The following is a 264,315-nucleotide window of genomic DNA, read 5'->3' on the forward strand; positions in this document are numbered from 1 at the left end:
TCACCAAAAAGCTCCTAAATGCATACATCCATGGTGTTCAGGAAAAAAAAAGTTCAATGACAGATGTCAGCTATTGCGGTTCATCTGAATTGAGTTTTAACTGCTCATATTTTTAAGGGAATGTTATGTAACCCTAGATCTCATTTTAATAATTCTGTTACTGTCGTGATCTTTAACCTCTAACACCTCTGTGAGCTACAGCACAGCAATTTTTGTCCTAATTTTAAATATGGAAAACAGCTACCCAGAATCATTCTTAAATGGACTTAGGTACCATGATGACATGTAATGCAGTACCTAACCTTTGCTACCTACTGCAACTCATAGACATCAGTACTTCAATCCTGTTTACATTCCACTGGGAGATTTGAGAGGCCATAACATGGTCTGGTTTGAATATTCATTCAGATACAGTAAAATGCTGAGTTGTCTACCTTCTAGAAATAAACTTTGTTCTCCCACTGAATGATGTCCTTTGGTAGTTAAACAAAGCCTCAAGAAGGCTGAGATGGCTGTATATGTGGTTTTTTCTGTTTCTGTTTTTCTGTTTCTGTTTATATTTCTTTGGCCTAATTAAAATGTCATTGGGCCGGAAAAATATGAGAAGAAACAGAGAAAATATATACAAATAAAGAGACAACATAACCCTGTAGGTAAGAAACATGCTGTGATGGGATTATGTGTCTACATAATCATACAATTAATTCTGAATCCAAAAACCTTCTTCAGTAATCATTTGCAGGATTCAAACCTTGATTTATATTTTTCTAAACTGAGCATCCCAACTCAGAACGTTATTTAGTTATGCTCTAGCTTTTTGCTTCCATTTTTCATATCAATCGGCAATTTTAAAAGATACACAGCTGGGCTCCATCTCAGTTTAAAACTTTGCAGTTCAAGTGCTCAGGTAGCAGAGAGCAGGGGCTCAGATTGTTTTATGAAGAAAAGGAAATCTAATTTAACACATCCGTGTCACCACTAACATTTGTGTTGTGGTTCCTGCTGAGTGCTATGGGTTTCAGCGATGATATCATTATAGCGTTCAGTACAGAATCAATGAGTTACATTTTACCAAAGCTATGTTGGCTCCACAAGAGCTTTTTCAGGAAAATATGCATTGCTCCTCCAGAAGTGAGAGGTCTGAGGAAGTGACACATTGCAGAAACCTGTTAGTGTCCTTGGAGAATTAGTGGGGTTCAGCCAACACATTTGGGTTTTGCCAGCACAGGAAAGGGAGGTGGCAATGCGAGGACTCAGAGACACGAGCAGTCTGATGCAATGGAAACAAGAGTGAAGAGGCAGCACGTGAAGACCTCATCTGGGGAACAGAAAGATAAGGTCATGAGAGTCTGAGAATGGGTGGAAGAAGCCATGAACAGTATTGCCTAAACCCAGACACCACAATTTTATTAAATGGGTATCATTTACCAAAACATCTGAAATTTCTGAATTAAAATGAGAGAAACCCTCCTCCTCCTGCTAGCTATCAGGTCCATTTTGCTTATGGATCAAATCCTGCAAAAAGCATGGACAGCCCACCTACCACAATTGGCCAGTTCTGGGCACTGCCAGGAGCATGATGTGTAGTGAGCTTTCAACATCCATATTGTTCTCAATTAATCAGAATATTTTAGTTAATTTACATTAGACAGGTTTTTGTTGCAACATATAAAACTTCATCAAGACATGAAAAACTATCTACAATCAAAAGAGTGCACAATTCCCTGTTCTAGAAAAGCACCTATTAAAGACTTTACTATTTATTAATGTTTGTTTTCATTAACTTTTAAAAGTCTAAATTTGCTCCTGGTGCATGCATTTTCAGCATATGACTTTGAGACTAAGAAAAAGTTGTATTAGTGTATAAGAAGCATGTGTGAGTGTGTCTCTGTGTGTTTGTGTGTGCCTGCATGACCTACTTGCACTTAGGAGTATAAAAGTGTTGCAGTGGTTGCACAAAAAAGGCTTTTATTTTACCTACAATGTGCCTATGAGGATAAAGCCCTGGTCTATAAAGATAGCCCATAAACATGTTTTTCCTACCTATTCTTTTTTTTTGTTTTGTCTTCCACTTGATACTGAGAGAAACAGTGAGCAGGGATAGACATCAGTGATCCCATAAAACGTGTTCAATTTATTAATAAGATTTTAGAAAAAGATGAGACCCAGCAGCCTGTAGACAGGAGTAAGTTCTACAACAGTCTGGTTACCAATCATTCTAAGAGCCAGCTAACAGCTGTCTGACCATTGGATATGGCTATTTGCATGGCTAACAATTGGATGTCTATCTACTCTGTGAATGGCTTGCAACAAGCTGTTTGTTTGGGGACTATTCATAACAGCACAGTCTAAAGTCTCCTGAAAGGCATACTCGTTTCCATTTCTGTTCTTTACCCTTCTAAAATTGGCAATTTATTACATCAAAAAATAGCAGTCAACCCAGAAAAGGACAAAATTGACACAGCTCCCTTTTGATCTTTCAGTTTTGAATAGGCACCCACCAATGAACTTCCCAATGAATATTCATTGGATGCAAAAGAAGTACCCAGCATTTTTTTAAATAGAGATTTTACTCTAAATATTTCATAAAAGAGATAACCCTTGATTTTTTGCATAGCAAGATGCATTTTCAACTAGCTTTAGAAAAGGGAGTTAATTTCCTTGCATGCATTTGCTGTATCATTCTCTTTCATTTTATATATATAGTCTTTTCCTGTATTTTCCCATGTTTCTACCCTTGTGGCAGGTTATTCCACACCTCTTCTTTGCACAGTTTCTTTTACTTTTCTTTAAAGCAGTTGGTAGTGCTGCCTTTGACATAAGTAGTCTATACCATCAGTTTGATCCAATATATACCAAATATTGTCTTCCTTTGAAATCCCTATAATTATTTAGGAATTTACATGGAAATTATATGAAACTTCCTTTTGCTACAAAAAATAATGGGCCGAAACATATTTTGTATGTGCCAATATTCATTGAAGTTTCTCTGATTTCAAGGCAGTAATTCCAAATTTTCACCAGTGTAATAAGGAGTGGAGGTTGGTCCAACACTTTAGAAGAGGTTCTGATTTGCTACAAATGACTAAAAACCAAAAATGAACTGAATTTAAGGTATAAAACCCAGTAGAAGTGTTTTTTTCACTCTATAGCAGGAGAAATGGATAACGAGATTTCATGTATGACACACACAGTACATTATTGTCAGTGTGGTTTTTCCTATTACACCTAATATGATAAAAGCTAAATAAGAGCCCTAAGGGGCAGAGTCTGCCATATTCACACAAGATATTTTATATCTTCTAAAGGAGAAGATATATTAGTTAATATAATTAATAGATTAATTTTATATCTACTGTAATTTCATACCATGTTTTAGTTTCATGGTCTACATTAAAGTATTCAAATGTTCTCATACCAGATCCATTTAAAAGGACTGTTCAAGAGCATACTCTGCAGTTTTTAGTTGCTTCTCCTCTGCATAAAAGGCTAGTCTTTTTCCTTGGGATGTCAGCTTGTTACTTCAGACATCTTAAATGGAAACTGGTTGTGGGTTTCAAAATGTTCAAAGTTCACTCCCAGTGCATGACTGCAGCAGGAGCTGCTTTCAGGATCCTTACCAAAGCAAGGAGCTGCAGACTGGAGTTGGCTGCAGACAGGACCAGATACTTTTGCACATTTCTCCAACTCAATTGAAGCAGCAATTTACAATGCAGCAGTTTACGACTGGTAAGACACAGTGCTACTCAAGAGTTCTGTTGGTATCATACTAAGATGTCTGGCAGTGAGATTTATAACATAGCAATCAAATTAATTGCGACCTCTGGAAACAGAATAAAAAATGCAGGTTCAAAGGTACTGAGGGAAGTTTACTTTGTTTTCCTTTTTAACTATAAGTTCTTTCCATTCTGCCACATTTTGCCTACAGTCATGCTTTTCCATTCACTGATTAGATTACTATGCTGCTTGCTAAACATATTATGCTCCTGAAAGTCTCTCAGAAGCTCCAGCTGGTGCAGATGCAGTGACCCTGCTCCTTCAGTCAGGCTGGTCAGAAGAAACAAACTGCACTGGTGCATTAGTTACTGCTTCCCTTCACAGGGCCAATTACCATGCTCTTTTCACTTTGAGAGCCTTACATGATCTGAGACTTAACTACCTGAGACACACTTGCTCTCATGCACTGCTGCAAGCCTTTTGAGAATAGCTGAGAACAAGGGATTTAGTTGCATTTTAACTGCAAATGAAGACATCAAATTCTCACCAGACTTCCCAGCTCTGGAGTTTTCATGCCCATATTACAACGGCAGTTGGAACTGCATCTTTTGCATGTGGAAATGGTAGTACTTTGATTAATTAGCTCTGCTTACTTTGATGATGCTGTCCTAGTGATGAATATGTAGCTATTTTGAAATTAGGGTCCTATTTTTACTTTATTATTCTTATCCTCAAAACATCAAAGATAGGATTTATCTGAAATAATGTATCTACAATGTGAAATTTTCCAGCTGAACAAATCATCTAACCTTCCTTTGGAGTCAGTAAGGAGAAACAGAAATAAAATTATTCTTGTTACCTTAAGGATCAGATCTACAGGGATCCAACAGTGGGAACCTGTGGTTAAGTCTGTGTTCTGTAAATCAGACTACAGTAAAGATCAACCAGTCAATTCTGAGTGTGCAGATTTGTCCACAGAGCACAGTGCTGCAACAGTTTAAAGCAGATGTTAAAGCCCAGAAGCACCAGAGCCACGTTATCACAGTTCTGTGGTTGACTACTGTAACTATCCCTAGGATTGCTCAGTGCCATCCAAACAAAGCTACAATTGTTGACTTCTATAAGGTAGAGTTATCTCAGATATTTCTGCAACAGAATACATTGCAGACAGGCCCCTTCATGTTTATTCATCAGCAAGTTACTCTTGCACTGAAATTGATCTAGGGCCTGATCTAATAAGATCAAGCATCTTCATACTGATACAAGTGCATCAGTATCAAGGGTTATATATGTTTAAAAACTGTTCCCAAACTGACATAGTGATACTAGAAAGCTACACAAGTAGCCCAAGTCCCTCTCCATGGACCTTCAGGGCACAGTGCAAAGCCCACCTCTTTATTCAGTTTTCTTTTGTGTAAATAGCATTTTTTATTTTTTGATTGCTCACCCAGAGGGTTAAGGATATTACTCGTGTGTCTTTGTTGTATGATATCATAGGTAATTGAAAACTTAAGTAGTTTAATCTTCAGGCAGGCAACATTTGGCAACATATCAAATTTTATTGAATGGTTTTAATGTGGGGTGTACTGTGAGGCCAAGGGCAAAGCAGAGTTTCAGTTTTATTGAATCAGATTTGGAGAGAATGTATTTGGTCTCCATATATACTCTATTCATGCAGAACATCAAAGACCTTTTAATGATCCATGCCTTGGAATTTTATCTCTTACTGCTCAGGCTGACTTGTACTGTTTACATCTTCCCTGGTGGATGTAAAATTTCCAAAAACCAGTATAAATGCCTCTGGTAGGGCTATGGGAATTACAAATTGTGGCTAATAGCAATGATGTCTCTGCTGAAATGCTCCACTGTATCACGTTTTGTTTTAATAGTTACAGAAGACCTACTAAGGCAACGCTTGTGTAGCTTGGAACCCATAGTCTGTGTTCCAGTTCTGTTATTAACAGCAATAGGAGGGTGGATTTTGCTGGGGTTTGGTTCAAGGTCAGTGATAGAGTAGGTGTGGCTCAGACCACCCCAGTGTGAACTACTCACCACTACACATCTTGGCTGCCCCTTAGACACAACCACACTGATAACTTCTAGTCCAAGTTCTTATGTAACATCTTTATTTTTAATGTAACAGATACAGTTTTGGGATCGTTTTGTTCTTTTGGCATCTCTCAATTGGTTCCCATATCCCTAAAAGATCCAAGATAGGTGCTTGGATCCCACATCCAAGATAGGTGCTCAGTTACAAAGCCTTCCTGACATACTGCATCATTCATACAATTTCTGTGCAGTACAGTACCCAGAGGTCTCTCACCACCTCTCATCATGTAAACTGCTTTGTATTTGTCCCAAATAAGCACTTATATGATTTCTCCCTTGTTGGGGAGAAATTTTCTCTTAACATGTTCAAATTTTTCTCTATCTTCTTTCAAGCCCGACCTGAGTCATCCTGCTAAGCTGGCCATCACACCCCAGACCATTGCTTACCACAGTTACCAGGAAGGCAGATCTGATGTCAGGGCTGCTCATCTACAGCCCAGAGGGTTTCCCTTGGGGCACAAGTCATTACTTATGACTGTCATGCCTGCACCCAAGGAGGAACAGGCAGCAGCTAAAAAGTTTTTGAAAACAGCCTGCAGCCAGTGGCTCGATTGTTGTAGGCTAAGTCAAGGTGCTCAGAAATACATGAGCTCTTCCCTTCCCTGAGGGAGGGGCACTGTAGCAGACAATTGAGTGAGACTATCCATGGACAACCAGGAGGCAGCTTCTCAAGCAACCACGAATTAAGCCCTACAAGCTTTATAAATCAAAACCATTGGAACTTCATCCAGAAATTAGCGGTGAATATTACCTTAAATACAGTTTTCTATGGGGAAACACAAGTGTATTGCCCTCTGAGAAGCCGTGTGCCCTCAAATACTTGGATTTCCAGTAAATAAAACATACTGTGTTGGAGTATGACATTTGTAAGACTTAGCTTCAATAATTACCAAAGATCTAATACAAAAACCCCATATATTTTTGGCTATATTTTGGCATATAAACCTTCTTCAGAAATCTGAAGTAAATCTCAGTCTCTTTTCTGTTATGAAAAAGAAAAAGCCTGTGATGGCTTTGTCACACAATGAAACATAAAGGGAAGCATTTCCTTGTGTATATACATTTAAAATACCAGTAATTTACTAGGCAATAAATGCTTTTCTTTTAAAGTCCTTTTATATTCTTCTGGCCAGCCATCTTCAGGATGTGCTATAACTCCCAAACTCCTGTTAGCTTCCATGGGAGCATTTTATACACACCTTCATGTAGAATATTACAGTTATTGGTCATAGACCACATCACAGCAGCACTGAGCAGATATTGGTGTTGTGTAGATGTCTCACAATTAACCAGCCTCCATTAACCCAGTCAGCTCTGTGCTGTCCATTCGTGTTTGGTGAAAATAAAGCCATTGGCTGTATAACGAGTTTGGAAGAACTCAGGTGCTCCAATAAACTTGGTGGTGCCATGTTGCTGTTGCCACTGTATACACTGAATATGGTTCAAAATAATATTCAAACAATGGTAGTTTAGCTGATACATATTAAAAAGTGCTACAATTACACTTTAATATACAAATTACACTCTATAATTTGCTGGATTTTTTTATATATTTAGAATTTAATTACCAATAAACTCTATAAATAGAATTTTTACTCTCAATAAACATTATTATTAATGTAGTCAGATTTTAAAATATGTATTAAATATGAAAATACAGTAATATATTTATATGTTTAGTCTATAAATTTGAAAATTAGTCCCAATTACTCAATACAGCACAATGTAGAAATATTCTAGATATCGTGTATCTGTAGTGTTATTTATGCATTATAGACTGGATCTGCTCTATGAAGTAAAAGCTTAGAGTGTGTGGCCCAAACCCTTCTTGCTTCTCAGTATTTCTTTTTTGACCAGCTCCTCCTTGAAGCTCTCCAGTATTTAAACATGGCAGTGAAAGACAGGTGATGTTGGGATACAAATTTGTCAGAACATAAAACATATCAGACTGAGATGATCTTCATAATCCTGTACAATTTATATCATAAAAGATGTTTTCATTTAAATATTATCAATTCTTTTAATTAAGCATTTGTTTTATTATGCTCTTCACAAATGACAGCGAAATGAGGTGTTGGTTTTAGACTTGTCCTCTAGCATGTAAGGCAGCCCCTAAGTAAAATAAGTGAATATTTTTAATCTCTGATTTATTTATCTTTGTTAAAAGTTTCTGTGGTAATGATAAATTAATGCTTATTCATAGGTGAGAATTGACTCACAAATGGAAGAACTATAGCAAGTCTTATTCTCAACTTCTAATTTAAAATCTACCCATACTAGCAGACCTACAACTTCTAACAAAAGTACTCATGACAGCTTTGTAGCTCCATGTACCAATTGCAGTTCAGTGTTTCTGATGAGATCTGCGAAGTAAAAAACACACATCCTCTCATCTGAATGTTAACAGCAGTGAACCACAGTATATATTTGATTTTCCTTTCTTAATTTTCAAAATTGTCTCTTCTGATTCTCCCTTTTTCTCACCTTTATCTTTCGCACTATTTTCTTGGAGATGGAAACGTCTCAATACATGCCACTTTAATGTCATTCATGAAAGTATTGTATTCTGGTACAGCTCTAGAATAATGTTATGACATTGTATCTTGGCAGACTTAGGCAAGCAAAAAATCTTCAAACCTCTGGTTACCAGAGATGGCTTTAACCATTATCTTACAAAAAATATTCATGAAATAGTTTTATATTTATTCCTCAGTGATTTGTACCTCTCCATAACGTTTAAATCCTTCGCTGTGATATCACAAATTCACCATCCATACAGGGTTAGCTGGGCAGTGAGTGCCTTACCTCTGATGTCACAGCTGTGACACTTGACTCTAAGCTTCACCTAAAGCAGCAGTGGAAGGAATGAAGCCAGTAGTGGTGGAGGGGAGGAAGAGAAATCCACCTCTGTGCCAAAGTTCCACCGTTTGCCTATGCTTCCCAGCCAAAATTTGTTTAAATTGTCACCAAATCATTTTTGTTTGATTGGAATATCAAATACCACATTTTCCAGCATGTCTGAAGGATAAAGAAAGCTAAAATGTTTGCTGGAAAATCAGTTTTGCTCACCGTACAAAATAATATTCACTGTACATTACCGAAGTAGAAAAGGCTTGGTAATTCACGGCCATCAGATTGATGAGGAGAATTTTATTGAATTACTGAAGCTTCACAGCAATGACAATGAGACCCTGGGAAGCTAGCTGAAGAGAAAACAAGATTACACAAGTCCAACAATTCAGAATGAAATCATCAGTCTAATGAGCCGTGAAGTTATCCACACTATTGTAAAGGAAATTAATTGTGGTTCACAATACCATTCTGTCATAGCTGATAGAACTCAGGATTACATTGATATAGTATGCAGAAGAAAATTGTCCATCTTCACCACATTGATCCTGGCAAGTAAACTAACAAAAACTTGGCTATAATTTCCTATACACTAAACAATTCCATGGACTTAATTGGAAAAATTGCTTACTGACATTATGTACTTGTTTGTAATGCACAACACTCATGAATAAATCAAAAACATTCTTGGGAAAATGTCCATAAGTGCACAGACTTTCAAATGAAGATACATTTTGAAGTAGAGATAGGATTTATAGATCATCTAGTCTGCTTCTCATCTGTAAAAGAGAAGTTTCAAGAGAATCTACTATTCATACTTATGAGACATTCAGAGGAAATAAGACTGGAAGTATAAAAACTAAGGCCAGCAATGCCTCAATGGAAGGATGAAACTGTAAATGTGCTTGCTTTAATGTCCCACACTCGTAAAATCCCTGATGAGTCTGAAATAAAAGTTTATAATAGGGCAAAGCATAACACTAAGCAGAGTATGTCAAGTAAATTTTGTCAAAGGAAGGTTAATGAGGCAAAAAACTGATTCAACTGTGTCTATTATTAAATAAGCAGAAGAAATTGTCCAAACATTAGACCTGGTTCCAACAGAACCTCCATAGCCCAAAGCTTCCTCTGTTATTTAGCTTTTAGAGGAGACAGCAGTTTTATGGAATCAAAGGAGAAGAATTTTTCACACTGTAGTACTTCAAAGAAATTTAAGTGTGTTTTGTCCAGCTGAAGACCACGTTCCTTTAGGCTGATCTGAATGAACATCCACAGCTGGAAAGAATGTTTCATGTTGATGTGAATGAGGAATTTGCTGGCTGTGAAGTTGAGGGGGAAAAAAACTATGATTAAGAAATATCCCCCACTCAGAATCTGACCATATGAAATACAACTAGAGACATTTTACAGACTAGAACAACTCCTGTAGGGAGCATGCAGTCTGGTAACTGTCTCAGCACAGCTGCAGTCCCTTCAGTGTGACAACTTCACCATCAACTGCCACAGAGAGGCTGCGACTGCAGAGCTCCATAGCTGAGCCACCTCCAGACTAGACTGAGGACAGATTAATTTATTTTCCTTTTCTACCAACTTTCCTGCAGTGTTTGTTATTATACTTACCAGCCCAAAGATTCACGACACATGCTGTTTCCTCAAATGTCTGCTTTGTTCAGAACTGTCTAGCTCTGAATGCTCTGCAAGCATCATGTCATCATTTCAGGTCATACCAGGGGACAGCGAGCTTCACTAGCACCTTACCCTTTGGGCAAAGCTGTGCCTTTGCCCAAAAGAAAACACATGTTTAGGCAAAATGCTTAACACAGAGTGCTTTGAAAGAGGACCAACAGAAGGATGTCAGGTGACCCTTGTTAAAATTTCCCTATTGTACTGAAAAGGCTGTTTGGCTGTTACAGATTATGCCCACTCTCACTAATAGTGAAGCATCTTTTCTGAGTGACACTCCTGAAGCTCTTAAAAACAGATCTAAAGACAAATTATAGTGACTCCGAAAATATGTTGGACAGCAATTTAATCTTTCCTTTTCACCCAAAAAGCTCAAGGCAAAGAGGGGATGAAATGTCAGGACCACAATCTACCATGAGATAGAGGAAGTAATTCAGAAGGAGAAATAGCTGTCAAGTACATAGAGAAGCTGCTGACAAAATCCGTAATTTTTTAAGCTGGTGATGTATTTGATAGACTTCCGAAGTACAGCTATTGTGTAGAAAACATGAATTTTCAGGGTTAAGTGTACAAGTGGTTAAAGTGGGTAGAATAGTATAAGAAACCATCAGTTTACCTGAAAACTAAAGTATTTGGGCCAACTACAAGACCTCAGATTTTTGTTTTGGGGAGTCTTTGTTTGGGGGAGAATATTTGAAATTGTGAGAATATTCCGGCCTTCGTGTATCAGCCAAAGGTTGTATTTGATGAGGGGAATAAGACAATTGTCAATTAGAGATGTTTCTCTCCAAGTCACAATATTAAAATATGCATTTTATATTTATATGGAGAGAGAAAGAATTTCAGAGTCATTTTCTGAATAATTTGCGTATTATGATTTCTTTGGTTCTAAAAAGCATTACTTAAAAAACTTATTATATTCAGTGAAGAGATTTTAGACTATTTTGTCTCTAAATCATGTGTACAGAGATATCCATGCATCTCACTGCATCACAGTTTATCCATTATGAAGGGAAATTAACATTTTGATTTTTTAAAATAATTTTAGAAAAACTGATATCAGACAGTAGCAACTGTAGTGAATCAGGTCCAGAATCCTGATTCTAACACCAAAAGATGATAAATATTTCAAAGGAAAAGCTGTAATAGCTGCCATCATATACCATTGTAGACTTTAGAGCAAAATTCTAGCATCCTGAGGTTGTTTCATTTACCTGCTTTTGTTCTACTAAAGTAAAAGCCCAGTGCATGCATGATAAATCTCTACATTCCATTGCAATAACCTGACTAATTTTGAAGTGAGGTTCCTCAGTGCAGTCTATTCACCTGTTCATTACTCATCTTTTTCATTTTCATGCCTGACCAGTTCCTTACAAGTATTCATACTGCCAATTTCTTAATCAGTCTCACCTTGCTATCTGCGGCTGCTCTGGAACAATCCTGGTCAGCCCTGTGTGCATCTGAAGGGCACCTGAACGTGTGAAGAGCAGCCAGTGCATGGCAGCAAGAGTGGGTGTGCACTTCTCAGCACTGTGCTCAGCCAAAGTTTGGAATAAACCAGTGCAGAAAGCCAAACCAAATTGGTCATGAGCATGAATGTCTTGCACAATATACACATATATATCCTTCCACATCCACCACTTCTGAGGACACCTGGGTTGTTTGCACAGGCTGGTGTTTTCTGCTACCAAGTAACCAAATACATTTGTTAAATAAGGTCACCTTAAAGTTGAGAGTTCCACAAAATAGCAAACTACTCAACTGCAGGTCAGTGCACAATCCTTTCTTGTCCTTTATCTCACAGTGGGCCAGAGCCGTGGTCTGGCTTGCAACAAACAATAGAAATATCTCATTGTCTGAAAATGCAGATATTCCTTAAAATTTCAAAATTTTTAGGGAGAATGAAAGAGAGCAGACCTGTGGGTGTTTTCAAGAACACCTGGTAATGGAAAGAGGGAATTCAAAAGGCACTGACTTTGAGAACAACTCATCAGTGACAGTAGTTATGTGGTGAGTAACTGTCAGCAGAGCTGCATCACTTTTAAAATAATTAAATTTTCCTACTCAAGAAAATCCAAGGACAGCAAAACCCCTTGAGTCAAATTTAGCTACTGTGGTTGGAGTTTACACCCCATTAAAGGACAAGAAGTAGTTCTGTTCTCTCCAACTATGCTTTATGAATTGGACCCTCTCCTTGGATTCTGTTACCTCTCCTACAGCCCATATATTCCCACTCACATCCTGGCCACAGCAGCCATAACTCCATCCATAAGTGTAACACACCAAAGCACTTTGGCAAGTTCCAATTCTGCAACTTCCTCATAAAAAATACCAAATGTAGAAAAAAAATCACTTAAAGATAGATCAGCTATTGAGACATTTCCGTTAATATTAGAGAAATACAACTTGCTGCTACCATTTTTCACTGTATCTCGCTTTCTTAAACATCCCGACACAAAACCACACGCAGAATTGCTTAAAGTGTAATTCACGAAAGCCACACCAACCCTAGAGTAATCATTGTAATGTAGGAACTTATAACCAATAAATGTTGTTTAAAGTAGAAGGCTGTATGGTGGTGGCTCTGAACTGAGGTGGGAGTGTGTGGCTTGCGGGTGACAGAAGGGAAGTAGTTGGGGTTGACAAGAAAAATTGATCAATGACTGTAAATGGGGTGTGGAATGATTTAACTGCTAGTTTGGCTTCATTTGTGGCCTGTGAAATTAGGAGCCCTTTGAGCTTTTTCTCGCAGCTCATGAAGATCTGGTGCATGTGTCTGTAGGGTGAGTGTGGATGTGAAGTAAAATTGAATATACCTTGACTTGTATCAGCTTTCTTATAGAGGAAATTAACCAGAGTATCGTGCACAGCAGCAAAAAGTGTCATTTAACTGAGAAGTTATGAGATGACACTGGGAGGAACTCAGTGAGAATGAGAGTTAAAAGCTGTAAGTAAATGACTCATGCCCAGTGTTTTACAGAGTTTATAGAGCAGCATTCAAAGAACGGACACAACATCATCTAAACGCCCCCTCTTGTGTTTGTTCTGGAAACGGCACATTTTGCTCTGCAGTGAGAGGAGAAATCTGCTTTTTCGTTGACAGGTCCCTTACAGCAATGCTTAGTGACACTTTAATGACTATATTGCATATCCCAACTTTGAATGTAAAGACAAGGTCAAATGCCATGTAAAGATTTTTGTAAAAAATCAACTTTCAATTGCAAAAATGTTTTGCTGTTACAAAGTCACCTCCGTAGAAGGAATCCTGAGGTTCTAAAAATGCTTTTCCTTACAGAGAAATCTCAGCTGTTCTTTGGAGATTCAAGTGTATTCTATTGCATTTCAAGTGTATTCTATATTTTACAAAAAAGTTATTGTAGAAGCCCAAAGTAGACAAATGTGAAAAGATATTTCGTTGAACAGCAAGCATAGATTACAGGATTTTAAGGGTAGCGCTCATAGAAAATCATATGTGCTAGTGAAGTTTCACTAAAGAAAAGGACTACATATAACAAGTTCTGTTGCTGTTTAAACCTCAGCCTAGAAATTTCGTATGAATAGTGTCAACTTCACATTTTGCCTGGAAATCTGACCACTCAGAAAGTGCAGTATATTTTGTTAAAGGTTTACTGCCTGTGGCTTGAAAGCATTAATATTAAGTACAAGAATTTTAAAGCAAAAGTAAGAGCTGCTTTGGCACAGGTTTTTATAGCTTGCATACTTGAGGTTTATTTAAAATCTGATCCACAAACTACTCTGATGCAAACTTGCTCATTTAGATGCTGGTGGCACTATTGGTCATGCACTAGTCTCATTTGACAAAGTGGGTGCAACTCTTTTTGCAATAAAATATTACTTTTGTAACATTTTCTGTCACAGAAGTTACAAAATCCTTTACTTTATCATGGAAGTACATGACAGAAATAGGAGGTTGGTTGGAGAAAACCACATGTTGGGAGACTCATAACTAGACAGACAAAGATAAATTTAAAACAAGAAACTGCTCCATGTTATCCAATGCAAGATGTCATTTCATTTTTCAGCTTCTAACTATTTGAAGAATATCTGCTTTTGATGAAATTCTGAGAGAACGCATACAAGGCCAGATATGTTTTAGACAATTCCATCAGGCCTTGGCAGTTTTTTATTAATTCTCCATTAATTTCAATGATTATTTTGAGTAAGAACAAATAAATATCTCTGCCTTTTGTCAAGATTATCATACCAGTCTTAGTTCTTAGAAATTCTCACTCATGTGAATTCCTCTGCAAGTGTGGTCTGTCTTGCTGTATTAAAAAAAAAATTAAAGAAAGAAAAACAACGCAAAAAAAAGATTTTAAAAGGAAAACTTAACTCTTAATAATGGAATTTTGAAGGACTTAGACTGAGTTTTCTCTTTTGAGGCATATGGTCACTTATGTGATTCTTCTTATCCAGAATGTTGGTATCAGTTATAATGCAAATCGAAAGCTCAGGCATCCTTTTGTTATTTATGTTGTAGAATGTTTCATGTTTTGTTTGTCACAAAGTGACCACTCTCTCCATGCAATCCCCTCCCTGCATCATTTCTTAAGCACTCATGGAAGAGTTCAGCTCTGAATAGACAACCACTAGCCATTTTATTACTGTCTTCCTCAAAACTTTCTTTAAGAAAGTTCTTTGAAAAGTTCCAGCAAAAGTGAAGGCAATCATTTCTCTGTGAATTCATTCCAAAGCTAAAGATGGGAGAAATCATCTGAAATATCCTAGAATCTGTGTGCTATTATCCCTCAGCTCCATAGACCCGAAAATGTCTTTGGCAGATTTTCCTCTACCTCTTGTAGCCAAATACATATTTTTCCCTTTGATGGTGATTCATATTACGAGCAATTAGGTCTTACTCAATATTATCTTTCCACGTTCTTCATTGGCCTGAGGACTGAAACTCCTAACGATGCCTGTCCAAAATAAGCCTTGCTGGTCTGTCTTCCATCATCCTAACCACATACTCTGCCCACTCAGGTCACTGGGATTTCACTCCATTCACTGCTCTTGGCTCTCTGTAGACCTCCCGCAGCTCCTTGTTCAATAGTTCTCTCAACACATCTCTCTCTCTAACTGGTCCAAACATTTATCACAGGGCTTTATTCTAAAAGATCTGTAACTGTGTTTTTTTCTTTTTTAGTAGATTGCCTTGTTTCCCGTCCACATCTCCCAGCAGTTCCATGCATTGGCAGCCTGGTCTTTCTCCACAATTGCCTCGAGCTAAACATTATCTTCAGAGAAAAGCAACAACTGTTCAACTCTGTACTGACTGAATCAATCACCAAAATGTTGCTGAGTATTTCTGGAATTCATAGGTGAAATGCTTGATTTGGTAACTATCTTTAGAAATTATGAGTTCAGTGGTATTGATTAAACTGCTATATTTATCTGATTTTACTAATGTCTCATTAATATCTATCATAATGTTTTTATGACTATTTTATTTTTCTCTGTTGCCTAAACAATAAAGTTTCAAAGTTAAAATGTAATTTCTGACTTTGTTCCAAGTATCTAGTATGAATTATATATGCATTATCATGTCTACTTATCTTCCCACAGCTATTGTTTTTTCTCCTGTTGCTGACCACCAAGTTACACAATTCCAATATTGCATATTTATTGCAGATTAGCATGGAGGTTTCCCATACAAACAATAGTTTTATTACATTTTACCCATATTTACATTTTTTTAAAATCAAATCCTCTAGTATTCTATTCCATGGCAGAGAGGGAACATAATATGCTATAAAATTAGCCTTAAATCATGTAAATATCCCCTAATTCCTTTACCTCCAGGCAAAAGATGGTATCTCTGAGAGAAGAGATTTTTAAAGCTTAGGACTCCTATTTTGCATCCAAGCAATAAAAGCCACTGAAGTACTGCTGTTACCTTTGTATCACTACTTGTAAAGAACAAAGGCCTTTTTAAGCAGTGAAAAGCATATTGGTGCAATTAAAGTCTGCTAATAACAACTGAAATTATTTTCATAAGTCAGTGCAAACTGGGGTTTTAATCTTCGGTGAAAAGTTTAAATCAGGAATTTCTATAACACTGTAATTACTGTAAAAACTGCCAACTGGTAAGGAGTTAGAAAGAGACTTTATCTTGTGTTCATCTATCCATATTTTTTTCATTTTGTATTGCCTTGTAAGCACACTCTTTATCCATAGCTTTAATTTCGTTCTCATACTGCTTTTAGCCTTTGGCAGAACACAGTATGATCACAACTTCTGTCAAGTTTCAAAACCAGTTGGGCTGTAAGAAAATGCTGTTTGGAAGTGCATTGCATTTTAAATGAAAGTGCAAAATAAAAGCATTAGCCCAGAAAGAAACAAAATGAGATAGAGAGTATATGCAATGAGAGTACAGGAAGGCAGGACATCACGTCAGCAGGGTTTTGTGGAAGCTGGCTGGGGAGGAAGTCATGCTCCCTGCTATACATTTTGCCAATGGAACAAACAGCCCCTGACATTTGGGGAGGAGACAGCAGCATGCAATAACGCCAACAGACTCAGTTAAAATAATTTATACATACTGATATTAAGGAACAGCTTTTCTTGCAGGTGTTTGAATGGCTGCAAAGCCTTCGTATTGCAACTTACTGGGCAGGTATCAGGCAGACTTTTTCCTTTACCTAGGCAACCAGAGGCTTGGCTTCAGAAAGCTTTACCCTACAGAAGGCATTTCCTGTGCCATTTTGGCTTAGTTTAACCTTGCTAAACTGCACTTCACACCTACAGCCATGTTGAATTCATATGGGCCCTGAAGCCAAAGGACACGGGGAAGGACTGATGGCAGAGGAATCCTTGCACGGAGGGTGGATGGGAATCCTGCCTTTATTCTGTATTTTTTCTGCTCTTCTGGGTGGAATTTACGACCTTTAGACAAACGAGTGTCTCTGCTCACAGGCCTAGTCCAGAGTCTCTGAAGCAAGCCTTGGTGATGCTCAGTTCATTCCCTGTGTGTCCATGAGCAGTCACTCACCCAGGCCAGGGCACTGCTTGATGCTGTTTCCACTATGGAGGAGTTCCTGTCCCTCTGTCACCAAGGCTCAGTTACTGTGAGCACAAAGCAGACGTGGATTATCCAGCAAATCCACCCTGTATTTACACCACAATTTTGGAGCACAGGGTCAGTCCTTTTAAGTCTCCTTGTGAATACATTTTTTTTTAAATTTAAACATAATTTGTTTAAAACTGGTTGGTCCTACAAGAAGTTTACCATTGCTGTCAGTGTTTTCTTTGAGTCTGGTTACATATAATGGCATTCCAAACATATTAAGATTAGGACAGTCTGGCCCTAACTTTAACTCTGCCCTTCCCTGATTTCACCAGTAGTGAAAACATAGGATTGGAGAACCTCATCTTCTTTTAAAAATTAAATATAATTATAGAACGCTTTAATTATATTCATAAAATTACACAGAGTTAAAGATGTGTGAGAGCCTTAATCTTTGTTGACTACCTTAATGAGTGTATATCATTTAAGTTTAATCATGTTTTCCAGCTTTGAATTTGTTGTAATTGAAACAAATCAGATAAATATTTTTCCTTGAATTAATTGTTTTCTTGGGTCTAACGCTATCTTAATTTAGTTTTTTATGAGGGTATACAAAGTAACTGATTTCTAAAATTAATAGATATCAGCCTGCATCAATGCAAAAACTCATTTTTCAAGACATTTATACAGCATGTTGAAAAATATTTCACTGCAACTGAATTTAATACACTAGCAGTAGGATATACAAGGAAAATTATGGACTTTATAGCTCAGTAGATATATCTTCATATATAATATGAATACTTGCTTTTAAACAAAAATCTCAGCAGTTTTTCACATTTAATTTGATTTATATAAATTTTGTACATGTTTCCTGGTATTATAATGTTACTGGAATTTGATTGCAGGGTGTATTTCACTAGGCACAGTTCTTAAAGCAGAACACAGAAGTGTTCTAGCAGAACACACTAAACATAAGTTCTAGCAGCAACATTTCAGTTTATTTATCTTTATCTTGGAATTACCTTGTCTCTGGTCTAAATAGGTTAGTTTTCCATATGTTACTACAAATTGGTCTGTCAATAAATGCCTTTGATCAATATCTAGGGAGAAGCACCACCCTTTGATTCTGATATTTATTTCTTCAAGCCACTCAGTAGTAAATGTTGATAAGAACAGAGATAAAAGGTTACCAACAGCCTAAGGTTTGGAATGTAGTTGAAATCTAAGATACCCACAAATCAGTGGGGTGCTGTTTAAAGAATGGGATCATCAACAAGAAACACTAAGAGTGTGTGCTTTGCATGTTACAATCACGAGTGCTATCCTTGCCTGTTATCGGTGTTGAATGACTAATGACCAAGCACTACACTTTGAAAAGGCTGAAATTAAAGGTGGAACCTTTAGGACAAATCATTGAAAGATTTATGCATAAAAGTGCCCAAGATTAACTTTTCTTTTTGTACCAAAACCCGGCAATCTAGACACGTTGTGCAGTACCAATATCTGCATTTGTGGAGTCATAGTCAAATGCAGGAAAACATAAAAACATAAGGTTTAACTCACTCAGTGCTCCCAGGTCATGCTGCAGCCAAGAGGGGTGATTGCAGTCCTGCAGTCAGACAGGAGAGGTGAACTGTGGTAGTGGTTGATACAACAGAACATTGCCTCTCATTGAAGAAAATAGATGACAATGACAGCCATTAGCAAGAACATTTATATAGATTTCCTTTTTGTCATCATCTTTTTCAATGCAGTTGGCAATTCAGTATGGTTCAGTCTGTGCCACCAAGTGATAATGTTTTTTTAAATTTTTTAAAATTACTCTCTGTGCTCCCATTACTGGGAAAGGGGAAATTCAACCTCAATACACTGAAATTTAGACAAATGGCATCATCTACGTCCTGATATGAAGTTGGTTATGATGCCTGCTTTAATGCTTTGCTGAATGAGGACTAAACAAAAAAGAAAGCCAAGCGGTATCTCAACATTATAGGGGGGATGGGAAAAATCAGTCAAGCTCTAAATAAGGAAACACAATTCACTGCACTAGATAGGAAATATCTGATTTTGGCAGAAGCATTTTACAAGCAATTGCATAATATGAAGAGCAATGACTATATGAGTAACAATTTGCTCTGTTGATGGTGCTCATTTTCTGTTCCCTTCAGCATTTTTTGGCAACTAAAAAATATTTGAAACCCTTCTTTTCTGATTATGTAAAACAACATAGTGTGCTTTAAGCTACGATATGATCTACACTTAAAGTTTCTGCAAGAGTCTCCCATGATATGTTTACTGCTTCCTCTGACAGGACACTGGGCATCAGTATTTGGGATATTTTTTATTGAATGCCCACAGTCACACAATACGGTAGAACAAGTGATTATACCCAAAACCTGAGCCTATTCAATATTCCATGCTGCAAAAAAGCCCTGTCTAAAACCAAGATTGCCCTTGCCTTCTGGCAGTTTCTAATCCATTCAGGATAATTATTCAGGCATGCTCAAGAGTATTCAAATTAATACTTTGTTTATAAATACATATTTTCCATGATGCTCACAATTATTTTGAGTCACTGAGAAAGCTTTCAGGCTTAAAATATATCCCTAGAAGGCAAGAATAAGAATATTAAAATTAAGCTAAGAAGCAGACAGTAATCTGATAATTTTCTGAAGTGGTGGCTGTGCTTGTTTTACTTACTAGCAACATAGTTATTAGCTATTTTACACATTTAACTATCATTTAGTTACTAGCAGTAAAGACTGGAGTAGTCATTGAGTAATTGTGTTTGTTTTATTCAGTTGAAGCCCATGTACTCAGAAGCTTTTCTTCTCACTTCAAAAGCTCTATGAGTTTACCCCCAGCTTAGCAACCTGACTCAGCTCCCTGGAGGAAGTGAGAAAATGCAGATGGGATTTATCTTACCTAACTGCAGCTGCCTTGAGGTGAGGAGTCCAGTCTGCACCACTAACCCAGACTTCCTGCATGGCCAGTGCAAAACTACAGTCATTTTATGCAACAAATTCCATCAACCTCGGATGCTTTATTACTGTTGCAGCTGCACTGCTATGAATCTGTAGCTATGCTTTTCCAAAAGATCATGGAGTGTGCTGCTCCTTCCGGATTCTCTCAGCCTGCAGAACACTTCACTGCATCACTGTGTCTGTGAGGTTAGCTCTGCATGGCCTTTCCTACCTAGTTTTCATTTTCAACAAATGCTCTGACTTCGAAGAAGCCCTGTTGATGTTCTTTGTTGCCAGATACAGTCTATGAGATGATTAAGCTGGAGACACACAGAAATTGATGAGGAGGGCAAGGATGGGCAGCCGTCAGAATGCTGATCTCATGAGCCTCTAGCAGCTGCAATGGCCGTGGAACAGAGCCATGGCCCAGGCGTTTGGGAGCTGAGATTTTGTTTTGGATCAGAGGTGTAAGACCTAACTGCTGAGAGGCCATACACAAGTTTCCTGCTCCATCTCTCCACTACAGCTGTATGGATAATTTAGTCTATTTCAAATAACAAGTAGGTAAGCTTAAACCTTCCTCCTTAGCAGAGATTTCAACCACCCTCTTGGCTTGTTTTTGTCTTAAACAGCCTTGTAGACACCAAAGAGCATGCCATATTTCGCAGCTGAGCAGCTACTATCTGAAAATCAGCATCCCTTAAAAACCATTTCTTGTATGAAGATTGTATTTTCAAAGCCAAGTCAAATCTGACAGGTTAAATTACTTTTAGAATTTAAGGTAATATCAGGTCAAGCAAGTACTTTAAGAAGCTGATCCTTTCTGCTTTCAGTAGTGAATTACCACTTCTCAGCTCAGTCTGAGCAATCAATACATATGTATATGAGGACTTATCTGGTGAATGCCACATGGGAAAAACAACGTGACAGGTTAGCATAATCCAGTTTGGGGATTAGAATATAGTTGATTTTTAATACCAGGTAAAATCTTTCTCTTTATAAAGACATTCTCCCTGGTAGGCTGAAGCTCTTCTGCAGAAGAATTCTACAGAAAACTTCTCCAAAGCATGCTGTTTTCATCTTCTGTTCCTTGTAGATCAGTAAATGGTTTTGTAGTCTCCCTACCTTCTGTAATGAAGATTCACAGCTTTTGCAAACATGTTTTAAGAAGAAGAAAAGACTTGCAAGAATGCAGTCTTAAATCTATAATCTGCTCTTTTATTCAATCTTATCTTCATGGTAAACTCCATAAACTGCCTACTCATGCAGCATGTAGCCTGTTTCCTTGATTGGAGTTTCCAGTTGCTGCTGTAAAGAAAAAAAATCAGGAATTCTCGGTGTTAACAACTCTCATATTTAAGAGAAATTACTGCAATATAAACCTAAGGATGGGTGGTAGAGTCATCAGGGATTTATTTGAATGTGTTCTATTATTTCAACGTTATCTAGAAGAAATAATTTAAGTAAGATGTTTGTCTAAATTGGCAGGAAGCAACTACCTAAGGCTGAAATTAAATGACATGTACTTATTCAATTTGAGTTGAAAGAGAGTTTGATTATTCTAGTGTAGTTTGAAGTTACATCTAGTGTCATGAAATTGCACTTGCAACCCTCAAATGGGGTTGTTCTACTCTTGCAGTGGTTCTTTCATATGTTCTCTGCCATGTCACCTGCTTGGACCTAACAACCAAGTGACCTATGTGTGAGATAGTAGAGTATTCGTTAATTTGCTGTTCCAGTGGAAAAGTAATCCACCTAAAGAAAAGAAAATTCTCTTGTGTCAGTTCACTGAACCATCTCGTACTCTGCTAGAGCTGTCATGAAGAAGGGACAAAAAGCAAACATTCAGGAAGGGAATGTGACCAGTCATTCCAGAGGATGCAGAGCTTTGAGTACAACAAATCTCAGATCCCAGTCTTACAAATGCTTTAATTTCATCTAATAGGAGATGCTGCAGAAAAGCCCATTATAGTGCTGCTGATAATATATTCTCACATGATCCCTTATGCTGACATTGGGTTTAAGTATAACTGGGCCAGGCGCCTCATGTGCAACAAAAGTTCTTTGAAGAAAAAACCAACCACGACAAAAACCTTCATTTTTTGGAATTCTTATTGGTAAATTGAAATTCAGGTATGTCAGTTCCCTGGTCTAGATCATTGTGTAGTTATCTAATTGCTAGACCTGGCACAGGAGGAAATGTCAAGTTATGAGCAGGAAAAGGTCCCTTTGGTAGTTCATTCCTAAATCATCTCAAAGCAAACATGAGACTACATCCAGGCCACGATGGATATCAGGTGTAGATCTGAAACACAAATGATGAAATACCATCTGTATATGAAATACCATCTGTTGTAATTTTGTTACATCTTTTTGTGCATGTTGCCTGTTTTATGCTTTTAAGGTTCATGTTCTCTGCAGAAATAACTGCAACAGCTGGTGTGGGTGCTCCATCCCTGGGAGTGTTCAACGCCAGGTTAGATGGGGCTCTGAGCAACCTGGTCTAGTGGGAAGTCTCCCTGCCCATGTCAGGGGGTTGGAACTGTTTGATCTTACAGTCTCTTCCAACCCAAACTATTATATTATTCTAGGATTCTGTTCTGCTAAAATCATTTTCAGCGTTTTCTTTTTTATATTGCTATAATCATTATTCTGAATATCTATAAATATTACAGAACATTCTGAATAAGATTTCTGTTTTTTATCTGTTGATTCAAATAAAATGTGTCTTTAATTAACTTCTGAAAGGAAATATTATATGTGTTGGGTAAAAAAATGCCATGTTCTACCAGCCTAGACAGACTCTGCTCTGCTAAAAGAAAATGCTGTGCATAAATCCACAATAAAACATAAATATTCAAGGGCCTCAGCTCTACACAAAATGTGGATTAGAGGCCAATAACTCCATGATATATTTTTGTGCATATTTTGTATAATTGATTTTTATATCTTGTGTTTCCTCCTTTGTTCCATTAAACATGAGGCACAGGTATGGGAGCCCCTCAGTGTAAAAGTTTTCTTTCTCTTATTTTACACCTTGTCAGGACCTTCCTGCTGGTCATCTATGGCATATCTTGCAACTTCCACCTCTTCAGGGGACAAAGAGGCTTCAAATTTCATTTGGCTGCACCTTCTTCACTCCTGATTGTTGCTTGCAGATGAAACAGATCTCTAATTTTCAGCCAAATGTCTGCCTTCCAAAACCTGAAAATTAAGTCCATCTAGTAAATGCAATTATCATCATCAGGCATTTTAAAGGGTGATCCTCACATACAGTTCTCTTAATACTTCTTTCTTTTTGCTTCCTGTGACAACCTGTTGTGAAAAATAGGCATATGCCAGTACTGAAAACAAACCCAGCATTTTTAAAAAATATAAAAATGCTTTCCAAAGGTTAAGAAAACAAGTACAGTAGTTGTTTCATTATATAATTGTTCAGAAAATAGAGTAGGAAATCAGTAACTGCTGTGAACCAAAAAATAAGATATAGAAATGTCTTAGTGGAAAAAATGTCTAAGATGAAATCCTGACTCTTAAAGCATACATTTCCCAATGATTCCTACAAGGCAAGGGTTTTATCACTAGCATTTCTGCTAATTATGCTTACTATTGACTCCTTCATCCTCCTCATGAGACAGTAAACTGATTTTCTTTTTTCTGTCTTAGAGCAACCTGGGGATGTACAGCACTCACTTTCACAGGTTTCAGCAGAATCCAGGCCAGGGGTCAGCATCTCATGAGGGATGTGATTACATTTTTAAAAATGCCTGATCTCAAGTTATTCTGTCTGGTTTTTACAGCAGCTGGAGAGAGGGGTAAAATACGACCCTTGGAGTTTACCTGTAGATTCTCTACTGCATAAGCCATGGAAAGGTACTTGACACAATGAGCTTCTTTCAGCTCCAAGTATCTGGGCTTCTTCCTATTTTGTACATATGGAACAATCACGTTGTGGGGCCTTTCATCTTCAGGAGCTTTAGTGGTTTTCATTGTGAAACAGTTCTTGGGAAAACATGGAGCATGAAAGTGGTTAATGAGGTTTCCCTGGTGCCATTAATTTAACAGAGAAGCACAGAAGATGACTGTCCATAGTAACCACAGAAAATATGCTAGATACTACCCAGCCTCTTTCATCTTCTGAGAACACACCCTAAAATAACTCTAAATATGAAAAGTGGAGAAAAACTAGGAGAAACTTGGGTATTCATACCTCTTCATCTGCAATGCAATGTAACATCCAGAGAATTTACATTATACTTCTTAATTTTTAAATAGTTAAATTACTATTCTCCATTGATTCTGCTGAATCCTCAGAGTACAGAGGATTGACAAATATTTGAGTATCTATTCTTTTTACAATGAAAACTACAGAATTATATCTATGTTCATGAACCAAACACAAGCCCAGGCTGCAGATATATGTGATTAGCTGTGATGTCAAACTTTTAGCACAATTCCTAGGGCAATTTTAGTTTGTGCCAAAAAACCCCCTAATCTCCCAAATTGCACCTGGGGCAATGAACATTATCAACACAGAGCCTGGATTTGGCTTCCTGATACCAAGAGAATTCAACCATGAAGTTGTAAGCTGTGTCACAACACTTAACCATGGGGCCTGTTTTATTTCTTGCTATAGATAAAATCTAACTGTGTCAAAGAAGACACACACTTAGGTGCACACATAGATTTTCTGATGCAGGTTAAGAAACTGAGAAGACTGATACTACCACATTCTGACACGAGGCTACAATTACACACAATTCCATAAAAATGAGGCAATATAAAATGCACTTTAATGTGTATTAATGTCATGTTTATATTTTTTATTATTTTCATTGTTAAAATCTTATTAAAATATCATTGTTTTTGATAAAAATATATGCTGGATGTTGCTTTAAGAGCTAAAAAAAATCTATCTTGTGACTTGTATCATCAATAGAATCTTGTCTAGTTTGTTCATCACACTCAGCAAAAATTGAACTGTGGTATATTTTAAAATGTTTGTGATCAGAAAAGGTGAATTTTAAAACAGGTTCTTTTTAAATTGCATTCATCTCCAGGTTAAAAAGAAAAGCACAACAGAACTGAGTCAAAGGCAGCAAATTCTTGCCCTTGAGCATTAGCAGCATCCTACCTCAATGGAAAAAGAAGTCTATGTAGACTTTCAGGAGAACAAACCAGAGGCTTCTGGTAGGCACATCACTTGTCATTTGGTATGATGTAAAAGTTGCAGGTTATTCCAATACCAAAGTGGGGAGAAAACAAATCAAAAGTTATAAATTAGCCAACTTTTAATAGCACTATAGAGAAATCAAAGCATTTACCAGATACTGTGTGTTTTAATTAATTAAATTAAATTAATTAATTCCAGCATGTTAAAACTAATGTAATTTGCTTTTATAAATAAAGAATAACATCCAAGCATGCCTGTTGCTCTCTTTTGAAAAGATGAGTGTTCCATCAACCAGTAGTCTCTGCCTACAAGGTTGGGTTTTATATTTTCCACAGCTAATGATCAACAGTGATCTTTCCCATGTGGAACTGCTTTGGCATTTGATCATTTTAATCTTATTTTCATTTAGCACTTTAATATATGATTCATAAAAATCAAAATTAGCTTGCCAGTGTCTGGGTCTTAACCATCATTTTTGTTATGTCTGCTTTCCTGTTCTAATAGTTCATATAAACCTCTGGAATTTAATACCAGTAATGGCCTGAGCATTTCCCTCTTTTCACCCTTCAACTCTTGTGATGGTGAGAATTATGCTGAATTCATCATTGCAGAAGGTGAGAGAAATCTGTAAGTTTATGCAGCTATAATGTTACTCAAACTGGAAGCACCAATGTCTGATATGCATATGTGATAACTTTTTTGAGAAGAAATATGATCAGACAAGTTGTTATACAAGTTGTGGTTTCATTTAACCTTTTTAGTCCATGAACATATTTGATGTTTTCTTAGAGCAAATTTAATAAATTCAAACATCCTTAGACTTTCTGGCCACCACTGTCCTTTGCTGGCATGTAAAGCTCTGAAACTTGAATAGCTGGAGGTAACTTACACAGTCTGTTCATGCTACCTTTGCTACTTACACTTTAATCCAGTATAAAGCAAATAAACTTTCATCTTCTAAGCACTTAAGCTAATTACGTTTAGCCAGAATCTCAAGTACTGGAATCAGTTCTATATACAGCCATTAAAAAGACAAACATCATAAAATCCAGATGCAAAAACCTGGCAACTTAGTCTAACAAATTTTCCTTGGCGTGAAATATAAACAAAATCATATCAACCACTCTGGCACTTCAGATGTCAAATGGTTAATCAGCGTTTTCAAATAAAAACTTTTTTTACTGTGGTGGTTATACACATGTACATTATTACTAAAATGTACTTTGATTCAAATACCATTTGATGTTAGTCTAACTTGTAGAATCTTTGAAAGTATTTTTCCAGAATAGTAATCATGAGTTAGAATCAATTTCATTTTAATTTGATGCTGTCTATTATTTTTTCCATTTAAAGATTTTCTGTATTTTCATTTCTGTACCACAAGTATTGGAGAATTATTGGTTTTTCAAAACTTACTACTAGAGTTCATAATTTTAAAGTCCTTTTCAAATCTATCCAAGTTTCAACACAAGTTAATCCTCCAAGCTTTGCAGTACTTCACTGTGCTCTCACATTGCTAGTGTAAAACTATTCCATCTTCAGTGCTCTGATTCCCAAGCTCATACCCTAGTTCATATTGTTGCTCATCACCTTAGGTTCATAAAGCTGTTTATACAAAAATAAGCCCCAATTATTCTATGGGATTTATAGGATCTGTAATGTACCATTTGAGGTAGCTTGGGGCTTTATATCTTATAAATTAATAGAAACTTGCCAACCATAGAGTTAATTTAGTAGAAGGTACACTGTGAATGAGTGTGAAGTCCAGCTCCTTTTATGTAGCAAAAGTAATTTAAAAAATTATCACCTGGTAACATCCTGAAGGCAGCCTATGAGCTAGTCTGCTTTTGATTCATTATGAATCCTCAGTGCCTGAGAAGTAAAGGTGACAATTAGAGTTCATCAGGGATTTCCTGTCACGTCATTTTCATCAATGTCAGTCAAATCAAAACTTCTCAGTGGGATATTTGCACCAGTTCTAATGAAGGTGCTATTCTTGTCCACAGTAAGGAGGAGAGTAACCCACATTAGATTAGTCAGCGTCAGGGATATGAGAGAAAAAAGTTCAGGATTTATATCTAGTATATTTTTTTTAACAGCTCCTATAAAAAGACTGAGATGCACCTCAAAAGAAGCAGATGGAGGGAGCCATTCATGGAGGATCCAGGAGCCTGAGGCAGGCACAGTTACATTAGGACATACTGGAACTATTACTACTCCTTTTTGGCTGCAGACTAGTGCCCCAGAGCTCTGCTGCAGGAAAGAGTCACGTTCATGGTGCCCCAGAAAGAGCTAAATTAAACTGTGAGTGTAGGTGTTTTGATACTCTTTGATACGGGCTAGAATGCTTTTGTTATTCTTCCTCATCTTGCTGCTGGCAAAGAGAGACAAGATAATGCACAGCAGGTGCTGCTTGAGCTGGGGGACAGCACCTCGAGTCCAGCCCTGTGCCTCTCAAGCAGTGCATGAGGCAGGTTCCTTGTAACACAGCTTTAGGTCCGAACCACTGGTTGTCTCGTTTTCTTCTGCTGTGAGGTAGGAAATGTCTTTCCTTATCACTCTTACTGAGAACCATTACATCCCAGAAACTGATAGTGAAAGGCATGAAGAGCAGAAAGGTGAAATATTCCAGGATTCACTCCTTCCCACGGCTGCTGCATTGCAAAATGCCTGTTAAATTTTGACTAAAAGTTGCCTAAGTAAAACTTCTAAGCATGATTTGGGCACCAAACACCAAATTAAATGATAAGCCTAACTTGGTCAATCCTCTTAGCTCAATAAATTTCTGAAGCTCATGAAACTAACCTTCACTGTAACACATTGATTTACACCTTTAGAAAAGGACTGATCAGGATTTGTCATTGTTGCTGTTGTTATATTACTGCTGGCATTCCCTGAAACATGATCACTTCAAGGACTGAAGCCTTACCCTTTAAAAAGAGAACAATAATGCCTGCATTTTGAACTGCACAGGTTACGCTCCAACTTCTCAGGAGACTGCCAAATTTTTTTTGAGTGCTTAGGGGCACTCCTTCCTTCACCTAAATAAGCAATAAACCAGCAATACAATGTTTATAACACAGTTCTAACAACTTGTGTTATTCCTTTTCCTCAGGAATGCTACAGGCCCTGAGCTTCCTCACAACCTTCCTGAGAGATTCCGTTCAGACATTTTGCACAGAGAAAAGCTAAATATACTTTATTTACCTTCTGCCTTGTTAGCACGTCACACATTAGTATACATTAAATCTAAATATTCTATCTAAATATTCTTATGCTCTGATTCATATACTGTGCCTCCACAGAGGTTATACTTACAGAAAAAGTGTCCATATTATCCACATCAGAGCAAGCATGATTTATAGGCTTCTTCAGATATATCACCTATATGTTTCTGAGGAAATCTCAATTTAAGTGGGTTTGAGTAATGATAAAGCTTTACTTATATCAGAAATTTACTAAATATATTTAAATACGTTACAATATTTAAAAATGTATGTAGCTGTGTTGGTGCAAAGCTTTACTAAAATAAGTTTATTTATCATAAATAATTTAGGAGAGCAGGTCTAACATTTTGCAGGTCAATACAGACCTTTGCACAGTGAGGATCAGAATTAGATGAAGTATGTAGGCCAGTCTCAGAGCAAATTTTAATAATTGATGGCACCACAGATTTTCAAATGCATGGGTAGCACTGGATTATTTACTTTCCACCAGAAGCCAACAGCAGTTGGATGAGTAGTTTCCATGGTGTTCTCTTCCTGTGCAATTTATTTCTCATAGCCATTTTAACAAATGCATTTTAAAGTAAAATAAAAAGTCATTCTTCTTCCACACACTGCTCATAAACTTACAGCTTGATTTCCCCCATGGAGAAGGGTGGTCTACAGGGAAAGATAAGGCCTGTGACCAGTGTGAAATCTCTGTACAATTCAGAATCTCATTTAATCTAAGTATTTGATCATACCTGAAGTATGATAAGCTATTCAATGGTTTTATAAAAAATGCTGTTGGAGCAGCATACAGACACCTAGAAGGTCTCTTCTAGCCATACATTTTATTTTGGGATCAATTTGACGTTAGCATACATTTGCCAGAGTAGTGTTAAAATTCAGAAGTCTTATTCTCTCTCCTCTGAAGTCGGGTCCCTGATGTAGCAAGGGCTCGTCTCCTTTCTGGCTCTCTGTGCAAGGGACTGTCTGACACAGGGCATTCAAGGACATTTATAATGGATGTTCAGCCAGTGAAGGAGTACCAGGCTTGAGTCACTCCCATGAGGCAGCTGAAGGATTCCTAGGGCAGCATGCCAAGGCTGGGCATTTGGGCTTGTATCTGTAAAAATGCCTAAGCTTTAATTTTCTTGGCATTAGTGGCATTGCATTCCAAAGGAAGACCTATTTCTTCAGATGTCTGCCCTAATAAATGAGTTACTTGAAAATACATTTTCCAGTACAAAGCTAAAGAGTGAAATCCTTAATGTGCTGTTGAGCCAGCCATGTGCTTTGCTTCTTTAACCAGAATGACAGGAAAAGTAACTGTCAGCATTTTCTTAGACACTCACACATTCAGCTTTTCCAAATGACATGGATATCCCATTGCAATATTTGAACTCCCTTAAGAACTGCAGTTTCTTCTGCAGATGGGGGTGAACTTTCTTAACTGCTTTTCCTTTTCTTTGTTTTTTCCCCAAAATACATAGTTTTAGTGAGGGTCCAGTGGGCCGTTAAGGACTGTCTTTATTTTGGCTTTCCTTTTGACTGAGCCCTTTATAAGAGATGTTGTGTGGTTTCCCTTTAGAAGAAGAGGAGTTTTGTGAGTAGTTAAGGGCAAAAAATTGAATTTGTTAGTGGTGCATTCCACACTTTTATGACTAAGTCCATAGCACATGTCTATGTAACTGGTACATAACATGATACTAAATCAGCCCGCATAACTAAATTGCAACATACCATTGATTTTAGTCACTAATAAAACACATACATTTGTTTCAAGTGGTTTTAATTATCTGTTTATTATTAAAGCATGTTTGCTTTGCTGTGTTTCTATAAAGTTTTGATGTAAGAAAGAATTTTTCTTCCAAATTTAAGCTCAACTGTATTACTTGATATATTTTTGGACCAGGCAAACAGTTTCAAATGACGAAACCATTGTTCTTTAACTTTGACCTCCTAAAGGTGGCACAGAAATCATGCCTGGGACTTGGTGTTCAGGGAAAGATAATTAAAGGTCTGATGGATTGCATTGATAGGACTTTGTCATTAGCTTCACAGAAATAAATCACTTCAGCTGAGGCCAGAACAATCTGTAAACCCGACTAGCAAACTCACAGCTCTCTGCTCACAGTCTGTTCCCTTTTCTCTCTGATCTAACTCCTGCCTCTGTTATTCCATGTCTTCCACTCTTCATTTTGTTTTTATCCCTTCCCTGACAGCAGAACTCTAACTCACTCCCACTGCTCCTTTCCTCTCTTCCTGATCTTGCACAGCACTGTGTGACTTGGGGGTTTGGAAGCTTTCCTATATCATAGATGTGTTTTCTCTCCCAGTTTTGCCATTTCCCTAAGAAACTGTTCAGAGCAAATCTACTTAATTCCGGTATTTTTTCCCACATCTCTGACTTGCTCCTTAATGTCCCCATCTTCCTGTATCCACTTATGTCTCTACTCAGATGGCATCCCATTAAAATCTTTAGAGAGGAAATCAGCAAACGTTTCTGATTTGTCTTGCTTTCCCTTCACCATAAATTTCCTTTACCATTGAGGAAGAGGTGCTGTAGTGACTCTCTTCTCAGAGCTCTGCTTTCTCCAGCAGTCCCATCCCTTCATCTCCACTCTTCCATTTTATCCTTTACTCTTCCTATAACTTTTGTCACTTTCCCCTTTCAATACAATCCTACTTCACTTTATCCCACCTCCCCAGCAAAAGCCCTACTTACCTCCTACTTTTACAGGTTCACTGGATGAAAAATTGAGCTTCTCTCCTCTGGTTCCATCCAAGGCCAAATTCTACCAAAACGCTGATTGCCAAGGTTTTTTCAAATCTTTAAATGATGTATCCTTATCCTGCTTAGTGTCTCTCCCTCAGTTTCCATTATTGGCTCACAGATATTAATAGAAACATAATGGTGCTCCCTGGTTATACTCACTAATTCTAAAACAAGGATCTTCATTCCTCTTGCAGCTTTGTTCATTATGCTTGGGAGGAATTATTGACTAACATTGACAGGACATGGTTTCTTTATAGTCAGAATCCTCTTTCCTTGATCTCTGTGGATGATGAGACAAACACAGGATTACTGGCCTGCAGAGACCTTTATCACTACTTTTGATAAATTAATTTGATATTGCCTAATTTCCTTGAACTCATTTGTCTACATCTGTTCCTTTGTCTTATCCCTAGATGGTTTCTGAGGCAGGACTGTGGGGTTTATCCAAATTTCATAGAACTCTTCCCACAGTGGAGTCTCAGCCCGTGACTAAAGCACCACTTGATTTTGTTAGTAACAACCATACCTTAAAGGCTTAACTGAATTTCAGCTGCACTAAAAGCACATAATTGTTAATAAACCAGCTCTTATTTTTATTGGAATTGTTTAAATTTAAGGCCTTTTTCAGTAATTTAGTCTTCTTTGTAATTAGCAATAGTGAGAAACATATGGTTACTCTTTTTGATCTGAGCAACTAACCATATTTTGAGATCTCATAGGTTATTCCCACTGGATGGAGAAATTGATGGGGTAAATATTCTTTGATGCTTATTTTTCTTTATTTCTGAAAAGGTTTATTTCCAAGAAAGAAATTACTTTTTTTCTTGAAAAAATCAGAATTTAAGCTGCCAGAAATCATGCATCCCCAAGTCAGTACCGAAGCAATAATATACTCTGTGGACTTTTCCTAAGGCATACATGACCATTAGTTCTTTTATGTCTTCAGCTATTACTGAGCTCTGTTCCATTTCTTAATTTAAAGTCTCTTCTACATACACATATTTGCAAGCTAAGCAAAACTGCTTCACTATTTTTATTTGGATTTCTGCTTTGAATCTGGAAACTCCTGCTGGTCTACATGGAGGGTTTGAATGACCTCTTACAAATATTATAAATAAGCAGCAAGTTCATCTCCATGCAAATAATGCATCAATTAAATGGAGATTGCTTTCAATAATTATATACAGATGCATTTACTATGAATTTTGCTTCATGGTCTGTAAAATCCCAACAGATAATAAAACTGAGTTTGTATTTTTACTTTGTAAATATCTGGGAAAACTGTTTCACTCAAAAACATAAAGGATTTTTCACAGATGACTGGAAATGCAACATTGACATTGAGATATCTTCTTTTTAAATGTGTAACAAAAATATTTTTTTTATGTAGTAAGAGAGGCAAAACTAGTAGAAGTCCTTTACTAATACTCACTGAGCTCCATTTCAGAACCTGTCAGAAACCCAGCCAGAACCTTTGCGTGTACCTCTAGGTTTTGCTGTTTGTGTTTGTTTGGAAGACTCACTTGTGACTATATGGTTATGTCATGTGAATTTGTGGTGTCATGAATAAAAGTCTTTATTATCAACTGTAAATAATGTAGTACAGCCCTCGCTGAACCGCATATAAAAGCTCTATTATTTCACTCACACATTCCATACTAGTATTTTGCTGTCACTTTTTATTAGCACATTTTAGCTGAAAGCTATCTTGTAAAGTCTAATACATTGTGATATGTTAAAGAATGCATAATGTATTTCTGTCTGGAAGAATCCTTTTCAATTGTCTTAGTTATTCCTTTGTACTTTCAATTCTAAATTTGTTTGTGTTTGTACATACCCTGCATGCAATTACTGTCTCCCAGTAGCTGTGGGGTAAAAAAGCTAATTTGTGATTTGTATCAATACTTTGTGTCATTTCCTTGGATCTTAGTTCATGTTGAGACACTCTTTGCTGTGCTAGTAATCCTACTGCAGCATTGTCATTTTGGCTTTTTTATTCATCTATAAATTTTACACCTGTGCTCCTTCTGACAAATAAGAGTCAGTCAGTCCTACCAACGCTGAGTTCCATTGGGTAAAGGAACATAGGAATGTGCCTTCAGAGCCCCAACAGGCAGGAGTGTGCCCTGCCCTGCTCCTGGGATGGACTCCTCCAAGCCTGCTCTAGTCAGAGCTGCTTTGTGCCAGTGCAAGTGGTGTCTCAGCAGTCACATTTGCTGAGAGGTGGAGAGAGTTTGGGGAGCAGGGCTCCCTAATGCAGCAGTGTGGCTCCTGGACTGTGCCCACCAAGCTCATGACAGTTTGTCTAGGCAGAATCACAGTTAGCATTTTGTGGTTTATGTATTGTATTCTTCGCTTGACAGCATTCAGATCACTGGGGCATTGTCTCCTTCCAGCCTTACACAGGGCAAATACAGAAAGTTGAGTGACACCTGCTACAGCTCTATATATGCATCCTCAAATGATATGTGCAAATTTCTGCAGCCCCATGAAAAATGTTCTTTTTCAGCCTCATTTATAGTATAACAAAGTAGTTGTTATAAACTGTAACCTTTCAACACTGATCTTGATGAATATGCAACAAAAAGATAAGGGTTTTGAGAAAAGCAATTGCAATGATCTAACTATAATAATACCTAGCTCTTGTACTGTCCTTTTCATCAACTGATCTCAGAGCACTTTAGAAAGGAGATCAGTATCATTATCCCCATTTTGCTCATTGGCTTCATTTTCTTACAGTGCATTGTCCTGATTTGCAAAATGTATACAAAACTCTTTATATTCATCTTTCAGATCCAATGTGAAGTGGGAGTTATACTCACTGTAGCATGAGAGGGTGCTTTTTGCCTTTCACATCCTCCAACCCCTACGCACACAGACCCTTCTATTTTTTCCTGACTGAGTGGTTTTGCAGAGCAGAGATCAAAAGGAAATTTATCAGTATCTGTCTCCCTTCAGACCATTGAAGCCAGACTTCTGACAACGGTGTAGCAGCCTTAAAGCTGAAAGAAGCATCGAGAATGGGGAAAGAAAGGAAAGAAAAAGTCCCATGGCTACACTGTCATTGTCAGATTGTGGAGGAGGAAATTGCAATGTGAGAGCACCACAGATGCTTTGAGGGTAGGGAGGCAGGGGATGGGGGACTCTGGCCAACCCAAAAAACTCCAGGCCCCCTAGTTCCCAAAGACTCTTGAGCTCTGAAGTTGAAGCAGCATCCTTGTGTATTATATAGTTGTTCTTAAAGGTGACCCAAACTGCTTCAAAGACATAAAATTAATCAGAAAGAACCAAGTGTGTCAATTAAACATAGTCCTTCCTTAATCTAGCTGCTAAAACTGGGGCAATAGGATTCAGAATTTCCTTTGCTAGAAAAACTCTTGTGTATAAATGCTGAAACCTAGAGTAAAAACTTACTAGTCTGAACTTGTCAAGACGCCAAGGGATTCAGGATAGGGATTGTCTGAAGTTCCTTGCCTAAATACTCAGCCAGGAGTGCTGAGGTGATATTAGACAGCACAGACTGTTTAGCTAAACCAGGGGAAAAGCCAGTGGCTCCTTTTATGTCAGATGTGCTCAGTACCCTTTTAACAGGATCCTCCATCCACTGTATTCCAAGTGACTTCACTGAAGCGCTGGGGAGTGTTCTGCTCCTGCATTGCTTGAAATAATCATGTTAGTTATGTGATTCACTGATGAAAGAGGAGCAGATAAATCCCTGAGCTCTGAACTTGGATAGCAGAAAGAAATGATGGATGAACCTTCTGCATTGGCAATTCAATTGGGTTCAGATAATGACTCAAATGTTTAGCTGCTTACCCCGACCATATCCCCCCAAAACTCTCCAAACAGTTATATCTGACACTGGGACTTCATCCAGCTCCCTTTGAAATCAATTAACAGACTCTCATGACTTCAGCTGAGGCCCTAGGGCTCAAACAGGTTTGCTCTCGCGTGACTTACAGATTGTTTGGCATTGTGGCTGAGATGGGGACAAGGTTGACAGAACACTAGTCAAAAGATAAATCTCCAGTTGGGGAGAAATGGGACAAGTGAAAATTCAAAGGACTTTAAAAATCCTCTAAGAAAACCTCTGGTGGTAGACTATTATAACGTATTTATTTTCTTTAGAAAATAGTTGATTCAGCTTGGCTTTGTAGAAAAAGAAAACCAAAACCAAACCCAGACATTCTTATTTGAACTGTTCTGGTTACCCACGTCAGTAAAATGCATTACATTTTATTGTCAATAGATAATTATTTTGAATTTGATGACTGAGAGATACATTCTGGTAATGAGTAGGACCTGAAAGAACTTTTTCAAAAAATATTCAGAATTACCTGTTAATTAAATAACTGCAGCATATCTAGCAAATTCTCTACTCATGGTCAGGCAAGAATTTAGAGATTCCATATGGCAACTTGCACCAAACAAAGGGAACCTGGCCAAAGAGGTTAATTAATTGGGACACATTGTCTCAAAGTTTTGCACAGTGTCATTACTACCCAGAGATACTCAACAGGATGTGGTTGCATTTCATCTTCTTGGCATTTCAGAAATGTGTCTGAGCCTGCATTGTTGAACTCTTTTCAGATTTAAGAGCTGTCAGTCCCAATACTTTTGTGTGACAGTGTAAATAAGAAAAGGATAAATGTTTATAGGGAGGTTGTCAGCATACTATTAATGTATTTAAGGAGATGAAAAATCTCTATATTACTTGCAATAGATTTTTTTTTTCAGGAAATAAAAATGGGGTTTAATTTCTTTTTCTAAAGAAGATATAAAACATTTCTAATTGAAATATAAAATACTTTAAATCAACCATTTTCTCATTAAAAAATACCAGACTGATAAAAAAAATGTCACTTTCTGATAAGAAGAATTTTGTGGTAAGAAAATGAGCCAGTGCTACTAATAAATCCTTGTATCTTCATAACTACTTGACAGATATTTCTGGACTCCATGGTATTCCTTCCAAATTAACCTTATTAATTTGAAGGGGAGAAAAGAACACAGATGTGTTTTGTCTTTGTGAAGCAGTTAGGTCACAGTTGCAGATCCTTTTAATTAAATCTCTTTGTCTGTAGACACCCAAAAAGGAAAGGTTTGAAAGGCCTCAAAGAATTAAAGTTCCAGGTGTCAGTGTGGTGGTACCATTTGAGGCCACCCCTGTGAGAGCACTGAGCTCATTTGGCACAGCTCACAGGAGCAGCTGTAGGGACAACCATCTACCCAGTGTGGCCATGCACACTAACATGAAAAGGTTCTCATGTAAAAGACTCTAATATAAAAAGACTACACAGAGACAAACAAGACCATACACTTCCTGAAGTGCATACTTCTGACCCTAGTCTGCTGCTTGAGAATTGTTTCATGAGCTTCTGTAGGGTGACTGTGGTCTGATGATTTTGGGGAAGGTACAGTTTAGTGTATGCCTGTACAAAGAGCCTAAATGCCAGAACTGAGACCAAAACATTTTTAAATCCAATTTTCTTATTATTACCTTCTACTTGAATTAAAGGCAAATGGAAAACAGAGAGCTCCATGTTACTTTTTTTTATAGCTATTTTCTGGCTGGTTCATAGTATGGCTCTCAGGAACTCATAGAGGGTTAGCTGGGCTCACAGCACTGAAAGAGAATGTTCAAATGCAAAACATGTCCCTTTATAATGAGCAGAGATCATGGCAATATTTCCATTCCTACTGTCTTTCAAAAACCAACTTCATGAAATGTAACTTGAAGCCTCAAACCATGTGACATAGTCTCACTAGTGGTAAAAAATAATCTGAAAATAATGCTATTTTACCTACTAGTTACTATTTCTGAAAGTTATCACATATTTTTAATTTCCACTCAGTTGTGGATTATATGAAAGCTCTTTCCTTGTGGAAAAAGGCAGACCTTACACTGGTTCTGATAAGTTGGCTTCACTGCATTTGATGCAGGAAAAAAAAATAAATCAGGACTTGAAGTATGTTTCTTGTGACTCTTCTTCTGTCTTCTCTGAAAGTAATTTAATATTGGTCTTATCAGTAGCAGGTTACCTCTCATGTCTGGATCTGTTACTTGTGGTACAATGTACACAGTGCTGTAGAAGACAAAGCATGCCTGATGTGTCACATCAAAACCACAGGAATGTCATAAGAATTTTTCCTTAGTCTACCTTTGAAGGAATTGTCCATGAATCCCAGTGCCCTGAGTGTGATCACTGAGAGGTGCAGTTTGGCAGATTCTGCATCACACTGGTGTCCAAAGGCTGTTCCAGAAACATCTCTCAAAAGTGGGCATAAGGATTAAATGGTTTCTTCAGAGAGCTAAACAATGGGAGCCTGAGGAAAAGGAATCCTAATTCACAGGAAAGACTAAGAGAGTTGTTTGCACTCTCAGTGACATAACATAAGGTAAAGATGATAGACTGTTCAGAACAGTTTATTATGAATATCCAAATTCTACAAAAATCACCAAAAAATTCTTAATTCTTCATTCTCTTATGTTCTCACAATATAATGAAAATCTCTTTAAGACTGTTTGGGGTAACAGGTGCTTGCAGAAAACCCTTTTGTGTTGTGGGTATACTCACAACAGAATGTGTTCTCCACTGAAAGCATTGGGAAAAGTAGCTTTAGATATTCATCATCCTACTGGAGATCAGGTTATTTGGGAAGACTGTGTTGACACTGTATTTTCAAACCTGATGTCACCAATTCTCAGAAACATCTACTCTTTTTGTCTAATGTGTGCACATGAACAAATGACAGTGCAATTTTGCTGATGGAGGATATCTTCTGAACGGCTCACACATGTATTTCAGAAGAAATTCAAATGTAGCACAGAAATTCTGTGTTCTTTACAGTAATTAATTAATTTGTTACAGAAGATGTTGTTTTATAAGGCACTAACTACAACCACTGGGACATTTCTTTGTTGTGAATGTCTCAGGTGATATAATTCCAAATAGTCAGGTCAAATTACACATTTGTAAGTCTAACTGCACCCTGGAAATGCATCCAAGGACATAACTATGAATAGCAATTAAATTGAAAGCTGTTAAACAAAACTGGATAGAAGAATGGCAAAATTATGTATTAGGCCCTTTTATTTATTGACTTTAGCAGGCCATATGCTGAAGTTCTAACTCAATCCTTACTACCCTAGGTAAGCAAAAATATAATTCAAGTTAAAAAGTATAATTAAATTATTAACCACAAAGGAGGTAGATTTGGGGATGGAGGGAATAAACAGTAAGATTGATATTTTCACTATTCCATGCATTAGAACAGCCACATTTTTAAGGACATGATTTTTGGAAACTGGAATCCACACAGGAAATGGTCTTTTCTCAATTGGAAAAATTCCTTTTTTTTTTCTTATTCTCCCCAGAACTCTCTTCTTCTTTCTTCTTTGGCACTCTTTGCTTATTACTATATTCATCATGATTGTGGTGCATTTGAAGAAAGAGTATGTGTTGATAAACCTCCTCATTCATTATGGATTCAAAATACAATTACAGCAATTACATATAATAGTGGCAATATATGTTTAAAAAGCCTCGCTGAGACAGCTGCTTTGAAACAATAATGAACACCCATGATTTAAATCACTTGTGTGTGAGATTAGCTCTTTTGCTTTTCTTATTTCCTAGAAACGTTATGGAAAGTATTTAAAACAGAATAGCACAGAGTTGTTATTGAAGTTTTGTGGCAAAACATGCAAAAAAAAGACTTAAAAACAGAGATGACAGTCACCTACTGCACTGCTCTAGTTTCTTAACAGCTTATTCCCATGTGCAGAATTGAAGCTCTTAGGAAGTGTTTTAGGAAGACATGAACTCTTTCTGTGCCAAAATAAGTGGCTGATCTTCAAGAATTCAGCACCACTTGACAGAAGAAAATCCCTCCCTATAACCTTTAATCTGGGATCTGCTATGTGCCAAGAACATTTGAAATGTAAGTCTCCCTTACCTGGTGGGCAAATTTTCCTGTCTAGGTCGGTGCTGAGTTTATCTGGCATGCTGGTTCTCTGATATTCCAGTGATGAACTCTAGAAAAATGAAAAGGTTACAAAGATCTGTTTCCTGTGGTTTAGAGGATAACATACTTTCAGAAAAAAATCCTGCTGTTTATTTCCTAAGTACACATTTAACTCTTACTTGAGCTAAAGAACTATCTGCTGACTCCTTATTAATGTCTCTCAATTAAATATGTTTTCATCTTCCTTCTACATCAATTGATGGACATTTTATCAGATTGACTTTTCTGCAGAGAGGGAGCATACAATCAGCATATATCCACAGAGTCTCTGCATTCCTATGGTCCAGTATTGCCTGACTCACTATATTTTCTGTCATCATCACCTCATATTTTTAGAAATTTTATAATTAGGACTTTACAATGACTAGATACTTCTGAAAGTTTGCATGACCCTAAGACATCACAATCTGACAAAGTTTGCACATTTTTTACTCTGCCAAATCCAATGTCATGGCAGAAGGCAGATGCTTTAGATATGTATTTATTTGTGAAGTTACAATGACTGCAGTATAAGCTGCTGATGAATTTTTTTCCATAAATAAGGAATTTGACTCCTAAAGTGGCATTCAGATAGAAGTAGCAACTTTCTATCTCACCCAATCTTAACCTGTAATTACCAGATAATAAACTGCATCTTTCTTTCCCTCCCATTGCATTTTTTCTTTTAAACCCCATTCTAAGTTATTTAACTTTTGCATTGCACTGGAAGCTTTGCAGTATTAAGTTCTCCAGGTTATTTCAGAAGACAGATGACAGTATGCCAGCTACAGCACCATTTAGCATTATAGCTACACATTTTATGAGACACAACTCCTAAAGTATGGTAGGTGAAGGTTTCAGAGGAAGAGCAGGTAAAGCAAGATAAAAGAACACAGTTGAACAGTAATGTTTAAATAGCAAAATTTTAGTCATGAAAAATACATTAACATGTAACAGATAATATATATTCCAATGTAATTCAGATGCATTTGGACGTGATGAGGACAGCATTAGAAATCGGGGGGATCAGTAAGTATCTTGCAAGATTAGACTCATGTGATGTTGTCCTTAGAAATACTTTTTTACTCACCACTAATCACTTCTACTGCCTTTTCTTTCCTAGTCACTTTATTTGTTTCAAGGGGACTGATAAGGCCTTTAAGGCAGTCCCATAATGATACTAATTAATTAATAATTGGTAGCAATTTGGGTGTGAAGAGCTGACCTCAGATAATTCATGCATTGTGACATGATGTACTTGACAGTGCCAGCAGCAGAAACAGCAGGAGTGCCATCCTCCAGCTGCCAGAACTAATTATAAGCAGTTTGTCTTTTCCCTCAATGGCAGATTCTGTTTGTTTCACAACAGCCAATTTAAAAGTCACTTTTAATATCATCATCAACAAAAGAATACCTGGAAAAAAAATGTGTTCTCTCTTGACCAAGAAACTGCAGAATGAGTTGGATTTCCATGGTACTTTTGCTAATTCAAACACTGAACAGAAGCTAAAAAGCAGATGGAAATTTTCTCACAGGAAAACATAAAAACTGCTCTTACTTTTGCACAATTGATGTGGTGCTGATGAATTAGTTAATACAGCAGCTTAAACAACATAAAGTCCCCTCCTGATGCTCTTATATTATGTGATCAAGCTTATGACAAAGGACCATAGGCTACATTTTCCATGAGAACTTACTCTGTGTAAGTCTTAGCAGGGATAAGGTGCTGAGAAAGTCATGTAGTCTTGTAGAATTATCCTAGTGTCAGTTGAAGGTAATTAAATGTTATGAATTCTCATCCTTCCTATTACTTTGTAGGCTCACACCATTAAAATCCTGTCTTAAAATTTCATCCTTCTTCTATAGTAAGGTGAAAAGGTTAATTCCCAAGGGACTAATCCTGTGAGGTGCTGGGCTGTCTCAGCTCCCACTGACTTCAAAGCTAAATATTTGCTTCACATGAAAGCCTCTTTAATTCCCCATTACTGTAAGGTATACTTGTATACAACAGTGGGAGCAGTTGTCATTATAAATCAGACAGTTTATCAGGGGAGCTATTCTCCAGGGCAGAGCAGATTCTAACACACCACGACATACTTTATTTGTTAGCCTTAGTTCCACAGGAATTTTATTCAGGCAGACACCTCAAGGCATGCATCTTTTCAAAGTGTTTAGGCAGGAAGCGAAATTCAAATTAGATACACTTACGATGCAAATGCATTATTATTTAGCTCAAAACGACCGAGGCTCCGGGGTTGTAAATCCTGCCATAAAGAGATCTTTCAATTACCTTCTGTTCAGTGAATCAGAGAAGAGGAACCCTTTCCCTGGCTTTTTCATGCAGAACAAATTTGACTCCCAAACAAATATCAATCACCATAATACTCTATATTTTGGCCTCTATAGAGACCTAACTCCAAGCTGTTTTATATGGGGTTTTCTTTTAAGATGGTATCAAACCAAAACCTTGTCTCTTTAGTGTGACTGAATCTGAATCCAGTCTTTAGTGGCTCCTCCCTTTTAAGCTCAGCAAAACTCCAGACAATGTGTGAAACCTGAAGCCAGATCTAGATCTGATTTCGGAATTTTTTCTTTCCTTCGAAATTTCGTTTCTTCCTCAGCTCATCCCTGTTCTTTGTTCCAAACTTCCAAAGTAAAGACAAAATATATTAATGCTTTCCCTCTAATATTTCCACAATGTGGCTTTTTCTGATGGCTCAAATTTCCCTTCACCTCCTTCCTTGATGTCTGACTTTTCTAATGCTCAGTTGGTTCTCCTCCTCCTTTCCTGTCCCCATCTGATACCACCTGCCTGTTTAAAACAGGGCTGTTATAGTCTTTACCTTACATGGAATCCTTTTGTTGGTTTCTCCCATTCCACCTTATTCCCCTCAGAATAAACTTAAACTTTTCCTTTTCCTTGCCTCTGTTTTTGTATTATATTGATCAATCACACCCTTGTGCTCCCCAGCGGCCAAATATCACCTTTGCATCCCTGAGTTTTGTGGCGCAAAAAAGTTTTATGTTTGCTTCTGCTTTGATCTTCTGAAGAGGTAAAAGAGCAGACAAGCCCAACATCACTTTTCATAGATCTTTAAAAACCATGTGAACACCTGTGTCCACTGAGAGCAGCTTGGCTTGGACTGTTCATTGGCAGTTAGCATAAGGCTTCAATCAGTATAGTTCTTGGCATATATGCCCACTCTTTAGATTGTCTGTAGGAAAATTCAGCTTTCTCATTGTACAGTGATAATTGTAGAAGTGGTGGTTTTAAGCTTCTGTATGACACAAACCAAAGGAAGGAAACAATTCCTCAGATACACAAAGCTGTGCCAATAAAACTACAAAAAACTTATTTCTCTGACACAGAATGTGCAGGCTCAAGTCTTAAGTTTAAGGTTTTTTAAAAAAAAATCCTTAGATCCATATTTAAATATCATTTGAGGACATATTTATAACAAAATATATATTCCAGCAACATTATTTTGCAAATATATATTGTATACATGTTAGAACAACATTCAAATATGTCTTAGCAAAACCTGCTAGTGAAGCTTATATTTATCAAACAAAATATTAGTTTAATTCATCAAGTTGAATATTTGGTGATGTTGTAACTGTATACACATATTTTCGCACAGAAAAAATGGTTACAGTTTTCAATGTATTTTAAATGAGATCATGCAATAATAATAATAATTTATTATTATAATAATAATGACTGCAGTGCTAGTGAAAAGTGCCAAACAAATGTCTTCAGAGACTGCAGCTTCCTATGGGTTTCATCTAGAGACTATTACTTTACAGAGAGCTGTAGAAGGTCCAGGTTCTGTGCACAGGGAATAGAGGCTGTGACAGGAGGTCAGGGTTCCATTCTCCACCCTGAGCAGCAGGACCTGCTGCTTCACCTCGGGCCACTCACCTGAGCTCTTTGTAACTCAGTTTGCCCATCCGTGAGAGGGGCTTAATCCTTCCTGCTTACTCCACAGGGAAGTTATGGAGTTGATTTTGCTAATGTTCATTAAGTGCTTCGAAATATTTGACTCGGAAAGCAAAGCTTTTTTCCGAGGGTGGTGTTTTTCTCCATAGAACTGCTCATACATTTATAGTCATGGTACCAGCCCTCCAACACCATAAATAAAACTGAGTCCTAAAGAGAAGAGCAGCTTCCATAATATAACTTCTCTTTTTTTTGTTGTTGTTTTTGGTTTTGTTTTGGTTTGGTTTTTGGTTTTGTTTTTTGTTTCCTCTTGTCCAGTCAGTTCAGGTGATGACTTCCGTGTTTTTGGTGAAGGGGTGGTAGGCAGGGGGGGCTCATTCTTTTGCTTTGCTTTTTCCAGACTAAAGCCACAAAGGCTCAAAAGCAAATAATAAACCTTTCTCTTAACCAAAAGGGGAAAAAAAAACTGTGTACATTTCCAATTATTTTTAAATTAGCCTTCATGAGCACATATAGCAAGTAAATGCAACCACAGTGCCACAGCTTCAAAGATAATATCGCTGCTTCTTGAGTTTATGCAGGGCTGCTTAGGTCTTTATCTGTGATCCCACTATCTAAACAAAAGCTTAGCTTTCTTTTTCTGTCCTTATCTTGTTCGTCAGTTGATTGTTTGCTAAGTATCTCAGTGAACAAGACACAAATGAAAATGACTGTTCGTGTATAATTTGTTTGGATCAGATTAAATTGGAAAGAAGGTAAAAGTGAGAGAGAAAGTAGAATGCACTTACAAATGAGTAGTGAAGGTCAAAATGAATTACCAAACATGGTGCTTGAAGCTTTCTCTTCCTTCTCTGACTTTTCTGTGCACTTGTGGAAAAGGGTAGCTATAACAGCATGTCCAAAGGAAATTCTTTAGATCATGTGAATTTGAAATGTCTCTGTATTGTAATAAGAAAATATCTTGTGAAGAATAAAATAATGTAACATAATTAAAGCTAACATAGTTCCTTTGTCACACTGTTGCCTGCTGACAATTCTTCCAGTGCCTGCTATTACTTTCTCTTATACTCTGCATTTCTCAGCTGATTAATTTTAACTTCTATATCAATGCAAGTCTTTCAAATTGATCCTAAATTTTTTTCCAAGAAGTCTCAAAAACTTGATTGGGATGTAATTTGAAAGTGAGACACTAACCAAGTTAAAGTTCTCTGGTTTTGTTCTCTTTTTGTGTTGCAATAAAACCTGTTTGTGAGAGTTCAACTGGTTTTTTCAGAAGCAGCACTCTTACGACTTCATTTCAGTAGATAAGATAATCACTGGATGCCTGGGGAATTAAAATCCTTGCAAGACATCATGACTTGCCAAAGGCACAGCAGGCCAACAGCGTCAGGGCCAGGATTCCAGAGGTCTGTCCTGCTTCAGCAGAATCTGCTAGCTGCTATATATGCATCTTTCCATTTCTTACTCTCCTCAGCTCCTCCTTACTTCACTTCTCATAAAAAATAAATGCTGAGGGAAAAACACAGTTATCTAGTCAATGTCCCTTCATCATCCTATAAGCTGGATAATTTTACAGTAGCACCCTTCTTCCATTCTCCCTGGCCTATTTCTTAATTATGACAGACTTGTTGATTTAAAACCAAAACCCAAGCCACATCACCCCTCTGTAACCTTTCACTCTTGTGTAACATCTTTCAGTGGTACATTTTTTAACATGTATGATTTATTTTTTTCTGGATTTGACACTTTCCATTTTCAGATGTTGATTCTTGTTTAGTATTTGTCTGAGACATTAAATATTTCAACTAAATTGATGATTTTGAATGGCCTTAAGCTTCTTTAGATAAATTAAATAATTAGAATTTTTAGTCATTCACATATTTTTATAGCTGTTTTCTGTACTTCTACCTTGACAGTATTTTCCTTTGGCAAAACAAGTATCCAAACTTAATAAAATATTCTACTTCTGCAGTAGTTTCAGAAAGATTATGTACAGTTGCAATATTTTCCTTGTGTTTGCCTAGTCCTCTGCTGACACATTTAGAGATTTTCCAGCCATACCATATTCAGTTCATTATTTACCATGATGACAAAAAGTAGATAACCTGTACATGCCTCTGCCCACACAGATTTTCTGGTCTCCCACTGCCACAAGTTACAGATACTGCGTGAAGATTTGACCCCCCCATTTAATTGAATCCTCCCCTGAGTTACCTTCCCTCCCATGCCTAACCTCACAGCTCCCTATGTCATCCTAATTCTTTCCTTGCCTGGGCCTTCACTGAACACCATAAACTCCACAAATAATTTTTCTTCCCTGCTGTGAGCATGTCCAACAAGATGTGATCAGTGCTATCTGTCAGGAAATCATTTACATCAGAGACAGCCCAAATGAGCAGCCCTAGCCATCATGGCTATGTGTCCCCAAAGTCTTACTCTGTAGAAAGGAAAAGGTCAGTGGGAAGTTAATAGAAGACAAGAGGAAAGAAAAACATGTAGAAGTGTTCTTTCAACAAGCTACTTCATCTTCATTTCTATGCTTTTATATAAAAAATATATGCATATACTTTTTAAAATTTGCAGGGCTGTTGTTTTTCCTTTTTTTGCCCATCTCATAGAGACATTCTCAGGCTTATTTAGTCTGACATGTACTTTGTGGTTCTCAGTTGACAAAAAACCATAAAGCATTACTTATGCATTGACAATTGATACAATATTAAAACAGAAGTCCCCATACTCATGGAGTGATGAAATTGCAAATAACATTAAATAGCCTTCAGTCCAAAAATTGCCACCCTAAAGGCTCTAAAAGGATCTGGTCTGACATTTCCAACACCTTGATCTTCTCTTTAGGACTTCAATACCTGCCACAGGGCTTGTTTCAGTAACTGAACTCCCTCTTTTTGAACTTTAGGAGTCAGTGGCTCCCTCCTTAACACCTTCAGGAAAAAATAACAGAGTATATCCTTTTCCAAAATAATATAGATCAAACTCTAACATAAATTGGACGTTTTCTTCCTTGTTTACTGTGATCTTCATGCAAAAGATTTCAAAATGATGCCAGGTTCACTCCTACAGAGAACAGTGCTTCATAAGACAGTGTATTCATGGAGAAGAGTTTATCGTGTTGCAGCAGAGGACCAGTGAGTGAAACCCTAGATTGCCCCGGTGGTAATCGACAGAAGGCTTATTCTGACAGAAGTTTTGTGTCACTGTGTAAACAGGAATGTTTATAGCTGTGCTGGAAAAGTGAGGAGTTTGTTAGTGGGGCAATATTACACGTGAATGCCAACCAGGGGGAGTCAAGTTTTGCCAATGCAATTCTTCACTCAGCCCAGGCTGTGGCCCTTTCGTGCCGGTCTGACTTTCCCAGTGGTGGTTTTGTTAATCTGATTTATGTCCCACAGCCCAGCAGCACTGAGCCCAGCTCCAGCTCCAGCTCCAGCTCCAGCTCCAGCTCCAGCTCCAGCTCCAGCTCCAGTCCCAGTCCCAGTCCCAGCCCCAGCTCCAGTTCTAGTTCCCGTCCCAGCCCTAGCTCCAGCTCCAGTCCCAGACCCAGACCCAGACCCAGACCCAGACCCAGACCCAGACCCAGACCCAGACCCAGACCCAGCTCCAGTCCCAGTCCCAGTCCCAGTCCCAGTCTCAGTCTCAGCCCCAGCCCCAGTCCTAGTCGCAGCCCCAGCTCCAGCCCCGTGAATCTGGAGAACCGGGGCTCCAAAACGGCAAAGCTTCCTCTGACCCCTAAGCCGATCATTATTCACTTGAAAGGCAGGCTTGCACAAACAAATATTTTGTGTAGCTGTTATGATTATTGTCAGTATCTGTCCCCATTGTTCAGGCGCAGGAATTCCTTTGGTCTCATAAATGCTGAGCCCGGCCCTCCCCTCCCCCCTTTAACTGTCAGATAATTACACAGTTGGCTTTAGAGTTTAACTTGTCAAAGGAGTTTCATTACTTTGTTCCTTTTGGGCAGCTTCCACTATTGTGCTTTCTGAACACTAAACAGAACCTATATTAACTGTCAGTTAATTACACACCGTTTTTCTTCAGTATTTACCAGTCAAAGGGGCAGGTAGGCTGCAATCCTATCATCTCAATCACTGTCTCTGCTCACAAAAGAATCAATAAAGATGAGTCACTTAGTGTCACCCAGTGTCTGATACTCAAAGCCACCCATTCCTAATTGCCTTTAGAGATGGATGATAATACAAACTTTGAAGTGATAATCAGCCTAATGAGTGGCCTTGCTGAGAGGGTAGATCATGTGTCAGAACAGTTTGCAGATGCTTACAGGCAAACAAAGCCAGCTTTCCTTTTAGACCTGAGAGGACCATGGCAAGTCTGGTACCCAGAGCCGCGCACAATGGCAGAGACTGGAGCACAGCAGGACGCTGCAGCCTGCTGATCACAACTGACTCCATCCATCTTGCTCTTTGCCTTTAATCAGCACAGTCAGAACAAGTCCTCCAGATCTCTGCATGTTTATGCTGGGTGTTTAGGCAATAACTGTGTAAAAGATAAATTCTCTGATTCTGAGTCATTGGATTTAAATAATAGCGATTGGACTTGATAGGTAATGGCCGGGGATCCCGGCTAAAACTACTGAGTAAATGTAATTAAATACAATCGGGTGCAGTCAGCCAGGCAGAGCCAGAGACCATAAAAGGCTCATTCAGACAGCAATGAAAACAAACAACGTCAGCAACAAAAACAAAACCAGTGTTTGGTTTGCTAATAAGAGCATGATCTGAGGCCTGATCTATACTCAATTTTTGCACCCAACAATTTGACCAAATCAATGATTTGTAAAAAGCCAGCAACAAACTAATAAACAAACAAAAAGACAAATTAAATTGCTATAATCCCTTAATCTGGATGCAGTTCTGTTATCATAAAAACATTTTCTTTTTAAATTAGTTAACCTGTCATAAATGTAGTCAAGTGTGAAGAAATAGTCTATGACCATGTTTGTGCTAAATATGACTGTCTCAATGTAAGAGGGTTGCTTTGATTTGACAATCCTTTACTAATTTAGCTAAATTTTGACATGAGCTGAACATGGCATTGCTTAAAAAATCAGCTCACAAAGACTGAGAATCTGACGGATTACACCAATTTGACTTCTAAGTATAAACTAAATATATGTGAAATCATATGTATGAATGGTTAGAATGCTTAACAATTTGGATGAAACAATCCAAAATTATTTTGGGGGCAAATCTGTGGTCACCGTCTTGGTGAAAGGTGGCGAAAAAACTGAACAAGTGGGTTCAGGATTTACACTGTTTCAATTAGAAGCTGTCAAGTTTTAATATTTTGTAGCCAACTATCTCGTTTGTAAAACCCGTCATGCAAATAAGGAAGTAATGCAATAAAGCAAATGAGAAACAGAAATTTTCATAGAAGTAAACCTGCCCTTTGAAACTGAGAGCAAGATTATAGCTGCCATTTCAAAAACAAGGCCTCTTTCCGATAAAACCAATCATGTTTTCATATTTTCACTAGCTTTCTATCTGCCTGGCTTCCTTTCTTCAAGTCAGTGGGAAAAGTGCAATCTTTTGTACCTGAAAGTACAGAAAAAAATAGCCCTTTATTTTGTGTAGTTTGTGTATGAATATAGCAGATGTTCCTGTGGAAAGGCTTAGGAGTTTTCTGGGTTGAAGTTTTGTTTTGAGACAGCATTCTCCAGTAAGTGATGTCTGCTAAAACTTGCTGCATGTTGACATGAAAACCTAGGCCTTCAAGCTCTCTGCTGCACCTAATATGAGCAATTAGCCCAACCTAATACTATCTGAAACTGAATGCCCCAGAAGAAGTTAGTTAATTTCTTTTGCTAGAGAGTTTGAGAAAGAAAATACTTCTGAATAGTAAGAAAATACACTGAAATAGTAAGTGGGCTTTAGAGGCATGTGTCCATCAGCACTCAGAAGTTGCTCTGATCACACAGGTTATCTAAGGTTCCTGAATTCACAAAGCTGGAAGCACACATGACTGTCTGCCAGCCCCCTGCTCTCACTCTTGTGGCAGTCAAACAAGCTCAGCCCTGCTCAGCACCCTCAGTGGCAGCTGTGAATAACACAAGAGTTTTCCATGCATTGAAGCTGTGGGCTTGTTCCCTGCAGACCTACAGCCCCTTCATCTCTGCTAACAAAGCACCCCAGAAAACCAGACTTCTCTAACAATGCTGTGTCAGAACTTTTGGAAAGCTGTGGAGGAACCTCATGTTCCTTCTTACCTGGTGAATCAGCTGGGAAGGACCACTCTGCCCACACTAAAGTAATATTCTTCTCCAAGGAAAATTCTAATCCATAGTTACATTTCTCATAAATATTCCTTTAAAATTCTCTTAACTCACATATTTATAATTCATATGATTCAAGTTAATTGTTAAGAAATAAAGTTGCTAAATATGTTTTTTAAAATCACTGTATAACTCCATAGGCTCATGCATTGGACTCTAAGTACACCATATAAGGTTTCATAATAATTTAGCTCTACACAAATGCATTCACAAGCATGGAAGTCTAAAAATACCCTTTCAAGCACAAAATATTGCTATCATTCCATATCTTATCATTTGTAATCACATTCAAAATCCCCATTCGAGCTCTAAAGTGTGTTGCACGAAGGGAAAACTTACCTGTAGTCAGACCTATAGAACTGAAGCCATTAATTTGTGATTAGTTAATGGAAATGTGTTGACAAATGAATTACAGTTGCAAGTTTAAGCATGTATGTTGCAAGCAATTATGAACTGGAAAGGAAAGGAGACAATGAATTGAATAAATGGGTTTGGTGATGTATGATGGCTGATACCCACTCAAGTAATCTCGATTCAAAGTTTGTATTATAGGCAGAGATGTTAAAATTCACATTACATGATACACTGCAAGGTGTATCTTCTAAATTTTCTTTTCTAACTTTTAGTTTAAAACTTTCCTAACTTTTAGAAAAGTTTCTATATTTTAAACAAATGGGACTTTCAATGCATCTTTGAAATCTAAACATTTGATACTAAGCTTAGAATATGAATTTAGTGTTGTTATCTCATATTTGTCTTATAGCATCTCATAGTCATAAAGAAGAGGGGTTTGATGCTCAGCTCCATATTGGTAACTGTTACCAATTACTTGTTAACAACCAAATAATCCACATCTGAAAGATTTCCCTAGAGACAAAGCCCTAAAAAAAAAAGAATTGTAGCCAAGATTTTCAGACTTTTTGTGTGTGTGAGAGAGAGAGCTAAATTTGAGAACCATAAAGGTATTTGGTTATCAAAGGATTTTTAACTTGACATTTTCTAAAAATAACTTAAATTAGGTACATGGAAACAAGGGCAGCCATAATCAGGTAAATCTTGAAATCCCACAGGTATGGTTTCCATCTCAGCTCACATCACCCTTGCATGGGGTCATTGCTGGGAAAGGGAGTCCTCACCTCCCAGTCGCCTCTGGTTATGCACTCTCACTGCATTAAATATGCTGGCACTCGTGCTGGTGAGCAAGCCAATCTGATGGAAACATAAGCCTACAGAAAATGCAAGGCGATCTGCTTGGCTGGGCAGCCACACAAGTGGTAATGACAGCACAGGGGCACAGGCTGCCAGGGCTGGCCAGAGGCAGGACGGGTCTGTCAGCACCAGCCCGAACCTGCACTGCCCTGGGAGATGATGAAACTGCATCCCACGGCTGCTGCTCCTACCCTGTAAGCAACCTGCTGGGGCTTTGCCAACGAGCAGCCAAGGAAATAGGAACTGCACAATAAATACGGACCTTTAATAAAACAGGTACTTTAACTGCTTGTTAGAGCGGGGGGGAAAGTGAAAAAATAAAGTATGTTCTTGCTTTAATCTTTTGGTTTACATATTGAGATTTCCAGTGATTTTGAATTTAACCAACATCTCCAAGCTCTTTTTCAAACAACTCGCTCCAAGTGCTTCACAGATACCTACAAAATTCCATAAATCTTTCCATGAAGCAGCAAAACATACCAGGAGCCAGTAACCTGTTAGTGGAAGGCAAGTACATCTTGAGGAAAATGCAGCAGGGATAGTAAAATCTAGCACCACTACAAATAATGGAAACCACAAGAAGAAATTAAGGTAGTTAAACAGCTACTGGAGATGAAATTTAGCCAAGACATGATGGTACAATCCTTTTCCCAATCTCAATCCTGTTAAAAAGTGCCATGAAACTGGTAATGACAAAAAGGAATGGGAGACTTCTTTTGTCTCATCTGAGATGCAGTAAGGAGCTTGCTTTTAAAACTGTTTGCTTTGTATTTATTCCCTCTGAGCCAGTGTAAACTTTACCCATTATTTTAATTGGACCAGATTCTTAGTGTGTTACCGAATAAATTACTAAACCCACTTCCTACTTTTCTTGGAAATGTCTCCATACCCCATATTCATTCAGTTCAGCTCTTCCCTGAGCTGCAACTCTGTCCAATCTTACACTCTACTAGGAAAGGAAAGAACTGGAACCCTGGAACTCTGCAACACATTTGGAACATTGTTATTTAACACATGCTCTATGGCAGGAGGATTTCGAGCAGCTCTATATCAAAAGTCACGCATAGAAAATCAAATGTGGCTTTTGCAAAGTATTTTCTTATTTTTAAAAAATTCCCACTATATAATCACTGTTATGCTAAAATGCAGCCTGATTCAGCACTGGGCTGTATTGCCTTCCCTCCCATTGACTTCAAAATGAATAAGCTCAGCCTGGGTATTTGAGAATTCATTTCTGTGAAGACATATTCTGGCAGGTCAACACAAGCATTATTCATAGGCTTCAATTCAGTCTGTCATCTGAAATGAAAGAGAGCCTTTCTTTAAAAAGCTAAAAATCCATCTTTAATTTGTTATCCTAGTAACTGTATCAAAAACTGTTATAAAACTAATATTAAAAATGAGAGCAAGCTGATGAGCAATTGAATCACAGTAAAATAGATCTGGAAGTACTGCAGAGCCACCAAATCCTTGCTCCGGCTATTGCAGACAACCAGTTTATATAACCTTTTTCATGAATATATCAAGATCTCTCTTAAAAGCAGCTAGTTTTATTTTTCATTTACTGCTATTGTACAGTTATTTGCAGTTCTCCCTGTTTGAGTTACAGATTCATAGATTATATGCCTGAGTGGACCACTGTGGTCATCAAATTTGACCTCCATAATCTGCAAGATTGGCCTGAATTCATTTAAGAAGCCAGTGATTTTGTAACTAGGAGTTTATTAGGGAAAGGGCACAAGAGCCATGGTATCAGTGTTGACTGATGGGATTAATCAGCTCATGTTAACACACTGATTATCATATAGTAAAGGGAAATGTTTCAAAAGAAAACTCCAGTCTGAATCATAAAGCAAAATCATTTGGACTTCCAGAGAAGTCATGGTTGAAATATCACAAAACTCTCTTTACTCAAAGCAGATGTTTATTAAGATTAATTTAGTGTGAAAAATGAACCAGAATGCATATAAAAGACAATGCCTGCTCAATTATGTAACAGGACACCTCCTCATTATATTGTGTTCACTGAAGATGATGGTATTTTCCTAGGGGATGTATAACTACAGTTTACCAAAGTCCCTCTCCCTCATTTTAGATTAAATATCAGACTGCAGAGCATGAAGCCAAGTGAACAGAAACAAGAGAACTCAAATAAACATAATTTAAATGAAAAAAGAAAAGGCCTCTTAAGCATGTTTTCTGAGTAAATGTGTTCAAAATAGAAAGTTACAATGATGCCAGGATACAAATACAGAGAAAAATCACCAGAATTTAATATAAGCAAAAATACCTCTTTTCTACATTTGTACATGTATTGAAATGAAATGCAGTCTGTAAGTGTAAATATTCAGGGAACTTTTCAGGGAACTGAAACAACTCTTTCTTGCCACCTTTTCTCTTTTTTTCCTGTCTCTTTCTGTGAGCTCCCTCCAGTGTTCTCAAGGAAGTATTGAATCATTTCATTTTGGTATATAACATTTTTATCACAGGAATCATCATGATAAGAAAGATTATGTTAATCTAATCTCCAAGGATGCCCAGTATGGGCTAAAGGTCTGATCCAAACCTGGTTATGAAAACAGCCACTGGAAGAATAAGATGCCCCTCACCCACCACTGATGTCCCTTAGAATGAACAGCACATGTGCCAAAAGGGCTGCTGGCTGTAGAGGTGACTAGAGAATCAGCTGAGACTGTGTACTTTGAGATTATTTACAGTTAAGGATTATCAATTATTTCCTTATTTTCCTCAAGGGACTGATGAGAAAGATTTCTGCTCTAACTGCAATTTCATCAGCTAGAAAAGACAAATGACCAGGAAAACCAGGTCACTGACTGTCAGTCATCAACATGAAAAAAACAGTGTTGGCTCTAAGACCCTTGTCAGGTAAGGTACATTCCATATTGCAATAATAATACCTTTGTACAAGTCTAAGCTGAAGAGGGATATGATTACAATTTGGCAGAAACTAACCAGGGCACTGAATCCAGGACGCTGTGGACATGCCAGTCTGCTTGGAGCCAGCTCAAGGATCTCTATACAGAGCTGTCATGCAGGCTACAAACCTGCCAAAAGTGCTCTAACACCTATTTACATCTAGTTCAACTCCTGCTTCTACCAAGATAAACAAAAAGAGTCAAACACTTTATTTCTATGCCTCTTCCACTGGCTTTGTGGAGTTATTTAACAAATGAGAATAAAATTATTCTCTATAAGGTTACTCTGCCTGGTTTATTTCTGCTGGTTTGTGTTTTAGTGTTTCTCCTCTGACAGAATAAACCAGTCTGAGCTGGTGCTCAGTACCTTCCTACCCTTTCTTCCACAATCTATTTGTTCCTATCCCTTCCCTTGTACCCACAGTATTGCTTTGGGCAACTGAGCCATAAAAAGGGTCAGGGAGCTTAGTTGTAATAAAACCAGGCAAACACTGGGAGAACATACAGAAGCTTAAAGTCATAAGTAATAGAACTAAAGATAACTTAATTTTGAGTACTGCAATGTCAATTAATTTGGTGTCTTTACTGGTGCTTTAGTTACTGTAAAGGCAATTGTGACAAACCACTCTCCTGCTAATCTGCATGATATCCAGCAGATAGTGAGCCATTGCCTAACCTCAGAAACGTCCAAGTGGAGCTATGGAATTACTCCAGTCCTTTGTGGGTTTGGCAAAGACCTTGTAGGATTTCTATTGACGTATGCTGGGCCTGACTCAAATCTCAGCAATGGAAATTTCTTTGATTTGGTTTATTGTTATTTCTGACCCTGTAAATGTGGGAAGCACTCAGGCATTAAGAAAGACATTGTTTCCCTGACATATCAGCTGGTCACTGCTGTTTACATCAATTGAAACAGAATTAAAATACCAATTTGATTTTTCCTCTTTTACTTTCAAAGCACATAAAATAACATCAATTTAATGCCTGTCCAACCATCATGTGGGATGGTTTATTATGTACACAGCAGGATCTGAGTTTCTTATGAGAAAATTGAAAAAAAAGGCCCAGATTTCATAACTCCCTTTCTCCTATAATTGTCTATAAATAACTTTGGAGAAGCTCTTTCCATTTTCTCTCCTCTTCTCCTTTACAATAATTGTTTAAATAGGTTCTTTCTACATTTTAGTTTTTCTACCCTCTTTGCATTTTTGTTTTACTCATTCTTTTGCAAGGGGCCATCCTACCATCACTTTTGCATTTTGTTAACATGGAATCAGTGGAAGATCACTCTCCTGCCAATTGAACTGGTTCCTAGCAGCCAATATTTGTGGCCACAGACAAATACAAGTTGCAGTTCATATCCATTCTTTCCACAAAACCTTGTGGACGTGCAGAGTAATCTTTAGTGTTTAAAAGTGGGGATGGAAGACAACACAACCTCTACAAGGGAAGTATGGTCACTTCATTGAAACGAAGTTTTTTTTACTTCAAGTGTAAGCTAGTAAATATGAACAAAATTGGCTTAAAAGTTCAAACTGTCATCAAATGGAGTTTCTCTCTTTTTGATTTTTCTTACTGTAAGAGCTTGACGGAGAGATGGAGGCTTCAGCCAGCTCTTAAAATGCTGTTTATGGCATAGACGAGGTTACAGCAGCTGAGGGTTGTGGGTGAGCCCAGAGCTGCTGGCTATAGGCAAGCCGTGTGTCCTGAAGCCCATTTCTATTCATATTACAATGCATTGTATACTTTTCATTACAGAGCATCTTAATATATGACTACTAATCAACATCATACACAATACTTTTACATTTATATATAACCTATCAAAACTGCTAAAATTACCATATTATGTTAGTGACTAGCCAATCATTGGAGTTAGTAGTGATATGTTAAACTTTAGGATTTGTTATGCAGTGGAAATTTCCTCTAGCTTTAGTAAAAAAAATTTTTCTGTCTGCTTATGCTTTTTTGCTTGATAGAAAACATGCCTTATTTAAAGACTTATCCTTTTGTTTAAAGGCCATTTAGTCTTTGGACTCTAGTCATAAAACTCCTTCTAACTTGACTAAACCTTTGTTCTCTCAGTTGTTTCAACAACAACTGCTCTAAAAAAATCTTTTATATGTCAAAACTTACCCTTATTCCTATAGAACTCTCTGTATATGTGCAAAACTCCTCCATTAAATTCTCGTCCTTCCCAACATCTACAAATGTGCACTGTGAGCAAACTGCCTTCCTCTTGATATTCTCTTCAGTTTGCAACACTGCCATCACATTAAGAAAGTTACTGGGCTTATGCCAGAAAAAATAAAAAATGTATAATAAAAGACCACATGTAGTTTTCTGCTGCCTGTGCCAAATTAGGACCTTTGTAACACTTGGAGGAAGCTCATGACCTTTATTCCTTTTGTTTGTCTTTCACACCAAAGGAAATTACAATTTGAAAAGTTACCTGTCTCTGAGACAACCCCACCAGCCCCTCTTTAATGGGCACATTGATTGATAATCACAGGGAAACACGAACTCCTTTTCACAGGCAGATTTTCCAAGGACTGCCTGTTAGGCAGGTAAATATACCTGATGATCAGCTTGCTGTTCCTCACAGGCACACAGAACTGTTGTAGTTTGCAATGTCCTAATTTCTTCTCTTCCAGACATGCTCCTGTTGGATCAAAACAGAGTGCACAGAGCATGTGGTCCCACCAATTTACCTTCATTGCCTATGGTGGGACTGTAGTGCTTTTGTGCGTGTTTTCAGAATTTTACTCCAACCTTAAAATCTTAAATTTCAAGGTGAGTGTTTTTAGCAATTACAGGAAGCTCCAGCGTGTACTGCATTGAAAGCTATCTGCTCCAAAGTAAGCTCTAAGCTTTTAAAATTAGGTGGCTGTGGAAGTGCAAATGCCTACTGAGGAGATGCAGTTACTGTATACAGGAAGCTCGGATCAAGTTCAAATGAAAGCTCTGGGCACCAGTTCTTAGCAAATGATTTTAAAGCAGTTGTAATCTTCAAAGCTATCTATCTCTACAGCAGAGGCCCTGGGTATTATATACCTAATGAGTTAGACCATCTGACCAACCTTCTTTCACATTAAAAAGGTACTTTTTCTTTTGCCAGATTAACTGTTCAGTCTATTTCTGACAGATGAGATCAGCTACATGGAATTTTAATACTCTGTTTCTTCTAAAATGTGTCTCTGTTTATTTCCTTGGGCTGGAATGGAAGTTTTAAGACTGTTGAGGTTCAAAATTGGTTGTGTAATATTACTGTTTCAGGGTGTTTTTCAGTAACTATTGGTCACATGAAGCACAAATAAATAAGTAAAAGTAGAAATAAAGACATGATCTTGCTCCCAAAGAATTTCCAGCTAAGGTCCCAATCTAGTAAAAGAGTTATGTGCTTAACTGTGTGTGCCTTGTGAGGTTCCACTGACCTCGGCGGGAGTATTCAAAGTAGTTTAATATGTGTATAAATCTTTGCAAAAATAGGAGGTAAACTATAGTATGTCAGTTAAAATTTGCTCTGCTTTAATGAATTGTTGATTCCTTTTTTTGGTCAAAATATGTATAGAGTATTCCAGTTATTCTAAAGAATTTAAATATCATTAGAAATTAATTAAACTATTACTTGACACAGGCATCAATGCATTGGGCTTTTTCCTAATAGCAGGAAGGGAAGGTGAAGTTCAAAATTTCAAAATAGTTTTCATATTTCTACAGTTTAAATGTAAAAAAAGCAGCACTCTGATACGAAAAACTCTGCAGATTCTTATCTAATGGCCATTTAAATGAGAATAATTTAAGGGAGTGTAAATCTTTGCTTCATTAAGTATTGGAACAAACCATATAGCTGAATATGCACAAAACCACAGGTTAACGCTATGAGCTACACTTTCAGGAGCATACAACCATGGACCAAGACGTGGCCTTCTTATTTCTACTGACAAAAACTAACCTGTGCAAGTGCCTGTGAAAAAATGTGTATGTGGAATTAGTTATTAGTCATGATAAGGATGGCAGAACCACAGCACATGGAATTATCTTAACAGGTAGCATTCATGAACATGTCTCAGAAGTGTCTTCAAGGAATTTAAGACTGAGGATGTCAGCATGATAAAGTAATTCCTCAAAGTTTATTAAATGTGACTGCTCTGGTTTTGGTAACACAAGAAAAGAAAATCTATCAAGATTAGGAAACATACCTGAAAGATTCTGATTTCCTATGTGTGTTTCACATACCTTTATGAAATATGTCCTTTGCTGACATATCATTACACTGAATTTCTTAATCTTAAAAGATAAAGCATTTGACTCAGGGTTCAATCAAGTACTGCTGGCATTCCTGGAATGGCAACTTTAATCTCCTTCACTGTCCACTATTTAATACCTTAAATATATTCTCATGGTAAATCCAGCACCGAGGACAGAGACTTAAAACAGTTTATTCCTTTAATTAGAAATATGTATCCGTACCACAATAAAAAAACAATTTAGAATAGAACAATAATAACAAAGTATGAATGAATTCCAATATAATTATGAATGAACCACTAATGTACAGCTATGGCTGAATTGATGGGAATCTAATTGAAAGCAGAGTAGTAATCAAGATGAGAAGAAAGCCTGATACCCTGGAGTAGATAGGAAAAATAGTTCTGGTTGATTAAGTTTCAGCACTGGGGTGAGGTAGGAATTTTGAAATTGTATTCTTTGGAGACTGTGTCAGGGAATGAATGTGCTTCTGGACAGTGAAAGGACAGTTAAAAACTACATGGTGTCTGCTGGATCTCAGAGCACTGGGTGGCATATATGTATCTATAAGTATATTTATATAAACATCACGACTAGTTATTTGGTCAAAAGCTTTCCCCTGTGCCATGCAATCTCACATAGCTAGGCCACTGTACAGAACATGATAATACAGTTGCCTCGATAACAAAGGTTATTTCACAAAGTTTATTGTGGAATCCGATTACAAACATTGTGATACATGTTGCAGGTACTGATGTGACACTGTCCCAGTGCAGGATGGCAGCAGATCGGGGCACCTAGGGAGTCAGCTTTCCCTTCAGGAGAGAAAACCATCGCTGCACGCCCCAGGGGTAACAAGGCTGCTCCTCCCACACAGGGATATGTGGCCATGGGACATACAGTCACAGAAACACAGAATATTCTGTGTTGGAAGGGACCCACAAGGATCATCGGGTCCAACTCCTGGTTCTGCACAGGACATCCCCAAAAGTCACACCGTGTGCCCGAGAGCAGTGTCCAAACTATTCTTGAACTCTGTCAGGCTTTGCACTGTGACTGCTTCCCTGGGGAGCCTGTGCCAGTATCCAGCCACTCTGTGGGTGAAGAACCTTTTCCAAATATCCAGCCTAACTCTCCCCTGATGGACACAACGTCAGGCCATTTCCTCAGGTCCTGTCCTCCTCACCACGGAGCAGAGATCAGGGTCTGATCACACGTGATGGCATTTCCGAGATGAGTCTCACCCCAGCGCCTACCCCAGATCGCACTGCAGCTCTGGTTAATATGCATTAACCAAATCTAATTAACCCGCCTTGCACCTGCACCGCTTGGCGACACCTGGCAGGACGCCGTTACACCATACACGTTCTATTTTCCGTACAGCGTTTACATAGCGCTGGCCACACGTGCAGGCTGTGCCGGGACACGGCTCCCGTCCCGTCCCGTCCCTCGCAGGGTGCTGCTACCCCGGGCCTGGCCCGCCGCGGCCTCCCCGCCCCTCCCGCCGCCGGAACGCGCCGCGCGGGGCTGCGTTGCGCGGGGAAGGGCGCGCGGCGGCACCGGCGGCCGCCATGGCGGTGGACATCACTCTGCTCTTCAAGGCCAGCGTGAAGACCGTGAAGACCCGCAACAAAGCGCTGGGGGTTGCGGCGGGGGACAGCGCCAGGGACGAGCTGCTCAAGCGGGGCACCGCCCGCTCCAAAAGCGACTTCACCAGCAGGGCGCGGGAGGTGGTGAGTGCGGCCCCGGGGGAGGGCGAGGGGCAGCCGGGGCCGCCGGCAGCGGCTCCGCCCGGGAGGGCAGCCCGCCCCTCACCGCCGCCGCGGAGCGTCCCGCGCTCCCCGGGGAGAGCGAGCGGGCCCCGGAGCCGCCCGCAAAGAGCCCCGGGGCAGCGCTTTCCCACGCGGGTGTGGGCTGGGAGCTCGGCGTGAGAGCCGGGGCCCGGCGCTGCCGTGGCCGGCTCCGAGCCCGCCTGTCGCCCGCGTTCCCCGCGGCGCGGCTTCTCCCGCAGGGCTCCGCTTGTGTCCGTGCGGATCCGCCGCTGCTCCGGGCCGTGCCTGCGTGCGCACGGCTGTTTCCTCCTGCCGGCTGCCACGTAACACAGCGCTGCCATAGCACATGCGTCCGTCAGCGTTTGTAGCGCTGCTCCCTACTTACTGCCTTTGGCTTGGCTGCTTCCCCTGTCACACGGTGTGACAGTTAAGTGCCAGCCCTAGGCAGACTACATGTACAGTGGTAATCGGAACGTTTTAAGACTGGAAAAGACAAGCACTGGAAAGTTAAGGAATTACAGAGGTGAAAGCTGATCGGCATTAATAGCAGTCCTCAGTTCAGTCGTTCTGTGAAAACAATTTTGTTGCATATTGTTTTCCTCCATACTGAGTCAAAGGCAGGGTTTGAATAACCTATCTTCGATAAAGCACTAGAATGTATTTTGAAAAACTAAGAGGAACTCTGAGGAGACAGACTTATAGAATGGATAGGCAAGTTTGGGACTAAATGAGAAATGCACGAGTGGTTTATAGTAGCAGAGGAAGAACAAGGAAATCTAAGGTTTTTGAGTTCTGTTCTAGATACGCTTATAGCTACTGGTTTGTTTGTTCCCTCTGAACAATCCTTTTGCCACCAGTATCATCTCTGTCTTTCGATTCTACCTTCTCAGTTTCTGTGTCTGTTTTTCGAATAGTTTACAGTCTAGGTTCATGCCAGCCTCTTCCTCCTTTCTAGTCTTTGCTCCCCCTTACCTTCCTACTACCAGGGCTTCTTTGCTTTTGCCTCTTCCCAAGTTTGATTTTTTTTAAAGTTCTATTCATACTCAAGCCTATTCTTACCTCCACCTTCTCCTTGCCCTGCTGTAGTGCTAATTTTAGTGCTGTGCAGTGATAGCATGCTATAGCCATGTCCTTTTTTTCCTGTCCTGGGTTCTTTGGATTCCCCCTGTTCATATCTGCTGTTTCCTGATGATCCCAATTTTCTCTCTGAGTTTCCTCAATGCACTGTCCAGACAACAGAAAGAAGGACAAAGGTGTGGAGAAAAGTGTCTTGTTTAATTTGTAAGAGCGTCAGGTGAAGTAAACAGGTAATGCCAGTGGGGATGAACTGAACCTTCTGAGGGGGACAGTAGTTTTAATTAATAGTACTTACATAAACAATGACTTTGGAGAAGAAGCAAAAGCTGAAATGTGTTGCTGTGTGAGCATATGGTGCCTGTTGGCAGCTGGTCAATGAGAAGGAATGAGGTGGATTGGCCTTGCTCTGTAACTCCTGTACCTTTGTGGCAATGAGCCAACAGCCCACCAAACCACAGAACATCATTTTGATGTGTGAACAAAACATTGAAACGGCAGCTAGAAGGATAAGCTTTCTAGTAAAATAAATTATGATTTTACCTGCTTGTTTCAGCCGCATACAGTTCAGTTTGTTTATGTATGTGTCAAACCCTCTTTCAAATACTTTATTATAGCCTTTTGATTAAAAGTTTAACTGTTTCAGCCAAGACCATGCTGAAGACCTTGGCTTAGAAATGTAATCTTTGACAGATGCATTAATTGTTTAATATAATTCTTTTTTAAAAGGTCTCCAAAAGGTAGTGAATTCTTGTAACTGTGCAGGTTTTTTATTTCTTAATCTGAGGAAGGTATCCGATGTTTAACAAGTGTTGTCTATAAAAGTTTTAATGAAGCAACAATGGTCAGAATCCATATAGTATAATAGTGAAGACCCTGAATAAGCTACACTTAGTCACCACTTCTTTTATGCCTTACTTGGTTGTAGAGTAGAATATTGCAGTTGGAAAGGACCTGCAACCATCATCTACTCAACTGCCTGACCCGTGCAGGGCTGAGCAAAAGTTACAGCAGGTTATTAAGGGCATCATCCCAATACCTCTTGAGCACTGTCAGGCTTGGGCACCAACCACCTCTCTGGGAAGCCTGTTCTGGTGTTTGACCACCCACTCATTATAAAATGCTTCCTAATGTCCAGTCTAAGCCTCCTCTAGCACAGCATTGAACTATTCCCAGTCATCCTGTTCCTGGATACCAGAGGGGAAAGATTGGCACTTCCTTCTTCATGTCCTCTCCTCAGGAAAATGTAAGCAATGAGGTTGCCCCTCAGCCTCCTTTTCTCCAAACTAGAGAAGCCCAAAGTTCTTAGTGGAAGTTCTCCATCTGACATGCAGGTATGGAAATAGTGAAATAATGGAGTCTACACAGAGAACTACTCCTTTCAACATTATATTCTGTGGGGGTTTGTATAGCATCTTGCAGGTAGAGCTGTGCTGATGCTGCTTGTGCTCCAAGATCCAGGAGTAACAGCCAGTTGCTCACAGCTGCAACACAGCTGGAGTGTGGGACTGAGTGGGTGCTCAGCTGTAGGATCAGAGATTTCTCTAGCCCATCCTGCAGAGGTTTTGTATCACATAAGTCATGTGTTTAGCAGTTTGCTGAACTGTATTAAGTGATACAACTATCATACATTGAATGTTCTCTTTCTCCTTTCTGGCCCTAAAGGACTTTGAGTTTGTTGTATGAGGACTGTGGAGACTTCTTTAGGTTTTGACTTCTTTGTATACAGTCTCTAAGTGATGTTTAAGATGGAATATTGAAGGTGCTTAGTGTTTGGAGAAGAAGCTGGCAGAATTTTAACCAGTCATCCTACACAGCTTCTGTATTTATGGTAAAGGTTCATTGCACCTGGGAGATGAAGTTATAAATTCCTATTTTGCATTCTTAAACTTAACATGATTTTTTCAGGTGGATTGAAGGAGGCACAGAGATGGTAGAATATTAGAGCTTTGAATTGATATCGTGTGGGGAAGCTGGTTTTGAGATGTGCGCCCTTGGTGTTTTGAATTAACAAGAAAATATTTCAGCATTCTGTATTAATTTGTATTTTTGTGAAGCTGGCTATTTTTTGCTCAGGTATACTGTGTTGCTGCAGTCTCTGGGAAGCTGATGAATGTTTTTGTATTTGAAACTAAGTTCTTAACACAAGAATGTTACAAACTCATCTATAACCATGGTAATCTTAGTCGCAGAGACTAGTGGTGGTGGTGATGTTATTAAACTGTGGTAAAACTGTTCCATTCATATAAATTGAAGATGAATGTTACGGCTCTGAGCTGTTGTAAGGATTTTCTTTGCCCTGGCATTGACCCATCACTGTTTATTTGGTTTGGGGTTTTTTTCGATCTGTCAGCTGCCATTGTACAACTGTTGTAATGTGACATGCTTTTTTATGGTGAATATTTTTGGCACCTTTCAATCTCTTCACCAGCTGCATATTGACTAGGACCGGGTAGAAAATTATTGTTAAGGATCGACAGGGTCCTGTAGTTACAGGAAAGCTGCAATTACAATGACAGACTTTTAATTAATTTATAAAAATTTATAATTGGTTGCAGAATTTATAAAAAACTTAGAATTTGTTATGTGTATGTTAGTGTTTTTTAGTGAACGAAAACAAAACATTTTCTTTCTCTTAGACTTTACAGTCACATGGCTGTTTCTAATGCAGTATCCAAGGATATTAAAGTTTACATTTCTTCATACTTTTATGTAGGCTTACAGTAGTTGTAGCAGTTTGATCCTGACTGGCTGCCAGGTACCCACCAAAGCTGCTCTATCACTGCCCTCCTCATCTGGGCGGGGGAGAGGAAATAGAAAGGAAGGCTCATGGGTCAAGGTAAGGACAGGGAGTGATCTCTCAGCAATTGGGTCATGGGCAAAACCGATTTGAATTGGGGAAAATGAGTTTAATTTATTACCAGTCAAATCAGAGGAGAATAATGAGAAATAAACCAAAGTCATAAAAACGTTTTTCTCCCACTTCTCCCATCTTCCCAGGCTGAACTTCACTCCCAGTTCTCTACTTCCTTCCCAGCAGCGGCACAGGGGGCCAAGGAGTGGAGGCTGAGGTCAGTTCCTCACACGTTGTCTCCTCTGCTCCTTCCTCCTCAAGGGAGGACAGCTCACACTGCTCCCCGGATCCACATGGGGGTTCCTTCCACAGCAGACAGTCAGTCCTCTGTGAGCTGCTCCTGTGTGGATCCCTTGTGGGGTCCTGCCAGCAACACTGCTCCAGTGTGGGCTTCTCTCACCACAGGTCCTGCCAGGAGACTGTGCCAACTTCCCATGGGGTCACAGCTGCCATGGGCATCCCCCTGCTCCACCATGGAGTCTCCATGGGCTGCAGGGCCACAGCTGCCTTGCCATGGTTTGCACCAGGGGCTGCAGGGGGACCTCTGCTCCAGTACCTGGAGCACCTCCTCCTTCTGCACTGACCTTGGTGTCTGCAGGGCTCTTTCTCTCACATATTCTCATTCCTCTCTCCTGCTGCAGTTACTGCTGTGTAGTAACACTTTTTCACCCCTTTCTTAACTCTGTTATCCCAGAGGCACAGCCACTGTTGCTGCTGGGCTCATCCTTGGCCAGTGATGTGTCTGTCCTGGAGCCAGCTGGCATTGGCACTACTGGACATGGGGGAAGATTCTGGCAGCTTCTCATAGAAACCATCCCTGTAGTCCCCCACTACCAAAACCTTGCCACACAAATCCAATACATTTGTTCCTTGATATGGTATCAGGTTTGGGATTAAGCTAGGTGACTGAAGAATTTTAAAGATTAGAGCAAAATTATTTAAATAAAAAAAAAGGGCTTTCAGTAAGTGCTCAGTGACAAACATAAGCAGTTCAGAGCCCCAGTTTTCGTGACACTGGTTCACAGCTTTACAATGCCTTAAGTATGTTGTTTTGGATGTTTTAAAAGATTGTTGGTTTTACAAAGTATTTGGCATTTGAGCTTCTGTTTTAGGACAGTATTAGGAAATCTGACTCTTTAGACCTTCTCTTTTACCTTTTTTATGGCAAGTATCAGCAATTGAGAATACAATGTCAGATATTCTTCTTATGTATTTGAAATTATTGAAGGAACAAGAATTTCTTATGATTGCTGATTGTTCAATATGTGTTGGAGAAATGGAATCAAGGCTGATGCAGCCTATAAATAGAAATAAATATAAATTCATAGTCAAGCAGAATTTCATGGTGGATTTAATTGCTGTCATGAATAAAATCTGTTTTGCTTTGGGAAATTGTCTTTAAGGTTTTGTGAAAAGCTAAAAAATGAAGAATTGGAGCATGAATTATTCAAAAACGGTATCAGGCATATCTGAAGAGATATCCTTGAGAATGGAAAATTTGAAAGGTTAAATGCTTCTAAATCTTTAAATGCAAAATTTCAGAATGATCGAATGTCCATGTTTGAAGCTGTTGAACACATAAGGAGGCCAGATTCATGAGGCTACAACATCTGTTTCTCATATAAGTTCTGTGTATGGATTCTGTAGGATGATTAACTGATTCTTCAAAAAAAATTGGTACAATAGGCCAATATTCACATAAAAAATATGTTCAGCTGCTCTGTACAGATGTGTAATGAGGAGGAAAAATCCCCACATAAAACTTGTCTCCAAAACTAGTTCTTCCGAAAGCCAGAACAAATTACATTGAATATAAATTTTAAGCAGACCTTTTAATTACAAGGCCACTTGACTTTTGTAGTACATTGCTTTGGCTACACATAGGGAAGTGGTGACTTTATAATTTTATTTTATTTTTAAATTTTACATACACTATGTAAAACAGCTTTTCATGCGTACCTGTGAAAGTCCAACTTATTTCATTGTTTGGAATGCAGCCTAAGGGATAATTTAAAATAGCAGTGCTATTAGAAGAGGTGGTGAGCTGGTGTTTTGTCCTTGATGCTAAATTTGAGATGTTCCTACACATCTTTGTACAGATTGGTATTTAGAGGATTCCCCTAGGACAGAAAAAGAGTAGGAGTGTTTGTATATGGTATTACAGTTTATTTCTTGCCACTGTCACTGCGTTAAATAAAGCCTAAAAAAGCACGGGGAATGCCTTAACAGGAGCTGGTCCCCCAGACTGACTATAGAGGATGAATAGCATGATGTAACTGTTGACATAACACAACTAAAAGGGAGTGTTTTTAAACATATATATTTTCTGGTCCCTTTCAGAATGTTCAGGATTGTTTGAAAAGGTACCAAGAATAAAATTCAGCCACTGATACTGTGTAATGTACACAGTGCTAATAGAGAAATACTGGAAAATTTCTAGGTGTTCACAAATAAAAAGTTTGAAAAATATTAGTAGATGAAATCTAGATATCTAGATTTCAAACAGAAGATTCCTCATGCCTAATATAATTCTGATATGATAAGAGAAATGTTGACTTGCAGACTGGGAGCTCCACAGGCTTTTCCACTGCCTGCTGGTTTCAGATATGTCATAACTTCAGTGATTGGCAGGTACCAATGTGCTGATGGAGGAGGTAACACCATCCCTGTTCTAAAAAGTTATATAAAAAAAAAAGCCAAATATTAAATGTTTTATTGGCATATACAGTAATTATTATGATGCTGGTTCTGAGTCAAGTTCAGGTTGGTGACTCCAGAATGAATCAGGTTATATATGAGCGTTTCAAAAGACTGTGAAATATCCAAAATAATGAAATAGTCAGTTTACTGTATTAACTTCTATGGGATGGGGCATGTGTTCTCCAGATCTAAAACAGAACTGAAAGGGTCTTAATCTTTACAACTTCCATATCCCAAGAGTGATAGTATTGTGGGCGAACATAGAGCACCAAAGACTGCATGCTCATGTAGGGAGCTGTTTCTGTTGCAGTTGAATAGCTGATACTTGCCAGTGCTGTGAGGGAAATGGCCAAAAATGGTTATAGTTGTGTGCTTTAATGGTTTTGGTTTTATACTTAAACTAAAAAATTATAACCTGATTTAATAAGGTTATTTAATACAATTTTTTTACTCTACTGATTACTTAAGAATAACTCCCACGAGAGAATATTTGAATGCAGGGGAAATATATACTGTTTGTGGTGTAGCCAAATTAGAATCTTTATTAGAAATTAATGACTGTGCCAAATTTTGGACAGTGAGTAATATTTCAGTTCACTCAACTTTTAATGAGAAATAAGTTCTATTAAATTGGGCCCATTGCTGAGGTCATTAGGATTAATTCCGACTTCTCCCATGAACAGTTACAAACAGTCACTCTTTACCCCAGAGTTCACTGATGATGTTGCATTTTGTACTCATTTACACACACATGGGTTTCCCTCCCCCATGTTCTAGGCCAAAAATATAATTTTAAATTGTACTTTTTCAAATAGGGAGTTACAATGTACTGCTGTCTAATATCTCAGATTTATCTCTTCCCCTGTGCAAATTACAGTTAATATTAGCTTTTCATTATGGGCATTTATTGGTTTTACTTCTCATTTCCTTCATCCTTGTTAGAGAAGTTTAGTCTGAGAGATGGAAGGGAAAGATGATAATTTTAATTAGTAGATGAGAAACATGTAAAAATCTGGTTAAGGAAATAGCAAAATAAAGATTGAAAAACAAAACAAACTTGGAGAAGAATGAAATGCTGACCTTGTTCAGTACATTAGGACTAAATGCCAAATCACTAATATTCCCCATGTGGTGCTTCTGGTTTTAGCAAAAATCATTTCAGAAACAGCGAGGAGGGTAGTGGTTGGCCTTGGGGAAAAGTTACAAACTGCTGCATTTTGGGAAATATCTGTGCAAATGTCTGTCATTGTTTCCCCCTGCTTTGTTTGTTTGTTTTAAAGTACATTCTCAACTCCATGGGAATTATTTTCTGAATTTAACAGAACAGCAGGATTGAAAGTTGGCTTGGGAGACAACTTTCCTTAGTTGTCTGTTAATTTTGTTTTGACTAACTGGACCTCATGTGGTGCTGAGGAGTCCAAAAGTATCTAACACTGCAGTTCCCATTTTGAGGATGTTGTCTTCGTCCTCACCTCACCTCCTTCCAAGCTGGTTGTGGGAGGTTCTTTCCTGGCTTGGAGTTGGAGGAATTGTTATATCCTGCAGCTGGTAACTATGAACTTTTTCCTGACTCTGGTGTTCCATTAAGATGGAACCTTTTGCAAGTTCTTGCTTTTTCGTCCTGCCGCAAATGAGGATAACATTTGTGGAAGTTTGTAGAGCATGTGGAAGAGGAAGAAAGCTGAGGTTTATCATAGGTATCCTCCTTCTTTTCTTAAACATCTTTTACATTAGCATAACCTCTAAAGAAGAAGGATGGGCTAGGGGCAAGGTGGTGGGCCTTGAGGTGTCTGAAAAACTGGAGGGATACAGTGGAAAAGATAGACAGTAGAAGGTGTGCAGGCATAGCTGGAAGAAAATGGAATGATTAAGGTTGTAGAAGGAAATGATAGGAGGTTGTGATATAGTTCATCTTAATAGAGAAGAGAGGAAGGGAAGTAGAAGGGAGAAAAAGCTGGAATTTAGTATTTTCAGGTTAGTGAATTTAATGGATGTATTTATAATTTTTGCTGTTTCTCTGAGTTCTTCATCAAAGATTTTGGAGCAGGAGCAGCTAATTATTCTGAGTACTTTGATGCACTGCCCTTGCTACAAGCTTTGGGCTCCATACTTATGTATTTTGAAATATAATTGCTTGTTTGGGACAGAAATGAACATAAAAATAAGCAAACTCAAAAGAATATCAGTGTGATTTGTTAAGTGATGCAACTGTGGGATTTATTTTTCCAGTTATTAATACTGACGCCAAAATAAAGCTAATTTCCCTGGAAGTTGGTAACTTTAAGGGATCTGATTATTTTCCTCATCTGCTTTTTTGAAAATAGAACAATTTTGGTGGATAGCAGCCCAGAGAAAGTCTGAGCTGTTACTCTTCCCAGCATCCTGCAGTTCTTTCTGTGTGCATGGTGTATCCTGCTTCTTCAGTTAGGTAGAGACAGATGTTCTTGGACATTGGAAAAATAACTTCTTTTGTTATCTTCTGCTAAATCGAGTCTGGGCTAAGGAGTTTTCTCCTCTGTGACAATTATCAAACAGAATTTCTCATTAACATCACGCATATTAATTGAGTTAAACTCTGAAGTGTATTGAAATATTAATGAAAGGGGAAGATATTGTTATTTAGGATTTATGCTTTACAAAAAAAGTTTAATTCTAATATCAGAGAACAGCTATTTCAAAACATGATGGTATTTGAACTTCTCACAAAAATTGGTTACATATCATTGCTTTCAATGAGTGGTACTCACACTTGCATTTTTGCTAATTGAGACTCATTTTAGTCATCAGGTTTAGTTATTGCTGTAATGCTGAGCTGATAGCTTGTGATTTTTTTGGTAATGAGTCGATTAACTTTTTGTGTGTTTCACTATAGATAAAAGGATACAATTTTTCAGTGAAAGATTATATAATTATATGCTGCGTCTTTGAAACTTCAGTCCACTATACTTGAAAATATTTTTCAGACTGGCAAATATTAAAACCTGGCAGGATAGCTTCAGCAGTGAGAGCAATTAAAGGGTGAAAATTGGAGGTATGAATCATTTCCAGTAATTTGAGGAAAACGTTCTTTAGTGTTGAAAATATTACACTGTGGTATAATTGCATAGAATGTTAAATGATGGATACTTTTTTTAAAATGCGAGTTTCCTGGCTTCAGGGTGGTGTGTCAAAACTTTCTGTCTGGCAAAAAATTACATTTTATAGTGATCAGGTGTTTGTTATCCCTTATTACCCTTTCATTCTGACTCTGCCTTCTCTTTTGATGGAGTCTGGTGAGACCTGTAGAAAAGTGCATAGGCTGCATCGACTCAAATTTGCATCTGTTCCATTTCTGCAGGTATTGTTCAACATTTGAAAAGCAAACAAAACAAAAATCAGATACAATTAAATGTAATCAAGTTTTCTTTCACTCTTTGATTTTCCACTATTAATGGATTGCTTGCCATTTCACACTGGCTATTTCCTTGTGGACTTTTAAACAGTTTTGAATATGGATATAATCTCACCAATTCTAAATTGGGTATTTCATTTCTATAGAGAAATTTCTGTAGATGCAACTTTCTGGTGTTTCCCACCTCTCCAATTTTTCAGCTGGGTAGGAAGAGTGAAATGGATTTCGAGTAAATGTTGGTAGAGGTTCTGTGGGGATATCCATAAGCTCTCAAATGTTATGTTGGCTAATGGTGGAAAATAAGAGGTCTTGGTTTTACTCCTAAACTTATTTGACCTCTAATATGAAGTGTTATTCTAATATTCTAACTAGAATAATTATAATTTTAATAAGGTCATTCCGTGATTTTTTTTGTTTTTCTAAGTTGAGGTGAAAGTAAAATCTTGCTATATTTAGAAGACCAGAAATAATCTTGCTGCAGGACTTGTGGGGATTCCTGGAACAAAACACACACCTGAGGCATGTCAGGTAAAAGAAGAGATGTGAAGGGAGCATCAGGCTGTATGGGAGCCCACCATGAGTGCACTGGGGACTCCTCACTGGCTCTGTGGCAGTAGTGTGCCTGTGAGTGCAGAGTAGCCAGAGTTGTCAGCCTCCAGAAAAGGGGGGAGGTGATTAAAAGGGTAAGAAAGCAGGAGTTTGTCAGTAATGGGTTTGAAATAAAGGTGCCTGGTGTTTTGGAGAGGAAAACAGATTCTTGGAGTTCTGAGTTTTTATAAAAGTCTTGTGTCATCTGCTGGTTTTCAGACTGGCGGGTAAAATCTGGACGTAATTGCATGATGGATTTTATTTGCTTGACTACTTTCAGGTGATTTGGATTTTTTAAAAATAAACTTGAATTCCCAGGACTTCCAAGATTTCTCTCTCTTAAAAATTTCTAGCCTTCCTTTGAGAGTTTTTGGCTGAGTTTGTGATCTCACTTTTCCCGTATCTCAAATTTAACAAGTTTTGTTTCCTGCTTTTACTCTAGTTCTTTCCTGGAAAAGAACGAAAACATTGTGTGAGCTGTAGAAGGACACACTGCTCTTAGGATGCTTCGTGTGTAACATCCATCATGTTGTACATGATATCTGCCTTTTCTATGACTAGTTCACTTATATTAAAATAAACACTGATAGCAAGCAGGCATGAAAGGCAAACATGTAGTGGTGATGAAAACCATTTAATGATTAGTAGAGAAACATATTTATTGAAAATAAAAACCATGTCTAAAGGCTCTAATCGTGACTTCTCAAAACACTACCATGTTGTGGTATTTGCAGTGCTGTATGTCCTGTACAGTAGATATTGTTTAAAATTGCTTGGGAACTGGAGCTTGCAATTGTGAGCTTGGAATGTCCTGCAGATAATTAAGTTGTGGTCAGGCCTTACAAAAATAAAAAGTTCTCGAACTATGATTTTATAAACATGCTACAATAACATTTCTTTATATCTAACAGTTTCTTACAGAAAGCTGATACTCTCACAAGGAATTGACTAAAGGTAAAACATCAAGAAAGAAAAAATATTAAATTAAATCTTCACTTAGGATGTTGACAGTTTGCTTGTAATATTAAACAGATGTGTGTGTTCTTGGGATATTCTTCTTTCAGAACTTTGTTGCGTACTAGTTTTCAGGTGACAGCTACAAATTTTTGATTAATTTTAAACTCTTCTTTCTTCAGTTGTCTTTGTTATATGTTATTTTCTTTGGGTTTATTCAGCTGGACAGTGTAATGCCAGCTGCAGTTTCTGCTGTGATATTCAAGGGAAAGTGCTACTTCATGTAGGCTTAAATTGAGGCATTCCTCATTCAACTATACAGAAAAAAACATATATGCAAATGTAAATATATGATACTCATATATATATTTCCTGGGCATGATACTACCTTTGCATGTGTAAGGGTGGCATTTATTGGTTCTGGTTGTGGATGTGGTAGGGCATAATTGGCCTTTTTGGCTCCTAGTAAATATTGCACATAGAAGGCAATACCAAAATAATGGAACTTATGTTTTTATAAGATGTAAGTTTCATGAAACATAGTAGGAATGATCACTTAAAGGGAAAGTGTATAGCACTATTAAAGTGACAAAGTGTTGTGTCCAGTTCTGATGTCAGCCCTTTTCAGAAGTGGGGTGGTGGGATGTGGCTTTGTTGTTTTTTTTCTAATAGGAAGAGTTACGAAAATTATCTGAAGTCTGAAAAACCTATCTTGTAGTAAGAAATCCTTTAACCTTATTTTGTTACGACACATGATCACAATAGAAGGAGTCTCTGTTTTGTTTCTGGATCCTGTGGAGAAGCAAAATAAGATACAGTGCTGCAAGTAGTGCACATTATTTGAGGTGTGATTCAGCTGATCCTTAATTTGGTAGATTCTACAACACTTGAAACCTCATATGTCAAGTGATTGAATTTCAAAATGCATATGGTACTCAATAAGTAATGCAGCAGTTAATGCACAGAGATGCCTCTGGAATTCCTTTTTACATATGGGATACTGCTTCATACTGAAGCAAGGAATTGGGTACTGGTTTTCCAAATCCCAGACTACTGCTCCAGTGACCTGTGACTGATCAGTCTGATCTTGGACTGTGCCAATGTATGAATATTCTCTCTTCATTTTTGATAATAAATGAACTTATGGGAAACAAATCATGATAGAATATTTCTAAGTAAAATAGCTGTATTAGACTTCACAGGGTACTTAATCTACTACAGAAGTTTGTTGCTGTGCAGTAAGCAACCACTTTTTAATGTTTTTTTGTCAGATTTCTTACAGATTCTAGTGATGAATGATGTCCAGAGATGATTAAATGATACTTTCATTTTATTGGTTTTTAGGACTGAAGGAATCATTAACCAATGTGAGGTGATCGCTGGTTAAATAGTACTACATCACTATAGTCTGTATACTGACTCAGTTTAATATACATGAATTGGATATCTTTGTTTTAAAAGATTGTGTAAAGGCACAATGATACAACATAATGTGAGACTAGCTCATAAGAATACATTTTATTTTACTTCATGATACTGCTTTCGCATCCCAAAATCTTTAGCTCATTGCGGAATCCATTAAAGTATAGATGGGAAATACTTACGAGAGCTCGGATGCTGTTTCTTATGGGTTGGAATATAATGTAAAGGACTGTACAGCAAATACAGGAAAATGCTTATTACAGGTAGTGAAAATGTGAAGGAAAAGAAAAAGGAAAAAATATCAAAGAACTAATTAGTTGGTCTAAAATATAACTTAGTGTAACTTCATATATTGTATTTATTTTCTGCCGTGTTACAGCGTACAGAATGTGTGGTGCTATGGCCTGGCTATTTCACTTACTTGACCATTTTTTCACAATTTATTGTCTAAAAGATTACAGTAGTTTCAGAAATAGTATGTGGATTCCCACAATACACTTGAAATACTTGCAGTTTTATTTTTTAGGGGAAATAAGGCATGTGTATTTTTTGAAGGAAACTTTTTGTTGCTTACAGTGAAGGAGAAGAAGCCTTTTCTATATAGCTCTTAAGATTGAGACTTTACTGAATTATGCACCTCATGCAAATTCTATATGTGAGTGTTATTTCGATTTTAAAGAAATGTGGGGGAAGAAGATTTGCAAATATTAATGGATTTTATCTTCTGAGTAAAATTGCATGCTCGTTTCAAAGACCACTACTGTTTGCTTATACATGGTTGCTACTGATGCTCTTACATTTAAAAAAGAGTTACTATTGCAGAAACCCATAGTCTGCTTGCAGGCATTTTATGCATTGAAATATTTTGAACAAACTGATTTGTATCGATCAGTCATTAAAATGCAGCAGAACAAGTTTCTCTTTTCGGTGAGACTTTTAATTTGCGGTGGGAATTCTGTGCAGCCTGATGATGATGGACAGGATCTTCTGTCTGAGCAGGCATACAAATAATTCAGTTATTAGGATGTGTCTTTCTGCTGGGGCTTTGTGGTGGTTGGTTCTGCCTTCAAGTTCTGTCCCTCTTGTGGATGACTTTGAAATAATATGAATAAAACATTAATCGTGGAAATTACATGAGATAACATGCTTTTTCATTAGCCCACTTGGAGACAGAGGAAATTATATTAACATAGTTCCATTACCCTTATTGCCGGTGCTTGAATACTAAGGCTCTGGCAGAACAACTCTATAGATGTCTAGATATAGATCCTACAAAGATAATTGGTTTGACTGAGACTGTTGCCACTGAGATGTTGTTGTTGATTAAACACAAATGTATGTTTTAACAAAAAAAAATTCTTACTGGAATTTTATAAGGAAGAGGATTGTTATAATACAAAGAAACTGAAACTCTTGAATAGTAAGTTGTTTGGAATTAAGTTTCCTACCTCTTTTAAGACTATGAACTGAACTATTATATTGCCTTCTGATTGCATGGTGTGTTTTCTGCTTCAAATTGCTATTACAGTAGCTCTGAGAGTCCCTAACTGAGAGCAGAGCTATGTTCCCTTTGCAGAGCATTTGAACTGTTAACTAAGCAAGACATTGAATGATGCAAGATGAAATTCTGATTGTACTGAAACAGGCTGCAGAGTTATGGTTGATTTAATTGAAGAAAATACTGTGCAAAAAATTCTTAGCCGAGTGAAAGTTTAATGTTTGCTCACTGTTTGTTCCACATTTTTTCTTGACTGAGAGTGAGGATGAAGGCTCAAATAAGAGACTATGGAAAAAAGAAGCCTTCTCAAGTGTTCTTTAGGATTTTTTATTAAGACATATTCTCTCTTTCTTTTCTTTTGCAAGAAATGAACTGATTTAGTTGAGACTATTCATATTTTGTTCATTGGGTCCTAAGACAGCATTCCCCAAATGGGAAGGCATTATGAGTAAGGACATTTCTCATTTGTGTCACTTATTTGTATTTCCAAAGATATGCTGTATCCCAAACCAAAATAATTCTGAAAATATTTATGCATAACAGTTGTTGGGTAAAACTAGCAATTTTCTGAAAAAATGTAGTTTTCAAACTCTCTCTGAGTTGTAGCAATTAACCTACATGCACATTTATAATTCTAGAAAATGGACAGCATATTACATTCAAAGACTGGATCCGATAGACTCAAATTGCTTAAAACATCAGTTATTGAAGATGTCCCCCTGGGACTTTGAGAAACTATTTAACAGATGAAAGTACATTTTGAAAAGTCTGACCTTACAGGCAATCATAAAATGAATCAAAACAGTTCTTTCCTCCTCCGAAATGTACAGAGCCCATCTGTATCTAATCCAGTAATTATAGACTGAGTTCAATTACCTTTTCAAACTTGGAGCAGACTGGAGACTAGGCAGTGAACAAACATAGGGTTTTGTCTAGACCTCAATTGACCACAGTCTAAAACTTGAATTTATACCTAATTTTATTTTTAGCGTAGTTCGATAGTTTTTAAAGGATTTATTTTGCTACCTAGTTGCTAGATCATGAAGGTTTTTATTGTTGACGTAGTATTTATCGGTGGCATTTTTTATTCCAGTGAAGTTAATAAAATGGCACCAAGTCCTAAGAGTTTACTATATAAATAATTCTAAATTTTAAAAAAGTGGATTAAACAGCTCTGTTGAATCTTTAAAATTGCCACAATGAAATAATGAAAGAATCTGAACAAAATTACATAATTTAATGTCTGTACTCATATCCATGTATATAATACTCAGTTGAAAACACCCTCCTTTGATGTTTTTGTCTCTTTTAGAAAAGTGGACACCGACTACAGACTACCTGACTGCAATATTACCAGTAGCTGACACAAATTAGAAACTGTGCTAAAAATAGATCTTCAACTATTTTTAAAATTCATTTCTGCTAAAGCGAGTAAATTATCCGTTCAGCCACAGGCAGTGTTAGAGAATACATACACAGCTACAAGTCATAGCAGTTAGTGTTATCACTTTGACCACCAAGTTGAAGTCCAGGCATCTTTTGATATTATCCCCCAAGCAGAGCAAACGACATAATATATAATATAATATAATATCATCTACATCTTGCTGAGGGGAATCTCATGCTGCATTCGATGTCTTACATAACGTTTCCAGCATGGTGTTGTTATTCCTTATAGGACAGCTCTGAGCAGCCTTCTCTTGGCAGGCATTCTTTCCAACAAAGCTGTGTAGTTTGCAGAACCCAGAGCAGTGCACAGGACTGGGGTTGTACAGGAGAACATTTCCTATCTCTTGGGTTGCAGTGGAGGAGCAATGATTAAGAACAGAATAAACGCTTTATTTTTAACTTTTAATTATGCAGTATGCTTTTGACAGAATGGTGTTTCTTGGCAAGTGAAGCCTATGATAATTAGTGCGTTTAGTTTAACTTATTTATTCTTAATAATAATCAGTATTTTGTAGTAGTTGCTGTAATTAGTTAAGAATGTGGTTCATGATGACTTCCAAGTCAACACGTATTTGATGAATAAGGCACACTGTTCCAGTAAGTAGTAAATTTGACATGACAAGCAGGAGTCTTTTGATGTTTAATTGGCTTTCCTTGTAACACTTGAGGAAAAAAATGATCTAATGAATGTTGCATTGACCATAAAGCTGAAGCCCAAGAGATTGCATAGAATGTATTTTGTCTACATATTTTGTAAGCATGGGAAAAGCTCTCTAATACTTATGTTTTGGCATGATTTTTTGGGTGGGAGGTGTTTGGTCGATTTGTTTGTTTGGTTTGATTTTTTAGTGTATAGTAGTTTTCAGGATGAATTATACTGTTCTGAAGAGGTAATATGGAAATTCATAATCATAATTTTAAAGCAAAATTTGTTATTGTGTATTATCAGGAATGTAGTGGCATATAACATCAGTCTGGTTTATTTTTTTTTTCCCCTCTGAAAAAGGAAGGACTGTCATGCACTCAGAAGTCAGGAAATCCAATTTAAAATTTCAGTCCTTCATCAAAATCCTATTTACAAGGGCATTGGGAAGTTCTTTATTTCTCCCTGCTTTAACTCCACATCAGGAGCCAGGAAGACCTTTCAGCTGTTTCTAATAGCATCATCAGCTGTTGCTTAATTTGTATTTGTATTAGTAGATTTATCATAGAAGATATGACCATAATCAGTTTACAGTAAGTCCCCTAGCACTTTTTTTCCTTTCTCCTTACCATTATGACATAAGAAATAAAATTTACATGGGAATTCTATTAAAGATTATGCTGCTATGGAATGTACCACCAGACTGCAATGGAAAGTAAGGATAGTTAATTTAGTTTCTGAATTGTTGTTAATTCTGTGTTACAGTTTCACAGGAAAAATCTTCTATGACCAGGATGCGGAATCTATTTCCTGTGCTTCATTTCATTTCACACAGCTTCAATATTGCACAGAACTTCGGAAATTAAAGCATTTAAGACCAACAGCTGAAACGACTATGTTCTGAGAGTAAACTAAGGCAGTACCTGTAGTCTGCACCTTACCTGAAATGAGAAGTCTAGATTTAACACTGTGTTTATTCAAATCTGGGTCATTTTAATTCTACTGACCCCAAATTCTAAGGCTACTAACAGTAACTTAAGAGTTATGCCGGCTGCAAAAGACAGAAGCTGTGTTACAGGGAAAAAACTCTTTTGTAGTCTCAAGATTTTTCATGACCACATCAAGTGTTTTTCCCAATTGAAGGTTGGTTGGTTCAGTTGCATCTCTTTGCTTATTAGAAAAAGGACTTTGTTTTGTGACTGTTGAAAGAAACTGCTGTTAATTTTCAGTTGCATTCTGACATTGCCTGATAGATTTTCTGCTGTGTGCCTTGCATACTCTACATTTGTAGTGTAAAATGAAAACAGTATTAAAAAAACCCTGTGTTTTTAGTTTAATAGAAAAAGAAGATTTAAAAGTGAAAACATTTGTCCTTTGTGCTTCAGTGGATATTTTTGTATTGGCTGTCTTCAAACCAGAGCACTTGAGTCAGCTCCTGTAATTGTACGTGTCCCCTGCTTCGGAGCAGGCGCTCCAAACCCGGCGGAGAGCACACATCTTTTAGCTGCCTCTGTTCAAGGAAATGCATTGAATTTCCCTTGTAAGATCATTTTTAAATCTAAAGGGAATATTAACTTTATTATAATCCTTGATATTAACTTCGGAAAAAAATTAAGGTTCTTCAAGAGTCACCCTATTTTTTCCTGTTTCACTTATTTAAAAAAAGTAACTTTTCTTTCTTCATTTGTTTCTTCCAACTCATACGTTTTTGACATGTGCTTTTCTTTCTGGTTCTGTGTATTATATTTTGTCATAGGTTTTTGTTGAAATCTATAACAATTTTAGTGTCACTGATTTCTTGTTGGCATTCTTAATTTGCACTCCGTATGATTCCTTTGTTACTGTATTTCCTGATTTTTGTCTGATTTTCTCTACGTTATAGAATTAGACACTTGTTTATTTAACTGCTGAGAAACTGTTAACTACTGGAAGGATAATTTGGTTGCCCACAAATACCTAGTCAGTTGTTTTACTTGCTGCAGTAGAAGGGAGGCATTTTGCTCTTGTTGCTATCTGATTTGTTGTATAAGACAAAGGAATTCAAAGTGCCGTCTATGTGAAGCTTAATCTTTATAAATAATTTTTCCTTTGTCTTTTCTTGTCTTGTCTTGTCCAGCTATTGCTTTTTGGACTTTTTTCCTTTCCTTTTCTTGACTCCGTTTGTGACATTAATTAGTATTAAAAACGGCTACTAATTATAATGGCTACTAATAAGCAATAAAAAGATGCTTGCAGTCATTAAAGTTATGCTTTTAAAAAACTTTTAAAGTGCAAATTCCTCAAATCATTTTAAATAAAAGAAAAATCATGTTGAGTTACTTAAGCTATTCAAGAAGTCACAGTACAGCTAATTTGATACAGTGCAGTGAGATAGAACTAAACAAAGTTATGTGCGTAAAACTTTCTATTTAGACACTGGGGTTTATTTTCCTTCTCTTTATTCTTCTGTCCTTACTCATTTTTGTCTCTTCCATGCTTATTGCTGCTGTAGTCAGACAGACATTTGATTTGCTTATGCAGGAACCACATTTGAATTGCTGTATAGGGGACTGAAGAACATTCAGGACAAAAAAAGATTAAATATCTTCAAACTAGTTTAGATAACCTGACGTTAAGGATGCACCGCTGCTATACACAGTGTTCAGCAGTGTGCTTTTCCATTGGTGTGACATTAGAGCTACAGGCGTTTGAAATTGTTGTGTGTTTCTGTGGCGAAAATTGTAATTTTGGAATGCTCTGTTTCTAGTGCTGATGTGCCAAGGAGTAGAACATGTTATTAAAACATGAGGTCAGGTTAACCCTCTCCTTGCTAGCATTTACATAGCATAAAGTGTTATTTTGAACACTTTCAAGACGAATATTTTACATCCTAAGAGATTGAGTAATTGGTTTTGGAGTTCATTTCTTTCCCTTTTAAGGGTAGGGTTTGGGTTTTTTTGGTTTTGTTTTGGTTTATTACCCTGAATAAGGGTTCTTCCACTACATACTAGGCTCTTGTGTCTCTGATACCCATTCTCTCATTTGCACTGTAGTTGTGCTTACTGCTTTAGCTTGGGTGTACCTTACTTTTCATGTTTTTTCACTCTTTTCCTCAGACCATGCCCTTCTGCTTCTGTTTCTATTACCCTTTCTACCTGCAATTCTTCCTTTCCTTCACTTTTAAAAGTTTCTCTTATTTTTTTCACCTTTGTGCCACAATGAACTTTACCAGCTCCTGTTCCATTTATTCATAGTCAGATATCTCCTTGACATTTACCACTTAATCTTGACCAGTCTCTGTATGATAAATTCTCTTGTTAGTATTAAGTTTTCGTGTTCTAATTGTGATTCATAGCCATAACATTTTCATCTTAAAGTTGCTAATGAGATAGCTACTCAGCAGGGAGGTACTTCATGTTTACCTTTCTCTCTTCCTAAGCTCATGCTAGTGCATGAGCAGACTACTGAACTACTGATGAAATGTATTTCAGCAATACTGACTCATCTGTAATGTGGAGCAGAGCTGTGGGGCAGTGACGTGACATTTGTTAAATCAGGTGTTCATAACCCAAATAGAAACTGGAAAATGTAGTATCACTTCTGTCCTTGACATGAGAGACTGTTCACTAATTCAGTAAGAGCTGTGATACCTTGTGGCAAATTGCAATAGCATTTTAGTCTAACCTTGAGTGAAAATTGTACACATACCAGTATCCATCTTACAAGAGATATTCCAATTTCTCAGTATGCTTGTCTGTTGAAACACAAGTATTTTTCATCCAGTTGTTCTGTTATTTGCCCACACAATGCAGTAGCATTTAGCTACTGCAACCCAACCTGGGTAACATTGTTTTTTTCACTCTGTGTGAGTTGGTGAGATACAGTGAAACTGTTTGATAGACACTGAGTATTAACACAAAACATTTTAGTAAGTTTTACACCTTAGTCTGTTAGCTCCTGGACAGTTTGTGTGTGTGTTTACTTGTTGACATGGTGGTGGTTTAGTTACTTGATGGTTCCTTCTTGCCCTACATGTTACAGCAGGAGTCATATATCCATATCAGCAGAAAGTTGTGAAAGTCTCCATGAAAACAGTAGCATCTCTGAAATGCGTGTGCCCAAACTGTTGAAAAACCGTGATGTTGCCTATGAAATAAAAAATCGGACAAGAGAAAGTAATCGCCGTTTTATTCTCTCTAACGGAGTGATTCAAGTAAAATAAGAACTCAAATTGATTTTGCAGAATAAGTATTTTAATAGATTTATTTTGTCTTCTGAAGCTCTTCTGATTGATCAGAGTTTACAGAGTAAGCGCAATCTTTTTCATTGCACTGGTGGTTTCTGTGATCTTAGATCAGTGTACTTAAGTGCTGGATAGCTGATGCAGCTCTGACTGCAAAGTCCTTGTGAACAGGAATCTGTCAATAAATACATGTCAGTGTTTGTGCCACCATCTTGTTTCCTAAGATTGCCTCACAGCTGGCTGGGCACTTAGTAATTTCAGAATGGAGACCGTGTTCCTTTCCTGAGCAGCTATGAGGATAATACTATAGTTTACAGCCCTCTCTTCTTGGATGCCTGTTGGAGTCGACTGCTGACAGGAACCTCAGACCTAATGCAGCAGTATACAGTGGTGATATGTCTCAGTACAGATGCTATTTCATTTTATTTCAGCCAATCCGTTTGTTTCTTTTTCTTGTGCATCTTGGTTTTGCCTTAGTTTCTGTTTGTTTGTTTCCCTCCCTATTTATGCACTGTGTGTTTTCTGTGGATGTGTACCATCAAAAAGCCACCTATTATGTGAAGTTGTGGGTTCCTATGAACTTGAGACTTTCTAGAGATAGATAAAACGCTTTCAGAAATTAGTAGTATGTTGCAGGGAATGGTAGCCAATTACAAGATACAGGTCAGTTAACTAGGAGACAGGAACAGATTGTTGTATTTTGAGGTGTCTTGCAAAGTTCACTTCAGTGAGTCTCTTTTGGTATTTGTACTACAAGCCAAGCTTTGTTAAGTCCATGTGAGCCTTGGTTTGGCTGAGTCTCCTAGATTATTCTCTCCTACAGACTGAGTTAAGAGAAGGAAACCAGAAGCTCATATCTCGAAGTTTTCAGAGTGTGTACTCTGGCTTTTGAACAGTTACTGTCTTACTAGAAACTTTCAGCTTTTAAGCACCTAAATTTTTTTCTTTCTCTTGTTTGGTAATGTATTTGTCATTAATTGAGTTCACAGTATAGCTGTAAATAAGGCTGAACTGTATTATTTATTTTTAGTGTTTTCCTGATATGGTTTGATTATTTCCTATTGATATGGCCAAGGAAGGCTTACATGGTGAGTTATATACAGGTTATATAACCACCAAAAGTGCCACAGAATAGTTTATTGTAAAACATACAGGAATTAGAGAAATTGTCTGCTAAACTGCATTTTTTTTATAAAGTTTCCGTCTACTGTTACTTCAGTTTTTTTCACTTTACATGGCTATGATGTTCCCACAGGAAACTATTTCAGTCTATTGTGATGTGAAATTTTTTCTAGATTTTGGGCTATGTTTTTTGTTTTGATGTTACATTGTAAAGCACATCAGTGTTTCCTCACGTGAACTTCAAATTCTTTCCTTGCTTTTTGAAAATACAACAAATGCTGTTGCTCTTTTAGCTCTTACTTAACTGACCTATAAATACTTAATTAGTTTAACCTTGAATTTCTTTATGTAGCACAGCACAGTTCTTGTTGAGGGTCAGCATACTGGAATGTTTCAGGCAAACTTGTAAATACTTAGTCTATAGGAACTGCTATTTCTGAACATTTTTTTAGCTATGCTGACATACAAAATGCTTTCCGGTTTTTGCATTTTTATTCTTCTGTGCTATTCCCAAACTTTTTATATGAGAAACTCATAAAAATTTTTGTGCTGTGTTCATTTTGGCCTTCCAATGTCAAAGCAGTTTCTTATGATTACTCTTATAATTAAAAATGTTTCATATATTTATTTTAGGGTTTTAAATCTGAAAATCCTTAGCTTCTTTTTTTTTAGTGATTGCCATTTATATAAAGTAAAATTAAAACTCAGATATCTCAATGCTTTGTTCAAATTGGTTAAATGAGTATGATTAAGTTGTAAGAAGTAGCCCATCAAGTAAAATCCTACAATTGCATACAAAGCTGTCTGTTGAATTAAAAAAACAGAAACCCAACTTTCATTTGCAATAGCACCGTTCTGATTTTCATTAAATAAATTATGTTTTACTCTATTTTGTTTAAACTCTAGATTAATTTCTATGGTTACAGCGGATATAAATCTCTAGATTGCCTTTAAAAGGGATTGTTTATTCAAAACAGGACTGACAGTCTCTCCTCAAGAGAAGCTATTACTTAATTTTATTTTTCTAAGTTTAAATGCTTAAAAAATATTTGTAATGATACCCCAAAGGCATAATAAAAATGTAAAAATAATTATACTCTAAAATTACCAAAATTACAGGAAGTAGACATTTAAAAAATCTTACTGAGATTCATGGCTGAGAAAAAGTGAGGAAAAGTGCCTTAGTTCATAACTTGAAATCTTGTCAGGGATTTCTGCTTTCAGTGATTAAAAATATACATTTGAATTGTCAGTGTTACTCAGATGTGAGACAATAGCATTGATTTTCCTTTTAATTACAGCTAAAACTTTCTCCGTACAAATTCTGAAAGCACTTTCTAGAGAGAAATTTTTATAGAAACTATTCTCCCCATGGTGGGGGCATCTTTTTCATAGGCAAAACAGCTGGCAAAGACCCCTAGGCAGATGAAAACCAGCATGAAAAGCATTCTGTGATGAGCAAATCCTGGGGTTCAGACGTACTGGTTTTTTTGGACACTTCATATATTACCTTGGGAGTGTAATGGTCACTTGGTATTCAACTTAATGGAAATATGGAAGGGCAATGTGCTCTAAAGGAAGAGATTCTTCTCTTACACTTGAGTCCTGTCAGAAGATGGTTGAGAGGGAACCAGATAAGGTCTGTTCTGTGATGCTTTTAGTCCCACTTGTGCTCTGATATCTACTGCTGTAGAGTTGAGAACCTGTCATGATTTGCCTTGATAACAATTTATAAGACACTCATTTCTCAGCAAGGGACGGGATGAAGAGAATTGGATAATATTGGGATTTCAGATTGACTATAAGTATTCCCCTTTGGCCTAAGAGTTATTAAAAGGATTATCGTTTTTTTTTTTGTGTGTGTGTGTGTGTGGCTATATTTTTCCTCACCTCAGTTTGCTGTTATAAGAACTAGTGGGGAAAAGTTATTTTCCCCAGGGATGGAGGAGGTATTTTTTTTGTACGTTTCTATTTCCTAAATGATCTAACAAAGGAGTAGTGGCTTGCTCAGAAAAAGTGAAGCAGAGCATTTGAAGTGGGGCAGAGGAGATGTGTCTGCCTGATGGAGAAGCTGTGTCTGGGTTTCCTGAGGATGTGAATGCCTCTCTCAGTGCATCACTCTGCATCTGCCGTGGAAGGACTTACGGCTACCAGGGCCCAGGAAGTTCCTTCCATTTCGGGCAGAGGATCCGGCTCTTGGGGTTTCCTGTTACATGAGAAGAAGGGGCAGAAAGGGCCCTTTGTCGTAGTTTTTATGCTGATCCCATAAAGCACTTGGATTAAAATCTTAATGTGTACAGAACCGACTTATTTCCAGTATACTTATTTCTTTTATGCCTGATCTATATATGTTCTTTACATAAGGGTTCATAAACATCTTACTTCTGACTGGGTGTTTTTCTTAGTGTTTTAGTGGGGGAGAAACTTATTTGGTATAGATGCTAGAGCAACCACTAAAGTAATTTTTAGTCTGTATAATACAAATTAAGGTATATAATAATAAGGTACTGAGACATAGTAGAAGTATTTTTGCACTAAGAACATTATTGTACCAATAATAAAAATCCAGGAAAATACTTGCCCCTCTGAATAGTATTTGAGAAGAGTTATAGGATTTTGAGACAGAATAGGTGTTGTGTCGGTTCGTGCTCTATATCACTATAAGTGTATGAATGTAAATACACCGAAATTGCAGAGCTCTGAGTGGGAAGGGCCTGGCAGAGGGATTGCGGAGCCTGAGCGAGGCGAGGCTCTGGACGCGGCTGCAGGGAGCGCGGCCGCGGCGGCGGCTCAGCTCCTGTCCCGGCCTCAGCCTCTGTCCCGGGCTTAGCATCTGTCCCGGCCTTAGCATCTGTCCCGGGCTCAGCCTCTGTCCCGGGCTCAGTCTCTGTTCTGGGCTCAGCCTCTGTCCCGGGCTCAGCCTCTGTTCTGGGCTCAGCCTCTGTCCCGGGCTCAGCCTCTGTCCCGGGCTCAGCCTCTGTCCCGGGCTCAGCCTCTGTCCCGGGCTCAGCCTCTGTCCCGGGCTCAGCCTCTGTTCTGGGCTCAGCCTCTGTCCCGGGCTCAGCCTCTGTCCCGGGCTCAGCCTCTGTCCCGGGCTCAGCCTCTGTTCTGGGCTCAGCTCCTGCGGTGCCCTGCAGTGGTTTACGCTGGAGCAGATTCAGCTTGGTCCCAAAGTGAAGCACGTGCACATGGAACTCTCTGAATTGCACAGCAAAATCCTTTCAGAAAATCAAAAGGTTTCATAGTAATGGTCAGAAAGAGGAACCATTTTTTACTGAGTATCTGTTAAATGAGACTGAACATCTCTCTTTATATCGTAGAACTTCTTTCAGTCAAGAAAATGTATACTAAAATGAGCTCAGACTGTGAGAACAAGGGACAAGGGAAATATCTTTTACAGAAAGACACAAGCAAAGGTGAATGCAGTTACTGAAAGGTTGTCAATGGAGCTTTTTCAACAGCAGTGGTAAAGGCCAATTATTGAAAATATGTGTTTTGACCAATTTCCTTGTATCTCTCAACCAAAACATTCCCCACAATTGTTGTGGGGTATATATTTTTGTCAATGAGGTTTTGGAAGATTGTGTAAAAATATGAATGTTAAAGAAAGTTATGATTAGAGTTTGACAATAAACAAGAAAAACGAAAATAGTAAGTTTTATTAAAATCAGATGTTGTGCTCTTTCTTTTTTTAACTGAAAGTATTTGTTGCTGCTGACCATAAATGAAAACTAGTTATTAAAACCATTTAGCATGATGCTTCATTGTAGGAAGCCTACTGTTAATTTTTTTCAGGTCATCTCATGTTCCTATTGACTGTCTACAGACCATTTTCAGAATGTCTAGATGTGCTTCTGTGTGTTCCCACAAGAGCTAAGGAAACAGTGACAAAATTAACACAGACCTCTGTCTTAAAGTCTATGTGTATTGCATTTTTCTGTTTCAGAGGTGAAATTCTGTATTTGTAAGTAATTACCCTAAAAATAAGACTTTTTATCCCATCTGTTTACAAATGCCTGAAGTACAAAGCATTAAAAACAGTTTTAAGGATATACAATATATTTGAGGATAATTTCATTAAAAAAAAATCAGTGACTTCAAAGTAATTTTTCTATACAGGTGGAGTTTGCTGTCAACACCATACACATTTTTAAAACATTTATCAGCCTTATCCCCAGATAACATTCCAGTGAAACCTTTATCCAGTGATAATACCGGGTGCTTTCAGTCTTTATTGTGGTCAGTGGGGAACTGGAGTTTTTGAGCTCTTGGATCTTAATTTTGTTTGATTCTTACTAGAAGAGTCTTGAATGACAAATGTAAGTTGTGTCAGAAAATTGAAAGAATTAACTCTGGATTCTTTTTATGGAAAAGTAAGATGAAATGTGAGGTTGCAGGCTGATAGTGAGTTATTGACTATGAAATTTTCCATTGCGGGTGATTAACAATGAATAAAAAATAAAAATAACCAAATGCAGATCTAAAGTTCACTTTAGAGGCAAAATATTTAAATGTAAACTGGCAGTAGCATAAATAAATGGGACAATTTTTGAACCACAGACAGTATATATAAAAATATATTAAGTAAAGCAAGAACTAAAAAAAAATAAATTAAAAAATGGTTTAGAGCCAACTGGATTTTTTGTTTTGTTTTGTTTTAATGTACAAGACAGTGCTTTTTTACTTTTTCCTTTTTGGCAGTTTAATATTAAGCAAAATGAAGTGTTTTCTACTCCAGACCAGGTGTCAGGAAATTGGCTTTGCTTCTTGCTGCTGTTTAAAGGTTTCTTAATCGCTTTGTTAATGTGCTCCAAATACCACTGCCTGTGGTATTCTACAGACAGGTTTTAACTTCCAATATTCCACAATGACTAGTGAAATCTTCTGTGATGATTCCTTAAAATGTTGCTTTCATTTTATATTTAAAAAATTGTACTGTTTTAAATCAGAAAAATGCTGATATTAGACATTTTAAAAAAATTAAAATTTTGTACCATCTTTACTTTGAAGTTTTAAGTAGCTTCACTCTTCCTTTTTACGGCTTTTAATTCAATTAATTCAGTTTTGAAAGTTCTTATCCCATATACCACGCATTTTGGTAACATACACCCCCCCCCCCCATTCTTGGTTAATTCCTTTGCTACATGCAAGACTACTAATAAAATGCAATAAAAAATGTTTCTCTGCCCGTTGCTGCTGCTGTAACATATATGCTGATGTAAAGCAGAAACTGAACAAAGTCACAATTTTCCTGAGATTAGAGGTAGCCAGGCTGGCTGTCTCCTCGCCTCCTGCTCCCCGCTTCCAGCTCCGGGCCACCCCCACGCCACAGTTTAGATATTATTTGCTCTTTTGGGTCTCAGATTACAAGAGCAATTGATCTGCGTGACCTATTTTAGAAACTTTCACGTTTGCTGGGGAAACCTAAACCAAATGTATCCCCTCAAGAGACAAATCAGCTGCAAACTGGCCGGGTGACGTGCGGAGCCAGTGTGTCCCTGCCAATCCTGGGGACACAGCTCCACCTCATGGCGTGCTGGAGACCCGCCAGAAAATCCTTTAAAGAGCAGTCTTCACACGATTAAATTCAGAGTGCCGGCTCCTGATTCAAACTTTGGTTGAATTTAATTGGTTTCATCTCTGTTACATGTCACTGTACCGGCGAATTATATAATTTCATCTTCTGAAGGTTCCAGTTCTGAAATGTAGAATCCAAGTAACAGTACTTTAAAAACAAAAATCTTGTCAGTTCTTAGCAACATCCAACAAGAGCCTGTGTTGATTCAATGGGCTGACAGTGCTTAAAATATAACCTAGGTAAAATATAACCAGTGTAGAACCTGTCCTGTCCTGTGCTGTATTTTTAAAAAGTTTATGTATCTAATCAAAGGTATTTTGTACAGGAAAGTTCTCTATAGGAGTAATTTCTGCATCAAAATGTTTCTAACTAATTTTCAACTGTAATAGTTTAGGTAAGAGCCAAAGCTCTTATTTTAAAATTTATTTAATATAAATTGTGCTTCCGTTTGTAGTATCTATTCTGTTTGGGTTTTACTCTAGACCTCTGAAACACTTACTTGCGTTACATGTACTAACCATGGAAAGTTTCCTTTTTACCTTTTTTTTCTTTCTGGATATGATTTAGACATTGGAAAAACAAGTTTACGTTCTTCCACTAATTAGTCCTTACACTCGCCTCCTAGTACTGAGACTGTACCTTTTTTTGGTCAAAAACATGCAGTTCCTGTTCATAAGCTGATGTCTTACTGAAATTCAGAATTTCTCTTGAAATAAGCAATGGATATTTTTGTCTTGACTATATGTTTGGAACTGAAAACACGATAGGTGTCTAGATATTAATATTATAACAATCTTAAATTTTTCACTTTTTGCAAAGGGTTTTGTAGAATATAGTCAGCTTTTCGTGAATCTATAGATAGAATCTATTTAGTTAAGACACTGGAAATAATATTTTTCAAACCTATTGAAAGTCAAATGTAAAATTTTGTTTAGGACTTCCCCCCGTTTTTAGGGTTAGTATGGCACTATAGTCAGCAGTGCTTGTTAGTGCTGCTGAATCAAGAGTAAATACCATGTCTCTCACAACTTTTATAAAAGCCTTTCTATTATGTCTTGTTTTAAAATAATTTTTAAAGTTTCTTTAACAAAGTAACCTTTTAAAAAATTCAAAGTGGCAATACAGCGCCAAGTGTAACAGTCAATTTTATATGGTAGGAAATAGTTGTGCATTGTTCCGATGGAAGAGTAAATTTGATAAAGCGCTATATTTGTTCAGTGAAAATGACTATTCAGCACGGTTGAATTCTCTCTACAATATGTCACGGGAACCTACTCCAATCATTTTAATCGTAAACAATGCTGCTGCTGCTTGCAGTGGGTTAAACGCATGCAAATTGGAACCTACTGTTTCATGAGTGATCAATTCTTTGTTGGGACTGGAAAGAAATGCTGTATCTATTGCTAAGAGACTGGAGGAAGACTTTTCGTTCTAAAGTCTGCATCTCATCAAGATGCTGCACTGGAGGCAATGCTTTCCTGTTTCTCATCTTTTTAAATAACTTAGCCTGCTCTGAAATCATTGGAAAAATCTCTAAAGAGAGGAACATGTACCATTTCTAGTGCAGACCCCAAGTATAAATAGAGCTATGCATGCCACCTGTGGTAGCAGATGGCAGCCATTCACAGTTTCCTTTTGTGTCAGACCTGCATTAGATGCAATAATTGCTTTTATGTTTTAATAAGAGTTGTTTAAAAAATCTACAGTGGCAACAAAACACAGATATATGTATTAAAGAGATAGTTTACAGCCAAGATAAAGTGCAAACTGGAACCTAAAGTAACTTTTAAAAAGTTACGTTACAGGCTTTAATGTGAATTTATAGTGTTTTTTCATTTGCGTGATGTTGATTCTTTTGTTTGCCACGTAGTGGTAAACTGCTCTTGCTTCACTGTAGATAATCAATTGGGTTTTTATGATCAGAACTACACTTGGGAGTTTCTAAATAACACCTGGAGTCTCCAGGTTCAGTACCTGAGCTTAGGAGATTATCATGCTGAATTTTTTAGGTTGTAATTAAATATGCATTATCCATTCATGACAGATGCATCTCGTAGGAAGTTCCCTACTGGTGCAGTTCAGCTCCTGCCCTCCCTTATGCTGATACAGGTATTAATGGAGCAGAAATGAAAGAAACCAATTCTTTCCAGAAGAGTAATTTAAAAAAAAAAAGTAATTTCAGTGTTTTGGGGTGTGGTATTGACCCTAAAGGGAGTGTCAGTGGGAAAGGGAAGAGAAGAGAGAGAGCCTGGAGTTTCCTAAGTGGTTTTCTTTGTTAGAAGGAGCATAACCCACCTTATTCTGGTAGTGAACTGAAGCTCAAGAAGATGCTGCTGCTGTAATGATATATCTATCTGGTGCTCACAATGTTGTGAGGAAAGGTATTTTATTCCCCTGATTACCTTAGAAATGTCAGTTATCTGGAAATTCAGCAGTGTTCTTCCCTGTAAGTTATGTAGTGCAAGAGTGCTGCAACTATGAAGGGCTTTTCTCTAAGCCCTCCTATCTCGGGGGGCATGGGGGGGAAGAAAGGAAATAATTTCTTTATTTCAGGGTTGAAGAAAAGGCTTATTTCTCTGCTCCAGACTTTCAGAGAAAAATAAAGTCAATTTCCAGATGGAAAGAATGAGAGCCATGACGAGAGGCCAATACTAAAAAGTGTTTGCGCTTCTTCAAATTGCTCTCATCTATCCTTTTGACACCTGTGTCAACTGGTGGTATAAATGTTTTGAAAACAGGCATGTAGAGCAAATTGGAAGTTGCAGTTATGATGGATGGGTAAATAGAGTGGAGAACTGAGTATGCTGAAATGCAAGTGGGATTTAAAATTCTATTAGATGTACTTGAAAGATTAATTAGAGAAGATACAAAAATTATCCTGGAGGCAGTGGAAAGCAGGATGAGAAAGACAAACTGGCCAACAAAACTGTTGCAGAAGGGAAGACTATTTTCGTAGAGATAAAGTTAGGATTGGCCAAATTCACAATGAGTTGCTAATGATGTTAAAACCCTCCTAAAGTTAAAATATTCTTTAGCTGTTTTATAAAATTAGTAAAAAGTGTGGATGTCATGCAATTGGAGTATAGCTGAGGAATGGTTTAGTCATGGACTCTAGACTAAATTAATAAGGAAAAAGCCATGGACCAGTGGGGTAAAAGCAAGATACATACTGGGATCTAGAAAAAATAGTAGGAAAAAAGGTGTTTCCAGCAGAAATAGTTACAAAGTAACCAACACCAGTGAATGCCTTTGTAGTCATTTGCATTGGAAATAGTGGATACAAGCTGGAAGAAATGCAGAGGAAAGCTGTGGGTTCAGCAACTTCAGAACTGTTTTGTGAGAAGGAAATAAAAGCTTGGGGTTATTTGTTTGGGCTGCTAAAGTTAGAGATAGATAGACAGACAGACAGAAAGTCAAACACACATGCAGGGAAGCAGAAATTTTAAGGGAAAGAACCATTCTAAAACAAAGAAGAGATGTATAGAAGTTGGTAATCAGAAAACCTGGAAATTAGACAATAGACAGTAATAAGAGCAATAGGATTCTAATAAAGCTACTCATTTGTAATAGGGAGAAGCTTTATTCCTTTTAGGCTGAAGCTTGATAACTTTGTAAAGAGTGTATGGTGGACCTCTGATAATGCCAGAATAATTGCAAGTTGATGACCCTGGAGATATCTTCAAGATTTATGTTAGCATAGTGAGGGATATTTTGTGTCTACAAAAAAATCGAGCATCATACAGAAAATCAATCAATTTTTTAAAATAAAATTAACATTCCCTGCCTTTAATGCTAGTGAGGCCTTCTTTTTAATTAAAAAAAGTTAATTTTTTATATGGTTATGACAAATTAAATTCAAAGCTATGCCAGTTGTACCTGGTAACAAAAGGCGAAAGAAATCTGCAGTACAGGATTGCAGAAGATGCTGTTACAATTTGAGGGAAACTCAAACAAGAAGTCTCACTTCTGATGCAAATCTTGGGAACTAAGAGCTTGATGTGAGTATGGGCATAATGGTGTCATTCTAAATTCATGAAAATAGCTTTACAAATGAAGGAGAGGCAAAGTGGGGTCAGTGCAGTTCAAACACATGATGACAATTTTAGCCTAAATAGAATGCTCTTTGTGACTAGATGAATTAATTACTGTAAAACAGTGCTCTTGCTTGTCATTCTGATTCTTTCTGCTTGTTAATCACTCCTAAATTGTAGCTATTGCAGTAATATTAAGATTTATTGCTTACAAAATTTTGCTTATCTATATTCTAGTTTAGTGTTTCCTCGTGCATTAATGTAAATGTTTTGGAATGTTTCTGATTTTATATTTGTTTTGTCCTCTGCAGTACTCTTTTTCTGCCTATTAAGTATTATTGTTCCACTGGAACACTGTATAACTGTTTTAGATGTTTTGCTTTCATAGTCAAGTTTGATTTATCTATTCAGCAAATTTGATGACATACCAAGTCTGAGCTGAGAAAGAGATGACTGTACAAATAATAAGTTCAAGTGGCAATGAGAAGGAATATCTGTAGAATGGTTTAGCTTACTCTTTGTGCCTCATTGGTCTTGTAGCAATTGCAGTGTTTCCCTTCTTGCACTGGAAAACTCCTGAAGGTACTGACAGAGCTCAAGTTTGCTGTGAATGGGATGAAATTTCCTGTGTTAATCACACAGAAAACTTGAAACATGAAAACTGGGAAAATTCTTACCCAGAATGATGAATTATAGTAAAACTGAAACAGAGTAAATAATAATAATAGGGAAATGGAGGCTTATTTATTTGCACAAGGAAACACTTACCTTGAATTGTACAAATTACAGTGGTCTTACCAAGTGCTTTTTTCTCATTGCACTTTTTTTCAAAGAGCTGCTTTGGAAAAAAAATAATTCGGAGAATTAATCTTTTATTTATCCAAACTATTCTCTGTTCTTTCTATGTGGTTTTTTGTTGTTTAATTGCAAAGACCATTTGCATAAAAATGGGATTTTAAGACTTGAACAGTTTCTGATATTTTTTCCCAGATACATGGAGTAAACAGTATTTATTGTAAACGAAAATAATTTTTGTTTTGTAAAACTTCCTGCATGCTTTGTTTACACTGAATTATTAATTAATATTTGAGAATATAGTTTTAAAAGTTGCATCGGAAAATATATACTGCTAAAGTATAGAATTCTCTTCTTTTTCCCCCTCCCCATCATGTTTTCTCATTTCTCTGGTGAATTAAGCTACACCTCTGTAGTTCCTCCATTCTCTAAAATAAGCAGCATCTTATGCTACACCCAAATCTTTTAAATCAGACTGAGTTTGCAAAAGTTGTTTCAGATACTTTTTTGTCTTTCCAAAAGATATTTGTAAAGATTTCTTAAAAAAGAAAATAAAATGATTTATAGTAAAAATTTCTCAAAGTGAGGTGGAAATTCAGAAATGGAAGTTTGATTGGGATGTATGATCTGGTGAAGCTTGCTAATGATTGCCAGAGATACTCCTTTAGTTTGGGTACAAAGTGGTCACTGTATTATGACAAAAGTAGAAAGGAGAGTGTCAGTACCTTGCCATACAGGTTTTGATAGCTGAACTTGATTATGTATATCTGATCAGTAAATAGTTGAAAAATTTCTTGTGTGGTCTTCCAAAATGAATTTACTTCCGAAGTGTGCATTAAATTCTGGAGTCATTAAATTCTGGATTGACAATTTAGTAATGTTTTGTGTTACCGTGTTTAATATTTGTAATGTTTAATATTGTAGTTAGATTTACTGTTTAGTTTATGCTTTTTGGGAAGAAGACCTGTATTTTTACTAATGTTCTCCAAGCTGGATGATTGTACAACAGATCTTTTTTTGATTATTTTCATGTATTGACTGCTTGGAAAATGTGAAAATTCTAGTATAAAAGAGTAAATTTTATTATTCTATTTAATTATAGAATAAGAAATTTTTGAATTCATGTTTGAAGTGTGGAATACTGAACTTCAAACATAAAATAATCCGTTATCTGAAATTATTATTATTATTATTAATTATTATTTCTATTAATTTAGATTTCTCATATTGGAAAGCTGAAAGATTTTCTTCTACAACACAGAAAGGATTACATTAATGCTTACAGGTAAGTATGGACTGTATTTAAATGGGCTTATATATTATTTATTGATTTATCTTAATGCTTATAAAGTGAACAGCTTTAAAACTTACAGGCATAATAACTAAAACCAAACCAGAGATTGTTATTAATTGGCTTATTGTAAACCACTATAAGATGGAAGGATAGTGCTGTCACAAGAAAACAGGATGCCTGGATAAAATGAGACTCAGAATTTGAAGATGATATCTGGCTCTTAGGAGTGAGTTCTGAAAGAAAACAACCTGGCAGTCCAAGTCCCACACCTTTGAAGGACCTGCAGAGTAAGTTTCTGAAAGGGTTCCTGGGACAGCAGGGTGATCCAGGTTTTCCCTTTTACTCTGTGACACTAAACCTACCTATCATGCCACAGTATAAAGTCAGTAGCATCAGCAGGTCCTGGAGGACAATGATGCAAACTCTTCAGGCTCTGGAAGGTGAATTCCAGATGAAGAACACCAGTGAGGAGATGGTGTCAGGGGACAGCAGCACAAGATTTGTTTTTCTGTGATAAAAACCATAGACTTCAGCTCTGGTAGTTATCATTGTGTGAAGAAAGTTGTGATTCTCTTCAGCCACTAGGAAACATTCAAAACTGCTGTATCTGCTTACTTGTTGGTAGCTTTAGTAGTAGGATTTTTAGAAGATTAAAATTAAAATTTACAGGTTGGTGTTTGTAAGAAAAAAATAGTATCTTCTGGTCTGAAGATTAAATCAAGTTATAAGATATAAATATTAGTGCAGCTTGTATTTTGGTGAACTGAGTGCAAATCACTGTAGCATTTGAGAAATAAAAGACAAAAAAAAATTTGCAAAAGCAAATTTGCTTTGTAGTGAAGCTTTGTTACGTGCAAGCCAGGCGATCAGCCCTGTCTGCATTCCAGTTCTGACACAGCCCTGACTAAAGCTGTTGCTTCAATCAAGGTAGATAAAATATAGCCTAAAATCATTTTGGGTTAAAAACTTCCTAGATACCAAACAGAATTGCTATCCAGACAGATATCCTTTCCCCAGGAAAAGACAATAAGAATAGATGAACCATCTGCTATTCCTTGGGCTTAGTCCATATTGGAGGAACAGTTTTGCTGAGAAACAACTCTAATCCTGAAATGGTCTGTCACAGTAAGAGCAATAGTACCTCATCAGTGGAATCAATGTGTGTTCTGAGTAAGTTATCAGAAGACTTCTGGCACCTCTGTTTGTCTCCACAAGAGTTTAAAAGCTGTATTTTGTTATTTTGAGAACAAAACAAAAAAGGAAGATAGCTTCTTTTCTAAGTGAGAGGCAGTGGGAGCTGTTCAGTCAGTGCTGGTGAAAATGCTGCCCCGGTATGCATAGTTGTGTGTGAGAGGTGGATGAGGGATGCTTTTCCAAGGAGCAAGCACGAGTAGTGCACAGCTCTGTGTTATGACTGGCTCTCTGCTTTTCAATGCCTGTTGGAATAGGGCATGGACAACACTAGGTGGAGCCAGCAATTTGATACTTACAAAACTGGGTGTACTGTGTGAGAACTTCATGTGCTTGCAGAGGTTGAGAAAGTGCAAATAATTCCAGTAAGAGCAGTCAGTAGCAGTTAAATTTTGGGTAGTGTTTCTATTTTATTAACAGTAGTGTGCATAAAATGGAAGTGGTTAGAGTAATAATGTGTCCAGGTTATTTTGATTTCCAGAAGTTTTTAATATTCTTTTTGTAAACAAGTTGCAACAAGCTATCCTGGTAATTCTCAGTGCTTTTCACCTTCCTCTCCCCCATCCAAGTCTCCATTAAAGAGAGGAAAGAAGTGTCATTTCCTTTATTAAACCATAAAATAATCCTGCAGATCTCATCCATGATTGCAATTGATTCTGTTCTTAATGGTCAAACTTAAATTGTTTATGTTTAATTTGATATAAAAATGCCAAATTCCATACTAGATTACTTGTGCTTGTACGTCATGGATGCAAAGAGTATCATAGCATCTGTGCTGTCAGTCTTGCAGTCGTAGCAAATGCCTCACTCACTCAAGACAGCAGTTTTAACAACTCTTCAATAATTAAGCAATGGGGACAGTTTTTGAACAATTTAATTACTAAAAGGCTGAGCTGAAATTAATGTAGGAGATGTCAAATTTCATTAACAAAATTACTGTTCTGTATTTTGTCAGTCCTGCTGTTTGTTTTCCCAGCTATAGCATAATGTATTGGTGAAATTGAGCTTTTGAGTTGTCAAGTCATATTATTGTGTGCCTTTTAAAACTTCTTCATTATGTGTTACAACCAGGTTCTTGATTGCTTCTCTAACCTTACCATTGAAGATTATGAATTCTTTAGTAATTGAGTTTTTATTTTTGGTATACATGAAATATCCTGCTACAGAGGGTATGTCTTTAATTCCTTTTTAGAGGAAAATTTTTAGCAATGAGAAAGTCAGTTGGATGAGTGTTTATTTGAAACCAAGGCATTGAACCTATTTTTTTAAACTTTAACTAATACCTAAACTGACTTAGTAATTGATTATTTACCTTCTTCTTGATTTGCTATTACCTACAAAATATCTAAGTGGCAAAAGACATTAAATTCTTGATGTAATAATCTAAGCTTGCTGGCTTACAGGCCACTACACCTTTATCTTGTCCTGTTTATTAGGTATTATTTCCTTTCCCTTACATGTAGGGTTTTTGCCTTCATGTGATAAGGAATTTTTTGTCATGGTTTTAACCCCAGCTGGCAGCTTAGCCCTACAGAGCTACTGGCTCACTGCCCCCATAGAGGGATGGGGGAGAGAATCAGAAGAGTAAAAGTGAGAAAACTCATGGGTTGAGATAAAGGGAGTTTAATAGGGAAAGAAAAAAAAACACATTCCCAAGCAACGCAGAGCAAGGAATTCATTCACCGTGGACAGGCAGGTGTTCAGCCATCCCCAAGAAAGCAGGGCTCCATCACACATAACAGTGACTTATGAGGGCAAACACCATCACTCTAAATGTCCATCCCCTTCTTCTGTTCTTTCCCCAGCTGTATGTGCTGAGCATGAAGCCATATAATTTGGAATATCCATGTAGTCAGTTGGGGTCAGCTGTCCTGGATGTGTCATCTCCCAGCTCCTTGTGCACCCACAGCCTCCTCACTGGTGGGGTGGTAGGGTAGGAGGCAGAGCAGCAAAGGCCTTGGCTCTGTGTAAGCATTGCCCAGCAATAACGAAAACATCCCTGAGTTATCAGCACTGTTTCCAACACAAATCCAAAACATAAACCCCGTGCTTGCTGCTGGGAAGAAAATTAATTCTATCCTAAGCAATATCAGTGCATGCGAGTTGATCACTCTTCCTGGAAAGGAGAAGACAGGGACTCCTGAAGCTGTTAACAAGATGTTAACAACTTTTTCATTTTTTCTTATTAAGCAATAACTGCTTTCAGATGAAGATTTCAGATGAGGTCCTGTTTCTAAGATATTGACTGCTATACATTTTGTATTCTTCCTCTCAGTCCATTTACTATAATGCTTTCCTACAGTGCTTTTTACACTGTGCTAGGAGAGATCCTGTCTTCAGTCTATGGTAACTTGTCTGATGTCTCATCTGTGAACACCTTCTGCCTTTGCTTTTCAGCATCAACTCCTTCATGTTTTTGATCACTGAACCACCAAGACAATTCATATGTTTGTGTTAAATATACTTCAAGAAACTAGATGTAGTGCCCTAACACTTGGAAATTTGAAATGACCTCTTGGGATTCCTTTACAGCCTTCAGTTTCTCTGAAGGATCTTTCAAGGTTTAGGCAGTTTAAAGACCAGTAATTATTCCTACTGTTTTAATGAGACATTGGAAAGGAATTGAGAGAATTCTAGATTTTTATCAGAGAACACCTCATACTTAAAAATACTTGAGAGAAGAGCTTTCCATCTGGGATTATTAGACATCTAATTAATTATGTTTTGCAACTGCAGAGATACTTATGTAGTTGATCAGTGTAGTGTAGATGACTTCTGAATAGAAATGTCACTTTTTCCACCAGAAAGGCCACATGGATGGCTTTTGATGTATCTTCATTACATGCTTCTGTGGTCCTTCTGTGCAGCTGTGTTTGAACATTTGTTGTTAATTGCAAATAATATACCTTGAAAATATTATTAACAAATTACCTTTCTGTCTTTAAAAATAATGTTAGTTCACAGTAATTATGCCTCCTGCCCTAGCATTTATCTAACTTGAGCATTTCTCTGTCTCAAGGCAATAAATCAGTTACATCATTGGCCACTTAATAAAAAATCATTGAGTGCTTATGCAGAGTTTTGTGGAGAGTGTTTCCTTGTATTTAATAATAAAGGAAGTAGCCATTAAAGGACTCTAAAAATAGCGTTTTACTGACTCCTGTACAATGCCAGGCTGCATTCTTTTCTCGATTTAGTCACATTTTTACTAGAAGCAAGGCTTGCTTTATTGTATTGAGGTAGTAAAACATATAGATGATCTCTAAAGACTTTCTTCCTGGAGAAGTATATCTTTCTGTTCTCCAGGAAATTATTTGGAAATAATTTATGTTATTTTGTTTGTTTGTTTGTTTGTTTTTAAATTACACTAAATTCATGTATCACATTTCAGAAATAGTAATTTTTCATAGTAGCACTCTGGAATCTCAGCAATATTTTACAAAATTGCAAATGCTAATTTGGGTATGGCTGTATTGCCTATTCTAGTAGCTGAGGCTTCCACACAGAATTTTTTAAAAACTATGTAAAAGTTGTTGTGGAATGTCAAATGACAAATCATTTGAATTGAGGACCTTTTAGCTTGGATTTATGCCAGACAGCATTTAGATGGAAAAAGGCAGTAAATGAAAATGCATAAAACTTAGTTAAGTAAGAAATCAAACAATTTAAAATATACTAGATGCCCAAAGGGAAGAATGTGACTGCTGGATTTGCACCTAAGGTTATACATACTCCTGTGTGCACTTAACACATGGGGAGCATTTCTGTATGGATTTGCAAGGCAGTATCTGCAGGTGGTAAATTGAGCAAATCTCTACTATTTTACAACTGATTTTTTCTGCTTATGGCTTCTCTCCCTTTTGTAATATGCTGCTGGAGGAAAATCAAATTTTCCTTCTTGATTTGTTGCCTTTATCGGGTTAGAAAGCAGAAGATGTTTTATGTACCAGCAGAATTACTAATTCCAAAAGCTAATGTAACATTGGCTTTGCTTCCTTGTGCTTTGCCAGCAAAATAGGATCATAGAAATGTTAGGCTGGAAGGACCAAGGCTGAAACATCCAAAAGAGAATGACTAATGTTTTGCTTACTTTTAACTATTTCTTTCAGTGAAGATTTCATTTTCTCATTCTGCTTTTTCCTGTTTCCCTATCCATGTTACTAGAATAATGTATCCCATTGTAATGATGACTTTTTATGCAACAGCATGTTGTTGTTGTTGTGTTTGGTTTATGATCCAATATGATCCCAGATGACTTCCTGAAGAACTGTTCCCCAATCAGTTGTTCCCCATTCTCTGTGGTTTCAGATAATTGTTCTTGTTGCAGCAAAGAGCTTCTGACCATTCCTTATTAAAATTTTCCAAGTTATTTCTCCAGGTAATATTGTTTTGAATTGAAGTCTTCTTCTCTTGATACAGTTTTAATTTGCTTAACTTTATGCCTCTGAAAGTTTAATAAGTATATACTCCATTGTGCTGAGTTATTAATGAAAGTATTGAATAGCATCAGATTCGGGACAAGATCCTGTGAAACACACCTCAGTGTTTCCTTCTGTTTTGGTGTATAAATACCCCTCAGTTTAAGTTTGCAGTTTCACATTCATATGGAGCTTATTTCTTCTAACTCATTTATTCACTGGTAGCTTATCAGAATGTTATGTGAGATGATAACAAGAGCCACACCAAAATATAGCAGTGATTGCATTTCATCCATCCATAAGACCTGTTACTGCATCCCAGCAGTAAATTACACTGCCTATGACGTACTACTGATACATCTTGGGTTCTGATAATCTTTTTGTTCTTTTCTAAGTGCTTAAATATTATTTATTCCTGTAATTTTCTAGACAGAGCGGTCTACAAGTCTTCTGTGCTTTTTTTGTCCCTTTAACCCTATTTTCAAAGGCAGTTGCTAACCTTCGTCTTTTTATCAATCTGTCACTTGCTTATTCTCTCCTAGTTCTCGGCAGTGAGGATTCATCCTGTCATTTGATGCATTTCCCATTTTATTCCAGGGCTTGGTCTCCTGTCTCTGCACACTGTATGAATGTGCACACACCCTGGGCTTTTTTTGGAAGTTGGTTAGTTCCGTTCAAGAGCACAGCTTTGTCACACAGATAGGAGGGATATGCACCTCACCAAGTTTACCTTCAGCGTTGTCCCAGGAGCCACTGCACCTTCAGGTACACTTGTGCTATGACCTGGTTCCTGTAGCTCTCTCTCACACACTGTTCACTCAGCAGCCTGTTGACTAATACATTATCTGACGCATGCTATTGTTTGATAATATCAACAAAGAATTATGATCTTTTTAAAATGACAGGTATTAAATTTGGCCCAGATGACTGAGAAGCAATAAGCTAAAAGGAATAGTAACTGCAGCTTTCAAGTGACATTAATGATAAAAGTTAGTGCAAAAAAAACCAAAACAAAGCAATAAACATCTAGAATGAATTCATACTCTGCATATAATTTTATTCTCTGTTGAGTAACAAGCCAAGATCACATTCTTAAGTGTTCCTTATAGTAATGTTTGCAGAGCAATCTCTTGTTATCACTGGCATCCCTTCCCAGTTGTGTCTCATCCTGCACTTAATCCTTTTCTCAGTGTTTCCCTGCATGCTGTATTTCTTTAGACTTGTCAATAGAAATCAGAATTCGCACTTTGTATTCTGATCTTTCTGTCTGAGCTCAACAAGACTCAGTTGATCTCTCACTGTACTGCCTACTTTCTTTTCATCAAGGGCAGAATTTCAAATTATCATAATGTAATTTCTATATGAAAACGACTAGTTCATTTGAATTCTTTTATGTTCCTTTTTAGGTTTGCATTTCTGCTGCAATTTGACCTACTAATTTTTCTAGACTGATGAAATCTGCCTACTTGATGGTCACTGTCTTCATTGTACTCTTCACCCACTGTTAAAAATCACAAATAAAAACCAAGTTGCCTTCTAGCCCAAGTTTCTGATGAAGTTTTCTCATATTGGCAAAGATGAAAATCCAGAGGAATTTCTTTTCCTCCTTTCTTCGTTCTTTATCTGGGCATATCTTAGCTAATTATTCTGATTGCTTCTGCAAACCTGGTTTGCTGGCCCTTCTTGATTTAGTGATGGAACGGTCCACTGCTGTGATACTGCCACAGCTCTTCTGAGCATGCATTTGTATCTCTGACATACATGACACAGCTGGATTTTTTTTTCCATTCTGTTGTTTTTTGTTTGATGTTTTTATGTGGTTTTGTTTTCTTTGGCCTGTTTTATTTTAATGAACGGTTTCTCTTCCGGTAGAGGATGGTGATTAAATGGATTTTCAGAATAATCTCCATGTGCAGATTTGCTCGGGAGTGCAGTGGGGACTTCAGTGCCCTGTTAGTGCTAGTGGATGCCATATGTGTTCTGACATAATGGGATGTGATTGTATGACTCCATTCTTGCCTTCCCAAGGAGTTTGGGTTTCAGGTATCCTTCCCTCTGAGTGGCTTGACCAGCTCATGTTCAAAAGCACTGGTACCAGATGCTATGTAAGCTGTAAGCAGTTATGAAAGGAAAAGTATTCTGTTTCTTGTTTACTGGATTAAGCTGCATTTTACTAGCTTTGAAGCTGTGAAACTCCTATTTAAGAATTTGATCTACCCTGTTTTTATATAAGTAACTAGGAAAAGTAACTTAACAACTTGGTTCCCAATGTTAAAAAGCTGTTGCAGTTATCCTCAGTGTATCACTACACTGCCACTAGTTATACTGTTAGTAGAAAATGAAGTGTGCCTGAGGCACGTTTTTTCATATTTATTTCTAAGTCTGATGTAAAAGAAAATTCTGGTTTGTGTTTTGTAATCTTTATTTTACCCTCTTATGTTAAAAAGTGCCTGGAAAGCATAGAGGTCTGCAAATACTACAAAGCTGGGAAGGGTACAAGAAGCTAGACATGCAAACACAAGAACATTATATCCTGTTCAGTAGCAGACCAGCCAGAATTTATTATTATAATCTGAAATAGAAGCATAGAGTTTTTTCATCAAGGAGCCCTCATGCAGCTGTTACTCCATCCTTATTTCCCACCTAAATCTGTGTGCCCCAAAAAGCTCAAGTAACTCTCTAGGCTGAGCTCATTGAATGATATTATGAATTATGCCATACCAGATGGTCTTAATGGCCCCCTTCTGTCTTGGCCTGTGTGGAGATGGATGTAGGAATGGATTTCCTGGCTTTACACATGCTTAGAACTTGCTTATCCTACAGACTAGCAACAAAAATACCTATACAAGCTGTGCAGAGGGAGTAGGGGAGACGTCTGCTCCAGTATATTTAACAGTATGAGTTATCTTATGTTGCATTTGTAACTGCCAATGTATCGTCTTAGCCAGGTTGGGGAAATTCTCTCTTTTCAGCTATTTCTAAAATCAGGCAATTTCAAATCTTTCATCCTTGAGAAGCTGCTTTCTCAGCAAGTGTGATGTAGAGTTTCAGCTTAGAAAAACACTGAGTATGGCTGTCATAGGGATTTTGCCACAAATTTATGAAACCCGTCTGTCCTGGACAAAGAAGAGTAGTGAGTTACTAAAACATAAATGGAAACACTACATATGGCTGGTTTTCTCTAAGGAATAAAGGATAATTTAATACATTTAGAATAGTTTTAACAAGAGGGGGAAAAAAGCTCTGATATTTAGATGTCAAATACATGGCAGTTTTGGAAACAAATATGTAAAATATAGAATATTACTTCAAATTAGTTTGTCTTACTATTTGCTAATCTGTCCTTGTGTACTGGCTGACCAATAAGCAGAAACTAATTTTCAAGTCAGATGAACCATGCGCTGATTTTTTATGTAAAACCAGTAATATGGGATGGGAATGAAGAGATTTTGGTATAATACTCAAAGACTTCAGAGTTTGCTTAAAGCTTTATGGAGGAGATGTGGACCCATGCTTGCAGTGCACTGATGATGCAGGAAGGAGCTGCTGGGCTTGTACAGGATGAAGTGATGAGATGGGCTTGTGTGAACTGGTTCTAGGTATTCCTGTGGCTGGGGTTGTAGCAGACACAACGGAGCCTTGGCATGACTGCAGTGAAGTGTGTAAGAGATTTCTAAGGCTAAAACTTACCAGGCTAAATATTGAAGATCCTCTCTTTTTACTTGTATTACTGCATTAATATAGTTGTATTACACATGAGGAAATTTTCACATATAAAAAAAAAATATTTCAAATGCAGGTATGAGTTAAGGTTTTCTTTGCTTTTTAAAAAGAAGATATAATAGGCTGTGATCCCTGTATCATCAAGAAACCCAATATGAACTTTTTTTTGCTGTAGCAGTTTTATCATCCTGTCACCTATGGATGTGGAAACACTGTTAAATACCTTACACTGTAGCATATACAGTATGCTTTTCTCCTGGTTACCTACAGTGAGTTAATAGCTTAAGGACAGGCCTCCATTTTTATTAATTTAGCAACAAAAAGATATATTAGCATTAGAAAATACTAAATGCATAATATATAATCTAACATAGAAATAAGCAATGGGAATAGGTTTTAATAAATATTGCAGTCAATTTGATACTAAAATTGTGCATTATTTTCCAGTATTCTTCCTCTAGTTTGAGTTCACAATTTCATAGTACAGCTACTTTAAAAAGGAAGCACTGTATTTACCATAATGAAAGCATATTTAAGTAAAATAAGTTCCTTTATTTGGTACAGCTTTCAGTATTTGAGCTATTCCTTTATCTGAATTGGTTTTGTGTTTTTAGGACACTTTATTGGAATGAGTACTGAGGGCAATGATATATTTTCTGGTTGTATTTCTTTTATCTTTTCTGTGTTTAGTTATGTAGAAGATGATAAGAGGCACTGCTTTTTCTACATACTTTACTAGTAAAAGTGTTCTAAATAAAAGCCTCCCAACATTATAGAAGTGGCATTTTTATCAGTGGTAGTTACTGTACTTTTTGTTACTTTTTCTGTGAAAATCAGTGTTGCAGAAAAGTTCTTACAAAGATGGTGAGTCATAAGAAGGTCTGAGGAGTGTACTTGGGGATTTTATGTTGGGGATATATTAAGTGACAAGTTTCTCTTGTTTCTCAGCCATATTATGTCTGATTATGTGAGGATGACGGATACAGAGCGTGACCAGATAGATCAAGATGCCCAGGTGTTTATGAGAACGTGTGCTGATGCCATCCATCAGCTCAGAACAGAAGGTAAACTAAGCAGCTCTTACATGTTTTTTTTAGTTCTTGATAAAGGGTAAGGTAATGCTGAATAATGGTGAATCTTAAATGCTTTAGGAAAAAGATTGGGGAAGTCTCGTTGCCTTTTTGTTTGCGTTGGTGTAATGCCATTGGCTGATTAGTACTGTAATTCCATTTTCTTTAATGATAGTGGAAAGAGAAGCCAGAGCATAGAATTTTGTTTATGTGTTCAAATACACCAGTTAGCAAGTGTAAAAAAGAGATATTTGCTACTTGAGTATTAATTCAGCACTGCAGCACAGAGGCCTAAACCAAAGCTCTCTAAATTTGTTGGTAGTCTTTTACTAGCTTGTTTACCTGTAAGGTATTACAGGTATAATACTTGCAAGTTTGAGATAATTAAATAACTTTAACAGAGTCCTGGTTAATCAAAAGTGGTTTTGACAACTTGAGTATGGGATCATACCTTTACTACACTATCTTGTGAAAGTCGTAGAGACAGAATTTCTGTGTTGCCATTTTCAAGTTGGCTTGCTGCATCTTTATTTTATTGATACACAAAAGATTTTAATCAGCTTTAAAATGCCATCTAAACTTAGTTTATTCATTATTCAGAATCATTGAATGTCAGTCATACATGGGAACTGCATAGTATAAAAATGAAAAATATATATGTGAATTAAAAGGATGTTTGACACAATAAATCCCAAAATTTTCCACATAGTCTGTATACTGGAGAATTTGAACAAGTCCAATAATTCAAGCAATTAAATCTCTAGATCTATTTTGCTGTTCTTAGCTAGATGCCGCCTGTTCCTGTTTAGAGTTTAATTGACATAATAGAACTTTGTGGCATATATAAAAATACTTTAGGACACTAGTTATTTTCAGTTTTTGGTTCATTGTAATGACTTGCTGTTTTAGAGAATCTATATTTAAATATCGCTGTGTTTAAAAGAAATACTAATATATTGCATATATAAAATGTGACTAGGCTTTTGAATATAACTTACATGTCAACTGAAAGTGCAAACTGTTGTGGAATTCAGTAAAAAGTTAAAAGATTGTTTTATATTTTTCTTTTGTGTTTCAGCACACAAGGGTGTCCAGTCTACTCAGGTGAAGGAGCACAGAACAGCTGTCTTGGACTTCATTGAAGATTACTTAAAAAGTACTTAGTTTACTGAATAGTTACAAATGGCTGATTGTACTTTCCAAGAAAGGAATCTTGGTCTTTTAACCTGAAATTTTATTTACTGCTGTCTTGAACAGGAGTGTGCAAGCTGTATTCTGAACAAAGAGCCATCCGAGTTAAGCAAGTAATAGATAAGAAGAGACTGTAAGTAGTGTAAAAAAATAGTTTAATTGTGCCTTTCACTGTTAGGACATTCACCAAAACTATTGTTCATGTTTAGATTCTAAGGAGATTGTTTTTATGGAAGTTTGTGGTTGGATGGATGAGCAACTTCTGATGTCAACAGGTGCATTCCAGGCTCTTTACACTTCAGGCATGTGAAGTCAAGCCTGAAAGCAGCAGAGTGCCATTATAGTGTTGTAGTTCTCATTTAGGTAAAGGATAAAAGCACAAATCAGTAAAATGCGGGTTAACAAACCTATTTGACTTCTACAAATTCACCAAAATGGTTTTTTTTGCTTTTTTTAAAAGATCCTATCTTTCTGCTGAACAGGTGACTGTTAATAAATACTGCTTGGGATGGCAGGTGTTCATGGCAAGCAGAAACATGATGAAAACAAAAAAACTAGAATGTAATTTCTGAATAGAAGCAAGAGCTTCCACTTCCTATAGTGGCACTTGTTAAGGCTGCTAATGTAGAGCTGAAAATGTCATGGGGACTTTACAGGTGATGTGTTTGCTGCCTTTTTGGTCTAGTGGGATTTTTTTTTTAGTCAAGTTTCAAACTCCGTATTTCTTCACTTTCTTTTTCTGCATACTCACAGTTACGAGAATGATACGGAAACTGAGCAGGTTTGCAATCTATTTAATACCGGAGAGGTTTTCCATGTCTTCTCACTCTGCATCATTTGAATAGTAACCTCAAGGTCCATTATCTATATTTTAACTTAAAATAATACAGTTCTAGAACATGCACATAAATAAATTCTTGAGCATTTTTCCAAGACTTGGTGCGGGTTTATCAGTTTGGTGTTTGGGTTGATCAGCTACAGTTACATTGAACCCAGAGAGACGTTTTCAAAAGTTCATATGTATATTTTGATATTGATAGAATGATTCAGCCTGATTAAGCACAATTAGATTCATTCAAATACATCCCCATGAGGCATAAATAGTAGTACATGTGGGGAATAAGACCAAAACCAAGAAAACAAAATACCACAAATCACTTCTGAAACTTGGTAAGAAGTAATAAGAGAAAAGTAAGGCATTGGTGTTTTTGTAGCTCCCACTACTTTTCAGAAAAAAAAAACTGTGTGATACTTTTAATGTGTAAAAATACAGAATCTTATCAGTATTCTTCATATGAAAGAGCTTCAAAGAAAGATAGCATTGTTCCTGCAGTCATAGCAGTAGCTAATGAATACCAGCTCTTCTGTTACTACTCTTACGTTACTGTTTCCTGTGAAATCCCAGGTTCAGGATTTGTCAGATGAATAAATAGAGAAAAAAACCTCAATTTGATGTGTTATTTCGGAAGTTAGAGTACCACTTAACTAAAGAGCAGTAAGGCATTAAGAATTAACCCAAAAGATACATTCTTATTGGAGGTTCCCTCTATTCCTCTCTTTATGGATGCAAGAAGAAGAAAACAGATGTTGACCAGGTGGAGTCTGTATGCACTGCAGATGTGATGTAATGGCTAAATTGTCATTTAAATTAAAAATTCAATTAAAATAAATCACAGGGCATAACCCTACCTTTATTATGACTTAAAGAAAAATAGTAATGTTGATTTGTAATTTCCCTGAGGATTTCAGCAAGTGCTTTATGTGATAAGAATATGTACCCTCTCTTAAAAGAACCAGGCATCCTTTAAACAGTGCATCCCACTTTGTTCATTTTAAATTGAAAGTTTCCTGTATTCCTATACTGTGCACAGTAAGGACAACAAACAATAAAGGAATATGTTTCTTTAGAAATAAATTAATCCTAGTGCAGCTCTTCTTTCCTGACGTTTAGTCAATTTAGAATATGTGCATATCAGACAATACTGAAAAGTTTGCCATAGAAATATATTTCATCATGTTTCCTTTTATATTGATAACTATCCTCTTCAACAAATTGCCTGAGTGTTATAATTTTCTTACAGAGGTTGCCTTTATGTATTCATTCACATTTTCTGATTAAAAAGTTCAGATGGTTAGGACTAGCTTCACAGAAAGAAAAGCTGAGAAATAGAAACACAAGCATTTTTTTTTTAATGGTGCTTGGGTGTAATTTTCAATTTTAATGTTTATTGGTATTCAAGATTATTTCAATTTTAAACTTCTTTTTCCATTAGAAGGTTTTGTGAATTATGTATGCAATTATTCAAATCAAGCTGATATTTTTGTTACATGGGGAAATGGTGTTTTATTAGCATTAAAACTATTATTTGAACTGCACAGATATGTTGATAAGTGGGGTTTTTTTCTTATTATTAGGCAAATTTGAGAGGGAGGAGATGAGAGAAGAATTCTTCTCTGTAAAATTACCAAAAGCCCAGTACTTGCAGAGGTTTTGTAACTAAAAAAGGTTCCCTGCTACAGTTTTTTCTTGTTAAATAGTGATCACTCAGTGATAATTGCATTATATTCTGTTTTTCACAGAATTTTCTTATTATGAGTTAGAATTTAGACACAATGCAAAGAAGGAACACAAAAGGCAACATCTTCTGTTAGGCACAGGGGAGAATTGCAACTTGTAATGAGATTAACTGTTGATTATATTTGAGAGGGTCGGAAGTGATAAAGGGTAGGGTGGAATCACCTGGCACAGCAGTGATACCACCCGCTGGTTTTTGGTTTTTTGGTTCTTTGCTTTCTCCAACAGCATTACTAAACATCTAACTGCCTGCTATGTAGCAGTTACAGAATTCATTGTAGAAAATAATAAACCACAGAAATTTACTGGGAAAAAAACATGTTGCCACTAATTTTCAACATTTTTTGATGCCACACTGAAACATACTTGACAAGTACTTAACATATAGTCACTGAATAAGCTTCTCATGTTTTGCATTGCCTTTGTAAAATTACCTAAGAGGGACTTAAAAGTAGTATAAGAAAGCTAATTCTATTGTATTTCCTTTATGATAATTGAAAATATAGAGTAAAATTATCATTATTATTTGAAAAAAATAAAGAAGTAGTGCTTAGCCATTGCTACTAATTTTTTTCAGTATGACCTAAATGTTCGCTTTTTAAAAAAAAACTAATACACTGGATTTTTGAAATGAAGTTTAATAAAGTGTCAATATTTTTATGCTGTAGCCTTCAGTATTTTCAACTCTAAGCATGTGGTGCATTTTGTTCAGGAATACTATTTATGCTTTCTTTGCTTTTGTAATAATGTTTCAGTGACAGTTGCCAAGTACATTTTGTATCTTGGCTGGAAAACCTTAAATGTGAAGTTCAAAAGAGTTAAAGTACTGAATTTAGTAATCCATGGTTGTTCTCATTGTAGAGAAATACATCTGTGTAGTATCAGTTAAATCATAGACTTTTGTACTTCTAGGTCCAAACTTGAACCTGAGCAGAGCAATGTGTCCAAAGCTCCTCTTTCCACTGAAAAATCTTCACAGAGTCCTTCAGAGGATTCTGAAGAAAAACTTTTTGCAGAGGAAAGCAAAGGTAAGAATAAAATATAGTTACATTTTACTTTTTGTGGCAAGACCTGTTTGGTCAATAGTACTTCCTTCACTTTAGAAGGGTCAATTGCTATGACTAGCATGTTTTCCATTTTCATCTTCCTTGAGCTGATCAGGCTTCTGTGAAGCATATCGGGAGAACAAGGAAGCAAAGCCTTAAACTTTTTGACATGTGAGCGAAACAAGTCATATGCTTTGCTGAATTCTTCATCCTCTTAATAACCTCTTTATGAACTCTTTCCTTTTCATTATTTTTTTATCAATATCGTGTCTTCTGAAATTTGTCTGATTTTTCCATATTCCTTTCAGTGAATGCAAGGACTTAGAAAGTAGGTCAATGACTCTCTGGGAGCGTGCTGTAGTTTTTAAGCACAAAGACCTTGAGTTGGACACTCCTGCAGTAGGAACTAGAAGGTGAAACATGCTCACACAGAGGAGGTTGTTGGCTGGTCAGATCCAGTAGTTTTGGGGCTTTCTTCTTGACAGCATTGGGTTGCCCTGCTGGGGGGATTGCATCTCATCTTTCAGTGGGCAGGAGAAGTCCAAAACAGTATCTCTGACCTTGGGGTCATTTCAGATAGTGCAGATCTTGATGGGATTTGCAAGCACTGGTTCTCATTCCTGGTTGCCTGCTTCTCAGGCTAAGGGATAGAAGCCATTTCAATTCTTTTAGCCATTTCAGCCTGTCCTGGGATGTGTGTGCTGGCAGAGCTTTGGAGCAGAGTGCCTTTCAGAGTACCACCACTATGCAGATAATTTCAGGTTTCGTGCCTAAAGAGAAATTTTGTTTCCGTGATTCTGAAGTTGCTTTCCCTGGCTTGAGGTTTCCCACGTGTGTTGTCTAAAGAAGACCAAGGTACCTTGTGATTCACAGCAGGAATTTTTTTCCTTCTAATTACATTATACTGGGATAATACTTTATCAGGATAGAACAAATGCAATGTTGGCCATATTATTCTGATGAACCATTGTTTCTTTAGTGATTTTTATTAAAAGAGTAAAGTTCTTCTGTTAGGTGACTCCAGGGCCATACAGAGGGTGGATTCATGTGAAGTGGGTGCTCCACTTCTGGATGAAGTCTCTTAACACTGAATTACCTCACAATGTGTGAATGACTTTATTTTCTGAAAATGGCTTTTCTTATCTTCCTAACCAGTTTGTACTTCTGCAGCCCTATCAGTGTGCTTTTTTTCCCCCTCAACACTGAATTTATTGTAAGAGGTATAGGTTTTGATTATGTGCCATTTCTAGTGCTTAACTTTTTATAGTGTGTCATAAGTGATGCAGCACACAGGCATAGATGAGTTTCACCTTAACCTGTTATCAGTGTTTTGCAGCTGTGAGCTGGTGCCACTGGAGAAGCAGCAGCATAGTAGCATCTTCATTGCCCTGTGATCTTTCCTTGTTACCAAATGTCCCTGCAGTCTGTGGAAGTGTGCACTCCCACCATATAGTGTCATTACAATTTTTAGCTCCAAAAATCTGTGCCACACCATGGAAAATACTGTTCCTTGGTTGCCTTGGACACAGCAAACTACTGCAGTAAATAGAAATGCAGCTATTTTATTGTGCATTAATTTTGATTACTCCAATTCTCCCTTTCATGAATTTTTGCTTTAATTTTTATGAGAAAGTTGGGGTCCTGCTACACAAGTGGTGCTGCTGCAGTACTTACAAGGGTTTGCTGACTAGACGTTGAGAAAACTAGGGAACTTGTATATCAAAATAAATCTGTCTGGAACAGTATGCAAATGCACACAGCCTCACAAAGTGCTGGTTGCTGCTGCTTACAGGAATCAGCCTTGTGACTTCGCTGGTAGGTGGTTGTCAAAGTGTGAAAATAACATGAACAAGATGACTAGCAAACAAGAAGCTCAGTTTAAATCTTACAGCCTTTGATGTGTACTTTTTTTCCAAGTAACTTTTCAAATTTTTAGGAAGCCAGAGAAATGTTTGCATTTTGAAATAAGCTTTTTCATCCTCAGGATGTTGGTGGTTTAGAGAATGGTGATAATTTGTTTTTGAATGAATTAGCCATCAGCAGCATGCCTGGATCTGAGTCCCTTGGGTTAAATGTCATCTGTAAAGATTCTTTTAAGAGCAGCTTTTGGTCCTGTCCTTAATTTGAACAGCTGACTGTGCTACTTGATATGCTGAAGCACAACTTGGGTTTTGTTTGGTTTTTTGGCAGAAACCAAAGCAAAATGTGATTACCTTTGTTTTGAGGCAAAGCACCTGTTTACATTAGAATTATAGTGGACGTGGCTCATGGTAGGAAAATAGTGTCTCTGGAGAGTGCTTTTATATACTGGCAGTATTTATTTGCATATTACAAATTTGACATTTAGTTTATGGAAATAAATGTAAATAATGGGTAGCTTTTGAACTGGTCCACAAGCTTAGCAGCTGTCTCCTTTCAGCGTGGAAAAAGGTTCAGAGGATTTGATCATTATTTTATATATCTGTCACGAGTTAACTACTTCTCTTTCTGAAATAGAAATGTAGTTTGGCTTTTTTTGCTGGCTGAATTGCAGAAATGCATTAATGTCAGCTCTCTGAAAGCTGCAGAAAGCCCAAAACATCCCACAGTGACAGGAGGAACCCTGGGGAGATACATGTTTCTTGCTTACCTCTTACCATAAGTGTATTTGTTTATTAGCCATCACATTGGATACAGGTGCTGTTTTTTAACAGTGCTGGCAGGGCCTAAAGCTAATTGGTTCCTCTGGGATAAAATAGGAGGGTTTTCTCTTTTTTTTCTCCATAAACTATTTTTTTTTTAATATGGTAAATAATTTATCGTAATTTTGATATAATGTAAATACATTGATTACATAAACAAATAAGTTTTGTGTTCCTGTGAAATAGATTTGAAATACTGATAGTACCCCATTAAAAAAATAGTTGGATGCTTTCTAAACAATCTTTAAAGAGATTCTTGGGTTTATATTTTACTACTTATAAGAAAGAACTGATCTATTTTTTGGTTTGGGGTTGTTTTGGTTTTTTTAAATTCATTTTATTCCTTATCCACATCCCTAATTTTTAACATTCATAAACAATTGTCATTGTTTATTCATCCTGGTTAGGTTGTTGGGAGGCAAAAAAAAAGTTTATAAAGGCGACATACACAATACTCTTTTTCAGTATTAATGTTTTCAAGAGTTTGCACAAATACTATCATGAAGGATAAAATGGAAAACTTCTCTTTATATCTCTTTTCATATTATAAATGGACTACTCCTTTCAGAGGCTTCCCAAGACAAGTCAGTCTCTGAATGATGATGCATCAGTGCTGCTTAAGTAATTGAAATAAATTATGTCTAGGAAGTTACAACAAAACAAATTAAAATACACATAAATGCTCAAAAGATTGACTGAATAAATAGGAAGCCTGAAATGTATGGAAAGGTAGAAATGAAATCTTTCTGGGTTTTAATTTGCAATCTGCATTTAATGCATCAAAGCAGGTTGAGGGTTGATCCATTGCAGGGTGGTACAGATCTCTCTTGGGTTTTGTAAGGTTGTTACAGCCATTGGGGAGAAGAGAGACTCTCTCAAGGCTGTAGTCTCACAAGCTTTTTAAACACTGATGCTAGAACAGCTTCAGAAACAGTAGATTCCTGTAGCACAGTTTCTTTCCCATTCTAACTTCTTCCTCTATAATCAGAAGTATATAATTAAGCCTAAAATTAAATCTTCTAGAAGGGAATATCCCAGAAATAGCCCTTCATGATCTTTTATGCCCGACTCATACAAAGATTTATGCAGATGAGTAGCTTTAATCAAAGGGGAAATACGACTGAAATGAATGAAGCAGCTTTGATGTGTTATGGTTAATTTGTGGGGCTGGAGCGGATTCCTGTTACATGCAGGAAGACCTCTTGCACAGTGTGGTGTGGGATTTGCTCTGTAATAGGAAGTTTAAACAGCATGACAAAATCGAGTTTGTCTTTGAGCTTTGCTCAAAACATCTTTGAGATTCTGTCTTTAATTTCTGAAAGGAGAGGCTGGTGGTTCTGTTGTCTCACTGGAAGATAATATTTTGCATATAGACTGTCATTTTGAAAATTGTGTGGTTTTTCTGTTAAAAGACAACTGCTACAGTATTGTGCCCTAAAAGCTCTTCCTGCATTATGAATTGTTTTACATCTTTCTCTGTCAGTATGTTACTGCAGCTCCCTTTAGTTCACAAGATTAAACCTACATGAAGGCTTTTGGACCTGTTCAGAAATTAAAGGTTATTGATGTAATTTTGTGCTGTAAATACAGGGTGAATCTCAGTAACTGACAAAGAAGATACAACAATTTCATCATCAGTCTAACATGGATGAGAAATTATTTAGACTTTACTATTCAGTGCCCTGTAAAATTCAGTGTCTGAAGTGTTTGGTGGTTCTTTTACAGATAGAAACCTTCCCGATGCCCAAAGTAACCTTGGATTATGGGGGGACAGCAGAGGTGAAGATGAGCTGTCACCTGAAGAAATACAAATGGTATGTTTATCCTGTGTCTGATTGTCCATTTTATTGTATTTTCTTCTGTATTCACGTGTGGTAAAAAAAAAAGTACAGATTTACCTAAATTAGCTTTTAACATTTTATGCAGAGTAATGCCATAAGAAGATACACTTTTTGCTTGTGACTTCCTGGTTCTTTTGGTAGCAGCTAATATTTAAAAATGCTACAAAATACATGGAGACATGAAATTAATAAAAACTATCTTTCAGCAATTGCAATTAAAATTGGTTTCTACCATTACAATTGCTAATTGCTTTGTTTAGTCAGGAAACACTAGAAGTCAAGGCAACATCAGAAGAATCATTATGAAACTTCTGAAAGAATAAATTGTTTGCTCTTTTTTCTTAGACAGTTTCTAGAACACAAATAGTTGTACTACTTAACTATTACTGTGAAGCTATACTTAATTTTATTTTATTTTTTTTATTATCAAAATCACATTAGTTTCCTAGAAGGAATAGCTACAAGGTGTCTGTCACAACAGAATTTAATGAATGTTAACATTTTTGTATTTCTCTGCTATCAGCATGTTTATAGATTGATCCAATTCTGCTTACGTTTGAATAGGAAGTTTCTGACATAGGCATGATTGCTGACAGCCTGTCAGATTTTTTGATATTCCTAAAATTTATCATTTTGAACATAGCTCAGAATTCTTAGAAAAGCTCTGTACATTTGCACACACTGCCTTGAGTTCCTGTAAAGAAAGAAAAACTGATTTCAATCAGTAGCTGTGCAGATACCAGAACAGTGAGCTTTATAGGGCAGAGGGCTGCAGCAGTATGACTTTGTGAAGCTTCCTTGGCAGTGATTCGAGGTGTTCCCAGACAGAGAGCACACCATTCTTCCAGTCAGAGATGAGTAAGTTGCACATAATTATGGAATGGCTTTTTAAAGAGAAAACTTTCTTCAGAGGTTGCTCTGTATGCTCTCATATTGTTCTTGAGTGCCAATCTAAAATCTAGAGGCTTACTCTGCTGTTTTCTTTTAAAAGATAATTCTTTACATGTTTTCATTCTCCTTTCTTTAGGCACAATACTGTTAGGCTCCTTGCTGTCGGCTTCCAGTGAAAACGGGAAATGAGAGTTGAGGATGATGGCTCTGACAGGGCCTGCTGACTGAAAGCTAAATGCCACTTTTGTTCTGTAGGCCTAGAATCATAGGAAAAATCTCCTTTCTGAAAGGGTTTTTGAGCTTTGGCTGCCCAGGGAAGTGGTGGAGTCACCATCCCTGGCGGTATTTAAAAGACATGTAGACATGGCAGTTAGGGGCATGGTTTAGTGGTGGCCTTAGGTTGTTATCTTGATCTGTAAGATCTTTTCTAAAACAATTCTATGAAAAGGTAGCTTGCAGTCTGTAAACTGCTGTGTTGGTTTTAAATTGGGATGGTTTGTGTCATATCATACTTAGCAAATCCTCAGTCATGGTTCCGTGATCCTTTGTGTAGATTAAATAATGAATTAAAGCCCTGTCATTGCTAAAGCATCAATTCCTATTGGTATTTTACCCTCAGGAGAGAGCTTGACGTTATTCAATATGTTTGTAGGCTGCTGCATGATTCACACAATAAATTTCAGTTTATAACTCTGAATACAGGTATATTAATGTTCTTTACAGTTATTGTGAGCAGATGTCTTGTGATTGCATAGAGTGGGAAAAATCTGTCTCTGCTGTTTGGAGCCATGAAAGTATCTACTTTTCTCTGACTTTATCTTTTCTTTGGTCAGTTGGTCTTAAATTCAGGAACAGCACATCTAATGAGTTCTCTCATGAGATAACTAAAAGGAATTTATTTTATGCCTTGGATTTTTAGCCATATATTAAGCAGTTTGTCACTTTATGCCATACTTTGGTGACAGAATCTTTCACTGTCATGAAAGGGGCTACTTTAATAAGCCATAAATCGCTGAGCTATGCTGATTGCTAGAGCTTGGTTTTATCTTCCCATCATGTAAATCCTTTTGTGACGCACTGGTATATGATGTGTTCAGTGCTCAAATCCTTTGTTCAATTGCCTTTTTTAGCATATCTTAACTGCTGTCTGTGCAAGTGCTCTATCAGCCATGATTTCAAGTTGCAAAGATCATTTAGCAATTTAAAAAGCAATCTGTGCCAGTGGAAGGTTTTAAATATCAAAGGGAGTTTTTAAAGAATAATTTCTCAAGTGGATTTGTGCTATTTGTAAAGGATTAAAGTAATTCACTGTTTCTTTACTGAAAATTTGTCTTCTCAATTAGTTACCATCTCAGTTTTTTAAGGCAGCAAAATAGGGAATTTCTAATATTGAATATTTGTACAGATATCCTTACAAAAGTCAGAAAAAACAATTGCAGCATGGTGGCCCCACTTAGTCACCCAAGGGCCAACCAGCGATCCCAGTGCTAAATCTCATGGTTCTACTTCATTGCTCTGTGCCTTGGCTTTGTTGTGAGGTGACTCCACCAGAACCAGACATACAATAGTCATGAATGTAAAGCAGTGCAGTGATGAAGCACCTTTAGCCATCTGCTGCTGTGAAGTAAATATCACTGTATTTTAGGCAATTACACTTTCAGAAATGCTCTGCTCTGTAGGTGGTGTCACTACAGACAGCAGTGACAATGACACTTGAATGTATTGCAACACTGGTATTACTTTATTTGACAAAACCATTGGATCTTCAGAGTGCAGATCAATGGGACTTTATGGAACTGTGCAATATGTTGCTCTCTGTTCCCCTTCAATTCATGGAAGCCTTCCCTGAGACCTCTACCTCACAGTGAAGGTGGCAGTGCCCAGTAACCTTCGTCTTAGACTCTCCTTTAACCTAGGAGAGAAGGCTGTTCTTCCCAATGAGGTAGACAGTGAGCCTCTAGTACAAAAAGAAATCTGGACATTAAAAGAAATCAGGATGTTAAATAAAAATTTTTTCTTCATTCTTTATGATAGAAATTGTTGTGTCAGAAGACTAAACCTTTCTCTGTGAGATTGACTGTTACCTGTCTTCAAACACATACCTCATTTCAGACTCACTTCTGGGGAATTAAACCTATAAATTTGGTGTGTCATTTCCTTCTCTTCTTTTTCCAGTTTGAACAGGAGAACCAGAGACTTGTTGGTGAAATGAACAATCTCTTTGATGAAGTCAGGTACAATTTTCTGTTACTTGGCAGATCAGTGGTGTTCCCATGCCCCAGTCAGTCCCCGAGTGCAGGGCATTGGCTGCAGGACACCTGCCTGCTCCTGCTCTAGTGCTGTGGGAGGAGCTGGGCCAAAACACCAGTGCCCAGGAAAGGAACCGTGTGCTGTCCCACAGTGTAAAGAATGGTAGCACTGGTTACATGTGGAACGTTGATATTCTCCCTTACCCAAGTTTTAAAGTAAATTTTCCATTTCTATCGTGTTGTCTGCTGGATATCCAGATGGCAGCAAGGGAGGTGCCTTTGCTGACCCTGTGCAGACAGGCGGTGGTGCCATTCACTCTCCCCAGCTGTGCAGAACACCCACACAGCTACTCAAGCTAGAAACTGAATTTGGTTATCAGTCCTAGGCAAGGTGAACTGCACACACCAGAGTAGCATATGAAAAGGGTGTGTCAAAATCAACTGCTTAAGGCCCAGCAGGGATGTTACTGTATGAAATGAAAGCATTACAAGAAATGAAAGGCACTTCTGGGGGTGCCTTTCCCAGGGCTTCACTGTGGGCTGGTTGTCTTCCAGCCAGGCACTGTGCAAGCCCTAGTCCAGGCTACTGCTGCCTCACAGATAACTGACAAAGCAGTGGCCTCCTGAGCAGCCACTTACTGGGCTGGAGGGTCTGAATCTGCAGCAGCAAGACATGTTTGCACCAGTTTCTAATGGAGTATTTCTGTTCTTTGCCAAGACAAATTGAAGGAAAAGTGGTGGAAATCTCCAGATTACAAGAGATATTCACAGAGAAAGTCTTGCAACAGGTTAGTATAATTTAATACTACAGCAGCAAATACAACTTGAGATTTTCTTGGGGCATTTTGGTCTTGATTGCCAACTTGTGTACGTAAAATTAACAAATCTTCAATACAAATGTGAAGTAAAATATTTTTGTTTGTTTTTCAAATTTAATATCATGATATTTACTGCTGTTACTTACTAGTATGTACCAGGAATGGAAAATGAGAGATATGTGTTAGAATGATCCCTCTGCTTCAGAACTAGTGTCATGTTAAAGGTATTCTTTAACAGCATCCTTTCTGGAAATGTTGGCACCCCCTCCAAAAGAGCTGGGAAAATTCAGAAAAATTGACTCTAGATAAATGGGAGACTTCCTTCTGGTCTTGGTGGTTTCCATTCAGGTTCATAAAATCACCAATAAAGAAATTACAATTTAAATGTATTACTCTCTGCCTTTGCATGAATGAAACAAAGATGTTAGTAATACCAAATTTTATTTTACTTTTGAGTTCTGCTTGTTCCCCAAGTCCTTGGAAGTGTTTTTTCCATAACATTCATTACTATTTCTCAATTTTATTTCTTTTTTAAACAGGAAACTGATATTGACAATATCCATCAATTGGTTGTGGGTGCAACAGAGAATATAAAAGAAGGCAATGAAGACATAAGAGAGGTAATATCTTGAAGTTGTGTTTTAGACTCATTTTCCCTAACTTTCAGTTTTTTCCAGGTGTTGCTTTAAAACAGTACGTGTGAGCTCACCCATGGGACTGGTGCAGTGGGTGTTGGGTGTCAGGACAGGGGTTTGGGAAAACTGTTCAAGACAGCTGAGCTTCTCAATAGTTCATGATCTGAATAGCTACACAAGACTGCAGAAATCTACTTGTCCTCAGCAGTTTTTAAACATGAAGGTCACCTGCCTTGCATTTAAGCACCTGTGAAGTTTCTTTAAAAAAATAAGGGGGGGGGGGGTGTCAGAAATTGCAGACTACCAATATAAGACAGTGCTGAAACAGTTGAAGCAGAATGCTGAGTGTTAGCAGAAGAGACTCTTTACCACCCTGAACACCTCTTGCATGCTCCTAGGAAACAAATCTCTTCCACTCTTTTACTAATTAGAAGGAAAGGATGTTTTCTTTTGGGAACTGAGATTGCAGTAAAAATTGAGTTCCTGAATTAGGCTACTGAGTAAATGGCTCACTTCTTTCTCCCTCCTGAGAGCATACAGAAAAGGTATCTCAAGGATGAGTTATCCACTGCTCTGCTCTTCTGAAAAGTGCACCAAATATGGCAAGAACTGAAGCTAGATTTTGCTTCACTTTTTCATCCTGAGGAATAGTGAAAGGCGGTAAAATAAAAGACTTTGTTACTCACATTAGTGTTTGTATCATATAAAAAAAAATCCATATATAAGTCTAAAAATGAGACCAAAAACAAGTCCCCTGTTGGTCTCAATGTTGGAATGGAGAAGCCAAGAAAAATACTGGCTCTGAGATTGAAATAAGTGACTGAGTTATTTCCAGAGGTGTCAGGGATTTTGTTTTTCTTTATTTGTTGTTTGGTTTTGTTCTTTTTTGATTTGTTTCAAGTCAGATCTTTATTAGAAAGATGAAGGCCTGATTACTTTTAATCAGAGAGTTTCACTTTAACTTTGAAGCATGTACTTTCTGATATAGTTCCTAGTGTTTGACTGTATGAGATCTTGGGATTTGAATGGGTTTTATTTTTTTTTCCAAATGGGCAATTTTAAGATTTTGAGTGCGACTTCAGTATGATAAATCTAAAGAAGTACAGCCAACCTGATCTGCATTCACCCGAAATTAAAGGCAAATTTTGTTGTTTCTCTTGTGGGAGGGAAGGATGATGTCACAAACAGACATTCTGGGTTGCCACTGTTGAAATTCTATTTACTGGTAATGGTAACAGGGATAACCTTTCCCTCACAGGCCATCAAAAACAATGCTGGATTTAGAGTATGGATCCTCTTCTTCCTTGTGATGTGTTCATTCTCCTTGCTTTTCCTGGACTGGTATGATAATTAATTAAACATACTACTGGCTCCATGCTCTGTTTTTAAATGGTCTTTTTTTAGTGGAGGGGGGTATAACAGCATACTTGCGTATTTTATGCATTTTCTCATACCTCTATGATGGAAATATTTTCCAATAAATGTGTGTGCACATATCCATTAGTACATTAATTTTAAATCCCTGTATCAAACATAAAACCATGCTTGTCCTCTGGAGAACATAAAATTCTTTGAAAGAGCTGTGAATAAAGCTACAAGCTGGAGCAGAGCTGACAGAAGAAAAAACAATCCTGGTTTTGTCACAGCCACCCACCTGTGCTGTGCAAAGTCCAGCTCCCATCCCAGATCAAGAGAAAACTGTTACTGTGCAAAAGCATCTACACTGTCTCAGGCGTTTATTTCATCACACCACTTCAGTACACAGTGATCACTTTGCACATAAATGACCTTTACTTCTAATCCTTTGAAACTACTTGACTCAAAAATCAGCTTCATCTCATGGTAGTAATAATGATAAGGAGTCAACAAAAGAGCTTTACTTGTAAGTGAAGAGAGAGAATACAACACAAACAGATTGTGCAATGAAACAGATGTTCTGGGATGCTGGAACAAAGCCAAAGGATAGACAAAGTCAGACTCCTCAAAGTACTAAGACTGGGAGCAATTTGTAAACTAAAGTCTGAAAACCAAGTGTAGATAAGACTCAATAAACTCCCTCCTGATAAAGCAGAGGGAAAATGATTTTGACTTCAAGAAGCATAAACAATCTGTTTCTCCTAGATTGTAAGGCTTACTAATTTTTATTGTTTATTGTTAAGAGGAGAAAAAGAAGTTGTTTCTCATCAGTATTTACTTATGCATTAAAGTTTTTATTGTCCTAAATTTAAGGGGAGGAGATGTATCGTGAATTTCTATTTAAGACAGTCTTGGGAAACAGACCTTTCCATCCTGTAAAATCTGAATGTCCTCTACAAGTACGTTGATATGAAATGTGTGTGTTTTCCTGTCTCTCTTCTGAATGTATATTTCTATACATTTTATGCAACAGGCAACATCATTCTTATTCTTTACTCTGCACAGAGTGAAAATGTCAAAAGTTACATGTGAATTAATTATATTAATTAAGCAGATGCCTGTTAAAAAATGCAGACATGGTATGCTTTAAAGATCTTAACAGAAGCTTGGTATTTTAAACGCAGAGAAAAATTTGGCACATAGTTTATTGCTTCTTAGGCATTCCACATACCATGATGACTTAATAAAAGCCTTTTACAGCTGCACTGTGTAATGCACATTTCCTGTCAAATTTAGACATTGAGTCATAAGGGTTATTTTTACTGTATTGGGATGACAGGCTTCTGCTGGAGAAAAACAGAAGTAGAGCTGACCACATTAGATCGTGAGGAACAGCCTATACTGATGTTTTCCCTTCGTTTTTGTACCAACTCTACCAAGAAAAAAGGAACTTTTGACATGTCCACTCTCCCTTGTCCCATTCGTTACATGAATGAAAAGGCAACTTACTTGCCCAGATGCTTCACATGCTTTTGTATGTTAAATTAATAAGATGTCTTTTTATAATGTATATTTAAGATTTATAATAAAAATGAAAACATGATTTCACACAAAGAATAGGTAAATTTGTAATTACAATGGAACTTTTAACGTGCATCCACAATACTATGTTCCTCTACATCTTTTCCCCTCCCAAGCCATACACAAACAGTTCTACTCTTCACTCGGTTTCACATAGAGCTTTAAGAGCCAGTTGTGGTATCTAATATGCTACTTTTTCACTTGTGATCCTCCATGTTCTAAAAAGTATCAAACTGCAAACCATACATAAACAGAAAGCTCTAACTAATAAAAAGGGAAAATGTGGATGTAATACAAGAGAAAATTTAGACATATTACTCCTTCAGCTGTATCCAACAAATGCCATAGTGGAGTACATGTACTGTGAATAGGCTTTTTGCCTCTTTAGTATAATCAAAAGATGTCATTTCTCATTAGAACATCCTGAATATTTTTTATGCTATCATCAACACCCACCACTAAAACTGCCTGTGTTTTTCCAAAATGCCTATCTAGTTTGTGTTTCAGTGCACATCCTTACCAAGATGCTAAAGCCACAGTGGAAATGCAGTTAAATCCTGTTGACAGCAATAAGAAAACACTGAGCATGCCTTGTTGCAGAGAACTTCATTATCACTTACAAAAAACAGTAAAGGAAATATAAGGAAAAATGCGACCTGACAGTTTCTTTCTTCATACAAGTCATTACATTACGCCCCGATGTCAGTGCTGACTATCATTCTTGCTTGAGCCCAAACTAAACATTGCTTACAGCTTTCAGCTAAACAAGAGATCACTCTAGTTATGGCTGGGGTGTTTCAGTTTGCAAAATGATAAAGAATTCAAAAACTTAATAACTTAAGTATCTGTTCAGACAACAGAACACATGATTTATCTAAGGTCCAAGCCCTGAAAATCCAGTGACAAACTCTATCAGTATCCAATAAACTGCAAGAACATATCTAACATTGGAATTTTTTTTAACATTGAAAATGGTGTCAAAGCTCTACAGCAATGCTGATATGCACCTGGGGTTATGCCCATGAATGTTCTGCAGCTAGTTTTTGTTTTCAGTTTTTTTCTTTTTTGCAAAGCAGTATCAGCAAACAGAAGCAGTTACACCATAAACATGAGTAACCTCTAAATTATCCATAATTATATTTAATGAAAAGTTCCTTGAAGTCCCTTAGATACCTTCAAATGACATAGTTTTAATAATTAGCTTATCATACTAAGCTGATTTCTCAGCAGCTTCAGTCTCCTGTTCAGACAGTTTCTCTTCTGACAGTACTGTCATCCACGGGGACACGGAGCGCGTGATGGTTTGTTTGGCCAGGTTGTAGTGGTTTATGACTGTGTAAAATTTCCCTCGAGCACTGGAGTCTTGTTCAGAGTAGTAGTTTTCCAACCCAGCTGGAATGCACTGATTATTCTGAAAAGAAAATCAATTGCTTAGATTTCAGATATGGCTCCCCGACACACATGAAGCAGGTTAGGGGTTTTCTTTCTCCTTTTCCTTTTAGTCAAAGCCAACAGTCATTTTCTATGAGTCAAGATGCAACATGCGGCAATTAATTACAGTATTGTCCTACTGTGTTGGAAATGTTCTTCCCTGCAATCCTTGAACTACTCCTGCATTTGCCAGGCAGACCAATCTGGGTTTATATGCCAGAATAATTAACGTACAAGAAATGTGCTTGGCTAAAATTCTCTTTGGAAGTATTCAGTGTCCAGTTCCAGCCACATCTTGCTGTTTATTCCTGCCCACCAAATTCCAACTGTTTGGATTACAATTACAGCTGTCTGTATCCTACTGTTAGATTAAGTTCAGGCAATTTACCCTGATGTTTACAGTCTGAGGGACAAATATTAATACAGATATATTGGTGCCAAGGTATGAACAGTTTTACAGCCCAGTAGCTCATACATTATAGGGAAAACTCTGTGGGTGGCCAAGCATATGTGCAAGTGTGTACACACATACAAAATACTTCACTCCTGATTGTCAGAAAGATGTAACCAACAGCAGGCTTTTAAAAAGCTCTCTGGAGCTGTGAGACTACATTATTTAATTTCCCAAGACTGTGAGAGCACTAAACAGAACCTGATAGATGCTCAGTGCTTTGGAAAGTGAAATAGGTAATTTAGAGAGTAAAATAAAAGTTGAATCCATTTTGCTGTCATCTTAAAAGCTAAAGTGAATGTCCCTGTGCAGTGTGTTTGTCACAGGTATCATCCAGGAACTCTTCCAGTCACAGTGCAGGAAGAGCCTACAGAGAAGCTCATTGCACCAAAGAAAAAAGTTATTTAGACATATACTGTGACCCCCAGGTTTTGCCCCAGAAGGTTTTGGGGTCTCTCTGCAGATCCTCTTGCCACACTGGCCAGTCCACGCAGTCTTGCCTTATGCTTCAACATGTCAGGACAGTCAGCTGAGCAACTGAATTGACTCCTGTAAGCTAGAAGTAGCTGCAGCTTGAGGAAAAATTGATTTAATCATTTCTACTCTGGCTGTTTTAAAAAGAAATAGGATCTTCAGTCTTCTTCCTTCCAGCACCAGAGGACTGAAATTTATAATACTACAGCACAACAGCTTTGAACTGCTACTGTTCTACTCAGAAAACAAAATTTTACATTGATAATTTCTCAGCAGAAAAACACACGCAAAAATTCCATGGGTTTTAGAACCAGATTCTACCTTAGAAGTGCCCACATTTACTTCCGAGTTGTCTTTTGTCCATGTCAAAAAAACCAACCCAACAAACAAAAAACCATAAATAAGCACTAGTAACAATAGTTTCAAGTCTTAAAGCAAAAGATGGGTGAAGACCCAGCAGACAATCTTGGCTTAATACAAATCTTGCTTCCTAAAAAGGCTAGCATGAAAAAAATCATCAAAAGGTATGAAAGAAGAAAGGAATACTTGCCAAAACAAGAGCCCCACATGTAGTCTTAGAACCTGCCTGCCCCTGATGAATTCAATCACCTGGCACATGTGATGGCTCAAAGATGCCTCGCTGTCACAAGACCAACAGCCCTCCCCCAGTCAGCACCTCACTGGTTCCAGCCCACAGGTGTGACAGAAGCCTCAAAGTGTGTCAGACTCACAGGAGTGCCCAGTTTCCACAGCCACCCTGGTTCCCTTTATCTGTAAGCTTTTGTCAAGGCAGCAGCCAAGGCAAGTCTCCCTCCCAGTTTTGTTGAAATAGCACCACAAAGCAGATGTGATTTAACCCTGGCTAAACAGCACCTGTCTTCATTGAGCAGTGTAAGTCAACGGAGGCTTTCCCATGCTTATAGCCAATGTATTTGCCAGCTGCAAGATTGGGACCTAGATTTATAAAAACATAATCCAGGAATATGGAATAGAGCTATTTGATATACATATTCATATACATCAACCATGTTGTCTTCTGGAAGTATTCTCCATGTTTTATCTGGGATAACTGACACTACTATTGATGTGATAAAATGACTAAGAAGCACATAGACACAGACATATTTGTAGTGATTATTTCACTCAGTCATGGGATGTAATCACAATTCTAAATATTTAAAGTGGGGAAAGGAACACAATCTATTGAACTAATGAAATCTGCCAAGGAAATTCAAGCAAATATAATTATTAGATCTGAAGACAAGCCAAGATTACTGACAGTCTGAAAAAAAAGCTACAGAATCTTGTGTTGCCGTCAGAAGCAATTTGCTTTGTAGCAGGCAAAAATGACTCAGTAATGGGTTTTTTGGGGGGGCAGGGGCCTTATAGTCAAAACATCTGACAGAAGAGCCTAAAGAAACACACATCGGTTTCCCTCTTGAGTACATTTTTGCTCCTGGGATTTCATGCTTCTAGAAAAGATGGGAAAACCTCTCCTTTTACTCACTGCCCCTTGTGTACTGCCTAAGGAGAGCCCCTTGGCTTAGTTCCCAGCCAAGGCAAGCCATGCACACCAAGTGACTGAGTGATGGGAACTGCTGTTGATTATTACCCTGCCACTTGCCTGAGACTTTCATGTATGTAGAACATTTAATTCCATCCTTTTTATTTGTTTCCGTGGTTCCCAGGTGAGAGAAGAAAGGCCATGAGGAGAAACTGGGGTGCTCCAGAGTGACTTGCCAGTCTTTTCTTTTTTTCACAACTCTTCTATTTTAGAAATTAGTTACAGGTTATGGCCTTTGATACCAGAGAAAACCCTGGTTGCCAGTCTATATCTGGCTGAATTAAGATGATTCCTTTTGTTCCTTTGACATGAAGACCCCAGTGGTATTCAGTTATAAATAGCATCTTCTGTCACGTTAATTTTGCTGGGTCAGTAATTCCCAGTTTAACAGATGATGGTGTGGTCTTCAATGCACTGAAATGATTTTGTTGTACTGTCCACAAATCTGTCAGAATGCAGGTGCTTTTGCAACAAAAGCTAAAGGGTAACAGATACAGTACAGAACATACTGAAACCCTGGGGAAATTCTTCAGGATGTAAGTGCACTCAGGTTTCCGTGGTGAGTCTCACCAGTAGGTTCTGATGAGTGCTTCAGAGAAGCAATCTGCACAGCAGCAGTACTAAGGCTGTCTCAGAAAGCTTAAGCAAGCACAGAAATAAGACTGCTGTACAAAGGAATATGAGCACCTTTTTAAGCACACCTTCGTGCCCTGGAGGCGTAGCATAGCAGAAACCTTTGGAACTGCTCCATGTATGAGAGCATCAAAGCAGAGGAAACTGAGTCTGACTCAGAGCTGTGGTTAGCTCAGCCTTTATGCAGAGATTCCTGCAGTACCAGGCTTCTTGAGGCAGGCACACCTTTGCCCTTAATGAGGAAATTACTTCAGCATCTAAAACCTGGGAACATCCAGGCCAGAGAATGTTGAGTCCACCTGAAACATGAATCCAGTCCACAGAGACGCTGGTCACAAGGTGACAGACTTCATGCTTCCTAGGACATCTGTGACAAGCTATGCCATCACATTTTATGGACTCTTCCAAAAAAAGACGCAAATAAATACAAAGTCATCTTAACAGTAGTAATTTTCAGGCCTTGTATCATTTACCAAGATCCTTATCCTGTAGAACTCTTTCTTAAAAGAGTTACATGACCGAAGATGCTGTGTCTCCTGGCATTATGCCATCAAGCAGCTGGAAACGAATACCAGCTCCAAGAAAACCACCAGGAGAGTAACCATGATGCAGCCCTGTGTATGTGCTGCACCTTATAAACAGAACATGAGCTATGGGACATTCTGCCTAACTTCTGTCCCAAACACAGGACCTGAAAGAGAGAAACACAACCAGACTCTGGTCACAGGGTAACTCCAATATAGCTGAGAAAATGTTCTTTCCTTAAGTATTTGTGACACTGGCAAGAAAAGCCACAAGAAGCCAGAAAGCTGCAACTCAAAGGAGAGGACAACTCGGTGTGAAAGAAGGCAGAAGCAGGAGGCTGTTGCTAGACTCACACAGGAACATGTAACTGGCTGTTCCTGTCAAGTCAGGATCTCATCAAGACAGGCCTGAAAGGAGCATAACAGTCCATATTCCAAACTGCTCAATGCCAAGAGAAAGCTTAGGGGAAAAAAAGGCCTATTGTCCCCTGAGATATGAATACAGAGGGGTTTCAGTGCCTGTCTGAAACAACACAAAGCTAACAGCAGAACCAAAAGCTGGATCTCCTGAGTTACAGCCAAGTATTCTAACCACAGTATCTTTTGCCCTTGAACAAAGGGGAAGCAGTAACCAACTGAATGCTCTAACCTAAATTAATCCAGAAGGGCATCACTGATTATAATTTTGGACAAGATTCTTGTAAGATATTTATGTGCTTGAAGTGACAGATAAAATCCTGAAAAAGACTGCTGAGGAGTGCTGAGGCAGCCATCCCTTCTTAAATCCTTTTGAATTTCATACTGGGTACGCATTTGATTTATTACATGACTAAATATTATTAAAAAATTAAAAAACTAAAGGGAAGAATGCCATTATCACTGCTACTTACCTAATTACAGCCAAATTCAACTCTGCTAAATTTACAACTGGGAAGTCAATGTTACTTTTCTGACTTTCAGCCCAGGTCATAGCAAAGGAGCCAGCACCACCATCTCACAAAAATAAAGTGAGCCCAGCCTCCCTTTTGGTTAGAACCAGTATTTTTTACAATAAATGTGTTTTCTCTTTTTTGGCATCACTTTTGGGCAGTAGGGCTTCGAGGTCACTGTTCTAGAACAAGAAGTTCTTCATACAAAAATAACCCTGAAGTAACTCTACTACTCTTAATGAGAACATCACTTTTTCTTTGACACATATTCCAGATTTTTTTCTCCACATTTTATCATTTTCTTATTTCCTAAGACACAGTAATTTGAAACAACGTGCAACATCAAACCATATGACCCATAAATGAGGGCTTTGTCCAGACAACTACAGGTGAAGCAAGTCTGAAAGATACCAGTGTTTAGACTTTTGCTCTATTTTCAATGTCTAAAGTGTTAGCAAAATAACACTATTAATATTGTGCAATAGTAAAACTTCAGTTATAAATTACAAAGCAAAAGCATAGCAGGAAGCACACTAACCTATGTAAAGAAACACCAAATCTGTGCAATACAGCATGCCTTAATCAAGGTTATGCCTAAAACAACACAGAATATTCCATACTCTACTGTTTTTCAGGAACGAGTATGCAATTTACCTTGAAAACAAATCCTTCTGGACAGGTATGATCATACTTGTAAACCTTGTAGACTACCAGAAACACAACACACGTTAAGAATGCAAGGGCAAAAAGGACCAGCACAGTTACCTGTAAAGAAAAATAAAACATACTTATGTTAGTAATGCACTGCTAATTCTATTGCTTATTCTGCTGCTTGTTACTGCAGGCAGCAGAAGTCAGCTGTGAATGCACTTTACAGTAAAATCAAGCAAAGGATAAAACCAGATGCTTAATTATTGAGGGAGAACAGAGAAACAGCACGTAAGTGCTTCTACCCTGCCCTTCAGAGAAGAAAGAGGATCATCTGGGCAGCGGCCCATTGCCTGTATTGCAAGGCTTTTTATGATTGCATTTCTGTTCAAGGCACATGAGGTCAGGACACACCAAGGTAGCTTCTGTCTGCTGTTTTTTCAGTAGGTGGATGATGTAAGTCTAAGTCTAGTTTATGTCAGCTGATAAGCATGTTTGTTTCCCCTGTGCCTGTCCAAGAATGGAGTCGGGTGGTAATAAGTTAGAATAGGTGGCATTCAGAGGGGACTTGCAGGGCATGGAGAAAGTAATGTCTGCCCTCTCTTGTTAGGATTAGAGTTTGTTGCACCTGCTCTGAACTTAGAGATAGTTACACCAGTAGTTTGGTGTGTTGGTTGCTCAATGCTCTGTAATTTATAGGTTGAAACAGCACTACTTCATCACACAGAGCCCATACAGAAGTAGTTCACTGCCAGATCCGTAAGGAAATGCACCATGTTCGACACTGGGCTGGCCTCCAGGAGTTGTGTGGCACCTCTTGTCACAGTGCTCACAGAGAAGCCATTGTCACAGACAGCCTTGCATGGCTTTTCACCATGGCCTTCAGTACCTCCCTGCCCCTGAACTTGGGCTGCAGAGAAGTACAAGACACATTCAGACGCATTTTGGTGGAAGGTGTGAGCTGAGCAAATAGCATTCATTATCTGGGAAAGTATCCCAGATGTGTGTTTTTATTATTCTAAAACTTTTAGGCATGGAGATTACACGGTAAGAGTGACTGAGAAGAATTTTCTTTTTGGCAAGTTAGAAAGAAGCAGGAATGTGCTACAGCATAAGAAAGAGTAATAAATAGAAACAAACAAGATTATATGATTCATTTTTTAAAGCAAAGCATAATATGATCTAAATTTTAAAGTAAGATGAGTAAACCAGCCATATACATCTTCTGAAAAAAGAACTTAGGCATATCAAGGTCAATTAATTGAAACAAGAGTAATCTGGTATTTGAAAAAGCAAAAACAACAAAAAATCGTAGCTTTGCCTCTTGGTAAAAACAATCACCATAAACCCCCGTTTTGATAAACCTCTAAACTAACAGAGTTTGCAGCACTGCAAGCTGTGTGTGGCAGTGGCATTAGGACATTTCAAGACAACAATAAACTTAACGGCCTTCTCATCCTGTGAAAGCAAATCTCATCATGGGCAGACAGCAGCAAGTGCTATATTTCCTGGCTGAAACAAGGTATTGTGTGTTGCTGAAGCCAAGGATTTAGTAAGGATTTTTGATTTAAAGAAAATAAGCAAGAAAAGGGAAGGCTGGAGTAGAGGCAAGAGGAACTGCAGATCAAAAAGTAACTTGGCAGGAGAAATGTGCATATTAATTTAACAACTGAAATGAGACATGGAGCAAAGGATCTTTCTGGAATAGCAACATGTTCAATTTCTCAACAGTCACTGGATTACAAAAAAGAAAAAGCATTCTTAATTAATCTCTGAAAACTTCACATTGACAACAATTTTCATATCTAATTAGTCTTGCTCCAAGTTTATTACTTGTTTGCATGCACAAAACTTAACATGGATAGCTCACTCTGTCTTGCCAGCCTTGTATGTTCTCCTTAAATCTCCCATGCCTCAGTATGTCCTGCATGAATCCAAGAGAAAAAGTACATTTTCACCTTCCTTTCTGGTCATTCTCTGTGACCCAGTTTAATAACAACCAACATAACAGTCGGACACACGTCCCCATTCCTGGCCTAGCTATGCCCTAGCTCAGCTCTTCCCATAGGTTTTTTATCAGGCTTCTGACACCACACAGCCTTCAGCAAAGGCTGCTCCCTTTGGGAACACAGGCATTGGCAGAACTGCTGTGGCACAGATCAGCTCAGCCCGTATTTGTCTCCACAACACATAGGAGCTAAGTGTTTTAATCCTATTTCCTGGCCTTTCTACTAGCAGCCAGTAGTAGAACTGTAACGTTATTTCCCAGCTGTAACCATTCTGACGTATGGATGAGGTCTGGGGAACATACTGAGACAACATACCAACAAGCTGTTTTGTAATTGAGACTAAATGTTAAGACAGAAAAAACTGCATTTCCACAGTCACTGCAGGATCATTCTTCAAAGCTTCAAAACTGCTCAGAGAAGTAACTGTTTCTTAAAAGAATATGAAAGCCCAGTGTTGTGCTGATTGCTGGAGCCTGTCAAGTTGCAGAGCCATGGCCTCAGGGGTGATTTCCTGAGACCTGTTTTCAGTGACAGTGTGGAGCTGTGAGTTCTCACTGCTTGTACAAGTTCTTCCATTGACACACAGTAAATAAACCATGGGAAGAGTTCTCAGGGGTCCTGCTTCAAAAATATCACAGAATTTTTTTCTCTCACTTTATTTCCTAATGTTACTAATTTTGGTATTAACATGTAAATTTTTACTCTCATTATCTCCAATGATTGGCAATCATACTCCATTTGCAAATCCCTAATCAAGTAAGCTTTTGTCTCCTTCCTATTAGGAGAGAAGCTCCCTTCTCTTAGCATCCTTCAGGATACGAGTAACTTCTATTTAAAGACAGTTGCAGAAAAAAATGGCACAGATGGAATCTAGCAATAGATTTCTTTCCAAGGTGATTGTCATCACCTGTTAATCCAATCCACTTTTCCCTTTTAAATTGAAAATCCTTTTCTTTCTTCTAATAACCATTTTTCTTCACTCTCATAATAACCCACGACTGATGGTCCACAATGGTCAGATCCCCATGTTCACTTCTGAACCTGAGGCAGTCAGCTTCTCACCCTGAACTAACACAGTGCAACGCAACCTCTGTGCCTCACCTTCTGAGCCCTCTCCTCCCAGATGCTTTTCAGAAATAAATGCATGAAATAAGAGAAGGCAAAAAGCAGGTCTTCAGACCACAAGGAACTCCAAAGCTGTAATTTATTACTTTCTTCCCACAGCAACTTTGCACATTTGCTATAAACTAAAGTTATTCTCTTCTTCTTACCAACACACTACTCACAACTTGCCCTCTTCCTCAGGCAGGAGCAGCTGCAATGCATGCAACATGCATCACTTCCCTCCTTCTGGAAGAAAATCCTGAATCTCCTTTTTTGTGGTAGCCAGCTGGCAATGCAGGACCCCACACAGTACATTCACAAGCAGAAGTCTTGTGAATTACTATGATCATTCACTGCCACATACATCCTGCAGAACTCCAAGGTGACTGTCACACCTCAAGAGTGATGGGCTTTTAAAATACTTTTCTTGAAGTAACTATAAGATAGGACAAACAACCATTTCTTTTAACTAGGAATTCAAAGTGTGATTTTGCTTTCATCTTGAGTGTGACATTTAAAGTTAGTTTTAAGGGGATCTGGCAGTAAAATGAAGCGAAGAGAGAAGATGACAAGATATTATGTATGTGGCAGATTTCTGAATAGATTGTAAGTGAAGAGCAGAAGAAGGACAATGTCTAGCCAGAAGCCATTAGAGCAATCAAAATGAGAGATGACTAATGAATGAACTAAGTATACCCACAGCAAAAAACCTGTCTTCAGACTCTGTAAGCAGTCAGCTGAACAAATTAAACTCACCATATCTGACAACTATCCTATCATCTAAACAGCTTTTGATAATGCCTTTACCATAAGATCTAGCAGATCTTCCCCATCAGTCTGTGCCACTTTGCCTCAGCTGCAAAAGATTGCAAATGATATCTTCTCTGCCTGGCTACTGCAGTCGCCTCCTTCCTCCCTCCATTAATGGCTACTTGGACTCCCTTTTTCATCAAGCTGGAATACTACAGCAAAATTCATCAACTGCACCAACAGTGCCTGCTTCTCTTCACACCCTTTCCTGGTCATATTTCAAGGCATGCACAAGTCTACCCTTTTTGCTCCTCTCAGCTCCATTCATTTTGCTGTTTATTTTATCCCACTGTCTCACTAAAGCCTGGGTACCATTCATTTCTCCTCTGCCTTCACTTCTACTTGTCTAATGTCTCCTCTTGCCTGAGATTCTTTGATTAACTCACTCACACTGTGCTGTTCTGCACTACATATTCCTTCATGCTTTTTCTTCCATCAGCACACAAATCTATGTAGAAGCATTCCTGTTATTAGAAGAACTAACAAGATGTGCAGTGATTTTCACTGCTCAATCACTGGTCCTTGGTCACATCTCATCTCTGCTCTACATCTATGCATTATCTATTTCAACTGCAGCCCCTTGGGAACAAAACTTTCATTTCTGATCAGTTTGTAAAGTGTGAGGCACAGACTTGCTGCCAGCACTTAACAAGAAGAGTGAAAACATAGACTTACAGAGCACCTTTCATAGGAAATGATTTATAACCAATTAATGCTTTGCTCACGAGTAAAATGCAGAGACCTCTGGGGTGAAATATAGCAACTCTGTACAACCACTTAGGACAGGAAATTAAGATTATTGCTATCCAATTTAAACTACAAGAGAATTTTAGGCAGACGGCCTGTAATTACAACAGATTGTGTCTGGCTACATCCCACAGACAAAAATTTGTAAAATGTTGCACTGAGTTTCTTGTTAATGGCCATGACCTCCATTTCACCTCTCTCTACTAAAATCCTGCATCTCCAGCTACACAATGCCCTCTACCATCATGTCAGAGAACACAAAAATCAGCTTTCCACTTATCACTGCTTTTGCAAAATTATGCCCTTGTTTGCTATTACCTCAGTCTGTCCCTGGATGTTTAAATGAAAAACATGTCTGAAACAACACACTCAAGGATTAGGAAATGTTCACCTTGTGGAAGATGGCAATGTGAAAGAAAAAAGGAACATTAACATCTATACATGCAACATTTCACTCATCTTCAAATACTGAGCAATGCAAATCACACAGAACACCCTGGTGCAGTGCCCTGTACTTGCTATGGGAATATACAGGATGACGAGTGACTCCACAAGACAACCAGGTGCCTTGTTTCAGAAGAGTATTTATAGCATTCCATGTCATGTGTAGCTGTATGACTGGTATCCATCTATTAAACTCAGCTTCTTCACCACAACATTCCCATTCCTTTGTGCTCAAAGGGGATAATACTTTGGGGACAGATTGTACAGAAAAAGCAGTAAACATCAAAACACTGTCCTTCTCAAATAGAAATGAAAAAGAAGAGACAACTGTCTTGGGTGCTTACCTGGAAATGACTGGGAGTAGCAGCAAAAAAGGCAAAAAAAAAGGCAAGCAAATTCATGAGGACAGTAACAGAACAGAAGCTACAGAACCCGAGCTTATTAACAGCAATAGGGCAAGACAACAGGACCAGTCTGCAAGGGAATTGATTAATGAAACCTGAGGGACACAGTTACACAAAAACAGGTTAACAAAGCACTGGCCTTGAGATCCTAGAACTGCAGCTGAACTCAGCTATTCATGGCAATGTTCCTGTCATCTTCGATCACACAGCATCATATATTGTGTTTCTTGACAACAGGGATCTGAGGAAGCAGTTCAAGAGACCCTGTGGCACCAAGATAAGAACCTTACTACCTTCCCATACAAACCCAGAAGATATTACTGAGGCCAGGAAAAAGGCTCCATGATGTTATTGGAGAGGAAAGGTTATTTAAGTGATGCATCTGGAGAGATCCACATCTTCTGTGTCACCCATGTGACTGGTTCTGTTCCAGTAAAAGGATTTCTGATGGAGACAGTGGCAGAGGACACCTGACCTATAGCAGGGGAGCTATGTTAAGCATCCACTTTACTTAAATCTTTCAGCTCTGACTATAAAATTCCTTTCAACCAAAAATTTAGCAGGAGGATTGTCAATGTCATATCAGAGACTATCAAACATTAAAAAAAGGAGAAGTGACAGTTGCCATGCAGTACCTTTACTTACATCAATTATTTTACAGCAATTGTTACACTAAAAGAACCACCTCCTTTATTTTTATTATTTGAAGTAGTAATGAAAAAAATTTAAACCTGCCGAACACTTATACTTGTGAGCAACTTCAATCCTGTGAGTAGTTTCACTGGAGAAAGAACTACTAATGACAGTAAGTACCTGTCACTCTTCTAGCACTGACAGACACAGAATCTACCTAAGGAAGTGGTACCTGTAGAGGAATCAGTTGACATCTGCTCTTAACAGACTTTTAAAGTGGGAGCAAAGAGCTACTCAACACACAAAGTAATCACACAACAGCAAAGACAGAACTGTTCCCCTTGTTTCTGATTATTTTTGCAGCAATAATAATCACTGGCACTACTAAGAAGAAGTATAAAAGTGTTGAGGCAGAAACATGTTTGAAGGATGCCCCTTTTAAGATAGAAAAAAGGCCTGAACAGTTAGATATATGTTGCATACATTTTTACAGTCTTAAAGCAACCAGGTAAAACTGCGAGAACTGATCTTGAAGTTTCAATTCCTCTTCCATAACCTCATGCAGACATCCTAACAGCTGCTGCCTGCTCAACAGTACATGGTTTGCATGGTCTTGGCACAGAGATAAGCTTGAGGCTTTGGCTTTGCAGTTAGATCTGTCTAGAGATGTCAAGGATAAAGTCAGAAAAACGAACTTTTTTGAACAGAAACCAATGGCTAAAGGCATATCACAGCTTGAGTTGATTTAAGGGCTTGAAATTTATTAGGAAAAAATCGGTGATCGTTTTCAAAATACCTCTAAATACTCTTTGTTGAGATTTTCTGAAAGATAGAAAAAAAATCTTGCTTTGCTACAACAGATTTTTTTTAATTGGTGTGTTTGTACACAACTGCCAGCTGTAGCCCAGTCAGTGGGTGCCAGAGTAGACATCCCACTACAAAATCCAACTGGAGGTTGTAAAAACACTGCTCTGTCAATGGGGGAGGCAAAGGTTTGGCCTTGGGTAACCCAGACCATCGATTTTCTTCTGCCCTAACTTCCTCCTATGTCCTAATTCACAAGGATCCTTTGTTACTCTGTAGAGTGGACAATTTACAAGAGAGAAAAATCTGCCTTGTTCAAAGTTGCTTTCCAGATGTGAAGAACCAAGTCCCCATATCAGCCTACACTGTTCAGAGAACAAAAGCAAGACTTCTGTTTCTCAATGGGAAATAAGTGAAAAAATCACATCTCCCTTGGTGTGGTTAGTGCCATAAAAATAAATTAAGACAACAGGGTTCTCAGAATCAGGAAATTTTCACATTCTTTGAAAGATTCCGATTTGAATTCAGAATGTGGCTTCATAGAGGAAAATTATACTTGCAGTTTTCTTTGAAAACATTCAGCTCTGTTGTAATAACTCTGGTAGTGTGAATTGAATGCAGAAAAATACATTTTATAATTGATTATTCAGCAGATGCTAAAACACCAAATGATCTACATGACATATGCACATGCTGGAGTGACTTCATTTGTTATATTGTATAGCTTCTCAAGAACAACAGCTTTAGATGATCTGCACTGCTGAATCCCAAAAATACAATCTGCTTTGTCATTATTTAAGAAGTACATCCTAGAATACACATGTGAATTATTTGTAAATATGACTGACTTGCTTTATTTTTAGCACAGTGCTTGGGCTGTGTCTTGTGGCAAGCTTGTGCATTGGTGATGTACCACACTGAAGTCATTAAAATGGCATCTGAAAGTTTTTACATGAACACAAGCCAAAGTCAATATCTCATCAGTTAAATAATGCATTTCATAATTACAGCAAATATTTAATTTTCAAGCAAATATCTTTTTGCTCTCTCTAAATCAACAGCAGAAGTTAACATGATGGTTCACAATTAATAAGGACCCAGGAGAAAACCTCACACAATCAGTACTTTTCATCTACATATTTATGAAATGTTATCAGCTATTCATGTAATATTTACTACTGGGAGTGGTGAATACAACAATCGTCCCTGCTGGAGAACTAGTAATTTCCTTTAGAATGTTGCAAGCAGTGTAATTCAATTCTAAAATTGTTAAATAGAGATTAAGGGACATTTTTAGGACCTGAATGTTCTGCATGAACATTGTTTCCAATTAACTGAACCAAAATCTTCCTAACTGATCAATCTCCATACTCTTCTTTGGAAACCTAGACTTGCAGCCACAATGTGAATCACCCTGCAATTCCCAAGAGATACCAAATCTTACAGAAACCTCTCTCTGATGCAGTAGTTACCTAGCAGCAAAACCTAGCAACCCTGTAGTATGAGATTAATCCCAGAGCGATCATCATAAAGTAATAAAAAAATAATCTTTTATTTAGGTATGCCATCCAAAGATATACAAAAATGCAATGCAAAAATCCTTTTATCTGTTCAGCTACATAAATTAGAAAAGACTACCCAAAAGCACAACAAGCTATTTATTTGTTTTCAGCAAGATCTCATTCACTCAGCTCTCTCAACAAAGATACCCCCCCCCCCCAGATTTACAAAAGGATGCACAAGCCTTGTAGATGTGACTAAGACATTCAAAACTCTTCCTTAGCTACAATTTAATGTTTCAGCAATTAAATCCCTTAGGCCCTACTGCTAAACCATAAGTGCAGAGCTCTTCAGGTGTAGGCTCTGCTCAGCTGCTTGGGACCAAAGTCCTCTCAGGGCACTCAAACTAAAAACTGTCTATCCTTTCTCTTCTACAACATAGTAAGCATTTTCCAATCACCTTCATGTGACCAGGACACACACAAAGACAGCCACACATAAGCTCTCCTTGTTCTGAGCTGTCCATTTGCATTTACCCTCCCCTCACCTGAGAGGAAGGGGATTACTCTCAAGGACTGGGACTATGGTGCCAGGAGGATAAAGACAGAATGTGAGTCAGAATGCAGCATTTTCCCTGAGGAATGGGATGTTCTTGCCTCAAACCAAGGAACAGGAAACGCTGGAATTATATTTCTTACCTCCTTAGTAAAACCCTACCACACCCCATAACATCTCTTCTTGGCTGTCTGGGGTGGGAACCTACATGCTTCACTATATGGCTGAAGACTCCACCAGGTGAATAGCACTTAAAACATTTGTCACAACACTCTGCAAAGTTCCTGTCCAAATACAGTCTAATCCCTCCTTGAGCCTTCACTTTGTTTGTTTAGCATGATTCCACTGAGAGCTGCAGCTTTTAGAGCGCTGGTCAGGTACAATAGTACCAAAATCCCTGTGTGTGCCCTAAAACTCTTATCATGCAGATAGAGTTAAGAACTGTGCAATAGAAAGAGAATCCACACGTTCACTGAAACGCCCCTCATACTAAACGTTAGGCTTTCCAAAGGTATTTGTACTTGTGCATTGAAGAGTGTCGTTGCCTACTACTTAGAAGTGCTTTGGTGTCTTTGGGTAAGATGCCACATTAAAAGCACTGAAAACCTGCTGTCTTACTGTTAAAAGAATAGTGGAGCATGAGCTGAAGTGCCAACTTTCCTGCTTTGCTTTAATTACACAGAATAAGAAAAACTATTCTCTAGTAGGAAGGGGGAAAGGATATTCAAGTCTTGCACCAGTTAACATCTCAGGTTTTCTATGGGACTAATGAAGGGATTGTGTGTACACCATCTGAGTCAGATTCTTGCTGAACTGCACTAACAGGCATCACTAAACCATAAGATTAAACTGGACTAGGAAAGCTGATAGGAAGGAGTTCTGGTATATATCCCTGGGTTGCTAAGTCATATATTTAACTACAAAAAATACATAATGGATTATGACAGTGCTTTTAAGAGAATAGTTTCGTCCTAGTGATAAATAAGAAGCCAAAAAGAAAATAAATGTTCTAGTGGTTCTTGTCCTTCAACACAAACAGAAGTTTTATCCATGCCATGAGCACTCCCCTGTGCAGCCCACACACACCCTGGCATGCCACGTTCTGAAACCCACACACTGACAGAAATGCCTTCAGAATTCATCTGCCAGTGAGGGATTACAACCAATAATGCTGCAAGATTTGATTTTGCTTCTAATTGTTAAATACTGAACTATTATAACATTGAATTAATTTTTCTCATGTCCAGCTATATCCTGTTATAGCCAGTTCTGACTACAATCAGCAATTGATTTTAAGCACCTCTGCCAACACAACTGAGTCATTAACATCTTCACATTGCAGTGCTTACCTTAAATCTTTCTGAAACCCCTTCAGTGATGCTGATTGTGAATTCAGCTATTTTAGGAGTACGGAACTTTCCCTTCTTGCGATCAGGTTCATATTCTGTTTTTGTTTTGACCACAACCTTTAAGAAAAAGAATCAATCACAAAACTGTCAACTAAAACTGGCCACAAAAACCTTAATTATTCTTCAATTCTTTTATTATCTGCTTACAAGCACATCTAGCAACATATCTGTTCCCTTCCCACTTTGTGCAATTCTTCTTTGAATGCTCTAAATCATTAATTATTTTTTCCAATATATCAATCATCAACTAACCTCCCTCTCAAAGTGGTTTTGATGGACCTACAGCAAGACTTGTTATGCAACAGTTTCACAAAGGTTCAGTTTTTTCATCTGTGAAGATACTGTGCTCTTATACTAGGCAAGGAGAGGTCAAATTGAAATCATGGACCTTCTCACTTTTTAGAGTTTGGAAACAGACACCTCCATTTGCTTCAGGAAATTCCATTAATAGGATTTCAAACTGGATACCAAGAGGAGACTACTGAAGAGTACTCATAAAAATCTTGCAGATGATGATGCCATATCCTTTGATGGCAGGACTCTGAGTTTTAAAAAAAAGTGAAAGAACCCATGTAGTCTAGTTGCTATTCACGATGTGACAGACTATGGCCCTTGGCACTCTTATTTTTAACATCTAATTTCTGAATTATCAGCTGCAAGCAGTAAGATGCACATGAACCCTTGTGTTAATGAGATTTCTTCAAACACCCCAGGCTCTTCAGTTTATTCCTTGCTGACTCCAACACCTTGCTATGAACTACTGCCAAAAGCTGCACAATTTAGCACCTTACCTGTATTCCCAAAATATTCAGTACGTCAGTCGTACCTCTAGTGTTCTCCTAGGCATTCTAATCATACAAAAATTTTACATACTTAACCTATTTGCCTCATTTTTGTCTTCTGCATTTTTCAGGGAACTTTTTTCAAGTATTGTTCTCAAGCTAGGGTACAGTTTATTGTAGTGATGGTGCTATTGCAATTTTTTCAATTTCCTCGGTTTTTCCAAGGAATAAATATCTACTCTTTTAGATTTTTGAGAATCAAATTCTATCTTTAGCACAGCCCGCGGTATTAATAGCAAATACATTAATCACAGGGTTGGACAGTGGTTAAGAGCCAGACACTGAAATGACAAGCTTTGGGTTCCCTTCTTCTCATTTCCCTGAATGGTACCTAGAATGTGTAACTGTACCTAGACTCAGTACAATAAAGTTTATTAGACACTTGCACAGTATTACACATATTTGTTCAGGAGACAGGTTTAAAAACTACTTACCTATTTTCAACTACAATTAGTAAGATAGTAGTTATTACCTATTTAACTTTATAGCTGCCCAACAGCATCATGGAAGTTAAATGCCTGATGATTTCTGGAATGCTTTTTAACATTTTAGTTCCCTTCCTCCCCCCTTTATGTTGTATAATCTCAGGCAACTCAAATCACATTCAGCTGACACTGAATGTACAGTTCTAACTGCTGGGTTATGTAATGTCTTCTTTTGTTTAACATATCTAAATATGAATTTAAATCACTTCATCCCTTTATTTTAGAAACTGTCAAAATCATCAAATCCTTAGCACTGTAGTTACTACTGTTCAAGAAGTTATGCTGCACTGCCATGCTAGAGCCTTGCAAGTGAATAATAAGCATAGATATATGAAGTATGTACTCCTATTCATTATACATGAGTGTCTGCATACTTCAGAATTTGATCTGCATGTCAATCTTCTCTTAATACTTTTTCTTTTTTTTCACGAGTTGCTCTCCTCCTGCCTTTGAGTCTCTAGCAACCAGTAAAGAGACACTGACATGACTAACCAGTTACAGAAGGACACCAGCAGGACCAATAAATTTAATCTTCCTCCTCTATGTTTGCAAAAGGAAAAGAAAGCTAATATACAATTGGAGAGTGGAGAGCAGAAGAACCAATCAAATATTCCTTTATTTAAGTTTCTAGCTTAGCTGGACATTTGCTTTCATTCAAGGCAAATGCCACCCAGGTGGGAGGAGTTCTGCCCCATTCCAGTAGGAGCAAACAGGCTGGTACCGAACTCCTGGGTTCACTACAGACGCTGTGCTCAGGTTAAAGCTATTACCATGCAGATCCCTCCTTCAGACTTCTGCTTAGCAGTGCAGGAACAGAACTAATTCCTTTGGTCATTGGTCCTTGGTAATCAGTTATATCCAGTCACCAGTTGGCAGATGTATCAGACACGGTAAGACTGAGCTTGTTCTAAAGCCTCGGGGTGTAATTTTGTCCTCAGTTACAAGATTTACACCCATGTAACTGAGGGCATAAAACGGACCCTCAGGCTCCTGAACAGCTGTTATGGCTTATTGCATTTATGCCTGCCAACTGGTCACCACACACAACACAGAATAGTATTGATAGCAATTAAAATGGATGTCACACATTTATTTGTATTGCCTACAAGCAACGCACTACCGAGGAAAATTTTACAAGCTAAAATTTTTTACCCTAAGTTAAGATTATGTGAATTTTTTTGAGGTTTGAGGAATGTATAGCTATCAGTTTAACCCGAAGTAGAATTCAGCTTGTGGAAGACACAAGGCCAAAAATAAAAACTGTATGAAGACCACAAAGCTTTTTATTACCAGATGGATGTGGGAAATTACAAGTAAGACTCCTATTTAAACAGGATACTGAATACCCTGAAAAAATCCTACTCCTGTGTGCCTTGTCTGTAGTAGCACTTACTGAATTCTTTCTTGTGAGGACAATAAACATATTTACAGGCTATCACATCACCTCTCTAAATCTTTAAAATTAAATCCCTAATAATCAAGGCATTTAATGAGGAATGCAGGAAGCACATTTCCCTTCTAACCTATAAGCAGCTCATTGGACTGCCCCCTCCCAGCTACAGAGGATATCTGAATCACCTATTTGGAGGTTTTTGAACAAAATTAATTTGCCAAGGAGAAGACTCAATGGCCTGTTCTCATCTCATTATTTCAGCTTGTCTGGGGTTAGCATTAGTTTCTACTGAAGCACAGAAGGAAAATGGAAGTGCTCTCTGCTGCTAGCATGCCCATGCCCATCTTACAGAGAAATAAGGCAGGGCTCTATTCCCCCACCAAGGGGGCATTTTCTGGACAGAGAAAATTCGTATTATTCATAGAGAATACACAGGACATTCTAGATGCAAGAAAGAAAGATACAGAATAGGAAGGGCTACGACAGTACATCATAGAGAAGCTTGTATTTGTACAGTACATGTTTCATATAGCAGCACTGAAATATCTACATGCTTATTGCTAACATTTCATACTGATTTTTAATGCAAATCACCATTAATGGATTTTCACGAGCTTAGCTGTTTGGGTTTTTCCTTAGAGGGAACTACCATGCCTTGAAACACACCATATTTTATGTAGTTTCTTTACCCATAGCCTATTCTTTTGTTGTTTGCCTGAGATTTGGGTGTGATTCTCCAGGCTGGAAACTAAAGCCTACTGTACCTTATCAGGAGGTGGGAATTGGAGCTGATTGACATCCAGGGGTGTGATCAGGGGGATGGTGTCAAATCCATCCTCCAAAAGGGGCTGCTTTGTGCTCTTCTCGCTGAAATTATTCCCCAGTTTCACCATTCTTCCAGGATAGAGGGATTTTCTGCTGGCACACACAGGCACACACGCACAGAAATGCAAAATATCAGAAACCAGACCTTTTCCCAGCCCTCGGGGGACCCGAAATACCTTCTGAAAAAAAAAAAAAATTAAAAAAAAAAATACATGTGTTGGTCGCTATGACTCGGTTAGGTATTGGCGTTCTGGGAAGTACGAACGATGAGCAGAGCTTCTACTACCAAAATTAAAAAGCCCCCGAACCACCACGCACACAAAGCAGCATCCCAAATCCCCGACACGTCCGCCCGGTGCGAGCGCTGCCGCCGGCGCGGCGCGGGGCCCGGTGCGGCATCGCCCGCAGCCCGCGGGGTGCGCACGGCTCGGCCCCGGCGCTGCCCTCGGCCCTCCCGCCCCGCGGCCCGGGCTCCCCTCGCAGGCAGGGCAGGGCCGTGCTCGCACTCACCGCCGCGGCTGCCGGCCCTGGCTCGGGGCGCGTCCTTCGGCCGCTCAGCGATGGCGGAGCGGGGGGCGAGGCGGCGGCTCTCCCTCCGCGGGTGGCTCTGGGCGGCCGCAGCGCCGGGGCCGTGACGCAGCCGCCGCCTGGCTGAGGCAGCTCTGGAGCAGCAGCAGCACAAAGGGGCCCCGCGGGGACGAGCGGGCGGCGGCTCCCCTAGCCGGCGATGGCGCAGCGGCAGCAGGTGGAGGGGGCGGCGCGTCCCGCCCGGCCTGCCCGGCCCCCGCGCCCCTCCCCGGGCGGGGCCGCGCCGAGCCCTGCGCTAACGGGGCTGGGGCCGCCGCCCTGCCCTACCCTGCCCTGCCCTGCCCCGCCCCGCCCCGCTCGGCGCTGCCTGTGCCCGGCGCGGCGAGCCCGGCAACCCTGGCGAGGATGGTGGAGGTAGCGCGGGCGGGGAAGCTGCGCTAAACCGGGCGGTGGCGAGGGGCCCCGGCCCTGCCGGCTCCGCTCCTTCCTGAGGGGAAGGGGCCGGTGTGCGGTCAGCGCGGGGAGAGCCCGGCGCCGTGTCCGCTCTGCAGCGCGGGGGGGATGCCAATACTGGGGCCGGGCTCCCGTCACTCCAGGGCAAAGGCGCGCTGACTGCCGAGCCTTGCAGCCGAGAGAGAGGACATCTTACAGCTCGGCTGGCTCGGGGCGGAAAAAACCCAGAGTGATTCATATTCACTGCGCTGTCTCCTATAACCCAAGGCAACCAGCACGCTCCTCTTGCAGTCTTGCAGGTGCATTGCTTCCCAGCCAGCGGAGCGAAAGCGCTGTGGGCGATGCAACAAGTGCTGGGCTGGTAGGCAGCTCCGAGAGAGAAGAGGCAGACAGGTGCTCAGCCTAGAGCCAGTTTCACGCTTCAAAACCAGCCAACCTCTTCTCACAGATGCCAGCATGAGCAGTCTCTCTGCGTGCTTTGTTCCAATTGCCCAATCCAACATGCATCCCGTTTTCCTGAGGTCAATGGTCTGTCATGCTAAAGGCCCTTTCTGGCTATGGCACAAAGCAAGTCGTGTCTCCAGCTATGGATCATCCTGTCTATCTCATTTATTTCTCCCATCAGTGTTCTGTCCTGAGTAAATAAAGTGTAAAATAAGCTTGTCTTACCTGAGTAACATTTCATAAATCATACTTGCGTGTGTTAAGTAGAAGAAAAAGAGTTTCATTTTATATAGAAAGTTGCACCTGTGACTGGAAATGAAGGAGTTTCTCAGAAAACAAGAAACACTTGAATTCTTTAACTTCGGCAAAGCCCTTGTTTTAGAAGTGTTCTTGAACAGAACAAATGAATAACGCACAGATGGATGAGTGCAATCCATTCATTTGTATGTGAAGCTAAAGTCATACAGAATCCAAATGACATCAAAAGTCCAAGTGATGATCAGAAGTGTATTTGACAGTATACTATAGGGAGCCCAAATAACACAGCAAATGGTTTAACAAATTGGCTGACTAGGTTCTTTCTTCTCTAGCTTTTGTGAATTTATATTTGTGCCCTTTTGGCTGAAGATGGTCAAAAGTTTAGGGCAATTGTTTATTAAGTGTGTGCCTGAGGAAGCATTGGTGTTGGATTAAGATGAATGGACATAAATTCCCCAGTTGGCTGCTGAGACTTTTTTTTTAGTTATGTGAGCATGTGCACAGTTACTCTGTTTTAGTGTCTGTTGCATTGAAAAGGAGAAATTTGGACAGCCTGTTTACAGAGTGAGGTATTCTCTTTGCCACTGTGAATTTCTTTAATGGCATCTGCCTTTTAGGAACTTATGCTAACTAGTCTTACCTAGTTCTCTAGTCTTTCAGAAAAAATCTTTTTGTTAAGCAACTGGACACTACACTTGTTGGCACTCAGTATTTACACTCAGTGGCTTACATCTTTTTTTATTTTAAGTGCATGTCAGCCCATATACTATGGTGTAAAAGAAAAAAAGCTCTCTGTTTTTGTGTGCAGGTACATGCACATACAAATATCTGTGACTAATAAGTGTCTTTATTTGTCAGCTATGTAAAATTAGAAGTTAAAAGGCTTTAATTTCTGATATCAAATAGCCAACCATCGCTTTCTACTGATGTTTTAGAAGAAAAAATTAAGTAACTTAGTTACAAAAGTGATATGCTTTCTATCAGAAGTTGCTGCCTTAACAAGGAAAAAAGGTGCATATTAGCATAGATGTTATTTGAAAATAAATTGATTCGTCAAAACTAGCACACCTCTTTTCTCCAGGGCTCCTGCTGCAGGTCATTTTGCCATGGTTATTCAGGGGTTTTAAATTTGGGGAAGGAACTGTCCTCTATCTTCTACAAAGTAACTCAGGTTCCAGGTGCTTAAAAAATAACCCACGTCTGTGCTGAGCCACTGAAGTATCATGGCCAGCAATCTTTATCTCATGTTAGTTATCTAACTAATCTCTGAGGAAACATGAGAGCTCCTCGTGGGTGTGTGGGCAACAGAAAAAGCAGCCAGCACACAGAATTGAATTGATGACCTAGAGGCTACTCTCATTAAGTCAGTTTGTACCCTGATTTACTTACTCTGAAACCTTAATGGTCTCAGTGAGGTTAGAATTCACCTGTGTACCATCAGCCTGACTAAGAAAGCAGAAAATTTGCACTTTACCATCATGCAGGTGTAGTACTTCCCAATGAAGTAACTACTGGAGAAAAAGGAAAAAAAAAAGAAAGTAGGGTGAAGCTTGTGTTTGCTGGCACTTGGTCTAGGAAAAGATACAGAAGTCTTTTTAAAATAAGATTAGGCTCATGTCTCACAAAACCTGGAGAAAGATCAATTGCATGGGACAGCGTACATTTTCATCACTTGCCAAGCCCTTATTTTGAAGCATAAATATGAAGAATAAAGCCACACAATCTCTACATATGGAAATTAGGGAAATGTTGTAAGCTGCTGCATTCCATAGGGCTGGACTTCTGATTCATCATGGGCAAAACATCTAGAAATTACAGTATTTTTTCCCTGCAAAACAGTTTTTCTAAAGATGAGGCTGAAATTGTGACAATCTATTATTGGTGATTTGATGATGCTTTATTCAGGTTGGCCACATGTCTTTTTCTTTGTGGGTTATAGTTTACTGACACAATCAACTGAAATGGCTCTTCTGGAGCCATTACAATTTGTTGTGTGAGTGCAGCTGAAAACACTTCAATGTGCCATGTGTCACGCTTTGTCAAGTTACCAGTTGATGTTTCCAAATCAGGATTAGGAACAGTGCTGATGCAGTGCAATGCTGCAATTGCTTGTGCAACATAAGCATTCATGAAAGGGAACAAACTGCTGAAGGAAAGCAGCATTACCTATTGCTGTTTGTCAGGTGTCCCAGCAATTTATTTCCCCTAAAGCATCCAGTCCCTTTGGTATCTGAGGTTACTTACAAGTACCAAAGAAGAAGAATATTCTTACCAATCTATTTTAGGAAGCCAATAAACTTCAGAAATTATATTAAACTCTTGGTCAGCAATATGGAAATTTGGAATAAATGATGTACTAAAGGAGGTGCAGGAAATGCATGGTGAAGCCAGCCGGGTAGAACCAGCTGCAAGGCCACTAGCACATGATAGAGCCAGGAGTTCACTCACCAGGCAGTGCTAAGTTTGTACAGCCCCTTTAGTCCTTCCCTCTGCCCAGCAAATCCAGACTGGGAGAACAAAGAGGCTAAATTAAACTTTTTCTTTAGGATTTTATTCTTGGATTTTTATATGTGAGAGGCTTCTGTGTGAACAACTCTAGAATTGCAGCATTTATATGGAAATGGGTAATGGATAAATGAATAGCGAAAACCTGTGCATGAACAAAAGAGATACCTTGAAGACAGAAAATAGCAATGTGAAAAAATAGTGATTTTCACTTACTGTCAGATTTGTAGAACTGTCAAATGAAAATAAAAGTATTGATACTGAAGAATGCATATCTGTTATTTCCAAAATTACTGAAAAGGATGAGTTTGAATTCTTCTTTGGGGAAAACTGAGAAATGGTCACTGGAAAGCTGTGAAATTCTTTAAAATATTGAACCATTTTTCAAGGCTTCCTTAGGTTAATCATACTGAATTCATACATAGCTATCTAAGTAAGATTTTTCAGAAAGAATGTAGGAATAATACTGGGACAGAGCAAATTCTAAGGACTCAGATTCTCAAGAGCAGCATTTGTCAAATGGTGACGAAACCCTCAATGGAACACCTACATAAAATACAGGGCAGTAAAAGCCAGAAGGATTGCTCTGAGAATCAGTGCTCTGAGAATCAGTGCTGTGAGCTTGCAGGTGCAGCAGAAGGGATAAATTGTGCTGCAAGGCAGATTGTGTCCTGTGCCTCCTCACACCATCTGCAAGCCTGCAGGTTCATCTCTCGGTGAAGAGAAGGTGCCAAAATACAGCAGGGAAATGAGTGTGGGGAGAAAGGGAGATGAGAATCGGTTGAGGAAGATGAATTGTTCTCCAGGCTTCTGGTTATTCACAAATGTCAGGCCCACCACTTTGCTAAGCTGGGGCAGAAAAGTGACAGTCCTATGATGAGGAGGCAAAGCTCTGTCTGGCAGAGGGATTTGGGGAGACAACAGTGATGGGATATACTTAAACTCAAGGAAGCACAGCTTTAGGGGTAAAGTGAGGTTGATCTTTTACTGATCTCTTCCCAGGTTAATCCTGCTTATGATTTAAACAGTCATTTAAATGGCTAAAGTTACTTGATTTAGAGAAGCACAATAATGTTTTGGCTATTATACAAATGGATTTCAAACAGCATCTAAGTAACACAAGGTCATGTAGTCCAAAACGATCCTCTATTAATTTAGAGTATTACATGAATTTAAAGGATAAGATCAATTCCAACAGAAGCTGGACTTAACCACTAAACCATTTATCTTTTTTTTAAAGGTGCATAAACAAACCTTTCACCAGGAATGCTAGAATGTGATCCTAAACTTCTCTTTGGCCTTGAACCACTTCAAATTAATTGGTTTGCAGCCAAAGGAGGTGCATAATATAACATCACAATTTATATTTAGAAAACCTCATTAGAAATGAAAAAGTTATGTAACTCCTCAGAGAAAGCAAAAGAAATATAGGACAAATTATACTCAAACACTGCAGTTAAATTATTTTAACAGCAGGGTAGCTTTTATAAAAAAAAACTGTTAGGACAAAATCCTACATAGCATGAGGAAAAAAAGCTCTTATATCTTACTGTAATTAGAAACTCATCAGGTTAATGGGACAATTTTTCAAAAGCTGTCATTTAAGTTCCTGCACATGGCATTGATCTTGCTTTATTTCAGCTTGCAAATAGAACTTGGCTGGGGGGGTGGGGAAGCAATCAGACATTTTCTAATGTACACATAAATTCAAAGCTCTGTATCTTTTGTGCCTTTGCTCTTTCATTCAATTTATCCTTGTGAGGGAGGTCTAAGATCTCACTTTCACTTCAGAATTCACTGACTGAAATTGCTCAAAGCACAAAGTGATTTTGGGGTATCTCAGTCTTCAGCAGGGAATGTCACAGGCTTCAAGGGAAGAAAGCAGTTCTCAAGATTCACTCTTTATTTGGGCACTTAAAATCTGAGGCATAGGAAATTAAAGATCACTTTTGATAATTAAGGTAAGCATTTAAAAAAGACATTTGATATTTAAAGATATGATAAGAAGACATGCTGAAAATGATGAAAAGGGGTGTAGCATTATGGGAAAAGTTGTCCAAAACAGCCAAATGACAGAAGAGCCTAAATCTGTAGGCAATTCTGTTATTCACTATGGCAGGTTTTTGGGCATTCCGAAATATGCTTATTTACACAAATATCTAAATGTCAAAAGACAAAAGAGGGGGTTGGTCAAAACATCTGCTCACTCCAGATGACTAACAAATGAAAAATAAAAGGGAGCCTGCAAAGCAACTCATGAATGAGACAGCTACCTTTAGTGGAAGGATGAATTATTCCTTTCAGAAAATAATGAATTATTAGAATTAGGTGCCTAGACTGCAGCAGCTGTCTACTGAAGGTTTTTTGTTTTTTTTTTAAGAAAGCTTTCAATATGGTTCATTGAAAAACAAAACTGCAGACAGAGATGTTACTTAAAAACAAGGTACTGTGCCTAATACTATATTCACATTTTTCAGGGTGGGTGGAGCAAGGTAATTATGGGACTGGAATAATGGTATAGGACAGTATAGAATAGAGTATTTCAGCTGGAATGGACCTAAACTGATCTTCTAGTCTAACTGCCTGACCTATTCAGCTGAGCAAAAGTTAAAACAAGTTATTAAAAGAAGTGTCCAAATGCCTCTTTAAACACTGACAGGCCTGGGGCACCAACTCCCTCTCTGGGAAGCCTCTTTGGTGTTTGACCACCCTCCTGGCAGAGAAATGTCTCCTAATGTCCAGTTGGAACCTCTCCTGCACCTTTGAACTATTCCCATGTGAAATAAAATAACTCAATGAATGAAGTAGAACTGTGTAGCTAATTAACTACTATCAGAAGGGTGCTCTTGGATTAAAAATGTGCTGCTATTTACATATAATATCATTAGTTTTATATTCTGAATGAAAGGGTTTTACACTTGCCTGTTACTAAGAACTGTAAAAGCAAAAAGCTTATTTACACTGCATATCACACTCATCTGTAAGATCAGAGCTTTAAAACAGTAGAGTTTTTCCTATCCTGGTAACCCATTTTGCATTCCTTTAAACTGACAATCCAAGCAACAGGAGATACTTTGAAAAATAATGACAAAGGGATGTAGCAAGCAATTTCAGTAATAACTTCAAAGAAATAGTATTAGCCCTGGTTGCCACCGGAAAAATTCTTTCCCTGCTAGCTGAAAAAAATTAAACCCAAGGCCAGCTACATCCAGACAGCACAGATGTTGATTACCACAGGATTACTGGTACTTCACAGCAAGAGATGTAAGAACTTAAACCCCTCTATTTGTATTCTGTAAAATGCACAACATTGTCACCACTCTATTTGAATTACTTATGTTACTTTAGGAAACTGCAGCTGAGGGCATTAAGCACCCTATATGCTAAGAAATCTAAATCCAGTACTTACGAATTTTAAATCAATCAAATCTCTAAACATGGTGTACATTTGTAAAAGAATTAGTTGAAATGAAAACACTGTGAAAAATAGAAAATAAGAATGACAAATGAGGAATAGTTCCAAAAAGACAGGATCCCCACTAAATGTTAAAGTACACGAGCTGAAGAAATCTACCAAACACGTTCAAGACTCCCCACAAATTGGGTTCTTGAATCAGTGTCTTCAATCAGAACTGGCAGTAAAGACATCCAGTTGCCTTTTGGGGACAGAAGGGAAGAGAGATCTCCTTGAATACTCCACTAAGGGCTGTGAAGAGCAAATGTTTTATTAGTTTCCCTGAGGAGAATATGGGCAATTGTACCAAGCAACTTCCAAACATATTTTACATCTTCAAAGCACTGGACAAAGAAGAACTAACAATTCCCTGTTCCATTTCCCATTACAGACAAAGATAAATTCCAAAAGAAAAACAAATCAGGCCTCAGGGTTGAGAGACAGAAAAGGACAATTCTTCAAGAGTGTTGGGGTGGCCAGGCTAATTAATAGTGGTAGTTTAGTGAGAATCTCCAGGTCATACTTCCTACAGAAAAGTCCAAAGTGGTATATTTTAATATGCTCCCAGCTGCCTAACTGCATTTTGCTTGCTTGAACTCAATCCAACTGGCTAATACCAGCAAAAGAATTTGCAGATAGTCATAGGATCATAAAGCAACAGCTCAATGGACATAGAGTGGATATTTTTGTTGTTTCCCAGTTGTCTGTTCTTGTTTTCATCTGTCTCCAGTTATCATATGTAAATGTCGACTCCTAGAAAAATCAAAAAGGAGTGTAAGGAAGTATATAGCAGAGACAAGGAAGAATCTATCACTTTTCCTAAAGGAGGCCATCAGCCATTCAAGAGCTATCCTGTCTGTTCTGCCAGTCTAGCCCTGCTGGGCAGCTCGGGGTGTTACAGAACATTCTACAAGTAGCAGCAGCAAGGACTGGTTGCCTTCTTCCCACTGCAAGGGAAGAACTTTGAATCTATATGGACATTTTTTCTTAAACTAGATCACATTAAGCTTCAGTAAGTCTCAGTCTCTATTTTCTTTTGGGGGAAACTTGTGACCTTAATGCACAGAGGCTTTTAATTACTTTCATTAGACATTTTTTCTGGAGGATCAGCGTATTAACTCATGGAATTTCAGTGAAATTTAAGCCTGTTCAAAACCTGATTTTCGTTTAGGCTACAGCTAAATGAGTTTGGGACATGGTTTAGTTTAAAAAAAAATCAGAGTGGCATCGTGCTTACAGAACACAACACACAGTGGTAGTTCCATTTCTATAAAGACATTTCATTCTCATCACGCTTATTCTTCCTCTCTTTGGGGAAAAATTATATTTATCTATATCAAGCATAAATAATTACTCCATTTAACAGTGACTACAAATAGACAGCAAATGTGGACCCTACATCCATTCAGTAGTGTAACTAACCCAGCATGGATTGTATACACAAGCTCTAAAAGAACAGTGACCACCTCTGCTGGAAACTCAATGCCAACTCAAAGCCTTCCATATTTCTATGGTTATAGGTAGGTACAGGAGGGTGTGGTTTTGAGACACCTCGGTGCTTTCACAAGTCTAATAAAGAGCCTGAATATCCTTTACATCCAATGTACATAACTCATTTAGATTACTTAAAGAAAACCCAGTTAACGAGAAAATACTGTTAACAAAATATTAAAAATATTTGGAAAGTAATTTTTTTCTAGAAAATAATTGGTTCAGGTTGTTTTAGAAGGGTTTTATGGAACAGTATTTGAACAGATCTGTATTACAAAACTGTCTACTAATGGAGCAATTGACAATTCTGGTAGAGCTGGGTATTTACAATATGATAAACAAGTGTAGTACTTGTGGTTATCAGCTGCTGTGCACTCTAAAAACTTTTGAAAATTGTTACTCTGTGAAAGCACGGTGCTTTCAAAGAGTAATAATGTACAAATAAACACAATGACATTTACCTAAGATTCCCTTGGGAAAATAAAACTGAATAGAGCTGAAAATGTTACAGCAGTCAAATCCCTGTTGGAGCAAGAGGGAGAGGCACATCCTGTATCACTTTTGGCAATCTGCTCTTCTGCCGTGGCACACGTACTAACAGGGCAATTCCAGTTACAGCCAGCACTCACCACAAGTGGTACAGCAATGAAATCAAGCTGGGCTGTAAAGCTATGGCATGGACAAAGTAATTGTTTGACTCACAACACCTTACAGACACCTTTGTTGCTGCCAGATGTGTAAGTAGATTTAAAACTAAGAATAGTGTTTGATCTGTATCTATTACCAAGCTGTACAGCCAAAATCACAAAGCCAAATATTGAAACTCCGTATCAGGACATTCTGGGAAATTACATGTAGAGACCAAAATCTATACTTTTCACTTTAGTATTAGAGTTCAATTTTCATAAATTTTAAAGGATAATTTCTGCTTACTTTTACAGGAAATACTTTCAGGTTTTCTTTTTATTATTATTATTTTTGACCTATTCTCCTCCTCTTCTGGAGAGGACATTGCTGAACAATTTCAGTTTTGCATTTTCCACTCATACTCTATTCTGAACACATACTTCTCACTGCTTATGCTTTGTCTGGCTTCTGTGATCCCTGCCCATTCACCCTGAACACATGCAGCTGTGCAATATTTTCAGATCCTTGCCAGAAGTAGAAGCCCAAACACTTATTCTGTAGGGAGAGTTAGTGGGGAGTGACTTCCTAAGTTGGCAGGTGGGCATGGCAGAAGAATGGCAGAAGGTGGCTACCAATAAGATCAGAATAGTGTTATTGTTTTTACCGTTTTCACGTCATGTAATGAAATTCGTGTAAGAAATAATATCAGGAAATGTAGAAGGTCCCGGGAGCCCCCAGAGCCCTGGCCGGGGTCGGTGTTTCCCAAGGGACCTCTGCAGGAGTGCCAGGGAACCGGCTGACTTTGTGTGACAGCCTGCAGCGAGAGAAACAGCTGGGGAGGGCTGAGGCATCGGGCGGGAGCCCACGGTCACAAAGGATAAAACATCGCAGAACTGACGGTGTTTATGTCACACATGACAATTTCCACGAGACTGGAGCACAGCCGCGCTCCGGCTCTCGCCGGCAATGCAAGCTCCGGCTCTGCTGGCCAGGGATGCCCAAGGGCAAGAAATCATGGCCTTGCAGTTCATTAAAGACGCGGATAACAAACCAGTTAACACATTATCGCAGCCGAACAAAGCGGAAGGAGGTTGATCACTGCTGCTGACCCGCAGCCCGATTGCCGGGATGTGCGGGAGGCAGCAGGACCGCGGCGGGGCCGGCGGGGCGGGGCGGAGCAGCTCAGCTCAACCCAGCCCAGCTCAGCTCAGCTCAGTTCAGCTCAGTTCAGCTCAGCCCAGCCCAGCCCTGCCCAGCTCAGCCCAGCCCTGCCCAGCCCAGCCCTCTTCAGCTCGGGCTTTCACTGCCACCCGGCGGGCAGACGGGCTCTGAACCGGGAGCGGTGCATCAGGGTCACGGGCTCCGAGGATTCGCGGGAGAAAATAAACTGCTCAGTTTTACATTCATGGAGATACTTTGAAATGCTTTTTGTCTTCTGATTTCTAGGCACTTAAAGTATGTTAGGTTTTTCTTGCAATGACAAGGGCGAACCCCTTTCAAAGGTAGGTTTTATTTAATCCTCTTTTCAAAGGGAAGGATTTTTAAGAACAGCAAGTAGCACAAATCACATAATTAAGCTTCTGAATAGTGGTGATGTGATTACTGGTGGCTGACAAAGCTTCCTTGTTTAAAACAAAGCTTTTCAACGTGGTGAAGCTTTGGTGATTCCACTACAGCCAGGCTTCTCATAAAGGTGAAATGATGTACCCAAGACAGTCAGGGTGCTTAAGGTGCTCATCATTATCACAGTCACTGCCTGTGATCATATGACAGCACTCCTTATCCGAAGTACATTAGATAGTTTTCAGACTTCAAGTGTTATTTAGTGTTTTGTCACAGAAAGGTTCTTCTAAGCATTTAAAAATACAAAGGGATGTGACATCAAAGCAGCAAGAAAGTTCCAGATGCAGACATGAAGTGGAAGTACGTGGCTCATAGTCTGTGTAACACTTTCATTAGGACTTCAGAGAAAAGCATCCTTTAGGGTTATTATTAGGGTTATTGCTTCTAGTATTTGCAAAAATAGTAATTTGGTCTTTGGTATTTAAAAGCCACATTTTATTTGGAAAAAGAAAGTTCTTTCCAGCTGGGCACAATCAGGATTCCCGTTTTGCCCATATGCCAATGTAATCATTTTGATCTGGAGCTGGAGCTCAAAACTTGTATTCCTGAAGTTACCAGAAGAGTCACTTACTAGCCAGTGGCAGAAAACCAAAATTTTCTTCCTCTTTGACTTATTACTGGATGGTTCCAAAGGCCTTGCAGGCACTTAGCAAATATTCTTGGTGCCGTAAGGCCCCAGCAGGCATCCTTCTCCCAAAGAATAGATGAGAAAAACAGAGAAGCTTTTAAGATCAAAACCTTTTTGGTCAGTGTAATCTTTCTGGTTGCTCTGAAACTCATGATTACAAGGAAAATAATTTATCAGCTCCATGATTATGTTCTCCATTTCAGGCTGTAAAATAACTGCTCTGAAGCAAACATGGCATAATCTAATCTACTTTACCGTAACAGCAGCTGAAGTAAGCTTTGACAGTGATTTTCTTTTTGTCTGCTCAATTCCTAAACTCAAAGTGAAGTTTGAGCTTGAGAGGGTGCAGAACACAATGGGTGAAACCAAAAGCAACATTTATATGAATCTTAATGAAGTTGAATTCTCAAGCTTCAGGCAACTTCAAGTCCTCTGCAAGTCAGACAATATCTGCATTACATGAGAACTTGATGTAACATTATGATACTCTCATAAGTACAAAAGGTTGCATTTGCCAGTACCTGATTCCCCTGTGACCCAGATTTTAAAGTCATGAAAGTCATTATGAAAGGTTTGGGGAAGTGAAGAAAGTGTATGGAAAAACAGTGCAAATTGTTTGCTTAACAGCATTTGCTTTTAGAGCACGTCCAGAAGTGTTAAAAATATGCTTCAGATGACGGGAGTGATTCATGACTAGACAGCTGCTGAGAGAGACATCACTGACAGGAGAGAGAGGGGGAGAGAGCTTGTGAGAGAGAGGGAGAGAGATTTGACATGCAAATTACTTAGAGAAAAAACATTAAATACCATTTCTTCTGAGCTTTAGAAATTAGGAATTATTTTAATGATTTTTGAATTGAAATGCAGTTGCATCTCTTGGAGCTGTTGGAATTTCAGTGCCCCTCAGGTCTGCTCCACAGGCAACAGTTGTTATCCAGCTGATGCTATGACTGTCTGCCATCACTTTCTGCATAGGAAAAGGTAATATTCTTTTGTCCATTTGGCATTTTGGAATATTAAGAGACTGACTCCTGCATTTCCTGACAAGTCCTAGCTTCATAAATAATGCAATTCAGACATTGGTATCAATCTTTAGTCAAAAATTTGAATAGAATTGGCTGGAAGAAAGTCCCTGCTCAACAAGTAAAAGGGATACTTTCCACAAACTGCATCCACAGAACAAATCTAGAAAGTAATTGAATGAAATCCAAATCCAAAAGCAATGACTTAACAATTTAACAATTGACTTTGAACTTTTATGTTCTAGTGATATACAGCATTCCCCATCTAAAAAATATCATGCAGAAGTTCCCACCTCTGGTCTCTATCTGCAGTCCCACTGCTTTTCCCTGTCCATTTTGCATGGATCTGGTGGCACAGCCCTCAGCCTGTGGGCACAGGACTTCACTGTAGCAGCTGACTAACAAAGAGCAATCTTCATTGATTTTCTGCTTTGATATTGCTAATTTCATATATGTTTACAGAGATATGATGTTCCCTGAAGGCCCAAACTTAAATTTTGGATATTTGTCAAAACTAGTCAGCCTTAATCTTGGCCTTTTCACAACTCCACATATACATGCCTTCTGGATGCTTTAATGTGTATGGTTGTTCTGTTGGCTTTTTTTTTTTTCCCCTGAAATACTATGTCTTACTTTTTGTACATGGCAAATGAATATGTGGAGGGCATTTATTCTGAAGTGGAAGTAAACCACAGTAAAATCTGCTAGAACTCTCTGCACTTAAATTTTATAAATTTTCAGTCACTTCTAAAATAAGCATGTTAAACATTCATATATTTGCATTGAAAAAGCTAAGCTGATTTTAGAAAACCAAAATGATTAAATCATAGGCAATTTGTGCTGACCACCCCCTTTTTAGAAAGGGCTTTTTTTCCACGTTCTTTGTTTCACCAGAATACAGATTATCTATTTGAAATACATGAACTGAATGGACTTCCCATTGAGGTTAGTGTATTCTAGCATTGTAATAAAGGTTATGAAAAGATGTCCGAGCACCAGCTGGCCTTCCTTTGATCCTCTCCATTCTTGTGATGATACATTTTCACACTTAAGATGATTCCCTTCTACCTCAAAGGCTGAGAGCTGCTTTGGTCCTTACAAATATTAACTGCAATCACAATGACCTATCTTTCTGGTTCCAGTCATCTGTTTAATATAGAGTGGAAGGTCAGAACTACATTAAAAGGGTCTGAAAGGCTTTATTTCAGTATACTGCCCCATGCAGAGCTTCACAAAAAGCTGGCAGACTTGTAGTTCATGCATGCACGCTCCTCAGCACTGCATTGTGCACTTCTATTAATGGGCTTTTGTAACCTTCCAGGAAAAATTCCCTCACCAAGTGAACAAAACTGTTGTCAGATCTGAACACACATGTGAATATCAACTACAAAAAAGAAAAAAAAAAATTATATTTAAACAGTAGGGGTACTGTCTTCAGGAAAAGAGATGTCTGAGTCACTAGCTTGTGTCTTCACCAGGCTGTGTTTTAAAGGTAGTTTTTATCTATTTTCTAGGATGGAGATTTAATAGCAGAGGTGGAAACCAACTGTTTAGAGAAGGCAAATTCAATAATAGATGTCAGTAAGGATTAATGAATAAGGCTATGGACCAGAAAGCACAAGCCTGTGTGTACCAATACAAAGAAATCTATTTGCAGCACAGTGGAGCACAGGTCACTTTGAAGTCATTAGCATACTGAATTACCAAATAGCTGCATCTAAGGCACTTCAGTTGCCCTTAGAACACATTTCCCAAGCTATCACATTTTTCCTTTCAGTCTGTCTATAAAGCTCATGTTTATTTGCTTTCTATTAAGTCTTCTTCTCAAGCAGGACCATCTACATGCCTTGCCATGTTTATCTAACATTGTACTTCTCAAACAAGCTCTTTAGCTAAAGAAAGCGAAATATCCCAAATACCAGCACACACTCCAAAACATGGAGCCTGGAGAATTTATAAAGTTTTACAACTCTGTTTACCTATATGCCTCTATACTTTTCCTCACTGAGCTTGAATACATTAACCTCTGGTCTGGATTATGAGGAGTGGGTAAGTGGCATGAAGTGAGCATCAAGAATTGAATGCAGCTGTCCACGTATGAATGGAGCTACCCACAGTGGGGAAGACAATGCAAGGAAAGAAAAAAGTGGATTCCAGAAGCAAATGGCCTATGGGGCCAGTTCCACTTACTTCACACTGATTTTGTCTTAAATTTGGCTTGCTGTTGTATATGCCACTTAGATGTTTTGGGAATACTTCATGTGTAGCAATTACTTCCCTGGAAAATTATCAACAGGAGTTTAAGTGTATTTGAATTTGCTGAAGAAGCCATGGAAACAAAGCACAAGTGCTCTGTTCTAAAGCCCGACCTCTGAATTCGAGAAACATCTAGTAGGCCAGGTTTAAAAAGAGTGTGAGAGAATGCAGATGAAGGGTTAGACCACAAAACCACTCTGTGCTCAATGGCAACAGGTAATAAACAAGCAGTAAGTACTTCCTAATGAAGTTCTTCCTTATACAACTTTTTCAGTTCTAACTAAACTAGAAAATAAGTGTCACGCAGATGATTTTTTTTATAGTTATTTGAACTTAGATGTAATTATATGATCTTTTCCTGTAGATGTAATTATATGATTTCTCCTTTTCCTATAGATGTAATTATATGATCTCTCCTTTTGCTATTACATCCTCACATAAAAATGGCAGGTTATGTTTTGTACAGATTTAATGCTCTTTAATCAAAATAAATTTAAAAAAACAATCAAATCAATAAAATAAAACAACCACAGCAATGCCTTCTAAGCCAAAACAATAATTTGATTTTTGAAAATATGGTTCAGGAGTCAAATGACAGATATGTCTGCCCTGAACAAACCCAAATGAATCCCTGGGTGGTCACCTGCATCTTCTGTAAAAAAAAAAGTGATTTTGGTTTGCAAGACAAAGAGCAGCTCTGAGGTGCAGGATAATTATTGCAAGAAATAACAATTAGCAGTCTTCCAATTTTACTAGGCCAGGTTGGTTAACATCCTCTCCCCAAAAATCTTTTTTTTTTTTTAATAGCATTTCATTTGTATCAACTATAATAGCACTACTGCACTGTCTGGTACTGGCCAAAGGATCTTAGGATGCTTATTCTTCCCCTTGAGCACCCTGGGTATGGGTATTTGTGAGCAATAGCTATGGAGGGGTGTCTGCTGCTTGTAAAATACCATTGCCTCAGCACTGGCGTCACAGTTTCCACCTGCTCTTCAAAGCCAAGGGGGAGCTGCTCCTCCCCAGCTGTGCCAGGTTTATGGCAGCATTAGGACTATCCAACCATATTTGCTATTCCCACTCATACATCCTCTTCATTACAGACCTACAGGATGGCATAGGAAATTATTAGGATACAGGAAAGATCCTCTTTCAAGGTAATTTTATACTGAGGTCTCTCTGACAAATGCTCAGGCAATACTACATTGACATGACAGACTGCATTTGATTTTGGAAACACAACAGCAAAATACATTTTCTTGCAGTCATGCAGTGATATTCTCACTGCAGTGGCTGCAGGGATGGGGCTTCTTAATCCAAAACTCTTTATACATAAAAATTCATTCTCTTCTATCTGACTCCATCCACCTACTCATCTTTTGAATTTTCTCTCTTGCTCAGCTTTTCCTTGAAGCCAGCTAGAAACAACAGTTCTTAGTGTTCCTTCCCAGTGCTGTAACTCTTTCTTTTTCTGGTTCCAGCTGCACCAACTCAGATGGAATAGCTTCCTCCTACCAGTGTTTGCTCTACTTCCTTCTCAAAGATGCCACATTGCAATGTGGTGTTCTAACAAACCCTCCAAACTGCAAACAGCATTCACAGTCTGGTAGCAGTTTTGAGAACTTTCATGTCTCTGGTGTGGAACAACTCTCACAGAAATACTGCCAAGCAAGGGGAATAATCCTTAATGCAATAGAGCTGTCCTCTTGGCACAAAGCACTTGATACTACTCCATGATCTGATCTATGTGTTTAAAAGTATCTCAAGTTGCCACTTTCCCTTTATGACAGTTTCACACATTCCTCCAGACCTCCAACACACTGTTAGAAGAGCACAAAGGTTGCAACATGGTTTGATTTAAACTTATCCTATAGTGACTCCTCAAAAATATAACAGAGAATGCAAAATCACTGTGGAATCAGAGACAACTAAAAAGTTAGTAGGCTCTTAAATTTCGGATTTTCCTTTCCAAGCAACAAAATCCTCGTGGGAACAGAGTCAAATTTCTATCTTCTCTTGGGTTAAGTAAATTTAAAAATAGTTTCTGACAAGAGGAATCCTACAGAGCTAGTGACTGGCAGATACCCACATTTTGCCTCAGGCACCAGTGCAAGGAAAGCAGAGTGAGAGTGAGCATGAGCACACGTGGTCAGGGACAGAACTGTAATACCTGGACTGTAGAATGGCACGTGGGCAATTCCCACAGGGAACTGCAGTGTTCCAAAGCAAATAATGCAAAAAACAAAGAGTGAGGGGAGAGCTAAGGGTTCACATATATAAAATGTTCCCTGATTAGTCCATGTGGGACTGTGTTCAGCTAGACTATGTGCTATTTTTAACACACACACCCTGCAAAAGCTTTTGTTTTTTGATTTCACTGGCTGGAAAAATACTATTTTTAAGTTTTCTAGTATATGTGCACTACAAGGAAAAGGTGAAAAAAAAAACCAATTTGGTCTCCAGTTTGGTGTCTAATTTTTTTCACTGTTCTGCTAATGCAGTAAAAAAGGTTTTCATAACATTAAATGACTATTGAGAGAAATGTGTATCTTTTGAGACTCAAACAGGCAGTGTAATGGGCTGCTCCTTTTGTTCTGAGGCATGCTGTACTCTGGCCAGAAACACTCTCTCATTTTAACTCAGGTTGAAAGCAGTTCAGGAAGGTACAGGGACTAAGTAAAGGAAGTATGGAAGTGAAACCCCAAATTGTAGTGTATGGTGGTTAACACAATTAGAGATGAAACAACTAGTTTTCAATTCTTGGGGGAAAAAATTGGTGAGCACCTTAAAAAGACAGAAGAATATTTTCCAAGCTTTAAATTTCCACAGAATGTCATGTATCTGTAGCAAGCCCTTTGAAATTCAGCAACTACTCAAAGCACTGAAACAGAAGAAGGCCTCTAAGCAACGTTTCTACTCTGTAACAGTCTATTTATTTCATTAATCAGCCAATGTTTTATACTCATTCAAGTACAAGACAACCTACTGGTGTATTGATTGCATTTATTTTATAGTGCAGCTCTTCTTGTGATGGCATCCCCTTTAGCATTGTAAGGATACTTGGAATAGATAGAACTGTTACTGAAAATCCTTCACAGAAAGATGAAATACATCAAGCAATGTAAAACAATTTCCCTTTATTCACAACTTGATCTTGGCCTTCATTGTACAAATAATCTGCTGTGCAAAATAGTTTATAAAATACTAAAAAAAAGCTTTTGTTGTAAAAAAATAAAGTTTCTAGATATACAGTTACTTTGCACTATCACAAATATTGCCCAGTATTTAACATTTAAATTTAATATCACAATACTCAGATCCTGTAAACTGATGACCCTACTGGTAAGAAAGCCACTACTGAAACTCAGGTTCTCTAGGGATTGGTTAAGCATTTTCCTCCTGTCATATCTACACCCTTACACAGCTCTGATGACCCATACTTGGAACTGTACCCATATCACGAACCTAGACACTGGCCATCCTTCTCTCCATTATCAGGTAAAAAAATTCCAAGTCACATGGTAAATTTAGGTGCTGGCAAATTTTAGTAAATCATGGCAATAACACAGGAGCTACACAGTGCAGTCACAGAACAACAAAGGTCCCAACAGTGCATTTAAACTTTGCTGAGTGTAAATAAAGGCAGCCTACACGTGCTTCTGGGAACCAGCACTTGGATTCCTGTCAGTGTCCAAGCTACCTGGCTTAGAAACTCTCTGTCATCTCCCTATGCTGCAGAGCGATTGCAACCACGTTAGCATGGAATGCCTCTAAGAAGTTTTGGCACAGTCAGCTGAGCCCTCATTGCTCCAATTCACTTTCATTTTGCAAGGTCTTCATGGCCAGGCCCCAGAGGGTCATGCTGGAGAAGAAGGGCCCCTCGTTGCTCTTGTATGGAGCAGAGGAGGCCCGGCTGCCCAGGGGCTCGCTGCAGTGGCCATCCAGAGCAGCCACCGAGGAGCGGATCATGGGAATGCCCTCGGACTGCAGGGGCTCCTCTGCTGAGGACACATCCACGTCTGGGTAAGCGTAGGCTGGGGCTGGGGCCTGCTGTGCCTGGCCTTTCAGGAGTTTAGCAGAATCCACGCTGAGCTTCTCTGGGCTGGCCGAGTCGTGGTGCTGGATCATCGATCGCAGCTTACAGTAAGAATCCGCAGAACCCTCGAATTCCGCCGCGGTTCCAGCTGGATGAATGGGAAATTTAACAGACACTGGCAACAACGTAACAGACATTTCTGGGCCAAAAGAGTCCGAACTCTGGGACTTGTCCAGGTCAGAGGTTTCAACGGCTTGGGTGAAGTCCTCGAGTGCGCTGGGCCTGTCCCCAGAGGCCCTGCAGTGCATCTTGGTGTGGCGCCGCAGCACGGCGGAGCGCGTGAAGCTCTTGCTGCACGTGTCGCAGCTGTAGGGCTTCTCCCCCGTGTGCGTCCGCACGTGCCTGCGCAGGTCACCAGAGCCGGCAAAGCATTTCCCTGCGAGACACCAGGGACACACACACGGCTCTCAGCACGGGCCAACAAGCATGCTTTAATTACAGAAACTAGCAAGCCATAACGTATCGTATGTCCCGTCATTTATCTAGATCAGGTTCAAACAAGTTCCATTTATTTTTACAATTCCATTAGCTTGCTGCTTCTTCTTGATCTGATTTCTTAACTTGTGTTTCCCAATGAATGGGTTTAGCTTTTGTCTCCAGAGACAGGAATATCCATTAGTACTTGAAAGCTGTGACTGCTCTCAGTTTGTCTCAATCTTCACAAAGAAAAAATAAATTTAAACTATCAATTTAATTTCTCTGTCTGGAAAAACAGTATGCTAATAAGCTTCTAAATATATTCTTCCAGAGAAGAAGAAGCTGCATCATAGAAAGAAATGGTTTGTTCATTACCAAGGAACTACTCTCAAACTGCTGACAAAAGTTAGCTTTTTTGTTAACTTTAGGCTAACATAATGCAGCAGTCTCTTTTTTATATTCTAGCCAGAGAATGTGTGAGAACTGTAATTTTTTATTGCTGTAAATATTAGAATACAGAAAAAGATTCAACTGTTTGTCTATCTTCAAAGCTAAAGACTCAAATAAGCTCAAGCACCATACTGTTAAGAAAAGAGTCTGAGACTGAACCAAGTGTAGAAGAACAAGCAGAAGAAGAGAAATGATTTCCAGAATTACAATATGACTCAGACACATTACAGTCTTTAAAATAGCAGAAGCAAGCTTGTGATTTTTTATCTTTTATGTTGCGAGGACAGATACCAACTAAAACAAACCATATTAAATGACTGCCTAATAAAACTGCAGTCTCAATTTTAAGCAGCATACTTTTAATTTTGCTAAACAGATTTCTCTTCAGAATATCCATTAAACAGTAATGATAAGAATAAAAATTACTGGAGTAATACATCTGGATTTTTTGCATAGTGTGAATGATTTCTTAATGCTTCATCAGATCTTCTTTACACAATTTTTGCCTTTTCAGAATAAGATGACTTGGCTAAAATCAAAAATATTCGAAAGACTACTATAAGACAAAATGAAAGCAAGCTTGTTTAATGACAGCAACACAACTGATTGTTTTTGCTTTCGTGTCCTGTGTATCTATTTCCTCATTCTGATGCAAGGCCTCCTGATAATATTGGCTTTTTCTTGTGCCTTAAGAAAGTGCAAATAAAACATACTGCAGTTGGATTGGAACATATGAAGCTACCCTCCTCCAAAGCTGATTCCTCAGAACATGAATGAAATTCTGTGAAAATAGCACATAATGGCAAAAAAAAATACTATGTGGGGTGCTAAGTAACCTATAAGATCAGGATGGACCAAATCTTTGATCTTTGATGGATCAAAAGCCACTTTCAGACCTCCTGGCAGTATGGCCTATCTAACAGATTTTGAAAATGGGTGTTCTGAAATACTGATCAAGTTTTGATTTTATTCCAGAGGCTGAAGCAAAGTAACAAAAGGTTGTTATTATCAAACTCTGTGGGTGAATGGAGTTAAAATCAAATGGTATGCAATTGGAAAAAAAAAAAGATCCCATCAATAGCCAAGTGATGTCAAATCTAACTTTACATCAGAAAGAATTATTCTGAAAAAAAATCTATTTTTGATGCAGCTTCTATGAGTAGCTCTTTAGCAAACATACAATGTTGATTCCTCTTACTTCCTTTCTCTAATTTTCAACTGTAATTCTCTTTTAAACTTAAGAGAAATGAAGGAGTTTATTACACCAAATGAAAGCCTATGAAGCATGCAAGACAAAAAATTTTGTGACTGACTTCCACAACAAGATATTTCAATTTAAAACAGTTTTGATTAATTGCTATTCTGCTGGCAGAGGAACTTTTACTCATCATTTAAAAAGCAAAGACACAACCAAGTAATGCACAGTGAACCTTACCACAAGCTGAACAGCTGTATGGTCTCTCTCCAGTGTGCCTTATCCTGTGCTTTACCAATTTTCGTTGCATATTAAATGACTTCCCACATTCATCACAGGTGAATACTTTATCTGCTGTATGAGTCTTTTTGTGCTCCTTTAAATTACTGAAGTTACTGAAACCTAGAAAAATATGACAGACTCTGAGATTAAAATGACTCCTCACTTTTCAGTCAGAAAACCCGAGGCAGAAGCTTTGGTTCTTACACACCTCTGCCACAGATATCACACAGGTGAGGTTTTTCTCCAGAATGAATAATTATATGACGCTGAACATCACCAGAAGCAGCAAATCTGTAACACAACACAGAAACCCAATTAGTGTCTTTATAAGGCCCCTATTTCCCTAAACTATCATATGGAAATTGGCTTCAATGAATGCCTGATGTTCTGAACAAAGACTAAGACCTAAAACACAGATAAATGAATGCAATTAAGAAAACACTTTTAAACTGACAATGTCCAATTAAATTTATGCTAGGAAAAAACTTCCAAGAAAAATTTTTACCATTTACTAATTGATTTTTACCAGTTACTAATTGATTTTGAATTTTATTCTATTCCTGTACGTATGTATTTTCTGTCACCTGTTAGCTAGCAGAATTATTTAATGCTTTGCTTAAATTTGTCAGATTTTCCATACTTCAGAACTCCATAAAATGTAAAAAAAAAAAAAAAGTATCACCAATTATTGAAAAAAATGTGAGGTAAAGGTAAAAATCTGCATAATTTCTTGTAACTCGCTCTGTTCAAAATACACACAACAATATAAAACACAATACATAAAACACAACAATATAATATAACAACTACTCTTATAATTCACTCAATGCTATTCTTATCTACATAACAATACACAAAAAATTTAGACCACAAGCTCTGGTGACACGATTATCTTACAGTAAGTCAACTGCAAACACTAATGTATTTTAATCCCATCAGCACACATTTAAACCCAGCATCTTCTAAACAAAACTGAGCAGCATGCTGCCTTACCTCTTGGCCTGTAGTTCATCATGAAGATTAGTGGAAAACATGAACAAATTTTTTCATGCTAACTTCACTGAGATGAACAATTCTACTCACCTTTTCCCACAGATTTCACAAATGTATGGCTTCTCACCAGAATGTCGACGTAAATGTGTCTGGAGATTACCTGCCTGAAGAGAGAGCAATTTAAGCATTTTAATTCAGCTTGCCTGTTGTTGCATACAGATAAAAAAACAATGATGGGAACTATGAGACTGGCTTTTTATTCCTACTTCTAAGGCAGCATAGACTACAAAGCATGTAAGAACTCTTCTTATCTAGTAAAGACAAACTACCATGCACTTCAGCATCAAATTGTTCATGTATGCAATTATCCATTGACAAGAAGAGAAATAGGGAAAAAAATAAAACCAAAAAGTCTGAAATCAAATGCTAAGAGGAAAGACCTACGATTGAAAACAGATCCAGTTATAAATGAAAAATACACTATCTAGAAGGCAGTGAAAAAGAAAACTTACTAACTTAGTAGCAATATGGTTCATGATAGTCTCACTTTCCCTGTCCTACAAATAAAATATTACACAAAGATGTCTGAATTCACCTACCAGGTGGTTAAAAAGAAAAGAATAGGGTGAGCATTTTTCTATCCATAAAATATTCAGATACTTCAAACCTGAAATTATTTACTCATACCAAAATAAAACAGAACAGGAAGTACAGAAAAGAACAAATGGGACTACTGCTAACACATATCTTTCCTCTCTCCTCTAAAAATCATGCTAATCTGGCCAGCAAACCAGATAATGACTAGATAAAACCTTCTTACTGAGTCCAACTTTTCTGGAAATGTTTCAAAGCCACTGGTCCTTGTGAATGGCCACTCCACTGAGTCCAGTACTCAAGCCACAAGACACACATTGCAGAAGAGCTGCAGATGTTACATCCATTGGGCACACATCCACAGTCAGTTTTCAAACTATTTTGATTGCCTGGTTTTTATTTAACTAAGGAAACATCAAGGCCTTTACATCAGGAAAGAAAATTTGGGATGCAAAGATTATCATGTCCTCATCAGTCACAGTAAGATAACAAAAAATAAGACCCAGACTAATTCCTTCTGATTAATTTGAATAATAAATTACCTGTTATGATCTATCACTGTAATCAGACCTTACAATATACCAGAACTCAAGTACTGCAGGCACACACACAGAGGACAGTATCAAATGGATCAATGTTTGAACCCTGAAAGAGCTTTCTTTAACCCCTGTAAATTTTTTCAGACAACAGCATGACTGAACAACTGTTTTCTAAGGCCAAACTTTCTAATACTGAAATCCACTCGAAGAAAGGCATTAGGTACTTATTTCTGGGGAAGAAGATGATGAACCATTGAACAATTTTTGCTTTTCTAAGACAAGGGATTTTATGCCACAGTGCATTTTAGAAAAACATAGAAAAAAAAACCAGAGCCTTTACTTCTATCCATGTCACAAACAAACCCTATCATGGGCCTTTGAAAGTTATTCCAGATAAAGACAGAGAGTGATTTTGAAGTGCAACAACTATTTTGAAGCAGTTCCCCCAAAGGCATATTAAGTAAGAATAAAAACATTTTACAGAAAGCAGCAAGTAGATCTGTTTCTTTATTACAAGCCAATGTTCTTTCCTCCTAATGAGGGCAAAGCTTGTTACTAACTGTGCTAAGACAAAAACCAGTAAAAACATCATTAGCTTGTATTCTTTCTTAAGCTTTAAACCTGGCACACAACCTTGGTTAAAGCATCACATGCCATCTCAATGAAAAAAAACCTAAGGAGACTTCTGCTTGCATTTTGGTGCAAGACAAAAAAATGCTCAGAAGAATCCTCTAAATGGTCACACAGACCTCTGTACAAATTTGGAGAACAGAGAGAAACACCAGACTTAGTTCTCCTTCAAATGGCAAGCTTTCAAAGTGAAGTAACTTATGCATGTGAGCCCCAAAAGAATCTCTGCAGGAGGAAGAAAAACACAATAACCTGGATCACCAGCCAGAGAGGGTTCACATCACACCAAGCTGTGTACAAGCAGTAAGGGAAGATGCAGGCTTGGAAGTAAAAAGGGAATCTTCTCAAAAAATCAAAGACTTTTATGGCTGTTTGTTCCCAACTATGAGTTCCCACATCAATTTCCCCTACTTCTTTTATTTTCAGCTCCACATTCCAACACACAGCACATCAGCTACATTCAGCAGGAGCAGACATCCCACCAGGCCCAACAGCTGCACTGTCTCAAAAGCACAGAACATGAAGGCTTAAATAAGAAAAGTGTTTCTATTTCTGTGCCTGCAGAAGGAGAAGATAAAGGACAAGATCGGGGATGGTATTTTAAGCAAAAAGTAGATAGTAATTATCCTTGCATCTTACTTTCTGCTCAGTGGAATCTTACTTATTTGCAGAATTCAAAAGCAAGTACCAAGCAATATGCAATATGCCCTTTATGAGCAGAGAAAGAACTGCAGCACAGAGGCTGAATGCTCTGGCTCCTGTGCTGGATGTGCAGGAATTGTCCATGAATATATATCTACCTACACCTACACCTTCAGGCAAGTGAGGTCACACGGAGGGAAGGGAAACTGTTTGGGAGGGTTCAATTAAAAGGCAGAAATTTCCAGCTTTGCCAAGGGTTTTGTTTGTTTCTGTAATTAAAGAGGAGCAAAGAATACTGCATGTCGTGTGTCATACACTCTGTGACACTTCCCCCCTCTTCTCACTGCAGTAGAACACAATACCACTCTATTTGCCAAAAGTACTTTTAATGGAATTTGAAATATCCGTGTTTTTCTTTTAATAACTATAAGTTCAGCCATCAAAATGAATGAAAATGCTCTTCTTTGACTAAAAAGCACGCCCAGTTTTGCTGAAAATTACCGAATAAGCATGCTAAAACAGTACTGTTCACTGGATACAGTCTTATATTCCTATTTACCAACAAGGTGGAAGACACAAAGGCATCAGATTCATGGGTCAAACAAGGCCCACGGTGGGCTGTGAAGCGAGAGCAGCACAACGAGGGTGGGTGGGTAGGCAAAAAACATACAGCTCTAATTCTTAAACCAGGACCGATAAGAAATGCCAAAGCTGTTTGCCAATAATTATGTAACCTTAGTATAAAAATATGACCTGTTTATTGTCTGCTGTACTTACATGGGCACATCCCAACCACAAAATCAGAAAGGAAATAGACATGTTGGAAATGTGAGACAACCAGGCACCAAATTTGTAGAAATACAAATTAATTGTTGTACCTAAAACAGGAAGCAAACACTGGAGGGCAAATAAAGCAGTTAAAGCTTAGGCCCTGTATGTAAGTATGGAATTTCCCAAGAAGTTTTTCTAAAATCATAGCTGAGTTCTGCCACTTCGGACAGGCTCACTGAAGTTCTCACTGAAAGAAACTCAGCCCAGTTATATGGATACAATTTTTTTTAATCTGACTCAAATCTATTTAATAATTTACGTCATTTAGGAAGATAAAACTGTATTGTTAATACAACATTATATAAAACTTGAACCTGCATTTTTTTCAGACACTGTAAAAATGCTATTCACAATGTACCTCTAAGCATAAAGCAAAAGAACAGTTTAGAAATTCATGTTCTTTGAATTTCAAATATAGCTGTGGCTCTGTATACTTAAACATTCATTTGAAGGTAAAATACATAATACATCTACTGAGAGCAGACAGAATCAAAGACATAGAATCTATCAAAAAATCTAAAACATTAAACATGCTATTTTCAAATATGACATTTTAATAATTTATCCCTAAAGTGAGTTCTGTCTTAGAACAAAAAAAAATCCAAATTTAAATCCAAGATTTTTAGAAACACATTTCAAGTGTAAGTACCATAATATATAAAATATTCCCACCTGTGAGAAGTGTTTCCCACAAATGTTACATTCAAAAGGTTTCTCACCTAAAAGAAGAAACAGAACATAGAACTTCTAATAGTTGCAGTAGAACAAAAATGTTTAAAATTGGTACACTTCCTTTTAAAACATGCAATGTAAGAGTAACAAAATCCCCAAAAGGACACTTACCCATGTACTTAAGGGGAAATTCAAGAGGGAAAAACAGCTTTTACCACAAAGTTTGTAAGGCAGACTTGCTCAGAGTTTATCTTCCGAAACAAGTAGAAGAGTTTGGATATGAATGGGTGCAGATTTTAATTTTTTTAAAATACTTTTGATTTGAAATGAAAGGAGTATCATATCACCAGGAAGAACAGAATAGATGACAAGGCCCAACAACAAAAGTGATGGCAAGGGCACCTGTTTTTTTCCCTTGCACGGAGACACAGTCTTAAAAAGGAGGAGGAATGAAGGGAAGCTAATTTGGAAGAACTGTGGTTTTTGATTTTAATGTCTACCAAACATCTCTGCTCAGCACATAGCCATTCACTTCCAGAAAATACACATTTGCCTTTAAATTCTCATCCTATATAAAAGTACCTGAAGATTACCCAAGTATTTTTCTCCAAAATTCTGAATTTATACATGTAAAACTATTGTCTTTCAATCTCCAAAAACAGATTAGCAGCTTTAATAAAAACTGGTGCAGCCCACTTTAGCTTTTCAAAATAACTTGCCTCTCAATCTAGAATGTGACTGTACAGCACTTCAATTATCTTGCTGTTAAGACAAGTATGTTTTTGTAATAACTTTTTCTCCTCTATAGTATTTCGTAAAAGTGTTTTTTTAATTTCCCCTGCTTAGTTCTTGGTTTCCTAGTTTTTACACTGTTGATAAAATTTTATATGTATCTTTTAGAATTTTGAAAACAAAAACGATGCTCAAATATCATTGATTCAATAACAGTCATATTTATCATCTTCCTTCATGAGTCTAACTGCACATTTAAACGACATTTGTAATCTGTCCCACGTGTGCAGGGCAACAAAACTAGTGTAAATCCATGTGATTTTGAAAACAGAACATTTCCAAATGGAAAAAGAGATCCTACACTGTGTTTCGTCTTGTTCATGATTAAAAAAAATATGTCTAAAGATTTTTATTTACTTCTTTAATTTTAATTTTCCTGACTTTACAGAACACCTATTGGCTTCTCTTCCATTAAGTATTCTCTACAGCAATATTTTTCCTTCATCCTTGTAAATGTTACAAGCAACATCTACCATATCCAGGTGTGGGAATTCCATTTTCTTTTCCTCCTGCCAAAAACAGATGAAGTTCTTCCAACATCTTTTAGGATCAAGGACTAAATGCAATTCTCTTTAGATTTTAAAACATACAGTAAACATACAGTTATGTTACTTCACAGATTGCAACTTTGAAGTTAGTCTGACAGCTTGAGGCTTTATCTACTTTCTACTATCTACTTAGGGAACAATGGAAATCTGGCAGTTTTTAAAAAGCTTTCCTTCAATTAAAGATAAAAATTATGAAACTAGTAAATAAACCATAAAGTCACTAAACTATAAAGATCACTAAGACTTGATTTCATTATGGCTTTAAACTTGCAAAACAAAAAAATTCTGATACTGACAACACAAATATAAATGAAACCAACAGGGAGCCAGATCTGTAGCAACTGGGAAGGATTCTGAAAGCCATAAAAACATCAAGATAATAGGAATTGAGGATAAAAAACACTAATAAACAATTTTTGCGGAAATTACCTATATTAAAAAAAAAGTCACTAGAGACCTAAAGAATAATATCTAAACAGGAATTCACTCTGAAATGACTACAGGGAGAGGGAAGGAATTGTAGGCTCAAATTTCTCCAAACTATTATTATAGACTGCATGCAGCCTCATTCTAACTGTACTCATGGATAAAGAATTGGAGGTTTTTCCCCTAAGATATAGATAAAACAAATTGATTTTTTTTAAAAAGAAACATCATATTAGTTTTTGGAGAATAATTTTTCACTTGCATAGAATTCCAAACCACTGGGCTTATCAAGTAACCTGTTGCTCAGAGCAATTAGCCCCACTGTACCTGAGAGTGTATGAGTAAGAGTGCAACTAATAAGCTGAACATTCTTCTCTGCCTGCCACTGGAGAGACCATATCTGGAGCCCCAAGAAAAGAAGGCAAACAGGAAATCTTACTGCTGTCTACAGGCTTGGGAAGGCAGATGCAGGCAGGTTGTTCCTGGTACCCAGTCTTAGGACAAGAGGTGGGAGATGGAAGTTTGATCATGACAAATTCCTTATTAGATATATGAAAATAATCTTTTACTCCACGAGGGTGATCAGACACTGGGAATGACTGTCTGAAGGTTGTGGAAACTCTGTCTCTGGATATGACCAAAATTTTCATTACAAAATGTCATGAGCAAAAAAACTCGATCTAATTTGATGTGCCTTGCACAGGAAACTGGAGCAGATTGGCATGGATCTCCCGAGGTAATCTAAATGATTCTACAATTATACAACTGCCAATAAATTCCAAACCAAAAGCCTCCTTTGAGAACACCAGGATTGTATCCTTCTTGTTCAACACCCTGCAAGAAGATAAAGTACACAATAGTGGGATCCATGGCTGGATCAAAGCAATAGAGAAAAACTGGAGAAAAGTAGTAACTGAATACAATTTAAATGGTGTTTAATCAGGGGACTTTACTTTTGAACCCTTGGGCTGCCTTGTACTTTTTATCTTCTGTTGTATCCTTTCTTGTTCAGCAGCAAGAAGAGGCGAAGATAAAGTACACAACAGTGATCAAAGTAGTGTTGTGTCAGGTTCAGAGGAGAAAGGCATGAAGGCAGAAGTGGTGTTCCTGATGAGATCACAAAGGTGAGGAGCTGTACTCACTAAGGCAAGGAATGCTGGAAGTTGCTGGAGCAAAGCTCGGAATGAAAATGTTGAGGATCAACAATGTATTACATGGCAGTGCTACTCTGTTCCTGTGGCATTCCATCCTGCCAAGAGTTCTTTCCATTGGCCCGAGTTTGATTTGGGTTGTTCTTTTGAGATGTTCCCTGAAAATATATAAAATACCCCAACAAAACCACTGGATGTTCCTGGACAGGTATGGACTATATATAAGAGATATACTTGCTTCCTTTTTTTAGACAAGTCAATATAATAATAAAGAACAAATTATAACATTCAGCCAAAATCAACCGAAGTCAGTGCAGTAAGCTCTGTTTAGAGATTACTTTAAATGACCATGAGCAATACAATTAAAACAGCCAGACATGCCAGTACAATGACTGGTGAACACACTCTGGCTGCCTTCACTAGATAGAAAACTCATCAATGCACTCATGCTAACCTGCAAATTCTTTAGTAGTTCCTAATGTTCAGGAACAGAGACAGAGAATTTCATACATGCTTTTTCTTGATAACCAGACTACCACAGCACTTGTGTAGCAAGAACTGTCATTTTTGGGTTTAAAACAGGTTTGCCAGTATGACATGTCCATTTCAGCTTCCTCCATCTCTTCAGCAAAGCTGTATTGGGAGGGCTTTCAGTGACCACTGTAATACTGAAATACCTGCTAATCCTTCTGCTTAGCTCTAGAAAATGAATGCTTTTAAATAAAATTAATTAATTAGCAATTTGCTATGCTTTCTGAAGAGGCAGATGAATAGAAATGGCTTTTAGCATACACTTACATTACTTAACTACCAGTGTACCTAACAAAAATAACAGGGAAGCAAACAGGCATTTCTACTCATATCCTTGCCTCAGTTTTGCCCATCCTTTGATGTGCTTATTATTTGTTAAACTTAGGCTCTTACACTTTTGTCATCTCAGCACACCCATAGAAGAATGCTAATGCTTTATTAACTAGCATTCAAGTCTGGAATTTTTTAAAACTACTGAAAGAAGATGGTGTGTGAAAAACAACAGAGAATTCCTGAATCCTGGGGTCTCTCTAGCACAAACTGACATGTTGCTGCAGTCTCTCCCTTAGCTGGGACTTTTCTAGATGCTCTTGTCTTCTATTGGATCATTTATTTGATACCAGCTCAAGCTAGATAATAAGATTTAAAAAAACACATGGCAAAAAGAGGATCTAGGTAAGACGCATATGCAACTCTTTCACAGGAGAACAAATTAAAAAAAATTAGAAACACGAACATACAGAAGCAGTTAAAGCTAACAACTGAAAACTTCAGGAAGCTAATGCAAAATGTTCATATTTTCAGGTTCTGAGAAGATTTTTCTATGGATAAAATAGAAAAATAAACTTTGAATTCTAAGGATCAGTTAAAAAATTAACTAATTATATTAACATATTAATATTTATTACTATATATTAATAAATTAATTCTGCTAAGATTTTCATATTTAGTGTCAAAGTACCAATACGTGTATGATCATTTCCAAAGTTATGTTTATTTGACAAGATTGAGAGAGATGCATTTGTATATTTAATACAGGGAAAAAGAAAAGCAAAAAATATTCAAGAGCTTAACCAGGAGTAATACTGTCTCAAGAACTTTGAATCAATTGGTTAACCAAGTTAATTCCTTAAAACTCTTCTAAAGAAGCATATCTAATAATAGGACATGCTGGTTAAATTGAACAGCTAAAGAATTTGAAGTTAAACTAGGTTTTGTTTCTCACTAAAATAAAAAAATAATTAGAAATAAATCTACGTTAGGTTTAAAAATATTACCTGTGAGTTTTTAAAACAAAGTACATTAATTCAAAATTCCCTTTTATTCTGCAGCCTGCAAAAGCCTTACTCTCTAGGTAAACAAAATTAAAGTTTTTCTTTAATTTCTACATATTTCTACAGATTAAAAAAAATTACTACCAAGCCCCATTCACTTGTATCTTACAATGAATATATGACCATAGAGAACAGAGGTATTCTAGTATACTTACAGTACCATTTATTTGTTTACACCTTTTATTGTCATCTGGCTCAAACATCCAGGCCACCTGACAAACTAACTAGAAATGACTCATCTAAATGCAGGACAAAACCAAAATTGTTATCAAAATTTCATTTTCATTGAATTCACATGGTGTTCTTTGAAAAATTACCCAAACCGCCAAATACACACAAGAAATCTTTTCTACAACTCAGTATTACAGTTCTTTATTCCTGTAGGATTATCCATTTAAAAACAACAAAACACACCCTTTTGAAAGCAGACCCTTAACCACCATCTCTGAATCAAGAGACACTGCAAGATATTCTCTGTAATTGAAATATTTGGTCTGCAGACCAAGTAACTGATAACTGTACCTGTGTGAGACCTTTTATGTAGCTCCAAATTGCTTGGATGTTTGAAAGCCTTCCCACATAACTCACAAGTATATTGTTTCTGTGACTGAAGAGTCTGTGATTGTCCTTCTTGTTCCAAAGGACCTTGAGATCTTTCCACTTCAACAGTTTGTTCAAAACTCTCTGAATTCACTAAATCTTCAGCTTCTTTATCATCAGTAACTCTAACATCTGTCGTGTCTGTGGTACTTTCATTTACAGGTTCAATTACTTCTGTTATTCTACTGTCATCTCTTTGGGGCTCGGGTGGCTGCTCTGCTGATTTCTGAGATCTTAGAAAATTTAACTTTTTGAGGTGTATTGCCTTTTTCAGCCGCATCTGTCTGGTGGGTTGCACAACTGTGCTCTCTGCATTTTGGTCTGGAGCAGCTTCACTTGCAGGCTGAACCAGAAAGTTTGACGGTAAATGATCAGAAGTTTCCAGAATACACTCAGAGTGATTGACAGTGCAAGAATTATTCTCCACTGAGTTTATTTCCGTGGATGTGTTGTAAGAAAAGGATGGTTCTGCTCCTCTCTCGTGATCAGAGCAAGCGTTTTGTTTATAGAACTGTTTGCTGTAAAAGTTGCGTAGTTTATAGTAGTAATTTGGTTGTTTAAATGGAAGCTCTGTGCAGTTGCCATCTAAGGAATCTTGTGGTGGTTTCTGTCCATCACCCGATGGGGTGTGCAGATTAACAGACTGTGATGCATGTGAGTGGTGCTCAGCCAAGACTTTGTTAGTTTGTGTGTCAGCTGAGCACTCAGGCAATAGGTTTGTCCCATAGCTGTCACTGGCACAGCTGGTATCCGTACCCAAAGTATTCTGCAGTGAAAATACACTATTACAGGGCATGCTGCCTGCCTGCTCCACAGCTGTGGAAGACTTTAAAAACGTGTGGCAAATGTTCAGCACGTTTTGCACTTGGAGGCACTGTGCAATGTCCAGCATAGCTTGTACATTGTCCTGACTAAGATCCAGGTGGGAGGTGTACATGAAATCCAGGATCTGGCCTATGCCACCTACATTTTTAATGTCCAAGTGAAACACATCATTCTTCTGGCCTGAAGAATTCTGGAAAAGGGTCCTGATAAAAGAAGGCAAATATTCAAATACAAACACAAACAATTCACACACATTTCCATAAGGAAAACACACATACATCTCAAATATGCTTGGTATGAAACAAGTTTGTACTCTAAAGCCTTACCTAGATCGCTGTGTTTTTGAAGATGAATTTCTCAAAACGCAATTACTTGTCTTATATATTAGTCCTACATTAGTGCACTTGAAGTATAAATCAAAGTAAATGATCATTTATCTAACTTTAATTCTGTATTTTTTTATGTTTTCAAATAACACCCTATGCTTGTGGTTTCTTATCCACCATTCTTCATATATTAGGTGTAGTGGTGTATCTACGGACAGTTTGCAGAACTGGTTGACTCAGAATGGTTTTTCTCCTTTCATCATGGCAAATCAAACAGGACATGAGAAATTTTCTAGCCAAATGGAGAACACAGACCTCAAAGTCAGCTAAACTCTTCTCCTCTGGCAACTGAGCTCGTCCACTGAACTCCATCAGTAAGCCTATCAAAGTTCTTAGCATTATTTCTTTCTCCACAAATGCACAAGAGGATAGCAATATTAAACAAGAAGATGGCATTATTTTCAATTTATTCTCTCATATTAAAAAAGGTACTTTTTTAAACTGTTTTTTTTCTTACTGGATAAGAACCAAGTAAAAGAATAATGAAGAGTGCAGGTACATAATCTTAATAAAGCAGTGCAACCATTACCCACTATATTGTCACTGAATCCTTAAAGTGAATGAATTCACAAAAGTTCTTACTATTTGATATAAAGTATTCTTGGCATCAGAGATGTAGTTCTTCATATGCACAAGCAGTCCTAGATCAAGTGGGTTCATATTCTCTCAATCAAGAACTTTATATCTTCCCATTAAAATCCAGTAAACAATGACATATAAATGGGGTCAGGTCACTCATGTAGTTACTTTCTTACACTAAAAAATGCCCCAGACTTGATGGTTCCTCTCTGTGGGCTAATCTCAAATTTGATTTTCTTTAAAGGTGGGCATGGTATCAATGAGCTCTAAATCTTAAGAAAATGTGAATCTATGCTGAAACTTTAGAAACGCAGGGTATACTCTGAAGCCAGTGCCCATATCCAAATACTTTTATAAATCTAGACCATCCTACCTAAATTAAAATCATAACTATAATGAACAGATCTGGGTTGAGAGCCTAAATTAATTAACCACTTATATCCTATTGAGCTATTGAGAGGAGCTGAGCTCTTAGTTCTTTTTAACTACTTTAAAAATTTGGTCTTTGAGCATAATTACACTTCATCAGAGTACACCACTAGAGGAGAAAAAGGAACCTCTTATCTTTTTCCCCTGGTCATAACATAAGAATAGGTTTCTTACAAATGAGTTAGCAGCCAAACTTTAGGGATGTTTCAAAAATCAAGGTCTGAAAACTGCCAGATCTAACAGCTTACTCATAACTACTACAAAATACTAAGCTGGGAGATCCAGCACACTCCAAAATTTGGAGGCACAACTGAGGGCAGTACAGAAGGGGAACAAAGCAGTGATGTGGTGTAATGGGCCACCTGTATACTTTAAAACACAGTTGTCTCTGAGAATCTGAATAAGCAGAGATTCACTAACCTATATAGTCACATTTTATTTAGACTATAACTGATGAAACAAGTCCCATTATTTGGAAATGGATAACGTTCTATCAATTATAACCCTTATCTGGCTCTATTCATATACTCTACTCTATTCCTTGTAAGCAGTAATGGGTTTCTGGTGAAATACTGAATGCAGGTCCATGCCAGAATCCATTATATGAAGCACTATAAGCAAGTAAATCAAGAAAATGTGAAAATCAAAGAGTACAGTATGAATACTTGACACAGTTTTATCTCTGGACAAAGAATTTCCCTTTTCTCCTTATACTCCCAAGAATTATGCAGCCTGCAAGCAACAGAAAAAAAGATACCATTCTCAGAGAAAACCTCAGCTAACAGCATTTAGTTAACTTTTTAAAGAGAAGAATTTTCTATCACATACCTGAAATACTGACTGAAAGCAGCTAATACATTTTTGTGGGCTTTGAAGCAGACACCCTTCACCACCAGCATGCAGTCACAGAGAAGCCCCTGAATGCGCTGTTCATGTAACTGCTGGAGAAGATGACAGCTGTGGCTAGCAACAGTGTCCATGCTAGAAAACCACTTAAATTACCTACAATGAAATAAAATTATAAGGTGAATATTAAATTTCAAAATTAGTATAAGATATTAAGAACCTTTTTACAATTTATTTTAATTTTCAAAGGAGACAGACTTCAGTTTACACCTGCAATTTGATCGCTAATGACATTTTTCTGGTTAAAGATGAGTCACAGTATTGCTCACCAACAGATACACAGCAATACACATATGAAATACTGATTTTAACAGAGCCTTGCTTGCAACAAAGAGCATCTGCAAAAATCTAATGGTGCTGCCAATAAACTGATCTTCATAACCACAAAAAAAATGCACCCCAGTTTAGACAAGCTCCACAATAATTCTAATACAAAAACATATCACATGTATAAAATCAGTAGCATTTGTAGAGTAAAACCTCATTTTCTTCATTCTCTAAATTCAGAAGAGAGAACATAGTACTAGTATTATTTAAGACATTTGTTGCTGTTCTAGCTATGTACATTTCCACTGTGGATCTGATTAATCAGAAAAATTAGCATGGTATTGTTTTTAATACAATGTAATATCTAAATGATAAAAATCTCCTCTTAACAGGTTGAAAACACAAGTCACATTCCAACACAACACACTGACATTGAATTCTACACTTCCTTTCTTTTTTTCTTGCAAGGATGTAATGCTTCCTCTGTGCACTTGTAAACATAACAATTCCAACTATTAGAACAATCACAATTTCTAGTCTTCTAATCAGGAATGAAGGAGGAAAACCTTCCTATTCGAAGGAATGAAGCAGGAAAACCACCTTCTGCTAAGCATGACCAGATAGTGGTCACTCCATCTTCAAATCTCGTGAACGATATAGGTTCCACATTTTAATTTATCGTGTTTCACTCTGTGATTCCCTGCCTCCTGCTGTATTACATGGAGGGGGGTGGGAGGCTATTATATCGTGCTTTTTCTCTATTCATGCTTATCGTGTTTTGACCAGGCCTTAAAATCAAGGAAGCACATTAATTTGCTTTCTCTGTGAGCATCTCCCACCACGGCATCCTGCAATTCCTTTGGCAGTGACCTGCCCCTCATGCATCGGGCGCGTGTGTCCGCACGGGGAGCGCTCCCGAGCAGGGGATCCCCTGCGGCACGGCCGCTATTTACGGCGCAGCTCCCCTCAGCCTTGCCCGGGTGGAGCCCAGGCTCGAAGAGAAGGGGACAGAGGCAGGGATTGCCTCATCGCGGGCCGGCTCTGCCCGGGGATAGGGCGGGGGAGCGGCCGGTGCCGGGAGGAGCACACGGACACACAGCCCCGGGAACGCGGCGCGGCCTGGCACGGGCGGGACAGCGCCCGAAGGGCAGGAGCCGGCCCTGCCCAGCCCAGCGCTTACCGGCTCCGGCCACCTCCCAGCTCCATCTCCGCCAGCGGCCGCTTCCGCCGCCGCTCCCTCCCCTTCCTTTCCTGTTTCCTTCCCCTCCCCTTCCCTTCCCCTCCCCTCCTTTTCCCGTTCCGTCGCGCGGGGCGGGGGCGGCGCAGGCGCGGGGCGGCGAGGGCCGGTGGGGACAGTGCGGCACGTGCCGCGCGCGGCGGCGGCGGAGGCGGCGGCGACCGCTGAGGTGCGGGGAGCGGGGCCGGGGCCGGGGCCGGGGCCGGGGCCGGGTGTGAGACAGCACGGCACGGCACGGCACCAGCCGGCTGCCGCCCAGGAGCGCGGGTGGCCGCCACGCCGGACTTCCCTTGCCGTGTGGCCTGGTCAGCCCCCAGCGCTGCCGCTCGGCGGGGCTCGGCAGCTGCAGGGAGCCGGACGGAGCGGCGGAATCCCGCAGGGGAAAGGAGGGGAACGGGGAACGCCGCTTGCCGGTGTATCGGCTTGGGGGGCGGTACAGGGGTCACCGGTTCCGGGATTGGGGTGGCGGGTACGGGGGTTACTGGTTCTGCAGTTCGGGTCATGGGTATAGGGGTTACTGATTCTCCAGTTTAGGTGACGTGTTCGGAGGTTACTTGTTTTGCAGTTTGTGTGATGACTACTGGGGTTATTGGTTCCCCAGTTTGGGTAATGGGTATAGGGGTTACTGGTTCTCCAGTTCGGGTGACAGATACAGGGATTGCTGTTTCCCGGGGTTCTGATCTCCCCTATGCTCAGGGAGCTCTTCAGGTGAAATAAGCTCTTGCACCTGCAGCTCTGGGCTGCACACCTTGTTTCTCAGTGGGTGCACTGGCTGTGTTTTGCTTCAGCACTCCAAGTGTTTCTTTCAAGCTGTAAATTAAGATCTTCTTCTTGTATTCCCAGAATTGAGCTTGTGTGGGAAGGAAGAGGCTCCTGACCACTCGCCAACATGGTAGTTTTCACATGCAATGCGTGTGGAGAAGCTGTGAAGAAAGCACAGGTTGAAAAGCATGTGAATATCTGCAGAAAGTGTCAGTGCCTGTCTTGCATGGATTGTGGCAAGGATTTCTGGTATGTAAAGGATGGGAAATAGCCTTTCTCACTCTGCAGACTCACTTGCTCACTTTTGTCACAAATACAAGAGATACAAGTCAGAAGTTTTCACCAAATCCTGTAGCATAACAGAAATGTCTGTAGTCTTACAAGCACATACTTTAAGCACATCACATTTTAATAATTTAAGTGTTGACAGTAATAAGGTTTAAATGATCCATTCATTTAAATTAATTATTATTTCAGCTTGTTGGTTAGCTAAGTGTTGCCTAGTTTGAAGAATGAAGCATTTCAGTGAACTGTGGTTAAAAATCTCTTATATTTAGGGGTGATGACTATAAGGAACATGTGAAGTGTGTAAGTGAAGACCAGAAATACGGTGGGAAAGGCTTTGAAGCTAAAACTAACAAAGGAGATGCTAAACAGCAGGAGTGGATTCAGGTACAGTTTTTACTGTATACACCTACAGTAACTATTGTCTGTAATTATCAAAGACAGAAAAGAGCCTATACTAGCTCAAACTAGAGATCTATTTTTACCAATATCCCCAACTGTCTTCTGGCTTTTCCTTGGTAGGTCTGTGTTTATCCTGGTAAGAAATGTGTCTTTTGTTTTGAATCTGTCTCTTACTGATTTGATTTATTGTAATGTTCCCAGCTGCATAGAAAAAGACATTGGTAGTTGTCCATCCTTTTCATGCCATTTATGCTTTTGTAGACCTCTGTCAGGCATCCTTCCCCTTCTCATAATCTGTGTTCAAGGCTCAAAAATCCTACTCTGCTCAGTTTTACTTCTTATGTAAATTATATCTTTGGTCTTCTAATGGTTCTCCAAAATCTTCCCACTCTGCCGTACGCTTGTGAAATGCTGTTCAAGACATGAGTGAACCATAGATTTACCACGTGTCTAATTTTGTTTTCTGTGTCCTTTATTCCTTTCTAACAATTTTTCTTTTTTTTTTTTTTTTTTTTTTTTAGTTAATCTACTTTTGGGTGGTTTTTTGTTCAGCTTTTTTTTTTCACTGCTGCTGATCATTGTGCTGGCATTTTCATGGAACTGGCTATTTTAACCCTGAGGTCTTGTATCTAAGCTCCGATGGTCAACTACAGCCTGCCATTCTAGATGTGAAATTAGGATTGCTTTTCCTTTTCTTCTTGCTTTGCATGAATTTGTGTTGAATGTATTTCACCTTTTTATTACCTAGTCACACATTTTCCTAAGATCATTCTGGAATTCTCATAGTCCTTATCCTGAATAGCTTCATATCATTGGGAAAATTTTCTGTCCTCTTGTCAGATATTTTGTAAATATGTTGAACAGGAGAAGCTCCAGCATGGATAGGAATATCTCCTACCCTTTCTGTCTTAAACAAGAATCTCCCCTCTTTTGGCTGTCCTTCAAAGGATTTTGGAAAGACCTCAAACGAATCTTTAAAACCCTATTAGTAGGTTAGGTTACATTCATGCATGGAACTGTTGATTTCTGTCGTGTAGGACACATCCTGACAAGGTGCTAAGCTACACACATACTTGAAGCATATGATGAATACCATTAAAGTCAGAGATGAGTGCTCTTGTTGAGATTGAACACTATTTGAGGACATTTGTCAAGGCAGCATGATGTGAGTGCTGTTGCTTATTAACATTGGTAGCCTGCCTCAATATTAAGTAATTCCTATGTAGAAGGATGAGGGATTATTACCAGACACCTTTTTCTGGTAGTCTTAAAATATTCACAGACTTTCAGTCATCAGATTTTCAGAAGTACAGGAAGACTCTGCAGTGTCCAGTGGCTGCACTCTTTAGATACTGGCAAGCCCAGAACCTTTTCTCCCCACAAGCAGCAGTGCAGTTCAAGGGGCTGCCAGGAGGCCCTGGTCTAATCTCTCTTCTCTTGTGCTGACACCCATAGCACAGGGATATCCAGAGCTGTCATATAGGGATACATGCTTATTGAAGCTGGCACTGCTGCCAGAAGAAATACATGTCAGCTGTGGCATCAAAAATAAGCCTGATTTTTTCATAATTAATTCTGAAACAAAAGAGTTGCTTTTCTTAATGCAGGTCATGCTGCAGGGATCCTTTCTGTGATACAGTTACTTTAGTTTGAAACGTTTTTATTACAGTTTGTAACTTATTTGTTTGAAAGCATTGGTGAGCATCGGTGAGCTGCTTGCCTCTGCTTACTACATAGGTATAAATGGATATATAGATAACGTTGACACATCTAACGATCTGTGATAGAACCAAGAGTTGGTGTTTTTCTCATGTTTTTTGAACATTTCCTATAATCAGACTATACTAGCTGTGGGTGCTGGGTGATTTCTGCCCAGTGTATTTCAAACTTGCACACCTGACATGTGCAATATTTGGTCCTTATGCTGCTTTGCTGGTTTAATTCTGTTTTTCTTCATTCAGAAAATTCATGAAGTAATGAAGAAGCCCAACATAAGCCCTAAAGTGCGGCACATCCTGGAGCAAATGCGTGCCTTTGATAACATTCCAAGAAAAAAAGTAAAGTTTCAGGTATGTTTTAATAGAGATTTGCAGTAATCTATGCAGTGAGCATAAGAATAGACTTTTTTAGGGAATGCCACTCTCTTTTAACAAAGGTGGGACCAAATTGCTTTTTTGGGCATTCGTATAGGTTGTGCAATAACTAAATTTCAAATAGGCAGTGGTTGTAAAATACATTTATTGCTTAAAAGGACTCTTGGTCTACCAGTTGAATTAGGTATTAACCAAAGACTTAACCTTTAAGCTTAATCTCCATATGTAGGTTTGTTCTGTTTTCAATACCTTTCTTTTTTGGCTATTTGCTATTTCTATTGAATGTCCAAATTTTTAGACATAGTTATAAATATTTCTTATTTCTTTGGCTTTGTTTTTTCCTGAAGGCAAGATCCTGTTTTGAGAGTTTTCCTGTTATTCAGTATTCTGACAGAATCTCCCACTCTGCATGCTTCACCGAAGTAAATTTCAGATGTGGAGAATTTACTGTGTATGAAGAATTTAATTTAAAGTAAAGTATTACTCACAAACTGGCCTTTATTCCCCCTCTCTGTTCAGTGCCTCAGATTGTGAGGCTGAGAGAAGATCAGGCTTGCTTCCAAAGCACTCAAATAGAACTTAATAGAGCTGTGGTGCAATTGCTGCTAGCAAGCTGAAGGTTAGACTATTTCCCTACAGAATTAATGTTCTGAGCAGAAAAAATGGTATTTTCCAGAAGCCTCTCTTTTTGATAAGATACGTTGCAGTGGAAGATCAAAAGTTTTTGCAGTTAATTGTTCCAATTCACTAATGCACCTTTCTTAGGGTTTTCATTGCAATGCAAAAAATCTTTACATTACATTTAACATTGAATTCCACATTTCTAAAATTTGATCTCTTGCAGATAGTGTGAACAGCATAATTTACTGCTATGTTTTCATTTTCACCAGGAACACCTGCAATAACCCAAACAACTTTCAAATATTTGCATTGAGATACTTGCTTAAATTATACTCTCTTGTAATAAACTAAGGTGTCCATTTAGGAGGGTGACCATGTGTCCAGTACACAAATAAGATCAGATCTTTAATATTTTACTCATGGGAACAGTCAGAAGATTTGATAGGACATTAACACAGCCATTTGTATCAAAAGCTTGAGGATTATCTTTTGTACATATTTACAACTTAGGGACAGCTGTTGGTCAGGCAATTGAGATACATGGTGTAACCTCCTACCATGCCTAGACATTACATGAAACAATTTAGCAAGGAGGCTTGAGAGTTTGATAGGAGTAGCCTCTGACCAGATCTTAGTCAAAAGCAGTGATTAGATTCTTAAATGAAAAATAAAAAACAAGAACCAGTTTTATGGTAATGAAGAAAGAAAATCAGAGGTGCATGTTTTCAGTTATTGTTGTTTTTTCTATGCACAGAATTGGATCAAGAACAGTTTGAGAATTAATGACAGCAATTTGCAAGATCAGGTGTGGGATGTTTTCTCGGAAGCAACCAGAAATGTAAGTTTAACTGGAGGTACAACATTATAAAATGGGAATGCACTTCAAAATATTTGAAGGAAAACCTTTCAGACTCCCTTTGTAGATGTTAGTGGAAACATTGTCTCCCATAGTTCCAATAGATTATGTTACCATGTAATATTTCTTGACTAAATTGTTTGTTTGTGGAACACAAAACTGTTGCTGAAGTAGTTGTTCATACTGGGTAGGTTGTGATTGAAATCTTTGGCATGGTGACACACTTGTGCCATGATAATCAGAAGGCTAATTTATGCTACTAGTACATAAAAAGAGGAAAAAGCACTGCCTTTATCTTTGTTCCAATCTTTTAGCAGCCACTAAGACAGAATAAGACATCTTTCAGATTTTATTGGTCTCAAATTTATGTGTATTGGAGTGAGAAATAAGCATATAGTTTGAGTATTTCATCACTGGGGAGAGAGATCCTCCAGTTTGTGGCACAAGTTCTTCCCATTTCTTTATCCAAATTGTGGACTCACTCTGACCTGTTATCAGTGCCTAATTCTTTGTTATTTCATTACTAGCTTAGCGTGTTTTGGTAGGGTGTAGTTTTGTTTGTTTGTATTTAGTGCTGCTACTTGAAAGCTGTTGGAGAAGCTCATTTCTCAGTTGATGTAAAGATGCTCTCCCCCCTTTCCCTCACATTCTTTTGAGGAAGAGCATAGGCACAGCTTTGGCTTTAGTCCCTTCTTGATGATGCTTTGTGTTTCTGGTATGATAATTCCAGTCAAGTTTATTTGAAGTTTTTCTGAGGAATAAGAGCCAGGGAAGAAAGAAACACGTTTACTAAAGGATAGGAACATAAAGTAAACTCTGGACATTGAAGTACGCTGTTTTGCTGGAGCATTAATACTGAGTTTATACAATTTCACTAAAGTCATAAGCAGTTCTCTCTTGACTTAAACTAATTTTTAAGAAAGTCATCAATCTGAAAACCTTTTATTTAAACACAAATATAAACAATTACACTGTCCATAGAGCATAGCATTAAAGTAAAATATATAACACAGCAATTCAATTCAGCTTTAAGAATTCTTAAAAAGATCTTAAGATATGGTTTTTAATACATACCTCAAAGGGTATATACTCAAGGGAAGCTCTTGAGTAGAATTCAGATTTAATTAAAATAAGTCTTTATAAAAACATGTTGGTGTTAAATTGCTTGTATAAAGATCCAATCTCTTTCTAAATAGCTACACTAACATTTCAGTAATTGTATTCCTCTTGTAATTATTAAATTAAAGTTTAACTTGAACATTAAATTTTTCATTAATATATTAATTATTCTACAAGAAAGTCATTATAAGCCCAGGAACATTAAAACAAAGCCAAATATGTTGAGAAAAGTCAATTAAAACAACCTTGAGTGCCTTTCTTAGCATCATACCATAATGGTTTGTTATCTATCCCAGATGCATCCAAGATGGGGAAGTGGATGGCAGAAGAGGTTATTACTCAAGAGTTGTGTATTTGGGAATAAGCTCTGCATCTTGCTGTAATGTGCTGTAGTTTTGTTTGTGTAAATTAGAGAGTTGTCACTTCCTTAATTACATTTAGCAAATAATTTAAAACCCAATAGACACTTAGATTTCAACTAGGAATTACATATGTTGTTATTGTACATATGTGGTTTTAATTAGCACAGTCTGTTAACTTAAAAGAAGCATCAGGCACATTATTTCACTAGTGCTGCTTCTCAAGTAGCCTGTGACATCACATGTGAGCAATTTCATTGATTTCAGGATATCAGTGTTCTGAAGTTACCAATGATCTGATAGAGGAAAGTTGCAATGTCAAAAAAGGCATGCAAAAACTGTAATAATCTTTCTTTCAACAAAAGATTTCAAGTGAAAAAGAACAAGACAAACCACAACAGAAGAAGGAAGAGCAGCAGTCTGCAGAAACGGGGAAAAATACAAAGGCAGAAGAAAATGGAATTACAGATGAAAAAACTGAGAAAAAAAAGAGTAAGAGGGAACGAAAAGAAGAGAGACAAAAGAGCAAAAAGAAGGAGAAAAAAGATCTGAAATTAGAAAACCAGGCAGAAGTAAAAAAGAGTAAAAAGTCCAAAAAAGGAAAAGAGAGCGTGGAGGATGAATTTGAAATAAATGGAAATGGCAATCACAGTGAAACAGAAGAGGAAACAAATGTTAAGAAACGCAAACATAAACATGTAGAAGGTATCCATCATACAACTTATATTCTTGTTTGTTTTGAAGATGCTTTTTCTCAATTCCCAAGCTCAATAAACTTTCTAAGTAGAATTTTAAAATAGTGCATTAGATACACAAATCAGATTATTTTAAACAATGGTTGCACATTTCTTTTATAAAATACAAATATAAGCTCATGTTACAAGAACAAAAACTTAAGTCGTGTCTGAACTTCTAGTTTTAAATCTTTGTTGTGTATGTTTATCCAATCCCATCTCCAGAGGAACCTCATACCAAAACAAAGAGAATGAAAACTGAAAGCATTTCAGAAGACATGGAAACAGAAAACTTCAATGACAATGAAGAAAATGTGGAAACAGATAAAGGTATTCTTAAAGGAATGATTTATATTTCAATCTAAAACTACTCTGCGAAAGACCATAAATACAGCTTCCTGTAGAAACCGTGAAATAAATTGTGCCTCAGTATACATAAATGTATATATATGCAGTATACACATCTGTTCCAGAGTAAGTAGCCTATGCTACTCTTAACGCCTGATAATGAATTACTTCTCTAATTGTTGTTGTTGCTGTTTATGCTGTGCTGGCAGCCTTTGGCTATGCTTGGTTCCAGTGGACACTGAGGTTTCACCACAATGGTCTCTTCTGTGCTGCTATGCACATTAGGCAACACAACAAAAAGGGTAACAACTCTTAGACCTCTTGGTATCTTTCATACCTTCATTTCTGCTCAGTGAATCATAAATTGGATTTCAGATATGTTGGACCTTGGTTTATGCTTAGATAAACCTACTTCTGCCTATCACCTGACACACTCTGTGTTGGAACATACAGATCATTTATTTGGAAACCACCAATTAATGACCTCAAGGTGGTATGATCCAATTTGGCTGCCTGTGCTTTAAGTGTGAAGAGACAGGATCTTAACTATTCCTGTGTTATTTAAGAGTTTCTGCTTAATAGCTGAAGTGCAGAAGTTAAGTAAAAACAATTCTGACTCCCATTGTTCAAGTACTGTGTTGATTCTTCGTCTCTATTCCATTATATATTCAGGAACAGCTGATGACTTGATGCTTAAGGCACCCTTCTGTTGTAGGGTCAGTAAGGTAACAACTGTTGTGATAGCCAAACTGATTGCAAAATTAGGAGATTAGCTGGTTACTAGTAGAGAAGACCTGGAATACCTCCTTTTACTAACGATGTTGTACACCTAATTATTTTCTAGGTAAATTCAACTGGAAGGGAACCATCAAAGCAGTTCTGAAACAGGCTCCAGACAATGAAATTTCATTTAAAAAACTAAGAAAAAAGGTACTGTAAAACATGGTTTTTTTAAATCTCCTTTGGTCTTGTACATTTATTTGTGTAATGCTGAAGCTCAGAAAATTCTGGCTTGCATAAACAAAAAAGTTTAACATTTTTTAATGGAATATCAATTGACAGAATGTCAGCTAAAGGACAGGTTCTTCATTGCTTACTGAATTACACAAGAAATTCAATGCTAGTTCTGCAAAGGAATAATAGCACAATAGCTTCCATGCCACTTTTAATGCAGTAATGTAAATGTATTATTGCTTACTATGGAATCATCTTCATGGACTAAAACCCATTTCTCTGTCTTTGTGCAGGTGATAGCTCAATATTATGCAGTAGCTGGTGAACATCACAAAACAGAAGAAGAGATCCTAGTTATATTCAATAAGAAAGTGAATAACAATCCCAAATTTAGAGTTCTGAAGGACAAAGTGAAACTTGTGAAATAAACAGTTTGCGTACTTTTCATAGCTGTTGAATTTTAATCTTGCAGATGGAGTCAAACTCTTCTGTCAGCTGTACAGATATTATGCTTTGGTATGAATTTAAATTGTGTATGTGAAAGCAGAATTTAACTTTTAATACTGGATTCCCCCCCTTTTTCTAGATTTGTCGCTGAACATTTTCAGATATTTTATTTTTTGACTTTATGGAAAATGTATATTTTTTACTACAAGTTTTAAGAGACATTGAAAATAATTGCTGGCCTACTGTATTAAAATTCTTCCAGTAATGAATATAATTTATAGGCATGAATGTTTTTCAGGACCTGGGTTGTGTGGCTTTTGCAGGAACTATTTTCAAAGCAAATAGGATTTTCATATTCAAAAATCCACTGTGGAATAAATGTTTTGTTATACTAAAATACAAACTGGTATGACTGATACCCACTTTACACACTGTGAATAGTATATGCAGCCTTTAATAAAATTTTCATTCTGTCTTGTAAAATGCATAAATAAAGTGTGAGATTTGTGTATGCAATATTGCACATTCAGTGAAAATCTAGAGTGTTACGTGCATATGCATTGCTACTGAAAGTCTTGATCAGTAATGCAACTGACTTCAATAGAAGTGGTTACATGGACTAAAAACCGATTGATGAAGTAAATTAAAGTACAACCTTAAATGTAATGAGTCTTGTCACTTTGTAATTGCATAATAAATCCACAAATTATACATCATTTGAAGAGGCTGTTGTACTGTTGTCACCAAAACAATTTAGCTAGGCCAGAGATGTTACAGGTATGTAAGAGACAGAGCTGCGTGGGGAAAGTTACTTGAAGATTTATAGGTTTTTATTTAAATGAAAAATTACTTCCATGTAGGAAGTTTCCTATTATGACATAGTCTGTTAAAAACGGCATTATAAAGCAGTTGGTCATCCGGTATTTTTAAAAATTGTTTAGTGATTTCAAGCAGATACACTTCTATAAAACTCAATAGTAAAAAATATCTGAACTTACAGAAGTATTGAATATATTAAAGGTAATAAATACTATAAAATTAACAGTGATACACTGGGTTCAGTTTTTCTGAGTACTTATTTGTTTTACTGTAAAGGTTGAAAGAAAGCACCTAATGAATTCAAGATCTCTTCAGTAAGTGTTAGTTTTTTGTTGAAGCTATGCAACAGTTCTTTTTATTCAGTCTAACAGATAATGAGAATCTTGGCTCCTGCCATTGCAGACTTCTGGTGTCTGATGCTCAGTGTTTACTGCAGTGATCACTGAATGAAGCAAAGCTGCAGGCTAAGTGTTCAAACACCATGGATCAGTTGAAAGCTGGAAATGAGGAATATCAAATCAACAGTATGCAGGTGAACTATCAGAGTAGGATGTGACCTTGCACTTCTTTCCTGCTTTAACTGTAACGATTTTAAAAGGTTCAAACAGTGTACTCCCCTGTGCATTGCTGTGGTTGTGTTAGTGGTGCTTGTGTGGAGTAGTAAACATTCTGTAAATTATTCTTTCCCTCTCTGTGTAAAGGGTAAGGCAGCACCAGCTGATGTTTTTTTCCCTCATGGTTTGGCAGACGTGAATTTAATGCATGCCTCCATTTGACAGTCATTAGTGGGAGTCTGTTGCAAGTAAGCCCTGTTACAATTACGATAGTATAACCTCAGTGTATGTTGCTGCAGTAGTGTTACCTTTTCCTGCTCTGTAGGCAGAAAGAGGAGGAGGGAGAGCAATATGCTTTGTAGGCATATTTTTCTTTCTGGCTGTTCCTGGGAATACTGTAGCGTGGTAGATGAGTCTACGCCTCTAATTACAGAAGGCTTCAAGTGCTATTCCAGTCCGTGCATAGTTGCATTATTGACATGCAGCTCTCTGGTGAAAAAAACCCTGACTTTGATGTTTTTTCATTAGACAATTAATAAAGTACTCAGAGGACTGAAATTGGATTTTTCCCTTACAACAGATCTGGACTTTAATTTACTCCTTGTAACTAATGATGTCTTGATCAGATGGAATTTACTACAAATTTGGTGGTAATTGTTTCAGAGGGAGGCATAATCCCTCACAGATCATTGAGAATCCTTCAAGAAGACAAAAAACCAGCAGGACCTCTCTAATGTCTATTCACTAATTAAGCAGCATATTTACCAGTATTGTTTTAATCCAGAATATGTTTTAGTGATTTTCTAAACAGCATAACATAGCTCCATAATTATACCTTATTGTGAACATTTTCCTTTCTAAAATGGTGTATTGAAAACCGAGTGTCTTTGTGAAAGGGTAGGGAAGGAAGGAATTAGAAAATAGTTTAAAGCTGGTGGCTTTCATTATAAGTATAGCATAAGCACTTAAGCAAGGACTTTAATCACTGGAAGAAAAAAAACTTCAAAGGACAGCTACTTATTTGTTGTGCTCAGCCCTCCACTGTCCTGGTGCATTAGAGTAGTTGGTTCTTTCTCCAGTGAAAGCTGATCCTCCCACCTGGTGCTCTAATCCAATTGCATCAGGACAATGCAGTCAGAGCCCGACAGGAGTAGTGGCTCGTAGCTGATGACCACAGGATACAGAGACCCAATACATGATTTCATTCAGAAACTTTTAAGGCTGTAACACTCACCTTATTAAGGAAATAAGAGAGCAAATATTAAACTTTTTGTGTAAGATAAGTGAAAAAAGGCATATTGTTCTGTACATTGAGCTGTCTTCACAGGTTACAAGATATCTCAGTCAATATATTCAACATGTACTCCTTTCTTGTCCTGGATTAGTCTATAAGAAAAAAACAGGAATAAGTCCTCTAAGTTTCTTTTCTGCTCTGTCAGCCAAGAAAAGCTGCATATTATGTTTCCCATTAGTACTTTTACAGGAAGTGTTACTTTATATTGAATTCTAAATTTCACTTGAGGAAGTTTTACTAGTAGCTTTCCCTTGCACTTTTAAGATACTGTTCCTTTTGCCCCTTATAATCTGCTGCTTTTCTTTGCAATTCTCAGGTGTAATTCCTTTTGCACCTGAATCCTCATGCTTTTATGCTCTCAGACAGCAAAGGCTGAAAAACCTTCAAGTTTTTGCTTAGATTGCTTAGATTGTAAAAAGACTTTTTTCTTCAAGACTGCAGATCACAGATGTTAGTCCTTTCCAAACACACATTTTTTTAATCTTTCCTTTTAAAATTTATTCTAGAAGATTTAGAATTGTCCAGTCTTTTGTGTGTTTTGCCCTTCTCATTAGAATCTCTTAGTAGAAACTGCTCTTGCTACACAGCTTCATACCTGAGCTACAGCAGAAGTAAAATACTGAGTTCCAACAGAAGTAGTTTTATAGCTCCTGAAATTACTTCAAAGTAACAGAAAACCAGAAATGGTGTCTGTATGCCTACCCACCCATTAAACCTCTCTTCTCAAACTTCTATGTGGAATGCACTGGTACAAAATTAGTATTAAAAACCTAATTAAGGCCAGATTACAATCAAGCTCAACTCACATATATTTGGTTTACCAGAAAAAGGATACTTTTAAACATAATGGTATCTTCCCAGGCAGCATGAAATCCATTTGAAAGTATTCAGATCACTACATCTCACTTAAGTGACAAAGAAAAAGAACCTGAATAAAAACGAGAATTCTGCCTGCATTGCAGATGGCTCAAACCACACTGTGTTTACTTCTTCTGTTCCTTGCAGTAGCCGCACAATGAACTTCCACCATCCAGCCATTAATGTATAAACACAAAGCACAAAGTGCACTTTTATACTCAGATTTTTTGCCCTTCTGCTGGCCTTTTCTCTTGATGAGAAGGAATTCCAGGAGGAATACACACCTATTGACACTATAGTATCCATACATGACAATGGCTCATGTTTTCTGTGGATGAGACAGGACCAGGATTTTCTACTGGACTGTTCTTTCTTACCATGTCTTATAGCATGAAAATATGTTTCCTCCTGCTTCTTGCTCCTACAATTCTGGCTCAGGTATTATTCCTTTGAAAATTTCAGCTTTTCTGGTGAACTTTCACAACTGAAGTGGTTCCAGAGGTTAACATTGGGTAAGTTTTCCATGAGAAGAAAAAATCTGAGCTCAGATGATGCTTTAAAAAACCTGTTTATGTTACACAGATTAGCCAAAACAGTAATGGGAATTTTACCATCATCCTCCAGACACAAATTTAAATTGCTGAATTCAGTCTTCATAAAGGAAACATCTTTCTCCTCCTGTCTAGGACAGTTTAGCACTCAGCCCGTGTTCCTTCTAACTCTGTTGTCCAATTAATTAGAATATCCATTCAAAGTACATGAAAAATTTACCCTACAGAATATGTTAGTTGTAATGGACTGTGAAGGACAATGGTAAAGAAAACCTTTGCCATGGATGAAGTGTGTAAGAGCTTTGTTTTGTGTTTATTTTTTTCCAAGACTCCACAGAAAAAGCATAAGCTGAATCCCACACTATACACAGCAATGAGATGTTGCTGTGCTGAACCGTACTTGCCAATCTTGTTAACAGCGAGATCCACGTGTCCAAGAAGCTTTGTCCCTGCTTTAGTACATCAGTCAAATCACAGGCAGTGGTGACACTAGACATCTCAAAAAAAAAAAGTTAATATTCTATCACTGCCTAAAATAATGCTAACCTCTACCAATAGAGAAATAAAATGTCACACCAAAAGAAACCAATACTCCTGTACAGTAAATGTTGAATGATACACCTGAATGCCCATTCCCACAATTGATAGTCTTTCCTGTGTGAATTAGACCTGATGTTCATTATTTAAAAACCACACTTCTGGATGTTCCTCAAGACCCTAAGTATGAAATTATTTTCATATTGTTACAGATGCATGGTTGCATCAACTTTTTCCTAAGTAAAGAAATCAATTAAGTCCCAAGTGTTCTCTTTCCCACTCTCCCACATCTGGCCATTTATTTTTGCCTCTCCACCACCCCCCTGCATTTTTGCAGGCTTTTAAAACCAGATCAAATCCTCAAACTGAGAGGTATTATATACCACTACTGGGGATTGAGTAGTCAAGAACAATTATAGCTGGAGTATTGCTGCCAAGTGCTTTGTATCATTAAACTGTAGTCTTGGGAAAACATTTTGAGAGCCATTGTACTCCCTCAAGAAAGTAAGCATAGTTAAGTGAAACTGAACTCAACAAATGATTTAGAAGAGACAGTAAGAAAATTTACTTAGCTAATTCTAGGAGAATGGTTTATCCAGATTTATTTTGGATAAATAGGATGATTTTTTAATATTTGGATAAATTTGGATAAATATTTTAGTTTTGTTTGCACATTTAAAGACAGAATGAAGAGAACAGTCTTCTTATATTCATATTGCTGATTATAAAAAGGCAAGTGTCAAACATTGAAGCTATCTAACATCTTTAGTCAGAATAATTGAGGGTTAAGATGGTCTTCTATCAAATAAATACTTGAGATCAGCTATTTTTTTGTAATTTGCTGACAACTTTCAAGGTGAGGAATGACATTCCTAGATAAATTAGATGTCTTTATGTGATGCATTTTTTTCTGTTTTCCTAGATGCCCTCTTCACCTTTTAAACTGCCTTTATCTTTTCTGCTTTCTTTTTCTCCATGAAGTTCAAATGCTTGCATGCTTAAATATAGAGGCTTCTTGGTATCAAACACACTATTCTATGTATTGTTTCCTTCCTAAAGGGTCAATCCAAGGCTGCACTGCAATTTAATACTCGCATGAGAATTCAGCTTGAATTCAGGAGTTTGTATATGGACCACATTCAGAGTCAATTGAGTTTTACCCGGCAGTTGTTTTTCAGATCTGCATGAAGTTATTCACACCAAGTGCTTTTAAGTCCTTTTCCATTGTACTGAATTAAAAATAGTTAAAAGAATGCAAGATGAAAGCAAGAGAACTGTTTGTACTGTTTGGAGGCTTATTTGTTACCTAGATGAGTCAGACAATGTATTTACTTTTTCACCCAGTGTAAGAGAGGATGCACAGTACTTTAGTCCAAGGACAAGGTTCAGAAAGGACTGAGAATCTACCCATCAAATCTTTTACTCCTGATAGTGGAAGATAAGCAGTAGATTACTACTGACTTCATCATTACTTAGTTCATGAACAGAAAGCACAGACTATATAGCACAATCATTCCTCAAAATGAAAAAATACATTTATATTATATCCAACTTACTTCAGGTAAAAATTAGCATAGGAAGGACCCTGCCCTACTTAGATATGGAATGAAGACAATTCCAAACAGGTCTTTTGTGAGCAGACAACATTTGGGCTAATTTAGCTATTGATTTCTGTAATTGGGAATACTGGGTAGAATACTAGAAAACCAATTTGACTTCCTAAAAGAGAATTTAACTGGGAACTCCAATTCTAAATTTTATATCTACCCAGTCAAGAGACACAAAAAACTACCACACTTGTGTGCCATAAATAATTACTTGTAAACCAACATATAAGCAGCTAATCACTAAGCAGCAAATATAGTGAGCAACAAGAAAATAAAATTCAAAATATCCAATTAGATTGCAAAATTCAGCTTATAACTGAAAAACCTGAATATTTAAAGATATTCAACTTTGTATTTGTATGTTTACAAAGCATTATTTTCTACTGAAAATAAAATAATGTGAAGGTGTGGTTCCAGTCTCCAAGATGTGGAAACTGAATCACATTATGTGAGAGACCATTATTTGTGAGACCAAAAAATTGCTGCAAACTCTGCCCTTTGTACATTTCTTTCATTGAAGCTTCGAAGTCGCAAATTTGTTTCACAGACTTTTAACTAAAGTTATCACATCAAGCATCACATTTTAAAATACTTCCTAACATTTGTGCAGGGATTCTTAAACATTAACTTGGAAGAATTAATTATCCATAACAGGCCCTTTGATTAGATGCATTGTTAATTACGTTGTTCATTTTGTGACAGTCTCAGTTCAGCTCCTGATCGCTGTCTATTCTTTGGCACATTAATAATTTCTGATTCCGAGGAGCTCTGTGAAAAGATCACAGACAACATCTCAGCTCTACAAACACAGAACATGAGCGGTCTCAGTTAAGGTCAATAGTGAGTCCAGGAAGGAAGCTCTTATTTCAACTCTTTGCACAATACCTACTCTGTAGGTAAACAGAAATGTTCAGTTTAACAACACTGACACATCTTAACCTTTCCAAGCATACATATTTATTTAATTGCTACATTTAAATCAAAGATATATCCTATGAATAGCTTTTGCAAAGAAAGTGCATGAAGATTTCCTTTGTTTCTTATTTGAATGACTAAGATGAAAGTGAAGACTGAGGTAGTCATTTCACTCAAAGGCAATAAAACAAAGAAACCTCTATTTCATTGATAAGAAAGCAGAGCTCTGATCTCCCATGAGCTGCTAACTTCAAAATATTCAACTGAACTACATAAAGAATAATCCCTGTAGTCACTAAGGAGTGCAATGTGGTTGGCCCTTATGTGATACGTGTTCTAAGGGTGGGAAAACAATTTCTACTTGCTATGACACCTCTCACATGAAATTCAGATGTAAATGAAGGCCTGTCTTTCTGCAGAGTAAGAAAAATAATACTTTTTTATCTCTTCTTGTATCTTTCAGGCTGAATTTACTCAAATTCAATGCACAGTAATAAAAAATAACCAGAACCCTGTTTTCCCTTGTCCCTATAATCTTACTCATTAATAGAACAGACAATAGTATATTTAGGAATATATGGTTCTCTAGCAGGTTTAGAACTGCTTAAAACAGTGCAAGTCACAGAAAGTTTAGCTTTTACCCTAATTAGCTTCTACCAGTTAGTTTCTCCCCTAAGAATTGCCTAAAATTTTTCTAAGGTCTACTGATAAAATACATAATTATTGAACCACAGCCTACATTCCATTCTTTTTTATTTTCTTGTTTTCTCAACATTAAACTACAGAGGAAGTATCTACAAGGCATTTCTGTTGAAAAATGCTGCACAATATGCAAAGAATGCACGTGGTAAGTGAAAATTACGCATATTTCTCATAATCATTGTTTTAATGCAAAATATTTTGCCTTCTGAGAGGAAAAGTTAGCAATCAAGTAATTAAGCACTTGGATTTTTGAACTTTATCTATATACAGCTAGAAGGACTGTAAATATTATTTTGGTAAGTAAAACACACATACTAAAATTAGGTTTTTGCTTCTTTAATCTCCCTTATAGTAAATTTGAGTTTTTACTGAATATTTCTACATTTAATCCCACTGTAAAGAAAAGCTATACATAACAGCTGCCATATTGGGCAGGTGCTTCCACATTGAAGATAGCAGGATTTCTGCCTTAGTCAGAATGTTAAGCCTCACAATCTTCCTGAGAAAGCACAGGCTTTGTAGCAATCACATAGATAATCTAATTAACCTAATTAATGATTACTATTAGAAACAATTTCAATTTTAAAGGCCATGTTAATGGCTTAATGGGGTGAACACACCCCAGAAGATACAGTACACATATTCACAGTACTCTTAATATTCGTAGTATTCTTATAAGGACCAGACCTAAAGTTAATCTGCCAGCAAAATTGACCAGTTTTGAGTTTGGCCATGTGAATAAACCAGAATGCCCCGGTAATATAATTGGTTCCAAAGTGTTGTTTGCAGAAACATGCTGATGTGACTTTGTATCTAGTTATGCTGAAATCAACTACAGAACTGAAACAATCTATTTATTCATTTATTTAAGTTTTATCTAGTTTGCCTTGCAATTATGTTTATTATTTCCAGTTACAAGCTGCAGTCTCCAGTGCGGCTCTGGGCACCTCCCAGAGTTTCGCAATTCGCAGAACCACGGAATATTCCGAGTTGGGAGGGACCCAGATGGATCATGGAATCCAACCCTTGAGTGAACGGTCCCTACGGGGATCGAACCACGAGCTTGGTTTTATTATTACCACACTCCAATAATTTTTGACCTACACCATTGGTCTGCGTCACAAAAATTGAGATTCCCCTAACATCTGCCCTCGAGAACATCTGGTTGGCAGACGATGAAAACATTTCTATGCACAGAGTTTTTTTTTTTTTTTTTTTTTTTTATCATTTCGGTACCACAGCCTTCGTTGCGGCACTGGGCTGTACACAGCACCGCTCCCCTTCTCCAGGGGGGACCAGCGCGGTTCCCGGGGCTGTTTGTGTCCCGTACGGGCCTCAGCGCGGTTCCCGGGGCTGTTTGTGTCCCGTACCGGCCTCAGCGCGGTTCCCGGGGCTGTTTGTGTCCCGTGCCGGCCTCAGCGCGGTTCCCGGGGCTGTTTGTGTCCCGTACCGGCCTCAGCGCGGTTCCCGGGGCTGTTTGCGTGTCCTGTACCGGCCTCAGCGCGGTTCCCGGGGCTGTTTGTGGCCCGTGCCGGCCTCAGCGCGGTTCCCGGGGCTGTTTGTGTCCCGTGCCGGCCTCAGCGCCGCCGCTGCCCCTCACGCCGGGGCGGTCGCGGCCGCCGCGCTCCCGCCCCGCCGCGTCACTGCCGGAGCGGCCCAACATGGAGCCCGGCGGCGGCGGCGGAGGGGACGCGCTGCCGAGGCTGCGGCGCCCGGGGCGGCGCGGGCCGGAGCTCCGGGAGCCGCAGGAGCCGCAGCCGCCTGTCCGGGGCGGCGGGACGGCCGGTGGGTGGTGCCGGGGCGCGGGGAGCGGGGCCGGGCCCCGCCGGACGGGCGCTGGGGCGGCAGCGGGGTCGCGTCGGGTGGAGCGGCGCGGAGCGCGGCCCCGCCTGCCCTCAGGTGTCCGCTCCTGACTGCGAGCTGGGCGTGGGAGACGCGAGGGGCTCGCTCGATGCGGATGAAGTGCTCGAATGCTCCAGGCCCAAGCTGCAGTAGGATGAGGAGGAATCTAGGAAATGAAAAATAAAGCTGCCTGCAAGCTTCAGCAAAGCTGTGGGCACGCTCGGCTGGCGGCGGTGCCTGTGGAGGAGTCGGCACTGCTGAAGGCACACAGGCCACCAGGAACTCCTGGTGATAAACTTCACAGTGAGACATCAAAACCGCCTCTGACACCGTTTTTAACAGTGTATATAAATCCTGTGTTACATGCTTACTGTCGTGTACAAAAATAGTCTTTCTCATCTGCTCTTTCTGATGTCTCGCTGTCATTAAAACAGTATATGGTAATGAGGGGAAAAACAGAAGGTAGTTTCTTGCACAATAATAGTTGTAGTTTACCTGAAAGTGTGCAGTGTAAGTCAAATTAGCTTCTGAAACTGCAGCTGAAAATTTGTGAATTATCTGTAATTGAGAACAAGAAAATTATTTATGCCTGCAAATTTGTTTTGCAAATACTAAAATTCATAAAGACAGGTACAAATAAATTAGAAAATGGAAATAACCTGAAATTCTATATGCTAGGTTAATGAAAATGCTTTAATAACACTAGGGGGTTTTAATTAGTTAAACAACCCTTAAAAAAATCTCAGTTGTTTCCTAAAAAGACACACAGATATGGTATTGTGCCGATTGTTACTGCTTTATCCTTTTATCAAAGGGTACCTTGCTTAGTCTGTTTCATTTCACTAAATGTTCAAAGCTTTTTAGAATATTTGTAGTACAAAGTGTATTATGATGAGTGGAATAATCTCCCAAGATAAATGAATTAAAAAGATAAAGTATCATGCTTTACGTAACTATAATCATACTCCATTTAATGACTGGCTTTAGTGCTATAATTATGTTCTTATTTGCAGAAGAGTCTACAGCTGTAGAGAAGACGATAAGGCCTCTTAACAGACTGAATATTCATTCTGCATTCTGGATTTTGGCATCAATAGCTGTGACATACTACTTTGATTTTTTAAAAAATGTTAAAGAAACTATGCAAACAGATAGGTAAGGCATCTTTTCTTACAAAAAGGTGTGTTTTAGTCTTACAGTCATACTCAGTTTATTACATCTGGTCACTGTGTTTTAAATCATGGATGAACTAGATCTGCAGTAGGAATAGAGAAATTTGGGACTGGTCATCCTGGAGAAGGCTCAGAGGCATCTTGTCAATGCATGTATATACCTGAAGGGAGGGTGCTAGGAAGACAGAGCCAGGCTCTTTGCAGTGGTCCAGGACAGGACCAGAGGCAGTGGACACAAACTGAAATGGAGGAGGTTCCCTCTGAAGATCCGGAAACACTTTTTTACTGTGAGGGTGACTGAGCACTGAACAGGTTGCCCATGTAGGTTGTGGAGTCTCCCTCCTTGGAGATACTCAAGAGCCATCTGGACATGATTCTGGGAAACTGGCAATAGCAGAGCTTGCTAGAGCAGGGAGGTTGGACCAGATGATCACCTAAGCTGATATTATTGAACTAATTTTGAAGTAAATACAATGCTTAAAATTTGCTAAAATTCGTTTTTTCTCTATCAACTCTGCCATCTATGTATGTGCAAAATTTGCTCTGATAACAGACATTTTAATATTGTATCTTCAAGTTTTCATTTAAGTCCAAGAAATAGCTGCTTGTTTTGTTGGAAGTATTTAGGTTTTGATTTTATTTTTATAATGAGCCCCCTGAAATTAATCCTTAAAGGTCAAACAGAAGTTCATTTCTCTAGAAGACCTCTAGGTGATTTTGAGTAGGTCAGCAAAAGATTAGTGAAACAGTTTCTGTGAAGTAGTTTTTATTTCTAGTCTATTTCTTTTCTATTAAATTATTTTGAATGGGATTGATGTGTGTTAAATGTTTATGGATAGCTTCAGCTGGAAGTGCTTTTAAAGCTCATTGCTTTTGTCATTATTAGATCAGTACCTGGAAGCTACACAGGGCCTTGCACTGTGCTGTGAGGTTCTCTGGAGCTGCTGTCCCAGGCTAGTTACACCCTTCAAATACCTGACTGTCGAAGCAAAACCAGTGACTCCAAGGTGTAATCAAAATTTGGGGTCAGGACCCTGTCTTCCTGCACTGCTTGTCAGTTAGGCCATGGCAACAGTTGTCTTAGTGCAGAATTCTCACTTGGTAGTAACAAGATTTCAAAGTAGCATATTATGTTTGCTGTACCATTCCAGAGGAAATGTTACCTAAGTAGGAGGATCCCTGATTACCCTTTGTAATTTAGTAATCAGGTTATGGTAAGAATTAATTTTTCAAAAATTTTATTTAATACATATTCAGATAAGATTTTGTTAAAGTGCATCTTCCTCCCAAGTTGCCTTATTTGAACAAGTCTTGAAGAGTCTCCTCAGAGTAGCTCAAAAGTGTGACTTCCTAAATAATGGCATACCCTGTGTTTTTATGATTCTGAGTTTAAAATTCTGGATTTCTTCATGGTTTTCTTTAGCAGTTATAAAGAAAAATCTTCTTGCTTCTTGTCTGTTAAATTTGAGAGTTTACAAACTGAAACCATATTAAAGTTTTCTGCAGCATTTCTGTTGCACAGAGATCACCAGTCTAACCTGTAGAGAAAAGCTCCACAGTTGCAGTGAAGCCTGTTTTATTTTATTAGTGACAAAGTGGTTTTGGTGTGGTAGTATAGTAAATTCCTGACAAGATCTGTCACATTGAATTTCCAAAATATTTGAGGGGACAATATATGAAAGGAACGTTTCGTTGCAAAATTAAACTCAGTTGTTTATATTAGACAGCTTTTAAGGTCAAAAAGTGTTTTGTAAAATTCATTTAAGGAAAAACCTACAGGAACTCTAGGCCGGAATCTGTATTTAACAGTTATTGCCTGTTTTGTTTGTAGACTGGAGTGACGATTACTGTGCAAACTGCAATTTGACTGTGCTAAACATGGTTTAATGTGCTTTTCTTCCTGCAGCTGGTGGCTTTCCTGTGGCACTTGTTTAATGGCTGCGTGTTTATCTGTTGCCTTTTACTGCATATTGTATCTTGAGTGGTACTGTGGAATTCAGGACTATGATGAACAGTACCCTGCACTGATTCCTGTTGCAACAGCTACCTTTATAGCAGCAGCAGTTTGGTGAGTTCAAACACTGTATGCAAACTTCGCTAAACATGTGCAAGTCTGGGTGCTAATGACTTCATTTTATAACAAGTATAATTTCTGTAATTCTGCTACATGTATTGGTGACAATACCAGTTCTATGTAGCATAATTTCTTGCACTTTAAACTTTCATCCACAAAGCAAGAGTTGCAACAGTTGAAACGGTATATTGTTTACTTGGAGATGTACTGGATCTTTTCAGTCCTGAAAATTTAGGGGGAAAATGAAGCTTTAGCTTTGTTAATGTAAATTTCTCACCTCTGACAACTACTTATGCAGTTTACAAATTAAGACAAAGGTGCATTCTACCTGAGAAAAAATTCAGCTTGATCAGTTTCTGTCAGAGTTCATTATCAAACAGTCTATAAGTAGCAAACATACACAGAATGTTAGACTTCTGACTATTACCATATGAGCTTTAACTTTTAGTAAGACTTGCTTTACTTATGAGGTTGTATGAGTCAGAACTGAGCAAATGTGAATGAAGAAAATGACATACATTGTGCCAGTATATGCTTTCTGCGTGAAAATTGATTTACTCTTGTTTAGCTTTTGTATCGGAGTATCAGTCAGTATTTGTTGCAATGGTGAAAAAAAGGAAGATTGAAGAAAATAAAGGTTCCCTATGGATTATAATTAGTCAAATCTATAATTCTTGTAAGTTAGTTGTAAAATAAATTGGTTTTCCCCCTGTCTCTTCAGTTAACTGGAATCTGTGTGGATGAAAGTTCAGATTAAGGCTTCTCTCAGATGCCATGGAAAAATCGAAGAGTAGCTCATTTTCAGGGACTTCAGATAAAGATTTTCTGAAAGTAAAAGGTGTCTTTACCCTTTACCCTTGGTGTGTTTTGTTATCAGAAAGAAAGAAGTATATTTCCAGGTTAAGTAATTTAAATCTTATTTCCTCTTTTGACATATTTCTTTTATATGCATGGTGTTTCTGCAATATGACAATTGGGTTTACGAAATACTTTCTTCTTTTATTCCCAGTTTCAATGTTGCCTTGTGGCCTGTCTGGTCATTTTTTACACCTGTGTTGCTCTTCATTCAGTTCATGGGTATTGTGATGCTTGTGTCACTCCTGGGATAAGCCCTTCAGGTAATAATTGAATTTTTTTAAGCACATGAAAGTATTTATGTTGTTTTGGGAATTCCTTTGTTAGACATTCAAGAATTGGGCAGCCATTTAGGGATTTCTTCTCTATGCTTTGTGTACATTCTTAGAATTGTGACATTTTGTGGCATATAGAGTAACCAGAGAACATGCAATTATCCAAAGGGGAAGAGTCTCCTTTCCACTTCTCTAAAATTCCATTCTAGACCTTGAAAGAAACATTAATGAGAATGGGTGGTTTGGGGATGTATAGGCCAAAAACCTGCAGCTTTTACCTAGACTGGGAGAACTTCTTAGTAAAGCTTCTTGTCCTGATAGTAAAGGGGAGAAGATATCAACATCCATGTTTTCTATTTTTTAAAATTAGAAATCTTTGTTATATCTTTGTCTTCAAGTGTGCTGTTTTCATTTTCTGTGATGCACAGCCCAGATCAACCTACTGTGTGGAAAATTGCCAGATACGAGAAGTTCTTTGTTCTTTCTAAAAAGAACTTTTCAAAGGCCAACCCATCTGTTTTATTGACTTGAAAGATGCATTCTCCATAACTGCCACATCTTTTGTTAGGATATACTTATCAAATGAATACAGTGAAATGTAAAAAGCTAAGGAAGACATCAAATACAGCTTAGTAAATAGAGTAAGGGATGTCCCCTATATCACAGGTGTCTCATATCACCCAGGGAAGCTACTCCTTCAGCAGGTCTTGTTTGTTGTACTTCTCAAGGGAATGAGGAGGAAGTCTGTTTGGCTTTGCTTCCCATCACAAATGCTTTATGGTGAGGAGATCCCTCAGCATTTTTAGGAGTGCAGCAAAAAGAAGACTGTGCTGGATTGCTGGATTTAAGAGTGTAGCTTCTTGTACTGACAAAGTTGTAGGCAAAAAGTGTTTAATGGCTGGGATGGTGAAACTCACTTTTTTTTTTAATAACAAACTGAACCACGATTGAATTTTCCCCTCTATTTTCTGAGATATCAAGAGACTTGATTTTTAAGGAGATAACTTCTATTCTGACAAAACTCAGACTTCTGAAAAATACAATACTTAATTCAGAACCTCTTTACTGTGGGAACTTGAGTCACACTTGCTGATAGAAAAGTATCCATGTTTGTTGGTTCTGTCATTAGCTGTGTTCTGTCTGAGCACTTGAAGTATGTGGGTAAATTCTGTATTGGGTCAAATAATTATTTGCCTGATAATTAGGGACAAATTATTACTTAGTGTTCCAAAATCATTAATTCATTTAGTACATGATACAGCTTGTGCAGTATATAGAACGTTCAAATATTTTTGTTAAATTTGGTTTGTTTTTTTCTTCTCTTTCAGCTTCGTGTGAAGGACTCAAGTAACTGTAATCCTGCAGAGTGTATGTCACTTTTGTTACATTCCAGTACTTCTGTTGTTTCTAATACTGCCTGTTTCCTCTAATACAGTAATTCATAATCTACTTGATTTATAAACCAAGGGGCATAACCATAGGAAAAAGCAACTGATTAGTGAATAATTGGAAGATAAATAGGTTTTACATCTCTTAGTAACATGAGGCCTTTCATTTTGTACATCTTTGTAAAGCTTCTATTTATATTTGAATATTGAGCACATGGGTAGTAAGTAATAGCACCTAGTTACTGTTGAAAGGGACCTTTAAATATTATCTTTGGGGGCCTCAAAGGTCACCTACTCGAACTTCCTGCTCAAATCATGTTGTTTGATTTGGAAGTAAGTGATACTTACATCAAGTGCTGTGGGGTTTTAATACTATATTCTTTCCATTTGAATTGACAGGTAAAATACTGTTATCTGGAACCTGTGTTTGTACTTGTAAACTTACTTACAGGAGACAGTTCTTGATCTGTTAAATTACTAATGTTATATATGTTACCATGTAGGAAATACTTTATTATCTAACATCTTGAATTCAGACTGCCAGTGTTTAAAATAAAGTATGAATAGGGATAAGGGAAAGCTGGTTGATATTTGGCAGTGTCATCAATTAAATAAATAAATTCTACTTGTGCTCATACAGTTTGTCCACAGCCAAAGGTGGATGATCAAGCTGTGAATAACCAGCAATGCAATGAACAATATTAACACTACAGAAGAAATTTGGAGCACACATTATTTTGATGTATGCACTGTTTTTCAGTATTCAGGTTGTTTTTTCTTCTGTAAATTAACTTTTCATTCTTAGTAGTGCCTGTTAATGAAGTTGACATTTTCCTTCCTCAACAATGAAGAAGCTGATATTAACTTAAAAGCTACTAGTTATACTCAGTTGGGAAAATAAAATAGCGGTTTTTTAATTAAGTGTCTGTTCATGTTGACTGAGATACTTAACTATCTGAAGACCTGGGCACCATCTAGTTGCTAGACCACTTTTTGTAGATCCTTGTGTAACTACTTTTTCACTCACGCCTTTTGGAAAATAGGAGAATGTAAAAATTGAGTATTGAAACCTGTTCAAATCTACTCCTTGTGAGTATTGCTGAAAGTCTGGACTGTCAAAGGATATTGTCACTTCAATCTGACTTCCTAATTCACACCATTGCTGAACACATGGAATGTTTACTAATGAAAGATATACACATTGTCTTTGGCTGTTACCATTCCATTAACAAAAAAAGGTTGCGACCTAATATTATGTAATACAAAGAATCAGAAAAACCAAAATAAAGTGCATTCAGCACTACTTGAAGTAGTTTGTAGGGTAAGTTAATAGCTTGATTTGTTTAAATGTAATATTTTAGTTTGCCAAAACCAGTCATGCTTCACATCTTTAAAAGTGCAAGTTGCTTATTTTCAGTTTTCATCTTTTAAAAGGTTTTAACAATTTTATGTCTGCATACAGAGGTATGTTTTAGTAACTTTCTTCATTATAATATTTAAAATGCAGTATTTCTCAGGGATGTTTATTATAGCTGTATTTTTATTAGTCAGCTATATAAATGCTCTAGGTGTTTTAAGTTGCCTTGTGATCTGAATTAAAATTACTATTTGCTACATGATTTTTCAAATTCATTCTTCTGAACATCTTAATAAACTTTGTACAAAAGTGATAAATAGTCGTTCAATATTTGTTTAACCGTCTAATTACACTTTTGTGGAGACTTCCATACCATCTCATTGTTTTTTCTATAAAATAGATGTTGATGTTGATTTTAAATATTATAATTGACTCCAAGTATTTTGTATTTCATGTCCCCTCAGCTGGGTTTACTGAAGGTGTAATAGCACTGTTCACCTCTGGGGAGCTGTTTGCCTTCTGACTGCTTTGAAGTCTTCCTGAGAATCCGGGGTAGATATGCTCGTTGTACAAAGTCCAGCAAAGTCTTTCACTAACAGATCTGAGTATCTCACACAATACTCATTCACTTACATGCTCAAATGGAAGTAGTGGCAAATCTGTAAGAATGTAAAACAATTCTTGTTTTAATTTTTGTAACCTGACACATTGCTGCTGCCACTTCTGTGAACTCCTTGCTTTTGTTATTTTCCTTACCACCAAATAAAGAATATAGGGCAAGAGAGCAGAAAGAGGTAGCATAATAATTCCCAAAAAAAATATGAGGCAATTGAAATCCCCACCTCTATTAAGGCTTGAATGTATTCTCTTGATACAGACCACCATGGGTATCTTCTGTGTCCATTTACATTAGTTCATTTCAGGATGAGAATGTGTACCAGCACCAAAGAGCTTTCCTTCACAGGTGACAAGGGCTGCTCTTGGATAATATGAAGTAAAATAGTCCATGCAGTGAAGATTATTTATCATAGTTACCCACAGAAGCTCTGTAAAATAGAAGCATCTTCCTTAGTTATTCTTTGAAGGTTACATCATATGAGATAGAAGTAGGATTTGGTTCTGATAATGATGGATGTAGCTGTGAGCTAGAGGTGATTGAAGCCTGACTGTTTGACTAATTATGCTTTTGATTTATATTGCTGTTAACAGGCCAGAGAGAAACATAGGGCTGGCGTCCTGTTAAGTGCGTTCTTCAGAAGGAAAATTTGCAGAGGGCTTAAAATACTTGTTTCTTGAGAACAGGACAAAATGAATAAAAGACAGGAACTACTGCTTCTTCATGTTTACCTAAATAGGTGGTCCAGAATTCAGTCATTCACTCATTTTGTTTTTCTTCCCTGTTCTTTAAGAGGCTTGTGAACCCAGACACTTATGTATAAGTACGAAAGTGTCCTTTGTTATATGAGAAAAACCCTTTTATTAATTTCTGACTTCAGAAAAGAAAAAGCTTAAAATTACTCCTTTGCCAGAGGAAGTGGAGTCAAATAGATGCTGTATTTTCAATATATCTTTATTATTATTATTATTGTAGTTGAACTAGTGACTTTATTTCATGTGAGATGCAGGTCACTCACTGTAAAAACCAATGTTTTGGGTAATCAATATGTGACCAACAGGTACAGAGAAAAAATATAATACCTGCTTGGCCAGAACAAGAACCAGTCTATCTTGGTGTTTGGCCTCCAAGATATGCTTGGCACCTAAATACCTAAACTTAAGAGAATTCAGCTGAAGTATACTGAAAGTGTATATAAATATTGGGAAAAAGAAGCAAGCTAAATTCTGCAGTAGGTTTTGCTACTTTGAGCTCAGTAGTTTCTTCTCCAGCCAGCAATCCCTATAGTACTGTGTTGTGGGAATGGGACTTTCTAAAGAAAAAAAAAAACTTAAATATTGCCACTTTTGAAAGGTCTAGAGAATTCCTGAAAACCGAGGTTCTGTGTTACCATTGAAAGTAGCGATTGCCCAGAAGAAGATGCCTGTGGGGCCCAGAGCGTGAGGCACGTGTGTGATCCCTCTGCCTCGCCGTGCCAGGGAGCTCCATCAGCAGCTGGTGGCCCCTGGGCTGCAGGGCAGGCTCCAGCCTCACCCGCTCCCAGGTTTTGGCCGTTCCGCGGCTTTCCAGCAGTCGGGCCGGGGGATGGTCAACACACGATGTCTTTCGCATCTTCCTGTCCGGGGAAGGTGTTATACCGCGCAGGTCTCCCAGCACGGACATCACCCCATGTCCCTCCCCAAAGCCAGCAGGGCTGCGAACTACCCTTCGTCCGAGTGACTTCTCCTTCCCGTGGTCTGGACCCCTGTTGTTAGTCTCAGGCACGAATGTCCCGCAAAAACCGCGGTAGCCTTTCCCGCAGCGGGGAGAGCGGGGCTGCCCCGGCGGCCCCGCTCCGCCCCCGCCGCGATGGGGGACGGGCCAGCGGCGGCCTCGGGGCTCCCCGGGGAAAGCGGGGCCGCCTGCTTGCAGCACCTGGCCGGCGGCGTGGGAGATGGAGCAAGCCGCCGGGTGCCCCGCCGTGGGCGGCAGCTACCCGCAGAAAAACGCCGAGATCCTCAGCAGCCAGTACGGCATCAACCTCTTCCTGGCCGGGCTGCTGCTCACCTTCGCCTGGGCTGTGCATGCCGTGGGCATCAGCAAGAGCCACCTGCTCTCCTACCTCATCACGCTGATGCTCATCCAGCTGCTGTGGATGCTGTGGTACCTCTGCAGGAGCTGCACGCAGAGGAGGCTGATCCGGGACAAGGACACACACGCCGGAGCCCGCTGGCTGAAGTGTAAGTACGGGCCGACGGCACAAAGAGTGGGACCGCACAAGGGACACCTGTGCCATCACCTATGCCTGCTACCTCTTTGTTAGCCTCTCCATCCCTACCGGGACGCATCCTGGTATTCACGAACTGAATGCACACGCAGTGCACTCTAAAGTAAATATATGCATAAGCTGAACATGCTAGGAGATTGTATTGGGAGCTGTTTGTTAAACATCCTCACTTTACAAACTACCATTTATAGTGCTGAAAGCTCCGGCGCCTTTCTTCCTTACCAGGCTAGTTTGGTGAAACTTGAAAAATGAAATATAGCTAGTGGAAGAGGCAATCTTATTGGTGTCTTGCAGCTCTTTTGGAGGAATTATCACCTTTTTCTGGACGGTATAATGCAATTTACTTTATGGTAATACCAGTCAGAAGGGTCCTCAAGTACTCTCTGTACCAATGTCTATCAGAGATTCCTGTTTATATGTGTTCAGTGATGCTTTCGAAACATCTAGAATTAGACAGGACAAAATTCCTGACCAGATCAGTTTGTAATTAGTACATAAAGCAGTTACACAAGGAATCGGAACTGAGCGTTCACTTGCAGAAGAAGTATACAAGTTTGTGAGGGTAGTGGTGGGATGTGCTGGCCCTCATCTGCAGCCAGGTGCATACCAGAGTGAGGATATAAACATATATTAAGAGAAGGTGTTTGGGGAGCACATCACAGAGTCTTAGTGACACGAAGGCTGTTTTTGGGTACCAAGGAAAAGAAACAGCCTACATCAGTGCTTGTGGAATAATAGGCAATCCCAGTTTTATCAGCCTCTTCCAGTCTCCACACTGTAAATGATAGATTGGAAAATAAGTATTTAAGTGGAACGTTATGACAGCTTTCCCATAAAATGTTTTTTACCTAACAGTGAGACAACAGCTAATCTTCACAGCAGCTAATGAAATATCTAAATCAAAATTCCAAGAACACCTGACACCTGATTATTTTGAAAAGTAAGGCTGTGCTGTGGAGATGTAGTTTGTTCTCAATCTCAGTGTTTGTGTATCATTTCTTTTCTTCACAACTGTTAACATTTGTGTTTGAATTGCTGACAGAAAACCTATTTTTAAAATGTCTAATGTACAGCTATGGTCTGTAGACTCTTTCCTGAAATGTGTGGAATTCACATGCCAACTGTTGAATTGTTCCTCTTGATTATTTACTATTTTTCAAGGCTTGGACTAAGCTAAGCTTTTGTTACTCAGAGGGTAGCTTTCCCCTCCTAAATATGGAATAAATACTGCCTAGCAGTAAGGGTAAGTACAGGGTAAGTACAGCAGGATCCCCCACCCTCCTTCTTTTGGCGCCGCATTCACAGCATTTCATTTGTCCTACAGAATATAAGGAGTCACAGAAACTTAGAAATAAGATCCTGGATTGAGCTACTAGGTTACCTTATCCATTTCTTTTACCAGCACAGGATGGCTTTTTGTACTGGCTTCTCAAGTGGTGCGGCTTCCATGGCTTCTCTTGGATGTCTAGGCTGCAATTCAACAAATTTGCCCTTAGGGAATGACCTACACTTTTCTATTCTTGGGAGTTTCTTGTAGTTACAACAAGTCTGTACAACTCCTTTATCCTCTATTGGTAAAAGAAAACTTATTTGAGCTAAGGAAAAACTCAGGTGGCAATTCCTCTGCCAAGATCCCCCTTGTCCTCCTCTTTATCAGTGCTTTTGTCATTGAGATCTTTTACCTGAAAGATCAGAAGTCTGAAAAGGAAAGGGGAGGATGGAGTGGGACAGACATATTTTGTTTGGGTTTTTCCACTGGAAGTTTTCTGCAATTTTTTACTAGCTCTATCAGCTACTTTTGAAGAACATCTCCTTGCTGAAATTGTGAGAGCAAATGTCTGTATTAAACAGTATAAAATGAATGTATTTTATGAATTCTTTCAAACTGTGAACATCATTTTAGTAAAAGTGGTGGCAGTTGCCTGCTCAGACAACTCTGACAAATGTTGAAATGTGAGGATTTAATAAAAACCTCATATATCTGACTCGTACATGTTTAGCAGTGCTAGAGGGACAGATGATCAGTTTGCAAGAGCTGCTCACAGGAAGGTTTCCTCGAGCCTTTCTGCACCAAGGTGTCAGTTGTGTGAACCCTCGAGCTTGGTTGTCTTCCCGCCTGCATGGCTGACCAAGAGCCACTCCTAGAGTCTGAATGTGGGAAAAGTGTGTGGCAGAGCTGTGTCTTTCATACAACACAATTATCCTTACCCAAATAACCACGGAGAAGTCTTTCCTTGACTTATTCTGAATGTTATTCCCCAAGTATGCTCTCCTGCCAGGAAAAGCCCTCTGACCATTTTTTGGGATACTTCAGTGAAGTGAGACACAGAACTCAAAACGAAAATCAGTTGGCTTCACAAACACCTTTATTTTATCACATTCTGTAGCAGCACAGTTCCTGTTTAAAGCATTGTCAACTGGTCAATTAAAAGCTCTTGTCAGACTTCAACTTGTATCTTTTTACTGCCTGCATTGAATTGCCAATTATTTGAACAATATTTTAAAGTGAGAATGGTATTTTTGCAATGGTATAATTATTTTCTTTTCTTCTTGATGGTTACTAGGAAAAAATGAGCCAGCACTTAGCAATATTGAAAATCCTATTAATGATACCTTAAGACACACAGGTTTCAATGAATGTTTGAAAAGAAAAAGTAATGAAACAGTGCTCAATAGCAATAATTTCACATTTCTTAAAATTTTAAACGGAAATAGATGCTCGGTGGGATTATCTTCCTTGAAATTACTGGTGTCCATTTAGAATTTGTATATATTACTGAAGTTTCCATCACAAAAAGTTGGCAGAAAAACTCTTAACATAAGATATGCATGGTCATTATGGTTGTGCTTTGATTTTTGACTAAGAAAATGAGTACAATCATTCTCTTTTGAAGCCCATAAATAAGCATGTTGGACACTTTGTATACACTTGCAGTGCGGCCACCTGAGTGATTGCAGAAATATCTACATACTATTTGAATAAATGAAACAATCTGAAATTTAAAAAGTCATATAAAGTCTTCTAATCCCTGGAGGTCACTAATCTTTTTGCTACAGAAGATAGCTTTTGCCTTCTTATTGAAACAATCATAACACATGTGAAGTCCCTCAAACTGATGCATGTCAGATAAATAGGCTGTTTCTTGCATACTTTCTAAATAAACCATAAATAACAAAATCAATCCTGGAATAATTCAGGCAGGAAGGGACTTCTGAAGGTTAGCTAGTCTAGCACCTTGCTCAGACCATGTCTAGTTACCTCAGGCAGAGTGATTTATAACCATTTATATTTATAATTATATAATCAGAACTAGCAATTCAAATTAATTTCTGAATTTTTAACATTCTTTAGATAAAGAAAGAAACATATCGCTTGATCTCAAGAGTAGCCTATAATTTTGTATTTTATGATACCATTTACTTTCATACACAGCCAAAATGGCACCTCTACTTAAAAACGTGGACTCCAGTCCTGCTACATGTGTTAGAACACAAATTAGCTGACCTAAGAAGCATAAATTAAAAAAAAAATTTTGTATGGGATTATACTCGGGCATGAAGTGTAGAACAGAGGTTTTAGATTTTGCAATATAAAAGCAAAAGTTTTTAGCTCTTGGTAGAAATGACAATCAGTAATTTGACAGTGTTTTTATTATAGAGAGATTGTAAAACAGAAACATAAAATCCTACTGGAATTCATACCCTTGTGATTAAAAAGGTTTCCAAAGTCTATTTTTGTTTAATTTTAAAGAGTCAATGAAATAATAAACAAAATTACAGTGTGTTTATATAATTTCTATTTAATTTTTATCAATGCAACTTTGACAATAAAGGTATAATTAAATAATTTTTAAATTTAGTATTACTTTTTTACTACCACAAGTCAAGTGGAACACATGATACTTATATGGAAGTTAGATTGTGGGCCCATATAAAAGATAATTATTCATCAAAGTCAACACTAGTGATATTATTTACTCTGTGAGGAATTGTAAGGAAAGATGAAGATACTGATGCTTGTTTATATCATAAGGTCTGGTTAAAGCCCATGGATAAATTTTTATCTAGTCTTCATTCAAGTATGTCCAAATTAAATCCAGTGAAAGCTTACTTGAATAAAAGCCTAAAAGAAAATTAAAAAAGAAACAACAACAACCCATGATATTCAATTATGGTCAGAGGTGTAGGCCTGGTAAGTTAAAGGGGTCAAAACCCTTCCTAGCTGGTGCTAGTTCTAAACCACAAAAAATATACCCTCAAAACAAACCAAAATCAGGGAAATGGAGGCCTTAGAGTTTGGTTCAGTAATCTTGTAGCCAGTCGAACTTAGTCATACAGGTACAAACCCAACAATAACAACAACAAAAATAAACAAAGGGAAATGTATTTCAAAGTTCCTCAGAGTATTTAGAGTAATATGTTAGAATATTTTTGTGTGTGTGTGAAATATAGATACTGAAATTAAATCCTTGGATCCTTTCTAGGAGAACAAACCTTACAGCTCGCTTGGTTGTGATCTCTGGGTTCAAGTGTGGTCCCCGAGCCGTGGGGAGGGCACACCGGGTGATTGTGTCACTGCCACTGTTGAGGTTTCAGGCTGGGGGACTGTAAGGTGATTGTTCAGCTCCCCAGGACTGCCCCGTTTGCTGTGGGGCTGCCCAGGGCAGCAATTCCTGCTCTCCATGGCTGCTTCAGTCACCTGGGAGGCTGATCCTGCCCAGGGCTGGGCACTCTGCAAGGGCTGAATGTCCTGGGCAGTGCAGGGCTGGTGACTCCTCACTGACCAGGGGGTGTCCAGTGATGACCTTGCTTAAGGTACTGGGCAGAGGCTGTCACAAATTAGAGGCACCTGTTTCATGGAGTCAATTATCTTCATGAGCATTGATCTAGTCTTATTTCTCTAAACAAGAACACAGATATTGATCAACTTTCATTCCCCTAAATAGATATTTGATTTACAAATAGTCTCTAATCACTATAACTATACATTAAAATTTTCTAATATCTTTTTCATTCGTAGGTGGGATTACATTATTTGCAGTGATTACTTTAATTCTGGACTCCTTTAAAATTGGATATTATATTGATTTTTCAAACTGTCTATCACCAACTGAAGGCATTTTTCCTGTTACACATGCTGTCCACACAATCTTACAGGTAAAAGTCACTGGTTGCAGTTTTATATTAATCTGTTTCTTACCAAAAACTTATTTTATCTTGTTATCAGTGGACTTAACACTAATTTGATTTCTAAGCATATCACAGAATACTTTTGAGGACTAAATGCTTGTGCATATATAGTGAATTCAAGCATTGCAACCTGAAGTTGCTTAGCCATAAAATTCATGGTTTTCAAACATGGATTTGAAAGAAAGAATAATAAAAAAATGTTCTCCTGTAGTTGAAGTTACATGGCCTTTTTGTTTAATTGAAGTTACATACAGAATTTTCAGGCTTGAATGAGTATTTTGGCTAAAGACAATTCCCTTGTCACACAAGTTCAGTTCAATATGTATAACCTGATATTCCATTGTGGTTAGAGGTGTAGACCTGCTAAGTTAAAGGGGTCAAAACCCTTCCTAGCTGGTTCTAAAAGACTTGTACAACTTTCCTGTAACAAATGTACATGGATGTTCCTTCTAGAAGCATTTGGTTGTCCTTATCAGTAGCTGCACAATAGCAAACATAGTCAGTGAGTCCTGTGAAATATTCCAGCTGCCTGTTTGTTATAAGGTTTTGGGTCTACAGTGTGTGGTAAGTGTATATTCCATAGCTGATTGTTTCTCACATTGACTCCTCTGAACCCTTGTCAGCAGGTTTGTAGGGAAGAAGGAAAGAAAAAGCCTCTCAACTGAGATATTCAATCATAGCCAGCCACTTTTATGAATTTTTCCAAGAGGTTTAAGTCATTCTGAAAGAAATGTTTTCCTAGCAGTTGTGGTTGCATGTAAATAAGCTTTTGAACAACCTACATTTTTCTGCTTTCTTCAACAGTTAAAAAAATAAAACAAAAACCATTGAAATTTAAACAGTAACTCTCACCTGATCTATGTTTTTCTCTGAGGGTGAAATTCTGAGTTGGTTGAAGTAATCTTAATTTCACATTCTTGTAATAGCCACTCTCCATGTCTTGCAACTTCTTTACTTCATCTCTGAAAAAAAACCCAATAAAATTAAGCCCTTCTGCCCTGCTGATCTGAACACAGCATTCTTCATTACAGCCAGTGACCCAGAGCTGAAAAGATTTCCAGCTACCATGAACTGGAGTGTGGAAAAATGGTGAATAAAAATGCTGAAAAAGGCAACAAGAATTCTAATTTAAATTTTACATCACCCAGTGTCACTGAATTTATCATCTACAGAGCTTAAAATAATGAATACTTGAATGTTAGCCTGAGTAATCAAAGAAAAAGTTAAATCTAAAAAGCAATTAACCAGACACCTCTTACCTAAGACAAATCTTCTCGTGTCTTTGAAATAGTGGATGAAATCACAGCAGAAAACATCCCTAATATGTGTCATCTAAAACCCAAAGAATTTGTTTTCTACTGCAAATGTATCAGATTCTGTTGTCATTTACTCTGAGGCATCCTGATACATGCCATGAAATTAATATATACATTCTGCACCCCTGTATGAACTACAGGGCAGGCTGTGCATTGTGTTCTTCTGCAGGCAGAAGTCCCCTTGAGGCAATGAGTGTTCTGCAAGCGAAAACTGGATTTTATGCTACTTCTTTACTTACTTTTCCTATTTCTTCACACTATTTCGTGTCGGAATAGCTCTTCAAAACTTACATTTTTTGTAAATTTTAAAGAATGGTTTCAGATCTGCTGTCAGATTTTACTGCATTTATCCCAGGATGGGTGTGGTTACTGCGCTGCAAAGAGAGAGAAAAGACAGCAACACACACGGACTTTCTTTGGGGAAAAAAGGCCAACTTTATTGTATGGACAGCCCGTATTTAAAGTGTGTTACGTGCAGCTAGGACAAGACAGTAGTTTATTGGACAATTGGGAAAAACATCCTTGGGATAGTACCTCAGGATGTATCCCACGGGAAAGACACCAGGTGTTAATTTTTATTATGAATTCCACTCTGTTTTTTACTATGTTATCACCCTGGGAGACTTCCTCCCTAACTGAAGCTGTACTCAGCTTGTCAGCCTGGGAATGGACCTGAGAGTCAGGAGAAATCCAGGCCTGAAAAGGATTTCCAAGCTGTAATTCCCTAGCTCTCTAAATGTGTGTGTCCACAGATGGGAAATTGAATATGGCATTAGAGACTAAGGTAATTTCAATTTGATTTCAGTTGAGGCCTACATGAAATATTTTAGTCTTTACACCTAGGATTTTACAGTGGCCACTCTTCTCATTGATAAATGCTTCATTAGAGGAATTGTTATTGCTGGGTAGCATAGATGAGCCATAAAGAACTGCATTTGCCTAGCTTTTTCCAAAATGAGACATTGAATGCCTCAGAAACAGGGGCTGTGAAGGCATCCTACAGTAATGGATGCCGTGGAAAAATGGGTTTCAAGTTACTCTGGTTGCTAAAGAAGAACCCAAAGTTTTTATCACTTTTGAGAACATTTCTGGAACACCAAACTAGGCAGGTTTCTAAGAGAAATCTTAGGACTCTTTCTCTCCTGATGAGTTCAGTATCCTAGGAACTATTGGTAGTAAACAGACTCCCAGTGTCACCCTACCATCCCTGAGGAATATTGGTATAGTTCTTGAACCTGTCCACACTTGGTTTTGTTTCAGCAGCAACAAAACTGAGGTCTTTCTGAGGTCTCCATTATGCTCTCACAAACAGAGATAATTTTATTTCTCTTTGCCCTTGACTTGCTAACTCACTATTGTTATCTCTCTCTTTTATTCCTTGAGTTTTCTGCACTATCCTTGAGTGTAACTGCGACGTTCTTAAGGGGGTTGTCTCTCAGGCAGTTTGTACAAACTTTTCTCATGCTTCCTGGGCATCTGTTGTTTTATTAGTCAAGTCTGGCATTCTTTCATCAATCTCTTTCCCTCCATAGAATTTAATATATTTCATAAATTATTCAAACTTAGCATCACCACGCCCTCTATCATACCTCTATCCAAAACCTTTAATTCATTTATCATTGAAATAAAAATCTCTTCAGATACAAAAGGAAAATATGTTTTGGTGAGTAATACTTAGACTTTCTACTGTTAAGCCACTGATTTCTCATGTAAGAAATTTCAGGTTCTGTGTAAATATCACAGGAAATCATGAGCTCTTTCACATGTGTGGAGATGGAGCTGCCTGAATTTAAATCATCGTTTTAACCATTGGAATGTCTATCTACAGATGCACTTTACTTTCTGGGTATTACACATGCTCATTATTGTAATGATATTTGTCTGAATTTCTTCCATTTAGGTGTACTTTCTGTGGTGTCATGCAAAGGATATTATCCAGTCTTTCAAAACTCTTGAAAGGTAAAGTGGATCTGATCCTCATCTAGCATGTTAATAGATGTAGGTCTGTACAGTGTTTTAACACCAAAGTTTTAGTGTATGAGGGACAGTGAAAATATAGAGACTGATTCTCCTCTTGATTGCATTAAATAGAAAGAAATAGAAAAGTTAAATAGAAAGTAACTCCATTCACTCTTATTTAACCTGCATTGATCTTTTGTAATAAAAAATAGTGACAGAATATATATTTTCTCATGAGAGAGAAAAATGGCAATATATAATACCACAGAGTCACTTAAGAAGGAAGCATCATGTATGTATTTTAAGACTGTGCACTATATGAGGTTTTATTTACATACCTACTGAAAGGGAATTTATATCACCAACCTGCAGTCAATACAATGTAATGGAGGTATTTTATATTGATTTTATGGAAAGCACCTTTTTAAAACTAGGTCTAGAATAGGCATAGAATAGTTTGAGTTGGAAGAAACCTTTATAAGTCATTTAGTCCAATCCCTCTGCAATAAGCAGGGACACCTTCAATTAGATCAGGATGCTCCGACCCAGCCTTGAATGTTTCCAGCCTGTGTTGATACTGGGGCTTGCCCTGACCCAGGTGCAAGACCTTGCACTTGGCCTTTTTGAGCCTTGTAAGGTTCTCGTAGGGCCACTTGAGCACATCCAGGTCCTTCTGGCATCCCAACCCTCAGGCATGTCAACCACACCTCACAGCTGTGCATATGCACTTGGGAACACAACCTCCCTGGTGGTATCCTGTGCACCAAATCAGGTCCAATGTGTTTTCTGGTTTTGTGAGAAGGATTAGTGTATATTAATCTACCTAAACAATGAATATAAGTAAGCAAACTGGTAATTTTACTTATTTAAAGTTATCAATGATCTGACCAGTTTCTATAGGAGGTAAAATAAATTTGTTCAGAAATGCATCTGTGAAGGTGCTCCATTTGCTCTGCTCTCTTGGGTAAGTGTTCAAACCCCATGCACAGGAGGAGAGTGATTACAGAAGGCTTTGTAATGTCATCTGGTGCTATCAGCTCTGTTTATAAGTAGATTTTAAAAATTTCTAACTTCAAGTTTATCACTGACAACAGTGTTGTAATAAAGAACTGTTTCTTGGTGAAGAAACATGAAGAGCCTCGGGTGCAGGAGAACACCTGACATTGGCAAGTGAAAGAATTGTGCCTAGGAAAGATACATGACCTCCTACAAAAAAGGGACTGCTTGGCAATGGAGAACAATTTTTGTCTGTATTTTATTAGGAAATTCAGAACCATTAGTACACTTCTTACTCCAATGCTATTCTGTTTCACCAAGCTGAAGTGGCTTGTCAGAGGCCAGGAGTCTCAAGAATGCATGGAGACCTACCCTCACTTGTACCAGTACTTTGGAATAAAGCCTGCTGTTAGCTTCAGCTCTCTCCAAGAGACAAAAACCCATAGGCTAGAAATTGGAGAAAGTGGTGGTATCTGTGAAGAAAGGTCAGACACAGAATATGAAGGAGCACTGCAGAAGGCTGTGAAATACAGTATGTAAAAAATTAATCCTGTTCAGACTGTTCAATCACTAACATGAAGCTTGTCCAGCCCAAAGAATAAAACCCACTGCATAAGAGACCATAAGAAGTAATAAAAACATTCTGTTATTAGTTTAATACATTAGGCCATTTAATACATTGCCTTTCTGTAAGGTTTTGGAAGTCTGATATTCAGTGACTGCAGAACATCTTTAGAGATCAGTGATGATTTTTCAACCCTCTCCCTGCACCAACAAATAAATACTGCCATGTAGCTTGTACACAGAAATTCAATCAATTTGATTTCATTTCACATATTTCACAAGATACAATCTGTGCAGATTCCTTCAATAATTACTTTATTTTGTAGGTTTGGTGTTATCCATTCTGTTTTCACAAATTTACTTCTGTGGACAAATGGTGTGTTAACGGAGTCAAAACATCAATTGAATGAACATAAGGAAAGACTAATCACCCTTGGTTTTGGGAACATAACTATAGGTAAGCAAAAGGTTTGGTGCATTGTGAAATTCCTTCTCTAGCACACTCATACTGTCACTACAAGATGTATCTGAGTCATTCATGACTATGTCAGCATAGTCATTCTGGGGCACATGGTAATTACCTGATACTGAAATGTTATATGATCATTATCATACATGTGATCATGGCAGTAGTTTTCTTCTAAATTACAAATATAGATTTTTAAAGAATATTTCTTTTGAGGAATAACATCACTGAGGAACATCACTAAGGAACCATTTTATTACTAACTCACAGTCATAAATTAACATAGCAGTGTTAAAATGAGGGTTTACTATTTAATAAGTTATTAATAAAAAAATCAAGCATGGATAATCTTGCAAATCTTTTCCAGGAGAGTTCTTACCTGTGGCCTGTGGTCCTATAGGATTCAGTGGGATGGCTCAAAGGGATAGAAGTTATCCATTAGTGCTATTTTCCAAGACAAGAACTTTACTCTGGCTGTTTTAATAATGAAAAATTTTCTCCATTGGTAAGATGGTGCAAGTTGTAGTCAGCAAACATTTAGAATAAGGAAGATATAAAGAAAAAGTTCTTCATTCTGAGGGTGCTGAGGTCCTGGAATATGTTGCTCAGAGAAGCTGTGGATGTTCCATCCCTGGAAATGTTCAAGGCCAGGTTGGATGGGACTGTGAGCAACCTGGTATAGAGGAAGGTTTCCTGTCCACAGAAGAGGGGTTTGAAACAGATGATCTTTAGGGTCCCTTCCAACCCAGGCCATTCTGAGACAACTGCTGGGGATGCTTTCTGCTTTCAAACTCCAGTGAAGCATGGAAAAATGGGGCCTTTTCTTAGGTGGGTAACTGGGTGTTGTTTGACTGAAATCTTACCTTTCGTATTTCATTATTTTATTTATTCACTTTAACCAAGGAATCTTTATAAAGCACATAACTAACCTCTCCTTCCCCTTTAGTTCTAGATGATCATGCACCTCAATGCAATTGCACAACAACAACTCTCTGCTCGATATTTTCTCAAGGAATATATTACCTATATCCCTTTAATATAGAGTACCACATCCTGGCATCCACGATGCTCTATGTCTTGTGGAAGAACATTGGCCGTAAAGTTGAGCACCACCAGCCAAACAAAACTCCATTCAAATTCCACGGCATAACTGTTGGAATGATTTTTGGACTGATCGTATTAACTAGCACAATAGCCATAGTTGTTGTGTATTTAATTCAGATTGGAGGTTCAAAAATCAAAAGTGAGTTAGCACTCACTATGTTTTACTTGCACGCTATCTTCGTGTTGGCTCTCATGTGCACAGCTGGAATCGTCGCCCTTCTCATCTACAGATTGGAAGATAGAAATCTGGATAATTCCAAGAATCCTGCTCGAAAACTGGATGCAGAACTGCTGGTGGGCACAGCTGCAGGGTCCTGGCTGCTCTCCTGGGGCTCGATCCTCGCCATTATCTGTGCCCAAGGCCATCCCAAATACACATGGTATAACCTGCCCTACTCTGTTCTGGTTATTATTGAGAAATATATCCAGAACCTCTTTATCATTGAATCCATCCACCGCGAGCAGGAAAAGGTGAATGATGACATTAAAACTCTTCGAATAGTGACCATATCTCGGGGGAGCACTTTGTCCCTCACCCCCTTGTACAAAGAGATTTACAATGGCAGAGCTGCTCCTGACAGAGGTGACATACCCTGTCTGTTTAAGGGCAGCATCTGTGGGAAGGAAAATGATGGTGCTGGTGTTGCCAAAGAAGAAACAAGTCAGGACAGCAGTTTGGTCATGCACTCAGCCTCAGATTTCTCATTTTCCAGTAGAAACTCAGTTACCAACAACAAGAGGAGAATTTTGAAGAACATCGCTGCATTTTTATTCCTCTGCAACCTTTCGGTAAGACATTTTGAATGTAATTCATAAGTTAATAGCCCCAAACTCCCCATCCTTTCAAGTCGGACAAGTATATTAAAATTGCATGGTTCTATAGTTTGTAGGCAGTAGATTTTACTTCTGGAAGAAGTGAATATGCTTTTAGGGAGCAAAGTTTATTTAAATGTGGAATCTGAGCGGCTCCTTTCAGTAACGGTCCAAAAACCTGTAGCAGCAGCAGAAGCTGAAACCCTCTTCCACCAGCGTGCCCCAGTAGCAACAGGGAGGGATTTCTTGGGGATTCCTGAAGCCAATTTTCAGCACGGTGGAGTCACAGTCATTAAGGGCTATTGACTTGTACTGCTGGTGATTAATATTGGCCTGGCGTTCTTTCCCTGCAGCTGTGGATACCACCGGCGTTCGGGTGCCGCCCGGAATATGACAATGGACTAGAAGAGATCGTTTTTGGCTTTGAACCCTGGATAATTGTTGTGAACCTTGCGATGCCTTTTTCTATTTTCTATCGGATGCATTCAGCTGCCTCGCTCTTTGAGGTCAATTGTAAAACATAGATCATATACGGTCCCTCAGTGAACAATTGATTGAATAATTAATTACATAAATAACAGTCGAGGGAGCAGATGAATGAATGAGTGAATGCAGCAGCTGCTCAATAAATAGAAGATTCAATAATGTTTTTAAAGAAGGGACCATAGCTAATAGCATGTAATTTTTTTTCTTTCCACATGTTTTGTTATGTATGTGGTGTTATTGTATAAATACACTTTTCAGAATCATATTAGTCTTAATATGATTAACACTACATAGTAAAGTTAATTCAATCTCGTTAATCTTTGTTTTAGTCAACTTGTATTTGTTCTCTATACAATTTGTATGGCTTTGTTTTCATTTATTGTAACTTGTGAAAGGGGTTTGCAAAAAATTCTATATGACTTAGAACAGAAAATCCCAGGAAGAGCTTCTCCTGAATCAGAGATATTAAGAAACCTCCAACTCTTATTTCCTAGCTTGGTTTTTATACAGTAAAACCTAAAAATATTTGCCAGAAAATTGGGGTGTGGGAATTAGTTTAAAGTTCCTTATTACTGATGAAAATCAATATATGATTATTATTTTGTGGATACATATAGATAGCAAGAAATCCAGGTAGTTAACATTTATGATTAGATATCATGCTGTATATAATTTTTTCTGATAAAATATATTTCTATTAATTTTCTTGTATTTACTGTATGACATAACTGAGAAATAAAATTAATCCTTTTACTAATTTTTTATTCAAATATTCTTGAAATGTTTTAAGAGAAAAAAATAGTCTTAGAACTCATATTTTGGTATATGTGTTCCAGTGCCAGAATCGTATGTATGCCCTGCACAATTTTTAATGAGATGCTAATTTCATTTTATATCAGTCTCCTATTATTCCAGGATAATAATCATATATATCTTCATAATAATATTAATATATTTTCATACAGAGATGCTGTAAAGCAAAGCTGAAACCTCTAAAAATCTGGAGGGCCTTTGGCTGAGAGTTTTAAAAGTGTGCTTTACAAGATGTTAGAATATAATCTCGAAGCACCTGTGATATTTAGTTGCTTGAATTCTCACAGAAATCAGTGAAAAGTTGGGTTCCTCACTATTCTTAGAATCTGCACCTGCAAGATCATTGGAGCACTAACCAGGACACTGGAGCTACAGATCAATTAATTACTGGATAACCTAATGAGCTAATTTGTTGATGACCTAGTCCTAAGCCTGGTGGGTCAAGGGCTGAAAGATTTCTGCTCCTGGTTCCTGAAAGGACAGTTGTACATTTATCACCACCATCATCCCGAGAGCAGGAATATTTCCGTGTGGGAGAGGTTTGCTTCTGAGACAGGAGATTTCAGCAGTTGTGTCTGCCTTTGCACAGCAGAAAAAATATTTTGGCTTTGTACCGCTAGATGGCAAACACAGACCACTCGATAAATTACCTGATTGCTTTAGGTTGCTTCAGGGATTGCTTCACATCATAATTAATCTTCAGCTCTATTTTGTGGAACTTACAGTCATAACCTGCTTAGGAATTTTTACTACCTTCTTTACCTGTTGCAGAGCCCAGATCAGGTAGAGATGTATCCATCTGAAGTCTCAGGTGAAGTCTGAATTATACGAAGCATCAGGAGACCAAGCATGAGAATCCCTATCTTCCTGCAAAGCAATTTCAGTGGATTTTAAGTGGTTTTTAGAAGAGACACTATCTTACATCGCTGTAATCTCTGCCTGTCCCTACAGCTGCTTGTCATGCTCTTTTATAACATCTTTATTGGCTCTTATATTCATTCTAGACAGTAACATTTTCTATCTTTCTGCTTGAACTCAGTAGCTTGATCTCACCTAGTTTCATGTAAATACCGGCTCTGACCGCCCTGTTGTCTCCCCACAATTTGTGTAAATGGGGCCACCCAGATAATGAAATAAAACTTTAATCTTTCTTCCTGGAAAAACTCTACAGCTAATTCCACTATCAGAAAAAAAAAAATTCATTTCATTAGGTAGGGGCAAAAATTCCATTTCAACTTTTAAGTGCTCATAAAGATGGCTGGAGGAAGCCTGTTTCCTCTTCCTCAGCTCCTGTGGGATGGGTCCCGTGTCATTCTTTAGCTAGAACTTGTGTTCTTTAGCTGATTTCCAGCATTTGTGTTCCGCCAAAGCAGAGCTAGTTCTAAATCCCTAAGGCCAAGAAGGGGCCATATGCTCTATTACAAACACGTAGCACACATTTGGAACTTTCAAAAACAAATAACATCCTTCTTTAGTTATATTTCATTTTCAATTATTTAGCCCTTTCTACTTCTTCACATTATGATTGAAATAATTTCATTTGCCCACAATATTAAATTGCTTTTGAGTGCTGAAATGGAAGTTTATTCAGAAAAGTGAATTAAGGTAGCACTCTGGCAGCGAGCAAATGCTTTAAACATGCTAATGGGCAAATTCTATTCCGAGCTGCACTGATGAAATCCCGCTGACTAAAATGGTTCTGTTTCAGGACCTGAGACTTGATTTTGACCTGACACGCTTAAGAGGTTTTCACAACAGGACTTCTCTCAAAAAATATTGTTTCATCCAAATACAGAGTATTTTATGGAAGCAACTCTTATCTTAACTACTCTTGAAACAATAGTGAGTCGTGAAGTTCTGAATATTTGAGAATATACATTTTTAAGAAATATAGATTTTTGAACCAGGATAAATAGAAACATATATTTTTAAGAAACACAGATTTTTGGACAAGGAAAAACACTTAGATTAAGGTAGTTAATATAGTGTGACCTCTAGCTCTCTGCTCAATGCTGAACCTGGGCTTTCTCAAACAACTCTTTTCTAATTTTTTTCTCTAGTATTTATTGACAATACTGATTAATCACAGATTTGAAAATATAATAAATAGCACAAAACCTATTTCTGCCTACCTATCTGCTCAAGCATGTGACAGGAGGCACGAGAGCCTGCTTACCCAGGAGAGAGGTCTAACAGCTGCTCATTGATATTCTCCTGAAGTGTTCCAATTTAATGTTACTTTAAAAGAGACCTTTCTTGATATACAAAGGATTCTGAATTTTTGCTGCATAATCTTAACCAGAAAGTTATTTTCTGATGTTCATCCTTCTGTTAGGGTCTTCCACTCCTTCCCTTTCTTCCATAAGTAATTTTACCTATTCAATAATGCATGTTTGGGTTACATTTAAACTCATATGAGTACAGAACTAAAGGCTGCTAAGGTGCAAAAAGCACTAAAGTCCTCAATTTACCTGAAGAGTCAAACTTGCATGACCACGATTTTCCAAGTGTTTTTTTGTGTCAATGACACTGAGGTAGAAGAAAATGGAAGACTCATGGTTGAGGCCTTCTGAAAAAAGTGAATTCCTTTTACTAGTGTTTCTCAATACACGGAGTTTTCTCTTTTAATCATGCAAAAAATAATGTCCGTTTTGATAATTTTGGAAATATTTGTGTCTTGTATTGTCCACTTGTGTTCCATAGACTTTGAGTGGACTATATAGGTGCAGAGAAATAAATGACTCCAGAGAATAGCAGAGTGAGAAATTACCCAAGTAAGTGCATGTTTCTTATCACTAGCTTAAGTAATTCATTAATCTTTGCCAAAAATCCATGAAATAAAAAAGATTCAAGATTTTAATAATCTAATAATTTTTATTTTCCCCACTTCACCCTGATTAGAAATGATGTGTGTACAGATGGCTCATTGGATCACTTATTCCCTGGGAACCCTTGTCCCCAAGCATTTGGCCTCATTCTATGCATGCATGAATAAAATGAGATCTGGATTTAAACAGAATTGAAGCAGCTGCAATTGCTAAGGAGAACTTTCAAAAAGAGGTTTTGCTCTTCTAAATGATCAATTTAATCTTGAAGGTGATGATACTTTACTGTCAGTAGCCAATGGTTAGAGTATTTTTTTTATTATTTGTTGGGTTTTGTTTGTTTGTTTGTTTTAAATTAGGAGGTGTGTTATGTCCCATAATGTTTATTTGGCTGACATTTAAAGCAAAACTTACAGTTCTATATGGCATGCCTCCTGCCTTCCTCTACCACTGTTCTTCACCTAAAAGAGAACTGAATTTCATCTTTAAAATACGGCCTTTGATAAAATCTTTACCAACACATTTTTCATTTTCTTGCCAGAACCAAATGGACCACGATTTATGCCTTTACCCAAATAAAGATGGGTGCAGTAGGTGGAAAGTTTTAAAAGAACAGGGATTGCATGAAAACCAGCTGTTATCTCTCTACGTCATTTTTAACAAAGCCATGGGTGTTTTATGTTTATTTTCCAATAAATCTTAGCTTGAATGCCACTGCAGTACACCTGGAATTAAAAGCCATCTTGTGAAAACCACACATAGAATCATTAATTCTGGTGAACTACCTCAGCATTTTAATCCGAGTGAGGAACATCTCCTGTCCACATGCTCTGATTTTGGCTGGGATAGAGTTAAGTTTCTTCAGGGCAGCTAGTGTGAGGCAGTGTTGGGGATTTGTGCTGGAAACAGTGCTGGTAGCTCAGGGATGTTTTAGCTATTGCTGAGCAGAACTTCCACAGAGCCAAAGCCTTTTCTGTCCATCACCCCACCAGGGAGGAGGCTGGGGGTGCACAGGGAGCTGGGAGGGGACACAGCCAGGACAGACTGACCCCAGCTGATCCAGGGATATCTCACACCTTATCCCACACCATATGGCTGCGTGCTGAGCATAAATCTGAGGGGAGAAGAAGGAAGCAGTGGGAGAGGGGACACACATTTTGAGTGGTGGCATTTGTCTTCCCAAGTCTCTGCTACGTGATGGATCCTTACTTTCCTGGGGATGGCTGAACACCTGCCTGCCCACGGGAAGTGGTGAATTAATTCCTGGTTTCACTTTGCTTGCTCACACACCTTGTGCATTATCTGTTAAAATGTCTTTATCTCAACCCACAAATTTTCTTACCTTTACTGTTCTGATTCTCTCCTCCATCCCACTCTGGGGGAGGAAGTAAGTGGCTGGCTAGGATTTTCAAGGATACCATAACTTCTTTATTCTAATTTATTCTGCAATCAAATATTTACCAGGCTTAACTGAAGATTAGAATGCTTTTAAGAATGCACAGATACAATTAATATACCTAGGGCTAAGTCCACTCTTTGTGTCTGGTTTCAACTTGAGTCCATACTTTTCTGAATTTAGTAATTTCACTTCTAGCAGGCAATGGCTTTTGTAGGAAGGCAGCAACCAACAGCAATGATGCAGTAAACAATAGCTTTGTAACAACATCTTAATGGTAGCTGGTTATATGAACCCCATTCCTTGTCCCTCCTGCTGCTCCTCTCCAATGTACAAGAAGCATGCCTGCAGTGCTCCCCAGGTGGGGTTTTCTACCACTGCCTGCTTGAATCTAATAGTTTAATTAACAAGAAATAATTTTAAAAAATGTATCACTAGCCAAACAGACCTTTGAAAGCATCCTCAAGTCCTTCCCAAGCATCAGAATGTCTTTCTTCTCTCTAAACCTTTAATTTTATTTTCTTTGCTCTCCACTTTGGAAAACATTTCCAATCTAATAAGAGTCAAGAACCCAAACTCTGCTGTATCAAGAAGAGCTGGCTGTGCCTGCACTTGTGAACTTTGTTCCACTGCAGCAACTTAATATATTGACTTTGTGCTGAATTAGGGGCATTTGCCTTGATTTATTTGAGCATGTGCTTTTCAACCTGTATGTTCCCTCCTCTGATTTGCAGTGCATCAGCCAGAAGAATGGGAAGGTCCTAAAGGAATTACAGGGGTGCTTGATACTCTCTGCACTTGAAACTCCTTTGACCCTCGTTATATGTGTTCGAGAAGAAACCAGAAGGATTCTAAATGAGCATGTTATTTTTAGTACTGCTAAAGGGAAGGAAAAGGCAGAAATAAGTAAAAGTAGCAGTTTATTGCTGTTTATCTCAAAGTAACAAAGTTGCTCATCCTTACCACTAATGTTTAAAAATTTGAAACTGCAATTCTTCCCCCAGATAAAGCCTGAACTATGAAACCTAATGCTGGTCTTACAGAACTCTAAAAAGTACAGCTTAAAAACCCTATCAGCTCTAACTGTTGACACACTTGTAAAATTACCTTGCTCTGCAGAAAGTTTTCTGTGTAGCATTTGCAGCAGGCTCTTCTGCAAGGATACAGCTGTCCCACAGTGCCAGTGAAACAGAGGAGATTTGGGTGTCCTGCTTCCCAACCCCATTCCTTTCCATGCAGCAGCTGCCTTCTGGGAGGAGGGAAGCCCAAGGATGAGTCACTGTCTGACCCTACAGACATCATCTGTGTTCCTTGAGAGGCACACACCCAGCTGCTGACTTCTGCTTTCTGAGCCCCCTCTTTTCTGTCAGGATTAACAGTCTTCACAATAGCGTCTGATTTCATTACTGAAACTACTGTTTGATTCCATTAAGGACTTGGTTTTCCTACTCATTTTGTGAAAGATAATCTCATGCTATGTTAATGAACAGGGTAAAATCCTAATAAATGATGTTGTTGGTAAAAGTTCCAACAAAAATTATTTAACTAAAAAAAAGCTAGTAGTTTCCATACTCAACAAAAAAATGAATAGATCCTTCTAATGTGCAGTAGGTTGGAGAAACAGAGAAATCAGAACACTGAATAGAAATCTGTTTTCAAATTATTCCATAGGGCAAGTTGTTACACTACTGAAGCCAGATACAAAATTACAGCAGCTTCTTGGGGAATTAAGTCCACCTGATTTTTATTTCCAGATTGATAGTATAGATGGCAAAACACAAAATAAAAATCTTCAAGCATTCAGCTTTAGAAAACTAAGATCACTTTTTTCATATTGATTATTTTCTCAGGACAGTTGTTACCCTGGGATATGGCCATGTACACTCAGAGAATACAAATAAAATTCTTGAATTGTAAAAAACAGGGTTTTTCCTCTTTTTATTTATCTTGTTTGAAATGTGACTTATCTTTAGCAGTTTTTAATCATATGAACTTTTGCTTTATTAGAAAAAAGTATTTTAAATACATTATTATAAATATAAAAATAAAAGATAATATTTTATACGACAAAAGTTCAAAATGAACTAAGACAGTACAATAGGAATCAACAGCAAAAATGCTGTTCCCTTTGGTCTTAGCCTTGGCATCTTCTGTCTTTTACCATTGGTTTAAATGAAATCAAGCTTGGTATGAATTAAAAAAAAAAAAAAAGAAAAGAAAAAAAGAGAAAAAATCTGTTGAAATTTCTTCTGTTAACATCAATTATTTCATTTTTTTCCCGAGTGATCATTCATTACAAACCCTGTTACATATGGTTGATCATGTCAACAAAAACCTAAATAGGATTTAAGGCCAGTGGGGGTAACTATAACCATCCAAAATGACTTTTTCTACAACGTGGACTACAGAGTATTGTTTGGTACCCTCGGAATCAAGACAGAGCTGAGGCATGAGCTGAGGCACAGCCCCTGAGAAACGCATTCAGCCTTGGCTTTCAGATTGCAAATGATGGCAAATCGATTACAGTCCAAAATCAATTGCTGTAGCCATTATTCATCCTTGCTGTTAAAAATGTGTACTCCACCTCTACCCTGATTTCTCATAGATCCAGTTTTTAGCCTCTGAAGTTTTTCTAACATTACCTGAAATATTAAAAGTCATCTGTCACAGAAAACTTTTCCCCTTGCCAGATATCATCAGCTGGTTCTAACCCTCCTGTTGCCCTCTGCTCAGCTGAGGAAGTTCCCCAGACATAATTCCTGTAATGCATTTCTGATCATTTTCCAATTGCTCTTTTCTTTTTTTTTTTGTTTGAAACATGAACATCAGAACCCAACCCAGTCTGCATGGATTTTTCTGTACTCCATAAATTGGTGATACCAGTTATCTCCCTCCTTCCTCAGCACTCTCACATGGCTATATATATATATATATATATATATACATACACACATACATATGTATTTACTGCACCTGTGCAATAAAGACTGTCAGTGTCAGTGAGTAAAACTGACTGAACCTTAAGCAGGTGTTCAGCCACGCTCCTAAATACAGCTCCACTTGAGCATCTGTCTACATTTTTGCAGTAATTTTGGTAAACTGGCCTAATGTGGAGTGACTTCCAGCCTCCTCCACTTCTATCACTACCTCTTCTTCTCTGTTTTAGATCCTTACTGTAATGGGAGATTTTTGATGGCATGCTTTTACAGCCTAAACCTTAGCAGTACACCTGTGTCTCTTATTTTAATTTCCTTTCTGAATTAATTATTTTATGTCTTTACATCAGGTACCTCTCAGATGAGAATGTGTGAATTTATGAGTATTGACAATTTAAAAATAAATATTATTAGGCAGAACAATGGGTATTTGTATTTTGAAGTGGAAACAGAAAATGTGGCTATGAAGGGAATGAGCTAGTAAAACATACATTTCTAAAATCAGGAACTGAAAAGATTTTTTTTGCTCAGAACCATTGTAATAGCAGTTAAATTCCATTATTTCCAATCTGCCAGCTGTGAGAGAGAACTGCAATTTTAACAGGTGAATAAAAAAAAGAAAAATGAGGCAAAGCTCTGAAGGAAAAACACAAAAGACATTATAAGGATGATTTCAGGATGGAAAAAAACCCCCACCCCAAATCTCTCAGCAAGTGACAGCTGCGGGTTTAATGGACTATTCTTAAAATGAGATTTATATGCAAACTGCCTACAGAAAGTTAAAAAAGGATGCTAATAACCTATAAATGCAAAAGGTTTTTATCTTAGGCTCAAAATTTTTGATGGCAGTGGAGGGAATGTTATAACACACCATAAATGTCCCCATTAAATGATTGTTTCTATGATCTGATGCCATTATGAGTGAAAAGCAGAAAGCAGTTGCCCTGTTGCTCCCTCCTGCTCCACTTCTTCCCAACTCACTGAGTCTGTCAGTATGGGAGTTTTAGTCTCACATGCCACCCCATCACTTGTATTTCTTTCTACTTTCAAACTAGTATTTCTTTTTATTACCGTTGAAAATATTCCTGATCTCCTAATGCATTCCTTTGCCTTGAAAGAAAGTTTTGGACATGCATGTGTGAAATGTTGGATCAACATTGGAGACTGTATCACTGATGCCCCCACTGACAGGTGCACCTTTGGGTGACAAATCTTCCCCCAGCTCAATGCTGGATCTTTTTCCACAGGGAGCTTTGGGGAACGATGTCAGTTCACACCAGCTGGAAACTAAGAATGATTGCTAAAGATTAAATAGGTGGGAAAGGATATTATATCCTCTAAATTCTGAGTTGCAGGAGTCAGACAGCTAAATGCAATTCTTGGCCAATAAAAGGGATCTTTTGGAAAGTCCTCCACTTTGGGTCCACCTATTGCAGACAGTAAAGAACAAAGCATAGCAAAACTTCATTCTTTAGACATCTGACAGATGAGCTCTTACAATTTTTGTTTCAATGGGTTAAGGCATCTTTCCCATCTGCTTGAGCCTCCTCTGTGCCTGACTCCAAGCACACCTGGCAGATCTGGCAGGAGATAACACACATCTGCACCTCTGATTTGTACCAAGCTACCAGTGGGGTAAGGGGCTGCTAAGTTGTGAGCAGGCTGTTTTATTGGGCTACTTTTGCTATTAAGACAGATAGCTATATGTACGTTTATTTAAACAGCTCCTGCATACTGGCAGCACACATGTGAATACATACATACACACAGATACCACATTACAAGCATATGCATACACCTCTACACTGCTTAAGCAATGAATATAAGCTAAACAAGCAAATAGGATCATTGCTTTTTGGCACAAAATATCCCCATTAATTACATTACAAAATATCCCCATGACTAGCAGCTTCAAATACTTGTGCAATCTGCTTCTTCATTTAAAGAAATTGTAGGAGGCATTGCTCAGGAAAGCAGAGTTTGTGCAAGCAACACATTGCCTCAGCATCAGAGCTTTAGTCACACTGTTTAGAATTCAGTGGTGACAAAAGCTAAATTCTCCCTCCAATATTAAATATAACTCTGCTTAAATGTGGAAAAGTAGCACCAATTTCTTAAGCGAGAGCTAAAGTGAAGCTTCAGTTTTCTTGTGACAATTTTATAAAATTACCTAAAAGGTTTCAGAATTTGATTTATTTTTTCTCTGTATTTAGTAACTCTAGCACTTAATCTTCCTTCATGTCACTGCAGACCCAGCAAGGTATAGTGATCCTTGTCCTTCCCGATCTGCATGGAGAAGCAGCTGGAAGGCCCCTGGAAAGTGTCAGTTCTTGAGCCCTTTCAGTGCCAAAACAGGCTGCTGAGTCAAGAATGGGTTTGATCTCTGGCAACAATTTAAAAAAGAAATTAAGTTTTAGAGGAACTAAATCAATTATATTTTGAATAAAAATAACTAAAACACATTCTCTGAAGAAAATCGAGCTGACATTAGCACACGGTGAGTCCAAGAGCTGCAATGCTCATGGTCGTAGTCCGTTTCTAGTTGTGCTGGAGCCCTACCGAGAGAAATGATTCATCCCATAGAGCTGGAAAGAGAAAGAATCGGGTTTTCGGTTGCCGGGCTTTCTGCCTGCAATCCACCTCAGCCACCCAGTAGAAGCCATTGGAACAAGTACGAGGCACACTATTATTTCCCATTCCTGTGGAAGACACCCAGCCCGTCCCGCTCCCCACACCGCACCTTTCAGACCCGTTCGCTCCCAGCGAGAGGCCGGCCGAGCTGTGTCCGCACCCGTCCTGGACAGTCCCTCTTCCCCTGGGGATGCTGGGGGTCACTCCCCGCTCCCCGCCGTGGGACCGCGCTCTCCTCCTGTGTGCGCAAACCCGCCGCACGGAGCCGGTGTCCGCACCGGGGAATTGCGAGGGTGACTCGGTTTCGGAGGGAGGGAAGGAGCACGCAGGGCTGCTGCGCCTTTCCGTCCCGTCCCGTCCCGTCCCGTCCCGTCCCGTCCCGTCCCGTCCCGTCCCCTGCCAGCCGCGGTGCCCACCGGCCCGGACGGGGCGATCCCGGTGGCGGAGCATGCTCACAGGGCGGCGGGGGCGGTCGGGCCGGCCCGGGCAGCGGGGAACGGGCGGGCAGCACCGGGGGAGCGCAGCACCGGAGCGCTGGGAGCCCGGGCGGGCACGGGGCGAGCGGAGCCGCCAGCCCGGGTGGGAACCACCGAGAGTCGCGGGGGCGTAGAGCGAGCCCAGAAGGAGCGGGAGCGGAGCGTGTGCCACGGGCAGGGTCCGCGCTGAGCGGCGGAGCGGGGAGCCCGAGGAAGAGAGGAGCGCGCTGAGCGGCGGAGCGGGGAGCGCAAGCGGAAGGACGCGAGGCGGGTACCCAAACCGGGGTCCGCGGGACAGACGCCCGAGCAGGGGGACGAGCCGAACTGCGGAGCGGGAACCATTGGAAGGAGCCGCGGGGCGGAGACCTCGAGCAGGGGGATCCGCGCCGAGCCGCGGGGCGGGGACCCCAGGCGGGGCCCCGGAGCGCGGGAGAGGGACCCCGGCAGGGCTGGCGCGACGGTAGTGGCGAAGCGCGGAGCCCGGAGCGCGCTGAGCGGCCGAGCGGGGCCGTCCGGCGGGGGTGGCGGCGGGGCGGGGGGGCAGCGGCCCCATGGGGCCGGGCGGCGGGGCGGCGCTGGCTGCTCGGCGCATCCCGGCCGGAGCCGCCCCGCCGCCGGCGGGAGCCGCCAGCGATGCTGCGGGGCGGCCGGAACCCGCTGCCCCCGGCGACGGGGCCCCCCAGCGAGGCGCGGGGCCCGGCGGGCGCTCCCGGAGCGGCGCAGGTGGCGGCGGGCAGCCTGCTGGCCCTGCTCATCCTCTGGACGCTCTTTGGGAACGTGCTCGTGTGCGCGGCCATCGTCCGCTACCGGCACCTGCGGAGCAAGGTTACCAACATCTTCATCGTGTCCCTGGCCGTCTCGGACCTACTGGTGGCCCTGCTGGTCATGCCCTGGAAGGCGGTGGCAGAGGTAGCTGGGTACTGGCCCTTTGGGGCTTTCTGCAACGTCTGGGTGGCCTTTGATATCATGTGCTCCACGGCCTCCATCCTCAACCTGTGCGTGATCAGTGTGGACAGGTACTGGGCTATCTCCAGCCCTTTCCGCTACGAGAGAAAGATGACCCAGCGCTTGGCTCTGGTGATGATCAGCGTGGCATGGGCACTGTCCGTGCTCATCTCCTTCATCCCTGTCCAGCTCAACTGGCACAAAGGTGGGGATGTTGTTGCCACTGATGATATTGGAGATGGATTTGGCACTGCCTGGGCAGCAGCAGGTGCTGTCACCACCTGGGCAGAAGATATGAGTACCACATGGGTGGCATTAGCAGCAGTGAGACCCTCTGATGGGACCTCTGGCAGCAATGATACCCTCACTGGACCATCGGAGAGCTGTGACTCCAGCCTCAACAGGACTTATGCTATTTCCTCCTCCTTGATCAGTTTTTATATCCCGGTGGCTATCATGATAGTTACCTACACTCGAATCTACCGCATTGCCCAGGTGCAGATTCGTCGGATCTCTTCCTTGGAGAGGGCAGCTGAGCATGCACAGAGCTGCCGGAGCAGCCACATTGACTGCCACCATCACACAAGCCTCAAGTCGTCCATCAGGAAAGAAACCAAGGTGTTGAAGACGCTCTCTGTCATCATGGGTGTCTTTGTCTGTTGCTGGTTGCCATTCTTCATCCTGAACTGCATGGTTCCCTTCTGTGAGAGCCCACCCAGTGACCCCCACGCTGGCCTCCCCTGCGTCAGTGAGACCACCTTTAATATCTTTGTCTGGTTTGGTTGGGCTAACTCTTCTCTTAACCCCATCATCTATGCCTTCAATGCTGACTTTAGAAAGGTTTTCTCCAACCTCCTTGGATGCGGTCAGTTTTGCTCTGGTACTGCCGTGGAGACTGTTAATATAAGCAATGAGCTTATCTCTTACAACCAGGACACCCTTTACCATAAGGAGATAGTGACTGCTTATGTTAACATGATCCCAAATGTGGTTGACTGTGAGGAAAATCGCCAGGACCCTTTTGATAGGATGTCCCAGATCTCCCCTGACCATGAGGTTGCCACTGACTCTGCCTGTGAGCTGGACTGTGAGGGGGAAATTTCGCTAGGCAAGATAACACCTTTCACTCCAAATGGTTTACATTAAATTGTGTCCTGGTCTGGTCAGTTCTTCTTGGATTATAAAAGATAATATTAGCACCGAGTGGAGAAACCTGCTTGATGATGTGCTGTAGTTTGCAGATGTAGATGCTGTCATACAGTGGGCTGGCAGCACAAACTTCAATCAGCACTTCCCCAGGCTGAGGGCAGACCAGGCAGTCTTGTTGATTAGCTGTGGTGAGGTATTGTGGTATAATTGCAGTCAGTTCATGTTTATAATGTGTTTGCAAATGAAAGGTGCCGTTGTCACTGCTAAGTATTATGACTGCTAAAATCAGGGACAGATGTGGCTGGCATAGACATTAAATAAAAAATTCTGGGTTTGTTTGTTCAGATCTTATGTTTCTTTTTCTCCATTTTTTTGGTTGTTTAGTTTTAATTTTTTTTTCTAAGATAGAGATAGTGAGGTGGTGATTTGGATGATTATTTAAATGCGTGTTTCTGCCAAAACAGTTTATGTGAAATCCTTGTTCTCCTAGGCGGCGTTGTTGCCTATGATATCCTCTGTTTCTGGATGAATAAATAAAAGTTATATTGATCAAGGGTTTATTATCTTTCATTTGTCACCCTGAGAGATTTACAACAAGTATTCCAGCTAACATGTCTATATGAATAGTTAGAATGACTAACAACTTAACCCTATTATTTTAAAAGCAAATAGTCTGTATAGAAAATACAGTTTTTGAATAAAAGTGAGGCTCATAGGAATTCTTGACTTTGATGAACTTGTTTATATGGCTCTAACAGCTACATTTATACCTGTTTTTCTTTAATATTATGATGCTATCCCTTTCTGCGGTCAAGAATATCAAATATACATATGTACAAGCTATTAAAACTTTCCATTTAATTCTGCACTTGAATTTACTTTTTAAGAATGCTATTAATGTAAAGAGTTTGGTGATAGAATTAGGAGTTGGGTATGTCTAAAAACAATAATTGTGTTTGAAAATGATATTAATAATAATCATTTCCCAGTGTAGACACTAGAGAACTCATTCACACTGAGAGAACAAAAGAATTTTGTTAATGTATATTTTTAGTTACTTATTAACTGGGACTTAAAGATACTGTAAGTACCTCAGCATTAACTAAACATTTTAAAGCAATCTTTAAACCTGAAGAGAGTATTTTTGACTCTGTTTCTATTGAATCATTTACATCAAATGGAATATTAGAAACAGTTGTAAGCTTTCAGCTCAGAAACCAAAAGCGATGCTATTTCCAAAACAAGTGACCAAAGGTAGTAAAAGCAATACCAATATTTATTTCAAGTTTTGGCTCACAAGTTGAACAACACTTGAATTAATTTACCCTTTAGAAATACCTGTGCCATGAGCTGAGCAGATTTAAATTGAATGGCAGGTGTTGATTCTGCAGCCCTCCCTCCTAAGAGCCCTGACCTGGGGCCTCCCCATCCTGCCTTACTGGGCCCTGTAAGATGTATGGAGGAAAAGTAGAATCTGCATAGTTCAGGGCAAAATAATTTAACCAGGTGCTGGAGCTTGTGAATGTTATGGGCTTAGTATTGAGCCTGCTTGGAAGTCAAACCCTTAATACTGGTTTGGGGGTTATCTTCTACCCTCTGGAGATATGGGGTCAGAGAAGCACAGGAGGTATGTGATTGAAATCCCTTTGTGGTGGCCTCTGCTGCAATCTGATCTGCAAGCAATGTTTTAGGTATTTAGTCTTTGATATTAATTAGTTATACTATCTTGGATTACCTTTTTAATTGCTTGTCACTGAAGATTGACATCTACCTGAGCATTTTCTTTGCTGTTGATATGAAATCTCAGTGTAATATCTCTTTACAGCTGTCCTTAGGGAAGGGTATTGTGACTGTGTCTTAGGGAAGCTTGAAAAATAAATCTCATGCCCATAACCAGGTTCAATATACTAATGGCTTGACATCAAGAGTGAATATGTTACTGTTTATTTGCTAAAGCAATCATATGTTTTTAGAGTTAACTACAGTTCTAGTCTGGCTGCTTAGATAAACTTGTCCAGAATAAAATAATTTTCCCAAATAAAAATGAAGGGAAACTGCTTCTGGTGGTGCAGAAATTAATTATCCCAACCTGAATTTAATTTTTTGCATTTTCCATTTACTACTCAAATGTTGAGACCAGTACAGCATTTTAAGCTGGATTTGTGCAACCACCCAATGCTATCCAGATGCAAGAGGTGCAGACACCTGGTGCTGATTCCAGCTCCCAGGGCAATGCCTGTATTTTATCCAGTTTTGTCTGCATTAAATCAGAAGCAGCCTGGGGAGATGGGGAAGGGAAATTACGATGTTTCCCTGAGCACCTGCGTGCCAGCAGGCTGTGCAGCCTGGTGCTGCATGGTTCCCCTGCTCCAGCAGCAGTACAGAGCAGCAGAACAGAGGGTGGCCCCTCACTGCCCGTGTGTCCTTTCTGCTTCACAGTAATTCCTGTGCAGAGGTGTGGCAGCTCCCTTGGATCCAGCTCACTGCAGGTGTGGCACAGGGGCAGATGTACACAAGATGCTAGGGCATCACCTTGACCCCTGTTCTCCTCATTGAGGCTTTACCTGCCTGGGTTTCTGGAATAAGTGAGTGGGCTGGCTCTGGGATGCAAGAAGACGTCTCCATCAGAGGGTTTATGTAACAGCTTTGTGCAGAATATTAGAAACAGTCTCTATCTTACATCTGAAGGAAGGTGTTTTTTTAGCCAGCCCCTAGATTTTGTGAGCATGATTAGGGTAGTACAGAAAAATGGCCAAATTGCCACTTTCTATTAGTAATTTTCATTTCAGGACTTCATTTGGTAAATGATTTCTGATCGTGGCTCTATGATGTAATCTCTCATCTTGAAATATATGTCTGTTAGGGGGGCTTCATCTTTCAAAGCCTAGGAGCATCAGAAAGGGAGTATTTCTGCTTCAGCAGACAGACAGAAGGTATTTTTTTTGCTGGAAGCAGAGCTTGACCTTATGGATCTGAAAGAAAATATTTTTTTAACCCATAGAGACAATTTGTTGCATTTGAATATGTCTTAATTACTTGCCACTGACAAAGCTAGAGTATTCAGAATTGTCAAGAGAAACTTTTAAAAGAAATGTGTATCTTGCCTTGAACTATAAAAAGGGGCAGCCCATTTTAGTGAAAGCATCCCCAAAAGGATTGTTCTAACTTGTTTTTCTCACATGAAACTGCTGCCCTACTTTTTTATGTTTCCCTCTTAAGGACTAATGCATCTGTCTATACACAGAGTTCACTGGAAGTGCAAGTGGGTTTTTATAATCCTCATATCCTTGTGGTGTCTCTCTGGAACTCGTCTATACCAATGGTTCTGTGCCTCTCATCTGGTTTTGTTTGTTTGTTTGTTTGGTTTGGTTTGGTTTTTACCTAAATGATTTAAATGCATACTACAGTTTGACTTCACCTTAATCTAGTCCTGAGTGGTGGCCCATCTTCAAGGTCCCAGATCGTTATCTGTTTCTGTTTTGTATTATTTTGAGAAATTTTACCTTGCAATTTGCTACAGTTTTAAGTTACCCCGTAGCCAGCTGGTTCTGTTCGTCCTGGATAGCACCACACCTCAGGAGGGTCAGTGTATTTGTAGTCTTTCTGTGTATCTTTGTGTGAAATTACAGATGAGTCATTTTGTTTTCTATGGAAGAACAGAACACGGGAAGGTATCTTAATTTTGAAGAAGCTGGGACATGGAGAACATGAAAATACTGTGTTTTATGTAAAATTCTGCAAACACCATATAAACTCTTTCACTTTTCAAACCCTCAAAGGGCTTTTACAGCTCTGGCTTTAACAATGGATGCTGGGTTGTATAATGGTTTATTTTTTTTCCTCAAGCTGAAGCAATGTAGGTGTCTTTCTGAGAGGTGGACACAAACGAAACTCTTTCCAAAGGGAGAAAAATTGCTGGTGTAATTTTTGGTAAGTCTGTTATTTTATTGCTTTGCTTTCATTGTGTTTTTTACTTTTGCCAAACACATCTGATGTGCGTCTGCAGGGAGGCTCCCTACCGAGAATTCCTGCATTTTTGTAACATGTAACAAAAAATGCTTTAAAATTAGGAAGCCTTCTTGCAGCAATGACACTGAGCCCAATCTTACACCATTTAGGAGTCAATCATGTATCAGCTCAGCATCAGGACTGGCAGGACTGCAGGCAGTGTTCAGAGCATGCATCAGACGGGAGGTTTGAGAGGTCACAAGTTCCCCAGCTGTTTCTATGTACCGAAATTGCCACTCTTAATAAGGAGGCTAGGGCATCTTCACTACTGTTTAATTGAATTCATAAGATCTTTAAAAATATTCAGTGCCTATTTAATTCAGCAGAAGACCTCAGGGATGAATGTGTCCTTATGTCACAGAGCAATGAAATTATTTCTCCTTGTTTCTTATGAATATTTCCATTGGTATTCCCTGATGGAGCCATGGATGAAGCCATGTTAAAGTTGGCACACTGAACAAATCATTTCACCTGCTGCAATGCAGAAATATTTTTTAAAATTCAGATGTATTTGTTTGTTTTCAAACTTTGGAAGACTTTTCAAACTTCTCAGAAGCTTCATGAAGTCCACACAGAGAATCTCCACTTTGATCACAGATCAGCAGCAACTATTGCATTTTGAGTGCCTTGTTAACTATATAATGCACTATGTATTTATTGACAGAATTTTACCCTCCAAGTTTAAAGTGTTTTTAAAGATAAGGGTATATTTACAGTTTGAAAACAATGATGTGCACAAAACAAACTAAAAATGAGGATATTCCTGATAATGGGGCATCAAAGATATATCTCTTTCTTCAGCCTTTTGTTTTTTGTTGCAGTGGATTGTTGCAGTTGATGGTAGTGAACAGTAATAGCATTAGGTGTGTCAAGCGTGGAAATATAAATAACATCATCTGAAGCAGATGATGGATTGTTTTTTTCAGAGAACTTGCGGTCTCTCCCAGGATAGTTGAGCTTAATGCAAAATTTGCAAGATGATTTTATATTGTTATATGTTGAAATCCATTCTTAGTTGTAAATGGAGATAATAGCCAATAATATTTTTAGTAAGCAGTTATTTAAGGAGTTGTTTAAGGAGGAGTTATTTATGGACTTAATCTTTATATCATAGCCATCACAGTCACATTTATGAGATTTATAAAACACTATGCAATAATCATAAAAAATTTAAAATTTCAGTCTGTGAAAAAAATGTCTTCCTGTGAATTATTCCCTGCAATTAACAACAAATACTTGTTTGTATTGAGAACTGTGCCCTCATTGCTGCCAGAAGCTGGAAAGCTTTGAATGTTCTACTATTAATCTACTGATGCATAGTGGGGGGAGGTCTGCAAACAAGGAAAGAAATGGCAAAAGCCTGTGCAGATGGGTTCAGTTTGCATGAAATCAGTCTGGTGTCAGCCAGGCAGTGCAGGGCACTGCAGGGCAGGGAGCCATTCCTGGCACACAAGAACCTCACCCTCCAGCACAAATACCTGCTCCTTGGGACACCCCTTGCTCCCAAGATGGGTGCTCAAAATCTGCATGTGTTGCATAGGAAATCTGAATATTTTAAACAACAGATGCTTTTAGGTTGCTAAATAAAAGAGAAACCCCATTTTATTTTCTGGGGTTATGCTCGGAATAAATGAGATCTGGATAAATGACGTGGTGTCTCCAGCAGAGCTGGTGTCTGGCTGTGGCTTGAACGGATGTGGCTGCGAGAGCTGCTCAGGGCTTTGGTGTTTTGTGGCTTTGAGCTGCACATAGGTCAGAGTTTAGGGACCCAATATTGAGCTGAAAAATACCATCCTAAATGAATATAGTTTTTCCAGAGCCCCTGGTAGTTGCAGAGCAGAAATGAGCCTTGACCACAGCCTGAGCTTGGCTGCTTCTGAGGAATTGAAGTCTGGTCTGCAGCTCATCTGATGCAGTTTTGAAAATGTCTCATTAATCAAATATTAACCAGGAAGTTCGGTGTGCTTGCTTTTACCCTCTGACCTAATTTTTCCAATCTGAAATATTTTCAGTAAGATTCAAAATCTAAGTTTCTAGCCCTTGGCCTTGACCTTTTGCTTTCTCTGTTGATTAAATATAATTGGTCTCCCTTGGTGAGCAGAAGCTCCTGGCATGGAGCTTGCTGCTCAGGTACCTTATCATCACCACATCTGGAAACACCTCAAGCTACACTTAAATTACATTATTTCTCTGGCCAAAGGGAATCTTATAGGTCTTGTTGTTTTTGTTATTGTTGGTTGCATTTTTTCCCAAGTAATATTTCCTTTCTCAACACAAGATTATTCACCAAAGCCATAATTTAGAGGACAAGAGTAAATGGATTTTTTAAAATAAGCTCTTGGAGATTTTGCTTGAGAATACAAAGTAAGTATGAGTCAGTATTAGACACAGAAATAATGGATTTTTTTCTACAAAAGTTTTAATTTTTTGGCTTTTCTAGAAATAAAGGCTGAATATTTACATTGTGCAGAGTATATGCATTTGATTTTTATTTACTTATGTGTATAGATTCTTTTATATCTAATAAAAAACCGATTACATCATATTTATAGGGTGATTAAATAGATTTTTCTCTCTGTAAATGCAAAATGTATAAATTCATCCAGAAGAAGCAAGTCAGATCTTAAAATTTTATTATATGTCATTACATGAATAAAATAATAATAATAGTCTTCCCAGATAAAACATCCCAGTGCAAATTTCTTTCAACTCTTTTGTATTCAAAGCAGTTTTATAAAGATTTGCTAATCAATCTTTACCTATAAGCATTCTGAGACAGCAAGAAAAGATGATTTAGAAGTACCTCTGGAGGTCTATCAACAATGGATATTTAACAACGCTTTTGACTTTCTGGATCAGTAAAACAAAGATGCAAACTTCTTCACAATGTGCAAAGAATTTCTGCTTCATCAGAAGATAAAATGTTTTGCATAATCTCCAAACAGCCAATTGAGGTAAGACAATATCTGAATGTTAAATGGCTTCTTAGGTAGAACAATTTTCTATGTTAAACAATTACTTTGATAATTTAAATAGTGCCATTCTCTTAAAAATCGTATTTGCAGATAGGGTCTCATAGGTCAAACGAGATAAAAAGGACAAATTCCAGCTCAGCAGCACTGGAAGAAGGGGATTGAAATTCCTGGCAAGAGCAGAGCTCTGTCTGAGCACGGGAAGGAAAATAGTTGGGTAGAAGGGAGGGAAAGAATTTAAGGAGGAATTAGAGAAACCAGCTGGGAGTCCATCAATCCATAAATTTGGTGATGGTTGAAGAAGGCAAGGGACCAGGAGGAACTGATATGGGGCCTGGTGGCTGAGGTAGGGATGATAATAGAGGTCAGTAGGTTTTGAAGCAAGGAGGTGAAAGGGAAGGGGTCAGGATGGGGCCAGGGCAGGGACTGTCCCTAAGGGCTTGTGGGACTCAAGGCCATACAGAGATGGGTGAGATCAACATGGGGAAGCCAACAGAGAAGGACTGAAAATCCTGTCCACCTCCCAGGATCCACAGACTCTCCTGCTCTGTGTCATCCTCTCCTGCCACTTCTGAGTAACTTCAGTAGTGCCACTGCAATTTATCAACAAACACATGCAACTCAAGTGTCTGTCTACTGTGTGCAGCAGATGGAGAGCTGTCACACTTATTCCATTGTGGTACAGCTTGAAAAATTACTTCCACAGCAACACCCTACATTATCCTGCCAGAAGCATTGTCCCCAGGAGGGGAGAGCAGAGAGGCTTTGCTGTGCTGCATGGTGCTGTTCTCGTTGTACCATGGTAAGGCATTTTAGAGGCTTCTCTTGCTTGATTGCTGCAAGCAAGTCTGTCTTCCAGAAACTTTCTGAAGGTGCCTTTTTTGAAGTCTCAGGTAGAATGGCCCTCAGTACGTTAGTGCTATGATTTCTTTAATCTCTGCAATTAAGGTGCCTAAGGAACAGTGTCAAAATCTGGTGCTATGTATTAAATGCATATATTCATTGTGAAACGCTGATCTGTGGTGACTTGTAACATGATGATACAGAGGTGACTCTTGGTGACTCAAGCCTAAATCTGCTAACGTGTAAGTACAAGAGCTGTGGGGGCTCTAGTTTCTGCTAAATGAAAGTATTAGCAATATTTTTTTAAATATAGAGGTACCAAGTTCTACTATTTTTGCCCGGTGAATAAAGATAGTTTTGTACAGTGATGGGACAGTTGGAAATGGGCCTAACAGACAGAAAGCTTAACTTCATACATATTTATAGATCATGTAGTATCTAACAGGAAAATTTTAGTATATAAGGTAGCAATGTTCACGCTGTTTTACATCTTTGCAGAATGTGTTTCTTTTTTTTTTTAAATCTTTTAGTACCTTATTTCAGGATATCCAGGTGATGGTAACATCCTGCAGAGATCTGCAGAGTGAGCTCCAAACTTTAAATGTTTTGCTTATGTACTGTTTGAAAGAGAGGTGGTGATACCTCCGCTTGAATATGTTCCTATGTTAGCACAAAGAGCTGCACCAGGTAAAGCTCAATATCTCAAATCTGCACTCCTCCTGGATCTGTGCACACCCTAGTAGTGCCCCAGCTCACTCTGCTGCTCAGCAGCTCTCCTTGGAGGTTACAGAAGCTTAATCTGTTTTCAGGAGGATCTCTTAACCACTAGAGTGTGATACACATCACAAATAACTCTCCTTACTGGATGTTTCTGAGTCAAGCCAAATGTCAGGTTCTGAGTGTGCTCAGTAAATCAAGTGGGAGCAGTGCAGGAACGCCTGATCTGCCGGTGCCAGAGCTGGTGGGAAGATGCCTCAGTAAAAATGAGGACCAATGGGATTTATGTGATGGCAGAGCTTTAGGTATATGGAGATAATATTGCCTTGAAAATAATCTGGGTGTGGAAGCAAGATCTTTTTCAAGACTGTTGTCCTGCCCTTAAGAACCTGAATTCCATGTAAATGAAAGTACAATAACTTTAATACCGTCTAGGTTACAGATGCATTTACCCAAGTATACCTGTAGATATTGCAGATGAATCTGGATCCCAGCTGGTCAAGATTTTAAGTGCATGACTTTGTAAATTCGGATTGGGCAGGATCATTCCTTCTCACTTGTGAGCATCACCTGGTTCAGCATCTGTTTTAAATTCTCTCACAATAAGCTGAAGCAAACCACTGCCTCCCACATACTGCTGCACTGATTCATGTCCAGGGGTTTTTAAAACACCCTGGAGCAGGATTTTGCAGCACTGGGACCAATTGATGTAAAATGAAGACCTCCTATGTGATGTGCTCCCCAATTTGAGCTGACCAAAGAACAGCTTGTGTTACATCAGTGCCCCTTTGCACAGCATTCAGAAAGCCTTGGGGAACCCAAGAGATGCCCTTAACTTCACATTTCTGGGCTGAGAGGTTTATTTTGTGACTCAAAGAGGCACAGCTAACTTCCAGTTGCTTTTTTAAAAGATAGTATGCTTCAGTGCCTTGTGTATAAAAGCAAATGGAATGAATACAGCGATGGCAGCAATACAAACTTTATAACTTTAATGTACTAGGACAGATCATTCAGTGGTGAAGCTGATTTAAAAGGGGTGAATGCCATTCTAAATTTGTCTCTCTTCCTCTCCCTTTCCTTCTCCTTCTCTTTCTCCCTCTTCCCCTCCTCTCTTTCCAAGCATATTAGCTGAAACGCTAGAGACAGTTGTTTGGTACAGGAAGAAATGTTTTTTTCTACTTCATCAGATATAATAAACTGTTCTGAAAGTGTCAAATAATCTCCTTAGGGGCTGCTAATCAGTAGCTGGAAGAAACATACTTTCCAGATCTTTCCTCTAGCCAAGATCTCAGCTTTCTTCTCTCTGTGCTCCCCTCTTCTTTCCAAGATGACTTATTTTTGGGAGCTCTACTTTTCTGCACCACCTCTGCTTTCCAGAGCCTCAAGAACCACAGAAGCACATTGCATGATCAGCCATGGTTTACACTTCTTTATTTCTGGAGGATTCAGGATGTGGCACTTTAGTTCAGTCCAGATTTTATCAAAATTTATCTGTGTGTATTGGTTACATTATCAGACTTCTTGCTTGAGAGACAAAAGTTTGGATTCAGACACTGGTTCTCCGTGCCAGTTTTCTGCAGCCTACTGATGTTCAAATTTAATTTTCTTCTTTCATCTTCAACAGCTACAAAGGATTCTCTGCTAGGAATTATCCTTCACAAATTATTTTTGTTTGTGAAAGAACTCCAAATTCAGAGGTGACTTAATTCTGCACGTCTCATTCTGTGTTCAAGTCAGTAGCTTCCAGGTCATGTGAAAACACCTCTTTGTGCATTCTTTCTAATTGGCAAGCAGTGATGATCTCAGGCCAGACTGGAATTGGGTTTCTGGCTTATTTGCAAATGGCCTGTGACTGAAGTGAGGATGGAATATTCGAGATCCACCAGGGCTGTTCTGTCCAGTACTATATCCTTTTTAAGAATCTGTTCTCCTTTGAGAAAAGAGAAGCACACTTTCCTGGGCCCCTGGAGGTCTCATGTGTTGCTTGTGTCAAGTTATGAAGTTCCTGCTGCTCTCATCTGTTCAGTGAAGTGACTCTGACTCTGTTGGAGGAGGTGGGACCTGCACTACCTGCCTGCACTGTGGATTCAAATTGTATCCATCAAGGCTCTGAACAGTGGAAATGTCCTCCCATGTGCCCCCTTTTTGCCTGCTCTACCTGTAGGTGAGCTACGTATTATGGCCAGTTGCCATCTTTGTAAGTTAGAATATACATACACAAAAAGATAATACAGGAAAGAAGGATGAAATATAAGACAAAGTGCATATCTACACAAAGACTTAATAATCTGTGGTCCCAACACCCCATGCAAGACTGGCTTTTCATGAGCTGGCTACACCTGTGTATCTCCTTCTTTGAAGGACAGGCTTGGGGGCAGCTCCTACCCAGACTAAATTTGGCAGCAATTCTCAGTCCAGCTCTCCTCTCCCAGTGGGCAGAGCTCAGAGGGTCCTGGTGTAAATAATGTCCTTTACAAGCTTAGCCCAGCTATGGTTCCCACCATAGTTGTTCAAAGGCCCAGTTAAGATCTAAAGTCCTTGACATAAATAATTGCCTGGTATTCCCATCCCGTAACTTCCACTCATTTCTGATTTTCCAAAACTGAGAATTAAATGGAATTGCAATGCTTTCTTACCCTCTTGACTACTGTGCTGTGCAGCCCATGTTTTGCACACCACTGGCTAAATTTCCTCCCTACTGGTAAAACTCTGAATTTGATTAGAAGGGAAGATGAGATGTCCAGGCTGACAACCTACGCTTAAAAAGTTAAAGGGGGAAAAAAAGAGCCCAACAAAAAATATTGTAGGCTTAGCAAGCAGTAATTGGATTGCTTTCTGGCTTCATTTCAGACTCAGCTGCTTCCTCCCACTCCCACCTCTTAGCCAATAATTCATACAGTAACACAAAATACCTAAGAAGGTGGATTATACAAAATATCTCTGTATTTGGCCTCTGGTTGAAATCCAGACATGGTTAGTGATTACAGGATCAATGAAGTCCATTGAGTGACCTATATAAGATAAATCTTTGTCCTCCCACAGCATGAAGTTCTTCCTATAGGAAGAAGTGGAGGAAAAGCACCAAAAAGGGACTTAAATGTCACTTGTCAAACTTTTAATAAGCCCTAGCGTGGGTGTGGTGAAGTGTTAGTTTTAACTTCTTCCAGAGTTAACTAAGTTTATGTCCTGTCTGCCAGTCTGCTATTGAAAGCATTTGAAAATGAGCCAATAATTCTTTCCTGGACTGGGGAGGGAAGTTGCTGATGTCTTCAGGAAGATCTTGCACTGAAATACCAGACAAAAGGAACTGTTATCCTTAGTAAAGTTGTGTGCATGGTTTGTCTAACCCTTTCAAATATTGTAACTCAAAATGAAGACATTTTCTTCTCTATAGTTGCTCCTTGTTAAATTCTGTTTAAAATACTGGTGTCTGAGGCTTGATGTTTTACACTCCATCCCTGATTTGTGTTGTCATTGTGTATTATAAATTTTTGCTCTGTATCTAGTGAAGCAATACATGTGTGCTTGAAAGTCTCTGTTTGTTATAGAGGATAAAAGATATCACCACCTGCTACAAATAGTGCTGTGCTTGTAGCCCTGATGAGCAGTGATTCCTCTGCAGTTGCTACTATCACCAAAGATTTTGTAAATACACAACTCGGCCTTAAAAGTTCACTACAGTTTCCATTTTAAATCTGAGGATGTCAAGCTGAAGAATTAGTTCCTGTCATCAGCTTTTGATTTACTGCCTTTCTTTTTCGTCTTATGTTTCCCTATTTCCTATGTCACATGGCAAAGAGACCAAACTCTCCCAGTCTAGTGTATTTGTGAACTTCTGTGCTTTTAAAACAAATGGTTCCAAACTTTTCTGTTATACTTTACCATGAAGTTGTTCATGACTTTCATAGTTCTTGTGCAGAAGCTGTGCCCTACTACAGTTCTGCCTCCCTAGTTTATGTAGAGTATCTTGTGCACACTGCAGGCCTGTGTTTGGAGGTGAATTATGGCACTTTTACACCATCTTAATGTATAATGTGTCATCTCAGTAAAAGCACAGGTGTAAATTTGCAATAGATTATTAGGAATCATTAGTTGATAACAAAGCTACAGGAAGAGAAACAAAACAAAAAAAGAGAAACAGAGAATGTGGTTCAGACAAAGTTTGACTCATTGATGCAACTCACAAACATTGGAGAGACAATTGTTCTTTCTCCAAGTATTTTCAATCTTAGGGAAATTTTGAGAGTAACTACCTTGCCCTGTGCAGATGTGGGAAAACATTGAAGTTATTTTTTAAATTATACATGTAGGGTGTGAAAGGCTGGATAAAAGAAAACGATGAGTTCTATTTAATGCCCCCATACATCATTAATGATTCGAGTCAGTGCTGTGCTGATCACATGCCATTAAAAAACCTTCTTCAGCCAGTGTTCTTTCCTTGCCTGGAGGATTATAACTGCAGGGTTTAGCAGGGAAAAAAAAAAGAAGTATTATGCTGGGGAAGGGAAGCACTGTTTTTATGACAGAAGGTGCTCAGAGGGTGCTGCATGGGAGCCCGTGCGGGGCTGGTGGGCGTGGAGCGACAGGAGCCGCTCGTGTGCGGCTCCCTGCAAAGGACAACTCTTGTTTGTCTTCCCACAGCTGAAATGGGGAACGCTATTTATTTCAGTGTTAGAATTTGGAGGTAACTACAATAACAAAAGAGTAACTGCAGCATCCTGCTCTAGTAGGAGTAACTGACTAGTTTTGTAACTGAGTGGGTTTTTAATTTCCATATTCCTTCTTAGGGCAAATCTGGTTCTAAAGCTGGTGACGTATGACAAAAGTGAACTTGTCACGTATCCGCAGATTTGGAGGTGCAGCTGACAGCTGAAATCTGATGAGTCTAGATGCTCTCTAGATGCTCTCCTCCCCCTTCCCACCCCAAATCACAATAACTTGGACTCCAAACAAGACACTGAAATGTGAGGATTCAAATAAAAATATTTCACTGAGGTTCATCTAAAGTAATTTGTATTTTTCCAGTTGATTGCCAAATTTTTAGGACATTCCATCAGCAGTGTTACGTTTTCCCTAGCTCTTTTCCTCCTGCACAAAAAAGAAAAAAGCCAGTTAAGACTGTGAGGGGCAATTGCAGATGGATGGGGTGGTCCCAAGCCCAGGCAGCTGTATGAAATCGGTGGGGCTTGCAGAAACGCCCGTGCCCCCATGCTCAGGCACAGGCAGCTGTGATTGGGGTGGCCAGGGCACAGTGTCTCTTACCTGGAGCTTCTGGCACCTGCTCTGTGCTGGGCAATAATGGCCCCTGTCACTTTCCTGCTTGTACCACAGTGTATCTAATCTTAGCCCAGCAGCCTGCCAGAACTAGAAACTTGCCTTAAAAAGAGGAAAGAAAAACTGAGATAGGGAAGAGCTGACAAATGGTGCCTTTTGTAGGTGGGAAGAACAAGATGAAGGAAGGCTGATTTGAAAAATTTGCTGTTTGCATGGATGATCTGATGAAATTCAAGTTTTTGAATATGCCCCAAATTTATGGGTCATTATTATGTCTTTAGTGATGCAGACATTTGTCTGAGTATTACCTCCAATCATGCATTGAGAGATATTTAATGCCAGTGGAATTATCATTGTGTTGCAAAAAGAAATCTTCTCTATTTCTCTTGCCAATTTGACTCACCACTCTATTAAGCTACATTTGTTCTTATTTAGAAGCTATTTTTCAGATACCCATTTCAATTCCAAGTAAAAATTATTTTCAAAATTTTCTGCTCAATTCAGATAAAAGTGACACAGACTGACAAAAGTAGACACGTTTCCAGGTAATGTTTGTCTTTCTATTTTTACTAATCCCCTGATGATACCATTGTTTTCCCCTTACCTGTTGGTCACTCTGTAGCCATCCTTGTGGGTGAGTTTGCTGAACAGTAGAGGAGGTAAATCACTTGTTTTAGTGCAGTACCAGGGGCAGAGGAGACCAGGTGAGAGCAGGATCAGACACCTTGTGCAATCATACAGCTTCTCAGTGAAGTGCAAACAAAGAGTGGACTACATATCCATATATGTATCTATATATGTATATCTAAATATATGGACTCACATATATATATATATATCTATCTATATACCTGGTAAATCCCACAAAATAGTAAGCAGCAGCCAGGATAGAAAACTCATCAATTTTTCTTTCATGTCTGTTTTTTCACATTTCTACAGACAAAAAAAGGTCATGTTCCATGGCAGGAATTTCTGTAAAATGGAAGTGATTGCAGGATGCCACTCTGTAGTTGAGGCTTGTGAAAGATCCCAAACATTGTTCATTTTACATGAGTGCATCGTGCTGACCTTGGTCCTGTGGCTGCAGGTACAGCTGCTGTTTGGGACAAGAAAGGACTGGCTGTGGCTTGGGGGATGAATGTGCTTCTTTTTCTCTTCAGTGTAAATTAGGGATATGCTCATGGCCAGTGAGGAGGTGAAGGAGGGAGGAATGGGAGAGAGCAAAGCTGAAGGATTTGCTGTTGGGTTGGCAGTGCCAGGAGGCTCACTTGCAGGCAAGGAAGAGTATGGAGAAAGACAGGGATGTTGGGGAGGATGTTCACATACTGGAGGTAAGAAACTAAGAAGGAAACTAATCAAGTGAGTAATTGAAAATTACTGTAAATTTCTTTTGAAGAGAATAAAAGTAAACTCACCCTCTGTGCAATTAGCAAGGAAACACGTTAACAGTTACCACAGCTATGTGGGAAAGGAAGGTGAAATAGAAAGGTAGAGAGACTAGTTATGAAATCTGATAATTTTTTTCACCATCCTAGTTTCCTCTAGACTGGAAGGTGATTTTTCTGTCTCGTGATTGAGTCATGATCTGAACTGAAGAGCTGGCAACACAGCAATTCCTAGTTAGGGCTAGAAAGACACATTTTTTTCCTTTAGTTTGAAGAGATAAAGATCAAGAAGACACCTGGGACATGCCCCCAGAAGCCTAAGCAATGTTGTAGAAATGTTTAGCAGCTTTGTCTAAATTTCTCCTGCAAAGTTGAAATTTGAACATCCTGTCTTGCACAAAAGTAAAGCAATGAATCCAGGTCTTCTTGCTGTGCTGTAGCCAGGTTTCTGTATACCAGGTGAGAGACAGAAGGGAATGAGCTCACAGGAGCTCTTTGACATGTTCCCAGCAGATCTCAGTCTCTGGACTCCAAAGCCTGAAAGCCCATCACCCATCTTACAGCTCAGAATTGAGGTCCAAGCTTCAATCCAAGAACATGTGTTTGGCACCAGCTCTGGACAGCTCTGTGCCATGTGCTGTGGGCTTTTTGTGTATCCCTTTTGGGGAATCTTCCTACACTGTGGAAGCCAGACACCTCTTCCTTTGTATTTCAGCCTGGAGGCCAGGCTGTGTTCCCTCACCTGGGAAATCCTTCAGTGGCCTTAGACCATAGCAGCTCAAGTGTGACTTTCCTGCTTGAATATTTTATACTCAGGTGCTAACCACTAGGAAATCTCTATATGATGCAAATTTTTGCAGCTGTGTTTGGGATTTTTGATCTTCAGAATGAAGCAAGCCATGGTTAAGAGGTATGGAATTGTTGCTGAATTTATTCTTAGTATCTAGTCTAAACCTACTCTCTTTTAGTTTAAAGCCATTAAAGTACTCCTGCAGTACATGCTGCTCTGCCAAGGATAGAGAAAACATAAGTTCATGACTTACCTTACTAGGTAGGCCTGCTCCATAACAGGCAATTGACAGAAGACATACCTCATAAATAGGTTTTCTTTCTGCACTTTTTGCAAAATACCACTTGAGTGTGTACAACCGGATGAATTTTCAGCTTGGGCTTATAGAGAGGCTGAAAGAAGAGCTCACTAAATTCCTGTTTGTGCACGTTTTTCTGGTCTTCCCTATATCACAGGGTTTTATGGTATTTGGGAAAAAAATCCATCTGTGTTTCTAGTTGTCATCATGTCATTCACTCACTTGCTCTGGAGCTGTTCTCATCCATGCAAAACTTTATTTAGTGAAGCTGCCTGCAAATTCTTTTTCCTTGGTCTCTTGTTCGCTGCTATGTCTGCAACAGGAAGGGCTGTGCCTCAGCTGGATTTCTCTAGCTTGGGCAGGCATCCTTAACCTGCAGTGAGCCTTCATGGGATGGCTCCTCTAATTTAAGATAAAATAAAAATGTGCTAATTCACAGTGCTTCCACCTCATCAGCATGAAGCATCAACTACTGCAACAGCAGGGCATTACTAATAAACTTTGGGAAAGATTTTTTTTTTAAGCTACTCACTTTGAAAGACAAAGTGGTTCTTTGAAAGCTGCTGACATTTTAAAATGTTAACGATGGTTGCAATGGAAGGTAGATTAGTAAGTGAAGAGAAAAAATTCCCAGAGAGCCAGTAAACTATATTTATTACGTATTTCTAGTTACGACTTTTTACCTGTTAGCTTGTTTTAGGATATTACAAATAGCTTCTCATATTATTCCATATCTTGTTCTTTTGAGCTTCTCGTGCAACAGAAAGTGCGTGTCCACTGTACACAGTCAAACTGACTGATGCTGTGTTGCATTTCTGTTTTAAATCTGTGTTTGTTTCTGCCCAAAATGTAGGTGTTTTATTTTGCTACACCTGAGCACTAATGTAACCTCCCCCAGGAGTGCAAACTTACCTTCCTAGAAAAGTTGATTTTTCTTTTCTAGGTATTGAAATCAAACCAGGAAATGTTATTGGAAAGGTTATCATTCTACATCATGGGTTTCAGAAATATATGAATGTAATAATTTGATTAAGGACTTGAGAAGATACCACATCTTACAAAATGTAGAAAACTTCACTGTCACCAGACAGTACCTTCAAGAGGTGATAGTTTGCTTATAAGTCAGTTTCTTCAAAATGTCTTCTTCAGGAATGGAACTGGTTACTCTGCATTGCTCTCAGCAAGACAGATGCCCATCTGAGATGAATCATCTCATTTTGCTTTCAGGATTTTGATTTATGCACCATTGGAGATACTCTGGAGAATGGCAACAGCTTTACTCCTAGGGAGCAGACTGAATTGTGTACCACCCCTCTTTTATTCCCGTTAAAAACAAAATGCTTGTGCGTTTTTTTAGATTTATGTCAGAATGATTCCCCTCTTTTTCTTCTGTGAATGCAAATGCCTTGTCAGTTCTCTGTTTTGCTCTCCATTGTGTATTTCACTGGCCTGACCTGTGCTTTGCTGCTCCTGAGCTAAGCAGAGATGCAGTTCAAAGTCTGGTGAAGAGCTCTTTCCACTCATGCTTGTCAAATTGAAAGTAATTTTTGGAATGCTGAACTTGGGAACTTTGGCATTTTCTTTCTTGTTTTTTTTTTTCTTAGTTCAAAATGAGTCATCTCCTGCCATTTAACAATCACAAAGAATTAAGGCAGTTGTCTTTTAGGGAGCTTGAGTACAGTATGGAATACTCAGAGAACAGAAGGGTGGCTCTCCTCACCCTCAAACTGCAGCACTGTGCTGGGACAACTGGCTTTAGCCTGTGTCTGGTCACTGGGGCATCAGCTGTTATTTCAGAAGGTACATGGAAGTGTCTAAGAAAAGCAATTTTCCTGTCAGTGAGCTTTGTGTCATACAGGAATCTGTAGCCAGTGGAAATTTTTTACGGACCAGCAAATAGGAAAACATTGATGAGTGTGAATCTGGAATTTGTTTTCTGTTTTCCTGCTCCATATTGAAAAAAAAAAAACAACAAAAAAAACCACCAGAAAATTTTGCATAACATTTTTCTGAGAGATATGATAATGTTACACACAAATATGTTCTCCAAAAAGTGGGGAAATTTTACCTATTATCTAGATGCATGACCTCATTACATTGATCCTGTAAGGAATGACAGAAAAATGAGAAACTATTTATCAGGAATGGTCCTTGGCTTGTCTCAACTCCCAGACTTGGCCTGGGAAGTTTCTGGGAGGTTGCTGGTCAGCACGGGCCAAAACTGAGCCAGGCATGTCTGTAGTGCTTCTGTGCCAGACAGCTGTAAATTCAGAGCGTGTCTGGGCATGTCCCCTTTTCATTTACAGGCCTGGGCTCACCTGTTGGAGCACATAAGGAACATTATTATTTTTTGGACCATCTCACTGAGATGAGTGCCATTCCTCTGTGCACCTCTGTTGTCCCCAGACCCAGGAGGGATTTGCAGGAAGATGTGTGCATGGAGGCTGTGCAGCCTGGAGGGGTCCCTGCTATGGAGCAGGAGCAGCAGTGTCAGAGGGTCCCACCTGCAGCTTTTCTGTGAGCCTGTGTGGAGGAGCAGTCAGAGTGCAGGAGGCAGCTGGTATGAACACCACCTGTGAGAACTTCGATTGAAATACAAATCCTGCTCTGCAAGAAAGATGCAACTTAGAGTTAAATGGGACGTGAGTGCAGACTTTCGTGAATGTCAGGCTTTGGACAAGAGCCTGATAAATACGGACATGTTTAGGAACAAATTTAGTGGCTAATATCTTTACCAGCAAGAGGGGAAGGTGATGGTGTCCTCTAGAGTTTAAATATAACCTGCTACTCTGCTGGAGTGAAAAGAGAAATATACATTAAGGGAGACATTTGTCTCCTTTTTCTGGCACAACAGAGTCATGTCCTCTCTGAAGTAATCTGAAAACTAGTTTCCAATACACAATAAATTTTGCCTTTGTTTATTATTTTAGTAATGGACTTGGGCCAATCCACAGCATTTGCCATCTTTTACACAGTTTTTGTTTTGAAGCACGTGGGGAATTTACTAACACTGAATTTAATCCTAAAGGACAGGAGAATGATTCCAGAAATTACTTGTGTTATATTGTATAGTAACAGCGTGTGCTTTGGGAGTTAAATTCAAGCCTTTGTAGGTAATAAATTGTGGACCATACTGCACATTGACTGCATTCTATAAGATACTTTATGAAATGATAGAAAAATATGGGTTTTTTTCCTGACAGCTGTAATGTTACAATGAAATCAGTTCCAGATACCTGGCTGTTACGTCTGAAGTAGTGTGAAAATGCCAGGATATCAGTTTATTCCAGGTGGTTCAAAGCCTCTGTGTACATTAATCCAATGCATACCTAAGTTTTTAAAAAGTTCCTAGCTCTGAAATATTTGTATGTTGGCTGTCCAGGAGCAGCACATAGGACCAGAGCTCCAGAGTTTGGTGTAGTGCTGTGTGGGTGTCAGGACTTAGATTCACCTACTCCCAGGAACACCTTAAAATAGATTACAGATACAGTGACAGGACAAGGGGGAATGATTTTAAGTTGCAGGAGGTAATGTTTACATCAGATATTAGGAATTAATTTATGAGAGAGTGGTGAGGCACTGGCACAGGTTGCCCAGAGAAGCTGTGGATGCCCCATCTCTAGAAGTGTTCAAGGCCAGGTTGGATGGGGCTTTGAGAAACCTGGACAAGTGAAAGGTGTCCCTGCACATGGCAGGGGGTTGGAATCAGATAATCTTGAAGGTACTTTCCAACCCACACTATTCTATGTTTCTATGACTTTTTTCGACTTTGGAGAGATTATTAGAAAAGACTTACAAGACATATTCTGTGGTGTTAGAAGAGGGAAGGAAAAGGGACCAAACAAACACAGGTCCATGAGACCCGATCCCAAAAATTTCAACTATATTAATAAAGATGTGCCCACATATTGAAACTTACATCACTCAAATATTTACTTATTTCATTCTTGTTTATTCATTGGTGCTCACTGAAAATCACATGATAGTAGAAAAGATATTTTGATAGTTGTGAATGCAATGCTAATTATTCCATTGCCAAATTGTTTTAAAAGCACATTTAGATAAATGCCATCAGTAGATGGGGATGGTTTTTCCTGAAAACCAGAAGTCTTGTGCACTGAATAGTTTGATCATCTGTGCTTGCAACGGTAGTAATTACCATTACACTTTAGTATCTCCTTTCAACAGAATCAGCAGAGCTTGATTAAGATTAAGAATCAACAAAAATATCCAGGAAGAAAAAAAATGTTATCTGGAAAAATCTATACTTATTTGAACAAAACAGTAGATGGAATAAACCCCCATAAAATCATAGAATGGCTTTGACTGGAAGGGACCTTAAAAGTCATTTATTTCCAGCCCCACTCCCATGGGCAGGGGGACCTTCCACTAGACCTGGTTATTCAGGGGCTTGGGAGCAGAGGCTGGAATTGGGGTTTTCTCTCCCTGCTCATCTCACTGGGGCTGGGCTAAGCTGTCAGGATAAAGCTCCTGCTCGAATTGGGATGGGATGGGATGGGATGGGATGGGATGGGGGTTCCTACAGGTCTGTTCAAGCATGGCCATGGCTGTAACCTATGCAAGGTGCTCATTAATCAGCTGCTCTGTGTAGATTTGATCTTTTGACACCAGTTTCAGTACAGATCACTGAAGAAGGGTTGCACCTCTTTTGTTTTATGGTGGCCTACACTTACCACACAATGTGTATCCCTTTGTGAGGCAGTTTTAGGGAAAAAAGGCTCACTTTCACCTGGTGGGGCTCATTTCCTTGGCTCCTCTACAGGCAGAGGAGGGAAGGACTCCCTAGGGCACAGTTTTAGCAGCAGGCAGGAGGCAAGCAGGCCCAGAATTAAGGGCAGCCTTTGTGTTTGTCTCAGTGCCTCAGAAAGCCTGTAAAACTTTTCCCCCTATGAAAATCCTTTGTCATCATGAAAGTTTCAATTTTTCACATCTCAGCATAAAATTTTGATTTCTTCTTTATCACCATTATAGTGGTATACACCCAGGGCCAATATATGCAAACTTGCATGGGCACAATAGCAGTTGGAGTCTCATCAGAATTTAGAGGATCATTTTTGCTTCAGGAAAATAGTATTTTAATTTCTTTTCCTTTCTGTTTTTTAAATTATTGATCTAAAATTTAATTATGTGACTGTGGAAACAAAGCCCTGCATCCAGCCTTGGTTATAGCTGGTGCAGTACTTTTGGTGGGAAGCATTGTAATGCTATCATTCACTTATCACCATGGCATCCAGGTAGTACTTATTTTTTTCTTAATCTTTCTGCAAACTGCACACATTTATCGGCTCTCCAAGCTGATATTCCTGGCACGAAGTGATTAAAGGTGTGACTCCAGCAACCCTGGTATCTCTGAAAAGCTAGGCAATGTCAAGATATGCAGGAAAAGAATAATTTAGATAATTCTCAGGTTCATTTCTCTCCCTGTCTGTCATATCTTTCTATTTAAAAGTAATTTGTGTAACCTGTAAAATTGGAGATTACTGAGCAGTGGGGCAGAAATTTGAATGAAGCAGATTTGATAATTGCAGGAACTTTGCTACAAAAAGCTGGCACTTGAGTTTACTTCCTCAAAGACCAGCTCAAACCATAACATTTAAAAATTATTTTGAATAATTTAGAAGAGACATATTTCAAACCCACTCTGCTTGCAGACCTTTTCCCATTGCTGAGGTGCTGAAAGAGTAGCCCTTTTTAAAGATGCTCATGGCCCAACTTGCCATACTAATTTCATGTCAAAATCTAACCACCTTTGTTATTGCTCATATGCTTTTCAAAGTCTCTTGAAAAACCTGTCCTTTATCACTAGTATTTTATAAAAATCCACCTAATTAAATACTGCCAGTCACTAGTGTTTTTCTGTAAGCAGTGGATGAACTGAGCACAGGAAATGTAAATCCAAGAGTGGGACTCTTGGTCTGGTGGGAGGGAACAATTTTAAAACTAGTCCTTATTTTTCTTATACTGTTAGAAGAATGCTCTTAGACTTTACAAGCAGTAAAACTCAGGCCACTGCTCTGATTTTAGGTGTCCTCTGTTTTCTTTATATAGTCAAAGTTGTTTGGGTTGGGTTTCTTTTTCTGTTGTTCTTCAGTCGTTCAGATGTTTTAGATAAGTAACTGCCCAGGATGAGACATGGGCCATAAGGTGTGGATTTGCTGCTATTGCACCACAAAATGCCTTTTGTAGCAGTGATAATGGAAAGGCATGGCAGAGAGAGAAGGCTCCTTCCACCCCAAAGGTCACTGGCACTGAAGAAGGTTCCAGCTTTGAATGTCATTTACAATTGAGTGTGTAATAATATACCTGCATCAGGGGCTTCTAGAGCCTGAGAGATGATTATGGTGAAATTTAAATACCAAAGGTAAGCTGGGGATGTCAAAGGTCTCCTCTCCCCCTGCCTGTGTGTCCTGGTGGGGTGTTGTGTTCTCAGTTAAGAGTGGGACCAGAGCCATGCAGAGTCTGCCCCGAGCCACTGCTGCCACTGCAGTCTGTGCTGCATTTGGTTTTATTCTGCTGCTGGGGAGCACTCTGGCTGTGATAGGCATGGCCAGCTTCCCTGCCTCCTCTCAGCTCCATCTGACAATCTTTATTAGAGGAAGACCCACCAGGTCTCCCCATGTCTCCAAATGCCCTCTCTGGTGGGATAAAACGACCTTGAGCAGGTGATGAGTGGAGATGAAGCAGCTCTGCTCTCAGAGGAGGATGAGCAGCATCTGCACATGGGCTCCTGAGTTTTCCCAGCCTCCCTGCAGGCACATTTCACCCTTTACTGTTGCAGGGGTACAACTTCATTGCTTGTTGTGTGGTGTTAGCCATTGCCACAGTGACACCTGAGGTGCTGAGAGAGGTCGTGGGGCACAGCTCACCCTGAGGCAGACATTTAACCATGACCACGTTAGTGTTGATGCTGTTGAAAGGTGATCTTTAAAATGTTCTTCATAGGCTGTGTCTCTTCCAAGAGAGCTATTTAAGGTAAAGTATTATGTAACAACTGGAAGAAGATAGTCAGCTATTCAAAGCTGATTACCTCTGCTGATGTAAGGACTAATATTCAGCAACTGTGCAGGGTATGTTTATTGTGGAGCAGATGTTGGGAATTGGAGTATATATTGAAGAAACTCCATTTTCTGTTTATTTTCAAAGTGGTATTGTGTGAGTGTATATTCTTGTGATTCGTTTGGGGAGATTAACTTGTGCCTCCCAAGTTCCAATGCCCGGCAAGGCACCTGGAAAGTTCTCAATGGGTTTTGGTAGAGCTTGTTCATTTAGCATTGCCTTAACGAGGAGCACATTTACACCACCCACTGGTTCCATCCAGATGACACAAACTGGAGTCTCCTGCTCCAGAATATCAACACAAATCACTGCTTCCACTAAAGCTGAGCCAAGAGAATAAAATTATTCAGCAGCAACTTTATTTTTTTTTTGGCCATATGGCTTTAAAACACAGTGTAACTGAGTGCTGTGGCATTTCTATATTGTGATGCTCAGGTGTAATTACTAGAGACTTTTCAGACTGATATGTGTAGCATTTTGAATTTTAGATGCTATTTAAAGCTTTTCCCAGTTCCTGTTGATTTCCTTTATTGGACTTTTTCCATCAGCCAGGAGGAGCACAGTTAAACCCTGGCTCTGTGGATAATGTATGGATGAGAAAAGGTAGCCCCATTTTGCAGAGCTATTATCTAGAAATGATACACTCAGTATGGCTATGGCTTTTTCTCTGCTGCATTGTAAAAAAATGTCAGGGTAAAATAAGTTCTGAGCAAATAAAAACCTCTCATCTGTACAGCATGCTTCTGCTGGAGGCAGAAATATATGTATTAAGATGAGAGAGGCTTTTCTGGGTGAAGTCACTCAAAGATTCAACAATTATCTCTTGTATTCTGTCAGTTAATAAAATTGCGCTGAAAGGCTTTGATTATAGTGTGGAAAAAGAGAAAAGGATAAAGGGAGCTGAAGCACAGATTATTCCACGTGGAATTAGAAACACCTGTGTCTCCATATTTCTCACTCCCAGCCAGAGTTGAGAGATTCAGGGCACTTAGAGAGTAGGAGAAATTGTCATTACATTTCTGCTCACTATGTGATTTCTGGCTGTTCACAGTTTTGTTGTGATAAAGATTTTATCCTCCCTTGTATCAGGTTGCCAATGATTCAGTCCAGAAGTTTGAACCTTTGAGCACCAAAAAACTGTTGCAAAAGGCCATGGGAGAACCATGGAACTAGCCTAGTGCCTTCTTAGAGAGGGATTAATTGCAACTAAGTCACCTTTGTACAATTTATTCCTTAGTACAACCAGACAAAAACCTTCCCCAGCTCCCACAGACATCTACTGTCATGCTGACCTTGCTGGTATAAAAACAGAAATGGCAATTGAACCCCACTAGTTCTTGTTGAATCCAGTAAGAGCACAGTTTGTCTTCCATTTCTGCAGCAAGCTCTTATATACATGGCTTTTCTCTGTGTGGTGGATTTCTTTATGCTGAGCCCCAGTTCTTTCAATGTTTCTTCAGAGGCTGGTGTCTGTCAGCACCACAAAACCTGCTTCCTCAAAATCTCAGCCACTTCCCTGGGCAGCCTGCTCCAAAGGATTGTCAAGGGTTTAGTGTTGAACCTGACAGTGCTGGGTTAAGAGTGGCACTTGGTGGTCTTAGAGGTATTTTCCAACCTAAATGACTCCATAGCTGTTGGATTCTGTGGATTGGTTTCATTTCTCCTCAGTGCAGCTTTGGTTTGTGACCTGCAGGATTGAGCTGCACCTCCTTATGAACCTCGAGCAGTGGCTCAAACACACAGGTGGTGGGCTTGAAGTGGGAGTGGAAATGTGTAAATCACAATTCTCATCAAAAGCCTGCAGGATCACAGACCTGAAAAATGCTGTTTGCACCAGTGGTGTATAAGCTGATAGAAAGCAGAAACCAATGGATTAGATGGGATATGAGGAGTGGGCTGGAGCTATGTGGGGAGTGAATGTGCTGTGAGAATTGTGCTTAAAAGAAGCAGCAGAGACTAAGAAAAAGGATGTTCTCAATGCCTTGGTGTCATTTTGGAGTCAACATGTAGGCTGAATAATGTGATTTTCCCCCTCCATATCTTTAGCAATGCCCTGAAAACTCTCATCAGAAGCCGGGACTTTGACCAGGTCAGGCAGGCTGAGAGCACCCAGTGAGCAGCTCTAAAGTTGTTTGGCAAATTCAAACAAGGAGAGCAGTTCCAGTTTGTGCAAAAACAGTGGATTTTGCTTGGGAGACTGAATTAAAAAATGTTTTACTGTACCTGAGCCATTCTGTCAGGTATAAACCTAGGCTTTAGCTGTCAAGCCCCAAAAACCCTGAATTTGCATTATCACACATATTATTTTCTATGCACATTTTGCTAGAGTACATAAAAAGATGCAGGCATCAATAGATTAATATAACTCCCCGTTCTACTGCCAATATAAGCCAAGCAATATAGAAAGGACTCCACTATTTCAGTATTAACAAGATCATAAAAATTCATGAGGCATTCAAAGCTGCTAGTTAAGCTGTGTGAGAATTTCTGAATATGCTCTGTGTAGGACTTGACTGAAAATATCTCACAAAAACTTAGTTTCAGTGGCTTTTTAAGCTGCTCTAAGCTCTGCAAGAACTATGATTTGCCCATTGTTATTTGTTGTTATTTGGCCCTGGATTTGCACAGACAGCTCTCACAGAAGCACACAGATATTACAGACTTTGCCTCAGTAACTGGGAGTGAATGCAGAGAAAGCCAAAGCAGCAGGGACCTGGGATCCCTGTCCAATGATTGCACACAGTTGCATTTCTATTTGAAGGACTAGAACTATTCCAGTGATGATTTCTAGAACTTCTCCTTTCTAACTAAAGAAAGCAAATCACTAAACTCTCTAGAGATACATAAATAATTTATAAATCTGTGAACTGGTCTGCAGAAGTGCTTCAGTTTGTGCAATTTAATAAAGACATACGTGATTCACATGTGCAAGGAGATACAACTTATTGAATTACTGCTGTTAGAAATAGAAAAAAGATGTTTAATGTTGTACAGCACATGAAGTCATATTTTATATGTATTTATGTATATATATAATCATCTAAATATAAACAACTCTGCCTGAAAATACATATGTAATTACTTCTCTATGCTGTATATGATTTCCATTATTCTGGGAATGGATTTAGTAACAGAATACAATTATTAAAATGAAAGGATATTTTTGTATACACTCCCTGTTTTGAATAAAAAGATTTCTGCACATGTAATTTTGGCAATGAATCACATAACTGCACTATTGACCCATAAGCAAGACTCTCCTTAGGCCTGAGGTGCTTGTTTCTCTGTGCTTAACTATTATTTGAATTTATTGCAGAAGAAATATTTGGAAAGAGCAATTATCTGAAAATCATTATTTTAAAAGATCAACTACCATCATGACAACAGAAGATATTGAAAGTCTGTGAGCATTCTTCATACTCTGCTGAATGTATACAAGGAATAACTGACTAATATCTGATATATATTGTATGTTTTTCCTTCTGTTTTGCACTGGGATACATCTGTTGCAGAGTCATTAGTCTCCACAGTGACAGAGCTCTATTTGCTCCACCAAATAACAGTGAGGTCTAACCAAACTGGCATATGATTGCAGTGTCATTGCCACTGGGATATCATACCTGAGAAAACCCAACTTTGAGCATTACACACGATTTTTTTCCAAACACTGATTTTTCCTTGGGCTAGAAATGTTTGTAGGCACTTATGCTGTGTGTTAAATCTAATGTGCTAAGGATGCTCCTTAGGTTGAAGGATCAGCTGGCAGAACCTGGCTGGGCAGAGCCTGGCATTTAGCTGCTAGTTCTGCTTCTCACAACCCCTTCACAGTTTGCTTTTTTCCTGAGAAGCTGTTAGAAATACAAGCAGATGCAGTGAGGGAGAGTGGTGCTGCTCCCTGTGGTGATGTGGAAGGAGCCTCACAGCCCCAGGGCTGTCCTGCAGGTGAGCTGGTCCTTCCAGCACAGCAGCAGCTGCAGGAAGCAGAACTCTTCCAGCTTCAGCACCTCTGTGAACTTCTATGACATTTGCTCTTATGCTGCTTCTTCCTTTTCCTCTGATAACCCCCTAGCTATCGTCCAGCTGACAAAAGCATAGACTTTGAAGGGGGTTGTGGAAATGTTATTTGATGATTTATTGAATAAATACTATGCAAGGTTTTTGGGGTTTTGTTGTTTCATAATGCAAGAGAATTTGTTTTCTAAAGGTTTCTAAAGCTTGGGAAGAGGCAAGGGTGGGATTTTTGCTATAGAAAACCCACATATACAAATAAAGAGAACACAAAAAATTACAAAATAAAGCAACTATTGTGTTTCATAAATATGAAACACAAAATGTCGTAGAGCAGATTAAGCATTTATAATGTATCATCTCAATAAATGGTAAGATTTTTGTCCTTTAAGTAACTGTGAAGGGACTAAACCAAGCACTTCTGCCAGGCTGAGGGAGAGGGAGTGGATCTGTGACCTGCTGCCAGCAATGACACTGTGTAGGAGCTTGGTCAAACCCAACCAACTCTAAAGAGGGCAGGTCACAGGATGGTAGAGCTGTGCATGTAGGTCAGATAAAATATTACAGATAAATGCCCAGGGCAAATCTGGCCATTGTCCTAATTCCTACTGAGCACATTCTCAAAGCAGAAAGCAACTTGTAGGATGGTTTTAATTTCACTGTTCTTGGGTGGCAGCAGGAGTATCCTGCTTAGCTCCACAATAAATCTATAGGACCACAGACTGGGGAGATTGGTAACATCTGCTCTTTACTGAACAGGGACCCAGTCCTGCTAATTTTTAACCTTATGCCTTGTTGTAATTTGTATTGCTTATCAATAATTTTCTCACCACCAAAAACATTTATGTGAATATCCAGTGCTATGTAAATGTTTTTGAGTGAAATCCTGGCCTGTGATGACAGGGAAGGGTTAAATGCCAAGCATTGCCTACCTCAGATCCACCTGCAATATTTAAAGGTAAAACCTCTCCAAGAACTGTGATGAGTAGCTCCAGAGAGAATGGCTTTAATATTTGACTATTTTGGCATTTTTCTTTTGATTCTGAAATATGAGACATAAAGACAATGTGTTAACTGGAGCTGGAAAGAATTTTCTACTGCTCACCTAGAGAAGCTGTTCATGGTATAACTGATCAAAAATGGCCATCAAATAAGTCTCCATGATCTAATATTGTGTACAGAAGAAAGCATTGTCAATGTCTTTCATTTGAAAGATAAAAGAAATGTCTTTGCCTTCAAAATCTGATTTTTAAGTAGTATTGAATAACTTAATGACAGTGAAAGCATGTATGATGTGTTACAATTTTCTGTCACTTCTAAATTTAAACCAAAAATTATCTTAGAGTTGAGAACAGTTTTGAATTCCAGAGTGATCATCTCTTCAGCACCACCCACATCCCGAGTGCCAATGTCACCTACTCCCTTTGGACTCCAGCTCTTCAAGCTGGTACTTTGAAGTACAAAGCTGACCCCATCTAGTAAATAGTTTGAGACTATTTAGAAAACCTAATTATTAAGATTTTACAATTTTAAATAATCAGAGCCAGCTGTCCTGGTTCATAGCAAACACACAAGCTTGCCAGACATGCTGATTCTCCTCCTACTATTGCTGAATTGTTAGAATTTTTTCTGTCTTACTAACATTCATTTCTCATGCTTATTAGCCAAGGCTGTGAACAATGAGAAGAGGTTGAAACTTCTACCAAGTAACAGCTGTGCAAAATCTGAGTTAATAAAATGTAGCACAGCTTTTAAAAGAGCTAAAAAAATTGAGAACATGATCTCCCAATGGTTATCACTAAGCTTGTTTCAAATAATAATGCTTCAAATTTAATATGAAAGCTCCCTTGTGTGGAAACAACTTGAGGCTTGGGTTCTGGGTTTTTTCTGAAACAATGTGAGACTTATATGCTAATTTACTTAAATTTATTTTGAGGCATCAAAGGAAAACATCAAAACTCTTTTCATCCAACTAGAGAACGATTTGTGTTGGAGACCTTCAAGAAGCAGCATGTATCAAAATAGTGCTCAGGCTGGGCCAAGCTAAATATACTCTTCCAGAATCCAGTGATGCATTTTGTACACCAGAATCTCTCGGCCTTTGAGTGGGGAAGCCTCATTGCCACCCCTCCCTTATTTTCTCTGCTCTATTCCCACCTTCCTCAAATCTTATTTATTTTGGGATTTTTTTCAGTTATAAATTTCTTTTTTTTTTTTTTTTTTCTGTTAGGTAGTGCTGGGGTTTCCCCGGTTCTATTCTATTCTGGGTCAGGAAATAATATTCACTGCAACCTGTCTGAGGAATGATCCAGGAAAGCATCAGCTTGCATTCCACAATTTATCTGTACATCTCCAAAGAAGATGAAAGTGTGATCTAATGTCCAAGTATTGGCAATTCAGCTCCTTAGAGAAATTTCTTAGCTCTTATTAGCTATAGCTTTTATTTCTGGTGCCTAACCTAAATACCAAAGTTATCATAAATTTAAATATCTACTATAAAAATTCATTAATTCTAATTTGTACTAATGAATTCTACAGCTTTGGTTATGCATTTATGAACTTTTCTATTACCTTTAAATTAATATTTAATTTCTTATTGAATAGGTGTCATGTACTGAAAAATAAGTCATCTGTCTTTCTTGGCCATGTTTATTCTTAACTGATATTCCATTAGAAAACTTAATTTGTAATATTAGATTTTTTTTGTGATGACCACTGTTTTCCCTTTTGCCTTTTGTTTTCTTTGATTACTACTACAAAGCGAGCAGTGCTTTTACTGTTATATCAGTGATACCTCAGCTGCCTATCTACATGTTTTATACTAATTAAATCACCAGCAGCAATGCCTAAGCCACTTGGATGACTTCTCAGACACAGATTTTATCTGTCAGCAGCTGCCCAGTCTCAAACTCCTGAGTTTCTTCCACCTTCCTTGTGACTGCATTGCTCATGGCCTCTCTAAAGTCCATGAAAGAAGTTTAAAAGTGCAGCTGTACTTGTCTGCAAGAGAGCCATGGTTGCATAGTGCCACCCTTTGATCCCACTGAGAGGTGACCCCTCCTTTTTGCCTCTTGAGACTCTTTCACTTCTCAGCTGATGAAAATGCTGAAGATGTTTCTAAAGATGTGCTGGTACACCCAGAGGCAAAGCATAGCCCATGTCAGGGGAAGGTGGGAATAGAGCAGAGAAAATAAGGGAGGGGTGGCAATGGGGCCTCCCCACTGAAAGGCTGAGAGATTCTGGTGTACAAAATGCATCACTGGATTCTGGAAGAGTATATTTAGCTTGGCTCAGCCTGAGCACTATTCTGATACATGCTGCTTCTTGAGGGTCAGCAATACAAATTGTTCTCTAGTTGGATGAAAAGAGTTTTGATGTTTTCCTTTGATGCCTCAAAATAAATTTAAGCAAATTAGCTTGTAGGCTCTCCCTAGCTGCTTAGAAAAGTGGAAAATGAAAAATCTAAGGCTGGCCAAAAGGAGACAGCCTTGCTAGACAACTTTTCCAAACCTAAGATCCTGTAAACTTTAGCTAAGTTTGTTAATGCAAGTGTCTGAGCCCCAGTGTATCTGACCTGTCCAGTTCACAACTTGATATAGTATCCAAATGGTCCAATTTTGTGTATAAGTATTAAAGTTGCTGAACTTCTTTTATGAGATAAGATAAAAGTGTCTCTATACACACATGCATATGCATGGACAGTAAAGTTTAATTCAAAGAGATGAAATTACATGAAATTTGGATTGAAAGGATTAATTCTTGAATTCATCTTTGTAAATGCCAGCCTGTAGAGAAAATTGTATTTCTCACTTTTGTAATCGTTGGCATGTTTGTGTTTCCTAAGTAACTATTGTTTTTTGATTTTCAAGTGTGAACTGTAAAAATTTTTATATAAATGGGTGGAACAAGTCAGAAACAAAGGTGGAATAAATGTAGAGGTGAGCATTGCATTTAGCTTGACTGACTTTTTAAACTGAGAGGACCAAGAGAAAATGAAGCAAAAATCAATGTCTCTGCATGGCACCTTACACAGCAGCAGACAAATTACCTCCTACATCTGCAAGATCATGCTCTTAATGGATTGTGTTTCAAGGGTCTGACAGAGTTATATTTGGCTTTATACCTTTTGGGAATAATCTTAAGGCAACCA

General features: G+C 38.5%; 8 protein-coding genes and 1 long non-coding RNA gene across 18 annotated transcripts; 5 read left to right on the plus strand and 4 right to left on the minus strand.

The window, feature by feature from the left end:
• Positions 1–25,481: 25,481 nt before the first annotated feature.
• On the minus strand, positions 25,482–39,518 carry LOC148223878 (uncharacterized). The gene is made up of 3 exons (XR_015803544.1): positions 39,467–39,518; positions 27,330–27,394; positions 25,482–25,551 (listed from the first exon to the last, which is right to left on the minus strand). It is a non-coding gene; the product is annotated as an uncharacterized LOC148223878 (long non-coding RNA).
• Positions 39,519–59,613: 20,095 nt separating this feature from the next.
• On the plus strand, positions 59,614–119,245 carry STX18 (syntaxin 18). Of its 2 annotated transcripts, XM_088163130.1 has the most exons (12): positions 59,710–59,887; positions 93,465–93,532; positions 99,748–99,915; positions 103,822–103,937; positions 105,022–105,099; positions 105,201–105,267; positions 108,622–108,737; positions 113,162–113,250; positions 116,344–116,402; positions 117,136–117,205; positions 117,775–117,855; positions 119,129–119,245. In XM_088163130.1, the coding sequence occupies exons 4-12, from the start codon at positions 103,829–103,831 to the stop codon at positions 119,222–119,224; spliced, it is 765 nt and encodes a 254-aa protein (XP_088019256.1). In that variant the 5' UTR covers positions 59,710–59,887; positions 93,465–93,532; positions 99,748–99,915; positions 103,822–103,828; the 3' UTR covers positions 119,225–119,245. The 2 variants fall into 2 exon arrangements, with proteins under 2 accessions (XP_014738678.2, XP_088019256.1); XM_014883192.2 differs by lacking the exon at positions 99,748–99,915 and having other exon boundaries at positions 59,614–59,887.
• Positions 119,246–119,589: 344 nt separating this feature from the next.
• On the minus strand, positions 119,590–142,225 carry NSG1 (neuronal vesicle trafficking associated 1). 2 transcript variants are annotated; one of them, XM_088163132.1, is made up of 5 exons: positions 141,936–142,225; positions 141,365–141,515; positions 137,821–137,937; positions 127,468–127,578; positions 119,590–122,218 (listed from the first exon to the last, which is right to left on the minus strand). In XM_088163132.1, exons 2-5 carry the CDS (start codon positions 141,491–141,493, stop codon positions 122,018–122,020), a joined length of 558 nt encoding a protein of 185 aa, XP_088019258.1. In that variant the 5' UTR covers positions 141,494–141,515; positions 141,936–142,225; the 3' UTR covers positions 119,590–122,017. The 2 variants fall into 2 exon arrangements, with proteins under 2 accessions (XP_088019258.1, XP_014738679.1); XM_014883193.2 differs by lacking the exon at positions 141,936–142,225 and having other exon boundaries at positions 141,365–141,516.
• A 17,611-nt stretch (positions 142,226–159,836) lies between these two features.
• On the minus strand, positions 159,837–178,089 carry ZBTB49 (zinc finger and BTB domain containing 49). Its single transcript, XM_014883205.2, has 8 exons — positions 178,010–178,089; positions 176,485–176,658; positions 173,360–174,465; positions 168,056–168,102; positions 164,238–164,311; positions 163,363–163,445; positions 163,113–163,274; positions 159,837–161,186 (listed from the first exon to the last, which is right to left on the minus strand). The coding sequence occupies exons 2-8, from the start codon at positions 176,634–176,636 to the stop codon at positions 160,516–160,518; spliced, it is 2,295 nt and encodes a 764-aa protein (XP_014738691.2). The 5' UTR covers positions 176,637–176,658; positions 178,010–178,089; the 3' UTR covers positions 159,837–160,515.
• Positions 178,090–178,109: 20 nt separating this feature from the next.
• On the plus strand, positions 178,110–187,762 carry LYAR (Ly1 antibody reactive). Of its 2 annotated transcripts, XM_014883208.2 has the most exons (9): positions 178,110–178,235; positions 178,910–179,077; positions 179,386–179,500; positions 181,477–181,584; positions 182,984–183,067; positions 184,929–185,268; positions 185,523–185,627; positions 186,490–186,575; positions 186,893–187,762. In XM_014883208.2, the coding sequence occupies exons 2-9, from the start codon at positions 178,956–178,958 to the stop codon at positions 187,025–187,027; spliced, it is 1,095 nt and encodes a 364-aa protein (XP_014738694.1). In that variant the 5' UTR covers positions 178,110–178,235; positions 178,910–178,955; the 3' UTR covers positions 187,028–187,762. The 2 variants fall into 2 exon arrangements, with proteins under 2 accessions (XP_014738694.1, XP_088019259.1); XM_088163133.1 differs by lacking the exon at positions 178,110–178,235 and having other exon boundaries at positions 178,508–179,077.
• Positions 187,140–230,695, minus strand: LOC148223879 (uncharacterized). 7 transcript variants are annotated; one of them, XM_088163138.1, is made up of 4 exons: positions 230,333–230,695; positions 212,771–212,880; positions 197,221–197,283; positions 196,788–196,891 (listed from the first exon to the last, which is right to left on the minus strand). In XM_088163138.1, the coding sequence occupies exons 1-3, from the start codon at positions 230,671–230,673 to the stop codon at positions 197,246–197,248; spliced, it is 489 nt and encodes a 162-aa protein (XP_088019264.1). In that variant the 5' UTR covers positions 230,674–230,695; the 3' UTR covers positions 196,788–196,891; positions 197,221–197,245. The 7 variants fall into 7 exon arrangements, with proteins under 7 accessions (XP_088019268.1, XP_088019264.1, XP_088019262.1 ...); XM_088163142.1 differs by lacking the exons at positions 196,788–196,891; positions 197,221–197,283 and adding an exon at positions 187,140–189,805; XM_088163136.1 differs by having other exon boundaries at positions 196,829–197,283.
• On the plus strand, positions 196,528–203,406 carry TMEM128 (transmembrane protein 128). Its single transcript, XM_088163134.1, has 5 exons — positions 196,528–196,668; positions 197,739–197,880; positions 199,804–199,965; positions 200,981–201,089; positions 202,430–203,406. The coding sequence occupies exons 1-4, from the start codon at positions 196,545–196,547 to the stop codon at positions 201,078–201,080; spliced, it is 528 nt and encodes a 175-aa protein (XP_088019260.1). The 5' UTR covers positions 196,528–196,544; the 3' UTR covers positions 201,081–201,089; positions 202,430–203,406.
• Positions 206,381–220,363, plus strand: OTOP1 (otopetrin 1). Its single transcript, XM_014883186.2, has 6 exons — positions 206,381–206,681; positions 211,749–211,885; positions 215,135–215,193; positions 217,080–217,210; positions 218,166–219,112; positions 219,490–220,363. The coding sequence occupies exons 1-6, from the start codon at positions 206,396–206,398 to the stop codon at positions 219,658–219,660; spliced, it is 1,731 nt and encodes a 576-aa protein (XP_014738672.2). The 5' UTR covers positions 206,381–206,395; the 3' UTR covers positions 219,661–220,363.
• A 472-nt stretch (positions 230,696–231,167) lies between the features above and the next one.
• On the plus strand, positions 231,168–233,346 carry DRD5 (dopamine receptor D5). Its single transcript, XM_088163150.1, has one exon. It carries the CDS (start codon positions 231,333–231,335, stop codon positions 232,788–232,790), a length of 1,458 nt encoding a protein of 485 aa, XP_088019276.1. The 5' UTR covers positions 231,168–231,332; the 3' UTR covers positions 232,791–233,346.
• The last annotated feature ends 30,969 nt before the right edge of the window (positions 233,347–264,315 follow it).

The sequence above is a fragment of the Sturnus vulgaris genome, chromosome 4 (genome assembly GCF_052056855.1).
Source record: "Sturnus vulgaris isolate bStuVul1 chromosome 4, bStuVul1.hap1, whole genome shotgun sequence".
NCBI classification, from domain to species: Eukaryota; Metazoa; Chordata; class Aves; order Passeriformes; family Sturnidae; genus Sturnus; species Sturnus vulgaris.

What these genes read in the sequence shown, in the direction of transcription:
- NSG1 (XM_088163132.1), bottom strand. Translation starts at nt 141,493, where the DNA reads ATGGTGAAACTGGGGAATAATTTCAGCGAGAAGAGCACAAAGCAGCCC. An exon ending in AATTCCCACCTCCTGATAAG is followed by an intron (nt 137,938 to 141,364) that starts GTACAGTAGGCT and finishes TTTTTCTTAAAG; the next exon opens with GTTGTGGTCAAAACAAAAAC. An exon ending in GGGTTTCAGAAAGATTTAAG is followed by an intron (nt 127,579 to 137,820) that starts GTAAGCACTGCA and finishes TTTTCTTTACAG; the next exon opens with GTAACTGTGCTGGTCCTTTT.
- ZBTB49 (XM_014883205.2), bottom strand. Translation starts at nt 176,636, where the DNA reads ATGGACACTGTTGCTAGCCACAGCTGTCATCTTCTCCAGCAGTTACAT. An exon ending in ACATAAAAGGTCTCACACAG is followed by an intron (nt 168,103 to 173,359) that starts GTACAGTTATCA and finishes TTCTTCTTTTAG; the next exon opens with GTGAGAAACCTTTTGAATGT. An exon ending in GTGGGAAACACTTCTCACAG is followed by an intron (nt 164,312 to 168,055) that starts GTGGGAATATTT and finishes CTCTCTCTTCAG; the next exon opens with GCAGGTAATCTCCAGACACA.
- STX18 (XM_014883192.2), top strand. Translation starts at nt 59,726, where the DNA reads ATGGCGGTGGACATCACTCTGCTCTTCAAGGCCAGCGTGAAGACCGTG. An exon ending in CCAGCAGGGCGCGGGAGGTG is followed by an intron (nt 59,888 to 93,464) that starts GTGAGTGCGGCC and finishes CTATTAATTTAG; the next exon opens with ATTTCTCATATTGGAAAGCT. An exon ending in CACCTGAAGAAATACAAATG is followed by an intron (nt 113,251 to 116,343) that starts GTATGTTTATCC and finishes TTCTTTTTCCAG; the next exon opens with TTTGAACAGGAGAACCAGAG.
- OTOP1 (XM_014883186.2), top strand. Translation starts at nt 206,396, where the DNA reads ATGGAGCAAGCCGCCGGGTGCCCCGCCGTGGGCGGCAGCTACCCGCAG. An exon ending in TCTTTCAAAACTCTTGAAAG is followed by an intron (nt 215,194 to 217,079) that starts GTAAAGTGGATC and finishes TTTATTTTGTAG; the next exon opens with GTTTGGTGTTATCCATTCTG. An exon ending in TATTCCTCTGCAACCTTTCG is followed by an intron (nt 219,113 to 219,489) that starts GTAAGACATTTT and finishes CTTTCCCTGCAG; the next exon opens with CTGTGGATACCACCGGCGTT.
- TMEM128 (XM_088163134.1), top strand. Translation starts at nt 196,545, where the DNA reads ATGGAGCCCGGCGGCGGCGGCGGAGGGGACGCGCTGCCGAGGCTGCGG. An exon ending in GAAACTATGCAAACAGATAG is followed by an intron (nt 197,881 to 199,803) that starts GTAAGGCATCTT and finishes TTCTTCCTGCAG; the next exon opens with CTGGTGGCTTTCCTGTGGCA. An exon ending in TTTATAGCAGCAGCAGTTTG is followed by an intron (nt 199,966 to 200,980) that starts GTGAGTTCAAAC and finishes TTTTATTCCCAG; the next exon opens with TTTCAATGTTGCCTTGTGGC.
- LYAR (XM_014883208.2), top strand. Translation starts at nt 178,956, where the DNA reads ATGGTAGTTTTCACATGCAATGCGTGTGGAGAAGCTGTGAAGAAAGCA. An exon ending in GATTGTGGCAAGGATTTCTG is followed by an intron (nt 179,078 to 179,385) that starts GTATGTAAAGGA and finishes TCTTATATTTAG; the next exon opens with GGGTGATGACTATAAGGAAC. An exon ending in CAAACATAAACATGTAGAAG is followed by an intron (nt 185,269 to 185,522) that starts GTATCCATCATA and finishes TCCCATCTCCAG; the next exon opens with AGGAACCTCATACCAAAACA.
- LOC148223879 (XM_088163135.1), bottom strand. Translation starts at nt 230,673, where the DNA reads ATGCTCCGCCACCGGGATCGCCCCGTCCGGGCCGGTGGGCACCGCGGC. An exon ending in GGAGCGAACGGGTCTGAAAG is followed by an intron (nt 212,881 to 230,332) that starts GTGCGGTGTGGG and finishes GTTTTTTTTCAG; the next exon opens with AGATGAAGTAAAGAAGTTGC.
- DRD5 (XM_088163150.1), top strand. Translation starts at nt 231,333, where the DNA reads ATGCTGCGGGGCGGCCGGAACCCGCTGCCCCCGGCGACGGGGCCCCCC.